The sequence below is a fragment of the Lineus longissimus genome, chromosome 3 (assembly GCF_910592395.1).
Source record: "Lineus longissimus chromosome 3, tnLinLong1.2, whole genome shotgun sequence".
Taxonomy (NCBI): domain Eukaryota; kingdom Metazoa; phylum Nemertea; class Pilidiophora; order Heteronemertea; family Lineidae; genus Lineus; species Lineus longissimus.
This window is the reverse complement of record NC_088310.1, coordinates 406,278-640,669: the sequence shown is the minus strand read 5'-3', so window position 1 is coordinate 640,669 and position 234,392 is coordinate 406,278. Positions and strand designations below refer to the sequence as shown.

Below are 234,392 nucleotides of genomic sequence, written 5' to 3'. Positions count from 1 at the left end.
ACGAACAAAAAGTTCATTGACGAGACAGGTCACAGAGACGCTCTCGTGTAAAGAAAAAAATGAAAAACATTACTCGAGCGGGTTCGAACTAGGAACCCTCGACACTTGATCCTTGCCGTCTTCCCCACTATGCCATGAAGCCGTTGTTGTGAATGAACAGTATTTTTCAGATTTTGATTTCATGTACAAGCTTGACAGAATGGCGTCTTTGGTGCCATCTGTACCATATTCAGTTTCAAAGTGGCCTTTAAATTGGGCCCTTTTACAATATTGGCAAAGTGAATTCATCAGAAACATCATCAGGAGATGAACATGACACCCTGTGATGATCATAAGAGCACGCAGCTATTTTTCGAGTTTTAAAGATGCAAAACAATTTCCCGCCTTGCTAGTATTAAAACCGTGGGTGTATTGAGGAACTGTCTGGTGAGGTTGCATTCGATTTGAACCAATGAGAGCGCGAGGTCGCAACGGCCACTTATAGTAGTATGATATGAACTGATGCACGTATCGTGGCTCCACATCCAGTGCTCTGTTGGTGAATACGGTAGTCTATCATATCTGACGGCGTTTGAAACATGGCCGACCGGTCGTTCAAAACATGGCGGACGGGCGTTAGTGTTTTCTAACTTGGATGTTAGGGTTTTTATGCATGCATGTCAGCTTTAAGGAGGGACCATATGGCGGCATGCTTGTAGGGACTGTTCAAGGAGTGACATTATAAGGGCATGCTCGAAGGGATAGTTTATGGAGTGATCTTATGGATATATCTAAAACTACCGTCTTGCTTTACATCATTTCAGTCTTATGTCTGATAGGATTAAGAAGATCCCAAGGACGAAATTGAAACTAATTAATTCTGACAGGAGACACGAATCAATTAATGGAAGGATAGGCTATTTCCACCTTTTAATGCATTATCAAATTCGACATTGACCTTCAGTGGAGAGAATCGGACTCCTCCAAGGCCGTTATCAAAGTTGAAATTTGACAATTGCACATGCTTCCCGGAGAGAATTCACGTCAACTGCTGTTAAAACAAGAACCCAGCTCCATAGCATGCCGTTTCCCGGTCATAAGAATAAAACTTTAAGGAAATCACCCCACGTTGTCCAATACGTTTTACCAACACTTAATATTTTCTTGCCGCCGCTGTTACTGATGGTAATCCACCAACCAGAGTTGATTAATTATTCACTGCATTTATAGCCAGATGGATTTACTAAACTTTCAAAAACGTCACTTCTGTTCAGACTCGCTAATTAAATGGCAATTAACGATTCCGATTGATTTAGAAACTTCAAACTTACTTCGACCACACCAGGTATAAGGTTATAATTACATATCAATCGGTGCATTGAAGTCTTGATAGGGAGAATGGTTGCATCGAGAAACAGCAGGATCTGCTAAGATGCCAGTGCTTCTGCTGCGAATCTATCAATCAATAGACAATGATCTACGACGCGTCTGCCAAGTAAGGATGTGGACGATGAGTTTCATTGAGAAATGACTTGTAAATTCCACATTGACACTTTGCACATTGGGCCAATATAATATCTCTAAAGCACGTAATCTTTAGATAGTTGAATAATTTACAGTTGCCCGATTCTACAAACAATTCTAGGTTGTGAATCATTGACTGGATGGACAAGTTGGACAAAATGGTCGTTCTAGCAAGGATAGACTATCATGGACGATAGATTTATGTAAATATGTATTACAACCGAAATCAAAATTGACCCAAATTCAATTAAGTTATCTTTACTGCTCACTATAAAATATCAATAATATCCAGTGCAAATTTCAAAATCTCAATCAAAAATTATTATAGCCTTCTATAATAATTACTTTCACAAGCACACGGCGTCATCAACAAAAGAAACCAACGGCAACAGTGGCAGACGTTATTGGCCTCAAGAAAACTTCCCCAGAACCATAACTACAGAAGGTAATTGCTCAATGAACATGTCACAGACGTCTGCCTCCTGTTTACGAACCAATCACTGAAGTAATGAGTGGGACAGATCGAGAGAGGGTTTTTCCCCTTAGAAAGTGTGAGGCAAATCACATTTGGAATTGAACAGAGAAAACCGAACCAGTAATAACAAAGAAGAGGAAAGTGTCTTTTACAGTCTCAGAGGAAATGTTTTGTGATTCTCACAGGGGAAACTACAAACTACTGCTTACCTCCACATAACATGGTCAAGAAAAGATAGTTGAGACCAGCCATCAGGAAAGATCATCGATAATCCATAACAAGAGGCAGACAGAGAGAAGTCCAGGTACCGGGTAGCCCGGACAATATTGCTCCAAGATGCTTGGGCCCCACTCGAAGAATATCAACTTGCTACCTATCTAAACCTTGAGAATCCTCTAAGATTTTATGCAATTGCATCAAATCATCGAAATTTCAGAATGTCAAATCAGTAAAGAAGGAAAGGTAATGAGAAATTTTCCAATTTCTTTTACGTGGAACGAATTGACATGAATTCACACATGAAAGTGGAACTGAAGATATCTTTACTAAACATTTGATGCAGAATTCAAATTGAATAGTTCCACTCTTGTGATTTTGATGAAGCAGCATAATGAGAAACCCGTCAGATTTGTCATCTAGCTGAGGTCCAAGTGATATTACCCCCAGCAGACCAATCGTAGTGATACGATCGAATAACTCCTCTTCATACATGCTACATGAACATCAAGTAAATAAGATTTGGCAAATCGATTATAATTTTGGCGCTTCATCATTGATACAGAAAATACCATTCATTTATTACACACTATATCGAGAGATTTCATCCAAGTTGACCTGGGACCAACGTAGGCTTAAGGAGCTTCCGTGTGATTAAACGAAATTGAATTTAGTGACAGAGGACGGAACCTTTCCTGAAACCCAATCAACTTGTCCATAAGCTAATAAGAGGACATATAATGACAAGAAGGATACCATGGTATAGCCCGGTAATACGATTGATTTGGGTCTGATCACATTGGCTCTCACAGACAACTTCAGTCACAAATACATGCGAGCAGTGTCCGTACTTTATTAACGCTTACTGAGAAACCATCAGTGTTGGTGGCCAATACATCCCATACATACCTTTAAGTAATCACAACAAGTGACTAGCTCTAGGTCACCAAGTCAAGCCTTACGTATGTAAAACAAGTGACCGTTGGATTACCTCATGTGATGCAAGATGCTGAGCATCCATCCTGGACTCGCTAAAATCAATCATGTGACGAGAGATCATGTGACACATCCAATTACATGGTCTCGCTACCTCACGCCTTGCAGTGCAGATCCCTCATGAAAATATGAGATGGTGCAGAGCCTGTTTCTGATGAGTAACCTGCGATGGTGGCTTGAACAAGGAAATCCTGAATATGATATCAATTATCTGGAGTTACAATCAATACATTATCTGAAGTTAATAACTACCGTCTTTCGAATGCGAATAATACATATCTACATTTAAACCACATATCACATGAAACACTGACCGACAGTACATAAAATAATTTTGAATTGAACGTTATTTCAAAATACATCAAATCAACAATTATTAATTGTATAATTTAGGTCGATTATTGGCGCCAACAATGAAATCGTTCATATCTTTTAATAACTATAGAGCCACGGGTGACGATGAACGAAAATTGCGAATATTTATGGTCCCAAGATTCGAACAGAACATGACAAAATAGTCTCGAGGAGATACTGGTATTTTCATGAAAACACAATTTGCATAAATTATGCAATTTTCATGCCAATGGCGTAAACGGCATCAAATGTTTAAGAGGATCCCCTATAAATGCATACCACTTTTACCAGTAGAAATATGATATGGGCGAATTATCGTGTAAGAATTGAGCAGATCTTTTTTCCGTAAAAAATTCGAGGGTTTTTGTCCTCAAACTAAAGATTGCCCAACCCCAAGGCCAATGTCCTTCGTGTAATCATCAACATGCCTCCAAGTTGTGTCGATGATGTCATGAACAGGGATGGGCACAGGGACGGATATCAATTAGTGGGAACGTTTCATAATCATCGAGCTTCTAACTGTCGAAGGTTAAAGAAAGATCTTAGTAATTAGTTTAAGTGGATTTTGATTATTAAATGTTGTATTTAGAGTTCGTCATGAATTTGACTTTAAACGTCTTAGGAATAACGAATAGATGACTGGTTCTCAGTAGAAAACACATTTCACCTGGTAAGTAACCCAAAAAGGGCATGCTTGTAATTAGTATCAACAGTGTACAGTACTGGTGACTTGACTTTCGGGTAGAACACATTAGCTCCACATTAATCATGTCAGGTGAAAGTACTATTGTAAATAGATCTTACCAGTAGGTTTTGGGGCGAGGCCTTTACAGATCGAATCCGTACTATTAATCTCGGCGAACTTTCCTAAAAGATGAGAAGATGAAAGGACATAAGATTTCAAATATTAATAAACCACCTCATCATGTTATAAATTATGATTTACATATAGCTATACATTGCACTTGGGGAAGGGGAGATGAAGACATATTATATCTTTCTTGAGACACTTCAACTACCAGAGGTGACCACTAGTGCCATGCAATAAAGCAAATAATTTGCTTCCTTAAATATACATTATTTCCCTCCATGTAGGATCCGTCTTTGGATACTGACGTATCCTGAAGTTCATAACTTCAAACATAAAAATAGACCATCAATCAACACAAAGTTTGATAGGCTTCTTGGAACAGTGTCGAATGAGCTGTCTGATCAACATTCAACATCCCCTATCATGCGGATAACAAACCACATCATGATCCAGTAAGAATTGCACAGGCTGTAGTGGTTCCATCTTGAAACAGTCTCAATCATCAAATGTGCCACACCCAATAGAGCATGCGCCGAGGATAGACTACCTGGGCTGCCATCTAGCCGCTATGAATGCGACATTGTTTTGAAAGAGGTAGAGGTGTGCAGACTCATAACTCGGTAAACACAGCTGTGTTGGGGAAGCCAGCCAGCACCAACAGACACTGACTTTTGCTTGGTTTTCATGTTCTAAATTTACCAACTGAGCACAATTTTATCTCATGAGTATGCACGGTACTACATCTCATTCAAAGTGTCCGTGTCAATTCTCACAATATGAATTATGAAGAGCTCACCTTTTCCGAAGCACTCTGGCGTCAAAGATATATCATCCACGACAAGTTTGTCATAGTTCGTGTTGAAATAGTATCCACGTAGAATAATCCGATAACTGAAGAAAAACAACGATAAAGTTACAGCATAAGGAAGTAACCACGCCTTTTGTAAACTAGCCCGGAGCCAACGATCACAGCGAGGGCTTGAGCATGATTAACGATTGATTAACCTCCAAATAGTACGTCAAGAGTGGTCAAGTTCGGGGCTTACCCAACGTGCTACATGGTAAGGCTCAAACTTCAGCATCATTTCAGAAAGAGGGTATCAAACCTTCTTGTAAACTGGTACAAAGTCATTGGCAGTGACAAATGAGCCAGTGTGTAACAACTTCAGGATTGAAATATTACGGTAGCGATTATTGCACATTCATTTGCTACTGAAAAAGGAGTAAAAAAACGTCTTTTGAAGGCATGTAGCCATAGATTGCAACCCTGCGGAAACTGTGCAGACATAATTTCTTTACAGGACTTACGGTAATGTGATTTTATCTGGTACAATCACAATCTTTCGTATCCACTTGTTTCGCACGAATGTCTCGTCATTGGTCGCCTTGACGCTCTTAGGAATGATATCGCGATCCTTTTTCGTCGCGTTCAATTGTTTGAATTCCATGTAGAGAGAGGTCAGAGGGTGCCTGGATGCCAGGAACAGACGAACCTACAAAAACAGATTGATAAATCAAGACTATTGGTATCAGGAATAGGGGCCAATCTTCTTCTTTCGAATGCACTCACGTGACGAAAAGAGCTAATCCAAAGCTTGCCAAGTTGTTAGAGTGCCAGATTAAGATCAGGTAAATATCACTTCGTACCAACTTCGTAGCCTCATTATAGGAATCTCATTGTCTCTTTCAAAGGAAATGAAAACAAAAGTAAAGTGGTTTGGTCATTTGTAATGCGCCAGGTAATGAACCCCTGACTCAAAACAATACGGATGTCCTACCTTGCAGAGTTGGAAGTATGGCGAGGTGTGATTACAATAGTTCTCAGGCGGTGGTGCTGGAAACAGCGGGCTTTCAAAATATGACGTGCTGCTGAGAGAAGAGCGACTTTTCTTTGGGTTCTTCGTCATCATGATGTAATGTCCTGAAAAAATCAGGAAAATGGACCCTTAGACAAAACATTTAAGAAACCCCATTTCGCTTCTCTCAGACAGTGAAATCAGTGCCACTGAAGTGGCAAATACGCATTCATTAATGATAGGTCTGAAGAATAAGGAATTGATACCAAACGGTTATCTCAACTTGTCGAAGCGATGTTGTACAGGGCTTCCATTAGGCAATGGTCGAATGAAGCTTTACTACTACAAGAAATGACAATGAAAGATAGTTTCGTTTGCAGAAGAAGACAGGAGCATGCACGTACCTGATGAATTCTTGAAAGTGTGATCCTCAGATTTTGGCGAGTTCTTCTCATAGTCTGCCCGACTGTTATCTCGTCCACCGCCAAAGTTAGCCAACCTGGCAAAGTGTTCTAATTTTGACATGCTCGGAGTCATATGCTGCGACGACGGACTGTCTTTCACGTCACGGGTGCTTCCAGCCTTAACTCGCTGCCAGATATACCCCTCATCTGCATTACTTGTCCAGCCACAGAGTCCATCCTCAAACGTGCATTTTCCTTCTTTTGGCACTAAAGCTAAAAGAGAAAACAATAGACAATGGGATTAAATGGGTAAAGAGTCATGAGAATCAATGCGAAAAGAGCTACTGCGATTCAATTGGTATTGCGGTGATGAGATTCAATGGGTGTGGTCCAAAGTCAAAGTGCCAATGAAATCATACGACCCTTCTTTTTTGATTCAAGTCAATAGGTGCTTCGGGTGTCTAATACATTTCTTACCTTCACAGTTATTCTCATCATCCCCATATAGACAGTCATCCTCAAAGTCGCACACTTGGTCCAGGTTCTTACACAATGATGTTGAACAGGGAAAACTCATCTTTGGGCAGTGACCTTGGAGTGGTGTTTCTGGAAGTGAGAGAATCCAAAAATATAATGGTCACGAACAGGAGTTAAACAAACGTTTAGTTTTTGACTGTTTTTAGAGATGGCAGCATGAGTATTCGCTGCAGCATCTCGGCAGAAATGGGAGTGAAAATGATAATTTATATAAAATCAATACGAACTGCATGAAGGGAGTGTTTCGTTGCATCACGTATCATAATGCTGAACAACATCTGTTTTCGGGAAGCTACTCCCGGAAAATTCTTTCATAGAACTATGATCGGAGGACATGTTGTTTGCTCTCTCAAGATGTAGACGTGAAGGAAATCAGAAAACGAGCAGATTCCATCACATTTTGAGTGTAACTTTGGTTGTAATTGAATGCATTCTCATAATTTCTGAGCTAATTTACAACTGAGTTACATAATTTAAGCATCGCTGATCTTGTTTTACTTATTAAGCTCTAAGGTTTCTAACAAAATTGCACAACGTGACGATTCCTGATGTGTTACAAGAAGATCTACATTCAAGAAGATAGACTTCAAGAAACACAACATGACGATGAAAACCAGATAAACAGATTGAAATAGTTGATCTCATATTCTCATAATTTTTGTATTTATGTTTATTCGGTGGCATAATTTAATCTCTCAAAACAAATGCTAGGTGTCAGTTGATGCAAGCTTATCATTGGCAACAGAAATAAGAATGATGAATCTTAGTGAGTCAAACACTTCTATCAAAACATGAGAGTGAGAAAGATTTTGTAGAAAGACAGTAAGTTGGGATTCTACCTTTGATTTTGTATTGTCCCCTACACCGTATCTCAATATCATCCAAGCCGATTGTTCCTCTGTCGCCCTCTCGTGTGAATATGAAGAAGATACGGAACGGCTCAGCTATGTCACCGATTTCAGCAAATTGTTCGTGCCACCTTGATGAAGTAAAAAGTGTGCACATGTTATTGAAATGCTGAAGAAATTTGTCTTACATTGCTGATTTGTTGTTTATTTCACAGAAGTCATTAGCTACACATACTGCAATTTCCTTTTAGTCAAATTTCTTAGATACATGGATACGTGGATACATGGAAGTATTTGTTTGCATTTACCAGGGTGAGATATCTTCAAGACATGATCGATACCTACGAAAGACAGGAAACCAGTCATTCACAGTCATTATTTCAATGACGACCGTACGAACGACTATTAGAGAACATCCTAAAATGTCACTAAGAGATCTAAAAACCTACTCAAAGGTAAGAGATACAGGAATATCTTTAGAAAAGATTCAGAAACAAACACAGTATCGATTAAAAATCAAAAGGAGTCTGCCGTATCTTGATTTTGCCAATCAAGAGTACAATTTTGCATCTTTGCACCGTTGCATGCCGCAAGGAAGGCATCGTGAGGAAACAATCTTACGAATCATTAGGCTAATAAGGCAGTCATGACATAACAAGAAACGAGCAAGAACCAACTAGAACTTCATACACAAGTTAGAAAACAACTGAGAAGAAGTGAGAAAGGAACTCTCAAGGCTAAATGAACAGTGGGGTAATTAGTGATGTTGTGCTGGGCGGTCGTGGGACTGCACGTTTACTCTGGAGGCGACTGGTTGGCATTGGAACTGGGGTACTAAGAGCGTTCCGAGGAAGGGTACTTTGACAACCTTTTTATAAAGATGGGATGCTTGATGATGTGGGGGAGGGACCACGCAGGAAAGGCAGGCATCAAAAAGCTGTAAGCCCAAAAACATCGCTAAAATAAATCAGCTAATATTTCAGTGCAACTCGCTGAGAAGGCCAGATATGTAAACCTCGCTGGAAACAAGGGCTTTTAAGGCAACTTTCAAATTAGGAGCTCTGAATTACTCCTTGAATTACTAAGAACAACGAAGTACGAATGAGCTTTTAGTGGTTTGGGAAATGAACCTTTCATCTTACTAACCTGTTGAGATAGTTATCATGGAATTTCATCAGCGATATCTGTCGTCCACTGAGCGTGTACACCTTGACGTCGAGCTCTCCGGGCCGGGATCCATTCATGTAGAAGTAGTAGCGCAGCTTACATTCGGCGTTCTTCTGCGTGTTGCTAAACCACTTGCTGGTGAGGCGGGCCCTATCACCAGGCCGCATGTTTTCACTCTTAAACATCACAATGTAATCTGAAAAGAAAGAAATTATAAAAGATTTCAGACTAATATCACAAGTACTGGTGTACGCTTTCGGTCATCTACTGGTAGGCTAGAATTCACGACTAGCGATTGCCACAGTCACAACAATGTCTTCTCAAACAACCCGTCGTATGAGCCAGCATAGGCGAGCAAGTACCAGTGGTTACGATTTGGCTGTCTACTCCCATCTGCAGGCAACGGGACACCAAGTTTGTGTTTATTCTCGATAAAGGGGATATGTGATTGCAGAGAGAGATAGGCCTACCGAAAGAGATCTACAAAAGTCGTCATTCCCAAAGAAGCCATTGTTGACAACAGTGAAACTGAAGACCATCTCCGGTAAATTCTAAAGTAGTGAACAGACTGAACATCCTAGTTGATATGAAAAGACAAGGCTTAAGACGCCCTTGAATCTGGAAAGGGGCAACAGCCAAGTTACCTATACGATATCTATGAGTGATGATGTGCCACCAAATATGCAGACTTCCAAATCTTGGTATGTTCGCGTAACTGGATCATTCATCAGGATCACAAGCCCCTTTCATCGACCTTGCACCACATCATTGGTGCTAATTGATCGGTTAGGCGCCATCTCATCCCCATGACCATAATGACACTAACTGGTCCATAACCACCACATATCGATTCACGAGAACAATGGTTAGGGTAGAGCGAGCACCGACAGTCTGAAATCACGGCCCCACACCGGTGATGACTCATCGTAAGGTGTGTAATAAAAAATCAAAGAGGATTACAAAGTCCCTAAGGTATCAGTGCAGGAAGGTGGATAGCTTGATCATATAAACAGTCCCAAGACTACCATTGTCAAGGTGGCAGCATTTCTTAGACTTGTCATTTTTTCATTAATCTCCATAGCAGACATAATATTCGAGAACAGTCTCTCTGCAAGTGGTGGCGTCCAGTGCAAGTGTATTGCAGGTATGATGTACACAAATGCAGCAGCAACAATTTTCTAAACAGGGTGTCGATATCAAAAACTTTAAAGAAAGAAATCACTAATAAACGACACTATTTTACTTGTTATGTTTTCAGTTTTGGCCCCCTAGTGACCAATTCAAGAATCACAACAGACCGAAACTCATTGTCAAAGGTTGATTTTTCTGTTATTTCTTTCGTTCACCTACCATATATACAAATAAAAGACTTAACCTCCTCCTGATGGTATAGATCAGATAGGATGTGACAAGTTTCACAAAACGAGACATGATAACAAAGATGGATACAGCTCGTTATGCAATGTTCACATTTCATGTATTCTTATACTCTTCTGCAGAAACACAAGTCGTTCAGTGGCTCTACATTGCACAGATTCATTGTTTTTCATCACTGCACTACACAAATGATATTCAGAAATGCACTAAAAACGCCCCAGGCAACTTTACACATGTCGCTTCAAATAAAATTAAAATGATCTATTCCATTCCAATCAACTGACACCACTACTTCTTAATCGTTTGGAAATGACGATGTTATGGAGATGTAATTGGTGTAAATTGTCTAAGATGGAGGCAAGAGTGCAAGGCGGCAAAACGATTCGTCAATTTCACACTGCAGGAGACCGTGATGTCCATTTCATGATATCATGGGATGTTATCATGAACTAATCATGATTTGTCGCCTATCATTGTCTTGTCTCTCTTTCATCAGATGAAGAGGATCTGATTATCTCGGCGATAAAGACAGGTTATTCTGGTAGGCATTTGAAAGGGACAGCACAATCACACATTTTGAGATCGTTCTCAATTTAACGGCTTGTGCCGACGCAACCAGAACTATCACCGAATCTCTGGAACATTCTGCAGCCGCGTGAATCGGACTTCCTCTCCCCCACCCAGTTTTGAAGAAAATCCAACCTTTCTCCAAGATCGGACAGTCGGTGAAGCGAGACCCACGGAAACTGGACAGTAGACCATCTCGAGATTTCATAAGCGTCGAATAATCTTAATATCCATACATCGCCCATCCCTTAATACAGCGAGAGCATGAAATGTTGGTCATTGGCAATTCCCGTCAGTTACCTGGGACCATCACAGGGCAACATTAATAAGCTGCATGAAGTGAAGGCGACTATCTGGTCAAATGTTGGCATCAATAATCGTGGAGGGAGCCGGTTATGAATATTGAGGGGATCAAGTGTCATTGGTCGGTGCCTAGGGATGGTGGCCTGAGGCGAGGAGGCCTTGAGCAGTGGTTAAGCGGGAGAATTCTCTCAGTTGTCGTTGCTCGGCAAAGGAAAGACTCCGTGCCAGTTTGAAGCCAACTAGACATATATTCAAACTGGACACTGGTGTGCAAATAAACAGTTGGTCTAATGCTCCTGCACATCATATGATTTCTCCACAAACTACCATCTTTACGGGAAACCAACAATCAGTATCCTCAAAAATTCATACCGATCCTATTGTAACCTGAATGCCAAATCTCAAAATGACATGTTCTTGGAATTTATTGGACTTCTAACGTTATTGGAAATAAGGTATCCAAATCGGCATGGCCAACCAGGATTTCGTAAATGCAGCACATGAAATTGAAATTACTGAGTCTAATAGAACGAGGGCTGTAAAGACCACTACAAGATTTGCAATAACTGTAATGTTCTTTGCAATGACGAAACCCCCTGATGACTTTTTTGTTTTTTGAATGAATATTTTATAAGAACGGTGCTCCTAAAACCACGGGGACAGTGACTTTAATTGATTTATCATACTGCATGCCACTGTGGGCGGATTTGTAGCTGAAGCTCTACTCGCCTTGAATACACCCCAACCATAGACGACACTGAGAATATCGGCATCGTGTCCAACGCGGCTCGGAATGACGAGTCTTCATCAAATGAGACAATAAGGGCCAAATTCATAAAGGGCGTTTAAGGGTTAGACGTGGGTAACTTCTCTCTAATCAGTTTCAGGGCCTATTGATATTCTGTGAAGGTTTACATGACGGACCTGAACTTGTCTATTCAGTAGTTAAACGCTGTTTTGAGCTAAACGCCTTCTATGAATTTGGCCCTAAGTGTCCATGGATTGAAACAAGTCTAGAGAGAGTCATCATTCGTATTGGTGTTGTTATGAACTGCCTTAATGCTAATAGACAAGTAATCCCGCCAATAATGAGAACAGTTTGAGCAGTGCCTCAGAAAAACCGGCATATTCATCACCAGTTTCCCAAAAATCATGGTCAACATAAACGAATTTGCTCAGGTGGCAAGTGCCCCGTGCAGCCATCTCCTAGAGAAACTGTTTATTATTGATGGCTCAGCAGCTACACTTCATTAAAACATTGACTTCATGCTGCATTATGAACAATCTGTCAGAGCATCATGAAAATTCTGCCAAGGATATCTACAGTAACCTAAGCCATTCATGCTAAAGGCACTTCACGGCTTCAAGGCATAGTATGCAAATTAGCTCCTCTATCTGAGACAAATCATGAATATTCATAAGGAATCACAGTTTAAGAAACCATGCCATGGGCCGATTTCGTGCAATTCGAATATCTCATCATTCAGGCTTTTTGAGTGAATGCATGAACGCGATAGTTAGGGAATGCACTAAACGAGAAATGACAGGTTATTTTCAATGAATTCTGCTCCTTTTAAAGGGACAATAACAGTGGGGCTAATGAACCAACCATTTACCGCCAACGAATTCATATTCTTCATCTTGCTAAAGGAAATCTGCCTCGCTAAAACCATGATGTGAGAGATTGATTGAGAAGACATCAGATGCTTTCGGAGTTCATTACTAAACACAATAAGAGTACATTTCATAGGCCAAGACTTATCAAGGTGCTACCAGTTTGGGCCAAATGCTACATACTCTGAATTTCTCACTATTCACACGATGTCTCCGCTACCTTGAGAGCTAATTAGTGGCATTCTTAGGTTAAAACAAACAAATCAAATACTGGTTAAACTTGTACTAATTTGGTATGTGAAGATCGGAGAAAAAGTGCATTAGATAAAACAAGAAACCAATTATCCGTCTTCATTTCATCTCGACTTTCCATTCACATCTCAACTCATCGTGATCAGCGAACCACAGGATATGACTGCGCTTATCTCACATGAAGAAATCAATAAAGGCATCATTGGAACAGGAGAAAACCGTTTTTACCGGGGTTGATAAGTGAGCACCGGCACCTTTGTCACCACTCGGCCTAACTGGACATCTATCTTAATCAATTTGTGCCGTGTCTTGGTCAGAGATAATTGCCGCTGACGAGGTTGTTAGGAGCGTTTTTGCACCGTTGAGTATGATAAGGAATCAAAATGGGAAATTTGTAGGAAATCGGCCGGAGTTATGATGATTGGAAAAGAAAGACAAGATCTGGTGAAAAATGGAAAATTTGAGTGTTATTTACGGTTTTATTTAGTTTTCGGTGTTATTTTTGGGGATGATGAAGAGGTGACGGAAAGAGGAACTGAGACTAGAGGATTATCAAGGATGTTATAATTAACACTGCAGAAAAGCATCCAAAAAAGACAAGGTCTGTCTTTGGCCACACACAGACGTGGTCAGCAACAGACCACTCCCTAAGGATTCCACGCTCATTACAAAATCAAATCCAAGGCTCCATCTGGACATGGCATCTCAGGCAAGGACAAAATGCAGATTATTGAATATCCATGTCATTCCTGAAGTAGTTTTTTGTGGTCGATGCGCCATAACGTGATGAGCATTTTCTAATTCCTGGCGGGATTCACTCCCAGTGCGACCAGTGAATCTGTTAGCATATTATGCAGTTACCTTGATCTGATTTGGACCGGTTGTTAACGAATCTACTGACCACATGGTCCAAAGGTTCACTTAAAAAATGCATTGTCAATGGAGTTGAAGGATAGTCCCTTGTGTGGCATTGATATGGGCAAAATTTGGAAATCAATGATGTACTGGACACTCTAGATGAGTATGTGTAATATGATGTGAAGAAATGAATGGAAATGAGGGTTGCCATAGAATTTACAGCCCGCATGGTTCCAAGATGGAGAAAAAGTGCATTGGCCCAAGGGATGTTGAATGACGGTTCCATCCGTGGCCTTGATAGACCGTAGTTAGTATTCAAGGATAATCAGGACAAACCTAGATGAACATGGTGAGAATAAAGAAAATGAACTTGGCGCTGGAATTGACCTTCCACGCTGAAATATCTTAAAGAAAATCCAGCTTGAACATCCATTCCATGTTCTGAAAGTAAGACATACCACGTCCAGCCACGGACATACAAAATATGTCCGCAGGCCATAGATGGACGTCGACTGCCTGCCACACCAGTTTCCCCTGAGTTCACTTCTACCAACTAGCTCCCTATCTATCCAATGTATCCATCAGAAGACAAGATTTACTGCATAACAAGGACGATAAGAGAGTGGGACAGTTGGCCTGTCTTTATCTTTGGGTTCATAGCAGACCACAGTTGTCCAATCTTCTAGATGGCGAATCCAACAAAAACTTTGGCCAAAGACCACTTAGTCTTATCGTCACTTGCTCCCATTTAGCAGATGCCTCGCAGTACCAACTCCTATTCATATGTGAGCTAATCATAACTCGGTGATATATGTCTGAAACTGTCCGCCTTTAGTCTATAAAGACGCACACTACTGTACCTCCGGCTAGTGCATTTCGTTAGCTGATATCATACTCCCACAGCAAGCTTTTTCATCGCTCCTAAAACACAATCAATCTTGGTTTGAGTGTATTTTCCAAAGGATCTATAGATCTGCTTTGGGAGATGGCTGGTATCAGAATTGGTGCTATAATGTAACAAAACTAAATTGTTAGTTGTTTTATGGTTACTATATCAGTACTCAGTAGTCAAGTACTGAGGAAGTAACCATAAATAACTTCCCATTAATGATAGAAATGTCCTTCAGGTTGTAGTACAATTCCCCCTTTCACAAACAGGGCATGGGTTAAGTTTTACGTTAGTAAAAACAAAATTTCAAATCAAAATTGAGAAAGTTAGTGAATTGATGTGCGGTTTTGGATGATTTATTTCCGTCCCAAGGAACCACAAGTCAAGATGAAGATGGGATTCAGTCAAATCAGAGATTGGACGGTGAGATACTGGTGCCGGAGATGGCAGGGCCAGTGATGAATGGCGAAACACAACCACACATATAACAAATCAGATCACTACTCCAACACAAAGTTCACCCTTTCTCGAGTTGGATGAAGGATGTCATCATAATCAGTTTTTTGGCGAGTAACGTTTTCTGGGGCTGTTGGTTCAACATGACAGAAAATTAGTTGACTTCCACTGCTTTGTCATCTCATCACTATATTGTGTAAAAGGGTCGTCCTCAGATCCAGCACATGAAAGCATGGCTGGGCTTCTTTTGATTCAAAACCTCTTAAAAGAGGGAAGATTCTTCTAGTTTTGTAGAACAAGGTCAACAGCATAGTCCTACCCACAGACATACAATCCGTCACACCAAATAGAACAGACCAATGATTAGCTAGGATCATGCGTCATAATTTGACAACATGCACATCAGATGATATAAATCTGGATCATGGACTCCCCACTTAGCCAGAAATATCATCACCAAGGAGTGTTTGGACACAAATGAACACATCAGCTTTCAGTCCCTGACGATCGTCCATTGAACGTTGGCAATAAATCTCGATGATAAACCCCACATCTGCATACGGTTATGACATCATTAATCCAGTCGAGGAAATAAAGTAGCAACTGCTATTGAATTTGGCCCAATATCTCAGCAATACCCATGAGAGGTCCAAACACAATTTGCAAGGACTTACACAGAAATTAGTGTGATCAGATACAATGTAATCGCCATAAATTTGTGTAATTGGTGATTTCAATAGATGTGGTTGTCATTGAGTATTGTTGGGGAAGAGGAGAGTCATGTTTGTGAGATAAATCGCCGAGATTCGTGAAGATCTTGTTCATTTGGTGAATATATCCTGATTTTAGTCCATTACGAATTGAAGCATATGCACATAAGTCCATTGTGAAGTCATTTCTTCATTTCCCATATAACAGCAGATAATCAATACATCAATTCATCAACACATTTAGAGACACGATATTGGCTGTAACAGAATGCAAAAGAGCCGAGCATTCCAGTTTCCACCTCAGGTCTGTGTTCTGGGGACAACATCCAGGTCCTTCTGGCTCTACTATACATGTAGATCAACATAACTTCATGCATGTATCTTCATATGCACTTTCCGTTCTATTCTTGATGCGATGCTGATAAAGCATAAACACAAACAGTTCAAAGACGAGCTTTCAATAGAACAAATGTCACCAACCTCTAGATTGGCTTCCTTCTACTCAACAGAAATGATCGCATTGTCAAAAGACATTGATTTGAAATCCCTTGATTAAGACATCCTTGTTTGCGGAGTTGATTAGTAAAAACAACGCTTCCATCATGATCAACGGCATCATCTACAATATCAACTTTCATTTCTTACTTTCAAGTTAAGTAAAAGAAACCGTTCAAACTATTCGAATCTTAATTGAGATGTTCTCACGATTTCACAGAACGTTGAACAAATTCTAATTGTATTCTGTGAGTTGTTAAATGGGCTACGGCAGTGGACGTTTCCAAACAATATCTTTCATTGGACGCTTTATTCTAAGAGCAACATCAGAGGTGTAGAACTGTAACAGTATCTCTGCAAAATGTCTTCTTCATCTTTCTCATTCCCTTCTGTAGCATTTGTTGCATGCCACAACCCTATTTCTCAAACTCTGGTTCGATGTGGAGACTTCGTCTTTGGCCATGGAGGAGAGAAGTCCACCACAAGCTGCTCATATGTTTCGCACTTGGATGTAAAGCATGATTTGAACAAACATCTTTACAATATCTATCTCACATGAAACCACCATAGGTCACAAAATCATTTTGAAAGATCCAAAATTCTAAATATCCCACAACAAATGGAAACACGTTACTTTTCGAAAAGAAATATCAAAATCTAAATCTAAGAAACGCGAGTGAAAATTCAAACCCAAGATGACACGAAACCAATGTTTTATCTTCAAACTTGACGAATGGACGAGTCGCATGTCCATTTGAATGGCTTATCACGTTCCCACAACATCCCTGAGGGATTGTACGAGAATTACTTCAGGGAGTACGACACTAGTCCCAAACAAGACCAATTACTGTTACGTTGTGTGAACGTAACCGCAGAGCCCATCGGCGAAGTGATAGCACCGAACTGTCGGAGGATCCACTCAATTTTCAAGATCTCTATCTAATCCTCCTATCATGTATGCTAAACTCAGTTCAAGTCAATAGTCACAAAAATACCCATGCAGTTCTATCTAGCAATGTACACAGATAAACATCAATTTCAACCATGGTTAGGGTGAACTTCGTTTGAAATCATGGGTTAGCATTTCATTCAAATATTGACGGAAATACACATGCATTTTTACAGGGGATGTGTACATACTTATATACAGAGGTCTGGCTCAAGTAAGGATGAGTTCACTTAAAATATAATGCAATGGCGAGCACATTTGTCATGGGGATCATGCGGTCTGATAACTTCATGCAACGGCATAACTTGGTGATACCAGCGCATTTGTCATGTTTGTGGTTTAATCGTGCCCGGGGGTGAACGGATGTGCGAAAGCACTGCTATGGGATTTCAGGGTTCAACACTTTCTTTGGGATACTTAATTTGTCAACATAATCCATTTGCCGAGATTTATATTTTTCGTTCCATTACTGGTGATCTGAAACAGGATGTCACAAACTGAATGATGCAGCCTTGGGTTCATCACTTCACTTGATTGCTGAAAGGATAGCACTATTCAGTACTGCAGCCTTTGGCCGACTCAGGACCTAATAGGTTGAACGATAGAGTAGTGTAGTACTTATCAAAGTTCAATAAATAGCATAGGAGAGTGCGTAGGCGAGTTTAAAATGAGACAATTTCTCAGCAGATCAACTGTAACAAGAAATCATTCCTTTTGAAATCATGAAATGATCACCAAATGCAGAATGTGTCACAATATGTATGTCATTCATGGTATATCCTATCGATGATTGTGTGTAAGGAACATTTAGATTGCAGATATAGATGATTGCAGTTTGTGATATGAAACCTACCAAGTAGCCAGTTGATCTGTTATTTCCCATTCATTAGTAATTGGTTTGTTTTCTTGATAATTCTTGGTGGATTATATTCCATGTTTTAATTAGTGTTTCTTGTAAACTGGTGAGATCAATGACCTGAGGTGAACCTGAGCTGCTTGGCCTGGTGAGGTGATGAGAGCGACAAAGCGTCTGGTGCGTCAATGTATGATTAGACTAGGCTATCATGATGTAGGTCTATCTTGATTATTTGGACGACTCTTTGGCCTGGTGAGGCGACATTTGTGCTTCAGCAATGCAGTGTTATGTTTGGCGTGTCAAGAGCTCAAGGTGTGTAACGGACAAAGGTATAGCAGTATTGCTCTCAAGTTTTGAAACTGAGCTGGTTGACCTGCTCGGGTGATGAAGTAAAACATATTGAGGCCAAGGTTCGAAATGATATCTATCTGTAGAAACTAAATCAGCCTGATTTCATTCATAAAACAAGAAATTCAAATGTGTTGAACGGAAAGCAACTTAACACCTTGGCGACATACAGTTCCATCTGACTGAAAAAAGCTCAACTCTGCTCAATGTGGAGATCTTCTTTCTGAACAGAGAGGAAATGGCCAGTTTCGGTAAGCCATTCGCGCCATCCATGACCGTCCTCAAAGTGCTCATCATCAAACAGACATGAAACTTCTTCAAGAAGCTCTTCTGCATTAGAATAATCCAAGGGCAAGGCTAAGAAAGGAATCCAACCCGCATATTGACCCACTGCTATCCAATATTGATAAAAAGCATCTCCTCTGAACCCAGGGGACTGTTAGCTTATTGCTACCAATCTACTGGTGTTCCCTTGGGGTTTGGGTTCATTTGGATATGGCAGGTCCGGGCACTCAATGCGACAGCGTAATGAATCTCCCACGAGTTACGTTTCGGTAATTTTTTCATAAAGGATGCCCTGATGACTTGAAACCGAATAGGGGCCATTACTTCTAACTCAAGATATTTCTGTACTTCGATTCCCTTGCTGACCAATGCGGACTACTCTCCTAGGTTTAACGTTGGGTAAATATTACTGCTTTCATATTGGACTACGTTAAACATGAAACACCGTAGCTTCCAAACAGTTGAAACCTCCTTCGAACTCTCAATTGGCTATCATTGCACTAACACAACATACACGATAACACAAAACTCTTCACCACTATTTCTGTGCTGCAGTTGACCACAGTCCTCTCTATTCATGTCATGAATGCCCAAACAGCCCAACATCATGCAAGATGCATCCCAACTAGCGCATCTAATTTTCATCTAAATTGGCAGTGTATGTTTTATTGTTTAATAGATGCAGCATGCATATTCCCTTTGCCGATGTCGACCATTGATCCTGTCTTGTGATGGTGTCATCTTCGAGGACAGGATATCTGCAGGCAGCGGCTGATTCATAGAACTGGGATTTTCATTTCATCTCACGACTTCTCTGTTAAACCACTGTTAAACTCTTTTCCCGGGGACTTAATATGTTGAGCGACTCTCATCGGAGATATCAGAATAGCCACATTATCTAAAAGGATCATTACCTTTAGAAGATTGGTGCATAGTTTAGGAGAGGTGGTGTTGTGGTTCAGGTTCAGACAAGCGATCAAGAGGTCTCTGGTTCAGTCCTAACTGTCGGTGTGACTCTAGGCAAGTTTATTTGCTTACATGTCTTATGGGTACCAGTCAGATACGCACATTCTGTAGCGCTGATTGATCAGGTCATCTGAGATCTTCTGAAAGGCTTCTGGATTGTTGTACAATATAAAGTGCTATGTGAGAAGTTACTTTTTTGAACTTTTTTGAACCTTGACAAGGCCTGGCGTTGGAAATTGCAAATACGGCCTTTCATCGTGTCTGTCCTTGAAGTTCACAGAAGTCGCTCATTGGAGATGCATTAAGTTTCAGCCATATAAACAAGCTCCTGAAGTAACAACTTGGTCTTTCCCTATCAGTTAGGCTTGTTAGAAATGAACAACAACAAACCACCTGCCAAAAGATTGTAATATGAGTGGAGAGATAACTGATAACTTGACTAATATTACCCTTCCGTCACGTCGTGCATGACATTTTCGTGCTTAGCGCCATCGCCAACATGATATTGTTGCGATGTTATAAAGTGACCGAGTGAGTTGTGTCCTCACCTGCAAAGAACAGGACATTAGACAGGAGTCACTGTTTACCAAGCCTTGTAGGCAAACATATCCGTATCGCTGAATTGGCTCAAGATGTGTGCTTTTCCATTAGAGAGGGCAACATTGGCTAAATGAACAGGAACCATATCTCCGTATTGATTAGACCTACTTGACACAGGTTAAATGGACAAGTTTTCATGAGGACGTTGGCTGAAAGATGGCAAGTGACTTAGAACTTTGATAAGACTTTGTATTACAGGTGGCGATATCTACCTCCATGCAAAAGGTTCTGACAGTGATGCCGCGGTCTGATCTAAAAGCATCGACCTCAACATCGAATATTCGTGTCATCCTGACAATGACGAGCTTCATCAAGCACCAAACCTTGAGTCATTTAGACATCCTCGTCGTATTAGCATCCCGCCAGGAATCCCTTACGCCACGTCACCTTAGCTGCAAGATCATCATGTCAGTTTCCTTAAAGGAAATTGATGCGAGGTTTTCAAATCTTCTGAGATTTACTGCTGTTATTAGCTGCCCAAGGTAAGTTTAAATGAAATGAAAACACTCTGCATTGATGCCCAACGTTGTTCAGGTCACGAAAGCCTGTATTATGAGTCTGTACCAATCGTGAGCAAAAGAGTTTTGAGTTTCAATCGTCAAAGTTCATGTCTGACCGAAATAGAAGGTCAACGTATTTGCGCTGGGCTTCTCAAGAGCAGGGCCCCAAGTGTCATAAGATATTTGGTCGAGTGCTGAGGTCAATTCGGACATTGTTAGCTCTGTAAACAATATTGGGCGAGATATCACGGCCTGGAGGAAACCTACCATGTCAGAGAGACTATCAAGTCAGGAAGTGGACTGGCTGGAGAGCGAACCCAGGACCAGGTGTGTCATGTAAGCTTTCAACATCGGTCTTATCACTGGACCAAGCCGGACAACCAAAGAGTTAATTAAAGCTAGGCTGCCCATGCCAAATCACTTCAAAACAGTGTTGAGTAATACGAATCATATGTCAGCAGAAATTAGCCCGATTAAATGACCGTAAATCACGATAATGTGGCAAGGCAGAGACTGGATCGTAGCGCTGTGGAGTGTATAAATCCTGTGTCGGTATATTATCAGTTGGTATGATCGGATGGTGGTCCCCGAGGATGTGACTAGGATGGCTTTTATTACACGCTAATCCTCATTTAGCTTTGAGAATAACGGCATGTCTTTCTCGTAGTACATTTCACGTGCTAAATAGGGAGGTTTTCATATCACACTGCGCTGATTGTTCGGAAAAGAAGACTAGCTTTTCATTTGTAGAGCACTGGACAACCAACAAGAGAAAGGATAAACATGAATTTGAACTTCCATACCAACTAGAGAAATGGGTACACCCAAACAAATTCACAGCAGCAGAACAACTGTAACCGAGAAATAAGCAACCCCAGTCCAAAAAGAGCTGGCCAAAATTTGCCCTCATTCACTCAAATTTAACAAATCAAACAACTGTTTGACGGCAGAGACTCTAATTATAATTGTGATTGTAATTAAAATCTGTCTCTATTTCAAACTTAATATCAATATATCAAGGAGATCAGAAGCCATTTACGGTATGCGTCAAGCATACACCCCCTTTGTGCAGTATTTGAACGTGACTGTGTACCTTCTTTGCATTTCTTAGTTAAGCAAGTTCTCGTACCATAATCCCTTTTGCAGCAAGGGTAGAAAAGTGGATTGCTTTCCGTCAGACGTCAAACATGATTTGTCTTAACACCCAGTAATGAATTGGATGCATGCATTTTTTCTTGGCCTCATGTTGTACAAAAACATAGCCGCAGTGTTAACCTCTGTCGTTCTATACTTCAATTCTTCCCTTGCCTACACTGCAGTAATCATAAGCTGCTGGGACATCTTTTTTGAATACAAACTTTGACCAAAATAAGACAAAGGGTTCAAGATACCGTCGATGTTAAAGTCGTAAAACCATGAGTAACATTTTGAAGATTCACCAGAAATGATAACTTTTTCAACATCTCCACCACAGAACTCCAATGCTTGCCATTCGGCTTTTGCAAGCCGGCCGCATTTTGTGTTAGCGTCGAGGAACTTGTAAGACCTTCACCGTAGATTAAAACGTATGATGGATTTTCAGTCAAGACTCGAGATTCGACTGACAGTAAAGAACAACATCCTGGAAATCCCACAACCAACACCAGGGATTATGATAAAGACAGGAAATCAAAAATATCTAGGATTTTCCAACTTTGCATAAATCTGCACCAATGCGTTTTTACAGACAAGAAGCACATTTTTTTGGTAAGTTCTGCTGCAAATTGGGTATAACTGCAAATGCAGCATCATTTTTTGCATTTTAATGCAGCTTGAGCAGTAAGAAACGAACTGTCATTCATGGACTCCGTCCTGGCATTTAATGGAGATTTCCCCCAGAGAGTTGGATATCGAAAATAGTAAATGTTATTTCTAATCGCTATAAAAAGGAACCTGGCCGCTGTATCAAGCATTTGGTTTCAGATGAGTAGTCACAATCATGGTCACTGACACGTAATAAAATGCATCAGTGGCCAGTGACACTAGCCTCATATTCTTGGAAAGGTCCTGACGGACGATTTGAATCACAAATTGAGCGATATGGTAAACTCTCCCCGAAGAATAGCTAGGGATGGTGGAGTGCCAACATGGGTGCAGGACAGGTCACTCAGGTTAATGGTCACTCAAGCAAACCTGGTGGTCACTGGTTTATTCATGCTTTTGGCCAATCTTGCCAGCAGGTTGTCAGAGGTGCTACTTCCTAATGGGTGAATTATGAAAAGTCTTCTCGATTTCCAATACTAATGGCCACTGAAGCAATTGGAACTCCAAAGTCTCTGGCCATGTGTCACCAGTGAAACTGCTTTCAATGGATTCGTAAGGAAGATTCGACTGAATGGTCACTGGCAACACTGTCAAAATCACAATGCACTCTCTTCTTATTTGACAATGTTGAAACTAGCTCAGTACCGGTATAATCAACCTTGGATATCACGAGATGATTCGCCTGCCAAATTTTGTTGAACACGGCTGACAGTCAGCAACAACTCTGGTTTTGAAATAACTTTGCGTATCATCTTCAGGGTGGTATACCCGTGATTCACCAACCAAAATATTCCTTGAACACAGATTCACGGGAGCCAAAAGACTCATCACAGTCCCATTACATCTCGGCACGAGTCCACAAGGAATACTCTGCCAGATTTATTGCTAGATCTGAATTATTTATGCTATGAAAACAATAATGTTCAGGCTTATGATGACTCTGTGGAGGGAATTTCATTGATACAACGGATCTTGGTAAAGGGAAGTTGCACTAAACCACTCGCTACTCCTGCACCAGTGTACCGTACCGTTGTTAATGTTCTCCACATCTTATAGCGTTTCCATATAACATTAGCTACAGCTCTTCTGCCTTAAACGGTTTGAATGTTCACCGTGCACATGACTTGACATCAACATGACAGAGTCGGTGGGCCAACAAGGGCAGTTGTTGACCTAACAATCGAACCACCACCGGTCATAACCATACCCACGCCTGAGATGAATCAAATCAAAACAAAACGGCTAATTTCTCATCTATTACCATCACTAAATCTTCTGAAGCAAATACACCGCCAATTACAGACTGATCATGTAGCCGATGATGTCGGGCATTCCGTCATAAATCAGCGGGTTTGTTCACGTGTGTGGAATATAATCTTTGGTAACTAGTACATTTGCCTCTTGTAACCATCACAAGATGTTGCTTCTGGTCTCAAAACAGCTAACAGTGAACTATCTGACAACAATCCTTCTTACAAATCTGATTGAGTTGAATTCATTGATGCACTCCAAACGTGGCAGCCAACTTTGATACCATTCGCTTTGTACAAAACCACACTGGTTACGTACACCTTGGACGGAGCCATAGTCCATTTAAGGTGTGTTCCTGTGTCACGGTTCAGTATTTGTATACCTCATGTACCTCTGCAAATACCTGTACAAAGGCCTCGACGAGTCCATCTCAATATCCGGTCGGCCGCATTGTCTACTCAGGACCGGTGGGAAAACCAGCGTAATTCTTCACTCTGCCCGTTCAATCAATGGTTTAGGATGGCTGTTGTCATTGAATGCTACTGCTCATTTGATCAAGATCACCCACTCGTGTCATCCTCGATGAATAGCCGACCCTGACTCTCAACGCGATGACCAATTAACGACGTACAGAACTTTGATCTTAATAAAGATTGGCTAAGACAATACGGATGAGTGTAGCTGACATCAACGAAAGAGAGAGACAAGATCTCGTCAGTCATTCAAATTATTCGCTCATCAATATCTTGTCTATTTGCAGTGATGCCGAGGATTTTCTGCAGACTTTTTGTCGTGTGGTAACTGATGAAAGCATTCCGCTTTCATTGTATTTGCCTTTCTAACATTAATGTTTATTTTTAATTGGTGTTATCCTCCTATCAACACAAGAAAAACTTGAAAGTCAGAGGAATTGATTCTGAGCAATTCACCATCTATATAGCAGAGGGGCTGGGTTGGGGATTTGCCACGTGAGACATGTGACTTCCTCCATCAAATACATGGACAAACCCTCCTCCTCTGCCAGAAGCGAGCCGTTTATGACCCTTAACTTGTTTTGCATAAATAACATTGGCAAACTTGCCCTTGGGTTTAATTTCTTTCAGAGTCACAGGAAGCTTTTATGAATCCAATAAATTCACAAATCAGCAGCAAAATTCATTGATGATTTCAACAATTTTCTAAAACTTAAAGAAATTTACACTTTAGTAAACATCGTGATATCTTCATTCAAGCCTGTTCCCTGTCAATTCGAATTAAGCCAATCAGTGTGGAGGAATCTGTTCAGTGGAACGCTCCCTGTTTTCACAGTAAGCCAATAATCTTCTCCCAGTAAACCAATTTGCACAAATTTGATGTCAGCTTCAAGGCATATGCCTGTAAAATAATGAGTGTTTGTGGCCCTAGAGGCATGGTTTCATGGTTGCACCCCAAGCGCTGTAATTGGGTGTTTCCTTGTGAAAGTCATGCGCGATGTATCAATCGAGGATAAGAGCGTGAGGAGCACTCGGGAAAAGCATGTTTTGTCCTTGATGTCATTTTGATGCCAAGGATGTGTCAATGCCGTTGTTAACTCTTGAAAGTAATGTTGCACTGGGGTAGTAAACATCGGTGTATCTATAGCCTTCATGTGTTGTCCAATAGATACTGACATAAGCTTTAGGTTGTATGAGGAAAAGCGGTGTGTTAATCCTCCCGCAAAGATGCTCAAGCTATGAAATACTCAACCTGATATGACAATCCAATACCACTATTCCGATGGAGATGGACGACCTTGATAACCGTATTTAGAAATCTCATCATTTTCATATTTTCTCCGCCACATCAATTTCCTGTCCACACGTTCCAAATACCCTGACCAATCGCACTTCACGTCACAGCCAGATCACATGACACACCTTTACAATGATGCAGCTCACGGTCAAACCTAATCAAACCTTCAAAGGACCATGCCAAAATGAACATCGCTCGGACATCCCTTCTCACAGAATACTTAGGACTTGCTGCATCAAATCATGAAAACCTTGACAGGTCATTATAATGCATAAGGTATCAGTAATTACAAAAGATTGTCACGGCAAAAATTCAGCCGGGCAGCTTGGCAATCCTAGAAGTTCTTTATCGTCTAGTTCTGTTTGCGTGAAAGAGACTGGGCTGAGTGCAAAACAACTCCTCAAAGATATGCTAATTGACGAGTGGTTGTTAAACAAGTCCTCAGATGTTTTAAGTATTTGCCATTCGATATATAGACAATTTTTACATTACGTACTTCAATTACGAGAAACACTCTAAAGCGCCATCTCAAAGCTAAAAGGTCTGGAGTTTTCAGCTAATGAGTGCACCGAGCTTATCAGAGGAAATATCTAGAATCTAGCTCATGATTTGAATTGTGATGAAGTGCTGTCTAGGCATGAAGCATTTAGGCCTACCGATGGTTATATTCAACTCAGCTGACGTTGGTGATCGCTCTGACACAATATGCCGCTGTCGTTGTATCAACTCACTTCGCTATATGTTTCTGACAGCAATTTGTTTGAAATAATGGCCATCATAACTTGTCGGTTCATACAACTTCGTGGCCGTGGAGGTTTTAATCCAAGTACAGCTTCCCTCTACACACCGGTGACCCTTATACTATATTTTTGTTGGTAAAAGGAGATTTAGCTGGAGATAATCATGCATTATGACGAGATCCATTAGGTTGCCATCACGCTTACGGTTCTAAGCCTTATCAAGTTTACCACTTTCCGTGCCAAAAATACTCTACGCCTACGTCAGTGGCCTGCACTCACCAAAGTTCAGAAAAAAACACTTTACTCGATGCAAAGATATTGAGGAAAAACCTCGAAAACACAATAGTCATTGTTACAAAGCCTAAGATGTACCGCTAACCACTTTCTTTAATCATATTCTACTCATTGTTTTCTGCATCAGTTAATTGGCAACATTCTCATTTTTGACAGGTTTTGATATGAATTCAAGATAAAGATGAGTTTGAGTTGAGTTAGATTCAAAATTTCAAACGATTACTCTCTATTCCGAATTCGATCAGATATCAGGTAACATATCACTGAAATGTGTAGCGAATGATATCATCGCTACCTCAACCGATAAAACTAGGCCAAGTAGCTGTGTAGCTGTATAGTTTTCCTTCAACTAGTTCCTTCATTTCTTGGAAACTCAAAACTACCGGTGATAAATCTGATGTTTAATTGACAAAAATGAGGTTCTAACTTCATTAAACTGCCATTAAATAATGAATTCATCCGAAATCATTACGAGCCCTGGATGTTCGTGATGTTTAATTCTGTTACAGGAATACCTTATCATCAAGAGATTAATGGGCTTGGCCAGATGAATGAAATAATCTTTGTTCGAATTTTGCACATCTTAAAAAAAAAAAAAAAAAAAAAAAAAAAAAAAAAAAGGTTTAGGACCCAGACGTTGTGCATGGCTAAAGAACACTAAACACACGGATGTAACATCCAGCGACACTAAATGTTGGGCTCGTCAAAGCAGACGATTCTTAAAGTGACTAGGAAGGTGTAAACTTACTTGACATTTTCAGAAGTTGTCATTTTTCCATCAGTCACACAAACAAGCAAAGTAATCGGTGCAGTTGCTTTTAAGACAAACTGCCATTCCATCTAAAGCTCTTAGTGCGTCAGCCATTGCCTATTACCCCAGGTGCATCATAAGCCATAAATCTGTGGTGGTGTGAACTTGCGTCATAATGGAGTGCTTGACCAGAATGGCCACATACATGATATATTGAGTTGCCTCTGTAGTCTCCCTGTACAACGAAAACGCCATCGGTGTCAAACAGCATTGTGATGTCACGAACATGTGACAAGACATACCAGATGGGGGAATGAACTATCTGAGATATTACCGAAATTTGGCTTTGCACACATTCTCTATCATTTTAAAAGTTTGCACTCCAACACATTCTATTCAGCATAATCAACTGAGGTTTTCGAAAACAGTCTTACTTTACAATTTCTCCTCTTAATGAAAACAGAAGTTGACATCCTGAACACAAAAACCCAATAGTGCAAGCGTGCACCTTACAGCCTGCCTTACAAAACAAAGTAATCATCTCTAAAATCTAGAGAGGTAACCGGATCCAAGCCCTGGGGTGGGTGTCCTCTTCATATGCATAAATACATGCTGCCATCTCCTTCAGGCCCTAAGGCACCAACAACCACAAACAAATGATCTATGACTTCATACGATGCAGATGTACAACATTCTTTATTGCTTGCAATGAATCATTCTCCTCAAGAAATTATCCTTTTATCTCCAACGGAACATTTTCTAATAAACCTATTTAAAGTTTCAACCAGGTTTTGTTACGAGGAGGAAAATCAAATTAAAGTTTCACGGTTTCTTCCGAATGCATAGTTGAAAAGGAGAGAAATTTTGAGTATTCTACACACTGTGATCACCATTTTCCCATCACAATATGACTCTAGCTCTATCCTTCCTCCCCTACACTAAAAAGCAAACTTCTGGACAATCACTATTTTGTTCAGAAAGGAGACATGATTTGCCACCCGAAGTACGCTTCGCAGAGCCAACCTTAAAGAGTGCGAACTCAATCAAGAGCCACCCCAACTATCTAGGTGGGATGCCAGTACCTCAGTGCTCGTATTTGGTGGCTTGTCTGTGAGGAAAGTGAACTCATTCATTCGATGCAACATTTTCAAATGAATAGAGTCCAAGGAACTGCACCCTCACCAAAGACGGCAAACCATGTAATAAACAAATCAAAGGCGAACACAGAAAAAACAAAAGAAACTTCATCAAGGGGTTTAATCACCTTGAAAACTACACAGCATCGGGATCCAACATGAAAACCAAACCCCTTTAATCCCTCAATTTCATAATTGACATCTTATACTGACGCGAAGGATTGCACGGTGCGAAACCCAGAGAAAGCCAGTGGACCAATTACGTTGCAACCTTCAGAAACGTGGCATTGAGAAATGACTTGGGGACTTGTCTTGAAATGGGCATCAAGTTACATTGGCAATGACACACCTTCTGATGAAGGGGCTAAAATATTAATCCGAAATTCAATCATGTTACCATAATCTGTGAAGGTATGGATGGATTGATCAGTGTCGGGGGCGGAGGAGGGTGCAAGTCAGCAGATTGTTTCAGTGGTGCTCAGCCACTGCAAACAGGGAGCAAGACCAATGATCACGTTCTGGGTCTGATTGACATCTGAAAGACAACGTACAGATGAGTTTTACAGTTAACAGCAAGTGAATAGTCAGCTAAATCAGTCCTGACAGCAATGTATAGGAATCACGAGTGCAAGTAAATGTATTTCAACATAAATCTCAAATCCGAAAAAAATCGAGAGAATAAGTCTCTTCCGCCGTGGTTTATTAGAAAATGAAATAAGCTTCCATTAGATACGTTTTTCTTGATTTGCCAATATCTCTTTTCAATTTGTAGGATTACACACCCTGAACAGTAAGCCGGCGAAAACTCCCAATGGAAACGCGTTCCGTAATACAGGAAATTTGACATTTGATAAGCGTGATGATCCGAGATGAATCCTCCATATTGAGATTTGAATTCAACCGCATCTTGACACCAGAATTTAATAACATGCACGATCAGATATCGTAAAATAATAGAATGTTGGAAAGCAGAAGTAAACCATTTAGGGAGTTTGGGAGTTTCTTCAAGATGACTTGGGACTATCTGCATTTTCTGCTACATTTCATGCAATTTCAAGTCGATAGGTCAAAATATGATTTCATCGAGTGAATGAGACCGAAGCACTGACCTATGTTTGTCTATCTTTGAACTGCAGAAGATTTGTAGAGGTTTTCCCACCCAGGACGTGGTCGAACAGCCGGGTATGGATTTGGAAGATAACATTACTATTAGCAATACATCAGAATCGATTTGACTTTTTCGGGTAACTGACAACGAAGTATTTTACGCCAGTCTTTGACAGTCAGTAATAATTACTTAATTCATTCACATTTTATGTCCCCAACTCCCGATGCATCCCTCATAAACTTTGAGGTGGTATCATAATAGAGTTACGAAAGGAAAAGGAGTGCGAAGCGAGAAAGAAACCACCCACTGACACTGACTGATGTGTAAATTTGAACGTTCTCGAACAGTTCTCACCTCACATGTGCATGATATCATTGGTTGGTGGCCTTCGTTTGATTTTTCAGTTAGAGTCGAAAGTGTGATTGTGGCTCCTTACCCATCCTTGGTGATTATTATGATTTGCAACTAAAAGTGGCATTACTACAACACTCCCACGGCTTGGTGACACACGTAGAGATCTGTTCGGGGAAACAAGTTTGTTTGTGCAATGTTGACCTGTTGTCAGGTCGTGAACTAAGTCTGACCCTTCCTCTTCAGGTCTTACCACTTGGGAGACAATTAGCATCACCGTGATATGAAAAAAGCGAGAATGCCTAGACTGTGTGGTTTATAGCTATGGTGTATCAGTGGGAGAGACGTTAAAGAGCTTTGTATGTCGTGTCCATTAGGAGGCCGTTACTGCAACCCTGACCAAAATGTTAAAAAAACAACCCGAAGAGGCAAGCATAGTCAAGTGACATGTCTGGCTCGATCAGACTCGGATTAGAACAAAATGATCATACACTTTGATAGATCACTTTACTCGAATTGTCATGCCTTTTGCAATGAGGCGTAATTGTAGCCCAAATGGGCCCAAGCGGTCTACTCTGGTCCCTGCGAAAGGCATCGATGATATGATATGACATAACAATACAATATATGAATCCGCACAGGATATCATTAACTAGGTCAGAATAAGCCAATTACACGTATTCTTGTTGGAAATTGATACTACATGCTCTTAATTAAAGCACTAAATAGAGGTTTTTTCTTACAATTGTCCTCAAAGAAACACCTAACCAGCTCCCTGTGTTGTAATGAAGAGTACAGACAATCGGGATGGGGAGGAGGGAGGAGGGGGGGGGGGGGGCGGGTATTTTCTGGACCAAACAGGTGTGGGATGGAAATCTTCTCGAAAATTAGCGAGACGCGAGACTATAGAACTTCAAGTAGTATGAGGCCTAATGTCTGTAAGGGGTGTTGGGACAGGACAAGGCTTTGGGGGAGCGAAGGATTGTGTCGGAATTCGACCCCAAATCACTCGTCATGAATCAGGAGGATATCTTGATAGGCAACTCTTTTCCCCCATATTCATCCACAACTCTGAAAATAGAAGATTGAAAAGTATTGTACTCACCATTAGGTGCCTTGTCTGCGTTGCTGCCGTTTGCCAGGATTAATCCGGTGATATTTGGCGTGAGTTTCTCAATGATCCAGCCGCACGTGGTCCGATTGTTGAAGTCGCACTGATACCCTGTTGAAAAGGGACACAAGGAAAGAAGCAATAAGCCACATGTTGCTGAGACTAGGAAGTGGAGGGACGACGAAACCATGTTTGGGTGGGGAATTTATGGGCACAAGGGGACTTTGCTTGCTCCGTTTAAATTTGAGTTCTCAAGTCTCAAGGGTTAGAAGAACACGGCAATATCAACGCTGCTACTAATAGCAACGTAGGTCAATAACATAATGTTTTTGCTAAAAGCTGTATCCAGGTCCATATCTGTGAGTTATCAGCAAGTCAACAGCTAGTTATCTAGAGTCCACCAGCGTTGCAATTATGAGTCCATGCCTTCTGAAAATGGCTTGTGTTCGCAATCCCAACAGGAGAATTGAATTAACTTCTAAAGGATCCAGATATATCACGATGCCACCGAACCCTGCAGTCTTTGATTATGATATCCGTCCATATCATTTGTTCTCGTCTATGATCCAAAGCATCCGTGTATCTTATAGTCCATACGCGTCTCACAATGATCGCTAATCGCACACACGAGCAGCCACGAGCTATTGTCAACCAATTACAAGTGTGGACTGACACCTTCTCAGGTATAGTCCGTTATCACACCAGATACGGAGATTTACAAGTTAACATTGCATTGATGGACCCCATTGACGAATCTTGCATGTCATGTGTGCGGGACCCAAGCATGCGTTGAGTTAGAGGCGTGACCTATTAGCACATCACAGTACAACGAGGATAATGTATGCAATGTGCACAAGGTTGCATAAAGCGTTTTCGAGACACATCCAAAGATAACTTGAAACAGTTCGGAAAGCAATCCCTGGTTTTTTTAAATCAACAGATTTTGAGGGTTTTAATACATGGACCTGCTCAGCATCCTTTTCCTGAATCTATTGTATTGTTCTTGCTGCCGATGCAATGACATGTAATAGCTCCACCCACAGTCGTTTGATTGACATGCTGCCTGGAGACTGGATAACTGCAAAATGCATGATATTCAATGCCGGCCTGGTGACAGTGGTCCAATGTAGTATTGGACTCAAAGAGGAACAACATTGAACAGTCCAGTTTCATATCACGATTGTATTGAAACGTGGAAGGACATATCTGATTGTGATCACTGATACGACAGTGGCTTATTGCGAAGGGTTTGATAGTAAACATAACTTAAATATTCAATGTCAAACCTTCAGCAAGGCTAACAAAGACCAACCAATTAGCCATTATATATCTGACATCGACAGAGAACGGAGTGATTCCGTTCTCATCCGGCGACCAAAGACACAAAAAATGAAGGGGGGGGGGGGGGATTTACACAGTCGAGGCTGGTCAGATATCAACATCACCCCCTAGTCAAACTACAATATCAAAGACCTTGAAGAAACGGATCAGATTTCAAACGACTGTAACAAACCGATGGTATTTCAATGACAGTATCAAATGACAAACACAACCAACAGCGTAATAAAGAGAAGCGCGGGAAGTGCCATCGAAGACGTCATGATACTCAGTGATCTAGTGGATAAACTGCTGGAACCAAAAGTCATCGTATAGTGGCTATTCATCCCATTCATTCAACCTATGATTTTAAATTGACATTTTCATTTTAAATTGACATTTTAAAATTGTCATGCGAGGTTTAAGTGAGCAGTGTACGCTGTGATTATGGCAGTTCTTTGCCAGGATACTGTAGAGTTGAATGTTCATTATCTAAGAAAGACGGGAAGACAGATATGGATTTTAGTCATCAAGAGGTATGAGATAGAGAATGATACCAGCTGTGCTGTCATTAGAAGACTATGGTTTCAGTCAAAGGGTCTTGAATGGAGCATTTTGCTACCAGCAGTGCTCTCATTGGAAAACTATGGATGCAACCAGCAGCGCTGTCTTGAGAAGACTATGGATTTCAGTCAAGGGTACTGGGATAGAGAATGTTACCTAAAGCAGATCACAGGGTTGATAACCCCCAACTGCACTGGCACACAAGCATAGTGACAACTAGAGGTAACCCAGAAGATCAAATATCACCTTTCACACAGCAATGCGTATATTCTTTGGTCAGTCCTTTATCAACAACCCCAGTTTTTTACATCACAAACGCATTAAAATAAGGAGATATCAAAATGTCTCCAGGAATAGAAGGGTTAATTGGGATTGGGATACATAAAATTCATGGCATGGCCTTCTCATTTCTGGCATAGAAGGGTTATGGCAAGCTTCCAGCCTGCTACACAAGAGCTTAGTAGTGCTCAGACAAATCATATTTTTGATAGATTGAGTGTAAAATAGTTATGTTCGGCCGCGCAAAGCCCCGTGATCTGATCAGATCATTGCGAAATCAATACATGTGATAATTGCTGGAAGAAACGACCAATGGCATCACAGAGTCTAAATCCTGGTATTTGGGTTAGTACGCAGCACATCGGAACGTCTACGGACGGCTCGTGATGATATCTATGTCAAGGGAGCCCTCGGACTTATCTTTGGCCATGGATGATTACAATATTTAGTCACTCTTTTGATTGGTACAGCACTAGAGATGTGTAGCAGTTATGATGCCGTTAACCCTCTGGTGGAGATTTACTGCTACACGTTTTTGTATCAATCATGTATGAGGTTTGAATCATCAACTTATGAAGGCTTACTGATGTTCATATGAGATAACGCAGAACATGCCGACATGTTTGAGGGGGTGGGCAGATAGTTCTTTAAAAGATCATGTGATACTTTTCAACACTGATTAACAGAGAATCCTAGGGCCAGAATGAGCAGTAGCTAATGACTGCAGTGACGAGCAGAAACAGCTGCAGTTAATGCCTGAATGAAGGGTCCTTTCCGATAAACCACTTGTTTAAGCGCCAACTTGAAAAAGCTAGGAAAACTGGGCTAGATCAGTGAAGTCAAACCATTTGAGATGAAATCACTTGAGTTTTATCACTATGGATAAAAGATTCAACTTGAAAAGGTAGACCTTCAGTTCCAACTGAAACCCTCTCCAGAATAATCTCAAGAATGTGTTTTTGAAAGATCTCGACAAAAAACCAACCATTGATCTGGACTGTAAGCTGTCACCAATTTCCATGAAGGCACCATGATCAAAGGCGCCAACAAATTGACTAAACCGGTTAAATTACCATAGAACCGGCTCTTGGGGTTAGCCGATACACAGCATGGATTTTAGATTATTCCCGCCACGAGCTTTGCGATGATGATGCCGGTAAATGATGCCACAAGGGCAGGAAATGGCCCAAGAGGAAATGGACTGATTTTTTTGTACGCATCAAGATTCTCTTAATGTAAAGCAAAGACGATATCAATGCATGAAGCATTGCAATGCATGATAAACGTGGCATTACAGCACAATCCAATCACACCTCCTGTCCACAAGACCGAACAAACAAGTGATAGTACAATGGTGGTCAGTGGTGTATTCCTGACCTAGAAGTCGAGGGTTCAAACCCCTTCTAAGCTGTGAGTGGATCCATCAGTTCAGAATATTCTCGGGGAGGCATACCTCCTGGATCCACGCCTGCGAAATACTTAGTGCTTTTTCGATTAGGCTCGAAGATAGGATGTTAAGCTTTGTGGCTGCTTAACATCTTCTGGAAGACTGCTGGATGCTGAACTGCTTTAAGCAGGGTTCCCATCGAAAAGTGTTTCACAAAAAGTTTAACTTGAGTTTGGTTCTAAGGAACTAAGCATTCTCAAAACAATATATTCCTTCCTATAGATCCGAAACCATTCCTAACTGTGCCTCCGGCAGGCCGAATACAAGCTTCTCCTGAGAAAGTAAGCTTGCATTATCAGTTTCGTGCACCAACAAAATGGCCCATGGGGTAGAGTAGCACATATTAGAGAAGATTATGAAATATCCGCCTTCTGGGTGTGATCTTCTCAATAAAACACCTTGTTCATCATCTTGTTATTAATTTAGCAAGGCAGATCGGTATCAAGATGGCAATAAAAGAGACATTACCCATAAGATATCATAACGAGCAGGTAGAATGGGACATGGATGAGAGGACAGGTAAATGGTAACAAGATCAGAAGAGCGGACACATGGTGAGGTCCAGGGGTGCGGTTGGCAAGTCGGCAAGACATGGCAGAGATCTTATACGCCAAACTGGTTGATGAGGTGTGCTTCTGGTGGTTAACTGCTTTCAGCGAGCCATGAAACGTGTTTAATTGACGAACGTTTTCTTATCAAAAAAATTAGAGACTGGTGTCATAGGAAGGGGAAGGTACCATAAGCTATTGGTTCGTCATGTACGTTTGAAATGTCAAACTGACCCTGGCAACATTAATAAACTAAATCAAGCCAGGCCAAAACCTATGCACCAATGTCTTCTGAATGCATTATATTGACAAGAGCCAACTGAGAGTCAGCATAACTTACGGTACAAGAAAGGATGAGAGTAAGCAACCATCACACCACCAACTACACCTTTTTTTCCCGGCAATACCAGCCTATTTGACAACCTTTCCTATTCCAACCTGGATATAGAGGCGAACAACACCATGAAAAGATGATCTGAGAAATAGATGGGATGAAGGTGTGACCATAACCTCTTCACCACATGTCATCAAATATTGAACATTCGCACGGCAGTAAGGAAGGCCATGTTTTTTTACCATAGGGATCTCGAGTTGCATACCATAATACTCTCTGTGACTGCACGGAGAGTTGGACTGAGCTGAGGTGACTACACGGACAGGTGGCTGACTATCTGTGACTGCACGGAGAGGTAGATCGTTAATGGCCCGGGTTGGGTTTATGGCCAAGATAGATAAAAGAGTGGGCGTTGTGTTTTTCAGGTCATGGTGCAGCTTCATTCAGCATGACGGCTTATTCACCGCAACCCATGACGCAAGGCCCATTCAGAAGATTTCAGTACCAATGGTTACCTCTCTTACGTCAGTCCCAAGGATATCCTTCTTGGTTCTACCGGAGGCTTGATGCAATTAACACAACCGTACCATCAAATTTAAGCATGTGTTGATTACACATGTGCTAATTTCTACAACACAGCTTCGTATTTTCCTAATTGTGGTGCCTCGATGCTGATTCAACGATCTCAAAAATCATGTTAACGACGGGAAGATGACGCCAGTGATCTGAACGTGTCATGATACGCCGAGGATCGTTTTTTTCTTAAATGTTCGTTGTCAGCAGAAGAATTTATGCATTAAACTATGCCGTTCCTGTCAATCAGATTGTGCCCGATTAAGTCACAACGGGCATACTATTGCCTACTGTAAACCATAGATTTTTGCCCTACATGGTCAGAAATGTCTCTTTAATATCTACCCTTCAGATTTGTTAAGAGATGCCTTTTGAAATGACAAGTTTTTTAGATTAAAAAAGTTCTTCCATTGAACCTCGGAGGCAAGTCATTCGGGCAGTAGCCTCAGTTTTGCGCCACATTTAGATAGACATGATTAGGTGAGGTGACTTGCCAAAAGTCACAAGCAAGAGTGACAGAGACAGCTACCAAACTCGATATGTTCGGTTTATGAGTGCAATACTTTTACAACAGACTACACCACCACGGTATCCTACTCATGTTCTTTCACATCTAGATGGCCAATCCAAATCTAGCTTGTAAAGTAAAGACTGATCACACGATCATAAGACTCAATGTTGTTTTTATCGTCAGTCAATCTGTTTTCGACATTTGCCTCATGGCCAGAGATCAGAGTGTATGCAATCCCTCATTAACAACGGATCAGTCAAAATGATCCGATCATATTTGTGTTTTTTATCCCAAACGTGGATTAATAACACATAGACGGGTTGAGCCATGACTGATGGAGTGGATCATAAAGACAATGGATGGACTGGCTAGGCTAATGAGATCAGGTCCTTTGTTAATATCTGGAAGTAAACAAATACTTAAGGACAAGGTTATTTGCAGTACATTTTCTACTGTATCATTCACACAGTCTTCTACTTCCAGCAGACTTGCTGCTTACCCAGCCATATAATTTTGCACAACCAAGTTAAACTCTGCATGTGATGGACCGACGTCATTATTGTTAAGACATAAATTTCCTGTCAACTGATTCTGAAATTCCACGGCGATTTGAGAAAATGAAAAACTGCTGGTGATACGGGACTGATTGGTTAATGCAAGTTAATGACGCCAGTTACTATTGCAGCCCATCTGACGGCGAGAAATGATTCATGTACACTGCATTATACGAGGAGAGAGAGAGTAAAAAGAATCACTCATTGTCAGAGTTTTTGTACAAGAAAATGATGAAAATCCTGAAATGGGGCATTGTTTCATGCAGGTCCCTTGACCCCCTTCACTGATACAACATTTTAGCCCAGTATGATATTGTTCCTCTCAATAGAATGGACGGAATGTTTTACAATTGATAAGGTCTAAAACCAGTCAGACCTTTCCCCCTCTAAACCGAACACAGCTGTATACATCTTGAAAGAAGTATATCGTCTACAAGATGCAGAGGATTAAAGTTTATTGTAATTATTCGACAATTTGTATGCACAAGAAAATGATGACAGAACGGTTTTGAGCCCATCAAGACTTCCGCTAATTCGAGGGCGTTGATTGTACGGAGTGGGAGAAGACTTCCTGTAAAACAACGCCGCGATTTGCCTCATCCAGTCGTTATAATGTTATCAATCATACAGGAATATAACACCTCATATTAAGAGTAAAGAAGGGACTGCACATTATGGGTTACGGCAAAGACTTGGCTGTGAGTCAAGCCCACAACTTCTTGAGCATAAGGCCGACAGGCATGCACTGTGTTAACGCAGCTCCATGACAAGCATTACATTGTATGAAGTACTTTGTGTTCTTGCTTCTGAAATGCACTGAAGCAATTAAAACATATGTAATTTGCATGTTTCATTGCTCAATGACACTTGAGACACATTTTGAAATTATACATTTTTGGAAGTTGAGTAGAAATGCATAAAAGGCTTCCTGAACATCTTGGCAAATTCAAGCCATCATATTTGGGATGGGTTTTTTCCACTTGAAGAATCATCTCAAACCTCTGGGATCAAGGAAGGTATTATGTTATTCAGGGGAGTGTTGGTGGATGTCAGATACATTTTAAACATTAGTAGGCAATGTTTCAACCTATTCACCATCGGAATAACAACCAAAGTTGAGTTGAAGTCACCGCAAAAGGTCTACAAGAAAGCACCGTATCAAACGGTGCATGCAACAAGGAGTGTTACAACCAACTGAACTGTATGATATGTGAAACTATTCATACATTAAAATGGCATGCTTATCCAAAGGAACTAGACGATCACCTTGTCCCAATGAGACACCACCGCGGTGGTGACAAAGAAGAACCAGGGATGGTTGGACGTGTAGAAGCGGTAGATGCGGGTTTCAACTGAGGGAGACCTGGCGCAAGCTGCTGATGACCCGGCGCACACTAATGACGGACCGAGCTCACATCACTGGAATCATGTTGCCAAGAGAGAATTCAAAAGACATGCAACTTTGGATCTAAATGCAACATCTATCAAACATTACTAACGATACACCAACAGAGTTAACGTCTGATAAAATTGAAGTTCGATTGTCACACCTTATCTTCAAGCGTCTCTCCTGCTACTTAAAGTTGAGAAAGGAAGTCACCATTAGTGTTATAATAGAAGATGAATCCAACTCACTCAGCGTGTCTTGTACAACTTCCGAGCGCTCGGCACTTTGTGGCTCGTACACTTAAAGAATCTATATGGAGATTGTATGAACACAATCGGGGGAGGGATTGGTTCGGAATGGAAGAGAGGATAAGAATGAATGATAACATCAGAGGCATGTCTCAGTGACAATATATTGAGTTGTACAAGTCATCTTTGCTCTACGTTTTATTCATAACATCTCAGAGATCCCATTCAAAGGCTCAGTCTCGATCATAACTACTCAAACATAGAGGGACGGATCATCTGCTCACAGACGAACGACTAGAATTTCAGCTCAACAGCAAAAACACAAATGAAGAAATGGTGCTTTTGTTTAGTCCGAACCAGTTGACTTAAGTGGTCACCAGTGTGAGAGTGTGCCCTTGCTTTACTCCGAGTTGCTCCGACATCGTATGACTGCGCAACCTCCATAATTTTACAATCTGCGCAGTTTCTGCCAGGAAGAGAAAGTGCAGCATCTTTTTACCTTTCCTAATACATCAAGGTTAGCCGCTCAATGATAAGAAGTTGCCCACCTAGTCAAATTGAATGAATCACAACTTGATATTGACCGACCGGCAGTTGTGTGAAATGGCTGGCACATGATATCGTCCTTAAACCAATTTTCTAACACGGTGCGCTCGATGTGATATCGGGTCGATATGGTTCTCTGAGAAGAAGGTAAAAAACATCTCGAGACAATTGATATTGCTTTCTCTTCTTTGTTGTTATTCAGAAGATTTGGCATTCTAAACTTCCAGAAGCCTTTTCTCTCCATTGTCCAAACGGCGTACCAGATTCCAAAACTCGAACGTCAACATGTAGATCAGGTGCAACTTCACGCACATTTCCAGAATCCACAGTGGTTACCAGAAAGTCTGGAGCGCAAGCAGTAGAATCGAACAATCGAACTTTTAAATCAATAACTTTTATCCAATCAAAAAGTGGTGAAATTTGTGCATCTTACATCATTTTGAAATCTCCAACCCCACCCTTTCTAGCTTTCAACTTTGATTTAATCAGCGATTTTCCTGCGACAAGGTGAACATCAATCACCTTGTGACACCAGTCATCCATCACTGAGAAGGGTCCTTGGGGGCCAGCGCCTTCCCTACGGTCTACCCTACTTTCGTCGAAAGTGATGGCAAAATGACAGGCAGATTTATGGGCACAGGCATGTAAGGAGAGCAAGATCATGAACCTATTACTTATTCATTGGTAATGCAAAACTCTTTTCATCGAAAATACCATGCAGGTGAAGTTGTACAGAAACTTAAATGACAGTGCAACTTTGACAATGACTACACCGACAACCGAAACTTCATTTGTGGTTCGCGAGCTGGGGTATGGTCGAAGGGGTTCGATCTGCCAACTAGCACCATACCAGGCAGAGTGCAGAGCAGCTAATGCTACAGTCTGTCAGCTTGTGCCATGTAAGAAGGTTTCATAGGATTGCTGGACACAATCACACAACGAAACCTACAGTAGAATGAAAACCACGACTTATGAAGCAGTTTTGAGGCATACACTCCCAAACTTCAAGATCATTCTTGACACCGTCAAAACTAATCCAATCATCATGACCATGAGATCTTCACAGAGAGGTTCAAATCAACAAGTCTTAACTGGTGTCAAAATGACTCACAGTGACTGCACTTTGAACAGCGGAAGCCCGCCACTCCTTCCTAAGCGAGCAACATGCCAAGTCACCAGAAAAGGGATGGGTGTTTAAATTAAGTGATGTCAACGCGCAAATGGACTTCATCAGAAAATCAATCAACAAGTGTTCCGTGCTATCGTGCTGATATCAGCGATGCTATCATTTAAATGTTGTCCAATCAGGTTGCAGCGTGGTCACGTGGGACTCGTGGATCAGAGCCACTCCTTGCATCAATGAGAGCCGTAAATCTTCGCGAGCCTGAATGGAAAAGTCGCATAATTGATCGCGTAAACGTACGACGTGCTGATGCAAATCAAGATTGTGCGATTCACTGATCAACAGGTCATTCATAAGTTTGCAGTTTGCAGGAGTGATGAGTCACATGGGTCTGCTCACAGTGAGAAGCGCCACTCATTCATCTCGTGAACACCCCTTGGCCTCCCACACCAATATAAATCACCCTCAGTTGTGACACTTCAAGAGAATTATGTGCAGCCAATATCAGGCGTAGAATTTGCAGCGATACTGGCAATGTTACGCCGAAATTGAAATGGAGTTGAACTTGTATATTTCATAAAGTTCTAAAGTTCTGTATATTTCAACCATACTACATGTGAGTTGTTCTGATGTAATTCCTACTTGCGATTTCTTATCCGATGGGCACCTTGCCAATACATCAAGATCATTGCCAAGGCTATATACATCCGATATGCATTTACGGCTAAAAAATTACAATTGCAAAATAATCGTTGAAAACAGCTTAATTTCAGTTTGTATGTCAACAGCTCATAAACATCAGAGGGCTTAATGAGGTGAACCAGGTACTACAAAATGGATATCCTTATGTGGACTACATATAAGATCGTTCCAATGACCATGTAATCATTTCTGATGAATGAAAAAATGCTCAACGTGTGTGGGTTGAGATATCACACATGTAGGCACCTAATGAGCTTCTAAAACAATGGATTTCTTCAGGTCGCAATGCTAAACATCCCTGCGGTCAAGTCTTTGAAGTCAATCTGCTGCTGGAAAGGCTTGCATTGCCTTCACAAAAACATGCTTCCTCTCCGCCTGATTACAAAGATGAGTTCAGCCAACATTCATGCTAAGCTTTGGTTTCCATCTCACAGCACCTCACACCTTCAGAAATAACACTTATACTCAGTTGACGTCCAAAGCAGAACTTGGAGGCTGACCCCCTAGGTCGTCACATTCAACCCTTCGATTACGTGATTCTTATTGAGAATGGGATTGGCAAAATAACACCTTAAATCCTTTCGCCAGCGTGGCACGGAATGGAATCTGACTCGTCAAATTACCATCACATTTTTTGCGAGAGCGAGCATGCCCCCCATCGCAAACAGAGAAGAAATTGAAAGTTGGTTTTCGACTGCATTTGCAAATGAGATTGTTATTGGAAAACATTTTGTTTCTTAACGTTTAGGGAAAAACGACACTAAATGGATATAATAAGAACGTTCTGAGGCAAAATAGTCATCAGTTAGACAATTGGGACTGGCACAGGGAGAGCCTGAATGGGTTGCCCAGAAATCTTGCTTGATGAAGGTCACACGCATCTTCCTTTTCACTAATTAATGTGAAATGATAATGCATCTGTGCTGAATCAAGCATCTAGGACTGCATGAGTATGATGACATTGTTTTTGGAGGCAATCAGACCATGGTGACTAAAGACCAACAAACAAGATTGTACTCAAGGTTTCCGGAAATGAGAAATAATGCCTTCGTTATATTTTTTGCTGGATAGAAAAGAAGCACTAATGTATTATGTCGCTGTTAATGAAGCATCAAGCATTCCGTCGATGTACAATAGCACTCCGACTGCTCCAGTCAACAAACAGTAAGGCATTCCCAGTAAGGTTCTATAAAGCTAAATGAAGACAGATGTACCATTCAGGGCAAGTAATAACGAAAGGTGACCATTTTATCTTGGAATGGATGGCGTGGATGCTATAAACCATCGGCATGTAATGACCACTGGACAGCTAAGGTGTGTCGCTGCATTCACATGACACTGTGGGGGATACCGTGGCCGGCTGGGAGATGATCACCGATCTCCTAAAGTACTTCCTTGAAGGGATGAGACCTGCGAGGACATCATCTACCTTTTCGTCGAAGAGCATCACTATAATTAACCCCTTTGGTCTTATTCTTGATCTCAAGCAATCATTTTCTGCAGGCTTTTTTCTAGAAAGGGCCAGTGTTGTGTTGCATATCACTATGATCGAGGCGGTTTGTAACTCCTTCGTCAGGTGAGGAAGGAGGCACGGTATACGTTACTGAGAGTTCACATATCACATTGTCAGGGATCTGATGGAGAATGGTTTACACCTTCACTACTGAGCCATCTGAACAACTGAACAACTGAACAAAACCCTCGACCTCAAGAAGCACACTAGATGCATCATCAGAATACGCTTCTCACACAGATCTTTGATTTTAACGACCCATGACATAATATTCAGCATTCAATCTCTCCATCTAATCCAAGCTGTCATGACATGGTATGGCGGATGTCAGCCAATCTGACGATCTACAAAGTTCAAAATGGCCGCATCATCAGACATCCTATCGCAAATAACATAAGATAATTTTACAGTTGGACGCCTCGTGCTGTCTTCGGTTGACTTAAGCAATGAAGATTATTGATCATGATTCTCGACCCTCGGACTGTGATTTCTACCGCCATATTAAAACAATAATACTAAATTCGGGCGGACGTCAGCTGTGGATTAAGATTTATCTGGGGTGTGACATGATGGTCAACGGCGTATCATGGTGACGACTGACCAATGTGGCAGGACTCATCATGTCAACATAATCAGGCAGATGTGGGCACTGAGCATCTAGCGCTTTGTCCGAGAGCTCATTTGGACTACTCGAGAAGCTACATGTAGTTGGGCCAGGTTCATGAAGTATTGCCTTCTGCCATGTCTTATGGACCCATGAAGTACGGTCTGCGTATAAGACTGATGCCAAAGCCTTCTTTCGAAAAATAGAGTAAGTTGAAATTCATCCACGTCTAAAGGCTCAAACCTTAAAACCGTAGGTTATAATCACGCATAGACGTTACACAAGAAGCTTAGAACACAAACAGGATAAGACCCAAGAATGGCTCACCGTAGTAAGTTTCACGGCAATTTAATTGAGTTTCATTTGCTGCAACCTCGATTGAGAACTTCTAAAGAATCATATCATTATCATGTCAATAGGATTGTTTCCCACTTTCATCACGGGATAAATCTGCTTTCTGATACCGCAAAATCTTCAAGACGCTAAAAATCTATGCATACGAAATCTTCATCAAAGACACTACACCCAGCGCAGGAAACTGCTTTGGCGAGATTGGTAACGGGTTTAATTTTGACGTTGTAAGATTTGCCGTATCGGTGCACAAGGGCGTGATGATCCGATTTGAGAATCCGGGAGATAATTTGTGATTTTTCCAACGAATGAGGTTCGACAATGGTGAGGAAAGAAACAGAGATGTCATCGATAATTACAGCCAACATGCAGGTAAAACCATTACTTTCCTCGGCTCATGGATAAAATGTAGATGCCAAGTTGGAGAATAAGATTCAGGTCATCCCAACACAAAACCTTGAGTTATTCTTTTTCAATCTGCACAGAGAAACCTTTAGTTCTCGCTCTTAGCAGCAACTTGACTGGCTTATTTCGTGGTAAGAATTCTGGGGAAATTTTACACTCTTCACTCGCAGAGACACTGTGGCACTGTGTGATAGAGGTGTGCTTGGAGATTGAAAGTAATGTACCGGTATGAAGGAGTTGCTTAGGCAAAGTATTGGAGTCCTGTCGACTAACCAACTTCAACAATAGGCCTTGTCGGCAGACTTTCTGTTGCAGCGCTGATCTCGTTGTCTTTTATCAAGATTTTCTCGGCTAAAACCACTTGCCTTCAATGCCAAAAGCGTTAAATTGATAACATATCCTCCAAAGAATTGTCATTGCTTGTACCTGGGCAATGTCCACCCCAGCCAATATTTTCACATCTGCTGTCATCAATTTTTTGCCTTGATCATTCCAATATTGTTCTTATATTGGCATCAAAACACAGCGATACGACCAACAGCGAGGATTGATCGAATGATTGCCATCATGAGCAAGGGCAGTAGCATACCGCTTGTTCAGAGCCACCTTCGCGACGACTCATTTTTTATGGATCTTGACCGCAAACTGTTCCCACGAGATGAGAACATTTCTGAAATCATAATAGTCTTCAATGAAAGAATACAGAAACATTGAATTAAACTGTTTCTTGAAAAATGGTCTCTCAACAATTTTCTCTTTCATTTGCCATTACTTCTATCGATTTCTTGCGCAAGAATCTGCAGAAACCGCAAAGAAAAACCAATATCTGAGCAAAAATCTGAACATGCCACATGCCGTTAATCAAACTCCTGTGCCCATTAAAAAGTTCACTTGCGTAACTCCCGCGGGTTGTTCACCAAGACATGAGAAAAAAGCAATCTCTGGCGAGCTGCGTATAAAAAACGGAATCAACAGCATCAGCACAAGCGAGCGTCCTTCAATCAAGGTGCCACTCCTCTGCACGACCTTGAACGATCGAATCTCATATTCCGACGGTTACCGATCATGCTGATAAAAACCTAATAATGCAAATCAGGCGAACGAGAATCCTTTTAAGTATGGAGCACTCCTTGTTCGTATTGTTGATGCTGGGAGCGTAAAAAAACGGTGATGATTAGGTAGCCTTCAAAGCAGCCAATAATATTTTAAAGCGACGAGCCACTCCTAGGTGGCCTTCAATCGCAAAGCCATTCATCCTTTCTTAACAATTCTTTAATTAAGAGGCACACCTTCCGACCCTGTCGAGGGGGTCGTATTAGTGACACGTCACTTCGCAATTCCTTGCTTTTTGAAAGTTAAGACAGTTCATACTGTATAGAGTACTCAATCATAGATCATGCCTCACCAGTGTCAATGGTTTCATACCTTAACCACTCAAAGCCTCTTCATTAAGGAATTGTTGCTACACTGTCCATTAGTTGTGGGGGGACATGAATTGCTCCAACATTATGGGTATGCCTGTCAAGACATTTCTAGTGACAACCATTGTTTGTTAGAAAGGCCAGTCAGTAATCAGGTTCTTCTAATGGTTATGGCTTTACTCTTCCATGACAGTCCTAGTGACCGCAGATATCACTATTCTATACTTCTAGATTGCTTAGCCACGTTCTCGTATGCCAAGAATCCCATTTAAACACATTTCTACAAGCTATTTCCTACCTAATGATGTCTTCCCAACTAAAAGATTTGAAGCTACCCTATCTCATGACATCAGTCAAAAGACACGTTCTTTTCAACTGTTTGATTTAGCAATGAGAGTTTCAAATTAAACTCCGGCATCTTTCAGGATCAGGAGGTTCAAACGAACTGCCCGAAGATGTCACAGTTGAATTTAGATCATTACGCAAGATGATTCAACGTGCTGCACTAACAGAGAGCGCTAATAAGTCCATTCTTATAGAATTCAAATGCACACACGAAGCTGAGACTATTTCCATACTCTTGATGGATTCAATTGGAGTTCAGCAAACGTCACTACATCCATTCCAACCACAATGATGGTCTGATTCTTCAGAACAAACAAACAACTTTTGCAGCTGTTGTTCGATGTGACTTTTAAAATGTTGATAGAAGATGGTAACAAAACCCTTAACAACCCCCAATCACCCACAGCATGAAATCAGGTTCTGAATAATGAAGATCTACCAGTGTTGTGATATTGTCATGTTGTACAGGAGCAATTCTCCATTTTATGCATTTCTGTTTATCTATCCCCTTCCCCGATTTCAAGTCACAGTCGATTCTTGCAAGGAAGACAAGCCACACAAGTTCCAGTGCTGCCATCAGCTTTCATCATGAGAATCATTAAGTGCCCCTCCCATCCAAGCATGATACATGCATCGAAGATGACTCTGTCAAACCAGTGCTGCTTCCTCGTGATAAGATCTCACAACCAGACATCAGGTTATGATTGCATCTGTAGCAGAGAGATGGCAGCATAGCAGACTCCAGAACACAGAACAATGCACCATGCCGAGTCTTTGTTCGGAGGGAGATACAAAACAGTCAGGAAAAATCAATAAGAGTTATGATATGATACGTAGAGGCAGAGCTGTGTTAACCCTTCGAAGTTGCCCAGTGTGGTAAATTTCGCGTTAACATCATGTTTTGGTTCAGGCGAGCTCAAGTGACATTAGTGCCCTTTATCCATGGCGTCACTTCATCACACTTAGTATAGTATGAACACATCACGATGCTCGTGGACACAGCCGAGCATCGCTGCGCTGCGATTTACTTTCATGTTGAAGCAGACCCTTTGTACAGCAGGATGTTTTCATGTTGAAACCGGCCGTTTGTACAGCAGGAGGTTTTCATTTTAGGAGCAAGTCATTGAGACACAGGTCAAGTCTAAAAACATTGGTCCTCAAGCTCAATACTGCCATCTGTAATGAGAAATAAGAACTACCTACCACAGTCCAACTCGTCATTCCCCGTCGGACAGTCCACTTGAAAGTTACAGCGTACATTCCCCGGTTTGCATTCTCCGGTCGAGCACTGGAAGTGATCATGACTTTCGCATGGCTCTGAAACAATAATGAGGAGAGTGTCATTGTAGGAATATTGCGTCGCTTTGGCAGGCTGGCAAACTGTCACTATGATATCACAAATAATTTGAATTCGACACCTTGTTAATAGTTCCTTTTTTACCCTGCAGAGAGTGATTGATTATCAGATTGACAGATAGATAGATTCGATTGTTTGAGGATAGATGCCGCTGGAACTCTGACATGAAATTTGCTGCAGCAGCTAGCACTTATGGTTCGGTGAGCTAAAGCCAGGTGGAGACAACCAGAAGTATCACAGTCAATAATCAACAAAGCTGCAATCCCAGGGCTGCAATCGGCATTGATTTTCCTATTCCTATGGTTAGTGAAGTGAAAGCTAGATGGTGCCAGAGAACTCATTAGGTAATATATGAAACCATTCACCACTGAGCATAATTAGATGGCAGAAAGAAACAGCAAGATATTCATGCCAAAATGCTGCTCATTGCGTGATCAAACTACTTTCAAATTCAGGTGCTGGTTTGTGACCGGTCTCCAGAGTGATGGCGAGTGTTGGGCCAAACATCTTGCAAGATCGTTGCAGCAGACTTCTGGTTTTATAATCAAGCGCCTGTCATCAAGCTAAAAACCCAACCAGGCCCTGATTTTTTTCAGTCTAGAATGGTATGCAAGGTTTTACCAATCTATAGGTTTAGAAGGGCAAATGGGTATAAATAAGTTCGCAGCACATCACACTTTCTTGGCATCGATTTGGAAAAACCCTGTTCTTTGATTGGAGGCCATTCACCTATTCTCGGCACAAAGTCATTTGTCCACCATTTCCCCTCTAGATTTGCATCCTTCTTTATGCAACATTGCTAATTACCGCATCAATTAGCAATCGTTAACGATCGACTGCGTTTGGAATAATTAGCCACCAGAGATGACTGTGTGACTTCAAAGGCGCATTCAGGTGATCAACCAGCTGCTGATATCTGATGGTGGCCAATTTTTTATATGGGACTTAGGAGACCTCACCAATGAACGAGTTGTGCGGCTGTTATCCATCAATATGAAAAGAGATTCATTGAATCAATTGAACAATTTGCATTGAATAACTGAACAGTACTCTATGCCTGGGACCTGGTGAACATTGTTATTTCGTGCAAATCTTCAATTTGTTTCCTTGACGAGTTCTGTTTTTCTCTCCCCAGTAGGATTAGAACCATGGGTGACGCCTGCCCAGATTGTGATGGCCAGCGGGATTAGGCTTGTCATAATCTGGCATTATCTATCCAGATCTGTCAAATCATCGACATCAGAAGATAAAATACGATTATAGGACAGAGCTGATCAAACCTTTGTGATGCCATTGTTTTTTTTTCAGGAGATTATATAGAAATAACACAGCATGAGCAGCACCATGGAAAATTGCCTAACAGACACTAGGGGCTGTTATGTAATTAAAGTTCATGTTCGCTATATTTGCATTTTCATTGTATTCATATGAATTATGTTTCTATGAAATCATCTGATGTCCTTTCCCAGCCACCGTAGACTTCTTATGTATAACCTAACTCACAAAGCCCAAAAGCACATCCATAATGTGACCAACTTCCCAACTTTTTTGATTGATTCCCAAAAAGGAACATGGTCTTTTCAAATCCAGATAGATTTTCCTTCAGCCAACTCACTGATCCGATAAAACTGACCAAGTCAATTGATGACCAAGCATCTGATAAACCAACACCAGACTAATTAATCTCCTTTTATCCTTTCAACACATATTTCTCAATCAGAAGAAACGTTCAATATAAAGACCCAATAGCTTTTCATATCTTTCCCATGAAGCTTTCTTTTCCTACTCTTTTATGTGATGGTCAGCAGTGTTGAAGAATTAGGTATTCGGTTTTTTCTGTAAAAGATGTGCTTTACTTTTTTGACCAATTGTGTGTGTAAACAGCAGAGCAACATTCTATAAAGTATGTTTTGAGCATAAGTACTTTTCTGGTATGCTACTAAATTTCGGTTTTTCAACAAAAGCATTCAGTCGTGTTTGACTCATACCTATGTACAGATATCCGACTGATGGGGTATATTGAACAGCCCGGTATGCACGGATGCAGTGCTTTTGCAGAAAACATATCAATATCACACTTCCTTTTTAAAAGGTGTCCAAAGAGGTTCACTTCCATTTTAAGATGTCCAAAAAGTCACCTCTGAAATGTATTAGGTTAGGTTAAAAAGACACGCCAGAACCAAAAAGGTGTATGCACTTTTCAGAAGAAGATTTGGCGCCTTTTTATGTTATCGTGAAAGTCACTGCTTTCACATTTAAAATGTATTAGCTTGGGTTATCTCATGGGCGGCCTGGTCATTTATCTTGGTGCCGCCATCAATATTGTGAGACGACAGGCTTATCAGGTGGTTTCCTGGTGGCGAGGGGACAGGATCTCAGCTTGGACACACACACTGAATGGCTTATCAACTCAGAAAAATGTCAAGCTGCAAAATATCTGGCAGTGAAAAATCACGATCAGTGAATGATATCACTCTAAACTGAATGATTTTATGGATACGCTCTGAAGTGTACCAGGCCGCTGGTAAAGTTTGCGGAAATTTCTTCGGAAACTGATGAAAAATACAACAAATAAGAAGACCTGCGTAAGACCCAAATACTGCCCAGATATAAGGATTATGGTTTGCTGGATTACACCAGCTGAAAGCATGGAGATTCTCAGATGCATCACAATGAATAGTTCTCTACCGGTAGGCAAAAAACAACGAAGGTCTTTCTGATATCGACCCCTCTCACCTTTCCAAGCCACCAACCATCTTTGATAACTTGAAGTCAATGGTTTGCTTCTTGTGGCCACTTAACAGCAAGAATGCTGCGGCACTTAAACCAAAGAAACCTCTCTCAGAGATGTGAGGAAGGAAGCGTTACGCAGCTCGCATTAAAAGACAACTTTATCGTTCTCCGTTAGAAATGATACGTCCTGTGTTATTTTCTAGTGATATTAAAGGTGTGGAGTCTTTGAAACATGACTTCATATGGGAAATCTGTTTTGGCCAATGATTGGCTTGCATGACCGAATTTGTAACGGATGGACTCTATCATTTTGGTGTTTACAATTTCAACCCTAGCTTTCACTCAATATCATGACTCAACGTTTAAATTCATATTCCTTCTCGCAAAACCTTCAAGCAAGCAGCTGAAATGCTATGTCTCAAAACTATATGCAGGTCCATGGGAGCCACAACCAATAGCAAGGAGCAGGTAGAGGAACAGCCTTCAGAACCTGATCTCGATTACGATTACGATTACAAGGAAATATTTTAGAACAACCGAGTAAACTTCGCTTGGCAACATAAGAGATATCAAGATCCCAATTTGACCCTTTCACCATAACTTCTCAACGAGGAGAGTGATGCCCAAGCAAAAACAATAGCAATGTGATTAATAGACAATGACGTCTTATTGGTGTTGACCGGAAGGTTTGAATGGGATGGTGAAGGCCACGCTTATTGGCTATCCTTGAGATTTATAGCAAGGTATTGTGGCACAAATCATACGATCGCCTCGATTATGACAGAACCGCTAACAAGCGCCTTGCTTTATTGGCAAACCATGATAATGACCCAGGTTTAGAAACCAGGGCCATCGGGGATACGAAAACATGAGCGCAGATAGAAATAGAAAGGTTCCGTTACAAAACAAAGAGCACTACTCAGCCGTTTTTAATATCATTGGGCAATTTTAGAACCTGTGAGTGTTTTTCTAGAAGATGAAGCTGCCACATTTCCAGTTTGCATTGGCTCCATCTGAGGATGAGCAAAATAGTTAACTTACCGGGTATTTCCAGGATGATCTCTGGCCTGAACTGTTGCCTAAAATGTCTACTCGAATGCAGCACAATTCCATTCCCTCGAATTATTCCTGACGTATCACTCATAAGAACCGTCACTATCTCAACCTGCGGATGACCTTTCCATTGTGAGACAAAATCCACAATATTCAAACGTATGTTCAAATATTCACATGTCGGCCGCTGGGTGTTCAGTCGCACTGTTGTATTAAAGAGATGATACTGTAAGCTGCTGGGTTGTATTTTGGTGCCAATCGGAGCAAGGGGTGAACTCAATAGGACTATGCTGATCGGGAACACCTGGTCAATCGCTGGTTTCGACTTTAAAGTCTTGCAATGCAGAATCAGATTGGCTTTGATGGTGTCAGGTTTTGTTTGATTCACCATATTCCGAGTGTACCAGGGACCGAAATTCACAACATCAAAAATGACTGTATCCAGGATCCAGACGCGTTCCGGTATTCCAACGTCAGTTCTAGTTTTGTTGAATTGATGAAGGTATCCGGCTAAATCATTTAAATCAAGATTCTGCACTGAGTGAACAAGCTTTTTTCGATCGTCGTGCATCATCTGGGCACTGGACACCATAAGAAAATAGCAAAGGCACGTCCATAGGAAGATCCACCAAGGATTAGGCTGCACGTATTTTGTGACTCCCTCCATCTCCAAGCAGTCAAGATAACGCCGAATGCACATAGATGTCGCAACTGCACCACATTTTAATATCCTCGAGAGTAATCCCCGAAAAATAGACAATATCAGCTCCTAAGCTGTTTTCGAAACTGTTCCTAACAAGTTTATAAATTATCACCTGAAAGTAAAAGGTTACACTGATAAGAACCTTGATTCTGGGTGCTGCAGCTACAAACCAACAAAGGTGTCCAGTACTAGATTTACATCCTCCCATATTCGACAATGTCCAAAGGTCAGAAGCGGGACAAATATCATTTGATATAATATAAGATTAAGTGCTTACACTATGAACGATACAGCCATATAAACAGACATCTCATTAGCACGGAGATAAGCACACCTTTTTATTCAATATTGTAGATTTTATGACAAAGTAAGATCATGACGAACAATGTGACTAAGGGTTTAAACAACTGACAATGAATGAAACTCGAGTGGATTATGATTCTGAAAGCGCCAGTTTGTCTCATGATTTATTGCCATGAGATCTCCATTCTACATCACTTATATTGTTTATAGTATCAAATTACCAGTGTTCTTTACCAGAAATATCAATGGTTTGATTTTGCATCAAGAAGACGCTATGCTTCGGTAGGCCTGCGTGGTTTGTACTTGTTCTAGTATCTTTAGCTACGGTTAAGAGAAGAAGTCAACAAAACAACGCTTGTAAATCATGACCTACCTACAATAGCAGCTGCAGTTTCATCCGAAAAAGAACATCTGAAAAAGAAAATATAATGTTTAAGTGGAATGATCCCACTTTTATCATCAGAAGAATGTTAACATATTCCGTCGCAATTTTCCTCATCAAATAATATTTTCATCCAAAATGCAATCCTTCCTAAAGACTTGACAAGGGGAACTTGTCCTGAACGAAAACTGTGAATGAAAGAGTCAGAGTCAAAGTTTGAATCGGTACCATGAGAAAAATATCAACACTATGATAGACTTGAAATGATGCACTTGAGCTCAACTTATACTATGCTGCAGACAGGTCTATACAACAGTTTAAACATGTTATCGCAATCAAAATTATCAAAATATGAAACAAAGATTCTGCTCAATCCATGAGTTGGACCCTGGAGTACGACACAGTACATGCAATGCGTATCTTTTGTACCCATATCAATACGGTCCATCTTTGATAACATTGGATGTGTTAACATCAATAAGATGAGAAACTGACATAACACGTCCTGAATAGGTTTTGTCCATTGGTTTTTAACGCAGAATTGGCATGGAATCCATTCAAGCGTCATGCTCGGCTTCATGGAATTGCAAAGAATTTCACAGAATTTGAGAAACTATTGTGTATGAAACAGTTGTGAATATAAAAGTACGGTTGATGACAATTTGTTCAGGTGTATTTTATTTCTGTAGCTTTATTCCATAAACCGGTGTGAAAGTAGACAGAATATAAAAATCATCAAGGTTTCGGTCATAAATATTGAAAAGCAGGACTAATGCAAAACCTACGAAATATGCAGCTGAAATCGCTGTTAATCAGATTAACATGAATTATGAAATTAATGCAAATCCATCCGAGAATCCTTGACGAGAATCAATTGATTTTCTCCAACACGGCGATGTTAAGCCACACCCAGTGAAAGCCACATATCTGCGATAATCCAGCTTATGCTTGAACTAACATCAGCAGCTTTTCAAAGTAGGGATCTGTCGTCTTTTTCAACAAGCCTTCATCCCATGTAGTAGACTGCTCACCCATTGTATCACTAACAGAACAAAGTAAACGAGACAACCATCTCATACCATGAATCACTGCAAACCACGATAACACGTTGAACAGACTCCAAACATTTCTACCAAGTGCAAACTTTTCCCACTTTAGTTGTGTTAATGACTTCTCCCTCTGGGTTCCGCTGATTTGTTGGTCAATTATTTGGTTACCTCCTCGGCTAATCAACACTGATTTGCGTCACCGTGCTCTCCCTTAGATATAATCAGTAACGCCAGAGATGAACTTCCAGCTATCGCGGATTCTTGGCAGACAAATCTTGCAGCAAACAACACAGACATTGTTGCAGAAATAGAATCCTTGCAACACAGTAACGCAAACGATGAAAGATACTGCAAGACAAGTTTTGGTCGAGAAAACTTACAACAAAACAGACAGGATTCTGGCAGAAAAAACAGAATCTCACATCCAATCTTAGATAGTTTTGTGCAAGGTCCTTGTGAAGGTGTAGATAGAACACTGCAGCTAGAGGTTTGTGACAAGAAATGAACTGGTGGTGGAACCAGAGGAAAGGTCGTCATTGGTGGATATCAAAACAAAACCATTCCAAGTGCGTGTGACATCACACGTGCCATCAAGTAAAATTGGAAACTTTGAGCCGTGCAGCACCTACTAAAACCCGATTTTCCGATTTTCCCCTCGTTCTCATAAAAAAACAAAAAGTCTTTTTAAGGCTGGCAATACCTCCGGTCAACCGAGGGACATACCATGTTCAGATAACCCTCTGATATAGTTTAGAGATCCAGAAATGAACACACTTTGCCCAGGTGCCAAGCCCTGCAGCACTCCTTTACAGCATATCTGGCAATCAACAGTATACTTCGTTAAACGGACATTAATTTACTCCGAATGAATAAACAGCATCTGAACTTGGCAGAGGAAATCCTCTAATTAGCGCTTTGATTAAACGAGGGCAATTTTTCAAACTGGATGCTATTGAAACTCGAAGGTAACGAGGGATTGGGTCATAAAGAATCAACGAGGGCCTGCACGCGATGACGGGAGAATGTGAGCGAGTTTTACTATGAACAGTAGGGGGCCGCTGTATCTGAATCAATCATGGAAATATGGCTGTGACAATTTGATCAGTTCGTCAATAAAGCAGAGGAATCTTTGTATTTGGTCGATATAGACATGCTAATCAGATGTTTGCCGAAGTTAGAGCTCAAATAAAAGTACTTTGACAATCGCTTCTAGTGTAGAACAGATCTACAGGCTGTAAATTCCTCCCTCATGGCAGATAATATATAAGACATTGCGTATGCAACAAATAGTATTAGTGTTGTGAGCCAAAAACGACACAGGTTAGTGTTTATGTCACAGACAGTATCCTCCTGAGTGCAACAACATTCATCAATCTGTTCAGAACACGTTGTAATCACTTTGATTACAACGGGTAAACCTCGGAACAAGACAAGAGTAAGTTTCTCACATATCTCACTCAGAAACACAGTTGCTTCTTAAGGACTGATTAAAAGCATACACTAGAATAGAAAATAGAGGTGCTTCCATTATGGCCGCAACAGAGAATAGTTTTTGCGCTACACCTCATTATCAAACCAGTAACAATTCTGGATCATTTTAACAATCTTTTATCGCATTGTGAGTCACTTTTTCTCGTGATAACTATTCAGGATACTGAAAGGATGTTTACTTGTGTAACTTTATCTAATTTATTATGTATTCAAAAGAAACAGGACCTAAGTTCAATCACCCAGGATGAACCAGACGCAGCAGATATCAAAGTCTGAGAAAAGAACAACATCCAATTTGCCTTGTCGCCATTTCAGTTTGTCACGTGACTGACGCATTCAGGGCTAGCGGAAATCTACGTTACAAGTATGCAAAACAAAGTCCGATTCGTTTTGGTCCATGGCACACATTGGTGAAGCATAAAGGCATGTAAACATCCATCATCTTGCTTTCAAATTCAGCTTTTGAGCTTTCAAAGACTACAGTACCTTGTCGAACCTTATTACAACGAGATAAATTAGTTCAATGTACATGTATTCCAATTCACTGTATTCAGTGTAAACTCCGATGCATCATGTTGTATTGAGATGAGACTTCGACAATATTTCACCACCACCATGCATTCACTGTAAAAAGTGAGCATCATAACGGAGTTCCACTTCACACAGTTAACAAATTTGGATTCTGAAAGTTCAGAGAGATTTTGCAAAAAAGTTCAGTTTGATGAATCAGGATGGATGGAATTTGCTGAATGACAAAGCGAAAAACTCATCTCATAATTGAATGGTAGTAATGAGTTTTCCTGGCAGGGGGCATATCATCGTTGTGATTTACTCTTGGTAGAGATTTCAGATCAATTTGGGTTAAAACGTTCATGAAATCGAGTCGATCTTTACAATATTCATTGAAACTGAACAATGCGCACTGAAAAGTGCTTACTATTTTCAACATAGTACATACTACAATCGAGTACTTCTCTTTGATGTTAATACCGTCTTTTAAACTAATGCATTTATTTCAGTGTTGAATTACAACTTAACTTTGCCTCCCACCTGTATCTCTGTGTATGTTCTATCAAAGTTCAATCTGGCTTCAACCTAACGCATTCCAGTGGGATCTTCTACCAGCAATTGGTCCTGAACATTCGGCACTGCAGAGCAATGGCTTAAAAATGGAATTGAACTATGAGCATTAATGCCAGCCATCCTCGATGGGCATGAGATGAGGGTAGGAAGTTAAACTTAAACAGATTTACACCTGCAAATTTTCCTTACCTTCTGTTAAGGCCGCCAACAGGGTTAATCCCCCCCCCCCCTCCACACACACACAGCCATATCCCATAAAAAAACAAGCTGACACTGCTGAAGATTTGATCATTCATCTTCATTAGAGGCCTGCCTATCTGATTCTCATGTCAACTCATTTACACTAAATAGTGGTCCTTGTACCGATCACGGGAGCTGAGATTGATAACGTCAACGACCAGCCAGATGAATGCAGACAACACTGACTAATTGCTCGAGCCAGGGATGCTGGAAATGTCCGTCTCATCCTCTGTTATAATCTGATGTTAATTTAAACCCACCCAAAACAGTCGTACCATTAAAACATGCATTCAGTACCCAAGACAAATAGCCAGTGTTCGTCTTTTATTGCATCTTCACTGATTCGCACCCAAATCAATTCAGTGCGGCCATGCAATCAGCCTTGAATTTTCAAAAGCCATCAGTATCTGACAGCAACTGTCAAAATGTAATAGAGTTTTTGATCTTATGGAGAATTACAAATTTGGTGCTTTCTGCTGTGTATCGGAAGAACGACTTTGAGGTCTTGAGTTTTAGTTCAGGTATGTATGGTTATGGTCACCCATTTCAGAGAGTAGAACTTGACCGGAGCAAACTTTACAATAGAGTGCTCTGATTGCCTTGATCCCGGTGATGCAGATTTCGGTACTGCTGAGGTCAGTCATCGAACCTAAATCCAAATTAAGCTTTGGGTAATGTCTGCATGTTCTGGCGATTTCCATTGAAAAGTCATATCTTAACAAGAACACGGAAAGCGGGAAACATCGGCCAAGCAAAACAACAATTGAGCTTGCCTGAATCAGACACTGATTATAGTCCAAAATCTGTGAATAATTCCCTAACGAACTTATTTCTTCAAGGTAATTAGCAATGCAATATTTTGCAATGTTACCGCTAATTAAGTGAAGCTGACAGTGATCAAACGAAACTGTATTGATATCGCTATTGGATTATTAGCTTAACTTGAATCCATTCATTCAAAGGAAAATGTAAAATCTTTGCACAAGGTTAATGTCATTTGTTTCGGATAGATAATTTCCAAACCATTTCTATTATACAATGATCCTGGGCTTCATCGTTAGGGTTTAAAAAGACAAAACGGGACATATTGTCAACTAGAGTTATCCAGCGATTCAGCCAAAAAATGGTCTTCCGAAACAGTACAAATAACTTAAGCAACTGACATGAACCTTTCAGGACAATTAGCATGATGCATGTCATTTCCGCCCGATAAGAGCGTTAAGTGCTTCACACAGATCCAAATGACACTCAGCAAGTCCAAGTGATGGTCAGTAGCCATTTTGTTTAATCAGGGTAACCATGGCAACTCGATGAAATTGGGTGCATCTTTCATTGTTAATAGCTGCGGTCATCTACCTTGGACAAACCAGTACCCACTACCGGACCGCACACCTCTGCCTTTCTGGACTCATTATGCGAATGATGCCCAGTTTGGTACCATAAAGTAGCATCAGTCTTGTTTTCTTAGTGTGTGGGAGAGCATGAAACACTTTGAAGCGGATATCATCAGGCCTAATATTGTAACAAGTTGCGAAAGGTAATCCTTGGCTAGATAAACTGCAAGGAACAGCGTACGAGACACATGATGAAAACACAATTGGCATCAACAAACTAGATTTTTAGGATAGAGAACGGGCTGAAGCCAAACTAGATTCAGTTCAACTCAGATGCGTCATATGTAGCCAATGTACATGTACATTAGGTGGTACACATACAGATATCCTGGCGAGAGTAGGTGTTATCCTCCGCATGTTCATCATTTAAATGCATTACTGCACTAACTTTGCCGGGATTCAATACCCTGCATCTTAAAATCTAATGCTATTCTTTCAGCAGAAACATGGCTTAACCATTTTGTAAATTATTCAGATTTCATTATTCGTGCACATGACTCAGGACAGTCTGTACGTCTCCGAGGTGCAATTCTTTAATCTGTCAATTTTCAGATTATTAGCATTAAGTGACAATCAGGATAGAGTAGCGTTTATTTAAAACTCCCTATTCCCTAACTGTCGTTACGTTTATTGGTTTACCTCCGTGCAATATGCCGCCATTTGCTGCAACGCCCTCGCGGTGGTGTAACAGCAACAGCCTTTAATGGTCACATCAGGAAGTGCGTTATTTATTCATTCGTTTCGGTACACAACGGGTAACAATTGCAATCATACTGTGTAAAACTCACCAATTTAGATCATGTTTCAAATCTTTGAATCAAAAACTAAAACTTCACCAATTGTTTCAGTAGAAGAAAATGCTCAAATAGTGCAGTTGCAAACTTTTCAAAGTATCGATAATGTAAGCCCATGATGTAAAGCCTGGCGCCATTGCCTTTTGAATTTGATGTTGTTGTCCAATCGTATCAATGGCGTCATCTTTGATATTTCAACCTGATGCTGCTTCGCAAACTTTAAGGATGACTTCAAAAATATTGCAAAACACAATCAGATCCCAACTCAGCGATAAAATACTATGGCCAATTAATCCAAGGCAAAAGGGTGGTATGGTCTTTTCTTGTTAGGATCAGATTGGCATTGGTTAATACAATAATTCGAAGGGTTGGTCAGATTGCGCCCCCGAAGCAGCTTAATGCCCAAGTGCAAAGATGCTAAAGAAGCACAGAGGCCAAGCTGTAAAGATGCACGAGGCTGATCAGTAAGCTGGGATAACTTTTCTCTCCAGTAATTATGAATCATGATTTGGCTGGTGGCACCTTTGTAAGGGCGTAATTACATCGCGAAATATTAGCTGCTGAGGAATTATTGAAGAATTCCCCCACAGCATTGCGAGCAGAAAATACACAATGCAGCCACAATCATTGTCGCAGAGGTGAGCATGTTTTTTTCTTGGTATCAATCAAGCGAGTAATAGGGTATGTGGGTCTCTCACCGTTAACATGCTGAGAAATTGGCTTTATTCTCATCAGTGGATAGTTTGAGACATTGGGCATGTAGAAAAGCAGTCGGTTGGATTTTCACTGTTTTTATTTTGATCAAAACGACCCTGACACTCTCAGCTGTACTAGTAAAAAAAACATTTTTTCTTGCAACTCACCAGAAGGAGCCAGTTATTTTGGTTTGATTGACTATCCATTGCCTAGTTGTTTACCTGTCATGAGCTGAAAAGACTGCAATTCAATGATGACAGCTCCACTGTCAATTGATTGGGAACACTTGTCACATTCTTGACTATTAATTAGTGTTATGTCATCTTAGTATAGAACCTGATATCAATTAGTGTAACCTTGACAAATCAGGAAATACTGGGTGTGGTGTCAGTTATGACAAGTGGTTTTTTTCTGCAAGGATACAACTTTTGTTTTCGTCACAACAGTTTCATAGAAATTCCATCTTTATCATATGTTTGATTATTTCATTGGGTATTTTGTTGTTCTCCTCGATCATCCTTGAATTTTAGATACAAGCTGATAACCAAAGGCAAAGGAAGAAAAAACACCAATTACTTGAAATGCAAATCCTCAGTTGATGACAGTGCGCACTCTAATGGCAAGAACATAACACCCCATACTTGTATTCCACATTGAAAAGAAAAAAGATTTGTCTGCTGATAGTTTTCAGGGCTAAACTTCAAAATATACCATGAATAAACACTGGGTTTTTTTCTAGTTTCATCTGGTAAGATGAGTGAAAATAAAAAACCGATATGTAAAAAGTTCTTGGTTGGGGTTCAGTTCTGTTCTTGACTTTGCATCGAAGAGGAAGTCAGAGAAAATCTTCAGAAGGATTGCCACGATTAGTTTGATCTTTTAAGATTTGGAAAACCTTTTGCGTTAGGATTGGTTCCACGTTTTTTCTTTGCAAAATCACTGAAAATAAACGATGTTGGAGAAAAAGGAAGGGAAATTATGTGAACCGCAATCCCTAGTTCGAGACATTGTTCGAACCAAGGTTTTACCTCTGTTAAGGCGTTTGATCTACCAGGAGTTTGAATTTCAAACAGACGGGAGTGATCTGTGGTAAACGCTCGCATCTTTATCGTCAATTACGACTTCCTGCAGCGATGATCCCAAATATCCCATTTTGGCTATGACTTAATTATGTGTGCACATTTGGTTGTAATCTGCAGTGGTATGATTCCATGATACGGTGAAAAGTCACAGTGAACCCTTTGTTTGAATGGTGCATGCAGCGTTTCCAGGTTGTCTTCATCCATTTGTGCAAAAAAACATTGCTGCTGCATCGGGCAGATTTCTATCCAGGGTTCAAAGATGTAAGAACTTCATATGACCAGTAGATAAGGGAAGGGCACTCCACTGAAATAACTTTTATAGGTTTTAGCAGAAGTATTTGCTCTCCATTAGTCAAGCTTAAGATGACACCAGAGGTTTGGACTCCAATTTGAGCCACAAGGATGCATGAACGTTTGACGCAGACCTCAGAGGCACTGACAATGGTTTTGGTGAAATGACCAAGACAATGTTTTTTGTGAAATGACAGTCAGGTATGAAGACTTATTGGTAGCCACACACTGATGATCCAAGTGACTGGCTCATTGGCACACCATGAAGGGTTAAAGTGGAACACACTGATGATCCAAGTGACTGGCTCATTGGCACACCATGAAGGGTTAAAGTGGAACACACTGATGATCCAAGTGACTGGCTCATTGGCACACCATGAAGGGTTAAAGTGGACACACTGATGATCCAAGTGACTGGCTCATGGGCACACCATGAAGGGTTAAAGTGGACACACTGATGATCCAAGTGACTGGCTCATTGGCACACCATGAAGGGTTAAAGTGGACACACTGATGATCCAAGTGACTGGCTCATTGGCACACCATGAAGGGTTAAAGTGGACACACTGATGATCCAAGTGACTGGCTCATTGGCACACCATGAAGGGTTAAAGTGGACTAACAAAACGAGTGTCGACTCATCCGGACAATCGAGCTAGTTCTCCCCACCAATTAGATCGAATGCAACGTTGTAAAGTTACCACACGTGAAAAAAGTCCCAGCTGTTTTGCAGTATAATTGGTTCTATCTCAGCTATTTCTTGGCATATTGGCTTTGTTTAGTAAGGTTGCGCACACAGGTGCAAATGCGGATGTCTCAAGGCAGTGTTCATTCAAATATTCTCTAGCCTTTGTATGATAAGTATAAATATAATTGCAAAATATATACACCAAGTAGACATTCATGATCTTCTTCTGTTGTAATTAGCTTTATTTGGATATAACTGCTGACATTTTTTATAAATGTTGGTATCATATAAAGCCGCAACATTGTCATATACCAAACAAAACATATTCAATTTCAGAGATGAATATGATACGTTTATAACTGAATGAATATGAATGAAAAGCACAACAAATGTCTGATAAAAACTAGACCTTGCTCATTTTGTTTTTGTATATCTGAGAAGGATAGGCGAATTACAACCATCTACTGACATATTCGACACTCCGGAACAACCCTGCAACACTATGAGGAGCTAAAGAAGCCTTGAGATGGATTCAAATTTCAATTTTTGAAAGTGAACACCATGGTGAATTAATCAACCATAATGCTCGTCAAGCTTCGTCAATAATAAATGCAACTGAACAGCTGGATCCGTGGTCCATCTGCACGGCTCCCCTGTTGCCAGTCCCAAAAATTAATAAATCACGACAACACAGCGTTGTATCAATAACGAAATGGTGGAAACACCCACGATATACCATCTCAAAACAGTGGTTGCTCAACATTTTTATGAATTATTTCGTGTCTTTCTTCAAAAATCTTAGGAAGTCCGTTTTTTATACACGCACGTTTTATTCCATTTTGCCACAAATGTTACTGCACGTAGATAGATTTCAGAGGAGGAGTAGAGGAAACGTCGGTGGAACAGGAATACCAATAGCAATGTAGGGGGACCATTTTCAGCATGTCGCAAAGGATGTTTAGAATCGGCGTGAAAGACCTTTTAAGGGGACTTCTGGGTAGGCTTCTTGGCATGCAGGAACCGAGCAATTTTAATATTCCACACATTCCTTTAGATGTTGCATTGAACAATTCATCCCAACCTTAAGACACTTCGTACGCCTCAGAAGGAGGACAAATGCATCAACCACTCAAGTAAATAATGAATTTCTTCACTTTTAACTCTCACTTGAACTGGCTAATACATTTCCTCACCAATCCTACCGTGCACAGATTTTCACTCAAACTACCACCAAAATGGCAGCCATAAACTAGAGTAAATGTATAAAGTATTTAGACCTTCTTAGGCTGGAAGGTATTTAGACTGACATTTACTTGAAGGGTCGGACTTGGGTCAATAGCCATTAGCAATAAGTTTATGATGTGTCATTACCGTCGAGAATTTTATCCTTAAAATGGACAGCAGGGTGTGCCGTACTTCGGGGGCTTGTTGAAGAATCTGGTCAAGATTATATTGGCCGATTCTCAGAACATGTGATGACATGTTCGCAGACAAAAGGAGTTGTGTTATAAAACATCAGAAACCGTAACAATATTCTTGAAATGTTTCTCCGGATGAGTTCTATAACGACAGCACAGTGTGCATGGGACATCATCACATGAGTAAGAACAAGTAGCATGTAACCTATAGATGATAGCACCTTGGCTAGATTAGGGTAGGCGAGTCAGTCCACCAAATTAAAGGTATGAATCCCTGCCAACTCACTCCCTGACGTCCAATTGGTCATAACATCCTCCAATATCTCATCATATTCTGATAACCCAGACCAGACTGCCCTGATCACCATCAGAAAGCATTAATCCCAATGATTACCTGATTACCCATAGAGTGCTATGTCCTTTCCTCGGACCATAATGGCTATCCAAGAGGTCTTGGGACATGGACCACGCCAGTTTGATGAGCATATCATGTGCATCATTCAACGTCTGGTGATGAAGGGCCAAAGACTGACCATTGCCAACTTTTCTCATGCCTGGTTTGGTGCTAAACGACCTGGCATGCCTGGGTGGTGTAGTTAGCTTGTTAGATCATGAAAATCTTCCGCAAGTTGGAAGCTTGCTGAAGATGATTCGGACGTCAATATTGTCGAACTTTTGTGTGGTAATCGTTGTGCACAACAGAGACTAGACAGAGTAACCACGGTATTGTGGACGCCAACTATCCCATACTAAGAAAACTAATAATAACAACAAATCTCCAATGGGCAAAAGTTTAGACAAATCAACCTATAAGACATTGATGACATTTTCAAATACAAACTGACCTTACATTTCAATCGCAATTTCCCTCGCAATTCAAAAACAGCAGACGTCTACAGTTGATGCGGGGGTAGAAAAACCATAACATGTTCTCAACAATGACCCCCGAAGTCACTGCTGTATTAAATTTTCGTTACAAGCGTTCAGGCGTACGGTAGTGTTACAAGCCCAACCCTAGAGACCCACCCCGTTAATGCCATGCCGTGAACTCATTGACACTGACTATTTAGAATTTACACCACATACTCTCAGATGTACGGTAGTATCCCGACCCGGGCCAACCCCTTAACGAGGCACTAATGACTGCCTTGTATCATCATGATCTCGTCCTGATTTGTTAATGGTTATTTCACTTGTGATGGTGTCTGATTTGTCTTACGAACACTTTATGACTTGATGGTCACAATATAAGAGCGATGCAGAGGGCACTTAGGCTGAGGCTAGGTTAACCCATCTAAAGCTGATTTGAGGAAGGCAAGGGGGACCCAACAGGGTGCTTGGCTAATGAGGCCATCATCTATAAACGTATCTTCGCCCAGAGTTCGAGTTCACCCTTGTAAGTGAGGCCCAGCTATCTTCGAAAAGCTGACGTGGGACTGAGATTCAAGGGAGACAGAAGTACTCGTTGAGATCTTATAAAGGAACTGGCATGCCCAAAATCGTTCACAAACATAAATCGACAATACAGTTGTAACGAATTGGATACCATTAAAGTCCTAGTAAGCTCGAAAACATCAACAACAATCGCGGATCAGAAATCACAGAGGCAGAAACCAACTGGTTTGGTGTCCATGGAAAGCCATGATCATATCATTTTCAAACTTCAAGTCATGTTTATCTTCAAACAGTTATATAAAAGGGCCCGCGACTACACATAAATGGAGAAAATGAGATATCACTTCTACTCACCCATCTCGCACAAGTTAAGCCGACTCCTAATTCCAGAGAATAAATGCACAGGGAAATTCACACCCGGCACGAACTCCACCGCACCACATTATGCCATGTGCACAAAAAAAGTACATTCAAAATTCCTGACGTACGCCAATGAGATTCGCGATGTTGATGCTAATGCATCGAAAAACTGAATGAGCTGGCGTGGAGTTTGGATCATGGAGAAGTAGCATCCAAGAGCATTGCTGACGATCTAACGACTGAGTGATGGGGATGACGGCCACGTGGTGCTACGTTATCCAGTACAATGCACGACAAGCCGCTAGTGGTCATTTGGCGATTGCTGCAGCGGTTAGCGGTGTTAGCGAGGGTGATGTTAGGGGAAGAGGAAGCTCGTTAAGCGGAGATTGCAGGATGCTCCGGGGGCCAGGAGATAGATTGTCAGTTGGTAACAAATAATCCCAATTATCAGCTCAGGAATCCGGTCGATGTCAATGACCATAACAATAGAAATGTACTTGGTGCTCGTCTCAAGACGACTCTGATATCTCAATATCTTAGAAATCGTACTGACAATTCTTAAAAGAACTTATATGAGGGTCTTATCCAACCATTCCAGATACCTTATTACAGATGCTTAACGTAGAATATGTAACTAATGAACATGTCCACGTGTAACAAACTGAATAAGATTGTAACAGAAAAGACCCTGATCGGGTTTTTCAAAAATCAAAGAGAAAAAGAGGATGCGTTTCTATGTTCGCTTTATACAATAGGTTTATGGTATTACTTAGCATTGGCTTTCCTCGCCCCAATCATGTTAGGTCAATCGGCGAGAATCCCTTGCTGAAAGAAATCTTCTGCTGTTTTACACAGAATCTGGTAGCGTACCCTGTGAAAGCTGCATCTGCAGCACTATAACTCCAAAACTAAGATAATCGTGTTCGCTTTTAGCTCGAGGATATCTCTGCTCAGCTACATCGATGACAAGTTTCACACTAACCACTACTAATGGCCCAATCTTATTCAACTGAATGCAATCCTTTAAAACGATCTGAGGCGATAGATCTGAGATTTATACGCGATGTGATAACACTCAAATTCGTATTGATTTTAGGTAGATTTACCCAATTCCTCTGGAAATGGCAAAATAAATTGATCATTTGAGTAAATGCTAGTAAACGTTCTGCTTATTTAGCTAACAGTCCTAATGATGAAATTACTTTCTAATAGAGCCATTTTAATGCTGCAGGAATTCTGTGCCACTGGAGCGATTCAATATCGTGATACCGGGGGTGGGAAGGAACGTTCTCTTAGAATGTGATTGAAGTGTAGGAGTAGTATTATCCGTTCTTAGCAATCCAAGTAGAGATGTGGCGGCAGAATCTGTTTAGTCCAGACACAAATCCATATGTCTTTAGTCAGCTTTTTTTGCAGTTTGTCTCAGCAAAATATAAAATGTATGTGTTTGACGCTGGAGAACAAACCAACGCCATATATGAGTTGCGTAAGTACAGCAGAACCTCTCTTAGCGGACGCCTCCCTATTAAGGACAACCTCTCTATTAAGGACACCAGTTTTGGTCCCAAATTGGTTGTTTCCATTCAAATTCACCTCGCTAATCAGGACACCACTCTATTAAGGACAGCACTTGTCAGTCCCATGGGTGTCCTCAATAGAGAGGTTCTACTGTAGTTAATAAGAGGCATTAAGAACAATCGACTATCTATGTTACATACATGTACTTCTAGTCAAGCAGAGGAAAGCAACAGAACCATTAACTCGGCAATATTTGATCATGTGATCCTCTCATTTCATTTCCGACCCAATGGAGTCGATTCGCTGCCGAACCTTGCCGCGCTGTCATTCGAAAACATGGCCATGTTTCTCATAACTCAACAACATAACCGCATTATATGCTACAACTTGAAGACTTTTCAGCCGAGCTACTTATGTGAGAGAACAGCTAAATATCTATTGATTTGTTTGCCTAATTACGCAGTTTAAAACAAACAGACGACTACTGGTCTGAAGTGCCTGAACCATGATGAGTGGGCAAGGAGGAATTGACCCATCCAGAACTAACATCATTGCGAAAGTATTTCCAGCTGATTTCAATGACGAACACACAATGCTGTTTTCAATACGATAGGACCATTATTCTGAGAACAATAAGAGGCGACAATAAAAAGAGAGTGGTTTCACAGTTTACTCCGAAAGCCAAAATATCCCATCTAAATTCTTCATGCAAATCTCAACATCATCAACACAGGATACCTCAGCAGCATTCTTCACACTATAAAACCTTGCTCATCAAGATATATTAGTCAAGAGGGAACAATGGCATCGATAGCTCCCCAGGGCCATGTTAATTCCACTATCTTACACAACCAGCATTGATTGGGCGCGCAGAACCATCATTAGGGCAGCGGGAATTGTCAGCGCAACTGGCATGGGTCTTAGGTCATTCTGCATTGATGGATAGACGCAGTTCGCACGGAGATGGGAGGGGAACCGCAATTCCTTGGCAGGTTTACGGTTCATGGGTTTAAATCATCGGCACTGGAGGTATTTGGTTGATTTATTTTAGTAAATGATAAGCTATCATATTGTCTGGAACAGACAGCACTCCCATTCTGAAATGGAAGGATGTTCATCTTGTTGGTAAAACAATGAAACGGTTCAATACTTGAACATCTTTTACGTTCGTCTCTATAAGTTAATGAAGCTTTTGGAGCGTTTTGATGAGTAACAACAGGAAAATCCCTGTGCGTCCTTTTCTCTTCCCTTACTTGCTCAACTTTACTGCTAAAGGCTTTTGCAAGTTGTCACGGTGTTTGGTGTATTTTGCCATTTTTACCAAACGTGATGCTCTAAATCATTCAAGCATAGATAATGAAAAACAAAAACCAATAATTTCACACCAAATGACCATGATGTGTCAAAATCTCTCTTCAATATTCACCAACCACTCCCTAAGGTCAATCACAGGACAATTATTAGGAGAAATATCCTGCTATTAATTGATAAGTTAATAAGGGACGAGGAAGGTTACGAATAAACAAGAACTCCCCGCAGCATTAGACAATTTATCATTCACAGACAGAATTAATCATGCACCAAACTGCCAACAACCAAGCGAATAAATTTCTAATACCAAAAACAGATCCCTAAGTGTATAAATTTTGCATACGTTATTCGTGATTTCATTCATGGGGAAGATGCATCATGAAGGGATATCATGGGTGGCAAATCACGGATTAGCTCTGAAGCGATCTGCAGAGTACTTTATGGAAGTTGAAAGCATCAAGGCATGAGGGAGCACCAACGACGTTTCCTGTTCAAATCTTCTGTCCTTCAAAGATGCTGTTCTCAACCATATAGCTAGTTCTAGATGCAAGTCTCGGAAGCCAATACTTCCAATTGTGTGAATCTGTCTCATGTACAGTTTAAGTAAAGCAAAGGAAAAGAATCAAAAATGTTTAATTTCTCGTCCACATTACATTTCTTCCAAATGTGAGATTGGTTCAACTGCTCATGTAAAGACCAGCAAGGAAATTTATATTTAAGGATCTAATCTGTCGATACGTAAGCAAATGTTAACGAGAGATGGGCTAATTAGGTGGCGTTTTTGACTCATCTTCCCAAAGCACGACCACATTGGTTGCTCAACTGATATTCAATTGCCTAAACTACAAATGTAATTCTGCAAGTCAAAATTGAATAACATCATGGCTAACAGAATTGGATCGTCGCAGAATGTGTGCTGGTAACCATGTTCAGATTTTAACAGAAATAATGCATGGTGGTGTATGAAAATTTACAGCGCAGCATCTTTCAAAATCACTCATGGCATGGTATTGGCATCTTTGATTTCAGTGTTACCTGTTTAAGCCGCACTGACCTAGACAGTGTTTATAGAACTTGGATGCAAAATAATGTCTCCTTTCACGTCTACATACAGTTTTAACAAATGATGCCAAAATGTATTAAAGTTTTAACCTTGTGAACGATATTTATCAGGCAACTCACATCAACAGCATGTATTGGTGACTTATCAGGTCTTCTATGGTTGATTTCTTAGTATTCTATGCAACTAGGTTGCCTTGAACTAAATGCTATAGAGTTTGGCAAAAAACATCCTTCTCTGAATGAACAATCGATTTGATGGAATTCAATTGAACCGGAGACCTTCCCAAAGTAAGTTGATTATGCAAGCAGATCAATCTAATCAAGGCCGTGATATTCTGGATGTGTTTTTTTTACTCTACATGTATTGGACTCTTCAGAGCATCAATGAAGGACACTTATCAAAACAATCATCATTGATGCACTGTCCTGTTGAAATGATCATTGATAGGCTTGAACAGTTTGCTCATATAAAGCAATATAAACCTTTTTACTGTTGGGCCTTTTTTGGTCCTGATAGCAAAGTCCTTTTTATCGGACCTTACTATTATTTGGCACCAATTCCTAAACCAGATTTGTGCAGCCCTGCTGTAGATGATCCAACAGATAACCTTGCCCAACCCGATTGAGCAATACCAGTTACCACTCCTTTGAGGCTATTCTTGTTCCCACCACAAAATGTCCGCACTGACCAATCAAATCAAATGGCCAATGAATTTCTCAGAAAATATTGAATCGGATTGCATCGTGCACAGAAAGCGCTGCGCCTTTTGGCCATCTATCAGATTTTGGAAAAATTGGATTATCCTCCAGATTGGTCTCGTGACTGTCAAACGATTATGACCTCAGGTTCAAAGATCGTGAGATTTTGAATGTGCAAGAAAGATTCTGTGGTGGCAGACTTCGTGCCAAGTGGTTAAACTGCACGACGCATTATTTGAATACAAAACTGATTTACTCGTTAGGGTTCAGACAAGTGGGTTTGATTAAGACGACCAATTTGCATCATTAGGTTGCGTAACAGTCGATCCAACGGAAATTAGTCGAATCTTTGATCCTGGTGTGTGCATATTGCCTGTGAGCATTCCAATTTGTCGGATTATTTGCTATCAAGGATTGTTCTCATCAAACTGGAATTGGCATTCTTGCATCTGTCACTATATAACATATTGTTATCACATATACGATTGTACGTTCTAGATTTGTTTTTAAAGAACTTTTTATCAGAAATGTTCTGTTACTGCGTTTATATTTTCGACAGATACCTCATGAAAACGACATCATCATACCTAGCATTTGTTACAAGTGTATAATTAAATGATGGATACATCGTGGGGGAGGCGGCAGACATAATACATCTTTCTTCATTACGTGATGGCCGCTGTTGCCTGTACATTTTTCACACATTTCCTTACAAAATGCACTGAGATCTCCTACACACTTATGAGGAAGATCGTCAGTGCATTTTACCAAACCTGAAGCTGTACCGCCTGTACATCACAGTATACACTCTCTGCATGTTATTCTAGCAGCTACAATGAACCAGACAGTACATAAATGGACTTGGAAGAAACATTTCTTGATACCCAAACGAGGTGTTTGGTAGGGCGATTTCCTTTCTTTTCTAAGGGGTGATTGATGACTCTATAAACAACCGTGGCACATGGTTAATTTCCCGACTTATTTCTGACAATTTTGCAGCATTGGCTCTGGTCCTTCTTGCTATGTGTGGGATCTGTGATAGATGGCATCAGCTCTAAAACCTATGTATCATTTCCACATGCGTACCGTTCACAGTAAACGGTGAAAATATCACCAGTGTATCCAATCCCAACCCCTTTGACATGATGGATCCCGTTTTCGACCGAGAAGCAAAATTTCACCGAATCTAAGGCTGCCTCTTAAGTATTTCGAATCAAAAGACGTTCTCTTGCCACTTACATCAAACTGCACGATGGCGATAATTCGATTCAGTAGAATCTTGTGATTGGAATGTATAATGGCCAATCTAGCCTTGGAGTGCTGATTGTGCATCTCGGGTGATTGAATCAATCACTTTTTTGAAGGGAAAGGGAAGAACCAAATCGTTGGTGGGACCCTATCGCATCCGTTTGGCATCCCAGTTCTGTGATGGAGATGAACCTTGATTACTCAAAGATCTCTAGATATTTGTCTATCTAATGTAAATCGTTGACATGATTGGCACGATGATAACACTGGATGGTGAAACCAGCCTGAGCAAAGTGGCATGCCCAAGGCCAAATCAACCATCCGATATATCTTGACACTCACGACTCCAATAGCACAAAGTCCCGTTAACGAGCCCTATTCTGCCTGTTATTAAGATGAGGATTGGAGGTATTGGGGTTATACGCAACCAATGATAATCAAAATCATATTAATCCATCCCGGTTCCTTAAATCACTCCAAACCAATTTGGATTAAACAACCCATAGCCATCTTCAAAGGCGCTCCCAAGGTTAAGTTATCGTATTAAGTTAAAGTGAGAAACATCCCAATTTATGATAAAACAATGCTATATCACAGCATATTCCCTTGGTGTGTTTTTGTGCGTTAAAAAAGGTTTTAAATCTGTTTGATGTTGTAATGAGGTGGATGAGGTTGGTACGCTGTAAATGAATGAGCAGCATAGATCCATCGTCTCATTATCAAGGAAAGATCGATGCTGTAGAGTACAATAGATTAACTTTTCTGTAATTGTGCCCGGAACCTAGTTACTAGGATCTATTTCAGTGTGAATGTTCTCCCTCCCCCACCTAACATCCCCACCCCACCTCTCGCTTACAGTGGCACGAAGACCAGAACCACCAGTGCACAAAATATTTCAACACTCTACATCATTTTTCTCAGAAACGGCATCAAATCCATCCGAATTTAACAGCATCCCTCGTTGATTACCGTCGAAAATCAAGCTTTGCTTACGATGACATCTTATCTTCTCGTTCATCTGACAGTAAAACCATCCTCGAACTCATTTAAACGGAATCGGAGTGTTTGAATGCAGTTCGAGGGGCTCCGTTAACATTTCATCAGCGTAATCAATGGACAATATCGCGCAGAGATCAGGGTATCATTTCATTAGAATTAATTGAAATCTTCTAGTGGGGGCAAAGATTGCATCAAAGTGCAGCATCAAAGGGGACAAGATACCAAAGAATACAACTCAACTTGAATGTAACTGCGAGTACATTTTGCACAAACTGCATTCAAATTACACATGAATCTTTGGACTTATTAGCCTGGAATGCATTGGGATCTGATTTAACTCAAGTTGGTTGAATTTACCTTTACAACAAACATGTAAATCTACTGCACAATGCACAGCTTCTTATTGCAACTTGATTTGAAAATATCTGATTTCATTTGACATTTCGTTGACAAAAGCTCAACAACCTTGAAAAATTCTAAATAACGACAAAGCGGTGGCTAAATAGAACTTGTATTGATAGATACATCGTACTGAACACTGAACGTAGAATCATTTCCTAAAGCTGCATTGTTAATCTTTAACTCTAACGTGGAAAGAAGAATGACAACCCATAACCTATCCCTACCCAGTTGCTCAAAGCAAGTCATGTCACGAAGTTAGCGTTAAATAACTTTCCGTTGGATAACAACCCCTGCACCACCACACCCCACGTCTGTACAAAATGTTAACGAAATATCATTATTGGATCCGTCTCTTTTTGGTGACAAACTTGAGCGTAGCATTTTGAGACAATCCAATGCAACATCCACAGGGACACCAGTCACTGCCATGCAAAATTCATGAAGAACAGAGGATATGGGATGGCTCAAGGCTTTCATTTCAACCGATAATCAGCACAAAATAGCACATCTCTGGTATCGGTCGGCATGAAGAGTTCCAAAGCAGCATCTCTGGCATTAGATCAGAAGAAACGTTCAATAGACACCATTGATCTTTCCTCAAGAAGCCAAATTATTATCAAAAACATGATTACACAACTGCACACGGTAATTTTCCTCTAATGTTATCATAATGACCATTCTTGGGGGAATACATCGAGATTATTGATTCATTCTCCAGTGGGAATCATAAATACCGATCGAGGATAATCACCGTTATTATGGGATGTTTGCCAATACTGATGTGATTATGACCGCATCAGATGTATCGCATCATACCGATACGGCTATCCATCAAAACGGCATGTGCTTTTAACAATTTTTCGATGCAGATTAGCTGAGATTGGATGTAAAATTGGAAAAGAAATTGAGAAAAGATCATCGCAGTTAAATCATACTGGTTTCTGTAAGTCTTATTACAGAGAGGAATGATGAATCCAAGATGAAAGAGGAGTTACCCAAACGGTTCGAAAAGAGGTGCGCGGTCTACGCTGCAAGTATTGACTTCAAACACATCAACAATCAGCCAACGCTTAAGTCGCTGGGCGTGTTGTCGCCACGGAGCTAACGCAGAAGAAAGAAAAAAGATACACATCAACTGATATACATGTATATTCAAATACATCACAGTACTCGCATTAGCAGTTACATTTGCAGACCACACAAGCCAAGAATTAGGCAAGTGAGGTTATCTTGTCCAACTGCAAGTAACATGCTTCAATTTCTTTTTCTTCGATTCTTTGTCAATACTCCTGTGTTATCATTGGGCAATAGAATGGACAATGACGATAATCTGAGCCTTCTAGATCAAATTTAGCAGATACAGTTGCCAAAGGAGCCATCACAATTTAACAACGATATTTTTGCAAACTGCCACTTCTCAAATCCCAGGCATTGTAACCGCCAACCAGTCCCATGCCATTACTGGATCACTTGCCAATGGCAAGCTTTCTGCATCCATTCTAGTTTTCAAATTACCAGTAAGTTGATTTTCATGTTTCGTCAGCAGTTATGAGCCATCATCAGCTGGGCAATGAAATGAAAGAGAAATGCCGGGGTAGACCGAGTGAAGTCTCATTCTTCAAGTGCTATTTGGACAGACAGGACAACATCCCTACCAGTCCGCTATTTGTTAGAACTGGCCTAATTTGCAAGGTGGTCAAAAATTTTATGCTCTAATCTCATTTGCAAGCCGACATATTACCTTGAGTTATTAACACAAGAGATAGTATGAAAAGCACGAAGTTAGCATGCTAATTAGGCTGTGTTGACATAGCTAAGCTTGTGGTCAGCAAGTGAGTAAGACCTGAGTAATCACATTCAAAATGTTGACCTATACAGGACCAGAATTTTGAAAATCCTTCACCAATAAGTTGGCCTACTACTTCCTTACATTGTTTTTCAAATCAGCTTTCTGACCTTTCACTGAAATATATCACACAAGGGACGGCCGCAATAGTCACCCAGACCAACCAAGACTTTCCAATTTCGTCTAATTCTTCCCATATTTGCCATCATCCTCAAGGTATCCTTCAGCCGCTGAAGTACTCCCTCGGGGACGCACGGAACACACCGCGGCTTGCCATTGACGGCACGGAATTATATGCCTGTGATTGCAATCATCAATTACCATATCACCCCAATAAGGACAATATCAATGATTTGATGCAAGGTATCATTGGAGATGAAGGCGGGCAAGTTTTTACATCATGGAAGGCTATAATACCGACAACAACACAGTAAAGATGACATGAGATGACAAGAAGGTTCCAAATACCAATGTATAGTTCTGGGCTGTATTGAAACCTTTCAGGGGGATGTCAAGCAGGCTCTCTAAGGGGCTTTTCGCCCCCAAACTCATCTGACCAATTGGTTGCCGGCAACATCTTGGGGCCAGGCCTTCCCCTACCCTGATACATTGAGTTCAGACAGTTCCTTGGCAACACAGAATAAGACACTCTGATAGACATGATTTTGACAACTGCGATTCTCAACTAAGATGACACACTGGCAAAACATAACAAAAGGAGGCTTGAAGAAGAAACAACAAACACTCTCGAATAACGGATTTCACTTTTCAAGAATTCTACACCTCGATGATATTGCAGGTATTCGCAATAAATGCGAATGAGTTGACAACATTTGTTGTGTTTTATCTTGAAGCTTATCACTTTGATCTAATCATTTCAATGCTGATCATATCATATGAGGTTCAAAGAAAACTTAAAGCAGTACTGCTGAAGTTGGATTATTTAGTTATGAATATGGTTATTAGATGGTAGTCGCTTTTGCAACAAGGGTTATTGGCTTGAAAGGTTGCTTTTGCTTTAGATGTCACTTGGATACAGATTGGGAACCAGAACTTGCAAACTTCGCCATCACTACCATTTTTTAAATCCTTCCGATTTTGTGCATCTCAAAGTGATATACTGCTGATCCAGTAGGAGCAGGCATTTACATTACCGGGGAAGAGAAAAACATTAAACACGGATGGAGGATGTTGCAAATGATCACCGGAGCCACCTTGACTTCCCTTTTAGTGCCACGTGACGTCTCGCATTTAATGGATCGTCAGGATAATGACAGCTAAGAAAGTTTTTGAAATGTTTTAAGGAAAAGAGCATAACATTATATCATGTCCTTTAATTTGTAATTTTCAGTTCAAAATTTCGAAATTCTTTGTAAACTTTGATTGATGCACTCTGAAACCTACCCCAACGAAACGAATGTTTCACCTTAAGTGTTGAAACAAAGACTGCGTAGAAATCATTCAAGAGATGTCCAGGCATTTATCCTGCGGTCAGTCCAACAGCTCTAATAACTGATGGCTTCCTCTACTTTGCCCTGATCATAAATCACATCTGCAAGCCCAAGTATCAGCTATAAATCCTCGGCTAACTGTGTCCGTCATGCAATCCTTGCAACATCATGGGCCGCGGCTATTACATGTGACTTGTTATCTCCATTTATAGACGGATGACGGCCAACATCTTTCCAAAGTGACGCAGCCGAAATAGAACGAGAGACGTGGGGATGTTTCAACACAGAGTTGAGATGGATTATTATCACGTAAGGGCTATCAGTCATGGTTCTTTGTGCTTTTAACGAGGATTATAAGAAGGTTGATCATTTTAACAACGGTCAATTTTCAATACTCAATCTTCTCATATTCATTGGCCTCGGACTAATTCAAAACATAGCCTGGGTCATATTTAGCATGTCAAGGCATCAGAAAATGATTTGACACAAAAGTAGCTAGGAAGTCAGAACTCCTAGCCAAGCCGATATAAGTGAAGGTGAGACAAAAGTAGCTGGGAAGTCAGAACTCCTAGCCAAGCCGATATAAGTGAAGGTGAGACAAAAGAAGCTGGGAAGTCAGAACTCCTAGCCAAGCCGATATAAGTGAAGGTGAGAAAAAAGTAGCTAGGAAGTCAGAACTCCTAGCCAAGCCGATATAAGTGAAGGTGCGTCTGCTGACAACCGAACCTCTAAAGAAGAGTTCCAAGCACTAAATCGTCCGAGAGATAACTGGTCTGTTTCTCCAAGCGAGTATAAAACAACAACCACTCCCCTGGGAAGCAATTAGTGGCCAGTGCCACTGACCATCCTTGCTATGTCATCGTTTATCTCCGAGGGAATAACTCGCAAACCATTGCCGGGATCAACACATATAAATTCATTTCCCCAGTCTAAAATGGTGAAATATTCAGCATATATCTATGGCTTCTGGAGGCAAGGTAAAGGTGATGCTAAATAGCATTATTGATGGTTAAGAAGGAAGAGTCAACGTGCGGGATTAACCGGCGACAATCCTATTTTTGGTTCTGGGATCCCGTTGCATCAATCTGAGATAGAATGGATGGTTGTCATGGCTTTCATGCCGTAGTTTTAATATCCTTGGCTGAGATTGTCAAATTATGTATATGGATTGCTTCAGTCTGAATGAATCACAATTGCCTGCACTTTATATATCTCGCTGCAAAGGGCACATTTTATAAGACTCATTTGGATGTTCTCAATATGTTGCTCCTGGCGTGAACACCGTCTCATGCTTATGATGGGCTGCACATATAGGAGCTGCGAATACTTCGATAAGCTTGGTCCAGCCTCAGGACATTTCAAAATAAAGATATCATTCCTATATAAATTATGTGACCACAACTGATGAAACAGAGAGTAGGAAGAGAGTGAACATCTGCAAGAACAGGTAGTGATAAAGTCTAAAGTGGTAGGGCCCACCTCAATTCGACCAACAACAACAAACCAACACAATAAGAACATTTTCAATCAAGCATCCGAGATCAAACAAATCATCCTCGTAAAAAAAGCGTTAGGCCATCAGCGTGCAATGGTGACAAGTGGGCCTGAAGGCGAGCGTGGCATCATCACATCTGGAACCTTCCCACACCTCGGGTTCTCTACTCATTACACCATCAGTTAGCGAGGTATCGCTAACGACAAAACATGAAATCGCATCGATGGGGAAATTGTAGATGCCTTTTCCTGCAAGAAAACACGAAATCGAATCGGCATGTGCAAAGGGTAGATGGCTTTCCTACAACAAAATGAAAAAGAACATCAATAGCCAGAAAGGAAAAATAACAGTTAAATTCGATGATGTTTAGACGCAAAAACATCAACAGGGAAACAGGGAAACGGTAGCTGCCTTTCCCGAGATAAAACAATTAACAACAGCGACAGCAAAGAGGTTTTAAACAGCACCATGTTGATGTTACACAAGATGACATTCAAAACTCCGCCTTGCTGCACTGATCATGGTTCCTGGAAGCTCTCTTAACCATGTTGCAGCACACGCTTGCAAACTACGACATACTGTATCCTAAGATCTCCCTATGCCTCAGAACTCATGTAAGACTTCCATCCAAAATGCATCTCAGTTTACAGCAGAACGTCCATATCTTTTTCTTTTTTTTTCTTAACATAAAAACCATTTGTTCTCCTGCGCGACAGCAGAGTCAAGGACATAACAAATGTAACCCGGGAACATTGTAGTTAGCGAAGAGCTGTGCAAAGACACTAAACAATTACAAAGGAGCGTTGAAATCATTGTCAACATGGGGGTCTTACTAATAATGATTGCATTATATTGTCATGTCAGGTGCGGAGGATACCTGCAATCTACCTCAATGTTATTGATTTCTGTCTGTATCCAATGATTGTTGTCGATGGCATTGATCATTATAGCTATTTTATGCTGACAGAGGACAGAACTTCGGATCTTACTTTGGAGGGAGAAACTGACCGAAAGCTGCATCTAAACACGAAACATAAAAGCTATATGAAAGAGAATGGGATGTGTCCAATCTCAGTTCTCTAGACAAGGGCAGAGACAGACAACCTAGAGTAACTGTGATGCATACAAGATTTGGGCGGTACCCAAATTCCTTGCAACAATCTTCACATCAGGTCCTTGACCTTGAAAAGAAGAGCTCCTTCCCAGTCAACGTTATGTTCGTTCTGTAGTGTCTAATCGGTGACTTCTTCAGTGATGATGCGCCATCATAACTCTCACCAATCAGCATTTAGATTACTCAAACCGAGGTGCGGCACAACGGCAATTGAAAGAAGGGTCCACAAACATTGAAGGGTCGTAATCAAAAAAGAATGTTACAGTAAGTGCTGAAGATATTATCGGATATTTGACGATCCTTTTTCCATTCGTCATTTATGTTTTGACCTTGAGTAGATAAGCTGAAGGATGTGATCCGCCAGGAAGCGTGTCCATGGACCATTAATTCAAATTCTTTGCATTACAAGGTGACATCATCCATATGGTGTAACCTTGACTCTCATATTGAAGATGACGGATGAAACAATACACTCAGTTAGAATATTCAAGTTCATTTAGGAAACCGGAAACAATGGAAAATATCCATATTTTATGCAAGACCTGCCGAACCCATGTCAACAATTGCTTGTAACTTAGACAATATATAAATCATATGAATTTCTGGTAGAATGACCAATAGATACAGGTTAAATGAATCATGGGACGATGTCAGGTTATCTGACAATCACAAGACTGTTGAGACATTGAGGTTGATGATGCCATATACCTTGTCTAATCAGGCTGGTGCGGACTGGTTCTAATGAGGTTGGTGAGGGATGATGCCTCACGGAGCACCCTCCCCTAACTAACCTAACGAGGCGGTGAGACCCAATGAGTCATAGGGTGCCACCTCATCACCACATACTAACAAGTCCTTACCTAGTTTTGGTTTTACAAATGTTGACATGAAGCTCATATGGTGCAGTTGATATGAGATTACGAAACAGCTTTAAACTTCTTTGCTTTTTTCATAACGTTTCTACCTCCAGTATTTTTCAGCACACTTCGGACTATGAGCTTCTCGGATGAACCAGAAAAAGTTAGAGAAACTGTTCAGAAGTCAGAAAAGGGTTATCAACGAGAGCCTGGATCAACTGCTCACCATTCACTGTGTGACCATATTAAGCTCAACTACAGAGACACGCTCAGCAAAGCTTGATTAACTTACAGGGAAGTTCTTTGATTGGCATCTTCTTCAGGAAGTGATAAATCTTTTCGGTTACTTGCGGATGTTTCATCCCGAGTTCAATAGGTTTATTATTTTCAAATCTTCCCCTCTCAATGCAAAAGGACGAATGTGTTACAGTTTTTCGTCGCATAGATATTCATCGAATCTCCGAGGGGGAAGGCTGCATATCATATTTTGGTTGATTTGACAAGGAGGGGGCAGTAGGTAAACAAATTGTTTATTCAACTGCGAAGAGAGTCTTAATGTTGGGGAGGTCAACACAGTCTGTGCACTTATAAAAAAACAATAGAATTTGCCGAGCTGTGAACACTTTCAATCTGTTGTTAATTGTGAAGGAACTTTTCATCATCCATTGAAGACATAGCCATTATACAACATTTCACAACAGAGCAATATGCTTCATTTAAAACTATCAATCGTGAGTTGAACGAGTTGGCAAATTTATCATCCGTAATAGTGAAACATTGCAATTACAAGAAACCAGTGATGATATTCTATCAAATTACGTCATGACAGCATTTGCATTGGGCATGAACTCCTGGGGTAGATTGTATGTAGTTAGGAACGGCGGGACAACGCCATAAATCATCGCCAACATGGGATATGACACTTTTGATTGGCCGCTGATGAGGTATGAAGCCATGAAATCCAGCAATGTATCGCACCGAGAAGGCATCTTTAGCACGATGAGTAAAAAGTTATGAATAGTTGATGCTGTAAGGACGGACTGTTTGCTACAGCTTGAATGTATGACTGAATTGGAAGGAAAATGCAGCAATTTAGCCTGGATTAGTTGGCATCACAACTCGAGAATTCAACAGAATGTGATACATTTTCTGGCTAGTAAGACAGTTGACATCTCCAAAACAACAACTTCATCTTGTATAAGAAAAATGGATTGAGAGCACTATTGAAATAAGTTGTGGAATCTCGCTGAAGAGCATTTTTGCAAGCAGGGACTAGACATCATCGAACTTCAAGCATTAGAATTAAACGGATGGCCCCAAGTTCATCTGCTAAGTATCCCTGTGCCATTCAACCAATCCTCTCCACTTCATTACAAACTGTCAGCAAAAATCTGTCTAGTTATATTGCCAAACTGATAAATCAAATCCAGAATCTCATCCAAATAAACTAGCCACACGAAATAATTTAGCTGAAAGCATCCTGAAATTGCTGAACTGTGGCACAAAATGACATTGGCAAAATGGTCACTTTCACAGCCATTTTGCCCATTAAGCTTTGGCCATTCAGCGCCATGACATGCCGAATTGGCTTCATTTTTGCCGCAGGGATTTTATGACAGAAAACGTCAGGAATTTTCGGGTGCAATTTGATTGTGACGGATGACCACTCAGGGGTCAGGGTCATTCCGGTGAATTGTCTGTCAGAATAGCTGGGATGATATCAATTATGTCAAATTGATACAATCACAGTCCGAAGTCATGAGAGTAAGCATTATTCACTTTTGAAAGCCTCACGGTAAGATTCACATTATTCTCTGGTTTCATTTCCAACTGTAAATCTGAAAAACTCTGCGATTCAAGCTGTGAATTAGAATGGGCCATCCTGAAACTTTGTTAAGTGACCACCAATTACCATACAAACTTAAAGCTCGATCAGGCAAAGCTTTTGCAAGCGTAACCAGAATGCAAGACATTTTTGGAGATATTTCAAAAAGATTTATTGCTCCTCTAAATTTGCCACTGGCTGATTAATTAGCTATTAATAACCCCATGGAAGCTGGCACAGACACTTTGTTAAGCGACCATGTTATTAGACTGGTCAAGTGTCCTTCAAATAAAAATATGATATGTCTGACATGTTGACAAGTTGATCTGACAAAGGTGGTTAGTGTTTAAGCGAGTAAGACAAATGCCCAAGCAATGACAAATAAGGATTTTATGAGATTTAAGAGTTTTATTGTCATCAGAGTACTCTTTATTGTTTTATCATTTTATGTATATGACTGGACTCGCATGAGTTTCAAACAGCCCTGATCAAATGTTACCAAGCAAAGCTGAAGCCCAGAGTCGGGTTGCTTAATCACGTAAGCAGCAACGTTCATGTTAAATGAAATCTACTGAAAAAGATAACGCTCAGTTGAGGTCTCCGAGTCAAACGCAGACTCAGCAATATGAGTCGGTTGGTTCTTATCGACACAACCTAAAACGAGCAAGGAAAACCTCAGCACGTCCCACATGTAGTACAATAAACCAGTCTCTAAATTGATTTTGCTTTCAATTTTAAGCCAAGAGTTCACAAATAAATAGCCTTATCCTTGCACTACATCAGCAACTGTTTTGACCCATGGCACTTCAGGAAATCCCTGGCTGCTGCAGTTGGATAGGCAATGTTGTTCATAGTAGGAAAGTCAGAAAAGATTGACAATTGATAGATCCCGGCATGTCGCACAGAAACGTGCTATTACAACATGCTATGACAGGCTTGATTAACTGGATCTGGTGGCCAATGAAATAATAATGAACCTGCTTCGTCCTCAAAAGATGGAGTAAATGAACGGATTAGGAACCACGCTAGCCTGTGGTGGTGACTTCTTTGGAAACTCACAGAAATGGAAAACAATCACCGAGTGAGGGGCGGTAGTCAAAGCTGGTCACCAAATGAGAGTTTCAAAGCGTAAAGATGGTTTTTTACACCTTCACTTATATTTGTGGAATACAGAAATATCTCCCGTTTTCATCATATCAAATGTTTTGATTGGGAAACAGATTTCACGTCACATGAAACAAGGTATGAAGATGAACAAAAAATAGTTACCATATTGTTAAGATAACTGACCCACATTCTCTATAGAACGCCTCACAACGATGGTAAATAAGTATGGAACGAGATCAAGAGAAATCTTTCGCAGAACTTAATAACAGACTATCATACGGACAGCTACGATCGCGGCGATCTTTTTGCGAGGTTTGTGGAGGAAAAAGGTTACGAGAGTAACCGCACTGTGGAGACAACACTTAAGAACAGTTCAACATCCTATGGGCAACACATCACAACCAATTTCATTGCAAATGAATACTAAAGAGATCCAGCGAAACCGCTGGCAGAATGTGTGTGTAATGAAAGGCTATCTTGTAGACAGCAACGAGCGCGGTGATCTTTTTGCGATGTTAGACCGATCTTAATCTAATCAGGTGTGGCATCGAGGAAATCAAGCGATGCGTCCAGAGGAAAGTGGCAATCTGTCAATTGGCCAGAAACGCTGCAACGATGTCGCCATCGGGATAAAACTGCAATGGTTACCTGGTCGATTGGCCACTCTGTCACAGATCACTCAAGGCTAATAACATAGAATTACAGTATTTACTTGGAGTCTTTATATTTATACATATTATAATTTGAAGCAGAAATGATTCGAGATATTTAAGCAGCATCACAATTCTGTGCTTGTCATCCTATCAATAACACAATTACTTGTTCCTTCTTGTTCTTTGTTTCCTTTTGGTTGCTATGATTGAGATAAAACAAGAGATAACGACAACCTGCTTGTCAGTTCTAAGGTAAACACGTGAAATCTACTTCTCTGCTCTGACCTTCGCCATCCCCTCTCAGCATCCCAATCAATTCACCAATGTTCTTTTGATATGCGGTGGTCATCGATAACGACACTTGATAGTTTGGGTGCGGGTTCCGTACGGATCGCACAGGAAGTAATCAAGGCACAAATATTTCTCCAGCATCTTGTGCTGAAGGACAAGGAAATTATTCCAACAATGTTCACCTTCGCGAAATCACGTCAATATTTGAACTTGGTAATTGCTTAGTTAAATCGTCAGTAAAAAAAATCAGTTTGGTCATGAATCTTAATGGAACATGCTCTTGGGCCATTTCTTGGGATTCGTCACGAGTAAAAGCCACTTAGTTTATTATGATAGCGACTGTGCGCAATTGTATGATTTTTCGTATGAATACGTCAGCTTTGTCAAAATTTCGCTAACTAAAATAAAGTTTTTAGCCACACCTTTAAGGAATTTAAGCTATATCGGTAAATAGGTCTATTTCTTTATTGGCTTGGTGTAAATTTTGATACTATTTCAAAAAAATAATGCTTACTAAATTAGCTGATTATGTACACAGAATACCATTTTGGAACTTTTTGGAACTTCTTTTGCTTTGCCCCACAGGCAAAAACAGTTTATATAGAAATTCTGATAATGATTTCAAAATTGACACCAGATCAGTCTTATCTGAACCCAGCAGATGTTGCCGACTACTTCCTACCACTGTGTACTACTCATGGAGAAGAGTGACTCCACAAAACTTACGCAGCTCACTCCCAGAATTCAATTAGCACTTGGTAGAAAACAAGGATCGTTTTTCTGCGCTGTAAAATCAAGTAGCGAGGTCGGTGTTGATGGCATCACTTTTAGATATCGGGTTATGTGATGAGAGGCTGGATTATCGCACTTTAGAAGTCGGATAAGATATTCCATGCACAGCATACTCCTCAAGACTGAAAAGCATCGGCTAGTAGGAAGGAAGCTGTAGCTTGCGATGTTAGACATGAATTGGAACCATTGCTTACAGTGCTTGCAAGAATTCAAAGGCTTTAGAGGAGAGTTATCACCGCTTATTTCTAAGAGCTGATGGTGCACTTTAACGACCATGAAGGTCCGAAGGCTGCCTACTACTGTGCTCCACTGCTTTGAGTCTGAGAGGGGTGCAATGGTAGGTGGTCATAGCAGGAGCCAAAGCAAGGTCACTCAAGCTGCGACCTCTTCATTGATGCAAGTGACGCATGCATTTTTTCATCAATGATAAATGGACATACATGACCACATGATGTATCTCCTAATGCGAGCAGGATAATAAACTTGGCGGAAAACTCACTGTCAGCCAGATGTTACGAAAGAGTAGACACTTTAATAAGATAAAATGGACAGCGATACCATGTACTGAGACTTATCAAAAAGGAAAACATGAAACGGCACTGGAAAAGAGACACGTCATTTCTGGTGTCTGATGAAGACCATTTCTGCTTGCAGCAAGGCCGAGTGCATCATGGTGGCAGGGTACAGGTTGGAGGTCCAAACTGGAGCTAAAGCAAGGTCGCCATCCCTTTGATAATCTGATTCATCCCTGATCTTTCCAGCGGAAAGATTCCAGCGGATTTTTCCCCAAATTTGATGGAAATGCAATCAGCTGACAGTATGGTAAATGCTTTGCTGCTGCTTGATGCAAGGATAGGTCAGATATCAATGCCGCCATCGTCACAGATGATGCACTGCATCAAAGTGAAACACGACACTGCCTCCATCACCTTTCCATTTGAAAGTGCCGGAGAAACACTTGGGAGCGGTAATTATTTTACCCCGAGGGAGCATGCATTGAATACCGATTAATTCCAGATTCTCTAGTTATCTGGGACCAGGCTAATGCCATTGATTAATGCGGTCCATCTGATTTTTCATGCAGCTTAGGCAAATAAAACTATTAGGAGTAGCAAGTGACCAGTGAAACGATAGATTTGACCAGTAGGATAGAGAATGACAGGAGAAATTCAAAGGCGGAAGTAGCGAAAGTTGCCGCAGAGAAGGACTTATAATTCTCTCCTACCAAAATGAGCCTCATTGGCGAAGAAGAACACTTCTATTGAGCCTTGAAATAATAATTTGAGTGGAAGTTGCACAGAAGTTTACTTCAAATATATTCAGGCAAATGTTCACAGGATCAACCCAGAAAGCCTGAGCTTAAAAGGCGCAAGCACAAAATGAGTCGTCATTGCCAATTAGTAAAACACAAAACTTCTGCTTACACAAGAAGTTGCAAAAATCAAATAACCCTTGACTAATTATAGGATAATCTAGATGAAGATTATGCAAGATAGCAGCAGCAATTACAGACCGCACCAAAATGCTGGCACAAAGAGTAGGAACCCATATGATTGGTCAACGAATGAGAACTTGAAGGGTTTCCATCTCGACGCCAGCAAATCAATTAACGCATGTTCAAAGTGACGATAATTTTCTGATGATTCTGTGTGTTTTTCATTATGTAACGTAAAGGAGGTCGTTTGGTGCCTATCCTTGATGCCTGGGTCTCATGCCACCTCAAAGGCGGATGCTAAATTGCAAACTGAGCGCGAAAGGTAAAAAAGGTTCCAAGGTCAAGTTTGTGGGCATGAACAATGACCATGGGCGAATGAAGCATCTTTTTTTGCAGGATTCTGTGTTCACCTGAAACCTCACAAGATGATGCATCAACGTCAATTGAAAAAGATTAACAGACTACCCATAGCATATGCGGAGTCAGAAAATCATTGAAACTAACAACGAAATTTGAAGAAAAAAACATTGAAATTGACCAGACCCTTAAGTATAAAGTGCAACCCCCTTTTCTCCCTAGATCCAAGCCGGCATCAAGGGAAACAAAACTGGCATTGTCCACACTTCTCTCTGAGATGAAATCAGAGAGACCAACTTTTGAAATAATGCTAATGCATAATTAGGACAATTTTGAAGACCGTGGGCAACTAATTCTCGTTTATTACTTGAAATAGAGTGGAGACGCTGCAAAATGGTGTAATTTTCCATGTAATTGTGGATATTTACCCGGAAAGAACAAATAATTTCCTTCGTTGAAATCAGAATCAATTGTTCAAACAGCAGACAATGATTGAGATGTTTGACTAATCGGTCTGTGGGGCCAATCAATGATGTCTGTCCATCCAAGCTCCGCCAACGATTACCATGAGATATTTACTAGACGGTCATCAGGGAACGCAGTAAACAATCACCATTGTCTTCAATGAGAGATCATTATCAATCCCTTCTCTTAATACGGGACTTGAGCCACGAGTCTGGTCGGACGGTTTAGGGAATATGATACTGAGGTCGGAGTACTTGATGAACTAGAAGCTGTTTTGGATTCGGACGAAGACGCGTATTGGCTGTGTTATATTTGACCAGAAGTGTGATGGCGTACTGGTTCTGACTCTTAATACAGTCGCAGGGTCCGGCATTGGTCAGGTCTGGTTCACACCCACGAGTGCCTCTGTGGAGACATGTGGAGGCCCAAATATTGACAGTTGTTTTTAAAAAGTGCTTGAGGAGACATTGGGAACGATAAAGCTCAATATGAAAGTGAGAAGCCAGTGAGGGACTCCTACACTTTGCCGATTGGAGCATCTCACCTAGCTTGCCAATAAATGACATCCAACCACAGCGAAACACCTCAAAGATGTGCATTCATAAGAGAGCAAACAGAAGAGCCAGGTCTTAGTCCAATTTCCCTTTTAAGAAGAACTATAATTTACCCTTAAAGAAAGGACGGTAGATCTAACGAACCACCTCAGACGAGAATATCTAATCAGGCGCCTTTAATGAAGAAATGAATTGATTCTGTACATCGTTAAACGTTGATTAAACCAACGTGGCACAGAGCAGGTCACGTGGACATCACTGATAATCCGACTAAAACCTAATTTGGAAGTTGATTAACTCTTCCTTTCGAGTTCTTCCAAAACAAAAGAAACAGTTACTAACATTAGTTCTTGGCGCTTTAATAACATTGTCTAATGCTGACACATTTATGGTCATGATATCAGCAAAACGTTGAGGCTGTGCCTGCTCGCACATCACTCAAACCCAACAGCGATTTTAAATAGGAAAACAAGTGCTTCTGCCAGCATTTGAAGAGGGCATGGTATTTTTCTGAATGGAGCAGTTTTGTACAAAAACGGCATAAATAGCGGGGCGAAATTGGACTGTTTTGAGGAATAACAGGGACGTTAAGAAAGACTGATATCTTAGCTTTTAAGCCGTTGACTATTGGTTTGAACATCAAATTAGGACTTCACACTAAGCACTAAGGTCCAACCATCACAACAGACAGATGATGACCCCCCCCCCCCTCCCCTCCCCCATCTGAGCAAGCAGACAACCAAACATTAACTTTTAAGATTATAGATGTCTGCTAATCAATCACTACATAACCCGGAGGGCGCTGATCAACCAGAAACATGCCACTGACACGTGAAATATTCAATATTTTCCACACCTTTGGGTACCCACATTAGTGTGATGCTCCCAGCTTAATGGTTTATCTGATCAATATTCACTCCTTCTCTGAAATCGGTGCAAGAAAGTATAGCTATAGAGAAATTCTGTTTGTCAGACTTTCACTATCAAATTCGTCATCGGAGCTGTGAGAGATTCCCACACCCCAACACCAACTCCCAAAGGCTGGCAAAAACCATCACTACCAAAGTCAAGGGATTCAAGTATAAATAGGCAGCATTAACTCCTGACGTGTGAAGATCGCCTCATGCCGTGTGGCCGAATGAGGTGGGGATGATGGGAGTTTCCCGCGCCACCGTGAGTGATATTCGATTGCAGAAAATGACCAAAGAACGGGCAGTGAATTGAGAGGTTGTGCACAAAATCTTAATGCTGCTATTGAGCTGTGGCCACATCGATTTCTGGTTTCTTCTGGAATAATTTTAAGAGTGATAGCTGTGACGTGGACAGTGAAAGTGGAGACGAAACTCCTCTGCATGCAAAGTGTAGGCTTAGGGTGCCCAGGTGGATGTTCAAACCTTAAATCATCAGATTTTTTTCTGTGGAAGGGCCCCTTGAAAAGGTATATTTCACATTTCACGCCAGTCTAAAACTGAGTTGCACCTTCCTAAGACCAGCCTATGTACGCCCATGCAAAGGACAGTCTCAGTAGTTGTCGGTCCCAATCGAATAGTAACGGCAGTAGCGGTTTTTACCGACCAGGGTCTCTCAAGAATGCTTCACAACAACTGAGACTAGTATAGACCTCCATAGCGGCACTCTCGAGTATCAAGTGACTGTCGTTTCAGTACTTACTTGAGCTCGACCTATGTAGGACAAAGCGGTAACCAGACCAGGGTTCGAACCGATGACTCTTGGATTGAGATTTGGATACAATAACCAGTAAGCCACAACGCTCCGCTATGAGTCGTCAATACATCTTGAGCTCGACCTGTGTAGGACAAAGCGGTAACCAGACCAGGGTTCGAACCGATGACTCTTGGATTGAGATTTGGACACAATAACCAGTAAGCCACAACGCTCCGCTATGAGTCGCCAATACATCTTGAGCTCGACCTATGTAGGACAAAGCGGTAACCAGACCAGGGTTCGAACCGATGACTCTTGGATTGAGATTTGGACACAATAACCAGTAAGCCACAACGCTCCGCTATGAGTCATCAAAACATCTAAGTTGCCACCATAAAGTAAAGAGGTTCCACTGCACACTAAATGGTCCGATATTCGGCTCACTTATACCAGACATTTGTGGATGTCACAATCCTGCTGTGAAGCCGCAATGCACTTATTCTGACTTTACCACAGGATAGAAAGTAGGCTGGAAACCAAAGATAGTCGAAATAGGATGCGCATCTTCATTTAGGGATATGAGAACAACATGTTTTTTGACAATTCCACTTTTGCTTAATTTCGAAATAAGATTCTACAAATTAAGGGAATGCGTTCCCTTCTTTCATCAAGGTAGCACGTTATATAGCTTCTGCAACCAACCCAGGGTTCAATGAGTCAGCCTGCCGCACCAACCGGCGCTTCCTCTCTCCGTCTCATGTCAATGCTGGCAAACCTCGCATGATGGTGTTTCACCATTAAAGTAATTAGCACACTGATTAGCGGCAGCGAAAAGTCAGGCAGCAAGTCAAAGTTCTGTGCAAAGTTTCTGCATTCTGGTTCCTAATTAGGCAAGCTTGATTTACAACAGAATGAAGCGCCGCTAACCTGGACCTTGATGACGTGGAGAACGATGTTGGATCCTAAGAGAAAATTTGAGGTTGGGGGGGGGGTCTCTAGCTGTAGGCTTGATGTCAACCAGGCATGCAGAAGATCATCGCCTCTCAAATCATTCATGCAGCAAATCATCAAATTTACCCAATACTGCTATCTATCATGCAGTAGTAACTATTTTAATGCAACAACCTGAAACCACGTTTTCAGGATTTAAACATGACCTTAACATGGTCGTTATCCATATCAACACGGATTCAGAAGGAACAACGCCTAGGACAGGGTTGCCGAAGATTGCCCATCCCTAATCAATAACAGTGCCAAGGCTGCAGCGCGTGGAGAGTAAAAAGCAGCAGCAAATAGAATCGAACGAAGAGATTTATTCACCGTTTTTAAAAAGCTGATTACCATTTGATCTTCCCACTGTGAATATCTTACGTCATTGGCAGGCTGCTTGGCAGGTTGCGTGAATCGTGTGTGGTGGGGGGGGGGTCGTTTTGGGGTATCAGAATGATGAACTGTTACGACTTTTCAGAATCACCAAAAAGAGTCAATTAACGGCAAAATACTGACAAACTTCCCAATCAGTCTCAGGATTTTTCCGTGTTGAACCATTGTTCCGTGAAATGAACTGCATCTACGTGTGCCTCACCCCAATCAACGTTACAAGGTAGATGGATAAATGTTTTGGAGAATCATAGATGTTCCTAACCTAAGACTGCAACAACAGTAATAAATAACCAAAATAAGGCATCTTTTTTACACTATTTGGGACAAATCAAGGGCTGCAATATTTGGTGATTGAGAGCGTCTTATATCAAAGCAGTTACATTGTATGACATAATTCCTCATTCTTCCAAAAACACAGAAAAAGGACAATTGATAATGGGTGACGATAATGAGACGTAACGAGATGATAATAAGTTGAGGAAGGGATTGCTGACAAGCACGATTATGACGTATGGTCATTTGAAGATGGTCAGAGAATGGGGCCAATCATTTGGGAGGGAAAGTGATGTAAGAGGCGACAATCTTTTGGGATGGTCAGGATTTATGTAACATTCTCAGACTGGAAATCTAAAGCGGAAATATATCTATCTTTGTTCAAGGTTCCTCCTTGATGGACGATTGCAATCAACTTAATTCTGGCACTAACTAACCTTGTTTCAACATCAAGGCTTGACGTGACTTGAAACTTGGGTACATTAGCCTGAAACAAAGAGAAAAACTTCATTCATCTTAAAACCACCAGTAAGATGGCTGATGATATTCCAGGTACATACTTACCTAAGAAGGAAGACTTGACGTGGCCTTGAAATTGGATGGCTTGAGGTTATTTTGATATTGAAGTATTTTAGTCTGAAACAAAAGAGAAATACTTCATTCATCTTAAAACAACCAGTAAGATGGATAATGATATTCCAGGTACATACTTACCTAGGAAGGAAGACTTGGCGTGGCCTTGAAATTGGATGGCTTGAGGTTATTTTGATATTGAAGTATTTTAGTCTGAAACAAAAGAGAAATACTTCATTCATCTTAAAACAACCAGTAAGATGGATAATGATATTCCAGGTACATACTTACCTAGGAAGGAAGACTTGACGTGGCCTTGAAATTGGATGGCTTGAGGTGATTTCGATATTGAAGTATTTTAGTCTGAAACAAAAGAGAAAAACTTCAGTCATTCTTAAAACCGATTATAAGATTTATAATGATATTTCAGGTACATACTCACCTCGGCTTGAGAACTTGATGTGACCTTGAAGTTGCATGGCTTGAGGTGACTTTAAACTTGAGTATTTTAGTCTGAAACAAAAGAGAAATACTTTAGTCATTTTTATAAATTGCTATAAGATGGATATTGATATTTCCGGTACAAACTCACCTGGGCACGAGGACTTGACTTGGCCTTGAAGTTATTTATTTATCTGGAATGGAAACGACATTCCTTTTTTGAATTTGCATTGAAATTGAATATGAATTATCTAATTGAAAAAAGCCTTTATGTTAATGTAGAGTTGGTACAAGATGATAACGAATCTGACGACAATCAAGATGATACTGATGACAAAGCTCTGAAAGTGCTAATTTTGCACAATGACAGGGGGGATATCAATTATATGTAGCTGGCTTTAACTCAACCCCCAAATAGTGTTCTGACCACCGAGTCACAAGGCTGCATAGGCCTAACTGTACAATGCTACACGGTTTTCAGTGTTGTATTGCATCATAAGTCAACTCTGATTGCTTGGATTGCATTAGAATCCTTTCAAAACCCTAAAATGATTTCGCGTCTATATCTCTTGAAGAAAATGAGTTATAATAGCAGATTGAGATTCATTGCCGTTTCTCAATAATGACTGATATTCCTATCATCTGAAGGAGTGGCTTCAAATTAGTTATCAATATATTATGCCCGTTATAGATTGGTCATAAAAGTGAAGGTCTGAGTGGAATTCAAGCTTTTTAGCTCTTTCACGAGAAACAGAAATGCTTAAATGGTTTTCCATGACTAAAAGTTGATTATCGTTCGCAGTAGCTGGAAGAAGGCAGGGTATCCGCGAGGATAATGTGGGGGGGGGGATATCGAATATTTATTTCACATTTAATACTGTCTAAATGTGTAAATATCATCAGGCTAACACATGCCAGCGGGTTTTTTCTAAAGGAAGCTGCTGGTTGACTTAAAAGATGTGTGAATAGTCCTCATGTTGGATGCTACACTGCCCAACGAAACAACCGCAGGTCACAGAATTAGGCAGATTTTTACCGGTAAAATAATCATAGGGCCAATCTTTCTGGAGGAACTGTTTGAAGAGCAATGTTCACAAATAAACAGAATGTCCACAGCCATTGGTGGAATTAGTCCGCAGCTCCTAAAGCATACTGCACGGACAATTCAAACATTGCAACGGAATCGGTAATTGCATTTGGGATGGCATTCTCGTGTTTGCGCTCTTGAGAGGGAAATATCCAACTCGGCATTAGATTTGAAAGAAGATGCGCTCTCGGGGGGTTCAGTTATCCTTGAGTGGTGTGAGACACAAGGCAATGGTGACATTTGGCCAAAGATCGTCAGCGCTTACTCAACTCTGGAGACAAGAGCAGAGAGGTGATTGGAGAGGTGGGCATCCACCGTAAACATATTAGAATCTTTAAAAATAAACAGATCAACACTTTTTCTCCATTTTCGACCACAACACAGTCTAATTAAAACAGAATAATACATTCTAATCTAAATATCATTCACGCAACCCAATCAAGATGACCAAAATATGTTTATAATTTGCCAATAGATTATGAATAAAGACAATGCAAATGGAGTTTATTCAAAATAAGCCATGAAATATTTCACCATGTGTGATAGGGAAATGTGAGGTTGTAACTCTGAACATACACAGCAAGCGCTCTGTAGAGGAAAGCACATGGCACTTGGACAAAGGCTTTCACGAAATATCAATTGGTGGCCACAACTGATAAAACAGGACCCCTATAAGGTTCTTTTGAAAATCATGGAATTCCAACTTCAAAACATTTACAGTAGCACGATCTGGCTCGCTGATCAAATAAAGCATACGCAGACATTTTCAAAACATTACGCTAACTGTCAAACGGAGTCATTCTGATCAATGCTGCACTTCTTGTTTTTTAGTTACGAAGTCGGCCATGCAGAGCTCGCTCAAACACGATATGGATTGAAGAGAAGATGACAAAAGATGTGCAGAAACATCTGTTAAGCTGTCATCTGTAACATAATAGAAGCACAATATCATCTGAGTAAAGCTATTGACGTTAGAGACCACAGACTGAGAGTTAGATGGATTTGTGGCCAGGTACTGAGTCCCGCGAGTTTTTGACTATGTACGACAGCTGAAATTACTGGAAAAATTTCAAAATCAAAACATGCTTTTTTGTCCATGAAGACCACAAACTCGGTCACCATGGACGTTTACACGGTCAATGATATGGCGTACGTACTACAGCTGAAATTACTGGAGGACCTGAATCAATAGATTGAAACGGGATCGAAACATGACATGTCCTCGATCACCTCAGGCCTTATCATCTTCGACCTTAATAGGGCCCATAAAGTAGGCCGAAAAACAATACACAATTCCTTCGGAAAGAACTGAAATAATTTGGCACACCCACGGTCTTCAGAACCAGGGAAATTGATTTTAAAATTTGTTTGGCCTCCAAGAATCTCACAAGCTGATCGAATCATTTCGACGACTCCCCTCAATTCCCATAATTAGCTTTACTGAGAGAGACATCTAGGAATATCACTTGGAACCAATCTCCATGGGGTTGAGGTGAGCACGTGGCTTCCACGTCAATGAGATTGCACTGGTTGGAATTAGTAATAACAAGATGGGATACCTTACCATACCGATACCGTTACCACAATTGCTAAACTGATGAATTTGCCCACATTGAAGGAGAAACAAACATAGCCTGTTGGTGGTACATACTTGAACTTTAGGCCTTTAACATCGTGCGGGGGGGGGGGGGCGATACAGCGTCAGGCATGACAATAACTAGGTTTCAGGTCTGTACTCATCAAAGTTGGGGGGGGGGGGGGTGGGAGGTGGTTGCTCTAGCTTATCATGAATGCATAGAGTGTATCAGTAGGCCTAGCCTTGCCAGCGATCCTATTTGTAACACTTCGGCCTGATTGACAGTTGAAAATGATATATCGTCAATAAGCCTATTTTCAGCCAATTTGGTTGGTCTTGGGAATTGCCCAGCATAGCATTTTAGGCCCTGTTGAAAACCACACTCTCGCGGATCTGAGCCTAAACAGAGGAGTGGTCACATGCACAGCCATCACATGGTATTTGGTTTACGCACCAAGAGCTGAGCTGAACTCATGACATGATAACCGGTCAGACATTCAAATCACCAAAGCGCCTTACAGACAAAATTATCACCGAGGCCTATTTTGAAGGAACTAAAAACCTTACCGACTTACCATGGAAACGACAAAATACGATATCGATGTCTCTTCTTTGATAAGAAATGATGCCGGCAATGATCAGAGATGCCGTCCAGGGTTGTCAAGTGGCCTGACTTTTCAAGATCATCATTCGGAGTCTCACTCGGCAAGTTTCGAAAGATGAGATCAAATAAAGCAAATGGTTTCATCGTTTCACCTCATTCGTGTTGTAGAACCAGTTAAAGTATATACTTGACTCTCCCAACTCTTCGGCCGCCTTTCTTGTTGACCCCATCTTGTTCTTCTTCCCCTGGTCATCATCATACTCCGCAGCAGTGGTATCGCCCTGTCCCTCAACATCAATGACGAAATCGAGCTGTCCCAGGAACCTTGTCAACATCAACATTTCGATTGTTTCTCAAATTTGTCTCCACTAGATTTTTAGGGATTTTGAATATATTTTAAGTCTGAAGTTGGTTAAAAGTTAATGACAAGGGTGATGCTAACGATGACGTTGAGGGTTTTGTCTTAGTTTCAGTGTAAATGTTTGATAATTAAGCCTTTAAGGTATTAGTTAAAGTCTTGACATTGTAAAGGGAAAACTTAGTTTTTAAGATGGCTGGAAATTTCGAATTACATGTAGTTTCAGTGTTAATGTTTGATAAGTTGGCCTTCAAGCTATTCGTTACGGTCTTCAAGGGTAACATGATATAATTTAGGATGGCTGGAAAATTCGAAATATTTTCACTGTTAATGTAATTTATTATTAGGCCATTAAGCTATTCGTTACGGTCTTCTCATAAAATAGGCCTTTCAAGCTATCTGTTACGGTCTTGACATTGTGAAGGAAAATCTATTTCGGATGGTTGGAAAATTCGAATCGGTTTCAGTGTCATTAGTTGATTATCAAACCTTTAGGCGTTACAGTCTTGATATTGTAAAGGGTAACCAGGGTGGCTGACAAATGAAACTTAGTTTCAGGGTTATGTAAAGTCTTTAAGCTGTCCGCTGTTTAGATTTTGAAGGAAAAGCTATAATACATGAAACAATCAAGTGTTGGTGTAACAGAGAGTGCACTGTTGACGAGGTTCCTGATATAAACCCTGAAAACGTGCAATTTTCACGACCAACGGAATGATCTTGAAATCAAAGCGATAATGTGTCTGACAACATAACATGCAGTGAGGCATTTAAGAATACAACAATATATGCGCTTCGCAATGATATTTTGAACAACACCAAAACACACTTTTACGTCCGTCGCCTTTGCATAAAACCGAACATTGTTCCAATTTCTCTTTTTAATTTCCTCTTTTTAAATTGTTCCAAGAGATGAGCTGAAACATGTTATTGGCGAGTGTAGCAAAGGGTTATAATCAAAGACTAGATTTGTAATCCTACCGGTACTTTCATATCCTGCTCCGCTGAAAACAATCGTCAAGGGTCGTATTCTTGGCGTCAGCCTTCGGAGATCAACTTGATGAACTGCAATGATACAAAATTCGAGACAGAGTTAGAATTTATTGCGAACAGGAAAAACACCCCAAAAACATGTATTTCACAAATCCTCGAAGGCTCTGAGAAATCACGGGGAAAAAGGAGAGAAATACGAATAAAATATAAACCAAACTTACTGATATCGACCCGAAGCGCAGGGAAAGGCAGAGTGCCAGGCAGCCAAATGGGCGAATTTACATACTAAAAACTTCAACAACTAAGTTAGATAAGGAGTTAAAAAATAAAATACTTTGAATTGAAGTCTTGGGGAGTAATAGCAGACCAATACGATATTGAGTAACCAGTCGGCCGAGGGTAACGAACACAGCTCATTTGATCATTTGTCAAATCATTACCATGTCATATATCAAATAACTTCATGGCTGCTTACTAAATCGAAATCGAAACAAGACTATAAGTGAGCGGCCTCATATCGACATCATACATCGAAGAATAGTACTTTACTCACAAAATCGAGGCCCAATCCACTTCAGTCAGTTTCTTGCTTTCATATCCACGTAGGCCGAGCTCCGTCAAGGAAAGTTCTCAAGTCTTCATCGGAGAGCCCGCTCGTGCATCACTAGGTGCCAAGTGCATGTCGCCGCATGTAGCACATCGAGGGTTCACAAGGGGCGGTCTCGTCCAGTATCCACTTACATGCTACATTCTAGTGTATTAACTTGATAGGCCCATGCATTTTTTCCTCAGCTCCATCTCAGTCCGGCTCGCGAGGTTTTTTTTACAGGTAGGTTCGTACCATTGTGTACATTTACATTGACATTGAAATTTATTATTAAAATAATTAAGTAAATGTTTGAGCACGAACTTGGTCCAACCCTGGCTAGGCTGGAATCAGGTTTTCATATTACTCCCACTCAACTTATTACATCCGGTGAAGGAAAACGACCGAGTACAGGTTTCCATTCCATCCCCAGGCAGTTGCATACTGATACGGGTGGGGGGGGGGGGGGGGCACTAGTATCGGTTCATAGGCCGCGGCAACCGATGGATATGCTGGAGTCTTTCAAGGCGAATGTCCGTCCCATGGATCGAGTGCCGAGTCGGTCGAACTTGGAGCCGGACGCGATTTTTTTTTTACAGGTAGGTTCGTACCATTGTGTATAGAGCTCAGTAACTTTGCCTTACGTCATCAAGTAAGAAACGCACGTGTTGTTAGTCAGTAAACAAGATCAGCGATGCACATTGGCAAATGGTGCGAGTTCGAATCTCGGAAGGACCCAAAAAAATTATGCACTTTTTGTTTTTATTGCTTTTTTTTCAACGGGCCATGGTTGGCACAGGTGCGGCAAGACATTGGTGAGGGGTGGTATGCCAGATGAGGACCGAGGCTTGCCAGAGAAAGTATGCCATCACGGCCAGGTTGTATTCCCAAGACCAAGGTTAGGCCATGTGCCAGTTAATCTGGAACACGGATGGCATGCCTGGTCACACAGGGCTGGCCAAAAGGTGAGGGGTCCCAAAAGGCCTGTCAGAGTTTTTCATAGTACGCCAGATCTTTTTCTGACGCAAGTACTCTGACTGCCAGACTTCAACCAGGCTGCAATGGTAGTCATCTCCAGTGAAACAACCCTGAAAATTATAATATACCACTACTGAAAAATACCCGACATTTGTACTTGAGTGAAACAAACAATGGTGTGGTGCCGAAAATTAAAATAAGACAATCTGCCTGCATCTTAACCACGTAGGTTGTTAAAAATATGACGCATTTTTCTTTCTTGACTTGATTTTTGGCATGTATATGTATTTCTTATACAAACATACTGGTGAATTCCCAATGCAGTTTTTTAAAGACGTTCTTGAAAATGCAACGAGATAGTAGCACCATATCTCTTCTGGATGTGCCCTCCCCTTCATAGCTCGCCAAGTTGCCAGAGAGTGTACCAAGTCTTTGCTGGATGTGCCATGCCGCTTCACTATGCGTACTCCGTCTGACATGATGAGAGAGATGAGACAGTCACAGGCAGGCCACATCAGTGTTGGATGCTCTGCCAAGTTGTCAACATGGTGAGAGAGATGAGACAGTCACTGCCAAGCCGAATGATCAGTCCTGGCTGCTCCCTGTGTTGCCAACATGGTGAGAGAGATGAGAGAGTCACAGCCAAACCGAATCAGTCCTGGCTGCACCACCGTGTTGCCAACATGGTGAGAGATATGAGACATTCACAGCCAGGCCAAATCAGTCTTGGCTGCTCTGCCAAGTTGTCTTCATGGTGAGAGAGATGAGGAAATCACAGCCAGGCCACATCAGTCTTCGCTGCACTGCCTAGTTGTTAATATGGTAAGAGAGATGAGACAGTCACAACCAGGCCGAATTAGTCCTGGCTGCCCCACTGTGGTACGTGGACAGCATGATGAGAGAGATGAAACGGTCATAGCCAGGCCGAATTAGTCCTGGCTGCTACACCGTGTTGACAACATGTTGAGAGAGATGAGACAGTTACAGGCAGGCCAAATCAGTCTTGGCTGCTCTGCCAAGTTGTCAACATGGTGAGAGAGATGAGACAGTCACTGCCAAGCCGAATCAGTCATGGCTGCTCACCGTGTTGCCAACATGGTGAGAGAGATGAGACAGTCACAGCCAAGCCGAATCAGTCCTGGCTGCACCACCGTGTTGCCAACATGGTGAGAGAGATGAGGCAGTCACAGCCAGGCCGAATCAGTTCTGGCTGCTCCGACGTGTTCACAATAATTATGGTGAGAGAGATGAAACAGTCACAGCCAGGCCGAATCAGTCGAGCTGCTCCACCGTGTTGACAACATGATGAGAGAGAGATGAGGAAGTCACAGCCAAGCCAAACCAGTCTTGGCTGCTCTGCCAAGTTGTCTACATGGTGAGAGAGATGAGGCAGTCACAGCCAGGCCGAATCAGTTCTGGCTGCTCCGACGTGTTCACAATAATTATGGTGAGAGCGATGAGACAGTCACAGCCAGGCCAAATCAGTCTTGGCTGCTCTGCCAAGTTGTCAACATGGTGAGAGAGATGAGGCAGTCACAGCCAGGCCGAATCAGTCCTGGTTGCTCCACCGTGTTGACAACATGATGAGAGAGATGAGACAGTCACAGCCAGGCCAACTCACCTTAGCTGCTCTGCCAAGTTGTCAACATGGTGAGAGAGATGAGGAAGTCACAGCCAGGCGAATCAGTCCTGGCTGCTCTGCCAAGTTGTCAACATGGCGAGAGAGATGACGCAGTCACAGAGAGAGATGAGGAAGTCACAGCCAGGCCGAATCAGTCCTGGCTGCTCCACCGTGTTGACAACATGATGAGAGAGATGAGAGAGATGAGATAGTCACAGCCACAGTACTTCGATCGTTTCTCCTCCGCACGTGCTAGGACGTGTCTGTCGGAGCTGACGGCTATTTCTATGATTAGGACCTCCTTTTCCTTCTCATCGAAGACGAGCACGTCGTGGTGCCGGTGTTTTATAGCCGGGCCCGTGGGGACTAGCGAGTCCCAGAGCAATCTCAGCTTCTTTCCAGAGTACGAGTGGTCATTGGAACCGGCTTTTCGAGACCACATACCGATGGTATCCATCAATATGTGTCTCCTTGACGGATGTAAACAGTACCAATACCATTATAGAGGATGTAAGGGCCTGCAATGGCTGCATGGGAGGATAGGACATGTCCCAGACATCAACATCGGTGATCCTCTATTTGGTCACCATGGCATGATGCATGCATATCTTAGAATTAATTAACTATGCTGCATATGCATGGCTGTAGAGCAATAGTCAAAATTAGCAAAGATATGCATCACGGTGCAACGTGTATTAGGTTAGCAGGCGTTCGTCTATTACGCGATCACGACTACTTTCCGTTGAGTTTAATAACTAACCAATTTCTGAAAGATCAATATTTTGGTTTTGCTAATGTGCCTTCATTATTATGTTCTTTCGTTTTCATCTCAAGAAATATCACCCTAAAGTGATCTTGACTTTTTCGATAGATATTTCTTACACTAATTGATATTCTAATGTAAAGGTTTTTATAATATATTCGTCATAACAATTTTACAATACCCAAAATATGGGTCATACCAGCAGACCACATATATAGTGGAAACCCAAAAGGATGGAGGCAAATTGCTCCTTTATTCCAACATTAAGAGCCACTTCCTAATGGAAGATTATCTAAATGAAATTAAGATAACGGCCAAAAGGGCAAGATTTACTAAGTTTAGAATTAGTGACCACAACCTTGAAATTGAAAGAGGACGCTATTCACGCCCTAAAACCCCCAGAGATGAACGATTTTGTAACTTTTGTAAAAATGATTTAAATCAAAACATTATTGGGGACGAAACCCACTTTCTCCTTAGCTGTCCCCAAATTGAAGCTGATAAGAACGACTCTGCTGTCTTCACTTCGAGACAGGGTCCTTGGGCTGGACAAAGAGAAACAGGTCTTCTATATCCTTAATTCTAGTGGTAAAACATTAACCCAAGCAGCCAACTTTATTTATGAAGCCTCTACATAGCTTTCCACCAAAACTAAAACTTCAACTTAATAGATGTTGTCAATACTTTTCCACATCGTGCCTGCTTCCATTCCACTGTTTCATCTTTTGTAATATACATATTTTATAACGCATTTATTTTGCTGTTAGTGTTATATGATTTCTCTGTAGACTCTAACGCTTTTTTTATTCAAAGTGGCTATTCTTACGTGACCGTAACAATAAAAATTTCAGCGATTTTAGGGATTAAACTGAAGATTAGGGGACAAGGATTAGTGTTAGGGAAGGGTTAAGGAGGGGTTAGTGTTAGGAGTAAGAGACAGGGTCTAGGTTAGGTTTGGAGTAGGATTAAGGCTCAAAAGTGAAAGTGACCGCCGTAAGAATAGCCAGTTGTTCGCATGTAAAATGCATTAGAGACTGCCGTAATAATAGCCACAGTCTTTTTTATTATCATTTGTAGTCACATCACCTCCGCACGCTGATGGTCAGGGTACATTTCCTAAGACAGATCCCTCAGTGCCTGTTTTACTTTCCTCTGCATCCTCTCTCCATGGAGGTATTATTAATAATACCTCCATGCTCTCTCTATCCCGCGCGTCGCCTATCCCGCACCTGTTTATTGTATTTATAAACCTATATGAATGTAGTATTCATCTGGCTCAATAAACTGCTTTGAATTTGAAAATTTGAATATATAAAGTATATCAATCACTTTGCCCATCCATCCCACAATGCATCAGTTGTAATTGTAATGGCGGCCGAATGCAGCGGAAAGGTGGAGGAAAAACGTCCGGTAAAAAGGGTGACAAACAGGGCCGTGGAGGGGGAAGAGACAATCCATCGGTGCATTATAGGAATTTACAAATCCTAGCATTCCCTCTTGTTATTCTTTTTACGGTTATCCGTGCCCTTGCCTTCCAAATCTGGGTTGTTTTGGTGTTTATCTATCGACACCGACATCTTGCATTGCCATGCAAAATACAAAAAGCGTCTGCCACCGATTCTGATCATGACAAAGTTCAGGTTTCCGTATCAGTGGAGTCACCGGGACAAGGCCATTCCCAGGCCGATGGTGGTGACATGGCGTCGAGGAAAGGGGACGTGGTGCAGGATCCTGCTGTGGATTTACAGAAATATTACCACAGACGAGCGTTTGAACACATCTCGAAAGCTCTCAAGATTGACGAGGAAGACAAGGGTAAGCTATATTGTTCATAAACAGCTGTTCTCGCCGTACCTAATATCTTAATTCATTGAAATGAATAGCCTAGTTTCTCTTTCAGTGCGTTCATTCATCGTTGGGCCTATATCATATGGTTGGCCCATATACAATAGGCCTAGATGTAGCCTAGGCCTATACATTACCACACACCATATAGGCCTAGGCCTATATGCAACGTCTGTTATGTAGTGCTACCAATCATCAGCAATCGGCTAACAGGGGCATGATTATTGTAAATTACGTTTCACCGTAAGGTGAGATGAGTTAAATTTTCGAAACTCCTGACTTCTATTCTATTGTGGGTTCACTTTATCCTCCTGTATCACTATATCTGATATGCCTTCTATTGTGGGTTCACTTTATCCTCCTGTATCACTTTATCTGATATGCCTACTGGCAAACTGCTGTTAGTGTTACTTACATTAGATTAACCATATAATCCTTCTGCTGCAGGTCATCTTTGCTGTTACAGATCATAAACTGTTGTGCTGTTACACTTATGGACCATAACCTTGTCCCTTCTTAAATGTAGGTCATTCCTTTGCTGTTACATGTTATATTACTGCTGTACAGACCAAACCTTTCTCCTGCAGGTCATATCTTTGCTGTTTGAGTGAACTACAAATCCTATACTGCTGTGCTGTTACAGACCACCATCCTTTCTGCTGCAGGTCATACCTTTCCTGTTCCAGGTCATACTGCTGTTCTGTTACAAACCATTGACATTTCTGACGTAGGTCATACCTTTCCTGTTCCAGGTCATATTACTGCTGTTACAAACCATAAACTTTCTGCTGCATGCTTTATCTTGACTGTTACATTCACACTCCTCATCTTGCATACTTTCTAGGTCGAAAGGAGTATGCAGTTGAGTTGTATAAGAAGGGCATCTTAGAGTTAGAGAAGGGGATAGCGGTAGATCTAGTTGGACATGGTAAGATCTTGGTATTATTCTTGGCAATTGAGCTGGTCCAACAAATTAATACTGATCAACGGGCGTTAATCTCATGTCAACGACATGTAAAAATTATTTGTGTTTTTCTTGACCAGGGATACTGCCATGCATTGGATTGCTATGACATGTATGACTGTCGCACACTGGGCTTGTCATGAGGCTGTGATACAGAAAGCATTGATCCAGTGTCATATCAGCGGCTGAGGATGCACTCGGTGACTTACTCACTGCGGGTGAGCAATACTCCCTTGATGAGTCGCTGTCATAGATGTACTTTCAACTCAGTTTTCATCAAGTCATGCCAGTGCAATGTCTGTTACAGTTGTCATCTTGTAAAGTTCACTTGCAGTGTTCTCCACTAGGCCATTTGTCTTGGGGACCCATCCTTCTTTGACAACTTACCACCCTACCTTGCGCTAGATGTTTTAAAGGGTTTCTATAGGGCAACGCTAACTTGAAATAGCTAGGGCTCACCTTACCTTGTGTTGCACACAGACAAAATGTTTTGAATATCAAGGTACCACCGCACCTTGAGAAAAGCATGTGGAGAACTCTGACTTGGAGTCTGAGCAAAAAGCTAGACTTTATTTTATAATACGTTCAGAAAGCCCCCTTTCGCTCAACAGTCAACAGCACTTTTCTGCTGCTGAACAATCATTATCTTGGCAAGTTTAAATCACAATCTTCTTATTTTAGGGGAAGGGGCTGATAGAGCTCGTAGACTCCAAGAAAAAATGAAGGCAAACTTAGGCATGGCGAAAGATAGACTTGGATGCTTAGGTAAGTTTATTGTGAAGTTCTTGGTTGCTATCAAACAACCCAACCCACCGCCTTCCACTCCAGCGCCATCACGCCAATCACGATAAGATATAACGGCAGGACTGACAATGACTGAGCAATTCCCTCAGCCTGACTCATGGTGTACATTCCCAGCAAATAACCTTTGGCAAATACTGCAACACTCCACCAGAGAATGTTCATACACGCCCCGAGGGCTTTGCCTATGCTACATCATAATATAATACTTCTCTTGTATGAAATCAATGTCTCATCAGTTATTTGTCAAAGTTTGGCCAACATTGAGTCTTGATCTGATGGATCTTTAGTAGATCAAGTTCGCCTTGTGTATTTGACGTTTGAGTGTCTGCATAGGGTTCACTTCCACTTGTTTCATTACATGTACATGAGACTTTAAGTGAGCTAGATTTTCTAAGGGCTCCAACAGCTCCAAACAAGTAACCAGACACTACATCCTTTCTGTTTTTTTCAGAGGAAATGATCCAAAAAGAAGCACGGATCTATCATGGTAATGTTGATAATATTGGCAGTGGTATATGCCGTGTTCATTCGGCCGCTACAACGCCCACCAGCAGTCGAGCTCGCAGCATCTCAGAGAGTGGGAATGGGGGAGGTGGTGGCTCGCTTGAACGTAAAACAAGCGATAGCAGCATTAAAGGTACATTCCCAATGTTTTTGTTTTATTTCATTTCAAAACACTTTCTACTTTGCTTTGCTTTTGCTTTTGCCTTTTCATATGATTGTAATCAGTAAAATGTGGAGGATACTCAGGCAAATTGGCTTTATCTCTGGTACATTCGATATGGAAAAGCTTATGCAGACATTAGTCATACCTCCTTGATCCCTTTGAGCATTTTGCAACCAAGTTTATCTCTCTAAGAAAAAAAAAATGTAAGAACCTTTGGAGTCTGGAAAGCCTCTTTCATTTGTTGGTTATTCCAGGTAGATAAAATGGATACAAATTTGCTGGCTTATCACTTTGAAGTCTCTTTCATGGTTTGATGTTTTTTTAAAACTGTTTATTTAAACCGGTATTCAAAGTGCAACATAACTTTCTTGGGCGGAGTTTATCGTCTAGCCTCCGACATCATGAGCAAGCGTTTGTGGAGAATGTGAGACAGTGGTGGCGTAGTGGAAGAGCAATGGCCTCATGATGGAGAGGCTATGGGTTAGCCTCCCAGCTAAGTGACTGACTGGTTCTTAGCTTGTTGAGTTCAAACAATGGCTTCATTGTTGTTCTTTGTAACCCCTGCACATCATGTTTCTCTGGTGACTGGGATTGTAGTAATTCCAAAGTGCTTGTGGAAAACCAAGAGACTTTAGATACACAGCTTCTTGGTGCAAGTCACTGACGAGCGTCTGTTTCTTCCAGGAGGGGGACCAACAGAAAGGCAGCCCAGCCCAGCTGTACAACGAAGAGTCCTCACGTACAAGAGTAATACCCTTCCGCGGGCAAAACCCCCACGTGCTCTCCCCTCGCCAACATCCTCACCAGTAAGAAAGCCAGCAGTAAGAGTACCATCGAATGCAACACCATCTGAAGCTGTAAGTACCAGGAATGGCTTTGAAAGAATAACTTGAACGTGATAGGTGGTGTTGAGTTCTCAGGCCTTCTGACCCTAGATCAGGTCACCCTACAGGTTTTACTGAGCGGGACAAATTCGACATGTTAGGTAGATGACCGTTACAAATTCATATTACAATTGCCTTCTATTATAGCACTACTGTACAAATGGCATTCATTGACATTGCATGGTTATTGTTTGCCTTCTGTATTGTAAGATATCAAACCTACCGGCAGTTAATGAGATAATGAGGCCCCCCCCCCCCGTCTATCGAACTCTGATAAAAATGAGTTTGACCAGATCTCTGTTAGATTGCTCTCTCTCATGTTTTGATATTCCCCTAACGACAACAGAAGTGGGAGAGAGCCTGTACTGCATTGCATCCTGTATGAAGCGATTGACTCTCTGACATTAGTACTAGAGAGTTGATAATGATTATTTAATCACCCGGTGGTGTAGGAATTCCCATAAGTCATAATGTCTATTGATCTTCTTCACCGGCGTATATACATTAGCATCTGTATTCTGGTCAGGGTTGGGTAAGATGCATTTGTTTTTGGTGTGATCCAAGACCAAGTGTCTTCTATTTTTCATAAAAAAGGCGTGATGATATAGACCAGAGGCTGAGCCTGGGTTTTTCTTCAGCTATCAGTTAGGCTAAAATCGGCTCTCTTTTATTGCTTCTTGTCATTAGAGTAGACCAAACCCTGAAGATATGATCCAGAGCAACAGATCTACCGTTGCAAATCTTCAAACAACTTCTGATATTTCTGATTTTGCTCTCTCTGTTATTGGTATGCTGTAAAGTTACGTGAGTTGAAATCAAGTAGATGGTACAAGTGTTTTATATCTCAGAAGAAAAACATGACAAATCAGAGTTTGGCATATGGAACTTGTACTAACGGGTAGTGTTTGCATATTTCATGCCTGGGATATTTAGTTCCTTCTCTGTTCTTGTGTGAACTTAGAAAATGCACCGACTGAGACGGCTGCTTTCTCACCCTGAGCTAGTAAGTAACACTTCTATCTAGGGATGGTTTGAATGTGGCATGATAGAGGGCGCTCTCTCTGTTGTCACTCGTGGGTTGGTGGGTGGGACGGTGTGTTGGCAGAGGATGGGCCGTTCCAGCATGTCTGAAGGAGGGGTTAGGAGACATTATCTTTTTGGCAATGATGATGATGAACTACTGTGAGAAGGATTTTGAAACCCCCAGCTGTAGAAATCACTGTGATCTGCATAGAACGGGATAATACAGAATGGTTCTGAGTGACAACAGGAGAGAGATCGAGTTACATTTTCCTGGTTTGGCGTAGATGTCTTGAGCGTGTGACTGTGTTTCACATCTTCTACTTGTTATAGATGTGGGTCGCGGTATGTGTATGTTATTAGATGTTCTAAATTCTAACCAAGTTTAGCCCTCTCTTGACTAAACAACACTCTTAAAGCTAGTTCTCTTACTTTCACCTGGTACTGAATTATCGAGATTTTTTGGAATGCACGCCTGAAACCAGGTACTTTTTTTTTCAATTGATGGATTAAATAATTCCTTTTTTTTCAGGAATATGCCATATTTCTTCAATCTTTTTGCAAACTCTTAATTTTTTCTTCAAAAGCTGACCTTTCATTGTTTTAGCCTTTGTGTTTTCATTTTTTCATGGAACAGGTTCTTTTCTCAATGTCACAATATGAATAAGAATTGTCCGGTGAAGTTCACCAGAAAGCTTGAATACTTCTCCCATGAAGCTTACTAGTAGGACTTGTCTCTGATTGTACGCATGCTTGTGAAGTAGTATGATATTGATGGCTTGTTTATGGAATCCACTATTGGGTCGCAAAATTGTTTTATTATTACATGTATCATTCTTACACCCAACACGGCTATAAGACAAATGATGCATTTGCTGATTTTGCGTGTGTAAATTGGTTTTATATTCATCGGAATTGCCATTTCTGCCATGTTACTCTGATTAATGGCACTTCTCACCGTAGAGACCACTGGAAACAACACTGCTGCTCAATGGACTAGTGTAATCACCAACTTTCTCCACTTGAGCAGTTTTCTAGAGGATGGTGGAGATAGGGTGTCTAGTCTAGGCTAGTGTTGTATGTGGTTCAGGTTTGTCAATGTTGGTATGGTTATGTGAGCCCCTTCACCGTCAACACCATCTTAGAACACAAGCTCCTAATTGCTTCGTATTCAAGTCAAGACCTCACCTTTCTGATTGTATTTGTAGTGTTTGGACTGCACTTCAGATAAACCACATTATTTTCTCTGATCACTTGTGGCATTTCGTCTCATAACACTGGTGATGTGATGGTTTTCTCCAAGTTCCATGGGGTGTTGTACTGTGATGTGTTGACGTGTGTGCGACCAGTTTACAGTCACACTATGACGTGGTGCTCCTCATCATTGTAATGGCAAGTTTTTAAGTGATGACCAACATTTTCAGATACAGGCAATTCGCAACACCCATATATTGAGTACTAGTCCATGAAATTGATGTTGTCATGCCAAGTTTGAACATGATAGCTATAGGAAGAGATGGGTAGAACACATATCCATGATAGAGAGGATCACAAGGGTGTCATGACCAGCAATCTCCAAACAGCCACAACTTTAATGACCTTGGTGTATGACGGCTGAATGGTTTGATTCAAAAATCCTTATAAAAAAGTTGTGATTTGCAATAAAAAGTCCCACATTTCTTTCTCTCTTTCTCAGAGTGCAGCTCCAGTGTCAAGGAACTTGAGTCTGCCCATCCAGGGAATTGACACTGGCCGACCTGCAGTGAGTAACTCTATGGGACTTTCTTATAAGCACCTTTTTCTCATGTTTTGAATATGCTGGGTAGTTTTCACCAGAATTTGCTTTTGTTGTTTCTGTTTGTTGAATCGAGAACTGCAGGATAGGTAATGGACTAGGGCAGAAGAACTAGGGGCAATAGGGTGGAAAGTTCCTATCTTTGTACTTCACTGATATTACTGTGAGCTTCACCTTTTTTTCAGCTTCTCCAAATTTAAATCAGTAACATGTTCATGAAAGCTATTCCGATCCTATACCAAGTCTATCCACAAAGGAAGATTATACCGGTACATGCTAAATGATGAAGTTATTGTGATTGGGTCATTTTGTTTGCAGGTATGTGTATCGTATGATAAACCCCCTTTCTCTACCAACCATTAGTCATGTACTAATCAATTGACTCTTTCTCACAGATCAAACGAAATCATATAAAGAGATCATCATCGCATCAAGAACTGTCCAAGGTACACGTAGTGATTGTCAGATCGGCTTCTGGCATGTTCGTCCCATCTAACACTGCTTTTCTTCACTAACATGCATTTTCAGGAACAATTGTACTGTTCCAGCCCTCGTAGTAGATTCTGTGTGGTGCACTTTCTTAATGCTTTGGGTAGTAGTCCACTAGATACTATAGATCCACGCTTCCAATTAGGAATAACTCTCCAAGCTGTGAATATGATTGCCTTTGTCATGATGCAGTAAAAGCTTGATCACAAAATCCTCTGATGACGTGACTTTCAGTCGGTTAAATGGCATAGTTGTGTTCTTGTTCATAATTAATCAAGTGCATTGATAAGATTAAATAATACCTTTCCCTTTTCTTGTCTTCTTACTAACCAAACTGCTATTAACTATTTGTAGTAATATAACATGTCCAACAATGTATGAGTGACAGTTTGCAATAAGTAACTCCCGCTAGTGTCCCTTTTAAAGAAGTGTGCAACGAATCTGTGTTACTTAAATGGTGAAGCACTTGTGGGGAATCAACTATGCCGTAAAACTAAATTACGAAATCTGAACTGATTCTGGGAGTTTGTTAAGCTGGCTTTTAAAGCCAACTAAATTGCCCTCCGAAGTATGCTGTTAGAGTGGTCCGTATTGGACTCACCTGTATGCTGTTAGAGTGGCCCGACTCACCTGCCAAGTGTTCCTCTCATGATATTGCCTCTTGTCTTCTTGCATTTGCAGGATCCTGGGAGGGGAGCTGCAGCTAGGAGTAGATCAGCTTCTGCCATGTTGCACTTGTCCATCGGGCATCAGCTCTCGCATCATGACAAACCCTTGTCTAATTCTGACTGATAGTCTATAATTCCCCTTCCCCACCATATCTCATTTCTTCCCCATCGGTGCCTCACCCTTGTCCAGTGCTAACTGATCAGAGATAATTTCCTTTCTTCAGGGTAAGAAGTCGGGCAGAACTGGCAAGAAACTGTCACCAAATTTCAAGAACGTGGACCGTAAATTGGCCACACTCATATTGGATGAGATTATCGATCAAGGACCAATGGTTCAGTTTTCTGATATAGGTAAAAAGTTTCTCTTAAGCCAGGTTTTGTTACTGTTAAGGGCCCATGATATCCCATTCGGATGAAGAACAAGGCACTAGTTGTCTTCTCCCTGCGCCATGGTAAGCGTCAAAGTTGGTCTGAGCCTTATGCAAGTTGGCAAACATGTCATTGGCGACTGCTAGAACATGTAGAATGCAAGACATTATTGTCTGTTCTGACAGCCCCCAATGCTCTTTTATTGACTCAACAGCAGTGATAAGTCATTTCCCCAAAGGGTAGAGAGAATCCTAAACTATCTGTGGGGAGTTGCTAATACATCTCGTTTTCTCTTGCAGCTGGTCAGGAAACAGCCAAGCAAGCTCTACAAGAGATTGTGATATTACCAGCCCTCAGACCTGAGGTAAGTTCTTCTATTTCTGCAGCTCTCTATCCCGACTCTCCAGTATCGTATGACTCCTCTCCCTGGACATGCCTGACTGCAGTCGTGGGAGTTGATTGTCTCGTATGTAACGTAATTGTATGATGTTTCGTTGCAGCTTTTCACTGGTCTAAGGGCCCCTGCTAGAGGTTTACTGCTGTTCGGCCCTCCTGGCAATGGAAAAACCATGCTGGCCAAGGCTGTTGCGAGCGAGTCCAATTTCACCTTCTTCAATATCAGTGCTGCGACTTTAACATCGAAATATGTTGGTGAGGGAGAGAAGTTAGTGCGGGCGTTGTTCGCTGTAGCAAGGGAGTTACAACCTTCCATTATATTCTTAGGTAAGGGAAGTTCTTAGTCGTTCATGCGTGGAGAAATCATTCATGTCAAGGAGTATACCACAGTCACTTTTCTTTCGTTTTTCCGTCTCATGTCGATGTGCCAATATCAGTTTCTGTTCTTTCCAGATGAGATCGACTCCTTGTTGTGTGAGAGACGAGAGGGGGAACATGAAGCCAGTAGGAGATTAAAAACCGAATTCCTAATAGAGTTTGATGGGGTAAGTGTTTTGATGACAAAAAGCCAACCTCTGCAGGACTCCTGCAGCTTCTTTCACCTTGCCCATCAAATCTTTTAAAAGTAGTGAAATCAATTTGGTATTCCATTAAAGTTCATGCTGAGGTGCTCAGACTACAACATCTTCTTATCCTGTGTCCTGGTTTTCATAACCGTCACATTCTCAGGTTGTGCGCTGTCAGCTTGCAGAATCATCTTGATATGATATCCACTTTTCATCAGTATGTTGTATTGTCATTTCAGGTACATAGTAACCCAGAAGAGAGAGTTCTAGTCATGGGGGCATCGAATCGACCCCAAGACCTTGACGATGCTGTCTTGCGACGTTTTGCAAAAAGGATTTATGTCACCATGCCTGATAAGGAAACAAGAATCTTGTTATTCACTAAGCTGCTCGAGAAACATAAAAATCCACTGACGAAGAAAGAAGTGGACCATTTATCTGGGTAAGTGCAGCTGAGATCCAAGTCTAGTCTTGTCTATTCATGCTACTTTTTGTCAGTTTTTTTATGATTCCTGTGTTATTTCAAGATTGTATGGTTCAAAATGCCATTTTGTATTACAGGTTAACCGACGGGTACTCGGGAAGTGACATCACAGCACTATCCAAGGATGCTGCACTTGGGCCAATCAGAGGTGAGTTGATGTCATTTTTCACTATATCATCTGATTTGTGTTCAAATTGTCTCTGTTCCTGGTTTATTTTGCAAAGTGGTAAGGAATTTGATAACCATCCATCTGATTGTTTCAGAGCTGCCCCCCGAGCAAGTGCGTGATGTTGATCTCAGCCAGGTTCGTAGCATCCAGATGGTAGACTTCTTGGACTCGCTCAAGAAGATCCGCCACAGTGTTCCTCAGGGTCTCATGGACAAGTTTGATAGATGGAATAAAGAATTTGGTGATGTCACTTCATGCTGAATGAGGAGGGAAGTGATGGCCACTTTGACAAGTGTTGACTGCATTGGTGTGTATGTTACAGTCATCTCTATAAGTTACAAGTTCTCTGTGTGGGCAAAATCCATAGATCTGTCAGCAGTTGATAGTATCTTTGGCTGAGGCTTTTTCTGTCACAACAAACAATGTCAAGTGCCAAGTCTACATATTTCTAAATCCTATCCTGATCTTTCTGTTCATGCACTTGTTGACGAGGAATACAGCGATGTACATGGACTGAGCCCAAAGTCCGAATCAGGATTTCGACATGATGGGGGAGAGGCTGTTTTGTGATGTACGATGTTCTAGTCCTTGTATTCTAGCAATTGATCTCTACGCTGTTCATGAATACATTCCTGATATCTAAATTCTTGAACATTCTATAGAAACAAAGTCCTGCGTCCACCCTTCTACCTGATGTGTTGTTTAGTGATGCCTACAAAACTGTCAGACTCTGGAAAGAGAGTTTGTCCATCACCAAAATGCTGAGATTAGAGGTCAAATTCTGTTACCGTAACCCAAAGCATAATCATATCATATCTGCATAGAATGTGATGGGGAAAGTTTATAACTTAAAGAAGGGTTGTGAACTATCATTGTATTATATTATTTATGAGAGTTTACTTTTCGTCATTGCTATGCAGTGAACATTTTATTAAGAAGAGTAGATGATAATAAAGGGACACATTAATGTATTGATGGTAGAGTATATTCACTGAGAGAAACAGCAAGCACTGATCTTATGTTGCTGCTGTCTTTGTACTGTTAGCCTTGGTCGGCATTCGCTATGATACCCTGTTAGCCTTGGCCGGCATTCGCTATGATACCCTGTGTTCAACGTATCGCCATATCTTTCCTCCTGTAACTGTTGTTGTTAGGATTTTCATGCATCAATGCCATTATCATAAGTTTGTCAAAAAAATATCTACAACAAAATTTTATTCACGTACGAGAGCTTAGCAATATGCCAGCCAGTTGTAACCTGATGACTTGTCTTAATTTTACATGTAGGCCAACAATAAACAACATCATCGAGATCTAACATAATTCAGCACCAAAAACGATGTCTGGCAGACCTTTTAGATTCGGGCATTTGTGGTCATAATTGATTGATTAAACATTTTAACTCAGGAACTTTAAGACACTTCGCCTGATTTCATTTTGTTCTCAGCTATCATCCGTTTTGGCAGCAAATTTGAACTAATTTCCTTTGGATTGTATAGACATGTACCTTGCAAGTAATTACACTTAGATTTCTTCAATGATTATTAGCCTTTCCAATTGCAGCATGCTATAAAATTATCTTTTGCCAAAATATATACATGTTCATGTATCATTGGAGTGTACTCTGCTGTACAGTATATGTTGTGATGTGCCAAAAGTTGTCCTCCTTGATCTGTGTGTTGATTAGGGCACCTAGTGCTGTAGGCTCTGTTGACTAGGGCACCTGGTGCTGTAGGCTAGGGCACCTGGTGCTGTAGGCTCTGTTGACTAGGGCACCTGGTGCTGTAGGTTGTCCTCCTTGATCTGTGTGTTGACTAGGGCACCTGGTGCTATAGGTTCTGCTTCTCACTAGGTTTCAGATTTCTTGCTCACAACACATCGAATGGCTAAAGTGTCGGACTTTTGATGACCATAAGGTGCATCAGTGCTGTAAGCTAGTGCCTAAGCATGCACATATCTCATAAGGCCAGAGTTATATAGGATTCAGGTTGTCAATGGTCACAAAATAATTGACTTAGGCTTGAAATACGACGTGAGGGTGAAAAGTGACCTCGTGAATCGTATGTAGCCCGCTCTTTGGAAATGACTAGCTTGTTCTTCATGTCATGTATGAAATGTGAACAGGGACATGTCACATAGGATAGCTAGTGAGATAAGCCTTTGTGTGGCATGCCTTGCTTGTAGAAGTTCAGTAAAGTGCCCTATTGTTGATTTGTGAGCAAGGTGCAGGCCTTGTTGAACGTTATTTTATAATCTGTGTGTTCTGTGTGAGCTTTAGTGTATTAAATCATTGGGGAGTGGCACTGAAAGGCTTTGTCATTGTTACCTTATCATGGCTTGGGATGATCTGAGGATGGAATTATAAATTTGATTTGCATGATTTGCACTCCTGATGAAACATATCATGCCATCATGAGTGACAAGGCTTCTAACCAGCAGAAGTATCATTCCCTCTGGATAGTTGTGATGTCAGCCCCTCTTTGGGATATCATCTGTTTTTCCTTGTGGTATGAGTCGATGTTGACCTTCTTTATGAATCATGAACTTGACATTTATTTGGATCTATAAGCCCTGCTCCAAAGGTCTCTGAGTCCATGAGAGAGCTGTGTGCCTTGCCCTTTCACTGCCGCTGCCAGTCAGTTCGTTACTGCCAAGCTTTATAATTTAATGTCATTGACTCTTTTTGAGAACTTTTTCATACTTTTTTGTTAGCAACCTTTTTTGCAAGAAAATCATGTTTTTAATGTTGATATTTTTATGAAGCATTTAGGGTAATTGTGTTTGTAAAGTGTGTGGTATTATTCCTTTGTTGTGTTGGTCCGTCAGTCAATTTCACCCCTTCTACAAATGTCTGTATGTAACCATTGTTACACAATGTGATGCTGGAGGTATTTTAATCATTCCACAACATTTTAACCAAAGATTGAGGGTGTGATAAGTATTGACCAGCATGCTACATATCTTGTGCTAGGTGGGAATCTTTGTGGCTGACACAAAACATACTAGGATAGCCCTGTCTCAAGTACATGTAGGCCCTGCTTGAATTTCTTCTCCAATATCTATTGGATACGACATTATATGTATTCAAGGTCAAGAAGGCGTTCTTCAAGAAAACTAACGACCAAAGAAATTGTTGCTACGAAATCTGTTGTTTTATTTCATATTTTTACTTTTTGTTATTTTTCTCTTTTTTTTGTCCACGAGCGAGTTATTTGGCACAGTTTTCAGACTTCGACTGCATAATATTGGTGTGCAAACCGTTAGCTTATGCTGTAGTATGCATGGCGCATAATGATCATTCTTGCTTTAGTCAAATTAAATGCTTTTGCACATTGCATAAGACCAATAGAATTCATAAAAATGATTTTGAAGCATTTATTTTTCTCCTACGGGATAACCAAAATCGTTTTGGATGACTCAATGGAGCACTGTTAGTAATGGGTTAATGATGGCAACCTTGTGAAGGCTTGTTTGTCTATAGTGAAAACCTCTAAACTGAGTCGTCGTGGTTTGTTCTGTTCTAACTATTCAACTTTGGACCAAAGATCGTGTGTATATTTTGTACATATTATATATGTTGTATGACAAACCGTGGTGTACAATCTGTGTGGACCAAATAAAATCAGTAAATGGCTAGAACTCGTGGTGTTATTTTAGCTCTTGTGAGAATTAGCATAGTCCAATAGGAGAATGGTGCTACCGTATGGTAGCCGCGGTTGTGGTTCCAATCTCTGGCCAGAGGTCCCTGCTTGATCCTACTGTCAGCATTGGCCTCGCGGAGGCAGGGCCTTACTCCAACCATGTGTACTAATGAGCATTGATAACCACTGTGATCATCAGGTGACGTGATGAGCAGACTAGCCATCCATCATAAGATATGTACTTTGATTGACAAGTAATGTCAGGACCTTGGACCGAATTCAAATGTTCTAAAACATCGCAAAAAATGTCCAGACAGTGATTGAGCGACATGCCAGACCTTACTGACCTAATTCAATCATTGATCTTGTGATATGTCTGTCTGACTGTATGCGATATTAGATGCCCAATCAGTCCAATCACCTGGTAATAGGTCTATTTGACTTGTGGATTTGGAAGAATCTCATTACAACTGAGACGCAGTGTTGTGAAAGGCTAGCAAATAGACTGTATGTATACCGACATTCCGAGCCGATGCTGATTTACTGCCCACGGGACGATGCACCCGGCTGTCTTCCTTGGAATCATTTCAATACTTTGGACTTTCTATATCATTTCAATACCCTCAGAATCTGTTAATGATGCGGCCATTTGGGATGTTACCGCCAAGTTACCGCCGATGTGGGAGAAGGTTCCAAGCGACCTGTCCGCTTTTCCTCTCATCAATAACGTGACGGTCATCAATCCTTGGGACTACAGACAGAGGCTGGCCATCTATAAGATCATGGTAACAGCAACAGAGCCGTTCATGAGGAGCTTCGGACCTCGGAACACTGGCAACATTCTCTGGGGGTTGCCACTACAGCACGGCTGGCAGTATTCAACATCCAGACTTCGGGACTTCACCAATGCGACCAAGTGCGGCTTCAACAGCAGCTTCTGTATCTCCGAAAACAGCTGGTGGGCAAGCATGAATTACTTCCTTTCAGTCATACCCTTCCTCGGATCAGTAAAGGCGGGACTTTATTCAAGACATTGGCCACACCAGATACGCCTAACGTCCAGTCGGACGGGAAGATATTGCACGAGCGTGAGTAACTGTTCCTCATTGGCGTCTTTAGAGAGATGGACAGACTTCTTCGCTTTCGTTATAAACACAACTGACGATGTCTCAGTGGGAATGGTTGAGACACGAGATATTTCTATCAAGGAAAAGATGTCGCAGCTTGAAGACAAGATGTTGGAGTTCATGTGGGCGGCCCACGTCACGTCTATTGAAGACGGTCTTGTACGATCCGCACCATCTCTTGGTTTTATGTCAGAGCCGGAGCAAAAGTTTGGACAAGACTGGGGGTCCATGGTCGAGTTCATAGCAGCCACGCACTTCCAGACTAACTTTAATCAAACCAATGTGTTCCAGGTAAGAAATACGCATTTTTAACTGGTAAGCTGACCATCCTCCTGGGGATGCATTTTGCATGAAGCGACCCTTGCAACGATCTTACCCACCGATGACGGGCGCCATGGCCGGGGTTACATTCTCTGCTGATTCCAGACCGTTAATTGGCCATCTTTCAACCACATGCTCTTATTCTAGCTGTTTAGTGGCCGCCGTGATGACACGCTGTGAGATCAGGTCGTTGATTGGCCACTTTTTGGTCGCATTCTCGTATTCCAGGACGTTGATTGGCCCTTTTCGGTGACATAATTCCACGCCGTTTATTGGCCGCCTTGGTCATCGCCCAAAATCAGCGCAAAACGTATTGATGCCACAGTTTTAGAAGCGATGGCCTTTGGCGACGAAACAACAAATAGAGTAGCAACATTAAGTTGGCTCATTGAGACTAAGATCGCTGATGGAAAGAGATGCACAAATTCATGAAATTTTGAAATGTGCCACTTGACTTTGTACAAACCTCATAATTCTGAATACGGGCGAGGGTACATAGATAATGAAAATGCAGGGCGAAAAATGTCATCTATCTGATTTAGTTGTGTCAGCCATCGTTGGTACAACAGCGGTTAAATCATTTCGAGATATTGATGGGGTGAGAGAGACCTGTGTTACTTGGGTACAATCCTTTTTCTGTTTTAGCTACTGTACCTTCCTCCCCGTCTTCTGTGGCCAGGCGACAAACCTCCGGCAATTCCTGATCTGACTAAAAGCGTGAACAAAGCCATTTTTACAATGGGTATCTTCCGAAAAGCAAATGCCCTCTCCGGTACGTATTTGGTGGGTGCAGTCGTTATTATTTAGTAAGAAGCTCATTGATTGGTCAGTACCAGAGTAATCAACAACGATTACCAATCACAAAGCTTCTCGTCAAAGTAGGACTATTCTCTGCGGTCCTGTTTCGATGAGATTTCAGTCAAGTATCATGCAGAGTCATTGGTCGTTTCATTCCTGCGAGGTTGTGCCGGACGCATAGAGAAGCACAGATCTAAGAGAGGGTGTTCACGTCAAACCCAGAATGCCCAGGGGACTCAATAACTTCTACAGTAGGTTATTAGGCCGATTCCTGGCACGCTGAGAGGTACTTGAGGAGAATGTAAAGGCCACGGCACGCTCATCAGTACCCGCCATCATCACTTTCCTATTTGGTGCTAAAGACAAAGCAATTTAAGTTCAAGGAAATTTCCATTTGGTATCTAACCTACTGCAATCCCTTTGATTGACTGGCCAAATCAAGAAAGCAAAATAACACGAAAATTATGATCGAGACCTGAACAATTCCAGGAACCCAACCATACGAGCCTGGCCAACACCGCGGCAAATACCGCCCCCAGCAGTTGAACCACTGACATAGTTTTGAAAATAACATGCTTTTATTTCAAGGTGGTCTGATCCTTCGAGTTTGGAAACGGGCGATGTGCAGTGCAGAAGGCCGCAAAGAGGGGCGTTATCTGATGCGCAATCTCGTTGAAAATCCCTATATAATACCTTTGGCGATAGCACGTCTCGCAAGGGACATCGTCATCTACCCATGTGACGACAATATGGCCTCTTCGTGACTGTAACTTCAACATAATCATGGTTTTCTACATGAAAACAGTCGCTCGACATCGGAGCGAAACTTTCGTCCTCCGCCGATGCAGTAAAGATAGAAGTTGATACCGTAATTCCAGTGCCAGATATCAAGTAGAATATAATGCTGCATGGTGTAACGAATAAACCAGTAGACGTTCCCCAGATCGTACATACGATTTAAAGAAGGGATGGACAGAACGATCGTGTACAGACGATAGGGAATCGACGTGACGATAAAAGCAATGCAGACGAGAATCAACATCCGGGTCAGATGCCGCGTTTCCTTCCCCTGGGTCTTTGCGACATCTTCCGCCACGCCCATTTCCTTTCGTCTGCTGGAAGCTGCGCGAATGGTCACGATGATCCATAAATTACTGCCGACGATGATGACGAATGGAGCCACACTTCCGCAGATGAGATGGTACATGTCGACAAAGGTGATGAGGTGGGGATAGCCAGGAATGTCAAGGATTAGAAGAAGTGAACCCACTGAATAACAAGAATCAAAGTAGAAAGTTCAATTTTCGTACGTTTGTAACATCAAAGACATAAACAATCTGGGTGTCAAGGAACTGCTTATTTGCCTCTTTTTCTACTGATGTATTATTAGCCAATCAAGCAGAAGAAAAAAAGTGAGAAAAAAATTTGGATTTAGAAATTTTTTCTAACCCTCATCCTTTCATAAGTTCAAAATTCTGAAAAATTTTCAAAGTCAAAAAAGTTTTGGGACTGATGATGTTGGTGATGTTCCATAGCTCCCTCGGACCCGAACAAACATGATATAATGTGTCTTCTAATTGGACAGTGCGTGATTGTTAGTCCCAAATCATTACTTGAAGAGTAGAAAGAGGCAAAATGTAGTGTATCACTTCAAACAATGTCTAATCCCTGTCTGTAAAAGTTTAATATATAAGGGAGACGGCTTTACATAGGCTATGAGCCTTCTGCCGAATCCCAATGTATCAAATATGTATTTTCTCCTTTAAAATAGAATAAACAAAATATGTTTGAAAAAAAAATCACTTCAGCTCAACCTATTCTCAGTACATTTTCGTGATCAGTTGCTGATGTGTTAAACAGAAATGCATATATGAAATGCAGTATATACACTAATTTGATGTGCTTACCTCCGTTCACTTGTTGTTGCTTGAAGAAGAAGAACATATGAATGTTGAGCACCGAGACGACGGTGACGCTGACAATGATTGCCCGCGCGGCTCTCTTGGGGGTACATCTCTGTTTAGCGGCGAGTGGGAATCTGACAGCTATCAAGCGATCTATTGACATGAGGGTAAGAAACAGCCCCGAGAGAATAGCAGACGTGTACGTGATGTAATAAGCCCATCTAAAATAAAAAAAAGTTGGTTTGATAGTCCAGTTCATATATCAGGCCCTGCCACTACTTTTAACTGGACGATCAAGCCACTATTTTGCTACTGACTGGAATAAGGTCCTAAGTTGCTAAGTTGGTGTTTAGTAGGACTCACGTTGTCATCTATCATGTTTCTCCTATCACGAGTCAACTTACTTGCATGTGAGCTTGACAACACGACATGGGGGTGAAATGTGACATCATGAATCGTATGTAACCCGCTCTTTGGAAACGACTTGTTCGTTCTTCATGTCACACAAGAAAAGTAAAGAGTGACACGTTACATGTGAAAGGTGACCTCCACGTAATCGCTGCCAAACGAGTAACTCACTGTAGCTTGTCAATGCCAAACACATGATTGGTGGGAATACTTACTGAAACTGGAATTCGGTGACAGGTTCATCATTGAGCCAGAAGAGTTTGGTAGACATTCCGACTCTAGTAATCAAGAGAAGACTGTCTACAGCAGCCAACCCAGCCATGTAAATGCACGTCGAAAACCGACGGTTATCTTTTAAAAGACAGATCACAAACGATATGACGTTTCCTGGTACCCCGAAGACCGTTATGATCATCCAAAAATACCTTGTAAAGAAGAACAGGACTGATTCCATTAATGCCACATCAGGTTCTGGAAACTTGGTCGCCATTTCGTCTACTGAACGTTTCGTGAAAACAATCAGAGTTCCTGAGACGGGAGATGGCTCAGTGTGGTTTCGGCTCTGCAATTACTCTCTTAAATGTAGGCAAAAGTGCTTCTCCAAACGCTTTGACCAACTTTCACCAGCCCCGCAGCCCGGCCATATCAATGGCAACTTTGCTCGTGTCGTTCAGGTGGAGACCGCTGCAATGTCATGTTCCTCGTGCGAGAGGATGGGTCATTTCTGTCACACTCTGTACAATAGAATCTAATTCTAGATGATCAAGACTATTCTACCTTGAGATTGTTCACTTTATCCTCGGTATTCTAAATTGATTACTGTGACGTATCCGAATGATTTCCAAGTCATAATCATCAGAAAACATGTATATCGAGTTGGCTCTCTAGTGAAATTCATTGTCGTAAAACAAATATCTTACGAGAACTCGTAAAGCTCTTATCATGCCTGTGCCTTTATCCAGATGCTTCGCTGTCTCTCGTTGAACCAAAGAGTCGATGATGTGCAAGATAATGAGCATACCGCAAGATTCTTGAGGTGCACAATCTCAATATTCAATCGGGGTCCAACCGGAGTGAAGAGTAGACTGGTACACTAAGCAGGCAGAACAGTAATGGTTAAAAATGGCGAAATATGGAGAAACCTTGGTACAACCTTTGCCAACCGAACTCCTCAGACAAAGAAAAGCGTGTCTACTGGTTGGCTCCAATAATTACACCATTTAGTATTCGGGCACAGACCACTTATCTCTCAATCCGCCTCAGGCAGGTTACTTTGCCGCATCTAATACATATTTCGATATTCGACGAGGTTTGATAAAGAGTTAACAACCGTTATTTTCCCTAATTATTACAATCGAAAACCAAGATAACAGATCAGTGCATGTAATAGATGGTCACGAGTCTCGTCTAACTTGCACACAGACAAAGCTGATAGGTTTTTTTATCATTCATTATTTCTCGGCGTCATCCAGTTTCATCAAGCACAGATTAATGTATGCTTGGTTTAATGAACAAATCATCAAGTTTCATATTATGCATAACCGCATATTGAACTTAAACTTGTATGTCTTATATATACGTGAATGACATAGTCTCTCTGGCGGTCTATTGTATGGAAACAGTGAAATATGGGTTACCACAGGTGTGACACGAGACCAACATCATTTGGTTCAATAGAGGCGGCATCCGTTAGTAAAGGTGTTCACTCATGTAGGTTCTTCAGGAAATAACTTACAGCCTGGTATGTAAGGCGTCACTTTCATGTTTACTTCCATAAGCCACGCATCAAATTAATAATTCATAGAAATACTGCTTCTTCTGTAATGAAATAAACTGGGTGAACGTCTTCGGGGGTTACGGTTGCGTGTAAGATGAATCGGCAAAAAGCAATGCTGCAAATACCATACATGCATAAATGATAAAACGAAGATGACTTGATTAACCAAGAAAATTAGGATGCCATCACACGATTGAGTGTCCTAGGTACATAGACTAGCATTAAGTCTAGTTACTTATTAGGATTGTGGTCTCTACTGATATGAAGTAATAAACACTGCATCTTTCGACGACCTCACAACAAGGATTTGAAAGTGATAGAAGTTTCGGTGGCAATACTAACACCAAAGGATAGTCATGAATACAAAGCAGTATGGCAGATTCAAAGAGTGTTAGTTACACAATAATGATGTAATAGATTTGTAAGAAAAGTCATCATGACGGATATTGAAGTCACTTCATCTTCGAAGACAACTCTAACGGGTTCTGGTCTCAAAGAGATGTCTCTGTCTGATAATGATGCATACGACACAGATCTTGAGGACACAAGTAGGTATTTCTTCTCGCTTGACTTTCCATTTTATTCGTTTTCTTCAAAGAAACCTTGGGATCACAAGGATTGGTGATCTTTTGAAAAATAATGCCCAAATGAATCGTTATACTTGAAGAGAATGGTGATGTCAATAGATTTACGAATGGTATGATCAGAAAGTGCTTATCGAGAGCTTTCCAAAGAATGGTCATGTTAGTAGGTTTACAAAGGGTACCGTACTATCAGGAAGTGCTTTAGGAGAGATTTCGAAAGAACGGTGATATCAACAGTATTACAAATAGTGTTATCAGAAAGTTCTCATTGAGAGCTTTCAAAGGAATGGTTATGTCAATGCGTTTACTTGTACATGGTGCCATCAGAGAGGGCTCAAAGGTTTCGATGATTTCATACAGTTACAGTAGATGTTGACATCAGTTGTCTTCCCTGACGGGACACTACATGTGATTCATCTTCTTATAACTTACTTAAGTACCTCCCGTCAAGAAGCCTGGGGCAAAGGGGGCTCGAGCCTACATTCAAACGTGTGAGAACCTGGACGTCCACCCCGTGAGGAGAGTGATCGACGCCTTGAATGATCATGAGCATGAACTTAACCTTCGCTACAGGAACATGGGACCGGTCCATGCGAGGGCGTTGGCTGTGGGACTGGCGGTATGTATTCCTCATCACATCTCGCATTCTTGCATAGCATATTTCCAACATGTACAGGCCAACCTCTTGGACTTGGTTTACATACATATCATATGATGCTTTCAGTATAACGCCAGCATAGAGTACCTCGACCTCCGGGAAACGGGTTTGGGCGGGGAAGGAGGCGCGCATATCGGTGACATGCTCAAGGAAAACCATTACATGACTGATATGGTAAGAACAAGATGAAACCAACCCTCTTTGACGAGCATGGAGTGGTAAAACGATGCATAAGTTTAGAACAGTAAGATACAATTGAGAAGATTTATTCGATCCTAATATGAAGTGTGTACTGTTATACAAACAACAGAGACGTGTCTAAAGATGGATCTCTGATGGAGTGAGGTCGAAAGTTCTGAATGCCAGAATTCAGCAAATTGGTACTTCGAGATGGATTCCTACATGTATCAGGTAATGTATAAGACTGAGGTTCTAGCACCTCCCGTATATTCAGTTGTAATAATGTTTAAGTGTAGCTGATACAAAATATCTTTAAGAACATGACTTGTTTCTGTAATATGCATGGCTTTACACTGACCTTGTCGCATTTTCTTTAGAATCTCGCTGGTAACGATCTGGGATCAGTGGGTACAGCAGTGATCGGCGAGGCCCTGGGTGTGAACACTTGCCTGTCTACTCTGACTCTATCAGAGAATAAGATAGGAGACAGTGACGTCAGGTCCTTGGCACTTGGTCTGCAGGTTAGTGCGTAAAACCGTAACACCACTCCTTGAACACGTATTGGTCGATGTCTCTTAAAAATCCTTGGTTAAGTACTACATTCTCCCTGCCTGACTCAGCTTTACCATTCGAAAGGACTTCCTTTCCGCTGATATAGTAACTTGCTGGATCGTCTACAATATGTTTACATTTCAGGGCAACCACGTCATATCCTTCATTGATCTCAGCCACAACGACATCGGCGAAGAAGGAGCCAAGGCTTTGGCAAGTGTCTTAGGTAAAAGCAATCTTTGTGCAGTAAAATGTTATCTTAGAATACTCATTAGAAGATAGCCTGTCGCCTAATATTCTGGTCAAAATAGATTGCGGAACGAATTTCCAACAAATCATTGGAAGTGATGTGATAAAGCAATATTACTCAATATGCACGAAAGCCACAGATGCAGCAAATACCAACTCAAATTCAACACTCTAACACCCAATAATGCACATATAAAGTACACAGTTATTCAAGCAGGACACAAGCACAAGACCTTTTCTCTTTCACTACGCGTTCGTCCTCGTTCCAGGTAGCTCGTCCCTTGAACGGTTGAACATCAGCTGGAATAAGATCAGGAAGAAGGGCGGGGTTGCCCTCTGTATGGCTCTAGCAGTAAGTAGGCTCACAGTCCAATGGTCCATTGTCAACTTATCAATTGTCAAAGAAACTCGTCTTTCCACTTGTTTATGGCGGAAGACACTCAAGGTAAATAGATTCGATTTCTTCCGGCTACAGTGCGTAGCTATCGAGGCTTCGTTTTCAACATGTACACGCTTGCCTGTCCTTTCCTCTATCACAACATTTGCCGAATGGACCTCGAGATCTCCTGGAATGGGCTCGGCTTTGAAGGAAGCTTTGTTGTTGGGGAAATGATGTCGAACTGTATCAAGAACTACATCCTTCAGAAGACAGCAAGGGTGAAAGTTGACGGGCTTCTAAGCAACCGAATCAAGCTCAGAGAAGGTGTTTCACAGATCAGGGTCAGCCACCGATGCTATCAGGAACGGAAGAGCCGGAGTGCACATCAGATTGATCCACAATCAACCTGACTATTGCTGGCGGGCAACTCTGCTCCATACCGCAGAGGTGAGGTTGAAAACCTGGAGCGGAAGGAAAGCCCCATCATCATCTACCGCCTTCGTACAGGACACTGGATTGCGCCACAGCCACCTGCAGAGAATCTGGGTGGCAAACTCTTCACAGTGCCTATGTGGGAGAGACCGTACGCCACGTCTTCCAGGACTGCGCTCTGCTTGAAGCCAAGTGGAGAACGACCTGTCCGGAGGATCAAAATGTCTAGAAGACACATCCATCGACCAAGAATTTGAGGATGTCGACGAACACTTAGAAGAAGATGAAGAGGTGAAATGAAGTGGTCGACGTTTTCAACTGACCATCTCCTCTCCTCTTGCACGTGGTTTAGCACCTGTGTTCCATGCTGGAAATACAACCATCTCTTTTCTCTTCAGCACAACTCCAGTCTCAAGGATCTCGACATCTCCTGGAACGGTCTCGGCTTTGAAGGAAGCGTGGCACTTGGGGAAATGTTGCGGACAAATCGCTGTCTGCGTGACATTGACCTCACCAACAATAGGATCCACTGGGAGGGAGTGAGGTGTGTGGCGAGTGGTCTCAAGGTGAACACCACTCTCGAGACACTCAAGGTAAGAAGGCCCGAGGATCAGATACGACACTTACTTCAAATTCAGCCCGAATTCTGAATGCGATGCGAGGTAAGATTGAATGTTATTGTTCTGTATGCATCTATTGCAGATTGGTTTGAACCCAATCACGATGTCTGGTTGTCAGCGCCTACTGGATGCAGCCTGTGCACCCTCGAGTGCTCTAGCCTATATTGGATTTGATGTAAGTGACTCGACCTCCAACTTCGTTCATTGTATCTTCTATATTGACGATCTGCTCAACGCAAGGTACTTCTTACATGTGGAATCTCAAACTTAGTTGAAGCAACGACAGTCTTTCGTATCCCGTCCTACCTTCATGCAGTGAATGCCTTGTTCTTTGTTTCCCGCCGGGCCATTTTGAAGCTTTATACTTTGTGTCATTCCTCTAATCCATACAGATTTCACGGAGCCTAAATCTAGATGATCGTAACATTTACGTTATGTCTATTTCGTTTGAACATCTCTACCGATTTGTACAGTATTTTAGCATCGTGTTGGCATGCTATTCAACAAACCCCGCCCCTGTTTGTTTCCAGGATATTCCTATAAACTCCTCCATCATGGAGAAGGCGAAGAAGATCATGGCGGGTCGAGGCATGACCTTGGTTCATGCTCAAGTTCACGACACGGTCGAGGTGTTTGGGACCAATAAGAGACTAAGTAAGTAAACAGAACAGCATCTCCTTACGAACCAAACCCAGCCTGCACTATGCGTTCTCCTCTCATGATCGGAATGTGGTGATCGCTCGATGCTCTGTACATCGGCATAACACAGTTACACAGGCTTATCATCAAGCTTTATATTGATGATTTCATGATTTCATATGCGGTCACTTTTTCTCTGAGGAAAGTGGTGAATGACATAGGTTTACACTTTCCCTTTTAGGACGGAAAGACGACCCCCTGAAGATGCTGTTCCGCTACCTTCATCAAAGAGGCATTCGCGTGATGGACCTGTTCCGCACATTTTATACAGACAGCGAGAACAGGGTAACCATAGACCAGTTCATCCGGGGAATTAAGAAATGCTATTTGCCCATGACGGAACAGGAGATGATGAGGGCAGCGAAGAGCATTCAGGACCATACGGGGAAGATCAGCTACCAGTAAGTGTGACATTTCTTAGTTGACTCAGATGTTGTCAATGTGAATTCTTAATGAGTCTTAATTGGGTGAAAAGTATACATGTCCTGTGCAATGTCAGAAGGTGATAACGGTTGCATTGCTTTCGCACGGAAAACGAGATACCGATAGAGATCGTTCTCTCGGTGTCTCCTATTTTGAACACGACAGGCTTTGTCAATCTATCAAAGACGAACACTGGAATGATGGGAAAACTAAAGCTACATGGGGCATCACCCATAAGCCTTGTTGGCTCCTACCATGCATATACGTATGAGAAACCCACCAGTATGGTAAAATGGTCTTCAGCTAATTAATGAACCACAGAGTCAACGGTTGTTAGCATCCCGAATGAATGTAGTTTATTCATGGAGATTGATCACGCAATTTCATCTTCGTCCCATAGAAAGATTCATTAATGATTTAGAAACCTGCTGACGTCCAATCAGAAGTAACCGCAGGGTGCATAAGGCCGATTTGTTCAGGTGACATATGCACTTAGAATGGGAGTGGATAGTGTTTGAGACAGAGATTCCTCAAAATCGAAACATAGCCAACCGTACATTCTTTGCAGCGACATCAAGATTGGCGTCAGATCCGTTACCATGGAAATACGCTCAGAAGAGCGGAAGAAGTACGTGGAGGAGATCAAACGAAAGATGGAGAGAACACGCATCATGGACATCCCGGAAGAAAGGCGTCTCCAAGCAGTCATGCAAGGAAGCAACGGAAGTCTGGAATCAACTGGTAGCATGACTGGCCAAGCCATTGCCACGGGTCCTTATATAGGCAGACAGAGCGCGATGGCGACCAGGTACCTTGATCTGGAAGCAAGGACTATGTCGTCTGCCTCATTGCCTCGTTTAACCCCGCCAACCAGTCATTCAGCAAAACACAAGAAGAACAGTAAGCGAAAGGCCTCGTCAGACAGGTCCGAAAAAGGCTCGAAAAGCTAATAAATGGGACCCTCTAGAAGAAATAAGTTAAGAATCATATTTCTTTCCACCAAAACCTGATATGAAATGTAGCCAGTGCAATACAGATAAATATATAATTTACTTGGTCTTCCTTCCTTACTGTGCTGTACATTGCACTTCTAAGTCTCATGGAACAGTTGGTATAGGCACTGTACAATCATGTTAGGTAAACCACCAGTTGAATTCCTTTTAAAGATAGAGTTGGTTCCTTCCTTACCAGTCGCCCCGTCCTCGAGTCGTTTCTGCTAGGTTTTGCCAACCAACCAACTATGGCAGGAGCGCTTGGCTTACGACAAACTTCCTCGGCCCAGTAAAGCCAAGCCTTGAGTGCATCATGGTCATATTGTCCAAGACCAACAGTTCCCCTACCCTCAGCTGCTCGCCAACGGTACACTTCCAAGTCACCTCACGAATGTGCTGCAGAACATCGAGTTCAATCGGGGAACCGTCTCCGTAGAATGACTGGATTGGGAACTTCTCGTCCGGGAGGTCGGATCCCTGATAGTCCGGGTGAACCCGGAATGCCACTGGATTCAAGACGAAAACTTGATTGAACCATATCATCTCACCTGAAATGGCATACGGAATGCATCATTCACTTTGACAAACATATCAGCAACTATTCTAACTTAACTTGAAAGTAATTGTGGCACCTCCCGACAAGACGGATGGAACTAATGACCATCGATTACATCCAAGAAAACTTTCAAATATCAGGACAGTCTTGACCTGAAGGTAACTGTGGGCTCCGGAGAACAATGACAACATTCAGAGAGAGCCGCGTCACTGTAGAGGTGACTGTTAGTGAATTCAAAGAAGAGGAAATGACTGAAATTGGCAAGGCATGTACCTGTTCGAGGGTGTTTTCTAAAAGCTGGCAGACATTTTGTCGTATAAGCTAGAGCTCCCTCTTCGTCCCATTCAAAATCATGGTTAGCCTTCTTCAGGATGTCCTCAGCCTCTGCCTTAGACTCTGTTCTTAGATTCTGAAAAGAAAGGTCAGGCCTAATGGCTGATCAGCACAAAGCGGCCATTTACAGGTGATCAAGTAAGAGGTCACCAGATTTATGATGCAGTAAGTCCTTGTGGCATGGCTCGACTTGTACGAAAAGCAGCCTTCACTTTGCGTGGTTTCCCGGTATCGTCATTTTCCTGCCGGCTGAGCTTTCTTATTACAGTTACTTGGAATCTTTGCCAATTAAGCTACTGAAGTCATACAAAATCGGTGATTCTTACCCCTTGCCAATCAACGTAGTGCGCCTTAGCTCTATCCGGAAGATATTGGCGATATTTCACACCGAGACGTCTGAACTTCTCAACTACTTCTGGGTCAAGTTTACGCGCCACCTCACGGGCATCTGTCACGCCAGATTCACCACCACATCCGGGACCAGGCGGCACCACACAGAACAGAAAGAACTGGAAAAAACCCACATTTTCACAATCTTTTCTCGTCAGAATTTTGCAAGTGTTGTCTGGAATGTAGGATCTTAACCTACCTATGATCGGCAACCTATCTACCAGGATTTGGCCCTGGGTTACATCGTGACGGATTTGCAGGTAGGGTAGGTTTCCGCTGAACGCGATTGCGAGAACGCACAGGTAACGGCTTTGTTCTTTTACTCCTCTTTGCCCACCAATCTCCCCAAAAAGAACTTGTTTCAGCGATTACGCATGCCCAGGGCAATTCCAGCGAAATCGTGTCGTCGAGTGGAAACGTGCATTCCAATGAATGCAGTTTTGCATGAATCGCACAGCGCATGCAGAATCGCATTGCAAAAGCTTTTGTTGGTTCGGTTTTGGTGAAGTGTTGCGAAAACTCAAAATGACAAAGCCGTCTCGCGATCACCCTCGGTGGGAACCTATCCTTACTCAGTTTAGAACTTGACATGTCCCATAGAAAAGCATCGAACCTGGTCTGCAAGTAAGGCCGTTTGAAATCATCGCATCAGATACCTTACCAGGTCTGGGTAGGACTCGTTGTATGACATCTCCTGGTGCGGTTCGATGGTAAAGTTCGGTGGATCCCGGCTCGATAAGAATACGTCTCCTTTCACTGGATCCCTGCCTTTTGAAACCCCGCCAACATACTCCATACTCTTCAAATCAAAACCGGAGTAAAACTGAGCGAACTCCTCGCCGGTTTTGAGCGGAAGGCCCCGGATTAAAACAGCGCCGTGTTTGTCCACGGCCGCCAGCAGGCGATTCTTAAACTGCGATCCGGTCTTCTTTAGATCGGCTTTTACAACTGGCGGATGATGCAGGGCATGGGGAAGGTCAAACTGGAAAGGCCTCAGTGACACAGGGAATGTTGGGCTCTCTGAGCCGGCGAGATGTTTCCTCCAAGCAAGGTGAGCTAATCCTCGCGCACGGAAGGTTTGCCTGAAGATGTGATGTGTCCTCGCGGTTGAGGCCGCAAGCCCAACGAATGGAGACATCATGATGCTGCCAAAGTGTTTGACTCGACTTGTCTTACCAACCCATTAACACGTTTATGAACAGATTGCTGTTACCATCTGTTGACCATGATGTGAATGTCATTCGGCGGCGAAGAGTCATTTAATGAATATGGAACATCTTTGTCACGTTGGTGGTGATGTCTCGCTGTTCTGGTAAGGTCTCCCTACAGCTCAAATGGTAAAGGCCTCAGTGATACAGGAAATGTTGGGCTTCCTGAGCCGGCAAGATCTTTCCTCCAAGCAAGGTTGGCAATCGCATAAGATTGGGTTGGTCGAATGAAAGCCAGTCTTGAGACGGAAAAGGCAAGATCCCCTCAATGTGAAAAAGCAAATGCTCGTAATTTTGTATATTTGAGTGTATTTCACAATAACAAATCAACGACATGTATATTACATCATAAAGTACAGCATGAGTCGGTGGGTTACTCGTTCGGCTAGTTCGTCAATTAAGATATCTCTTCGTATTCTTTAGAAAACATGAGACAAAATGTGTGCAATAAAGCAATACTAAAGTGCATTGTAAGCGTGTGCAGTTGAAGCAGATCTTGAAAGACTTGAATAGAACGGTGGGCTAAGAATGCGGAGGTATCTCAAATTCATATCTCAACGTCTTTCCAAAACGCTGGTCATCGGGTCCTTTGATTAAACAAGTTCATTACAAAAATACGCGTAGTCATTTTGCTGAATTTTGAATAAGATGCCATATTCAACAGTAGAAGTGAACAACAACATCCATGTGTACAAGTTTAAGTAGCACGACCGCTGGTTCCATCACTCACATAAACAAATGGTACCGGAAGTACGTCATCGGAAACTGCTCCGTCGCCTGCTTATGATTCTTCCAGCCTACTTACAGATTTTATTTCTAAATAATTCGATGATCAAAAAAGAAATCGCTGGTGTGTTTTGGAAGTCCCGTTATTTCATCGGACGTTCAAGAAAATATCACGGTAAACACAGTGTTTACTCCGACTCGGCTGAAGCAATGTGGTGAGGATGTTGTCGAGATTCATGTTAAATAGTTTCCGTGATATTGAGCACAAGTGCAGCTTTTGGTGAGACTGGTGTCGGTTTGCTCAGAGAGAACAGCTTCCGGTCACGTGGTACAGGACGACATAAAATCAAACTGGTGGGTTACAGCACCGATTATAAAGTGACGTGGAAGTTTGTTCGTTATTCGGCTACGCGTCATTCAAGTTACAACAATAAAAACAAGGCCTAAGGTTATCATTTTCATGATTATTGCACATTCCGGCCAACAAGGAGACAACTTTGACTAAACATTAAATATCACATCCATATTTTGATATCACACTCTTATAATTCACCGTGATGCGTCTCTCAACCGGTGAGAGATAATCACGATTGGCCAACTATTGGATAGAATATGGCTGACATGGCGTGATGACAATGCTCAGTTTAAATTTTTGGAACCGAGCATGCGCAGATCTTTGCTAAACGCCATTGGTGGCCGTTGAATGTTGATGTCGGTACGCTTACCCCCGTTTGATGGTAAAATTACCGGTGTTTGTAAAAACAGACCTACGCGTCATCACAGCCGGTGGTTAATCATCGAGACCTCTCTTTCAAAAGCAACGTTGGACGCCTACGGGTGCCTGACACCACATTCTTTCCAATAGTTTCACCCGCGACCTCCCGCTTGTTTTCTCGAGATTACTTCATCTGCATCTCACTATCCTTGGCATCCTTCAGGTGCCACCACTTATCATACTCGATGTTCTGAGGGGACTTCTTGGCGACTGTTGGCAGTTTTTGACCCTTCCAGTAATATCCATAGCGCGCCCTCTTTTCGTCCGCTATATACTGAAAGAAGAAGAGGTACCTTGGTCAAACTACTTCTGTCGTTGACCAAGGGATCGTGTTAAGCTACCAGCAACTACATGAAATGTGGAGGTATCCAATAGCCCTAAATGAGATGAATAGAGAGTTAGACAAGCCATTGAATTCTCAGCTATTCCTCATCAACCCGCCAGCAAGTTTAAATTTTGAGCGTTGTGATTGGATGCTTTCCGATGACTGCCTCGGTGATGCAGGTTACAGTGATTCTGATTGGACTGCGACGTGAAGATTACGAAAATGTTACCTGTTCCTGAGTGAGGAGAAACAAGATGGAGGACATGAGACGTCTTTGTTCTCCTTTTGAAATCTCTCCTGTGTTTTTATAAGTTATGATAATATCGAAATGATGTTGATGTTGATGATGATTTGAATTTGGATCAGGTTCGCCATAAGTTTATGCTACATTGTGCTCTGGAGCAGTAGTGCTCTTACCCTTTTTCTGATCATATGTGGTGCTTTCTTGGCGACGAGTTTGTTTCTCTTGGAGCCCTGTGGAAGTAGAGAAGAGATGTCCTTCACAGGAAAAGGACAAGGTGCCATGTAGAAACAATAACAAAAGCAGAAGCATGAAAAATGTGGAAGCGAGAAGACTATACATGTATGTATCTTGCCTTGAACCAGATCATTGGCATTTGACATACACATGTACTGCTGGTGCTAGTGGCAGAGCTCTGGCAGGTGAAAGCGCGGTGCATGCAATGGATGCATTGGACACCAAGCATGCGACGTGGATTATAACGGAGATGCAACAATTGTGCTCAGGTTACCCAAAATTTGTCAATACGGTATCAAAGAACCCATGCGCACAGGCAGCCCAGCGATGGCTATGCCTATAAGTACGCATGTTCTGGTCAATTATGTCCATGGCAGGCTTCAACATTAACCGGCGGATGGCCGCTTGAGGGGCATCGTTGTAGCCGAGAAAGCAGATTCGTAAAAAAGAAACTCAAAACATCCACTCACTCCAAAATCGTTATTTTTGAGTAAAGCTGCGAGGTCTCCACTGTCGGACTTGGTGTTGATATTTGGTCTGTTGTGGGGACATTTCTTCATATGTTCACTGTCGCATGCACATTCTCCCTTGGACTGTTTCTCCTTGATCAACTGTCGGTTGAACTCAGCTGTGTCCTTCACGTCTTTCTGGCAGTTTTTGTCCTCTGGAAAGCAAAACGTTCCTGTAAATATTGCTCGACAAAATGTCGTTCATCGCTGTTACTGGATGTTGATACTGTTGGTAGGTGACAGTTAAGAACCACACGTGTGTTACCATACTCTACTTTGATGGATTAATCTTAGCAGCACAGCTCCGTTCCATGGTGGCGTTACGTTAGTTGATTTATCGCCGCGTTACACACGTGAGTTTGTAGGAACGGATGATTAGCCGTATATATTTCAAGACATAATCATCCACGCCAAAGAAGTCTCATCCCCTGCGACATAGAGACACTCTGAGAAGTCTTGGGCTGCTGGCCTGTATATCAATTTCCAACCCATTCATACTTCCGATTCTCTCTCGAAAGCCTAACTACATGTAGTGTTCGCTTACCGGAGTATCCCTTGGGGCATGGGTTTGGTGGTTCGCAGTAGGCTGGTAGCGCAGCATCAGACTTCACTTCCTGTTTGTTCTTCTGTTCTCCGTTAGGCTTTAGGTGTTGTTTACCTTCACCAGCGCCACCTGGAAGGGACAATCATGTGTATCTCATCAACAAGCAGGTAGCACCACTTACAGATGCTTGGTGGATCGAGGTGTGCACAGTGGAGATGGGGTGTATCTAATTACCTTACTACGCCAAAAAATGTTTACATCCAAATACTTATATACACTGTGATATATGTTATTCCTTATAGATTTACGGTTGAACCTACCTGAGACGTAATGCGTCCCCCAGAGTGCGCTATTCTCAAGCAGCTCGGGGTCCCTGAGATCATTGGTAGACCTCAGCTGGAACGGGCCCTGCTGGTCGTCTTCCTGTGCCTGTGCCTCTTCATCCTCTTCATATCCGTAGGGGTCGGCTAGCCCGATGGAGGCAAGGTCATTGTCCTCTTCCTCAGGCTGGTCCCCCTCCCAGCCATACTGAGGGTAATAACTCATATCGTCTGGGATGGCATCTGTAGGTTCATTGTCCTTCTCTAGTTCCTCGAAGGCAGGTATCGTATCGAAGTACCCGTCATTCCTGAGGTTCCTGTACTGATAGATGCCGTCCAGGATGTCTCTGTAGGCCGGGTCCGCCCTGGCGCCCCCTATGAGCGCCAAGGTGACCAGGCAGGCAGAGAAATAGATGTAGCTCATTACAGGCACCTGAAAATGAACACATCTCAATAAATATTAAATCTGATGGCGGTAAGATGAAACCTCGTACATATTTCGACAAGTCAAACCACTGGCTACCGGAAGCAACGTAGATCTGAGTGAGCGAATGTCAATATCACCGTCATCAACCGCAATGTTGCTATGGCAACCTCTGGTGGCGTGTGTCAGGTTGACATTATTAGCAGGTGCATCAACACAATGGTAATTAGCAAGTAATGGCGCCACCAACGGGAAGAATGAACACTGTTTGCCTGCCGTTACTTTAGCTCTTGAAACCAATGCGCTTTTATGTAACTCCATATGACCATGTTACCGGTACATTGTAGGCCTATCACTTGGCCACATTCTATGGATGATATTTGTTCCTGTCCTCGGTGTCATTTGAAAATAACAGTGCACGTCATGTGAATGCCATAAACTTAATCCTGTAGTTACTGAGACAATATCTGTTATCAATGGTTGTCCGTGTTTTAGGAAAAGGAACAGCCAGCTTTATGCTCCAGTACTCCGCCGACGTTTAAACAGCAAGCAATCTTTTCCTGACGGGCGTTGCGGGTGTTAAAAATTCCAAACAGTAGACACAAAAATGATATTTCCTCATACCCCTACAACGGTCTACCCCCCCCCCCCCACCCCCATTCGCAATTTTCAAGTGTTTTTTTTTCATTTTCACTGACTTACGAATGGGCTATTCAATAAATTGATTGAAAACGTAATGATTAATATTTGTAATAATGTCAGCAGTTCAGCTGGCGACTATATAAAAGCTACCTATACTAGTTTGCAATATGGCTAGTGTCACATAGCCAGTTGCGCGTCATTGTCACAATCTGGATGTAAAATTCCCATCTAATAGATGTGACTGACAGAAAAAGAGTGATTCTTGTAAAACACCAAGAGTTCATATTGCCGAAAAGGAACACTAACAACCACCTACCTTGTTTTTATGTTTCTGTATCCCTAATTGAAATGGATATGTCCTTCCTTTGAGAAAGAGTCTGACTGATGTAAAATGGCGACCTCCTAAGCTATTCTATGACGTCAGAGAAAAGATATATTAATCATGAATCGTGGATTTGTCGCTAGCTCTGTTAGCATTGAGTGGGCGACTGCATTAGCGCGGATATCGATCCATGCTTCCAGGCGGTTAGTTCGACATTTCGACGCTACGGGGCAACTCGAACGAAAATGCCGTAACTGATGTGAACGAGATGGTGATCCCTGAGATTGATGTCCGAGGGACAAAATTAGCTTGTGTTGGTTTTAGTCAGGGTTAGCTATTCTCAGCTACATGTAGATAGAAAAAATGTGTCTATCGGCGGCTAGGTTCTTGTTTACAATGAGAACTTGTCTTTCTGTCTCATCAAATCGCTCAGTATATCATATGTATATGGCCTGATCTGCGGCTGAGTTGTTGGCGCTGTTGCAACTAAATGCCAATGCGAGGCCTAACAGAGGTGTCAGCAATCAGTAACAAATGTATATCACGTCAGAGATTAAGTTCACATATCAAAACTATGAAAACTCTGTGAAGTTTCGGCGTCAAAAACTCGCGCTTTATCATTTCGTCTGGGGTCAATGAGTGAACGTGGAAACGTCAAGGTCTCCGCCAAAGGCTAATCTTGCGCACTTGGGGTATAAACCATGGCCATGATCAGCCAAAGCGCTGAGCCCATACACAGCGAGACTGATTTCATGGCGCGGCGGAGCGACTAATCCGGAACAATAGTTCGCTGGTCCTGCTTGGAGAGGGACCACTCATTTCGTAGTAAGCACTCGCACAGGTCTGGTCAACGAGTTGGTGTGGAATATCATTTCTCTGGATACATTCGCATTACATCAAAGGTAGGATAGCTATAAACTGGTTAAACATTACCCGCCCATCTTTCAAGTCAACTAGATCCTTTCCAGTTCTTCCTTCAACCAGCTTGGAGCTGTCAACCGTAGCGTTGTACCACCAGCGGCATCGCGCGTCACCACAAGTCCAACTGAAGTAATATCGCGGCGACAAAAGTACCAAATCTAACGAATGGGGAGTGTTCCTCCGTCCTCTCTTGTTGCTCTTTGTGCATGAGTTCTTTCCTTTAAGAACATCTCGCCAGTTGAATCACTCGTATAGTTGATTACCATTAGTGTATGTCTTCTACTCTTTAAAGTATTGACGCTACGATAATACCCAATGTTCAAGGTTTTTGGTTGACTTTGAAGGTGAAATGGTGGCATATCGAATGTTTGATGAGATTTTAATTGAAGAAGAAAAAAACGTTTTGGCGACGGCTGACGGCCATTTTTAACATCTGTTGCATTCGGAGCTCAGGTCACTGCAAGTACAGTCATGCTCACAAACCAATGACAGTAAGTTGACATATGTAAGACCTGTGCAGGGATTCCAAAACACACTGTCGCCAGTTAAATGTCATCGTGGTTGCGCATTTGCTAGCGACGTGTGTAACAAGCAACACCGATCGGGCCTGCAGGTCAGGGGTTGGGACATTACCAATAGCACGCTTGTGTCGATTCGTTTGGCAAATATCAACACTATTCAAACAACTGTCAGGATTGATTGAACACAGATATGTTTTGATTGGCATCTTTTCTGAAGGAAGTATTGAACACCAGTGCCACTGTTCTCGAATATCTCAATTGCGATATCGACACCTATTCAATCGTGGAGCCCAATCTGAGGACTTGCCGTCCCTCAGGGGAGACATTCAGACAATCCACACGGTCGGTGTCGTGCCGGGTCTGACCATGAATGGGATTGATGTCAGTGAATCGATTATCTCTCTCTGTCAAAGTCTTACTTTTAAGACATAAATTCAAGTCTGGCATCTGCAGCAATCGATTCAATTAGCTGAGGATCAATACCAGAATCACACTGATGGCCCAGTTATTAACATGATTTCCTCCTCTCGCAATGGCTTTTCTCTAAGTTCGCTTTTCACTACTTATCGGCCATCTCGATTAGCAGATAAGCAGGTGACAGACCCTACTTTATTTAGAGGTATTGCTGTCTCGAGTGCTGAAGGGAATTTCTAAACGTCTTTGCCCGAACGGAAGAAGCGTATAAGCGTGGTATCGATCTGATTCTGGCGACATCCCTCCCTGTATGTTGTGGTGTCCGAGCAGGCCAGATCGGGGTGAAATTCCTTCTACCATTGATCTGGATGTGGCCTCACGACAGGCTACAAGTGCAGTATTGTAGCTGCTGAGATGCCACACTGTGAGATTTGAAACGATTGTAAACTATCAAATATTTGTGATAGCAGAATAACCAGGCTTACTCTAATTGGACCTTCGGCCACAACCCATGCCATATTTTATTGTCATAAAAGTGTTAAGCAGATATTTCTTCGATATAAACTTCTTATCCGGCTAATCCAATTCCTATTTTGTCCCACGGTGGGGGTCGTGAGTGTGTTAGTTCTTGCCGGCCAGGCCTTTAGGATGACCATTCTCTTCTTGGGGAAAGGTCATCGCATGCTGGGTTGTTGTCTCATTCTCTCATCATTGACTGGTTTTATGCAGAGAGGTTCAAACTAAAGTTCACGAGATTAGCTCACTTAAATGGCTTAAGGAGATTTCTCAAGTCGAGGCCTTTTAGGCCTTCACTAAAACTTGCCCTTGAGATTTAGAGGTTTGGTCACTGAGTGCAGTAGCATTAAGAATAAAAGGCATATAATGACTAAAAGCATGTATGAGCATTTAACACCATTAGACAGAGTTTAATTGATATTAAAGAACCAAATCTTGTTCAGTACCTTTTGTTTTGATTAGAAACTGAAAAAAGCGACGACATTCCTGAATCGGATTCGCGCAGTTTTGATCGTCAACAGTAATTGACTGCTTGATGAGGGGATGAATTGGCTATCTTCTTTATTATATTCTCTCCTGGGATGACCCTGTTTACCTTTTAACTTGGCTAATGACCTGTAAAATTGCTCATTTCATTGACTTACTGTGACTGTCCATCTATCAAGCCTACATAAGGCAGCGGGATGGCACAATCAGGAAGTATTTAAGTTCGAAAACAAACAAATGGTGTCATAATCATAGTATGCATTCGGCACTTTAGATCAAATTAGTTCCATTTAACCACCTGAGGTTTCGGTATGTTGCCACGCGTGCCACAATAGTGACACAACTAAAAGCCCCGCAGGGGAATATATTAGACTTATCAACCCCTATCGTGATCCCTGCGGACTTTCACTTGACGGTCGTGGAGAACCAAACACAAACGGGACGAGGTGCAGACACCATGCCCGCAAGCTCTCATGAAGCCATACCTTACAAGGAGTGCCACAAGCCTTCCTCAATCGTTGTCACATTAAATTTGAACTTATCTCGTCATCCAAAGTAGCTTCACCATCAGAAACCATTTGTACATGACAAGTGTCATATTGGTTTCGTTGATTACAACCAGAAACCAGCCTTCCAAAGTAGCAGTGAAACCGACATCGCCATTCTACTGAAGCCAAACCGCAAACGATTCCCATTGCTTTAGTTTCTGATCTTACTTGATGGTCCACTGTAGTTGGATAGTACTGTCACTGTGTAGAACTCCGCGTTTGTTGACGGTTGTTTCAGTAAAATTGAGAGACAAACAACCACGTACCAGTGAGTACGTGAATGCCAAGAAGAATCAATTTCTTGACAAGTTGTTTGATACCAGTGGCCTTACAGATGTAGGCCCTCCCGATATTTCCCGTGTAAGAAAAGTTTGCCCAAGGTTCAAAACAGGCCACCAAAACATTCCAAGATACGTATGTTTTATTGATATTTCCCTTGCTATTATTTCATATTGTACCGTATTTCATGTAAGTCGATAAAAGTGTCATTGTGGGGAATACTTGGTATTGTTGCTGAACACATTTCTGTTGTGGTTCGTCCTTTATATCCTCACCATACCGCTAAACCATAACAAATTCAACAACATTGTTTGTACACTTTGTATCGCTCTGGTAGGCCTATGTAAAGTACAGCTAATAAACGAAGGCCTACAATAATTGTTACCTTTGTCCTCAAATATACATAAGTTGTGGACCGATGATGTTCGTTCATTTTGAGCAGAAAAAAAAAAGAGTGAAAAAATAATTTGTACTTAGAAATTTTTTCAGGGTTAGGAGAAAAAAGTCAAAATTTTGAAAAATGTTCAAAGTCAAAAAAGTTTTGGGACTGATGATTTTGGTTTATTTGAAAGAAAGTTTAAACTTCCTTGTTTGAACAGACGTCGCATTGTTTTAACAGACCACTGATTCAGTCTTTAGTTGAAGCACATCCTGGTCAAGATTTGACACGTAAAGTACTAGCTAAAGCAATCTACTTGCAGAGGCCATTGTTCGAGTCCATGCCAAGCATGTTCACGTTTCCAGAGGCCCTTGATTCCATGCCCTGAACTTGCTTATTTTCTCTCGTGTCAACCCCTCATAGAAACAAAAGCAACACATGCATTCTTTGAAAAACTGAAAGAAGATTGTTTTCTCAACAAGACCTTTTCGTCTTTGTTTTAGAGTGGAGCGTATTGAGCTGTTTGTTCCGTGGTTATGCTAATATTTGAAATTAGCATGCTGGTGTTAATCTTGTGTTTACGTTAAGATTTTCTAACTAAGTTTTTCTTGGTACCATACTGACTCTGGCCAATTTCATTGAGTGGGTGATATGCCATACCCCTACAAACCACACTTTCAAACATACGTCCGCACCAAGACTTGGAGAAATATATCAAGTTACATCAGTCACACCGTATCAGTTGGCATTTGAAAGTAACCAGAGACTAAAACTGTAAGTAGTTTGATGGTTTCTAGGTCCGATTCCACGAGGGCCTAGTTGCAGGAAGGGGCTTTACCATCGATGGCTGGCTCGATCTTTGTCATACGATGGCCATCTCATTTCGTGGTTTTGGTAACAACCCCTGATAATTTCCTAATTTGCACCATGAGCTACCGATATTCCTAGCACGAGATTTCTTTCCTTGCATGTCGACCATGAAAACGATGTGATGAAGTGACCTCGAGCCATGACCATGTGCATGTCTTACTAGGATCTTCTCAAATTAACACAAAATGATCAAACCAGTACGAAAATTCTTTGTTTAACATGTGGTTTAATGGGTATGCAGTGGTCATCAAAGACAACTAATGGAAGAAAGGAATGTGCGAGCCGTAATAATGACGATTTGTAATAACATCTTCAACAAGTAGAATCTCATATTGTTTTGTTAGAACCACTTGGATATGTAATTCAAATTGTCCTCAAAGTCTTGTGTCCTTTGCGTTTCAATCACCTTTCGGGGCTCCATGTCGTGTCTGTGATCAAATAGCGTGGGTTGGGACTAGCGACTGCATAATCACCAACGAGTTATAGGGTGCACATTGACCACGACGGCTACCTTAAACTGAATGCAAGCTATTCGCTGCAAGCACGAAGTAACCTTGTGCTTCCACATGCCAGCCAAAGTAAAGCTAGCCAATATTGACTCTATATTTCCTTAACTGATTTGGTCTTTGGAAAAAACTGGCAAAACTTACGTTGTGTTTAATGAATCATGCACTGAGTTTAATCAACTTTGATGAATTAACCACTTCAAATTTCAGCTTTGTCGATTTAGATTTGCGAATCCAAGTTGAAAAGGAAAATAGTGTCTTCTTGTTACATAAAGTATCATTAAAAGTGAAGAATTGGCGATTTGCTTAGCCTAGAGCCTGTAAGCCTGGCTAGGGTCGTCGCTTGTAGAGCATTTGCACAAAGGAGACCGATATTTCCCTGGTATATTCTACATCCACTATGTTTGAAACCCACAACTGTAAGTTCACTTCAAAGAGTTTAGCTCTATGGTCACTTTTAAGGCTTCAACAAAACTCCAGCTTTTACTGTGTCGATGATAGATGTGATTGTGGATGTCCACATGCCAGAACCACACTGGTTAAAACTGGTCCCTTTTCTCAAAGCACCTATAACCACCTTCCCAGTAGTTTCTTAACGAATTCCAACTAAAACTTTCTATGGAATCCCATTGAGATTTCCGTGGCCCGTGGCTGTTGTTTCAGAAAGCATGATGGTACTTGAAATCTGGTCAATGATACATGTGTCTGGCCTACGGCAAGGACAGCGAGTGTTGGTACGAGCTATTCTATTCTCACACCATTTGTGCCGTCAAGAGATTTATAACAACGCCCGATTCTACTGGTGGCACGTCCAAGACAATACAGAGGCAGTGTTCTCTACTCAGTTTCCTTTGGTCATATGGTAAGCTTAGGTTTTAACACCTTACCAAATGGGCAGCGGAGAACACTGCTTAGGATATGAGAGAAGTTTGCTTGGCAAGTTAGCCTTCACGTGCTGCTCCATTAGCTCAATGACAGATGAATGGCCATTTCCCGATCTTCAAGTATTAACTTCAGTCAGTTATACGTCCGTAGCGTATGCATATAGGCCAACGAGAAACAATCTGTGTTTTGAGGCAAATGTAACCAAAAATCAGCCCCAAAGTTGAGCTGGAACTTGAATCTTAGACCATTCCACAACGCCATCCCTCTCCCACTGAGCTTAAAGAACCCTCCTCTTCTCCGGGCTAGTTGTAGGCCTAATGATACTCGCACTTGCTGCATATTGGTGCTTTTCTGACCCCAACCTTGTTTCCAAGAGTGCTTTCCTTTCCCTTTCCTATCTTCACGATGGTCGGGTCACTGCATACCCAAAACAGAAATCCTTGCTATTTCAATTAAAACAGAACTTTGGTGAGAATTGTCCAACGTGTTTCTTGGAGTGTTCTAGTATTTTCACAGAGGATTAAGAACAATATGGCAACGTTTTAATTTACAATAGATATAAAGAGGTACCGCACTTGAATGGTGAATAATCTCCTTCTGGGCAGAGAGCAATGATCGAGCACTCGACCCGATCACTTTGTGAGAACATTCCGTGGACTTGAAATGAAGGATTCGTTGACACCGTTGGATCTTCCACGTCTCTAGATGAACAAAAGAACCTGAGAAGGGATGAGTGCTGTCAACAGTTCCTAACGCAATGTCCCTCCTTACAGATTCAGCAAATTGTCAACGTTGGCATTTCCTTGCTGAAGAGATAGTACTGACCTATTTTCTGACAGCATATCCAGTGTCAGAGCACACTTTGCCATGAATAATTCTTTATCACGGTTATTTCATATAAACGATAACTCAAAGTTGCTCTCCGCATTTATCTTTGCAGATTCGTGGGAACAGAATATCAATTTGACGCAAGTATTCCGAGAGCACAATGGCTGATAGAGACGCAACGACTAATTTCTCTGCCGACTAGAAAGTCTCTTTCTACACCATGAAACTGACAGGGAAAAGTGATTTATTAGGATTATAAGGGGCTAGCTCTAACCATGAGTTTCCCCAGCGGTGAACATAGCCAAGAGATAGCCAGCTACCTGTTAACGACTCTGGTAGCTCTTGGCATCATTGGGAATATCTTGCTGGCGTTATGGAGGAGTTTCAGGGAACACAAGATCCTTGTCATGCCGCTAAAACTGGCGAACATCTTCGGTGATCTTTCAGAGGTGATCACGGGGCTGGCGCTGCTACTGCTTCTCCTCGACCAAGATCTTCCCGAGGACGGGATTTGTAAGGGCGGCGGCTACCTCCTCATGTTCTCGACCCTAATCTCGTCCGGGACCTTACTAGTCACCATAGTCGTTCTCTACCTCTGGCAGGTGGAGTTCATCATAGACAGAGGCTCCAAGCGCCTGAAAGGAAACATAAAGATGTGTACGATCATAACAGCGTCAGTGACAGGTGTTGTATGGTTCCTGGGCCTTTTCTTCGGCTTCCTGCCTCTGATCGCCCCAGACATCGACACGGACTCTGCCTACTTCTACGACTGTATCCCAATCAGGCTACCAGGCCAAAACAGCTGGGTGTACTCCCTCATCCTCATCCTTCTAATCTGTTTAACCCTCATTGCCAGTTTTGGCATTATCATTGCCTCCTTCCTCAAGATACAGAAGCTGGAGAAGGAGTTCTCAGACATTACAATCTCGCAATACAGAACACAGAAACGGAAATCTCTAATGAAACGGACAGTGAGGTTGGCTACTGTTGACGTGATGCGGTGGATTATCATCATGTGCGGCGTGGTTGTCGCCTTTACTGGCGGCTCTTCCATGGACCGGATAACTCTCAAGTGGACCCTCGGATACATCCTGGCTGTAGGGATAGCCGTCCATGCCTTGCTACCTCTCATCATCTATCTGAAGAACACGCCGAATAAGAACTGTCTTACTAATAAGGCGTTGGATGTCGTCTTCCAGGAAGGCTTTGAGATTCCTGAATGCTTCCAGGATGCTAAGATTCTCTCCAGTTGGAACAAGAGGGTAGGTATGATATGCCTAGTGCAGTAATGAGATCGACCTCGGCTATGCATATGGCAACATCGTGGGCATCTTCAAGTCATGTAGATAACCTGATCATTGCAAGTCCTACCCAAGTCATAATGCTGATGAAGTCTTGCTGTAGATTGGCGTTGCCACCGTAGGCCTACATTTCGAGCAGAGAACTACACTTGTATAGAAAAGCAAAATCTTCCAGAAGGTTGCATTATACAGCGAAAGTAGCACTTGACTTAAAATAGATGAACAGATAGATTGTACTAGATCTCATTACAGCACTGAATGAAGGGTCGTCGGCTACCATCTACTTTGAATCGTTTATTGGCACGAAAGTGCTAAAATAGAGACACAAGCTCATACAGGTCTGGTACTGGTTTTGGTGAAGAAGTTTATTGATGATAGCACTCACTTGATCTTTCAGTCTGGCATTCTCAATCTCCTCACCTACTGGTACCACGACCGTCGTCACCTCGACGGTGTCATGAAAGTCTTCCCTCTTCACCAGAAACAGAAATGGGCCAGTGAGATCAAGACAGCTGCCAAACTCTCCAAGGAGAGCCACACCAATGTGGCGCAATACCTCTGGGCGTCCAAGGAGAATCGCCATGATGAGATGCTCAGTCTCATCACAGGAATGCCGTTTGGTAAATCTAGTCGGTGAGTTGACTTGAAATGTCATTGGAAAGCATGGTGTTATATGATTTCAACATCCTTTTTTCTTGATGCTGGATGGTAAATTCGTATTCCCCGTCTGCACCTGTCACTTCTAGACCCTCCTCAGTATCAAGGCCACCAGATCACGGCCACAGAAGATTACTTCAAACAGAGCATTGAATCAGTTCCGTTCAGATGTTTTATGTTCAATACAAAGGCACATCTTCTTCTGCACATCTCGTGCTTCACGCTTACTCGTCCTGTCTTCTGTACAGAACGGAGTTCACATGACAATTCGTTTTGAAAACCAGATTCTTTGACGATGTATGGTTTGCCCTTCTCATAACCACATTGTAAACACCTCAGCATCACAATGAACCCCTCCCAAAATAGGAAGTATTTAGAGGACAGAGGTAGTCAAGTGTGGGCGATTTGTTCACGTTAGGAAGTTAGAATACTTGAACACTAATGACAGGGACACAGAACGTCTGGTCGATATTTCATGGAAGCGCTCAGAGGCGGAGAGATCTGGTCTTAGTCTTTGTGTGTAATCATGCCTGCTCTTGGGTGCACAGCCGGAGACACGGCGGGGACACAAGATATCGCACCAAATACAGATACAAAGGGACAGGAATGTGACGTCCTTTTCAAGGGACCAGAATAGGTGGCATTGTGTTGAGGAATGATGGTGAATTTATGATTTCGTTGAAGGACACGATGTACAGTCATTACGCTGGTCCTGCATGCGCACTCAAATGGGTCAGATTTGTACTGCGAAGTCCACGGGGGCTGTTGGTCTGACTAAAACCCTCAACTTGTAAGATCAACATCAGCACTAATGGGGATAGATTCAACCACTATACGTTGCTTCATCACAATTGTGCTAACAACCAATGACGAAAAAGGAAAAAGCAGTTTCAAAACTTGCTCCTCCTTCAAAAACCCTTTCAATCAATGCATCTGGACATTTGTCCTCCCGCACTGTCGCCTTCGTCATATATTAGTGTCTCCTCCTCTATACGCCGTTCCGTCGTCTCCGAGGATACCTGTCGCCAAAGCGCCGGACCAGTAAACACACTTTCGACTCCGTCACCGCAACCTCCTCCCCGTACGCCTCATCACTACCCAGGCATGAAAAGGGCACCACCCTTTTGTAGACGTTTCTAAAAAGGTGGACAAATTGAGCTGAAACTTCACAAATTGTGGTTTTCAGGAACGTTGATTAGAGATCTGGTGTTTGATACGTCTGTTTGGCCGCATTTTAGGTTGGCTGGGTGGCAGCTTGTGTCAGAGTCCGTGGAAGACTTTCTAAAGAACTTGATGCGTAACTGGTCTTGTTTGTTGTGCCGTCATTGTGAGGACAGGGCAGAGGAAAGGTTTTGTATTGCAGAGATGAAAAGATTGCTGCAATGGGGTGGACAGTGGATACAGGGGGTATATGGGGGTCACAAGTTACAGTGGACGCTGTTCTGTGGGGTGTCTGTGATAGCTGTTGTATGGGGAACGGTTTAGGGATGAGACTTTTGAATATTCTGATCGATTCTTTTCCCATCTTTGAGATGTATGTTCAACTGAGTACCTTTGACCAGAACGATATGAAATACACTCTGGTACAGCACAGCATGCTTCATTTGCTAAATGATATTGATATTCCACTTGATTCTGATGTTATCGTTTGCTTTTGGTGTTCCTTTCCAGCATCATCTGCCGCGCCCATTGCGAGCTGGGCAGTCTCCGCCGCCTCCTGATCGACGATATCCAACAGCTGACCGAAGGCAGCCTTCATAGTATCACCTTGGACGTGGCCAATGGGTTGTCACATCTCAAGTCCCTCGGTATCCTGCACAACAAGCTCTCAGCCCACTGTATCTACATAACAGGGTCCTTTCAGGTACGAAGCATATTATTATACAACTAGAAAACACAAGGGCTAAATCAGAATACATATACGTTTTGTTCCAAACTTTGATGATTGTCACAGGTGGTTGTTTTCTGCCTGGACAGTCAGAATTGGTGACATATATGTCCCTGACCCATTTGGGAATAATGGGGGGATGCTCGTTACTGCTGCTGTTCAATGGATAAGATCCCTTTAAGACAAGTTTAGACATCGTTTTGAACTTGTCACCTCATACATCTCAAGTGTGTCCGCCCTTTTTCTCGACTGAGCAGAATAGGCCAGAGTCTCAACGACAGGAGCAGATCGAGACCAATGTACAGCTCTTCAGAGAAGGCCCATTGATAATTTGAAAGGGGTTGCTTTTAATGGCATACCGGAGTTCATGTTAATTTGATATGTAGAGGATATTATCATCTTCAGAATATGTAGTTTGAGCTCTCTTGACATGCTTGACATTCGCAAACATCACAAGTGTCGTATTTTCAAAAGAAATGTGAGGTGTTTTGAGTAAGGCCTTGGTTCAATCTTCTTGTGTGACATTTTGACACAGGAGGGGGGTTGTGGGCACAAGGCAAGGGATGGCAGCAAGGTGAAAAGAAGCACTAACAAGGCCAAGTGGTTAGATAAGGATAGTCCTATATTGACGTGAACAGTAACTTGACGGTTTATACTAGTAACGCCAAGTCAAATTTAGCGTGAGGTAACTCGTTATGATCAACTGGGCCCTACGTATCAACTCATGACGATTGGTGACAGTGGAGGCCGTGTTTAGTTGCTCGAATTCCTTTGACGGAGATAAGATGGTCTGCTGTCATGTATTTGCTTGCAATACCTAAAGCCTGGCATGTGTTGAGTTGGTCTTAGGTTTTCAAGTGAGTGTGGGTTAAATCTCCACTGAGGCTTAACTTCTCAAAGAATGTCTTCCATTAGACCCAAAGTGTTATACTAATCTAGTTTTAATAGACCCTTTACATCCAGAAGGCAAATATTTTTTATAAAATTAGTCCGAATATGCATTTGGCTTGGTTTCTGATCTGTGTGCTTAGGGTATCAACGAAATTAAGCCGAATAAGAACTAAAATAAGATTAATGTAGTCATTTATAAATGGGGGTTTTGTCAAAACTATAATTCACTTTTACAAACTGATGTAATAAGGTCTTAATGCTGCCTGCTTGACTGCGGTCGTTAACTTTACATTGGCCCTGGGGCAAGCCCAACATATGTACTATAGAAAGGAAATGAGAAATCTCACGCAGAAGGGGAATTATTTTCCATCGCTGGGTCACAAGTTATTCAGAACGAAGTAAAAGATAGAGGTAGAATTACAAATACTTGCCATCAAAAACAACCCAATGACGCCTAATCACAACCAGGCTTTAACACCCTAGGCGTAGACAGGCCCGCACTGCATGACTTTCCATAGTCATCAGGGAATGAAACCTCACGCATCAAACGTGAACACGTGAAAAAGTCAACTCTATTTAATCGCGGCCTTGTACATCTCCTGTCTTTTTCCAGAACATGATTATGACGGGCGTGATCGCTGACTTTGAGGAATCCAAAGACGTCTTTCCCGCCAAGGTGAAGATCAAGCCTCGCAGGAACGCACCCGCGGAAGAGGTCTCCGAAGTCTTCTCACTCTCCCAGCTGGCCAATGTCGATCAGAACCTCTTCGCGCCGGACATAAGGTCTTTCGCCTTGGTGCTACTGGAGATGGTCATGTCGCTGTATTACTTCAGGATGCGGCCGGGGAAGCGAGATACTGTGACAGCATCACGGGTCTCTATAACGAACTCTGTGTCTCCTAACTACCAAGGGAGTACGGCCTCCTTAAAAGCAAAAGCATTAGGCGAGACGGGAAAAAACCCGTTAAAGGTCAAAATGCCTTTAGAAAAAAGCCAAGACATTTTCGATGAGAAGAATGCGATCTTAGGCGACATGAACGAGGACTATTTCTCATCTGATGAGAGGATTAGGAGGAGTAAGAATCTCCAGAAACATTTAGGCCTTGAAGCTGATAAACAGGAAGCATTTGAGAATGAGTTGAATCTGTCTCGTGAAGCTACCAGTATCACTGGTTTAGGGTCGAAGTTCGCCCCGCTCAAGTTAGACTATAGAGATTTCGGGCCGAAGCCACGAAGGGATCGGTCGATTGGTGCGTATTCTAGGCACAGTATCAAGGAAGAGAAAGAAGAGCATGTACCAGAAGAAACATGGGACAGTACAGTTAACCGTGTGGACAATCGATTTTCACCAAGGGTGATGTCAGCGGTTGAACTTTATGATAAGAAAGTATCGCCAGTGGAGGACAAGAAGTTAAGGGTAGAGATGCCGCCGCTGAAACCGGATGGAGGAGATTCGCATGTGCTGGAATATTCGCCAAATGTTTCGGATTTTGAGGACGATTCAAAACGACCGTCACGGAGTATGCGGGTAGATTTCCCTGAGGCAAAGTCGACGCCTTTAAGTGATAGTTGTAGACTTCAGACTAATGTCAATCTTGAAGTCGATATCGACGGAGAGATTGACTACGATGTTGTGCCATACGACGAGGAGGAACCGCCGCTTGGCGCAAGCGTACCGATAGAGTTGACAGGCGCGCCAGACGAGAAGATGTCTTTGGCGGGAGAGAACGTGCGCAGTCATGGCTGCGAGAGTCGTTTAGAATATGTTCGTAGTAGCAGCCAAAGTAACCGATCTGATCATTTGAGTGCGAAATCGTTATCCTTGGGCGAGGATTCGAACAGTGTCAGGAGCCAAGGTTGTGAAAGTCGTCTAGAATACGTGCGGCATAGTAAAACTATGAAGTCAGATCGATCCAGTTCTGCCGACAGTAATAACCAATCAAGTGTCAGATCTGGCCGAGCGTGGTCTTCCGATAGGAGTAGTTCTCGCTCCGACGGCTGTGAGAGTCGCTTGGCCCACTACGATCGCGTCGAGGCTGTGGAGCGCCGTCTTGGGAGTTTTGAGGACTCGAGCAGTAGCAGGAGTAACAGTCAGTCTAGTCTCTATGATAGGTGGAGCAGAGGGAGTGATGGTGTTGGTCACACGGATCGTTGTCCCGCCGAGGGCAGAATGGCCCACTACAACGAGGACGAGTCGGGCGACTCGGATGAGGACCGAAGTCCATTCGCCGAAGACAACGTCAATGACGGTGCTTACCAGTTCACAACTGTCTCCACAATGCAGGTGAACATTGACGGGTGTGACGCTCATCCTTGTACGCCAGAGCCGCCACTACCTGACGCAGCACGAGTGATTTCAGTGGATACGGGCGAGCCGGTCCTATCGGAACAAGAACTTGAGAAACCGTCCAGCGCCGGTGTCAGGATGGCGTGGGGTGGGAAGCTCCGGACAGCGCCCGAGAAAATTGACCCTGTCAGTGTTTCTAAGCAAAAGAACGCTGCATTCACTAAGGGAATGAAAGACAGAAACAGCGGTTTGAGGCGAAGTTTAAGGGATCGCTTGCTCCCGCAAAAGATTCGGTTTCAAAAGAACAAAGTTCACACCATAAAGTTTGCGAATGGACCGACGGCGGCGTACGCGAAACAGAAAGCGAACAAACCAATAAACTGGAATGGGTCGAATGGGTCTCAAAGACGGAGAAGTCAGCCGGCAGCCTCGGGGGATAGGGGAAGTCAGAGATGGTCTGATAGTGACGGTGGAAGTAGACCATCAACTGCCGGCAGCAGACCGTCTACTGCCCCGGATGTTGATAGCATAGCGACCCCGGAGCCCGCGATGGAACCAAGCAAATCTAATGTGTCGGTTCCGTGTCCCGATTTAGTGAATAACATTTTCAAAAAGGATGACGCGAGTGAATACAGTTCTTCGCTTGAGAGTACGAACTCTTCTATCGCGCTGATAAACGCAGGGAGTGATTCACCAACATCTGATGGAAAGATAGCTCAGCCGAATGTCGAGCACCTGTTGAGTGAGGACAGTGGGATTGAATCAAGTTACTATGACGACAGTGCCACAGGGAGAATCACTCGTAAGCGGCCGCTGACGGGAAATTACGAGACTGTTACAGAGGAATATATTCTAGGCGATGATATTGATATTCCGAGCGCGGGTTCCTCTAAGAATGACAGTGAGAAGAGTGAGACTGATTCTGGAGAGGCAAATCTGGAGATGAGACCAAAGACAGACGACAATCATAAAATCTTGCCACGATATTTTGACAACAACAAATACCTTCTGAAGCAGACGATGCCTTTGAAGGTCATTCCAAAGTCAAAGCCAACAAAACAGGACACTGTTTCATTCGAAACATTCGAATTAGTAAAGGCTGCGCCTAACCCTTCTTATCACAACAATGGCGCAGTTGGGGAATCAAATTTCGTTTCTCAGTCGTCAAGACTTGGGGATGCGAGGTTTAACGACGACGACGCCATCTATCAGTCGATTGGTATATCATTGGACACGTGTGGTGACGGTGTAATCATGTTGGCAAAGCCGGACATCCCGCCAAGAAAATCTCATCAGAAAAAAGGATCGTCTGCTCAGAACAAAACTAGTCTCGCCCAGATAGGTGGGAATAATGATGTGCTTATATTATGGGACTCTGAACAGGCAATGCCACCAAGCGGTAGCAGAGAGACTGGTCATACGAAATCAAGTTCGTCGTCTGCGAAATCTGTCGTCGTCTCATCGACGATGTCAACCACCCCATCTTCAAGTGGCATTCAGGAATCTGTTCTACCAAAAAACAATATCATCACTGTTGTGAAACCACGTACAAGCCAAAGAATCCAGCCATCGAAAAGCTTCAAGGAATTAGGAATACAAAAACCGAATAATCTTGAAGACGACTTAGTTGTGTGTGACTTAGAACAAACAGATTTGAACGAGACGCCTGTCCCGTCTCCGGTCAGCTTCAAATCCACCGCTTTCCAAAGGCCACAGAGAAGTACATCACGTGATACATCTCGTGGGCGAGATGTCAGCCTGCAAAGCCGCGGGTTGTCATCACGAGCAGACGTTGTCAGCCAAACATCTCGTATATACAATGGTAGTTCCATGGCTCACTGGAGCCGTCCGAACTCAAGTATATATGGAGATGAGTTCCAAGAGAGATTAACCAAGGTTGCTCACATGACTAATCACGTGAACTACGGCATTGGCAGCCATCAAATCTGCTACTGCAAGGATCTCTCCAACGTGTTTGATTTGTTGGACTTTGATTCTTTCATCAATGGCGACGAGTCCAAGTCGGAGGCGATCATGGAGACGATGTTCCGCTCGGGAAAGATCGGAGTCATCGGGAACTTGGTGAGTTGAAATTAGCATCAGCGAGGTTGAGGTCTTGACGAAAAATCAAAACTAGTCTGTCACGTGCAGACTCATTCATCCAGTGGCCGGTTTAGCGCCACCCGTGGTGCCTAATGGTATTCGGCGGCATCAAAACTTATGTCACATTAGTGAAAAGAAGGGAATACGGTGTATGGAGAAAGAGTGGCACTGCAAAATCCCTGTAACTGAGACGTTTATTCCATGAGAGATAATTAAATTTGTTTCCCTCCTCCTTTCGTTGCAGATGTTCGCTATGATGCGAGTATGTTGGTTCATGGAACAGCCACCCACCGCAGAGGACATCGCGGAGGAGTTGCAATACGCCCTCACTTCAGCGCCACCTTTTGCCGTCGGCCACGTTTGAGCAGTTACAAGTGGCACTCACTATGACACCGTCTGTTGGCATACGAAGGACACAGTTGCATCAGCCCAACCTTCTGCTATCGGATCCATTTAGGTTCAGGACGCAGTTTATAGTGCAAGATTTTGTTGTGGGACACGTTGAGGACACGATGTATATAAGTGCCACCTTTTGTTCTTGAAAACTTTAGGAGAATCAATCACATTAGGAATATATGTAGTTTCAAGGGCACTATTATTGTTATGTTAATTTGGGGGCATTGTAGAATGGACCTTCTTGACTTCAGGAAATCTTCCGACGCATTTTTAACCGTTTGTCTCAGCTTTGTATTTTCTTGTGCCAAATCAAAACGACCCCTCCGTTCTTCCTACCTCATAGTTAAATCTCTAATGGAACAGATAGTCTACTCGGTTGATGGAACAGATAGTCTACTCGGTTGATGGAACAGATAGTCTACTCGGTTGATGGAACAGATAGTCTACTCGGTTGATGGAACAGATAGTCTACTCGGTTGATGGAACAGATAGTCTACTCGGTTGATGGAACAGATAGTCTACTCGGTTGATGGAACAGATAGTCTACTCGGTTGATGGAACAGATAGTCTACTCGGTTGATGGAACAGATAGTCTACTCGGTTGATGGAACAGATAGTCTACTCGGTTGATGGAACAGATAGTCTACTCGGTTGATGGAACAGATAGTCTACTCGGTTGATGGAACAGATAGTCTACTCGGTTGATGGAACAGATAGTCTACTCGGTTGATGGAACAGATAGTCTACTCGGTTGATGGAACAGATAGTCTACTCGGTTGATGGAACAGATAGTCTACTCGGTTGATGGAACAGATAGTCTACTCGGTTGATGGAACAGATAGTCTACTCGGTTGATGGAACAGATAGTCTACTCGGTTGATGGAACAGATAGTCTACTCGGTTGATGGAACAGATAGTCTACTCGGTTGATGGAACAGATAGTCTACTCGGTTGATGGAACAGATAGTCTACTCGGTTGATGGAACAGATAGTCTACTCAGTTGATGGAACAGATAGTCTACTCGGTTGATGTACTGAACCTCTCTATTAGGGACACCCTTAGGACAGACAAATGCTGTCATTAATGGAGAGGTGTCACTTATTAGAGGATGTCAAATTGCATAGAAACGAATTATTTTGGGGACGAAACTCACTGTCTCTTCTAAAAAGATTATTCTGCTAACAGAGGAGTCAGTTACGAGCGGTTCCACTAGTTCCACATGATGCCAATATTATTCTCAGGCAAATTTGTACTTAATGTAAATATCACACCTCTAGGACTTGCCTTTTGTCCGCATACATACTTGTCGATAATAATGCAAAGACACAATAAATATCTATCAAGATTAGATCTTAAATCCATGCTTGCTAATATTGAGATCACTGTACTGTACTGACGAGAGGTCTCCCACAGGCGAGCACCTCTGATTACTCATCCTCGAGATAAGCCGAATGCTCCTCTCCTCGCACACGTTACATTAACCTCAATTATAAGTGCCAGACTAAGATGACTGTGGTACCAAGTAGTACTCAAGTTGTACTTAAAGAGTTGTCAGGTAGATATTGGGTACTACCAGTCGCGTGAGATTAGATAACCAGCTGACAGAGGTTGGTTGTTCCATTGTCCGTCCTTGTGAGATGATTACCATGGTACAACCAAATCAATTGTCTTGTATCACCCGTGTAGAACGCAAGTGTAATGTTGTCTTGTACAGCTAAAGGACCCTTTGAAGGTTGTGTCAATGTCTTCCCAACCTGAAAAGATAACCAGCTGGAAAAGGTTGGTTGTTACGTAGGCTGTCCTGTCGTCTCCAAAGTTCATTAGCGTCAACCTTGGTGTAATTTCTAGGTTGTGTCAAGGTCTTCCCAACCTCACCAGATAACCAGCTGGCAGAGGGTAGTTGTTTCAGAGTTTTTAGGTTGTGACAAGGCCTTCACAATCTGAATAGATAAGCAGCTGACAGAGGTTGATTGTTTCGATATCCCACAGACAGAAAGTTATTGGGATTTCACCAATAGGGTAGTTCCTGGGCTGATAAAGACAGGCATACATTGGGTCAGGTCAAGTCTTGGGGACAAAGGTGGCCCATGTTACAAAAGGAGTAGCAGTAGCTCTTATAGTCCCGGGAGAGGTGCTGCTTGATTGTTTGATTAGTTCCAAAGACTCCTGACCTTTGGCATTCCTAAATCAAGCGTTTCCTCCGTGTTAGTTTACCTAGCTTCGCAGCTTCCATCCGTATAGAACATACGGAGCCCAAGGTCCCAACTACGATGGGGACTACTGTGGTCCTCCAACCGGGGTTGATTCGGGCAAGGTCTCTTGCGAGCGTCTGGTACTTCGATCGTTTCTCCTCCGCACGTGCTAGGACGTGTCTGTCGGAGCTGACAGCTATCTCGATGATTAGGACCTCCTTTTCCTTCTCATCGAAGACGAGCATGTCGGGGCGCCGGTGTTTTATAGCCGGGCCCGTGGCGACCAGTGAGTCCCAGAGCAATCTCAGCCTCTTTCCAGAGTACGAGTGGTCATTGAAACCGGCTTCTCGAGGCGACATACCGATGGTATCCATCAATATGTGTCTCCTTGTCTCCTTGTAAACAGTCCCGGTACCGTTATAGAGGATGTAGGGGGCTGCAATGGCTGCATGGGAGGATAGGACATGTCCCAGACAGCAACAATCGGTGATCCTCAATTTGGTCACCATGGCATGCATGCATGAATGCACATGTCACTGTGCTTCAAGTATTAGGTAAGCAGGCGTTCGTCTATTACGCGATCACGACTACTTCAAACACTTCGATGTCCAGAGTAACGAAAGTTTGATACCTAACTAATTTCTGAAAGATCAATATTTTGGTTTTGCTAATGTGCCTTCACTAATATGTTCTTTCGTTTTCATCTCAAGAAATATCAACCTGAAAGTGATCTTGATTTTATCGATAGATACCTCTTACACTAACAACTATTCTAATGTAAGTGTTTTTTTTATATATTTGTCATAACAACTTTACATTACCCAAAATATGTGTCATACCAGCAGATCACAGGCCTAGTCTTGTCAATCAGTCTTGGTCAATACTTGGTCTTGGTCAGTTTGACGGATTACCACTCGGAAGAGATTGTCCCCATGTTTATTAGAAATGTCTTTAGGACCGACTGACTGATGAGACTGTCCGTATGATTATTCACAGCCAGGCCGAATCAGTCCTGGCTGCTCGATCGTGGTGACAACATGTTGAGAGAGATGAGGAAGTCACAACCAGGCCGAATCAGTCCTGGCTGCTCCACCGTGTTGACAACATGCAATATTTGTCATAACAATTTTACAATACCCAAAATATGTGTCATACCAGCAGACCACAGGCCTAGTCTACATATAGGCCCCTACTATAAATCAGATACTTGGTCGTGGTCAATTGGACAGATTACCACTCGGAAGAGATTGTCCCCATGTTTATTAGAAATATCTTTAGGACCGACTGACTGATGAGACTGCCCATATGATTATTGGAGATGTCTCTTGGACAAATTTCTCTTCGAGTAATTTCTAATTGAGGAGCCAGCACAATTAAATACTCCATTGGCATGTGTGATGTTATCATCAGTATCTTTGTCACAATTCTGTATCCACTTTCATCTCGGTTGTGTTGGCATTTGTTTCAGGTATCGCACATTCCCAGAAACCCAATGTTCTGTTGATTGTTGTGGATGATTTGAGACCAGCTATTGGCTGCTAGTGCTACGGCTAAAAATCAAACGAGGACTGACAACGAATTTGAGGGCTTCTTTCCAAAATTACACTGTAGACAAATTGATCAAGTAAAGTATTTTTATGTAGATATTGACGTCATTTTGGTGGCACGTTTAAGATGACTGTGGTCCCAAGTAGTACTCAAGTTGTACTTAAAGAGTTGTCAGGTAGATATTGTGTACTGCCAGTCTCGTGAGATCAGATAACCAGCTGGCAGAGGTTGGTTGTTCCATTGTCCGTCCTTGTGAGATGATTACCACGGTACAACCAAATCAGTTGTCTTGTACAGCTAAATGACCATTTGAAGTTGTGTCAATGACTTCCCAACCTGACCAGATAACCAGCTGGCAGATGTTGGTTGTTCCATTTTCCGTCCTTGTGAGATGATTACCACGGTACAACCAAATCAGTTGTCTTGTATCACAGTGTAATGTTGTCTTGTACAGCTAAAGGACCCTTTGAAGGTTGTGTCAATGTCTTCCCAACCTGACCAGATAACCAGCTGGAAGAGGTTGGTTGTTACGTAGGCTGTCCGGTCGTCTCCAAAGTTCATTAGCGGTAACCTTAGTGTAATTTTTAGGTTGTGTCAAGGTCTTCCCAACCTGACCAGATAACCAGCTGGCAGAGGGTAGTTGTTTCGCGTCAGAGTTTTTATGTTGTGTCAAGGCCTTCACAATCTGAATAGATAAGCAGCTGGCAGAGGTTGATTGTTTCCACATCCCACAGACCATGCAGACAGAAAGATATTGGGATTTCACCAATCGCAATTGCCGTTGCCTGTACCATGACAGAAGACGGACAATAGTGCGATGGGCTTCATGATTTTGCTTGGGTTGGGGAGTTTCTGGGCTGATAAGGGCAGACATACATTGGGTCAGGTCAAGTATTGGTGTTGAGAAAGTGTTGGTGTAGGGGGCCTACCCTAAGGATAAAATAATGTGTCTCAATTTCACCATGGTAATCCGACAGCACTTCACCATAGTGAATTGGGACGGTGAAATATTTTACCATGGTGAGCATGGTAAATTCTACATTCATGGTGAGCATGGTAAACTTTGAATTCACCATGGTGAACGCTGCATTCACCATGGTGAGCATGGTCAACTCCGATTTTACCATGGTGAATCTGAGATTTTTTTCTTAAGGGTCATCTCCATCCAAACCAATTCACCGACTTAACGTTGCCCTCTTTTAAGGCAACAAAATAATGAAAACAGATGCAAAGACAGGAGACTAAAGACGGAATACAATGTACAGAACACAGCCTTGTTATTCATGAAACATAGACTCTTGTCGACAACAAACAGTCAACAGAATTTTGGCAGGATTTTTCAAAATAACAATGATCGAGGAGCGACACGTGGCCATCGGAGTGACTAGGGAGATGAGAGCTGGCGATTCAGTCCATGCCTGTTCGAACAGGCCACCATTCCTCTCCTACACTGCTTTGGACTGGAGTCTTTGGTAAACTTGGATGAGATCATCAGTGGGTGGCGACTTCTTCCTAGATTTTCTGAAGACAGAAAATAGAATTCAATTCAATACAGTACATGATTGTGGCAGAGCAAGGGACAAGGATGTGACGTGACAAGATCGAAGAGCAAGACCAGCGTGAATCTACACGACACACTATGGACTAGTGGCTCAGGCCTCAACTAGAGGTCAAGAGGTCCCTGGTTCTAATCCTACAGTCGGTGAGAGACTCAGGCAGGTCTCTTAGACACTTGCCTCACTACCCAGATGTATAAATGGGTTCTGGCGCTGGGCATATGGACAAATGGGACAGCATTTTTTCCTTCTTTTTTTGTTACTAACAGGATTGTGTGCAGCCCAGGCTTCAATCTCTTCATCTATCTGGGCCCTCGACGATGGCACCTTTGGTCCTTCCTTTTCCAACAAGTGTCTGAAACAGTGAAAACAAAAACACAGTGGAAATCATTGACGGCGTTGTAGGTTAGACACTGCTGCTCAAATGATTTGAAATATTCTCCTCACAACTCAAAGAAGAAAACCTAGGTGGCTTTTTCGTTATGCATTTCTTTGCAGTGAATTAACGAGTAAACATCGTCTCTCAGACACTTGGGAAACGCATCTGAGAGCATCTCAGTTTCAAAATTTTCCTGCTGGAGACCCCCAGACCTCCCTTCGAGGGTGAGCGCCTACTGCGCTTTCATGTGATTGTGAGGGCGAGCCCTCACCATATTCAGGCTTCGCCCTCAACGGGGCCCCCTCTATCCAGCTGTGCTGGATCCACTCCCTTATTTGATGGTGACCTACCATGTGGTCCAGCCACCAGTCAGACAAGGATCCCCTTTTGCGAGTTGTTGCTACTTCTGGCTGTACCGAGGCTACTTTTTGCTGGGTCACTGGATGTACCAAGTCATGCCCGCTGAAACGACAGGTGATCATATCAACATTGTTGTGGCGATACTCTACACCATCCCTTCGCAATTCCCACAGCCCGTGATCACTGTTCACTAAAAGATTTGAGAAACAAGTCGTCACAATTCCGTTGGCGTCATATGCAATTTGAATTGCAGCAGACGTCGCGGTTTAACATAAGTTGTGTACCGGTGCTACCGAATACGCTGCATGACACAAGGGCCTTAACATCACAGGAGAAAAGAATCATATTGAATTTGGCTAAATCACAGGGCTCAGCCAGGCCTCTGAATCTGATATCATGATGGGGGGGGCGGGCGAGGGGGTTGGTCCAGCAGCGGCTGGCAGCGGACATTTGTCTTGACTCTTGCTTAGCGCTGCTACAGCTTAAAGTGCTGTGGTACAGTCTAGAAGCAGTGTCATCATTGGCGAAATGGACCAAAGTTTGTGAGGGGATGAGTTTCGTCCAAAATTAGATCTGTTTACACACTACGGCAATGGCGCATTGCAGGTACACGTCAACGGGTCATTGATTGTCGGACGTCAGTTCGCCAAGAAAACCAAAGGAATCGAAGGATTCATTGAACTCATCAACACATCATTAGTTTTCAGTGAAGTGCAACTGTATTTCTAGGTAAATCACTTTGGTATATAGAGAGTAAGATTACAATTAACTCACGTTAAAGTTTGAGTTCCGGGAGAGGTAGCGTTGTCAGTGCGTTGGTTTAGGGGCGCAATAACCTAGCTCATAGCGAGCAATTAGTACACTATGATTTCAGTGATTAACATAATAGTTGCAAGTATTTGGCATTTTAGACTCATATTTCGTGCTATAATAACTACGTTGTAAACATAATGCTCAAAATTGATTCATGAAAAAGTTGTTAGGGCAATATCAATCAAGCAGTAATGGAAAAAAGTGTAATTCCATTAACTGAATATTGTTTTTAGACACTATAACTTTTTAGGCCTACTTTTCCGTAAACCACGAGAACAATGTATGTGAAAAAAACAACACATATAAGTGAGGTGCCGAGTATACAGTAATTGTAAGGTAAAGAAAAGCTCGGTCTCTAAAGTCTGGAGGTCCGGAGTCCGTAAATGTGACGGTCACGAGAGTGATTTGTTCTTACGGATAGATCGAGAGGGCGGTTTGGGGTTCCGCCGACGGTGCTCGCATGCATTAGTCGTATCCCCGAAACCTTTACAACGCGAACAAAGCTCGTGGCATCCATGACGGTATAGGAATTGACGGTGAGGTAACAAAAAAACTCGTGGCATATCGGATGCGCATCCGATGACGGTAAAGAAATTGACGGTAAAGGATCTCGTGGCATATCGGATGCGCATCCGAAGACGGTAAGGGAATTGACGGTGAAGGATCTCGTGGCATATCAGATGCGCATCTGATGACGGTAAAGAAATTGACGGTAAAGGATCTCGTGGCATATCGGATGCGCATCCGAAGACGGTAAGGGAATTGACGGTGAAGGATCTCGTGGCATATCGGATGCGCATCCGATGACGGTAAGGGAATTGACGGTGAAGGATCTCGTGGCATATCGGATGCGCATCCGAAGACGGTAAGGGAATTGACGGTGAAGGATCTCGTGGCATATCGCGGGATGCGCATCCGAAGACGGTAAGGGAATTGACGGTAAAGGATCTCGTGGCATATCGGATGCGCATCCGAAGACGGTTATACATATATATATAATATATTATATAAATTTTAGTTTTACACTATTATGTAAGTGCAAGCTCTAGTGAGCTCACACAACTGTTTGGCAGTCCTGGCTCCTCCATCGTGCTGACAACATGATGAGAGAGATGAGACAGTCACAGCCAGGCAAAAAAAGTCTTGGCTGCTCTGCCAAGTTGTCAACATGGTTAGAGAGATGAGATAGTCACAGCCAGGCCGCATCAGTCCTGGCTGCTCCACCGTGTTGACAACATGATGCGAGAGATGAGATAGTCACAGCCAGGCCGCATCAATCTTCGCCGCACTGCCTAGTTGTTAATAAAGGCGAGAGAGATGAGACAGTCAGAGCCAGGCCGAATCAGTTCTGGCTGCTCCACCGTGTTGACAATAATTATGGTGAAAGAGATGAGACAGTCACAGCCAGGCCAAATCAGTCTTGGCTGCTCTGCCAAGTTGTCAACATGGTGAGAGAGATGAGGCAGTCACAGCCAGGCCGAATCAGTCCTGGCTGCTCCACCGTGTTGACAACATGATGAGAGAGATGAGGAAGTCACAGCCAGGCCGAATCAATCCTGGCTGCTCCACCGTGCTGACAACATGATGAGAGAGGTGAGGAAGTCACAGCCAGGCCGAATCAATCCTGGCTGCTCCACCGTACTGACAACATGATGCGAGTGATGAGACAGTCACAGCCAGGCCACATCAATCTTCGCCGCACTGTCTAGTTGTTAATATGGCGAGAGAGATGAGACAGTCACAGCCAGGCCGAATCAGTTCTGGCTGCTCCACCGTGTTGACAAAAATTATGGTGAGAGAGATGAGACAGTCACAGCCAGGCCGAATCAGTTCTGGCTGCTCCACCGTGTTGACAATAATTATGGTGAGAGAGATGAGACAGTCACAGCCAGGCCAAATCAGTCTTGGCTGCTCTGCCAAGTTGTCAACATGGTGAGAGAGATGAGGAATTAGTCACAGCCAGGCCGAATCAGTCCTGGCTGCTCCACCGTGTTGACGACATGATGAGAGAGATGAGGAAGTCACAAGGACCTGAGACACCCTACCTCCGATGGGAGGCACCATGTGATCCAAAACCTTCGATCTGAGGCACCATGCACCCTACCTCCGATGGGAGGCACCATGTGATCCAAAGCCTTCGATCTGAGGCACCCTACCTCCGATGGAAGACACCATGTGATCCAAAACCTCCGATCTGAGACACCTGCACCCTACCTCCGATGGAAGACACCATGTGGCCCAAAACCTCCGATCTGATACAAGATGTCCTTCCCACAGTAGAAAAGAATCATGTTGAATTGGGTTAAATCACAGGGCTCAGCCAGGACTTATTGAGAGAGAGGGGGGGGGGGTTAAAAATGCTCCAGCATGATGCATGATGCATGATGCCTGAGCAGAAATCCCCCTACAGCCTAACAGCAACTTCGGGGACCAGAGTTGGACCTGGAAGAATTTCCTAGCCCAATGTAAAGACTAAAAGAGTTGCAGAACCCTTTAGAGCAGCAACCCAATGAAGAGAAGCTATTCAGGGAAAGTATGACCCAAATTCTAACAAGCAGTGAGACACCACGCCGGGAACAAGAGTGATGGTCCTAGAGAAAAGAGATCCAGATTCATATAGACGTTCGGGTCAGGCATAATTTCAAAAAGGTTTTAAATTTCCCATGGTTTACATTGTGGACATTTTGATATATTCTTGTATTGATACCTCTTCTATGGTATGATATTTAGAAGTATATCAGACAAGAGGTCATTTTAGATATATCAAAGAAATTTCTCATGTATCTAGATTTGAAAAGTGACATTGTCTTCATAAAGAAAATGATTCTTTTGATGTGATATTCCTAATATTTGTGCTTTCAACCAGCAGGTGCGTTGAGATCTACACGAAGGAGGCGAGAAAATCATTCCTACGTCGAAAATGGTGGACACAGGATCGATTTTTCGTGGATTTGTCTTTTTGCAGATTGTTTTCACACTCTCGTCGACAGTTTGTCAACAGTGTGATGTGACAAATGTTCACATAACTACTCAAGATGGTCGAGAGCAGATATTTAAAGTGAAACAATTGATGCCACTACAGGGAGAATGCCTCCATTGCAATGATAAACAAGGGATTCTCTCTCAGCTGGGATTGGGATCTTCCTCGGCACCTGGGGCTTCACATCCTCTGCATGCACTCGCTGTTATCATCGCTGAACTTCACTCTGAGTGTGGTAAGTTTCTTATGAGATTGGAACAGGTCAATAGACAACCTGTAAAAATATAGACTCACCAAACTCCTCCATTCGATTCACTTGAGGGCCGAGGCAGGGAGACTGGTACTTGACGGCATTTGAACCATTTCACTCCTCATGAACTATATGTGGGTGTGTTAGCTTCCGGTGTCCGGTCACACGTTTTTCACAAAGATGGGTAACCTTGAGCCAAGTGAAAAACCAGGAACACCAGAGCACTCGGCATGTTGACAGTGCATCCACTTTGACTGCATGCTGTATGCAATGAATGTAGGCCTATGGCGTGATCGTATTCCACAGGCATACATACATACATACATACAAATAGCATTTATATAGCGCAAAATCCAATTAGAAAAATTGCTCAGCTGGGCTGAACAAAAACACTGTTCAAATAGTTTGGTTTTTAATCTTCTAGACTTTTGAACTCAGTACATCTTGACTGCCATGTCTGTGTTGTGCCTGATCTAGGCCCAGCCTACTTTGTTATCTTTCCATTTTAATTTCAGAAAAAAATCGAGATGATGTTCCTATCAACATATGTTCAACTCTCAGCAGCTCCCTAATTCATAGCTTGAAAGATCACAGTAAAGGAGGGTCGTGTTCTACTGATAAACCAAAACTAAGCAGGGAGTTGATTCAGGTGAGTTGGCTGTGAAGGAAATGATCAACTTGATTGACATAGCAGCACCTTCTAGTTCTAGGTCACGTTGGAAAGGGTGTGACACTTTTTCTCCCAGTCTCATTCAATGACAATGGGCATTCATAAAACCATAGCCTTTAACCCTTTGCCTCTAAGCTTGAGGCATGCACTTCTATCTACTGTCTGTCGTTCAGTCATTAATATCACCTAATTTTGCTGAAAGGAGTTTCTCTATCTATGATTTTGGTCTGAAGCCTGTGTTTGTTTTCAGTCCTATGCTGACACCATTGCTGAACAGAAACTGGTGCCACTCGGCACAGGGAACATTAAGATAGATAAGAGGATAGGTAAGCTTTACAGAAACTGGTGCCACTCGGCACAGGGAACATTAAGATAGATAAGAGGATAGGTAAGCTTTACAGAAACTGGTGCCACTTGGCACAGGGAACATTAAGATAGATAAGAGGATAGGTAAGCTTTACAGAAACTGGTGCCACTCGGCACTGGGAACATTAAGATAGATAAGAGGATAGGTAAGCTTTACAGAAACTGGTGCCACTCGGCACAGGCAACATTAAGATAGATAAGAGGATAGGTAAGCTTTACAGAAACTGGTGCCACTCGGCACAGGGAACATTAAGATAGATAAGAGGATAGGTAAGCTTTACAGAAACTGGTGCCACTCGGCACAGGGAACATTAAGATAGATAAGAGGATAGGTAAGCTTTACAGAAACTGGTGCCACTCGGCACTGGGAACATTAAGATAGATAAGAGGATAGGTAAGCTTTACAGAAACTGGTGCCACTCGGCACTGGGAACATTAAGATAGATAAGAGGATAGGTAAGCTTTACAGAAACTGGTGCCACTCGGCACAGGGAACATTAAGATAGATAAGAGGATAGGTAAGCTTTACAGAAACTGGTGCCACTCGGCACTGGGAACATTAAGATAGATAAGAGGATAGGTAAGCTTTACAGAAACTGGTGCCACTCGGCACAGGCAACATTAAGATAGATAAGAGGATAGGTAAGCTTTACAGAAACCTGTCTTTAATATCGAATATATAAAGTCTTCTGTTGTAAGAAATGTGGTTAGAGAATATAGAAACCCTTTAGCCCCCTTTAGCCACCTTTAGCCCCCTTTAGCCACCTTATCCCTTTTTGTGTGGCGGTATCAATTAGCATCTCTTCAGTGAAATGGCAAAATTTCACTGTAATTTTCAACATGCAGCAGACAATGTTATTTGAGAACCATTTGGTGCCATTATTGGTGTAAAGTAAAATATCTTCCTTTTCAGCTTATGGTTTAGTACTGATAAACACTGATAATCTTGATGAAGGCATAACTCACTTTACTAAACTAATCGAGGTAAGTAATTGCTATCTCAAATCGAGGTAAGTAATTGCTATCTCAACTAAGTTTGAAACAGTAATTACTTTGGCCGACTTATCGGTGGTGAATATCAGAGGAGAGTTCTCGGCGGTGAAGGATGGATGCACAATCATGTGAGATTGGTATGTACTTTGGCTGCTGTCAGCTGCTTGTAAACTGGATCAGGATGTTTGTCACTGGCTAACTTGTTTCACCAAATTTATTAGGAGCTTTTATTTTTTGGTCAATCTTGTAAAATGACTTGACTTCAGACAGACTCATTTTTTAATTCCTTGTCACTTTACCTTGAAGTATCCAATTTTCCGTTTAAGGATCATCCTGATATGATACCTGCCTATCATGGACGTGGTTCTGCGTATGCAAGAAAGTCACTCCAGGTGAGTGTGATTTACTGATGTCCATTTGGCCAGGACTGGTTACTGTGTGGCTCATGGCGTCAGGTGATATTTTGAATAAACTTCAGCTTCAACAGAGAGGGCAGCCATCCTGATAGTGCCAGTAGTTGAGAGTGCCATGTCCATCTAAGTTGTTTTGACATGCTCGGCTTTGATGTTTTCAATGGAAAAATTGACCACTTCGTTTTGTCTCTTGTCTTTCAGGCGAATTTCAATGCTGCCTATAATGATTTCACGAAAGCTATTGATCTTGATCGAAGTATTCCCGAGAGTTATGAGAGAAGAGCTGAGGTAAGAAGCCAAGTATTGCATTTCAACACAGTGGAATAACAACATGGAGACCCACAGGTCGCCAGTGAAGACTCATTGAAGCTAGGGTTATGTGGCCAACAACATGGAGACCCACAGGTCGCCAGTGAAGACTCATTGAAGCTAGGGTTATGTGGCCAACAACATGGAGACCCACAGGTCGCCAGTGAAGACTCATTGAAGCTAGGGTTATGTGGCCAACAACATGGAGACCCACAGGTCGCCAGTGAAGACTCATTGAAGCTAGGGTTATGTGGCCAACAACATGGAGACCCACAGGTCGCCAGTGAAGACTCATTGAAGCTAGGGTTATGTGGCCTTGTGGCCTCATAGTTTTATTTCACAGAAAGCCACTTTTGCTAAGGGGGCCTCAGGAGAGTAGTTGTTGCTCTGTAAGAGTTCTGGCCCTACTTTGTCACTGATGTGAATGTGGAACAGATACGGGATCACTCATCTACTTGGAGACAAAATGAGCCGATGTGTCCTGAATATAAAGTTTTCGTTTTCTCCATTGCAGGTTTTGGCTTTGGCCGGCCTAACTAAAGAAGCTCTCGAAGACATCTCCCAAGCTTTAAAAACACGACCAACAGCAAAATTATATTTCTTACGTGGTGTGATGGCGTTATCGAGCGAGGATCTGACCTCTGCTGAAATGAACTTCAGAGAAGCGTTGGACATGAATGACTCCCACAAGCTCAGTATTCTCTACTACCTTGGCATAACACTGTATTACAAGGGGAAGCTCAGGGTGAGCAATATTACTCTATTGTTTATTGGAGGCAGTATCCTTTCGGCTTCCTTTTCATCATGTGAGGTCTCATTTCCCAATATGCTGATGCTGCTTTCATGGTTGACGGCATTTGTTGTCTGTCATGAACATTCAATATTGTTCACAGTGAAAAGGTCTCGACTTAATTGCTCAGCTGCACACATATCTGATGAATGGGTTCTAGTAGTTTGCTAACCATGTGCTGGCCTCAGGAAAGGCGAAGCCCAAAGTCTGCTTGAAAATGCCATGATTAATGATAACTATAGACTCTTCCTTTCAGAATGCTATAGCAGTCTTTAAAGATGTTATCAAAATGAAGCCGGATCATCTCGATGCCTTCACAAGTATGGCTCACTCATACAGGTTGGTGCTAACAAATTATAGGAGATAAATTCTCGCATGTTTGGTGACGTGTACCTCAAGGTATTGTGAGAAAGAGCTAAGGGCAGACACAGCTAGGAGGTTTGCTGTTGACAGGTTTCAAGAGCATCCACTGGATGAACTAGGTACCATTAATGTGCCTGGATAATTTAGCTCTGCACTTGTCAAGAAATGCCTTTTCAAATATCAATAGTTGTGTCTTGGCATTCAAATATTTCTTTATTTTTACAGTGGCATCGGTAACTTTAGGTTAGCCATGGAGAACTTCAATCATTCCTTGACCCTCAACCCTCAACACATTGCTGCTCTTCAGCTGAGAGGGTTAATGTTTTACCAGACTGGATACCTGAACAGTGCATTGGTGGACTTTCAGGTAACTTACGTACTTTTCCTTTGGTCATTTGTTAGTCTTCTATCGGGTAGATTGTCCTATTCTGGTGATCAATCCTGTCATCAGTTGTATTTGTTCTGCTGACTGGACTGACACTGGTCCAAGCTGTGCTTACTTACTATGATATGGTAGAGACGCCTAGCGATGACTTTGAGTAACTTAACCTGGCCTACCAGGCTCACTACCTGTTCTTGTCTCCTTTCAGAAATGCCTGTCTGTCAACCCTCAGAACCAGAGGTGTATGTACATGAAGGGGGTCATCCACCTGGCAAGGGGCAACTATTTTGATGCTGTCAAGACTCACACTAAGGTATAACACTAACCCCTGGCCCAAGAAATGATCTCAGCCATGGGATGCTGCTCAGCTTGTTTTGTTGACTTGACAGAAAACGTTTAATTGGCTGCCTTGCTTTGAATGTCTTTTGCAATCACTAGAAAGTGATGTAAAGTGTCATTGATACTCGTGTTTGTATCTTTGATTGTTGTTTCCATAACAAATTGTGATGCCTTGTCAAGTCGAGAATTCACTGATTTCTTGCCATTCACGATCATGTGCTTAAGCTCGTCTGACCTGTCCAAGTTTAGCCTGATGAGACTTGATAGCCAGAGTTGATCAGATAATTTCACCATGTCTATTTGTAGGTGATGATTGGTCACCCTCTGACTGTCATGAGAGTCAGCTCTGACTTCATCCGTGCTCACTATCTCAGAGGTAGGTGTTGAGAATCTTGAGCCAACCAGTTCATCTATTGAACCCTCCTCTATGACTCGATGAGATGGTTCTCAAGCAAAAGTTACTTAATGAACTCGGATTGTTTGTGTTCCATCTTGGGTTGCGAAACTCTCTGCATATATTGACTCTTCCTGCCTCTTCCAAGCCATGAGAGGGTTGTGTTTTATTCTTACAGAGTATGCCCGATACCTGTTTTATTCTTACAGAGTATGCCCGATACCTGTTTTATTCTTACAGAGTATGCCCGATACCTGTTTTATTCTTACAGAGTATGCCCGATACCTGTTTTATTCTTACAGAGTATGCCCGATACCTGTTTTATTCTTACAGAGTATGCCCGATACCTGTTTTATTCTTACAGAGTATGCCCGATACCTGTGTTTTATTCTTACAGAGTATGCCCGATACCTGTTTTATTCTTACAGAGTATGCCCGATACCTGTTTTATTCTTACAGAGTATGCCCGATACCTGTTTTATTCTTACATAGTATGCCCGATACCTGTTTTATTCTTACAGAGTATGCCCGATACCTGTTTTATTCTTACAGAGTATGCCCGATACCTGTTTTATTCTTACAGAGTATGCCCGATACCTGTTTTATTCTTACAGAGTATGCCCGATACCTCCACGCCCATGTAGACACTCCATTTCTAGATTTGCGGGCAGATGAAGATTTTGTGCCCGAGTTTAAAGATAAATGGATCAAGTATCAACCACTGCAATCCATGGTGAGTGCCAAGGAACTGGTCAGAAACATGCGTACTAAGATAACACACATCATCCTCAAATCATGTCGCTTCAGTAGACCAGTTTTGGTAGTGGAAAATATGAGGTGTTTTGATGGCAGTGTTGTCACAACCAAGGACTGATTGGTTTAGACTTGATTACACTTGTTCACCATCAGCCCTTCTAGAATAGAAACGAATAACTCACTGGTGGTCATTGCTTGTCTATCCTACCCACACAAACCCACAGAATACTTGCTCCTCTGCATTGATATGATGTTCCCACCTTCTTGCAGACTGATTACAGAGAGCAGCATGGCATACAACCTAACCTAAAGTAAGCATTCATTCATGTCCTTTGTTCTGGTGAAAGCATGACAGAGCCCTTAGAAGCCTGTTGAGGCTCAATGGAGACTCATAGTGCATACAGTAGTCTTCACAATATCAGGAGTGGTCTCGGTCTGCCCATCTCTTCTCCGCAGCCCCTCGACAGTTTGGATTTGATGACCAATGTGGTATTAGGTCAACAGATGACTTTGCTATGACCAAAGATGAGAATCATCTGTTAAGAATACTCCTTAATGCATACCGTTATTCCTCCAGAGATGTTTCTCCAGCCTCTTTCAAACATTATCCCCAAGACGTGCAAGAGTTAATACTGAAAGCGAGTAAGATTGGTGCCCTTACTCAAGTGAACAGCGATGGATTCTTGCCAAACCAACGGTTGAATCTAGCAATGGGTCTGGCTGCCATTCATATTGCACAAGTTATGGAGGTGAGCGAGAGTTTCGTTATTTCATCTGTCTGAAATAAGTTACTTTTAGGAAACTTGATTGGAGTGGCTGTTGTTAATCTTCACCATCTAGAGATACCAGAGAGTATTTACATGTCTGACAAGTCCCATTGAACAACATTATGATATTGCTGTTTCAGGGACTTTGGAAGGGACCGAGGAATCTTCATTATAAAGGAAATGCCTTTACGTGGCGGCACCTGTTTAACATCTCGATGCAGTATCGGCGAGTAGCTAATCCTGATCAACCCGTGTTTTGGATGGACCAGATGAGAGAAGATAAAAGTAATGGATTCCAGTCGCAAATCAATTTCATCAAGTAAGTATATGCATGATGACCACCATCATCATCATGTGACTGTGAGGCCATTTCATTCACCTAGTCTCATCGTGTGCACTGTTCTGTCTTCAGAACGATCGGAAAAGTCAACAATTTGTGGTTCTGTCCAGTCGTTTCTGTCACTGTCCTCGTTGTCATTTAGATCTACTTTGGTCAGTAATGTCGTTGGTATGTTCTTCAGTGCCTTGCAGGATGATGTTAGCTAGTATTCAATGGCCTCTAGTTAACTGGCCGTACCATCTTTCTCTTCTTGCCAGCTGACCATATGTCTGTCATGGTGTCCACTGTGTTCTATGACCAGTATCAAGCAATTGATTAAAGTGCATTATTGAATCCAGGCAGTATGATGGCGTCTCTATTGTTAGTTTTATTCATTTCTTCCTTTGCAACCTCGCAGTGAGATATTACTTATAAGGTAATGATCCCCCCTCTCCCCACACACCCCCAACACACATCAGAACATAGGGATGTTGTATGCTAACCTGACGCTTGTTGCTTGTTGTTTGGCATGAGTGTTGGATGGAAAACTGTTCAAGATGAGCTCCTTTCTTCCAGCCACTGTTAGAAACCTTTCCTTATGGTCCGTTCCCTCATATTGTCACAGACACCATTACATATGTTACATGATGCTAGCATTTGAACCAAAGGGATTCATTTGGAAATCTGTATCATCTATGAATTTGATTGTAGGCTAGAGTGCATGACCTGTACTTGTAACTGAGATTCACCCAACTGCTGTCACCTGTTATGCTGTACGCACCTAGTAAGCCCACCTAGGCTTGTGTCTTTATCTATGGAGTCTTTATGTCTCTGCCAGTCCTACATTCAAGATTCACCATCTTATTCCAACTCACACATGATCCACAACAAATCTCATTCTCTTTTCTGTTTGGCGATTCACATCTGTGTTGTTTGTCTGTTCATGTACATGTGATACATGTAGAACCTTCAGTCACTCCACATGTCCAGAACATTACAAGGCTGAAGGAGAGATGTTTCTTAGTCCTAGTCCTAGTTTTTCCTTTTTCAATAAGTCAGAGCCCAGTCTGACGTCACAAGGCAGAAATAAGTCCATCTTCCGTTGTATGTGTTACTTTATTGAGAGCCAGATCGCTGAGCCGTTTGTGTCAAGATGCCTGTAACAACAACTAAATCCCAATAACCTCAACATGGGACCCATCATGCCATCAGACTTGTGCTAAATGCATCATGTTGATTTGAGTTTGTCTTATTTCAGGGGACATGTGGTGAATATCCAGATGATGCAGTACTATGACTTAGTCTTCAAGCTAGTCAAGACGACAGTGGAGCATTACAACAGTGATGGTGCAGTCAGCTACCCAGGCTTCAGGGAGGAGATAGACAGGGCAGATACATGTGATGACCTACTGAGAATAGCAAAGGTGCGTTCACGAGATCTTACTGGTTTTGCAGTAAAGCCAGTAATCATAGCTTTGCAGACATAACTTTTATGGTGAGCAGTCCTCAAGCAGAGCAACCAGTATGTAATCACTTCCTCTGCATCTGCTGATGGGCAGTAAGTGATTGGGTGCCGTCGTATTTGATCCTGATGTCCCAATCGCTAGTCCTCGATACAGGTTCCAGATGGCGAATACCTCCCTGAGGGGTTCTTCATCTGGGCTTCTTGTCAGGATGTGGTCAACAGGGAATGTCCCGATAGAACACTTCCAAGTGTTACTACTCATGTTACAGTAAACGTGACTGTTCCTACTGTTACAGAAGAGACATATCAACCCTCAAGGTTTCATGGTGCCAACACAAGTGCCCAGTTATCGTGATAAGAACTCACATCAACTTGAAGGCGTCATTCTGACACTGACAGGAGACAAGTGAGTAGCAAGTACCAACCAAAGTGATGATGAGACAGAGCTGAGGAGGTTGTCAAGTTCATTTGTCAAGAACCTAAGCCAAGTAGGAAATATCACTAATGATCACAGAGGCCCAGCTTGTTATTCAGGGTAAAAGCTTGTTTCCAAATGCCTAGCTGCTTCTCAGTGACTAGCTCCTGAGGTAAGCCCTTCGCCATACATGTAGAATTTAGGGGATAAAAGAGAGAGGAAATGTTGATTTTGCCTGAAGTATTTGAGTTACCGCAGAGGCCTGGTAAAGTCTGGCTCATTCATTGCAGTGCAGTGTGATTTTGACACTGCCTCTAAAACTCTCTGAGTTGAATTTACATGTATTGTATTTGATTCTTTTGCAGTGCGAGTCGAATTCTATTCTCGATCAACCTGGCTGCCACTAAAGGTCGAACAACAACATTCCACGCCGAGTTAGACTTCCTCTTTAATAAACTCAATGACGAAATCAGAAGGACAGGAATATCAAAGATTGTGGTGAGTTTTAGACTATATTCTGGCTAATAGTTTCTGCTAGTGCTCAAAGACATTTGACAGCTCTGTATGAAATACATCTACGGGTTGTGAACTGTAAACCAATGTTGACAATTCTATTCAATTTTCAGGAGTTTGACAGCATCCTTAACATCATGCTCTCCTTGGTCTATTACTTCTACAACTTGATGCCATTATCAAAGGGTTCGAGTGTGGTTGCTTACAGCGTCGCCCTCGGTCTCATCATGTCCATTGGGAAGGAGGTCACAGGGAAGATACCGCAGGGAAAGGTGAGCAGAGTTTGTGACTTACTAACTTAGTCCTCTTCGTGCCAAGAGATCACATCAGGCCTCAACCCGCCACCCTGATCTGTCGGCAGTCTGTCTGTAGATGTTTCCCCAGGTCAGAACAAGCATCACCTCCTTCTCTACAATACGTCGCCAGGTCTCTTTTGGACGGCCTCCATTTCTGTTCCTTCTGCTGTCCATCAGATTGGTGTCCTTTGGAGTGTGTGCCATGGCCATCGGCACACTTGTCCCAGCCGAATCCAGCTTAGTCTTTGAGCCATTCTGGCGATCGATGTTGCAGGGTCCAGGCATGGTTTAATCTGTACATATTCATACACATTCATGTGGGATTCTGTTTCAGCTTGTTGACGTTGAAGCGATGCTGTCAGGTGCTCCAGATGCCTTCATTCTTGTTGCCAAACAGTGGATGAACATAAAAAGGTATGTCTTTCAGCCTCTGACTGGCAGGTATGTCTTTCAGCCTCTGACTGGCAGGTATGTCTTTCAGCCTCTGACTGCACCTTGGCAAAGTTGATTTATATTTACATGAGTCCCAAGGAAATACACTCCACACTTCACAACATAACGATCTGCTTACCCAGTGCTCCCTTAGCTAGAGCCTGGAGCCTGGGGTTTCATTTCAACATTGATTGAGAGTTGGCTAAAGTCTTTTTAGAATTGATTTACCGAGTTGAAAATACTTGAACTGTCTGCTGGTGTCTTATCTTTCATTGTTCATTTTTGCCTTTCAGGTTGAGTACGTCCTTATCAATGCTGCCATCAGTTGAAGAAGTCTTCCCTACTGTCAGAAGTATTATAGAGGTGTTAAATGCTGCTCCGTTAGAATAAGCCATGATTAAACCAGAGTCTTTCAAATAAAATCATTATTTGAAAGACTCTGATTGAACTCAACTGTACGTCACCTCAGTCCAATCCTTGAGAGAGGTCAGGAAAAGTAGCATTTTCTCCCTGTTTCTTTCTGGTACAGAATCCAGAAAATTTCAATCATGATACAAGAAAGCATGTCAACCAGTAATCTTGAGTTATAACCCAATTGTTCTCATCCTTGTCCTCCCTTTTGTACAGATAAAACTGATAACAAAACCATTGTTTTTTACATGTTTATTTTTTATTTTTAAAGAACTCAAAAATAATGTTGTACTAGCAATCAAGAAACAAGAATCTGAGTGATATTCTCACCAAATACACGAGATCAGACTTGTATTTTCTTGGGGCCATGTGACAATCACATGAAGTGCTGTGCACATCACCCGTGGCGTCCTAAGAAAGCAGTGCAAAGATTAACCGAGCTGACTGTTTTTACTTGAAACTCAAAACCATATGACCTGTCATATTGTAAAGTGCAAACTTTTGTTTGTTGCATGATTTTGTCAAGACTTTGCTTCGACTCCCCGTCAAGAAAGTCGAGTCCTGGATGTCCTTCTTGTGCCACTGAAAACCAGGACAAGGCCTATCACCTCTGATCTATACACAAGAATAGAAATCGTCTCGGACCAGGCCTTCTTCACTCCCCTGTTAGAACATCTAATGACCTCAAGGACAAGACTAGCTTGGATGTACCTTAATACTCCCAATATCGTGGCACTCGAAGCAGCAGTGAATATCTATGCATGTATCATAAAAGTAGTATTTTTGAATCTGACATGAACATGATGAAGATTCACTGACAAATAAAGTCATAACTAAAGATAAAACCATGTTCTCTTCAGTTCTTTAGTTGCAGTGTGCGGACCTCCCCCTCCAATTTCCATCTTTGATACTACAACTAATCCAGTTCCTTTTATCACACTTCGATATATCCACTTGCTGTGAAGCCACAAACCTTCCATTTCAGACTCGGGACTTGCTGTAGGAATTCAAAAGTATCCAGCATTGTCGGCTGGTGGTCGTATTTCCAGCATAATTGTCCTCTGAATGGATTCATCAACTGTGGCCTAGTCCATTCTGTCTTATCATCCTCATGAGGTGTGTCCTATTTCGACTTGATCATTTCCGCAAACTCTGAATAAGAGAGAATGGTATTTTTAATGCTGGCTGGTTGATTGTGACCATCTCATGCAGGTTATGTTGGTTGTGGCTATGTCCGAGTGAGAACCTTTGCGGCAGTGAAGGCGAACGTCTGTCCCCATGCGTCTCAAACACGTCACGGAGACCAATTGAGACACTTCTGGGACACAGCAGGACTTTGCTTGAAAATGATATACTGTAAACTCAGTCAGGAGCTGTGCGACAAACGTAGTGCTCACATAAAGAACTGTTATGCTATGGCTTGCACTATCCCGAATACGCCTACTTTCGCAACCTGAGTCTGTTGGCACAAGTGGTTTGTTTGGCCCTGTGGCGGCGCAACTTCCCACGAAACCGCAGTCCTCGTGTGGTGTCCAGCTTTTAATGTCTTAAGCTGAAGAACATCAAATTGTGCGATCTGAAAGATCGGATCAGACACCCAGGCGGCCATTGCTTCATTTGGTGCTTACCTTCATAATCGACCTTGCCATCCCCATCCACATCTGCCTCTGATATCATCTCATTCACCTCCTCCTCCGTCATCTTCTCCCCAAGGGTGGTCATCACGCGTTTGAGTTCTGCCACCGTGATGTAGCCGTGCCCGTCCCGATCAAACACCTTGAACGCCTCCCGGATGTCAAGCGCGGACTCTCCCCCTAACATCTTCTTTGCCATCATGGCGAGGAACTCTGAGAACTCGATGATACCATTGCCTGAAGACGAGAGATGTAGAGTCCTAAGTCACACAGCTCCGATAGTGTAATTGACCATGCACGAAACCGTAACGGGTCATCTTACCTGACGCGTCTTCGTTGATGTCCGGTCGCTTTGGTTGCCGCTGTTGCCGAACAGTCATCCATCAACTGCGGGGCTGATTGATGACTGGGCAACTCGCTGCCCTATCACTTACCGTCAGTGTCCACTTCGTTAATCATGGTCTCTAGCTCATCATCTGTTGGTGCCTGTCCAAGTGATTTCAGCACCGTCCCCAACTCCTGTGTAGATACAGTCCCATCGCCGTCCTTGTCGAACAAGCGAAACGCCTCACGGATTTCTGTAAGGAAAACGCTGAAGGATTTTCATCCCGCCGAAAAAGATTCATTGTGGACGGTGAAAGTGCTCCCCTTTCAACCATACGCCAAGGAGAGCTGTAACCTATCTACTTTCTTCTGTTATGAGAACAAAAGATGAACAACTATGATAACCTATGGGCGATTCCACGTTGTCTGTGTACAATTTCCATTTGTCCAAAATCAGTCTTTGGAGGACAAAGTCACAACTCAAATGCCGCCGGAATATCACGACTTAAAACCTTTTTGGTACACCATGTATAGGCATAGGAAGTTAACGTTTGTAAAATATGAAATGCTCAAACATTGTCTTTGGATAACATTTGTCGCGAGTGTTTGTAGGGCTTAATTGAGCATACATGTAAGGCGCCAAGAGTTGCCAGTCTGTGTTGTAGGCCCTTGTGTAAGTATGAGATCGACGTTACGGCAAAGTGCAACATGTTATTTCTATCGAAAATGAAAACAAATTGACTGAGATAACAGGACGCCGAAGTATTCAGATTTTGGGTCGGACATTGAGGACGAACTTCGATGTCCGGATTCCAAACACCTACTGCAAAATCGGGCTTGAGTCATGTTGTGGTTTTGGAATCCATCGAACAATTAGAATCATTTCGTCCTCATGACAGGCTCAATCTTGGGACATTTGAAACTGTCACACCGGCATTCTGGTTGTGACTTTGTCCACAGATGATTTGGAAAGAGTGGAAATTATCATCAGACACCACCAAATGTCAAAATGATTTGTTATAGGTTCCCGTCACCCCGTGGTCATGTTTGGCTCACCCAGGGTGGTAGGCCTATTTCAAATGGACACAGAAAGTAGGAGTACAGACGTGTTACACCAGATGTAGACGAGTACATTAGAGTTTGTGGTCCCTCGTTATGTATCAACACTGATGCCATTGATTAATCAATGCCTCAAAACAAACAACATGACATAATAATGTGAGCAGAGCGGAACACATCAATACTAAGTCACAACAAGACGAATAAAGACCTAAAGTCAAGCGAACAGCCGATTAGTGGTTCATATTTTAGTAGTTCGGACAATGAAAACACTTACATGGTCGATATCCTTCTGAGGGTTTAAACATACATATGTTTCATTAATTATTCATTATCAGTGTCATAAGACGGATCAAATGGTCCGTTCATGCGATTTGTTGATTGATTTGTTGATACAGAGTTTGAAACTGATTCGCCAGGCATGGTGAGACCAGGGGACACCAAGAGGGAGGCGACCAGAATATGAGCATGCACTGAACGTCCTTGTGACACCCTGTATAGGCACAGCCATAGCTCCCATGAGGACAAAGTCACAACCAGAATGCCTGGAGAGAGGATCCCCAGATCTTTCAGCCATGCCAACCTGTTGCCCGTCTCGTGAAAGGTGCGATGGGGAGGAATGAGCAAGGGCAACTACGCAAACATAAAGCCAAAAGAAAGCCGCCAGTCGTAATGTGTACATCCAGTCCTTTTAGCAGCAGTGAGTTGAGTGTGTGTACCAAGGCCAGCTGTCATTGTTCCCAATTAAAACACCTTTGATTAAGCTTATATATATAGCGGCCTTGAAGAACATTGGTCATTCAGGAAGGTTCCATGGTGTAATGGTTAGCACTCAGGACTCTGAATCCTGCGATCCGAGTTCAAATCTCGGTGGAACCTAACTTTACATTTTCTTCTTCTTTCCTCCAGTGACAGCCAGTATATCTGCCTCGAAGAACATTGGTCATCCAGGAAGGTTCCATGGTGTAATGGTTAGCACTCAGGACTCTGAATCCTGCGATCCGAGTTCAAATCTCGGTGGAACCTAACTTTACTTTTTCTTCTTCTTTCCTCCAGTGACAGCCAGTATATCCGCCTCGAAGAACATTGGTCATTCAGGAAGGTTCCATGGTGTAATGGTTAGCACTCAGGACTCTGAATCCTGCGATCCGAGTTCAAATCTCGGTGGAACCTAACTTTACTTTTTCTTCTTCTTTCCTCCAGTGACAGCCAGTATATCCGCCTCGAAGAACATTGGTCATCCAGGAAGGTTCCATGGTGTAATGGTTAGCACTCAGGACTCTGAATCCTGCGATCCGAGTTCAAATCTCGGTGGAACCTAACTTTACATTTTCTTCTTCTTTCCTCCAGCGACAACCAGTGTGGAATGTTTTATGTTCTTGGTGTCCCATTGTTCATCAACAAAATACATGTAGAATACTTCTGAGAATCGATATTCGAACCGAATTGGTGAGGAAACTCAGCCAGGGCTGTCGGGGAAGAGGCAAAACTGCAAAGCAACATTGAGCCACTCACCGATTACTTGTTCTTCAGTAAGTTGATCAATCAGCGCCTGCAACGACATGAAAATATCACAACTCTCAACCCACTAATGATGTGTTCTTATCAAGGTTCCTCTGGGCTGGTCTACGATAGTGGTAGGAGTATTTGACACATTCACAGTACCTGAGTCAGATATTCGAAACAGAATTGCATAGTGCCAATGAAGAAGTTCAGAATTGCATAGTTCCATTGGAAAGAGAGAATGACCTGATCTGAAATGTCCTTGATATTCCTGTATCTCACATCTCAACCTACCTTGGTTTTCATCTTACGCATCTACCACCGACGGTAATCACTCCGAAATGTTTACAAAACGTCTACTATTGAGGGCAGCCAACCCCCTCGAAGACACTTTTAGTTGACGAACCAATTTCATATACATGTAGCGACTTCATAACAATGCATACTAAATATTCATGCTTCAAATCATTTGAAATAATATTTTGAAATATAACTACATAATACGGTTTACAATGCCGTGTTTGGAATCACACCCCACTGTGATCGGTATTTTATTGTTGAGGCATTATTGATTTTAAAATCATTTTTGTTAGTTAGCAATTTCGACTATTGAAATTCACATTTAGAACAGATATGTTTTAGTCCTGTTGCAGCAAATTTGCGACTCAGTGGTGGTAATGACTGGGTCACAAACTCGATAAGCGCTGCACTGGCATGACTGGCGAAACCGTTTCAAATCCTACTAACCGTAATGCCAGAGAGGACAGCTTTAATAAACAGTAGAAAATGAAAACACTGAAGGTTTAGCCACTTGATCCTTGTCAAAATACTGCCATAGCATTGTGATAGGACCATTGACTTGAATTAGGCACGTACTAAACGACCTCAACACCGTTATATTGAAGATCAAACGAGTTAATATCCACGCTCTCCATTGGTTCCTGGGCAACAGAGAGCATAACACTAACAAAAGACATCCAAGCATTATCAGCAATATTTGAAAGCATCGAAAGTTTCATATCATCAAATGCTTTTAACTGTAATTGAAATAGAAACTCTATGCTCTAGTACCTTACTCAAGGCCAAGCCCACTGAAACCTGCCGCGTGATGTCCCCAAGGAAGGACACGGTCTCGATCGATGCGGCTAATTGGTGGGCCGTGTAGCTTTGGGATGTGGGGACCTCTCCTGTCGAAACGAATCAACGTTCTGTTTTCACTATATACTAAACTGCGGAGGCGATTGGGAAAAAGATAGAGTGTTGCTCTGTAGGCAGCTATGAGAAGTTTTGCTCGGTCTCCATGAGAGGTTCTCCATGAAGGGGAAGCCCTGTCACGGTGAGGGGGGAAAGCCCAAGAGAATGTTCCATCGCTTCGTGAAAGGCATTGTAGTTTCATGATCCTGGAAGGTTCACCAGACAGTCTACTAGTTTAATAAACGTGCTTATTGACAATTTGTGTAATTCATTGAACATAAAAAGCCTATATCTAAAAGGGAAAGGAATAAGAATGTTGTCACTCACCTCCACGTCATCAGCCATATTTACCAATCAAGAGGTGTGTAAAATATCCAGGAGTTAAAGCTCTTAGCAAAGTAACAACACGTCTCTATCCAGAACATCTACAGCATCTACTGCTTTGATCGCGACAGCTATGAGATTGGAGACAGCGAAAAGATGTCCGTCTTCGCTCTCTGAAGATTGTTGTAAAACCAACCCGAAACTCGGATACAGCACTGACCCGTCGAAACTCCAGACCTGTACAGCTTCTACACAAGAATCGATCCCAAGAATTTGTTTCCAACTGAAAGCAGCAGACTGACTTATGGAACCCTTGCCGCGTTTAATAATTCACTACCTATTCTAGCTTCCCTGTGCCCCAACTGGTAACGACCATCTTTATTGTCGCTAATTACAACTGTCTCCAAGAACAGCTGCGGGCTGAGAAAACGACGAAACACGCAGTGGCATCAGCTACGAAGAAACGTCACATAGCAATTTAAAAACAATACATTTCTTATTCCGGTTTGGGATAGTGTTGATTTCCCCAAGGCTGGCTGCGGAGTTACATCAACGAAACGAGCGTTCCCCCGTGAGTTTCCGATGTCGCAGATGGAAAGACTGGTGAGGAGGATTTGAAAAGTTGAATCTAAAGGTTGGTCGCAAAATGTTACCCTGATGATGATGTAAACTCGATTTAAGTGTAAGACGACATGCCAAAAACTCGTTCAATATACTATCTTGACTCAGTTTGACTGCAAACTCTGATCAATATTATAACTTTTTATTGATCTCCCCCCCCCCATCACGTAATCGATCTACATGCATTAATAAACAGATCTCGATCGGGACATATAGGTTTAACGCGGCTATGTTGATAGTTGGAACAACCAATCCCTTTGTAAACAAAGCCATTCTTGCCTGAGGAAATATGGGCTGGATACAGAAGGTCAGACTAAGTTACACGAAATCGCCGGTAGGTGTCAGAGACTACCTCTTAAAAACCAACATGAGCTGGTTGTACAACACTCGGTTGAGCTCGATCTCTGAAAGAACAAGCGGTGACCTCGCTGGGGTTGCAGCGCCCCCTGGATTGGAAGTCACTTCTAGTTCGACCCGCGCTCCACCAATACTGCGATCATGTGCTCTCCTGGTGCTAAGTTTTCAGTCGATAAAAAGCATCTTTTCCTTCTATCGAATCCGCGTAAACGTGGCACGACTTTAAGGCATGGCTGGCCTGGTAGGAAAGCCAACGGTAAGACTGGCAACGCTTACCTGAAGATAAAATCGCAAGGTGACCGAGAAAATACTCCATCTTATCGACATCAATGGTTTACAAACTACTTTGTGAAGCGTTTCAGTCTGAACAATCATGGAATTAAGACGGTGTCTCTCCTATCACCAGGTAAATATAGGTTTGATGTTTCTTTCTTAGCCTGCATATCAAGATTTGAATGACATTCTTAGAGTTGTTGAAGGATAGGACGGTATGACTTTTAGGTATTTTCACGTTGCAGTTTGGATTATAGGTTGCATGTAGCGCTTGCTTTGGCCTCGTCACCGTCGTCCTCTTCTTCATCGTCATTATGGTCGTCGTCATCATCATCATCATCACATGGATCTCTAACGTCATGCAGATCTTGGAGAAATCAACCTTGTAGATCAATGGATGTCGCTGAACATAAAGAAAACCACCTCAAAGAGAAGGAGAGTAATGATTGTCGAGGAAGACGAAGGCAGGTAACCTCTAGGAAAGCTTTATGTGGTTTTAGTCAGCAAATGAAGAGGCAATGATAACACATATACTACAACGGATATTCGTACGCTGACCAATACGAGAAAGCCATTTGATGACATACACTAGTTATGAGTCACAGCCAGTATACGAGTCGGAATCCTTTGTTGAAGGCCCCTCTTCAGTTCCTTTCACCCCTCAATAGAGCCCGGCGAACCGACACAACCGGCATCCATCGATGAACTGGTGTGGAAATGGCCCCTCCTTCTTCGCCATCTAGATGTGGTGGAGAGAAACAAAATCCACAACATTGACCGCCAGTGGGACGTATGGCCTTGAGAGGTATAGAGTTAGCTTTCAGTCAGCGTGGCTAACAGAAGGTGAATGGCTTGAGGTGAAGATGGTCCAGTGCTTTGGAGTTTTAAGAGGAATACGATTCAATCACCGAGGAATACAGTGGGAGATCGCAAGGACCAAGTTGGTTCCATTTGGTGAGAGAGTGGATTTCCCGTCTCAGTTTCATCTTTGAATGAAATGGCTAAACAATCTGAGAACACTCTACACCCAGACATCCTATTTACGTCAAGGCGAGTGAGTTTGGTAGGTTACTAGTATAATCTTGAAGCTTCAAAGCCAAAGGTTACAGTTCACATAATTCTGAGTTCTCTTCCAAACGTCATAAACGTTACCTGATGGTCACCACATTGGCTGTTACATATCTACTAATAGTCATGTTTTGGTATCGGTAAATACTCTTGCCGGAATCTCACCAGGATCGTGAAGGATTCTTCACTCAAACTTACAACAATGAAGCTGGTCATTATGTTTCAGACTTCACTTTGTGTTTTATTGTAAGATCATTCTTTTAATTGTGTATCTCCAGGTTAGGCCCCTGACCTAATTATCAGCTTTGCCTTTTCAATATAAAAGAAGAATGCTTGATGTGAGACTTCGCGGCTGGCATGGGTTGTTGCCAACTTCATTAACCTATTTTTCATCTCCGTCATCAGTTTATCATTTGTAATTGAACGGTGTCCTTGCAATGTCAATCAAGCAAATAGTGTAATTAGGGTAATCATGATAATACCCAATCACTATGCTTTAGTATGATGACGGGGGAACGCATCTATCGTTCCTATTCGATATATGTGAGCAATATCGCTGTGCGATGAGTGGGTCATGGAACGGAAGAAACAACCATACACCTTATTTTGCTGTTCCTTTATGACACTGACGATGATTTTAGGTCACGGGCAGATCGCCCTTCAGTGCATTGACGTTTTCCTCTATGTTATTGCCATGACAGTATCCAATTGCTTCGATCTTTTATACCAGTCGATGAAATCGAATCCTTAGACGATCTCTGCTTTTTATAGGTAGACCTTCCTCCTACGGATGAACAGGTGAATGGTAAGTACAGCCCCTCAGATGCAAACAAAACAACTGGCTTCTTCTTGCTTCACCGATAAACGTCCTATTCTTGTGATACACGTCTCTTGAAAAGATATACAGTAGAACCCCGGTCAGCGACAGCCTCGGTAACGCGACCATCCCGCTATGAAGACCAACAAATCGCCGGTCCCGTATGGTTTCCTCTCTAATTACAATTACAAGGCCCCCGGTAACACGACCACCCCGGTACCCAGACCGAGTTTAATCAGGCAGCAATTGATCTAACTATCGATGTGAGCCAGCGTACGATGCCCACCACACCCAATCGTCTCCTTGTACAACACGTGATATTCAACTGTAGCATCTTGCTCGAATGAATACATGGAGTGCTAAGTCTTTCTACAATAGTTCATGTCGCTCTTGCAGAGATTCGTGAGGCCTTTTCCCTGTTCGATATTGAGAATGTTGGCGAGATCACGGCCAGAGAGCTAGGCTCCGTGTTGACCGCCCATGGCTACACGGCGTCCGAGGAGGCACTGGTGCATATGCTTAATGACATAGACGAAGATGGTAAGATTAATTGGGAGTTTTCGCAAAGTCCCCGAAAAACCAACGTGAACGCCTATCCCATTATTGTTCGACGTCGTTATTATGAGGTCGAACCACGAGGTAGGCGTTCGCGTTGGCGCTTCGGGGCATTTACGAAAACTGCCTCTTGCCCTGTTTCCTTGTATTGCCTCCAAGTCATTTTGGTAACACAGCCGAATACTCATCCTGCAAAACCATGAGCAGATATCTAAGTGGGAGATCTTGCTAAGAAAGCGCTTTTAAACCGATAAGAAAGCAACATAAACCAATGAGAAAGCAAGAACGACCTTCAAGTTGTTTGGTTAGGTTGTTTGGTTCAAGCAAAGAAGCTTGGTCTGCCTCGACAGATCGGATCTTACTAGCTGTGGCAGCAAGCTGTTGACGGAACCTTCGGGCCATCAATCGATTGGGGCCGGTTCCCGTCTCTTTAGCAAATCAGTGATATGAAGTTATGAGAATTGTGATTTCAGAGAGCGGCACAATCGAATTCAACGAGTTCTGTTCGCTGATGTCGCGGAAGCTGCGGCCTAAGGAGCAAGAGGAGGAGATACAAGCAGCCTTCAAAGCCTTTGATAAAGATAATGATGGTTACATCACTGCGCAAGAGTTAAAGAGTTACATGACGGATCTGGGGCAGAATCTGTCCATGCGGGAGGTGGAGGCGATGATAACGGAGGCTGACGAGGACCAGGACGGGAGGATCAGTTATAATGGTAAGTTCAATGGTAATTTGAAGCGGTAAATTACATGTACATGGATGCCCCTACGAGGCATTTCCCTCACTCCGATGACACTACCAGTACTTGTGATTGTTGGCATCACAAATAACATCTTAGAGTGTGAGGGATTTCAAACCTCTGATGTGCACCAAGGAGGATACCGCGGTGACGTCACGGCTTTTCCAAGATGGCGCTGCATATTGTAAACAAACTCGATCCACGGCCAAGGGAAAATCAAGTCATCAAAAAAGTTTGATTTTTCGCATCAAATCAGAGTTATTAGTACTTTTCTGCTATGAAATAAGTCTTCAGACAATAAGCTATCATTTGAATAATGAAAAGTGCTGTTTTGATGGGGGAAAATGGGGTTTTTTTTAACCAAATAGCCGGGCACCGATCTTCCAAAATTAGCGATGGTTTCAAAACAGTCTCCCAGATATGGGGCAATCTCTTCATTATCATAATGGGATTTGGAGGCATGTTTACAGATTTTACAAGTTCGAGACCTGTAATACCTAAAACTCGCATAGATCCCCATAGATCCCCTCTATTTGTCAAGTTAGCGCCCCTGTAAGATCATGCATTTTCGGACACTAGAACGAAATCTTCCTGCGGATATCGCGGTTTCGGTGATGATTCAAGGAGAAATTGACTGTTCTTAGAGTTGTATGGGACAGAAATGAGTTCATACTTAATGAATACATGAATATATTATGATATGGGCGGGCTTTTAAGTCAAAACAATAACAAACTCAACTGCATCTCTACTGTATATTGCGTAGTGCATTGCCTAGTGTATTTCGTAGTGTATTTTAGCGGAGACATTATTTCCGCACTTTGGCCACGCCAAACGTCTTTTTTATTCGTGGAAGTTAATCTGCTCTGTAAATTTTATTTTACACAGGAAGAATCCATACTAGGTATTGCAATATTTCATGTCTATTGGTGTTTTTGTGTACAGGAGCGCACCAGACAGTGAGACGTGGAGATGTGTTCAGTGCTGGTGCTGTCAGTAGACTGAATCTGATTGGCCATAGCGATCACTAATATGGGTCGGGATCACGTGATGTGACGTCACCGCGGTAGCCTCCTTGGATGTGCACATGCATTTGATGTTCTCAGTTTGAATACAGCAAATGCTACCAGGACACGCGAGGGTTCTTCTATCCTGGCATAACCAGTAGTTTTGAATATACTCCGCCTGTCGATGTTTCTTACATGAGGTAGGAGTATCAAAAACCTGAATTTCAGGATGGGGTACTTCATATGAGTTAATCGTTTCAGCTTCTATTTTGTCCACCTATTAAACGCGATCTTCATACATATTTCTTTCCAGAGTTCTGCAAGCTAATCTCGAGTTAGCGCTCACAATCGAGTTCCTGGAAATCGGTAATTATAACGATAACACACATTGATGTGGAGCTCTTCTGCGAAGGCTTCCGCCGCTGCTATCTGAAGCTACGCTACGAACACTTGCCAATAGAGGTCGTTCATTAGATATGTGTAGTTGGTCAAGGTAGGAGAACTCCATGTAGGGAACCACCGGTTTTACCAAAAACAAACGCTTTGTGAGCAACACAAGACGAAAACTGAAATACGAGTTGTATTAAAAGCTTTGTGTTTTACTCAAATCACAGTTTATTGTGTGTATACAACCACTTCGATAGCACCTAATATAGATTTTGAAAAAAAGTTCAATTTGGATTTCATGTTATGTGTTTAAAAACAGCTAGCAAAATATATATACTATATCATCGACTTTTATGTAATTTCTTTAAGGAGATATCGATCACGCGTGGTGCAGTCTCCGGTAAGACTTGATAGAAAGAAGTCAATGTAGACGCAGATCAATACTTTGTTTCTTGTATCTGCGCCTCCTTACTGGTGTCCTTGTATCTACATGTCTTGGAGCCTTTTCCCCAGCTTCTCGGTGGCAACCCCTCCGGTAGAGGTCTCCCCTTGGTCTCAGGCATCACCACGAACATCAATATGGAGGCGGCGATTGCCTGGGCCCCTATTATCGCGTATGGCAAGGAAGGATGAAACACTCCCTGGAATGATATGTAATGTTTATAGATAGATCCTTGGCTGAGCTCTTGTCACTAGACTGTAATAGTGTGATCACAAATAGTAATGTTACACAGCCCTGTGGGTGTCATAGTAGTAATGTTACACAGCCCTGTGGGTGTCGTAGTAGTAATGTTACACAGCCCAGTGGGTGTCATAGTAGTAATGTTACACAGCCCTGTGGGTGTCATAGTAGTAATGTTACACAGCCCTGTGGGTGTCACAGTTGTAATGTTACACAGCCCTGTGGGTGTCATAGTAGTAATGTTACACAGCCCTGAGGATGTCATAGTAGTAATGTTACACAGCCCTGTGGGTGTCATAGTAGTAATGTTACACAGCCCTGTGGGTGTCATAGTAGTAATGTTACACAGCCCTGTGGGTGTCGTAGTAGTAATGTTACACAGCCCTGAGGATGTCATAGTAGTAATGTTACACAGCCCTGTGGGTGTCATAGTGGTAATGTTACACAGCCCTGTGGGTGTCATAGTAGTAATGTTAAACAGCCCTGTGGGTGTCATAGTAGTAATGTTACACAGCCCTGTGGGTGTCATAGTAGTAATGTTACACAGCCCTGTGGGTGTCGTAGTAGTAATGTTACACAGCCCTGTGGGTGTCATAGTAGTAATGTTACACAGCCCTGTGGGTGTCATAGTGGTAATGTTACACAGCCCTGTGGGTGTCATAGTAGTAATGTTACACAGCCCTGTGGGTGTCATAGTAGTAATGTTACACAGCCCTGTGGGTGTCATAGTAGTAATGTTACACAGCCCTGTGGGTGTCGTAGTAGTAATGTTACACAGCCCTGTGGGTGTCATAGTAGTAATGTTACACAGCCCTGTGGGTGTCATAGTAGTAATGTTACACAGCCCAGTGGGTGTCATAGTTGACCGGCTTTAGTTGTTATTGTCTGCATCTCAGTGATAAAAAGCACAATTGTACTTAGAGCATTCTTGTTACAAAATATCTTACCAAAAGTCCAATTTGTGGAGCCAGTATACCCCCGACTCGCGCTGCTATATTACCGGCGCCAGTAGCGATGTTTCTGTAAAGGAAGATTGGCAAGACGATTGAATTAAAGAAAGCATCAGAGAACCATGAAATGTAAGCGAGATCGTTTACCAGAGGTGCGATTAGCTGCCACACGACGGAGTCAGCCTGAGACTTTATAGCCTTTGAACACTAGGCATACATGTTCAAAGGTACATGTATATTTGGTTTGCAAAGGAATTCATCGATCTCTCCAACACGTCATTCGTGAAATTCGCTTAAAAACAAAGTGATCGATATTGTCTTTAGACCAAGCCCGCTAACACCTAGGATTACATTCCGATTATTCTGATGGCTATTGAAGGAGTTGTCTGGGCAAATCCTGATCTCATCGACCCCCATGAAACAGCTTTCAGGATGGTCGATAGGCCTACACTGGCGAGGCCAAATAAACCGCAATGGTGTGAAAAGAGTCCGAGCCGCATCAAGATCGCGCTATAGACCTACCTGACGAGTGTCGGGTAAGCTTCGGTACTGTAGAGGATGTCCACCTGCCACGAACACGCGAGGACAGCGAAGGAGCTGAGAGCCAACATCGTCCTCAACATCTCTCTGCCGACCATGTAGCCTGTCAAGTCGAGGGTCAAGATGGCCGCCATGGCACCGATCGGGTAAATCATGAAAACAGCATAGGAAATTCGCCGCGGCATCCTGGAGATGATGTACAAGTTGTAGAAGAAACGAAGGATATTAATGAGGCTTCTCATAAAACCTCGCATGTGAGAACGATGTCAGTGTTGTCCAAGTAACAAAGAAACGAATCAGAAGCCGCCTTGCGGCTGTTTATGTTCCCCGCCATCTTGGCTTAGCCTAATTCAGAGTAGTCCCAGACACTTTTTCTTAAAACATACGGTTTCAGGATGGCAAAACCTTGACAAACAAAATCTCAGGCACAGCCTGGCTGGTTGGGTCACAATATGCTTCATAGAGTGGTATGATCGGTACATTTCCTGTGAAATAGAAGCCAAAGCGAAAGACACAAAATGTTATACGAACCATTTCATCATGAGAGCACCGATGATGACAGTTACCACATTCATGCTACCTGCAATCAACGAATTGAGGTAGATGTCGCCGACAAGAGCAGATGAGATCTGCGCTTGCAGGCCATAGGACGTCGTGTTGCTCACGAACCTGAAGATCAAGAGAAGAGTTGCTGTTGGAAGTCAGAACTGATGCTAACATCAACTGTAATGAATTATACCGAAAGTCATCAAATGTTAAACAAGTTGAGAAATTGGATTCGCAGATGACTGAATACTTACCACCCGAACATGAGAGTGAGAGTCTGGGCAGCGTATCGTTTGGTTCTGAACAGATCAAGGAAGGTGTAGTTGTTGTTGACCTTCTCCTCCCCAAGTTCCATGATGAGCTTCATATCAGGCGGGGCCCGCTTGTTCAGCCTGGCCACGTATGTCAACACCTTGGAGGCCTCCTCGTATCTCCCCTTCTGAATCAGCCACCGGGAACTTTCTGGCATAAAGCTGGCGAGAGACACAAGTCATGAGAGAGAAACATACAACTTGAGAAAGTACTTTCTGGGATCTCGAAAGCTCAGTCATATGAATAATCTTCAACGGTGTATGACAAAATACTTACAAAATTGCGAGTGCAAAAACAGGGAACATAAACAATCCAGAAGCCACCACTAGGAGGCGCCACTGAGGCAGAAGATAGGCAAGGCCGATGATGATGAAGTTGCCAACCCGCCAGCCGAAACGGATGGAGAGCAACGGGCGCCATTTTGGACCGACAAACTCCACGGCTAGTACAGTTGCTATGGTCGCAACGGCGCCTGAAATGGTTAGAAAGAAGAGATCAAGGAATGAATCGTTGAAATATGATATACTTGAGTTAAAGGAACTTCTAACTGCTCCTTTGCCCTGATGAGTACGCTTGGCCCATGCATCTATCTGCACACACGTGCAGAAGCTAAAAGAATAGCAGAACTAAATGAACGAATACTACTCTGGTAGTTGTCTACTTTAGAAAGAGCTGGAGCAGTTCTTTGAATGCAACGTACCTCCAGAGACACCAGCAACAGCCCTGACCGCCGCGTACACCGGCCAACTCGGGGCTACCGCACTGGTTGCTTGCACGAACATCATTAGAGCCCAGGCAGCTAGCAAGGTCCACTTTCTTCCATAGATGTCGGCAAGCTGACCCCCAAGAAAGGCACCAACCAGGAGGCCGACGAACAGCAGGCTGGTTAGTAATCGAGGAATGTACGCATCGCCACAGATCATGTCCCACTGGAAGGGCAAAAGACAAAGCGAGATGTCATATGAAGATGTTTTCAAAGCTGATATTTTTCAACACTAGGAGAAGCCAATCGAAATCCACAAAGTTCAACTGAAATAAGGGATCATCTCTGTTATAAGTTAGTTCTCAACATTTTTTAAATTCTTACCTTTCGAAGTTGCCTTTTGAAACTTTAACTAATTCTTTGCAAGAACACACGTGCCGTTCTAATGCGATTTCGCTCACCACCTTATCAATTCAAATGACATCGGTTTGTTTACACCTTTTGATTGCACCCCTTGGAATCACTGATCGAGTCAGCATATCAAAATTCCAAAAACTAAACTGCTTTGGAACGCCCCTTTTGGGAATACGTTTAACGGTTCTTTTTAAGGGTTGGTTCGTCAGCAAGAGTTCGCAAAGGTGACTCGCCGAACTGTTGATATCCACATCAGATAGTGGCGACAATAGACAAAACAGATGGCTACATATGATGAGTACATGGAATTAACATCAGTGAAAAAACTACACCCACCTCCGTGACGACTGACGTGAATTCATCTAAATAAGTGATATTCGAACACGTTTTCCCAGTTGGCGGACACTCATCCAAAGTCAGATTCAGTGCTCCGTTGGCCGAACTTGAGTTAGAATGGACACAATAAAAGCCTGGCTGACCTCCTTCAAACATGAAGTAATACACAATTAGGGCACATGTTGCTTCAAGACTGCATGAAAAGAAGAGAATCAGCGCCTGGGCGGGCCCGAAGTGGCCGATGAGGTCCAAAATATCCTCAAAGCTTCTTTCACCCATTTCGGTTGACCCCAGGCGCTCCCTACAATAAACAAAAGCTTTGTCACGATTTTCCTGTGATGTCACATGAACTAGCAGTTGCATGACAAACCAAAGTACGCAATGATTATGAGATTGTCGAGTCGATCTATTGCATCATCGGGTCGTCGATATGGTATTGTACATGAGGTAGAGAAGCAGATAAGGGGTTAGCTAGACAATGGCGTGATGGTGAGACAAGGGGATCTAAGAGTGAGGCAGAAGGACAACTGGTAGACTGATGTAGAGACGGTTTCGATTGCGTCAAAGAATGACACTCGGCAATGCGAAGTCGACACTGCAACGAACTGTTATCTTGCGACCTCTATCTGCGAGTTCTATCTATCGGGTCAATTCAGCACAATCGCTGAATGTGAATTGTATAATTTGAGGTAATCATATCTCTATGTCGAGAGGACAGTCAGTCAAGTAGGCCTACAGGCTTACTGCACTGACAGAGAGTCAGTCCACCAGCGATATGTACATGGCAGGTAACCAATGAGATTCGGCCAATATCAAGTTTCGAAAAGTACTACACAACAATAATGGTTTGCCATCTGAAGTTAAACCAACTGGAGTCACTGGTCGCTCTTCTCAAGCAATATCAACCACAGTCATTACCGGTAGGTCATCCTTTTCTTCGTCTGAGATCGCTTCAGCCTGCGTGGACGCTGGATTCACGAAATAACTAAGGATGCCAGTGCAAGGAAATGACCTAAACCACAAGGCTAAGGAAGATACATTAGGGCAGTCTAGTCCAATGCTTATACTTACTCAGTAGCCTTGTCAATCTTTCTTGCATTTACATCGGGCCTGGAGGAGGCTACGTAGTCAAATAATGGTAGGCCTACTAACTCAGTTTTCCAAAATTGCCACTCGACCTCCTTTTGTGTTTGTTTGCTGCAGATCCTATTCCGAATCCAGAAGACACTTGAAAGCGTGGTGAGCTATGATGTGTTTGTGGACAGCTGGCCAGATGTTACCCACGTCTTGACGAGAAGGAAAAAGGGCACCGTAAGTCCTCCATCAGTTAGGTTTTCAGATATTTAAGGAAGTCTGTTGATTGAATGAATCGACCAATGCTTTGAAGGTTCAGAGTGTGATCCGAGAACGAGGTGCCTTTCTCTCTGATTGACACCATCAAGTCGATTCCTCGTAGCCTTACGTCTAGGCATACCAGACGTTAAAGACACAGTTTCATCGCATTTCCGACAACAGGCAACTCGAAATCGGTTATCAAGCCGCTTCTTCATCATGGTCTCTTCAGGCTTCTCAAATCAAAAGCTGAACCTCTCAAATACCATCGCCAATAAAGATGCAAGGTCGAAATGTTTGAGTTTTGGTGATAGCTCACAACTTGCATCATCTTTCTGTTACATTTCAGGAGAGCCTGGCTTCTACCTTCACCCAATTCTTCGCCCTAAAGCAAAACAGTATCATATTGGAGTCGATACTATCTGATCAGACGTTGTTTGACTTCACCAAACAACACTGGATTGCAGGTTGGTCTCTTAATGAACGCTACTGAGGCTTTTCCCCTGGACTAACTGGCAACTTTATTGACAATCCATCCTCAGATGGCTTCTCCTTTGGCAATAGAAGCACCTTGTTTAAAGACTAAGTACTGTGTTAACCTAACCATTCTCACTTAAGACCATCATTACATAGGTTTGTGCTACATATTCTGTCCGCACATCAGCAAAATAACTAATCGCCATAAAACAAGTTGTACTAAATTGTCTCTTCATAGCTCAGGAAGCTTTGATCAGGCTTGGGAGCTTCCATTTCAAAAGCTTGGTTAAATAAAGAATAAAATAATCCTCCGCAGTTCACCTTCATCTAAGTAACTACCGTCTTTCCCTCAGGTCTCGATTACACTTATCAGTCGACTTTGAAGAAATTTGAAGAGGAGCACGGTTTACAAAGAAAGGATTCGGTCAACTACATATTATACGCTGCGACGGAAGAGACACTACCTGAAGCGTAAGTCTGTAGGTCACCAGAAGACATATCTTTTCTCATCATTAGTATGCCCTGACTGGCAGTTGGTCTATCAGGCTTTACCAAGGTTTTACATCGTCGAGTACATTCTAGAGCATTCTGACCATGAGTTGCTTCGTCTCCCTATCCCTGAACATCATTAGTTCTTCCGATAGGCTCAGCTTTTCCATCCATGATGCAGCTGCCATTTAAGCATACTATTCCATTTCTTACAGGCCTCTTAAAGGAGAGGTCATCAGTGGACCTATCAAAAAACCTTTCCATATTGACGAAATTGAGAAAGCATGGACTCGTGACATAACAAGAGAGCACATAGAATTCTGCCTGGAGCGTTTCCCGAGTCTATGTCTAACATCGGTCAAGACAGGAGAGCTGGTTGCTTACGGGTTTATACAGGATTACGGTGCGGTGGGGAAGCTCTTCGTGAAGCCAGCGTTCAGAGGTCAAGGTTACGCCAAATGGATTATGACCCAGCTGGCGAGGAGGCAGATAAAAGATACGGGCTTGGAATATCATATGTCGTTTGTTTTGGAAACGAACGTAGAGTCAAGTCTAGTTCATCAGAAATGTGGCTACAGGGAATACCCTAGTGACAAGTACTTTTGGGTGATGTTCAATGCCCTTACACGAAACTGACAAAAGACAAGTTCATTTTGAGGGGCGTAAGGCTCCATCATGACTGTTTATTGTGTCATAAAGGCAAAGCTATACCTTTGTCCAACATGCAGATTGGTGATCAGTCACACTCGTGACAGTCGATTCGTTAACTAATAAACATCATTGACACACTCAAAACAAACATCTTTAAATTGCGTGACCTTTTGGGAATGACCCGTAGAACCAAGAGCATGTCACGAAAGACCTCGGTGGCACGAATCGCAGTGCTTTTCCTTTCTCGAGCGAACATTAACCTCTGATTTCCAAAGGATACAGCGTTTCCAGTGCATTGCTGTCTCGGAGCATGCTTATTATGTCAACTTGTTGAAGGGGAACACTGAGAAATGAGGAACACTCGAGATTTCTGACAGCAACCTACTCCTGCTTTAAGGGTCACCCAAGAAAGCCAGCATCTATAAGCAATGATTATATACAGCAACTACATATTTTTGCGAAGGAGATGTCATGCAATTTTTCTTGATCAATTTTCAAAACAGAACTGTGTTTTCGATTTTAGAACTGATGAAGAAGAATTACTTGTCACAGACCCTCTAAGCAAATCTTCTAGTATCTACAAGTTTATTTTTCCTTGGCTTATTTTTTAAAGGTGTCCCAGTGCTATACCAATGCCTCCACCAAGCAAATGATCAAGATCAAACGTCTAAAACTTTAGGGTGCTGATGTTACGAAATACAATCTTTTATACAGTCAATCTCACAGCCGAGCTTTATACCCTGCAAATCCCGAACTTGCATTCAAATGCCTTGTTTGATACCGGTGCAATAAAGTGACATCGATCATTTTCCAAGGGGGGTACATGGAGGTTGCCACTACTGAAGGGCGTCAAGTGCCAATTCTGTCACGGTGAAAATTGAATTCGTAATATATCTGACAACTTCTTGCGCAAGCATCTTCAAGTAGCTGACTAAGTGATTTTGCAAAAGAATGCAGTAGCTGCCGTATTTCATCAATTGAGATCATCAACTGATAGATTAAATATGTAGACACAGAGTCAACATAACTTTGTCGGTGAAGGTAAATGATGTGTACATGTGGTAGATTGTCATTTCGAGACACAATCAGTTCCAACCTTTCCTTTTCTGACACGACCTGCTCCCAGCATGGGACTACACCTCGGTGTCATGTTTAATGAAGAGGTAGGTTTGCAACTGATGTAGCTAATTAGTGTTTTGTGGGAATGTGGTGACAAAGTTAGGGTGTCTCTGATCAGAAAGATTTCCACCTCATATTCAGTCTGGCATGCATTAGCCTGCCTTGTGTCATCCCATTAACATGACTCCGTGCTTATCTCTTTCAGCTTGTAATGTTCATTTGAAGCTCCAAGGTTCGTCCTGTACTTGTACCCTGCTTGGTGTTCTTTAGACTGGGGTTTCCATAACTCAGACGGTGACAGGACTGTCCGTAGACGCTGGAAAACACAACAATAGGCCATCGATCAGTGCATGTTGTTTTTCAGACAGATCTGGCCAAAGGTACTTGGCTGACCTCTTGTCACTAAACTGTAACAGTGTGATCACAAATAGTAATGTTACACAGCCCTGGGCAGCCGGTGTCATAGTTGACTGGCTTTTGTTGACACTGCGAAACTGCATTGACTAGGCCTACCCCAAGGATAATCTAGTGTTGTGCAACACCACTATCTTTTGGAAAAGGTGATCTGGTCACATTCCTGAGTTCAACTAAGCACCTGCCAATGTTTGGCCAGAACGATGTGAAAAACACTACACAAGGTGAGCACGAACAATATATGATAAAGCCGTAAGTGAATAATATGATGTAGATGTCACATGGTCATGAAGGTGTGCCCATTGCGACCAGCCAAACTCGGTAACAATGTCAGTTGATTAGCCGTACCTTTTTGAATGAACCCTTCGCCATAACTAGATTCTTGATGGCGAATCCCGGTATCTGCAACATAGAGGCCAGGGCGACCAGCCATCCCATGCCGATAGCCCATCGTGGATACGTGTACTTGCCGTAGGTCGGCTCAACGAAACCCGTCATAGAATAGGTAAAGAAAACCTGAAAATTGAAAGAAAAAACCTTAATGGGAGCAAGAGGCGTTTTTAAGAAAACTTTTTCATACATTGCATGGCTTAGTTTTCAATATTTCGTTTCGACGTTGTTGTGATTCAAATTCTGATACAAAGTTCATCAACTTGGTTCAATATTATACGAGCGATTGAGCGATTTTGCACACGAAAAAATATTTGTTTTTGATCGGACACTGTGTTGATGGTAGTGAAATAAACAAACATAATCAGAGTGGGAGACGATTGGCAAGAGAACATAGTATTGGATTGCCCGTAGAAATGTCCTCTCCAAAGGTTTGAACTGGAGAATAGCATACAGAGACCCAGGTTGCCCTGGATGAGCAAATCATTGTGTCTCTTACCACCATGAGGACAGGGGCTATCACGCCCCAGAATGCTTTGTATGTTATCCAAGGCTTCTTGCCTAACATCAACTCAATGTCGCTGAAGATCTGGTTCAGTCCTGAAAGACACAAATGACATGAATAAAAGAGCGCGCATCAGCATGTAACATGACTCATTAAGACATTCAGTAATAACAAAACAGTTCCGAAATTTCTTAGCACACAAATGGTGTGACATGTTTGTGCTTCGAAAATAGCCACTGATGTCCATGATTTCTTGATGTAACGATACCTTCATCATGACAATGATACTAGCCACCTAGTACTGGGGCAAGAGCAGATTCTCGAACTCACGACCTTCCGATCATACTAGTAAATCGTAAACTCTTCTATCGTGCTACTGCGTTCACAAAGTAAGGTAGCGTATCCGTTTTGTTCAGAGTGTAATCATCGAATAGATTCTTTTGTCCGATCACTCACCATAAATCCATGAGATGGCGATAGCTTCAAAGATACAGTTGAGAACCATGGTGAATGGCGTACCATACCAGTCAACCAGTTGGAAATAGTACATCCCGCCCTGAAACATGCAAAATTGAAATTTATACTGACTCTCGAAATGCAACGCCAAAGGGCTTTTTATCCGAGGATGAGAAAAAGTACTCTTATACAATAGTGCTGAGTCTGAAGAGTTAGTTGAAGGTAATACATGTAGCAGACGGAGCTTGTGTGGATTCATTCGTCCCAGATTGGTCAACCAGAGTGTAAGGGGTTGACTTTAATTGTGAAGTTGTTATTCAGTCTCACCAGCAGTTTCATGATTATAAGCAGGTGTGGGCATACAATGGTTCAAACAGCATTTATATCATGATATTGAAAAATAGCCGTAAATGAGACACCATTTTCAATCGAAATCACACATCAACCAAAACATTGTCATCTGGTTTTGTTAAATGAAAGAAATCTGCAATCGTATTGACTTTTCACGACAGCTGTCATTGTGCACGCTGCTAACGAATTAATAAACCGGTGTTCATGAAAGACATCTGCTGTGATTTGGCGTCTGAATGACCACCCACATGAGTACACTAGATCGTGGGCCAATGGCAGATGTATGGAGTTAAGTTTCAACAGGAGATTAGAGAACTTAGTATTACCCACTTACCCTCGTACAGAACACCAAACCCACTAATATACCAATGGCTGTATGAACTGTGAGGATCCACCGACTCTTGCCCTTGAAGTACTGAGGCCACCGGTCTGTCACACCAGACACGACTGTCATCATATGACCAAACTGAAATGGAAGGGAACCATGAGTAGCAATTGTTGTTGTAACTGGGTTATCTGAAAGCAGCTTCCAACTTTAAGTCATGCCATCAATGAGAGCCAAGCTTACCATAACATGAGAAGACATAACACTTCTCCTAATCTTATATCAAATGAGCCTACAAGACACGGGGTCCGGATCGCGTCCACTTGATTTGTATTCAAGATGACTGGGCGTTTACCTGTGTGCCGAATCCTAAAGTACAGAGCGTCAAGAAGAAGAGGACTGACCATAGCTGAGGAAAGGGAAGCTGGGCCAAGCCCTCTGGGTAAGCGATGAACGCTAAACCAGGACCTGCAAGAAGATTAGATTTGCTTTAGGTTGGTCTCTATCCGTCATCACAAAGATTCCTCAACCTCCAAACCGACCATTGATGAATCTAATGGTACCGAGAAATAATGAAAACTAAGGTCTAAAACTCCTCTAAGACACACGAATACCCACTTTCACACCCTAGCATGGCAAATTTATTAAGGACATCGCCACTTCGACGGAAGGCCCCGTATCTCCTTCATCTTGAGAAGTTCAGAGCTAAATTATCATTGTGTTCGTCTTGGTGATATAACTCCACAGTGAATTGATCAATAAAATTGCTGCCTGAGCTCAGGAAAATTTGGGTAGCTCTTTTACTTGAATGCGTATATAATCAAACATACACACATCTGCATGTCAAGATCAATTGATTCCATGACTGGAGGCTGGAGCTTTGCCAAATATAAAGCCTACGCATTTGGCTTTTATATTTAAATGAAACGGCCAGGGGCCATTGTGCTCACCGTATACATCTTTTAGTAGGCAGGATCATGCTTAGTTTAGAGGTGAATATGGTGAACACAATCAGGCATGAAGACTTTTTTTAGATGTGTATTGATGTCAAGTAATAAGACAGGGCAGTATATATAAGTTTATGATCCAACCAATAATTGTCTATGACATCAACAAGATCAATATCGTGTGATTGCTAAGAGTCCCTGCAATAAAAAATTCATCGAAAAAAAGTCATTAATAAGCGAGATATTGCATGTCCTACTTTTTCAGTTTTGACTCCCTGGTGGCCAAATCAAGAATCAGATCAGGCCAAAATTCGGTGTCAGAGATTATCTGATGTAGGGGGTTACATGTACCAACTTTCAAGTTCATAGCTTCAGCAGTTGAGAAACGTGCCATAGTTACACTCTAATGGCCAATTTACGCCATTTGACCTCTGTGACCTAGAAAAGGAGGTCAAATCCAAAAATCGTAGGACATGTGGTGTATCCTTGCTAGAAGTCCCTGCCATAAAAATTTTATCGAAAACAATTCACTCAAATAAGCAAGATATTGCACTTCTTCCTTTTTCCATTATGGCCCCCTGGTGGCCGAATAAAGAATCAGATCAGGCCAAAATTCGGCATCAAAGGTTATCTGATGTAGGGGGTTATATGCACCAAGTTTCAAGTTCATAGCTTTACTGGTTAAGAAACGTGCCATAGTTTACACTCTAACGGCCAATTTACGCCATATGACCTCTGTGACCTTGAAAAGTAGGTCAAATTGAAAACCCGTAAGACATGTGATGTATTCTTCCTAAGAGTACCTACCATAAAAATTTTATCGAAAACAAGTCACTTATAAGCGAGATATCACACTTTTCAGATATCCACTTTTGGCCCCCTGGTGGCAAAGTTGAGAATCAGATCAAACTGAAATTCAGCACCAGAGGCTATGTGATATAGGGGGTTATATGTACCAAGTTTCAAGTTCATAGCTTTAGTGGTTAAGAAACGTGCCATAGTTTACACTCTAACGGCCAATTTACGCCATATGACCTCTGTGACCTTGAAAAGTAGGTCAAATTGAAAACCCGTAAGATATGTGATGTATTCTTCCTAAGAGTACCTACCATAAAAATTTTATCGAAAACAAGTCACTTATAAGCGAGATATCACACTTTTTAGATATCCACTTTTGGCCCCCTGGTGGCAAAGTGGAGAATCAGATCAAACCAAAATTCAGCACCAGAGGCTATGTGATATAGGGGGTTATATGTACCAAGTTTCAAGTTCATAGCTTTAGTGGTTAAGAAACGTGCCATAGTTTACACTCTAATGGCCAATTTACGCCATATGACCTCTGTGACCTTGAAAACAAGGTCAAATTAAAAACCCGTATAATATAAAATGTATATTTGCTATGAGTACCTACAACAAAAGTTTTATCGAAAACAAGTCACTAATAAGCGAGATATCACACTTTTTAGATATCGACATTTGGCCCCCTGGTGGCCAAACAGAGAATCAGATCGGACCGAAAATCAGTGTCAGAGGTCAGCTGACCTAGGGCATTCTGTGTACAAAGTTTCAAGTTCATAGCCCTTGCAGTTAAGAAACGTGCCACTGTTAGGATACGACGACGACGACGACGACGACGACGACGACGACGACGACGACGACGACGACGACGACGACGGACACAGCGCTATCGTATAGACTCCCCTTACGGTGAGCCAAAAACCGAAAGAAATTATGTCTGGCTGTCACGCAAACGTCAATACTTGCACTTGTTTGGAATTCTGGCCGGCCTATTCGAGGCGGCCCTGATCGATATTGTTAACCAGACAATTTTTCATAGCATTTTAGTATAACAACAGTGTGTCCAGTGCTCTTCAGTTATAACAATAGTATGTCCAGTGCTCTCCAGTTATAACAATAGTGTGTCCAGTGCTCTTCAGTTATAACAATAGTATGTCCAGTGCTCTCCAGTTATAACAATAGTGTGTCCAGTGCTCTTCAGTGGACAGGCTTATGGATTTCGGTAGAATTCTTCAACACTTTTTTATTTGAAAAAGAATTGGCGATGAGGAACAGCCTTGCCCAGATCTTTAGGCGGTGGTCGTTATTTTAGGCAGTGCCCTCGGTGATGGTGGTAAACATTACTTGGCAAAGAGGTCCATCTGATAATTTGATTTTGATAATCAATATGACTGCCACAGTAACTGAAGCGACGCGCAAACCAGCGATTTTAACTGCAGCTATCTTGAATTATCATCGCTGCTATGTACGCCGAAAGGAAGCACTAACCGATGGGTTTGACGTTGACTCGCAGGTGGCAGCGTCTTTGCGGCGCTTAAGACTTACCTGAGGTGATAGCGTCTTCTACTTTAATACCACTTCTGTATGATATGAAGCCCACTATAGAGAAAATGGCAAAGCCTCCATAAAAGCTTGTTAGGCAGTTGATGATAGTGATCAATAAGGCATCTCTGAAATTAAAAGGGTTTTTCATGCAGCGAAAGGGTTTTTTTTAAAATAATTTTGTCTTTGATCGACACCGTGAATACAGTCGTTTGACTTGATTCTAAAACAAAGTCCCAATGACGTGATTAGGCTGCCTATACCTTTGAGAGTTCCTGGAATCAACACCATATGCGAAACACGTTGTTCCTTATATATTGACGTGTTAACCATTGATTATTATCAAACCAAAGGGTCCAGATTCAGCAGATGTGACAAGTGATAACAATGTAGGCCCATATGCTGTGGAGTCGTGCAGTGGGAACTTTTAAAATCTAGGCCTATAGTATGTACCAGAGGTAAATATTGATATTCTGATGAATATTACGACTGCAATATATTGGACTGCGTCAAGTGCGTCAGACATTTGGCGAATATTGTCTGTCAGTATTCTTATCATTCCTTTTTGCAAATATGAAAGATCGAAAGTAACTCGATCATGGATTGAACGCAATGAAACGACAATCAAATATGCGCTAGCAACTTGGCTAAAAGTATCTTTTTTATGCATGCATGTCAGCTTCAACTTAAGCTAGTGCCAACTAGACAGAGGTATAGGCAGTGCCTGTGCGAGTGTGAGGGGGACTAACCTGTGACAGTTGCTGTTGAACCTGTTGAAGCTCGAGAAGGTCAGGACCGGTCCTATACAAAGACCCACGGAGTAAAATATCTGAAGGAACGCCTCCGACCAAATCTAAAGGAAAATATGATAGTGTTGGTGATGAACAGCTATTACAATGACAATACACTTGCCTATGTTGTGTGGCGCACCGCAGTGTTATCTACTTCTGAGTGTTCCCTAAACATTCTTTATTCATGCCCATTACGACTATGTCACAAAAGACCCCTGCACCTGAGACTTCTGGGATGTACCAACATGTCATTCCGTTTTAACAGCATTTACCTGACTACAACGAGCTGTGGAGTGCGGAGTGGTCTGTACCACCAAGTAGCATCTTATTGAGCTTGGAGTGGGAAATATGCGTAGTAGGCCTATAACATCTGAGGCGGCGAAGTCACTGTGGACATTCACAACATTATTGTACCTGGAAATCTTTGAGCTTTTCCCACTGAGGTGTGATGTAGTATTTAATGCCTTCGTTTGCTCCTGGAAGCATGCAACCCCTGACGAGAAGGATGGTGAGAAAGATATAGGGAGCGATAGCGGTCACGTAAACAGCCTGGAACAGAAGGAGAGAATATGAGATGAGTGAATGGAACACTGAGGTCTTTGCTCGGTTGGTCAAACTGTCTTCAGCAATCTACCGGTTGAGTCCAGGCTAAAAATCAACCAGGGCCTAGTACTCCTTCAGTGAAGCCCAAGTTCAGGTAATGCCAGATGACCATCGCAACGAGCGGCAACAAAACCCCTCATTTGCGGGTCGCTTCAGGCAATGGACCGTGTGCATCAAGGGGTATGGACCCGCCTGACGACAACAAATAAGGCCCAATCATTCCTGACGCGTATGACCTAATGACTTGATCAATAGGCCTACACTTGTTTGCTATTCGTCAGCTGCATAAACACGGTTATGAATATGCAAATTATGCAGTGAAGGTACGGTTAAATCCTTTGTTATATACATGTTTACAAATATCTGCTTTCAATAGTGGTACCTTTCCTTCATCTCAAAACGACGTTTCTAAAGTCAATTACATTGGATTTGGCCAGTCTCTTGAATCTGATGTATGCCGTTAGAATGGCCATGATCAACAATGCCATCTCCTCGCGATACCAACCTTTCCCAGTGACTTTATACCCTTTATTAGGCTTGAATCTGAGATATGCCGTTAGAATGGCCATGATCAACAATGCCATCTCCTCGCGGTACCAACCTTTCCCAGTGACTTTATACCCTTTATTAGGCACAGGTAGACAAAGATCCAGGCAGCGAGGTGACATAAGACAAGCTGCCATCGTATGCCGCCCATGATGCCGACATCATCAGTCAGTTCTAACACATGAAACCTGCAAATAGAGAGAAGAAGAATGGACGTGACTAACCATCCCTGGTATTCAAACCTCGTCCATCGTAAATCGAAACTAGAGACAGCATCACCCAAAGGCCGTTACAAACTTACTGCCAAAATTCCTCTGCAGGGGACATCAGCTTCTGGAAGGCCATAGACTCATTGCGGCTCATGTGGAGAGCGGGCTGGTCTCTATTCTCAGGATCGTCCATCAGGAAGGGTGGTTTGATATCTGTTTCATTTTGCGACAGGCTGTAATTCATGGCCATGGCGGTGAAGTTTGTTGTCCCGCAGTTTGGGGTATTCCATGTGTTATTGCAGTTGGCCCAGGGCAGCTCGGGGAAGAAGGACATGCCGAAGTAATAGATGATCCAGGTTATACAGTGAGAGTAGTAAACGGAAAAGACGAAACATACCACGACCATCGCCCAACCGATACCTTAAAATAGAGAGGAAGACAATACAACATAAACTATTTGCCAAGCACCTTTCCAGGTGTGTTGATTGTTGCATCTCACAGTTACTGGTTAGTAAGATGGCTGGGCTTGTAATGAAAATCATGTTGTGGGTATTCTACATTTCTTTTCAAATTGGGTTACTTACAATTGCATTTATTTGACCCAGACATATCTTTGAAAACATTCAAGATGTCACATGTAACTGTGTGGTCTATAAGTGTTCCGAGACAGAGGGGAGGGGCTGAAAGTTTAAACACACTTTCAAAGTTTAAAGTTTGAAATATGTTTTTCTCCACCATGTGGGTTCTGACGTCATTGGCACAACCAAGTCCCAAATCCTTACTTTGTATTATGACGGCAAAGGGTGCGTTTATTAATGCAAGACTGATCGTTTTTGTTAAACTAAGAACACTTCTGTTATCATATATTGTCCTTATTGGGCATCAAACCAACATTTTTGATTGAATCTTGAAGCTTTTTTATCATATCATATTTTGTATTGAAAAATCGGAACCAAGATTAAGTGACTGGTGTTGGCAATTAGCGTGTCCAATTGTATTGCCTTCAGCAGATATCGCTTTGACATATTCCTCTCTTCCTGGTCTGCACAATACTTCAGCGGCACATGTGACTACAGTGGAATCCCGGTCGACGACCACCCCGCTATGACGAAGAAGAATCGCCGGCCCCGAATGGTTCCCTCTCTAATTACCATTACGAGGCCCCCGGTAACACGACCACCCCGGTACCCAGACCACGACCACTGGATTGGGCGGTCCCAAAAAACCGAATTCACATCTCTTACCCGACAAAAGGGCCTAACAGCCGTGAAAAGACGGATGCTGCCATGATTTCTGTCAGCCCAAAAAAAGTTTGGCTTTGAAAATATTTCAGAATTTTGAACTTATGAAACGTTTCAACAATTTTGGCGGGAAAACTTAATCATGCATTTGTCCCCGGATTTTCAATTTCACTAACGCGACCATTCATTTTTCTATTTATGTTTATTTTGGCAATGGGACTTACCCTCAAATAAAGGACAGAAACTCCATGCTTGTGTGACTCTGAGCCCAGAGAACTGGCCAATGACCACCTCCAGATAGTACAAGGGAACTCCTACCATGGTCAGGGCAAAGAAATATGGAATCAGGAAGGCGCCTGTAATGAAGATGTACAAATTAAATGCTGTCAATGAACCATTTTGTTCCAGAATTTTGTTTTTATTTTCTCTGATGGTGAGTGATTTACCTGTGCATGTCGCTGTTATGCCAGGTTGATCGCAACGTACGTGACACGTCCCTCGCCGTGTGAGGGGCACGGCGAGGGGGGGACTAGACAAAATCATCAAGATGGAGAGATCTGTGAGGCAGCAACAAGTTGAATTATGAACTATACGAGGGCTTTCTTTGACGCAAATCATGGTTTCATCGGTACTTAATTATAACCTGTGTGCAGCGAATAGGAGACACCTCTCGTTAACGACCGTTTTGAGTGATTTACAGTACAGCTTATTGGCAGTTCGTTTCTAATCGAAATCGAATGCTTTTCCAGCTCCTTTGGCAAATGGGCTACTTGGTTGGATAATTATATGAAAATCACTCAATCATGTCCATATAAGTTCATCATTTAAGACGATATGTAGGAGTAGGAAGACAAAATATACTTTCTTTGACATATGAGCTAGGATATTAGTGTAAACATAGTCTTCAACATATACCAAGGATTGACGTTAGGCTACGTACGCTAAACTAAGCGTCTTACGTTAGTCCCACAATGTGAAGGTGACCTTCACGAAGAAAGAAATCTCTGTTGTGTTGATATTCGTAGAAAATAAAGATAGCTCGCTGGCATCTTTTCAAAACGACACTGTGCGGGCAGCCCGCCAATATCGATCAGCAGACGATTGATGATTGAGCTTTATTTAACTCCATCAATAAAGGTTCGTCTGTTCTGACGTTATTTTCACAGATGGTAAACATTACATTACAGCATTACATCATGGATTGGTCGACTCATGAATCATTCTGTTCTGCGCCTTTTGTTTCGGTCTTTTGTGAAACTCTCCCTCTCTACAAAACAGTGGGTGTGAACATCATCTCTGACAATAGAAAGATGCTGACTTAAGTAGCAGGTGTCACTTCAAATACAATGATGTTATAAAAAGCATGTGTATCCCAGTCTGTCACATTGTTGGCTTATGAGAGATTTCAACAAGTACATGAGAATTATTGTTAAGAGGACATGTACTATAACTCACGGCTACATGTACTCTTTTTTATTCATAAAGTGAAGATTGGCATACCGGTAACAATACTATATTATAAAATATAACATTGTTACTTTTATGTCAATATTTACTGTCAATTTCAATCTGATGTCAATGGTCAATGGAGGACGAAGTGAAATGAAATGAAATTAGCCAAAACCCAATCGTGTGTTGGTCACGCTCATCTGCGAGTACAACCTCCTCCTCAGGCCAAATCTGCTACCTTTGATTTACATTTTTGACAAGGACTGCTATCCCAACAACAAAAGCGACATTAGATACTGTAGCCTCCCAGTGAAATAGCTTTCTCGTTATCTGCGTGATCAACTGACCTTCTCGGGCAAGAGCATACATGATATTCACATCACTTACCACCGCCATTCCGCATACAGATATAAGGGAACCTCCAGACATTTCCCAGTCCAACAGAATTCCCCAGCAAGGAGAAGAAGAACTCGATATGATTGTTCCAGTGTTCCACCTCAATTACTATGGACTCCGACGACCCACTACTGTCGCTATCAGAAGGATTTGGAATGTGGTCTGTCCCAAGTCCATCATCATCCAAGCTGGTAGTAGGAAGCAGAACCCGGTCATTGTTCACTGAATTGAAAAAAAGCTCTGTCCTGCTGTTGACAGCACTGGTGTTTACTTCACTCGATTTGGCTTTATTTTTACTCCATTTTGGCAGACGAAGCTTGCTAAACTTGGACATCCTTTTCCCTTTAATGAAAAATCAGTGATTTGAGTTAAGAAAGTAGCTTGCTTTGAGAGGAGTTGGTGATACTTCGATGATCTCAATGTTAGCTTTTTATCAGGTTACATGTTAATTGGCCCCACCCTTTAAGGGAGCACCATCCTCATTTAGATACAGACTGAATTCGGGAGTGGTTGGTCAACAACGAGGAATTTGACTGAGATCGGTATCACAGTCGGAATCCGTCTCGGTCATTTATTCGCTTTCGTTGAGTGAGACGAGGCACAACTTAAATGCTTTAATGACGAATTCATACGCGGCCTGTTTCATTGACTTCAGTACAGAAACTTACAGAAATGTTAGAATCTTCTTCTGAAAAGTCGTGGGGCTATCTCTTCTCGAGCTGATGCGGGCAGTGAGAGTCTGTAGCGGCGGCAATACGACAAATGACGATGGTGGCCAAATGATTCATATTCTTGTCCCACTTCCGGCAATTAATCGCCGGACAAGGCAGTATCCTTTCGTAACATTTTTGAAATAAGCAACATTTATATACAAAGTACCATCTATGTTTTGTTGGCGTGGATAGGAAAATGGATTTCTTGCCTGGGCCCCAGGCTGCGAGTTTTCATGGCGGACCAGCCGATAACTCGCCTAAGTATGATTTCGGGGATGTAAAGCTGCCTGACCATGAGTAGCCATCCACTTTCATCCGTTGTTCGATTTGGGTATGTTGTGTCTGTCGGAGCTAGGTCATTGGGTGAAGGTTGCTACTCAAACAAAACACAGACAGATGACCTCATTCTTACTGCTAATAGTGCAACCATATGAGTGAGTTATATATTCCTACCTTAATTCGTGGTCCTGATTCCAAACAGTAAGATATTGATAGTCCTGTTATTCTTCAGTATGTCAGTAGCAGTGTCACATATACACATAGTCTAATTCTCTTTAGAAAGCAGTGAATCCTCTCTGTGATCGACTGGCCGTGTTCCACGTGGTTCGTCTAGTTCTCCATCGATCTGTTGTGGAAATCAAAACATCAACAAAGCAGACATCTGTCGGAACACGTAGGCAGGAGCGGGAAACCCGACTGTATAGTCGACTTCAGTGTCACTGTCCCATTGGTCTGCTGTGCAAGAACTAATGGAACGGCTCCCAAATATCTATTATTTGAAGGGCTCCCAAAAGAAGAAAAATGTTTTCAAATCTCTTACCTGGACAATGTGTTGGAAGAAAAACCAAACTTTGAAGATATCGGCCTGGTACTAGATACTAGATATTGGCCTGGTACAAGATATCAGCCTGGTACTAGATATCGGCCTGGTACTTGTTATCGGCCTGGTTCTAGTTTTTACACAGCGGCTCAGCGAGTGGTGAGTTTTTCCATGTGTCTTTTGTCCTGGTCTCTCAGAAAAGGTGTGACCGAATTCAAACCAGCATGATTGTGTCCGATCGCCGGGTCGTGCGTACTCTTTTTGAGCCAGTTGTTAGGGGGACATACGGGCTCTTGCGATGATGACGTATCATGATGCTATTGTATACATGGGCCAGTGCCACATTTCATTGATCACCGTTTCATTCATATTGTAAATTTAAAGTCGGGGGCTTCCATTGAAACTTGCATCTGTCAGCTTAAACAACACATTTTAAGTATTAACCACTCAATGTGATATTTCTTTAAGATTGGTTATAATTCTGCTTGAATATGTCACGGGTTTAGTACATACGGGACAGCTGATGAACCTAACAAATATATCACCTGGTCGTTAAATTGCCATTTAGTAAACTACCCAAGTATGACATTACCGATCCGAACAAACTCATGGCGGATTGGGAACATCACAGGTTTGTGAAATCTATCGGTTCCATAACAGGTCATTTCTGCTTTAGATCCGGGTCTATTCTAAGTTCGGCTTAAATCCGCTTGTCCTATCCGAACTTAATAAGACCGCTCTTAGTGAGATCCGGACTTGTGTAGTCCGGACTAGCTGTAATGGAAGCACAACTAATTCGGATGTAGTCCGGACTTAGCTGTAGTGGAACCGCAACTTATGCGATGGAACAAAACTGTCTTTTGAACATCAATCAACACGGACTGATTATTCTAGTGTCATGGTTTTTTGTGTGTGTTTAGTCGCCTAGGTCTACTTGCTAAAGCTTTATTGGGGTGTGACATAACTCTGATGCTTATCTGCTGGCTTCAGCTGTCTCTATAAGCCGTCCCTAACAATCTTTGACCTCCAACGCGTATTTACAATAAAGTGTTGTGCAACATCATGGTCATACCAATCAGGGATATCAATATATTCAAGGACAAACATCCTGAACATTAATTTATGACAGCATTTTTGGTCTACATTGTAGACTGTGTCAATCGGTTGACCAGTTTACTAGCAGCTGGACTGATACTTTCAGAGTGATAACACCTCAACGCCAGCTTAACTGCCAACACCCTTCTACAGTGGTGATTTGGTTGTAAACTTATATTAGGCGAGGTGAAATAGTAAGATTTGAACAGGGTATCGGTGGGCGACAGCTCAGTCGATCGGGCTACAATTGCCCAATTTAGGATGTCATTGTCTGACTGACCAGCGACATGCTGAAGGTACGGATTACAAATTTTGAGCAGGGAATGGAATGATACTTCCAACTCGTCGAATTTCAATATGGTGAATAGGCTAGGGTGATATGGCAAGCTCCCAAGAATGCATAGTTTAGCGTGCACCGAATTACTGATGCTTGTTCTACCTGAGAGTAACCAGGCTGGTTAGTCGTACATGCACGAGTTCGCCGAGACTCGAGGTGACTTTAGCACGAGTTCGCCGAGACTCGAGGTGACTTTAGCGCACTCATAACAAGGTCGAAACACGCTTTTATCTCGGGTTGGAGAGTTATTGTTTCAGGTCCATTACAAAAACCTCGTACACTACTTGCTGTAACATCAGCCAGGAACCGTCTCATGCTATCCTTTCCCATGGGAAAAAGTGTGGCTGTGCACGTCCAGGCCAATACGAGACCGAACTTGACCGGTTCCAGTCTGTAAAAATGCTTAGTGTTATTATGAAATGTCACTGGACTGTCACTTGTCACACGGACGCTGTATAGCGTGTCTACTCGAACGCCATCCCATGTATGAATTTGGAACCAGTTTTTAATCGACTCTTACAGGCGTTCGAGGTAGGCGGGCCATTCCGCAGGATGGTTGGAATCGGTGCGTGGAGATCGTGTCGGGCTGGTCAGTTTGTTCCGTCGTTGGCGTCGGCAGCTTGTACATGTTCTAGTCCCCATTCACACATATCCAACAGCAGCCTGGGGATGTCATGTAAGATTTCCGCTCGTGGCTTTGACAAGGAAGCGAGCAGACGGAGGGCGTCAAGGACTCGAGAGCTTGGGAGGCGCTAGGTTGGATTGTCAGCCTGGTTTCCAAGTCTGCAAAGAGGAGGGAAAAGGAAAACTAGTCAGGTTTCGAATTGGTTGTTTCGTCACTGCATGGCAACTTCTAACAACTTCATGTTTACTACCAGTTTCCGTACAAGTTTGAAGTCAACATCATGGCGTTGCGTGAATTATATACATGTCCCGATACATGTAGACCGGCCAGCATTGGCCGGTAATGCACTGCTGATGTAGACCGAATGGGGCCTGGGGATCAAGTCTGATTCCACTACAACGGTTCGGTTGAACGTCGCGGTTTTGCCTCTTTCAAGAGTTTGTGGTCAGTTCCAATTACTTTGTGTACACGCAATTATGGCCATTACCATATGTAATTAAAATCTCCTACTCTGTGCTTGTCAAGGCAAAAACCTACATCGAAATAAATCTAACGTCTGTGAAAACACGGTGAAAGCTACGCAGTTTCCCAGGTTTGCCTCCTCAGTGGAAACTGGCCTGCGGTCCGACCTCGATCAGACATTTGAAGGAGGACAAACCTGCAGTGTCTTCGTATGTTCCTATCTGTTGCCAGGAGTAACGACCATCCACCTTTGTGTACTGTTTCAAGAGGAGGTTTTTTCTTCCCTCGTTCCTGCTGTTGAAGTAGAACGGTTGGCCAGCACCTGAAAGAGATAAGTCTATCGAGGAATACGTACATATGATCAGGCCGCACTTAATTGACCATTGGCTCTTCTGTAGCTGTCACGGTAGACCAGGACCTATGAGGCAAGTCGGGTGAAGCGGATAATCACCGACTCGCTTCACCAAGGTTCCCGTCAAGATCTCATCAAGAGGTTCTGCGATGTTCCGACGGATCACGTATACACGAGTAATGGAAAACTGATGAAGATTCGCTACGGCGTGTGGTAGCGCTGGTGAGAAAGTTCCTCCAGCCGAATCGATCCCAGGAGCCACCGGTGATCACTGGCACTGGGAATTCTGTAAGATGTGCAAGTGATTGACAGGTGGTCGTACCTTCGGAGAAGCGTACTTCTTTAAGCTTCTTGTAGAGATGGCTTCCCTGGTGCACTGTCCCATTACTCGGCCACATTCTGGAGCAGAGTCCCACCGCTGGCCGACCAGGGCACAGTTCTCGATACATTCCCATGAGGGCGTAAGCGTAGGCGTAAACAGCCTCCCGGGCGTAGATCAGCTCAGGGTTAATGAAACCCTCTGAAGAGAAAACGGAATAGTGTATCAGAAGCGGTAACGCGTTGACGTCAGGTCACGTGATCGCATACCATTTATTCAACGACGATGCATCACATCAAAATCTTTGTTAAACCGGTTCCGATTAAACAAGGCGGCGTTTCTTCGTCCACATTCTATCATTGCTGACACGTGCTCACATGGGTCATCTCGACTCGGCACTCCCCAAGATAGGCACTTGGAGTAGACTGCAGACGAAGCTACATGTTGTATAAGAAGGTGTATTAGAGTCAGAAGGTCTTCTACTTCAGAAATACCAGTCGTTTGAAGCATCTGCCTCTGTATCAACTCTCACCGGTAATATTGGGCTTTAGATACTCGGCGAACACAGAGGGCTGGCTAGAATGACTTTCCTTCAATCTGAAATAAAGGATCAGCATGGGCTGTCGGTCAACGAATCCATACATAGACCCTGCAGAAAACATGTCGTATTTCGATGCTCTGGCTAGTAGTACTCTATATTATACACGATCATTTGGGAATGGTGAAACTGTCTTGACGATGGCAAAAGCTTCGATATAACATGAAAGTTGGAGAGTGTGCATTGCTTGGTACCTAGAGGGCGCCTCAGGCGTATAGAGTGGTTGGCCCTAGGCAACAACGGACATGAAGTGGGACATTTTGATGCCTACCTGAAATCTTCAATGGGCCGAGGTTGTACCGTAATCGCGCCTAAGATGACGTCCTCAAGACCGGTCACATCAAAGGACCCGTCAGCCCCCCAACCACTGCCGTCCAACCATCGAAACCTTCCAGTCAGACCGCGCCTTCTAGCGGCAGCAAACAAACCACGCACGTTCTTGCTTCCCCTGCCGTCGATGACAATAACGTCTGTAAGAAGTAATGTAACATACCAGAGGGGAGAGTGCATGGCGGAGACCGCGGCTCCCCGAAAATAATATACACATCGATCGGTTGCTCTGGACTTCTTTTGGCAGATTCTTGTGTCATCAGAATATATTCGCCACCTGGTAACAGAATTACTGCCACCCGTCTGTCAATACAATTTGAGTAAAAAGGCTATTGGAAAGCTCAAGGCTGAAAAGTCCAGGTTTTTTTCACTGACCGCAGGGCACATCAGCTGAGTAAGCGTTACTGTCTTCAGAAAATATTGCATCTTGCAAACTCGGAAAGAGTCAGGTGGTCGTTTCCAACATCGTGATTGATTTGAAGACCCGTGAACGGATATTGCCAGCGCGAGGCATATTCGCTACAAAAGCCGAGGGTCACGGGTAATGTATGTGCCTACTTACATTTCGCTGATGGATGGCTATTCAAACCGTCTAGGATTTGTTCATATTCAAGTGGACTGCTTTCTTCTTTCATCATTAACCTGGCGGCAATGCAGATTCTATTTCGTCGAAGGCATGTTTCCATCCCCTTGGAAATCATGTATGAGGCGTAGTCTTCTCCAGTGACCAACGACACATAGTTCGACTCAAGTCGCCTGCAGAAGCCAAAACAAAAAGATAAATTTACTTATTGGTCAAGTTTGCTACTGGAGGCCGGTTTGAGTTATTGGTCTCTGGACCCTATCATCAGACAGGAAGAGAAGTCCATCTCAATAAACTGCCTCCAATCCTGGTTATCACGGAGTCCCTAGCACCGCTACGGGTTCGAGCTAATACAGCAGAACAGCTCTCTGATAAGGACACCCTCGGGACTGCCATCATCCTGACATAACCTGAAATATACTCAGCCTCTCGATATTGGACTGACAAGTGGTGTCCTTAAAAGAGGGGTGTCCGCTTAGAATGGTTTCACTGTATACTCAATTCGAGGTGCCAGGATCCCTGGCTTAAACTCTCATTCAGATTGCAGGATTGACCAAAGTCACAAGCGATCTGGCAGAGACGGACTTACCGAAGTAACTCACAGATTGGTGGCGACTCGTCCAGGGGGAAATCGGGAGAGGAGGTCAAGAATGGTACTTCATTACCAACGAGGCGAGCGATGTCCCCAAGCGGTACCTGTCTGTATGATGAACGATAGCTCACCTGAACGAGAAGATAGAGAGTTTAACTGACCCATCAACACTGCTTCTGGGTGTCTCTATTGCCATAAACTTCATCGATAACTAAGAAATGTATTAAAGATCTAGAAGAAAATGGTTCGTCAAAGAGCTGTCCAGTTATTTATGGTTGGCCTACAGCTTACCACAGGTATGCCGAGTAGTCCAGAGATCGTAGCCAACCGGTGGTTTTCGAATGAACGTGCTCCACTGATGACTCCGACCACCTTCTGCAGCACACTGACGGCCTGAATGTTTGGATGCTGCCCTGAAGGACACCTGATCTTGAGCACGTTCGCCAAATTCCCCAGGACTCCATCAGGTTGGAAATGGCTCATGACAAGCGAAGCTGCCCTCAATGGCACGTTACAAGTATCAAGGAAGACCGCTCCGATCACAATAGGAGGAAAATCCGTCCGGCTGTTGATCTCATGAAGGGCATCGGATATAGCTTGCATAGCTTGTATCCCGTGGCTGCTGATGCGGCCGCAGTTGCTTATACCTGTTCGCTGGTGTACCGGCAGCACCACGCCAAGGATCACGTCACCCTCTAATTCGGCGACAAGCGGATTCAGCGTGCATCCTGGTGAAATAAAGGCAAAGAGAACAAGAATGAGAGCCCTGAGCGTCATGTTTCATCGAGGCAATCTCTCAGTGGAATAACGCATCCCACCTAGATCGTGAATTGGTTTGACTTTTCAATTATTACAGACGCATTAGGGGTGTTTACTTCTAATTATATGGAATGGCTGAACTCGTTTCCGTTATTACCATTCCAGTGATTGGTCATCCTCCATGATTGATGTCGGCAGCAATACAACAAAAGCCTAAGTTGATACTACGGGTTAACATGCTTCTCAATCTCACCCGTTCTAGATTGAACGCTGGGCTATTTACAATCTATTTTTTAGTTCATTTGGAGAGCTGCTGTCTCTTCTCATTTGGAATGCACTGACATTTTGATGGGGAGTGATAGCTCTCCATTCAATTAAAAGCCCGACTTGCAATGCATTGTTGTTATAGTTTTTCACAACCATACAGCAGTAGGTCTCCATATTCCTTAACTGTTAACATGCTAATGGGTGCATGAGCACTATAACACTTTAACCAAGGGGACATATATTATGCTTCTAAATTCAAATAATTTCCACTAATAATATATGGCTAAACATTGTGCCCGAATTAGCACAACACCATGTTGAAGCTTGCCCAGACTATTTTGGTTTGAAAGTAGACCATGGTTTGTCAATAGGTTTGGAGGGTTGTTGAGTATTGGTTTAACCTCCACCTGTATGTATATAGATATGGCCGGGTAACAAAGTGACGTGCTTTACGTTGGCTGTCCTTGTTGGCTGTCGGGAAGATTGCTCTTACTCCAGCATCGGCTTGGTTGTTGATCTGTCACCGAGTGTCGTGACTGTACCGTCAGTTGTCGGATGAGCCAAACATCCAAGGAGGACTCGCTTGTTTGACGCAAAAGTGACTCAAAACAGCTGATCAGTGTTTACATCTGGTGTTGGTAATGAAAGGATTGTGTATAGCAGTTGAATACAACCAACGTATTGGTGATTGTGAGTGGACTGTAAAGGAATATCATGATTATATCGGTCATGACGAAAAGCCTTTACTATTGCTAGTATTCGAGGAGCAGGAGTGTTCTTTAGGTGAGGGATTCTGTGGCGTTTTACGAAATCAGTTTTACTACCTCTAGTTCGTACTCTACGAGTAGGATTGATGTGACACTGGCAGGGTGATCATAACTCGTGTCAGTGTATCTAACAGACTTGCAATAAGAGTGGTAGGGCCTAATTTGCCGTCAATTCGGTATATAACAGATTCGGGAAACGTCATGACTGCGTGACGCCGGACCAATTTAGGACAATATTTGGCTACTTCATCCAAACCTGCTCACCAGTAAGCACCGTGCTCGTGAAAACAATGGCGAACCTCATACAGAAGTTCAGGAAATGGCGAAAAGAGCACAAAAAGGAAAAACAAAAACAACAGTCGAGCAGAGGGTTTATAAGACAGTTGTTCCGGAGCCAGCGAGGGAGATACTCAAGCGTTAAGATGTCCAAGGAGCAAAAGAACTTTGAGTTTCAGGAGCTAAACCCTGGTGACAACGCCAGCCTGTGCAGCGATGTACATATCATGGACCCTCACTTCGAATTAGCCCATCATGACGCAACTGACGTAGACTGCACGGTGGAAAAATCAGACTGTGTTCATTATCACGTGATGGATTTGAATGCTGTGGAAACTGGTGACCATGGTGACATGTGCACGCGGTCTCCCAGCCCTGAGGAGGTGTCTCAAGGGGATGAGCCCAAGGACCCCTTGGACAATAGTGACTATTACACCAAGAGGGCCGAGGAGGTTGGCAACTGTGACAGTAACTCTATGGAATGTCTTGATGTCTACTTCAAGCCAACTGAAAGCAGGAAGAGTTTTAGACGATCGGTGGGTATTACATGATAGGAACCATCGTTGGCAAAGATATCTTCAAACTAAAATGCGTCAGGTTTTATAGTTCCTTCTTCCTTCTTCCCCATATTTGGCTAGACCAGAGTAAATCTCATCATCAAGAAAAAATAGATTTCTTTCTCAATATACCCACTGCTTACCTTATAAGGTGACGAATTTTGATATAAGGTCAACAGAGAGATCAGTCGAGTGAATAGTTAAAATTGTTAACCAATTCACATTCTTTGAGAACAACTACCACAAAGCACCAAGAATGTCTTCCTTCAAATTTCTCCTGAGGTTTTTACATTAGCATGACTTTCGCTTTAAAGGCATGGTATGTCATATATATAGTTATGCCATGCTGCTCAGCCATTTCACACATGTCTTCGTCATTATGACTTAGAGATTGTGGCCTTACGAATGGCAGGCTATGGAAATGGTAACTTTAACATTAGAATGTTAGATAAAATGGCAGCTTATATAAGAAACCTTTCATCATTGCCAACCTCGGCCTTTTCTCCATGCAATAAGCCTTGCCACATCCATCGTCACTCTTGTTACCTCGGTCTTCACTTCCCTAAGATGTCGATTATGACATCGCAAATGGCTATGGTGTGATGTAAGGGTAACGATGGGGAGATCCACGGCATAGGCAACTTCATTATCCCACCAGTTCTGGCAATCCTAAAGCGGTAGACCTTGCCACCTCTTTTCTGCTGGTCATACCTTCTTTTTCCTCGGATGGAACATACTGATATCAGGTGGGCAATGCCCCTTTTGTCGCTGCCTTATCCTTTCCTTGCTGTTGCCAAAAGCGTGGTATAATGAGTACTGGATCATGGGTAGGCCTACATGCTATTTCCTTCTAAATTTGGTCTTTGTTGATGATTGTCAGATGAAACGTTCCCCTGAACCTGTGAGGTTGCCATCCTTGAGGAGGAAAGGTAATTTGCTGAGTAACTGAGTAGTTGATGCACTTCTAGGTTTGTAGCTATTCGACACAAGTTGTCAACTAGATATTCAGCTAAGCACTTGCTGTCACGCGATACTGACTTGTTGAGGTAAAGGAAGAGATGCTGAGTGGATCTTAGGCTGTTTCTATGGCTACGATAGAACCAAAGCTTTCTTCAATGACAACGTTAGGACATCAAGCACAGGCTGGCCAAATGTGGAGTGCACTGGTTTCTGGCATCTATAGACCCTCAACGTTTTGACATTGCTCAGCTTCCAGACAAAGCATGGCGGAGGCTACGGAGGCAATACCGCTGAAGTTCAGTATGGGTTTCTCGTTAATCTTCATTGTTTATGGGATAGCCGGTGCTGAAAACGTCGGAAAGGATTTCTTTGAGACACGAGTTGCTCTGTAGACAAAACACCTCACGAATGGCTGAATTGCACAACTGGTAGTAATTTCGTAGGTCAGATTTCACTTTATTGCTACTTCTGTCACGACTACATGTAGGTAGTATTATTTGCATCAATTTACATCCCCTTCACCCGGCATTCCTCATCCTTAAAAGTCAGGAAGTTGAGAAGGATTTTGCTTAACGTGTGTCATTACAAAATGCTCAGTCCAAAACAACGTCATCGGTTGTCCTTGCACGTACCCCTTCCTTCCCTTAGCATGTATCATGGTGCATAATTATTGCATATTTGTGTCCGAAAATCGATTCAATGCTTTAATCCTTCGAACTTAACCTTGTACACGAAGTGCGGGATAAAGCTAGGCATCAAGCCTAAAAGCTTTAAGCTGGGCCTTTCGTCAAATATTGACCTCAACATCTAAGTTTTGGTGTTGAGATCAATACTGTAATTTTGACATAGTCATTATCAATGTTGGATATTATTATGGCTTTTCGCGCAAATGGCTTCCATAGTGGTGTCAGATGTAGTCACAACCTCACCACAGCGGATACAAACTGCCTTTTCGCCTGGCGCCTGGCATTAGATAGGAGTTGTGCCTAAAGAGTGTCTCATCAGCTGATCAGGCTGGCGGCACTTCAATGGGTGATACCGTGAATAAACAATAATGAATTTCTTATACACATATTTCAAGTGTTGAGCTAAATTCTGAACAGGGGCAACCGATGACGAAACCGGCTCTCAACCGAAAATATGCAGTGACCCAGCCACTACAACCATGGTGAGGACACTTGTCGCACCTGACGAAATAGGTCGATACCAAGGGTCATCACACACAATCAAGATCAATGACATGAAGGACGAAGTAGTTTAAATTGTGGTCGATGACGCAGTTCTGGGCCTATGCCAACTATGCCTAAACTGTAAGCTGGTTGGTTGGATGCATTCTGAGTTGACACCTACAGGTATTGATATAGCCACAATCATGATGTATTTGATCGCCTGGTCTTTCCAACCGGATAAACGTAAACAAAGACAAACAACAACAGCTTACTTGTCTAACACTTTAAACGCCATTGTTCACATTCTCTTTGTGGAATCAGTCACTGGTCAGTGTACATGAGTCCAAACCCGTGCATTTCCTAAGTTTACAATGAAACAGTTACTTTGCTCTTAGAAGCAAAATAACGTGATGTCATCGAAGACTGATATCCATGTCATCAGCTGTGTCATCCATGACTGAAACATTCATTTCATACTCGTCTAAACTCAGAAATATCTCAAACCAAAACATATTCAAGTTATATGAAAACATGATATGCATTTATTGATTATTCGCCTGGCCTAATTGACAACACCTGTCCCAACTCAAACTTTCACATTGAAATGCAACTGAAGGTTCTTCAAGGTGAACATTATCTCTCTGGTATTGATACTGATATTGTCTATACCCAAATAATCCACCCAGGACGACAATTAATAGTCTCTTAGAGTAAATTGGGGGAACAACCTGCTGGAACTGATTGTCGCCGCCAAGATACTGTTAAATCGGACCAGAGCCGACGCGACTTAATTGACAGTAAGCACAAAGGCCTATATGTCTGGAATCGGTGGGTTATGGGTTGTTGGAGACTGAGCTGTACGTTCGTCTATTTAATTTCCCCTGTTACTGGTCCTGTCCAGTTCGTTGGATGATCGAGTGTCTTCGTATCGAGACTGACATCTTCTCTGTGATGTCGCAAGTGATCAATCCACAGAAGGCAGTGGCTGAGACCCATTGGTGATGGGCCAGACGGAGGCGACAGTCACAACCCTTTGCCAAATGGATCGTGTACGCATTTTGCAGTTTCTATGCCCTGAAGTGGGCCCTACATGCTTCTTATTCAGCAAGGCATTCTAACTTTCCCTTCACCTTTTGCAGGCGTCAGTAAGGAAGATTAAACAAGCTGCGGATACGAGTTGGAAAGTGATCAAGACAGCATTCGATGACACACACAAACCAAGGACTTCAATGCCTCAGCTGGGCGCTCTCGGGAAGGCTCTCGGGTCTGCGAGTAGATCATAGTTGTTGCTCAAATAGATCTCATATGAACTACCAATCATATGATTATCAAGTCGGCCAGGACTTATTATAGCAGAACCTAGACCAGGGACATGTGACGCTGTACATTGGGTCACACGAAACTAATTGCTCGGCAATATCCAATGCAAAAACCTATTAGATTTGTTAACGTGTGTCTGCCTTCAATTCGTCGTGTAGTATGATTATGTTGTAAGCAAGTCTGTGTATAGAATATGATTTGAATGGACGTGTGAAAGCTTTGAGAAATAAAGACTTATATTTGAAGGCGGTTGTACGTCAATGTATTGAAGACAGTCGCCTCCAACCGAGAGATTGTTGTCACAAAGGTTGGACCAACGCAGGGCCTTTAGAGCCAAAAATAAGCTGTGAATGATTTCAAAGAGAATGACATCTTTGCTAAAAGTTCTATTCATTATGGGGATGGGGGGGGGGGGGGGGGTACAGCCATTGACGACAAAACCGTTTACATTGCGTCTTCAAAGACCGAGATAGGCCACAGGTCCTTCCTTTCCAGGGTGAAAGACAACAAAGCCATAGGAACAACCAGGACGATTGTGCGTGTCAACGAAGCTCTTTTGTCGACCGAATCGAACAGCGTCATGACTGAGCAGAGTTGCCAGCGCATGAAGAGAGGTAAGACAGCAGCGACGTACTCGGGACTGGCTGCCACACCGTCTCTCAAACACAGTGAGAACGAGATAAAACTTTCACAACCAGACCAATGGAACCTGGCTGCCCCACCGTTTCGTCGAATCTTTGGGAGGAATGAGACAGTCACAGCTGGACAGAACCAGCCCCGATAGGTCCAATGTCTTGCCAACCCAGCGAGATTCAATGAGACAATCACAACCAGACTGAATTGGGCTAAGCTGCTCAGACGCCTTGTCGTCATGGTGAGAGATGAGACAGTCGCAACCAGACTGGGCTGAGCTGATCCAACGCGAGAGAGATGAGACAGTCGCAACCAGACTGGGCTGAGCTGATCCAACGCGAGAGAGATGAGACAGTCGCAACCAGACTGGGCTGAGCTGCTCCAACGCGAGAGAGATGAGACAGTCACAACCAGACTGGGCTGAGCTGATCCAACGCGAGAGAGATGAGACAGTCACAACCAGACTGGGCTGAACTGATCCAACGCGAGAGAGATGAGACAGTCACAACCTATTCCCATTAGAGACAAAGACACAATCAAAAGACTACTTATGCCTGATTGAGCCGTCATTAGTACACTAATAAAAGAATAAACAACAGACATTGTTATTGTCACATTTTGGCTATCAAGCTTTATTAATCACCTTATCAATAATTCATTTAACATAAAGTATATACATACATGACCGCCATTGAAATGCCCAGCACACATAAAGAGAAATGGGTTGCTTTATCATTTAGGGAGCGTAGTCATGCAATCAATGCAGGAAGAGCTGTAGCATGAACTGAATACAAAGCTCACACATGCCGAGACTGCTCACAATAGGAAGCCTTCATTGTATCAATAAACCTTAACAAATGGATCAAGTCATTAGTTCTCATCATTGTGAAATATATGTATACATGTCACACCTTTGGTCATGGGTTTACAAACAGCAAGAGAAACAATTAAGCTTCATTCAGACAAAATACATCATACAACCAACCTGTCAGTCATGGGAGGAGACAAACAACAAGTGGGTCTATTCGCACCAATGAGGCATGTCATGACGTTTATAACCCTCTTTATAATCCAATGTGTCATACCTTACATTATTATCAATAGAACAGAGAGGTGACCTGGGTCAAAACCACCTCGAGTTCTACAGGGTGTCCAAAAGACTTCCATTATTGTCTCTACAGAAAGCCTCACACACCTGCGACATAAGTACAAAATGAATAGGTCATTTTGGGACACCCTGTAAAAAGCAGCACTATCTGTGGACACACTACATTACCAGACAGGTTCTGCCCCAGTGTATGTGTCTACAATATATGTCCATAGAATGGGCAGGCAAGTTGAGCAAGACATGAATAGAAATAAATATGAATATTCTTGACAAGAGTAAAGGGAGCCGACTACATGACTAAACAGTATCAACCCAACATTTGCTATAGTCCGGGGTTGTAGAAAGCCACTGAAACAATTCGGTGCAGGTCCATATCAAATGTTGTACAACATGAGCAAACCTTTGAGGAGGATCCTTGAATTCACAGGCAGCCAATGAAACACTCACTTTACCCTTCCGTTTACACCTGAATGTCCACATCAGTTTAGGAGAAATATTTTCGGGAGACATCAATCATATCACACAGGCCAACAAGATTGTCATGAAAGTTCAATACAATAAATACATAACAACAGTCAACATCAACTATTTACAGAAAATATAAATCAGCAATTATGTACAGGGTTCCATTTGAAGTAAGCCAAACGTACGGGAGGTGTTGCTGATTATAATACCACATCCAGAAGGAAACTCGTAGAGTAAAAAATTCTTCTTCAGCCAGTTAGCAGTGCCTTCATTTAGCATTTGTAAACAACGGTGAACCTATTTAGCACATTGAGCATCAAAATAAACATGTTTATACAAGAAACAGACTTCAATACAAAGACAATATGGAGAAGATGTATAAAACAATGACTTTAAGTTGACTTCAATAACATCTTCGAGGTCTTCTGTTCTGTTTACAGGCAGTTATTGGTTGGACTAAGCAGTAGCATTCATCTACCTGCAGAGTAGCCATGATAGCCTCACATGAGCTACTATTATCAACACTGACAATTGAATCAGACAGGGGTGTTTATGAACCTTACCTTTGCCCACAATGCTATGCATCCTCGTGGGTAAAAACCAGCCGAGGACAGAGATCCACCCAAACCTCATGCCATCATACACTGCTGCCATCTAGCTAACAGACGTCGCAGAACACTTAGTGGAATTATAACAATGTGCCACCAAGTTTTTGCCAAAACATAATTTTCAAGGTCCTGTAATGTCACATTAGACAGCACTGGTTGACTCCAACAGTTAGCGTGATTTGACTTCCAAACATCATCACCTTATCCATACAGTTCTTGTTAGGGTACATGTTCCCCATCTCATCAGGACCAAGGTTCACCTGAACCTCTTGTTCTCGTGTTGCTGGCAGCCCCGCAGCCTCATCTAAGCTCTCGGTGCTGCCATCTAGTCATTCCCCACCACCTTGCTGTTCCATGCCTGGGATAACCTGGAAGGGATGGCATCATTAATGAAACTATTTGAGTTAACACTAGAGGGAGGTGCCTTCTTTGGTTTAACCTTGAGGCTCTAGGGGAGCACCTGTCTATTAGATATGACAACCAATAATGGGTATCTGGTCCCTGAGATGATATGTCCAAATACGCAGTCTATCATGCAGGATTCATCCAGGGTGGAGAGGTGAAACGATTGAACATTCCCAACACAGGCAGGAGTATTGCTAACAGAGGAACCACAGGAGTAATGCCAGGCCTACCCCAATGTATGGACTACCAGTCCAGGAGTAATGCCAGGCCTGCCCCAATGCATGGACTACCAGTCCAGGAGTAATGCCAGGCCTGCCCCAATGTATGGACTACCAGTCCAGGAGTAATGCCAGGCCTGCCCCAATGTATGGACTACCAGTCCAGGAGTAATGCCAGGCCTGCCCCAATGTATGGACTACCAGTCCAGGAGTAATGCCAGGCCTGCCCCCAATGTATGGACTACCAGTCCAGGAGTAATGCCAGGCCTGCCCCAATGCATGGACTACCAGTCCAGGAGTAATGCCAGGCCTGCCCCAATGTATGGACTACCAGTCCAGGAGTAATGCCAGGCCTGCCCCAATGTATGGACTACCAGTCCAGGAGTAATGCCAGGCCTGCCCCAATGCATGGACTACCAGTCCAGGAGTAATGCCAGGCCTGCCCCAATGTATGGACTACCAGTCCAGGAGTAATGCCAGGCCTGCCCCAATGTATGGATTACCAGTCCAGGAGTAATGCCAGGCCTGCCCCAATGCATGGACTACCAGTCCCTGTCTGGAAGGAGATACAGGCATACACAAGTCATGACAGCTGCATCTCTCATACAAATGCCCACTTCTCCTCTTTGAACAAACTTTCAATGGAACCTGGATATTTACTTTTCCTTCAGAGGGTAAGGAACATGCTCATGCAGGCAGGTCTTGCGTTTTCACCTCGGCCAACTTGAGTTTCTGTTCTGCAGCAAACCGGGTGGTATTCTTCAGTATTGTCTTCTCCCCGAGGACCAGCTGTACTGCCAGACGACCACACTCTGACAGGTCTGACCCTGCAAGCCTTGCTTGGTCACACTGAAAACAAAGATAGCAAAATATTCACTGGAAGTGTGATGAGTACCACAAGCAGTGTCAAGGACTAACACTAGTCTCGGTCTTCAGGTGTTGGTGTGCCCACTTACCTCTATATCAGTAGGGTAAGACCTGGCCAGTAAAGCAGGTGATGGTGTGCCCACTTACCTCTATATCAGTAGGGTAAGACATGGCCAGTAAAGCAGGTGATGGTGTGCCCACTTACCTCTATATCAGTAGGGTAAGACCTGGCCAGTAAAGCAGGTGATGGTGTGCCCACTTACCTCTATATCAGTAGGGTAAGACCTGGCCAGTAAAGCAGGTGATGGTGTGCCCACTTACCTCTATATCAGTAGGGTAAGACCTGGCCAGTAAAGCAGGTGATGGTGTGCCCACTTACCTCTATATCAGTAGGGTAAGACCTGGCCAGTAAAGCAGCCCTTGTCTCCAAGTATGACCACATCTTCATATCATCCTCCTTCGAATAACTCGAGTGCAAACTCCCAAGGTCCTCCACCAGGTCGATGGCATTCTTGTCCTCACAGAGTTTGAGGTCATCTACATGAAAATACAGAAAGAGGATTGGAGTGGCTTGGTTGCCAATTGATATGTTATGGCTTCCCAAATGGTGCACATAAGCTAGTGTAAACACAAGACCTGGATCAAAGACATGGTGTGGGGGATTGTGATTGCCAGTACTACACAGTTCATTGTCTTTGTCCAATCATGTCTACAACAGCATTGTCTACTGTTTGAAGCGACATGTACACAATACAAAACCAACTCCACTTGGATGGACACTGGCTAGATTTCAATATGCATGGTACTAGAGACCTCAAGCAGTTTGTCAGCTTCAAAGTGGAAACCTCATATCATGTCTGTGGGTTGCTTCCGATAATCATCATAGGAGACAGGGAGTGATGTGAGGAGCATGGTAGCCAGGAAGAGAGGATGCTATGAACCATGAAGCAGGATGCACCAAGCCAAGCGCCCATACCTAGCCGCATATTTCACCAGTGTGGTTCAATGTACTGTCAGCTGCATGAAACATGAAAAACCCCACTAATGATTTCTTCCAACATTCAAGTACAGAGCAATTACTGCACGACAATAAGGAAAAAAACTTGGGAAAAGCTTTTGCTTGTGCTGGTCACTGAACCCATGACCACTCATCCCCAAGCACCACTAACCACTTATGGAGCTCACCACTAAGTTACCATATGTTAGTGCACAGGTTTCTAAGGTGACATAGATCTGAAGGTGAGAAAATATGGAACATTGCAATGAATTTCTGGTCGAAAAGTGCTGTCAATTATGAGAAAGAATTTGGACGTGGTCTTATCCAAGCCACAAGATAGAGGCAAGAAATGACATGTTTCATCAAATCTTAGGATGTCTGGTAGCAACTGATGGGGTCTATGTGACTGATACCCTGCAGTAACAGCCAGGAAGTCTCCAAGAGGAGGACACTAGAGTAAGTGCAAGCTTATATGTTGTGTTATTGTGTTATTGGTTTATAACACAACTGAAGGTGCAGAGACCACATCAGTTTTATAGAGCACAGAACAGACAATCAACTTTCATGTACAGTAGCTTCGTTAGATCTTTATCAAGACTATTCTCAGCAAAGGTTTTCTGGTGAAAGTGAAATCTACTAAAGTTCTTCACATCTTGTCATCGTAAGGTGTGTGGACAACCTTCTCCCACATGGCAGTCAGCACAATGTCATTATGCTTACCTTCCTTCATACAGAGAATCCGTAGGAATATGAGCAGTTCTTTCTTGACGGGGTTTGGACCTGTCACAAGGTCAAACGTGTGTGAGCTGGAGGAGGAAATGGGTCAAACACCAAGTATCAGTTACCGGAGAAGAACATTGAATATCTGACTATGAATCTTAGCTTTAACATTAACTCTCCACAACAAATGCTGACTAGAGCGACATCAGAAGAAGACTCAGAAAGAAAAAGTGGCTGCTTGAAATGATGTCATTGTCAACACATGGTGACAGTCTCTCAGCAATACTTACACTGGTATGCCACACTTATTGAGTATGGCCGACTTGAGCAAGAATAACTGATCAGACTTTGCAATCCCCAACTTGAGCGGCAGGCGATCATGTTCGTTGTCAGGGTAAACAAACCCACTGTGAATCAGGAATTCACTGTTTGACCGGTTACCGTAGAATATATAGATCTGGAAGAAAGATAATCCTAACATCTACTGATGATTGCACTCATGAGTAGTAACAGATCAAGACTGGTTAGTTTGATCTTGTCAATAAAGAAGGGCCGCTTGGTCTAGGGGTGAACGTGTCTTGGATCACCACAGTTGAGTCTGTAATGAACACATCGCTTGTAACCTAGAACAAGTAACTTTGCTTCACTTTCTTGTGTTCTGCGAAAATACCTGAGATTTCTTGTACCTGGTCCCAAGGCCGGGGCATGAAAAACGTCATATTCCTTGGACATGAAAGGCTTTTATTGGCTGAATTCCATTTCTGCTGGAGGCCACCTTGATCCCCGTCAAAAATCCACAGTTTGACAAAACCTATCAGTTAATGGCACCTACCTGGTCACCTTCCTTATAGTCCTGTAAAGCGTAACACTCGCTGCAATCTTTCTCCAGACTGAAGTCGGTCGTAAACTGAAATGATTGGAGACCAATTAACAGAAGCAGCCAGGCAGAACAAGAGCCGAGACAGGTTATCTTATTCCAATCATAAACATCTCACATCTACTTGTAAGTGTGAGGCAAACTTAACTAACTTATGAGCAAAGACTCACAAAAGAGAGCATCAAAGAATAGTTAGAGCACCACACAAACAACCTTACTCACTGTGACTTGGAGCTGTGACAACATGGCTGTGTTGGTCGATGCAGCCACTGATTGATTCAACAGCAATCACTTATCATGCCTCCGTTACAGGTTGCAATGAGACAAATGGTGCATTTGGGCGATGCTTCAGGCACAATGACATCCACTCAGGGCCTGTACTATTGACAGTTGCGGTGCATTTGGGCAATGCACTATCTTGTTCCATCTTCCTCTTGAAGGCTTCAACTTCTTCGTCTTTTCTCTTCTAGGATAGAGTTGAGGCATCTTCTCATGAAGACTCAACATATGAACCTACCTGTCCGTTAGAATGATTACACATGTCCCAGAGTGGTATGAGGGCGTTGATCATCTGGTGGTCCTCACACGACGGGATCTGGTTCTGCCGTGTCATCACAACCGAAACAGCCCGCCTGGAAAACACACATTTGAGACTTATTATCAACCTCTGATATACAATCTAAGATTGTCGGAGGGGGATTACATTACATGGAAACCTAGAGCAATTGATTTTTTTAATCGAAAACTTGAACCAAGCGTTGAGCGCTGCGGTGAAAATGATTATGGAGAAATGTTATTACTCCAGTGGTAGAGATGTCATTTAGTCCCTTCATCTGATCCTTTTCATTACTGACACAATGTAAAACAAACTATCATTGTCTTGGCCTGAGATAAGAAATTATAAAGCATGAATGATTTATAAATCAATGAGTTTATATCAATGACAAGGGAACCTCTGATAATGTTCATAACACATGGAGTTTAAAGTGTGCCGGGTCTGGTTTGTCAATCAGAGAAATGGATATCACATACTACAGGTAGGTTACAATACAAAACAAGCGGACTTCTGAATTCCAGACACCTCTTTTTACACACTCTAAGGTATGACAGGAACTGATCTCCAGTCATACAGAGGACAGTTCCCTTGAGCACTTGCTCTAGATTCTGCCTGGACACAAAGCCTTGTTTTTAGAGGAAAGGAGAAGCATTCTTCACTGTGTTTCCTTCACATGGAGCTTGTTCTCCAAAATTGTCATTCAATATTCCTTGGCAGAGACTTCACATCATACCTTGCCAATAAAATTCATTTATGGACCAGGACATGGAAGGCAGGTTTGTTCATATATTGACCCATCCAATCAGTTTACATGTTCATATGCCCATATGTGACATATGCCGGCAGACTAACACTTGGGCCTTGTATTGGAATGACAACTTAGATGAGACTGAAAGGAAAGTGGCCCTCATTGGCTTAACCCAATAAAGACTACGATGAGAAAGGATCAGGGCCTATTGTCAGTTTTATACTCTCAATCACATTTTGATTCTCTCCAGGGTTGATTACTCGATTCTTGGCAAGTTTTCTGCCAAGGCCCCAAATGCGGTCATCCAGGGTAAATTTCAGTTTTGAGCCGTGACATTTATTTCACTGCTGATCTGATTGATTTTTCAAAGAACCAGACGTAATCACAGATAAGAGTTTCCTGAGTGATGAGCACTTCACCCTTATTCACCCTTTAATGGTTAGCACTTGAGGAAATAACGAACTCAGAGATCTATTAAAGTGATATAATACTAGAGGACAAACCCAAGATATAGCTGAGCAAAAACAACAGTTCAGTGACACTCTCAAACCACCTTACAAGTCTCATACACTGTCAGAGATTCTCTGATATGGAGGGGTAAGTAACTCATTGTGACTCTAATTTGATGATTTTCCCAACGAGTAGGTCAGCGGGCCGGGGATCACCAGGAAGTTGAATGAATCGGTCCAGGGGATCACCAGAAAGTTGAATGAATCGGTCCAGGGGATCACCAGAAAGTTTGATCAGTTTCAGAAGACAAGGTTGCCCTTGCAGTGTCTATCTTATCGACTAGGTTAAGTGACCTTCCCCCACATATCTGCCACTGACTGCAGTGGAGATTGCGCCATCCAGATCAGAACTTGCCGTATGAAATAGAGGACTGCAGATTCAAGTCTATATGGCCGATAGTGGATGGCCTGTGTATCATCCAGTGCTGTACTCTCCTCTGATGACACTAAACAACCTATCTACGATCTTTGGTTGTTGGTCTTATTCCCACATGCATGTACAGAACATCCATTCCATCCAATCTCCACCCATGTGGTAGGCAGATACAAGGAGGTTAAAAGATGCCAACTTATGTGCATTCCTGAATTTCTTTTTCAGATGTGATTCCCTAAGCCAGCCGTACTAGGTCTGACATTGAAGATGGCGCCCTCTATTGTTCCATGGATAGTCATACTTTTTCTCCACAATGTCATGAAAGGTGTGGTGACACTCGCGAGTGGGAATGCCGCATACGACATTGAGTTTACAATGGAACAGATGAGCATGAACGACGTGTTAGCCGGTGTTGCAAACTCAACTCTTGCAGAGATTGTTGCAGAAGGGGACAGACTCTGGGATGAGGAGTTACAAGATCAGTTGAAAACATCTACCGTGCCCACATTCAATACAACAATCTTGGATATCTTACAAAACGAGACATATCCTAGTGAGTCGACTTTGACAGACTCAACCACCAAGGCGATGTACAGCATGTGGTTAAACAGTACGACCAGTGATGTGACAACTTGGCATAATCTGACAGAAACAAGTCAGTTGTTAGAGAATTCTAATTCTAGTCAAGATAGTTATAAAACAGAAACGTTTACAAGCTCTCCCCAAGACCCTAACTCCCACCGTCCTGAGGATACAAGCTCTCCCCAAGACCCTAACTCCCACCGTCCTGAGGATACTAGCTCTCCTCGTTCAGAGGACAGCACACCCTCAGTTCTGCAGGATGTTACTCTCCACAATGATCAATCCACAACTGCGCTTGATTCTCATAACACTAGCATAATATCAAGCACAACAGATTCGGATAAATTAGAATCGACTGGGAACAATTTGGTAGAGACAAGCACACATACTATTGTGAAGACCACAGATAGGTCTACCGTGACTGATTTGGGCCAAAAGGATGGATTACAAGACCACTCTACACGTCGGGGTGATACGGAAAATGCCACCCAGGGACTTCCACAACACACCATGTTCATGATAGCCCTGGTCATAAGCATAATTGTTACAATCGTTCTGTTCACTTTCTCAGCATATGTTTGCTGTAAGATCAAAAAGCGGAACATACGTCAAGTGTATGCTACCAGAACAAGTAAGGAAAAATATGGCATGCATAATGTGGCATTCGATATCAAGATTGAATCTTCCAACAACAACAGTGCCAAAACGGAGGAGATCTCTGTGTAGAGATAAGAGGAATGTATAGCAAACAGGGGCAACAATTTAAACATGGATTCAAAAACTAGTAGTCAACGTTACAGTACGTCTGAGACTGTACAATGTCCAGTTGCTCCAAGCCTATGTAACATATGTACTGGTAGATTGTATTCAAGCATAATAAAGCTAATGATGTGATAAGTGTAAAACTGATGTTTACAGTGGCTGCTCAAAAATATCACACCTGATCATCATTTTTTACAAATCAATACTTGGCTGGTGATGAGATTAAGGGTATCCACTAGTTCCTGCACACTGGAGACAAAATACTAAAGCGGCACCGCAAACAAGATTTTTGCAGTAACCTTCGACAATTATCATATTGTACACAAGTCTTTAGTTTATAGATGGCGCTGCGTCCTGTGATTGAGATTGAACGCAGCCAGCCATACTAGATGTGATATTGAAGATAGCGCCCTCTTTTGTTCCAAGGATTCACATTCTCCTTCTCCCCAATGCAATCAAAGATGTCGTGACACTCGCCAGCAGGATGCCAAAAATGACATCTTTTTGTTGCTGAATGCAGCAATCATTGCAGGTCATAGTGATAATGTGTTGTTTGTGGGGAGTTTTGATAGATCAAAGCTTAACTCACCTGTAGTCATCATAGCAGAAGTTGGTGTGGATCGGTAACATTTTGGCGGTGGGATTCGACTGAAAAGTGGTATATGATATGTTGGCAGTCGCATATCTTACTGTAAAAAAGCTGCCAATCACAACACAAGCTCGCTTTTGATTTGAAAACAGTTTCTGGTGGTTTAGAGTTGAAATGATTCTGCAATGTTGTTATTGCTTGAAACCTAACACTGTCACTGCTCACGTGGAACTGTCACTTCAACTAAAACCTTGCCTGCTCCCTTGTTTTGGCCTGCATTTGGATGCAACTCAGGACAGGGATATTTTCTAATAAATATAAGCTAAGCAACTAAATACCTTAACAGGTAGGCCATGATCTGAAGGGATGACCTCCGTGACAGTTGAGAGTTTTTTTTAAATTGACAAAAAACAGTTCACTTACCTGGAAGAGTTTATGGAAATATGCATATTGTCTGGCTATGTTCTTGTACTGTGAGAGGGCCTCATCTGAAACACAATAAAGATGATGTCGAAATGTAAGCACATTGAGAAGTTTTGGAACCTGAAATGATTCTGAAAACTATTCTAACACATATATATTTAGGTAGGGGCTGGACTTCAATCCTTGTCAGACATGCTACCCATGTGCTCCCTTGGCTTTAGCCATGCAGGCACTGGGCTACAATACTCCCAAGTGGTGAGAAGGAGGTCTCTCTCAGGGTGTTTCAGGGGACCGAGTGTTTGAAAACTTGAAAGTGGTCCAACAAAGAGAGAGTCTTGAGGTAAGATGATACATTCAGATGGTAAACTTACAGAATGCTTGAGATCCCTTCAGTAACTGCAATTCTTCTGGTGAGAAATAAAGTGGCGTAGAAAATGTGTTTGGCAGGATTTCTGGGGCCGAGTTAAGAAAAATACGTCAGAAGATGCAGGCATCGTTTTACAGACAATCTCATGGCCAACATGAAGGTGCGAGTACTGACTTATCTCGTGGCCAACATGAAGGTGCGAGTACTGACTTATCTCGTGGCCAACATGAAGGTGCGAGTACTGACTTATCTCATGGCCAACATGAAGGTGCGAGTACTGACTTATCTCATGGCCAACATGAAGGTGCGAGTACTGACTTATCTCATGGCCAACATGAAGGTGCGAGTACTGACTTATCTCATGGCCAACATGAAGGTGCGAGTACTGACTTATCTCATGGCCAACATGAAGGTGCGAGTACTGACTTATCTCATGGCCAACATGAAGGTGCGAGTACTGACTTATCTCATGGCCAACATGAAGGTGCGAGTACTGACTTCTTTTATAAAGGATACTGATATACGGTAACCAGAATGAATCTGGATTTGCTTGTTCACAGAGAACATGAAGAGCTAACACCACATTAGGCATCACTTTGAGTATGTTGTCTTGGGGAATCAGCGCACCTGCAGAGAAAAAGCAGAAGAAAAAGATAATCACATTCATAATATAAACACAGCCGCAAAACAAACGTCCAGCAAACTCTTACACTGCATCAAGTCTGAGACATCGAATTACAAGCAGGATTTTCCAGCAGGTGAGGATTTCAAAAGGCTTTGTCTCCCAGCTCATAACATTTCAACTGGACTCAATGGAAGCGTTTACTATTTCAAGCAATAGGCTAAAGTTCAACTTTGTTTGAATTGCCAACCAATGTTAATATCAATAAGTTACAAGTGAAGATGTTCTTACCCAGCGAAGACAACTGTGCTGACTCTGTCGTCATCATCACTTTCCTTGGGATTGTTAGAAACAAACTTTGACACTGAAAAAAGTAGCAAAGCCAAAGATACACAAATGTGTCATCCAAAGATCCTGGTTTTAAAGGAAGATCTTGGGACTGAAAAGTAGTGTCCTTGAGAGGAAAGTCTCCTGGAGGTTAAACTGAAGAGAAACGAGCAGATCTGGGGTCCTAAGGAGGTTATCATCTTGACAGAGGTGGCCACTGAGGGAGCTTCCATTCTAAAAGTAACAAACATAGGCTAAGTATCATACAATGAAACAACGTAACCTCCAACTCAATGCTAACCAGCCCTTTCCCAAGCTATGTCCATTCATTAATCAAGCTCTGATATGAGTGCAAGCATTCAACACCTAGCTAGTCTGTTCTAAACGTACGGGTAAGTCCCTGGTCGCCTGCAACCCATCACCTCCATTGCCGAACCTGCGTATCTTGACTGAGTCTGAGGTGACATTATTGCCAATCCAGGCCATGAAGGACTCCACATGTTCATCTCTCTCATAGGATGGCAGTGTGTGGCCTGGAATCAAAATAGATGATCAGTGGAGAGTGATAAAACAAGAGAATATCAAGTTCCAATCTTTTGTCTGCAACTGTTAGTCAGATGACTTATGGACGGTTATTCAGATCGAAGAGCAATCCTTACCTCATCCTGCCTCTGCCTGCTCCAAGCACTCCACAAAGCAATTTCCCTGGAAAACGCTACCCCAAAATGGTATGTCTTCAGAAAAGATTTTATATCCTTACCTTCCTGATATTTCCTAATTTTCTCTACACAGTCATGAATTTCTAGATACTCGTCCCAATCCTTTGGTCCCCCAGTTGAAGGCTTCCGACATACTAAAAAGAAACATTTCATATCTCATCTAGTGACAAATAAAACAGCCCTAGAACATTTTAGTCTGAAAACGACATGAAAGTTGCATGCTCTCAAGTATTCATTTTGCTCTTTTATGTTCAATTTCAAGAGCCAATTTATAATGGTTTGAATGAAAAATTATGAATGAAAACTTACTTTCAAGTAATTGACAAATGATATCCGTAAGCTCCCTCTTCTGGCTTTTAGATAAACCATTGTGTTTATCAGAGACATTGTTCTTCGTTTTATTCTTCCTTCCCATTTCTAGAATGAAAGTCAAGAAAATGACAAAACAAAACCATTAAATCCATGCGATAAATGAGAGAGGAACTTTTCCAATAATGATAAGCCTACAATTTACCTCAGTAGAGTAAAGCTCTGCTACTGATCCAGGATATTTCCTATACTATGAGCTTTTCTTGATTACCAGCCCCAATATGATGAAGTAGGAAAGACGTTGATTCCTTTATGCCAATGCTGGTGCTACCGATAGAACTTTATCACTGTTCTGATAGAGATTAGCTTTATGCTGGCTCAGAATTGGCAGACAACTAGCTAATGTTTTACCAATCACTCAGACCAGCTCAGAAACGCATTGCTTTGGCATGAGCCATAAATCAGTAATCAAGGCAATCAGCCAACTCAAACAATCACACCAAGAATGAATAAAGTCCTACCTAGGCTACCTAGCTACCAGGAAGGCGCAACTTGATCTCCATCAAAAAATAAATCAGACATCTGGCCTGCGGACCTCTCTCAAATCAGAAACTAACACTAGGCCAACAAATGCTAGTGCTACAGGCTAGTACCAGCTAACCAGGTAGCTCCCATATATCGAATGCTCTACCGGTAGCTCACACATCACAGGTAGCCATGATTCACTGGATGCATGCGTTTGCACTTACATGCACGGATCATCGATCAAATGTATTGTACAGATTTCCTAAAAAATCTCAGCAGTCAAAAGTTGTTTTAACTCACACACCAGGTGTGTTATGTGCATGTATATAAATGTAAACAAAATTAATTTCTAATCCATATATCCTTGAATCTGAAAATGTTTGCGGTTGATCTAGGCTATAGGAATCCTAGTTCGGGTATTTCGTGCCCTGCTACCATCCCCTCCCGCCCTATTAAGACGAAGGAATGTACCAAAGTACCTACAGCATCGACTAATAGCCAGATGATACCAGTGCGATCGCCAAGAGCGTGAAGACATGAAGACAGTCGGTCTCAAAGGCACAACCTGTCCTCAGTTGTGGGGTACTATACTGCTGAGGTGGACGGCTCGAGGGCTAAACTACGATCAATGTGGCCAAGCCAAAACTGAAGACTCGTGATTAAAGACTTTAAAAGGTCTTCCAACCTAAAACTCGGTAGCTTATGAGATCTAAGGATTAGGTCTACTATAGATTCATGCACTTGTCCTGGAACAACGTTTATGAAGACGTCGCGTCACGTCACATGACAGTATTCGATTTAAAAATGCATGGTGACGTGAGGACGGCCAACACTACGTTATGTACACGTTGTTCCCAATAAAGTGCATGGATCCATAATAGCACTGAACGACAATGGTATTGGGGACAGTTTGCACCTTCAAATAGAGACTCTGGATGTGTAAGATCGGAGAGCTCAGTGGAGTTTTACAATACATATTTCGCATGGCAAGTGACCTGTTCAAGGGCGAGTTTGATACCCCGAGTATGAACAATACAAAGGACCATGTTTTATCTGACCTAGTTTAATTATTAGTCTTGTTGTTTGCGCATTCGATCAGACCTTGGTATGGTTAGAGAACTGATCTCAACCTATGTCCAAACAAGATATCTGTAGGTCTAATTTGATGGTGACCTACCATGTAGTCCAGCCACCAGTCAGACAAGGATACCGTTTTGCGAGTTGTTGCTACTTCTGGCTGTACCGTCGCTACTTTTTGCTGGGTCACTGGATGTCCTAAGTCCTTCCCGCTGAAACAACAAGTAATCATATCAACCTTGTTGTGGCGATGCTCTACACCATCCCTTCGCAATTCCCACAGCCCGTGATTTTAATGGCTGCCCCCAGCATCCATGGGATTGGGAGCATCAAGCTAAAGAAGAGGAACGTTAAGACGTGTGGCATTCGCCTCCCCTCCTGATCCTCAGTCCTCCCCCACCCCACCCAACTGAGTCGTTGGCATGATGAAGGAAACACATGAACAATTGCCTAAATGAGATGAGATGTTCTCTCCGAAATCGACCCAAGCTTGTGAGGGTTCGAGTTTCGTCCGAAAATAGATAGGATAGGCCCAACTGTTTTACACACAAATAGCGATACAGTACACGTCAACGGGTCATTGTCGGACGTAAGAAAGGAATTGAAGGATTCATTGAACTCATCAACACATCATTAGTTTTCAGTGAAGTTCAACTGTATTCCTAGGTAAACCACTTTGGTATATAGAGAGTAAGATTACAATTAACTCACGTTAAAGTTTGAGTTCCGGGGAGGTAGCGTTGTCAGTACGTTGGTTTAGGGGCGCAATAACCTAGCTTATAGCGAGCAATTAGTACACTAAGATTTCAGTGATTAACATAATAGTTGCAAGTATTTGGCATTTTAGACTCATATTTCGTGCTATAATAACTACGTTGTAAACATAATGCTCAAAATTGATTCATGAAAAAGTTGTTAGGGCAATATCAAGCAAGCAGTAATGGAAAAAAGTGTAATTCCATTAACTGAATATTGTTTTTAGACACTATAACATTTTAGGCCTACTTTTCCGTAAACCACGAGAACAATGTATGTGAAAAAAACAACACATATAAGTGAGGTGCCGAGTATACAGTAATTGTAAGGTAAAGAAAAGCTCGGTCTCTAAAGTCTGGAGGTCCGGAGTCCGTAAACGTGACGGTCACGAGAGTGATTTGTTCTTACGGATAGATCGAGAGGGCGGTTTGGGGTTCCGCCGACGGTGCTCGCATGCATTAGTCGTATCCCCGAAACCTTTACAACGCGAACAAAGCTCGTGGCATCCATGACGGTATAGGAATTGACGGTGAGGTAACAAAAAAACTCGTGGCATATCGGATGCGCATCCGATGACGGTAAAGAAATTGACGGTAAAGGATCTCGTGGCATATCGGATGCGCATCCGAAGACGGTAAGGGAATTGACGGTGAGGTAACAAAAAATCTGGTGGCATCCAATGACGGTATAGGAATTGACGGTGAAGGATCTCGTGGCATATCGGATGCGCATCCGAAGACGGTAAGGGAATTGACGGTGAAGGATCTCGTGGCATATCGGATGCGCATCCGAAGACGGTAAGGGAATTGACGGTGAAGGATCTCGTGGCATATCGGATGCGCATCCGAAGACGGTAAGGGAATTGACGGTGAAGGATCTCGTGGCATATCGGATGCGCATCCGAAGACGGTAAGGGAATTGACGGTGAAGGATCTCGTGGCATATCGGATGCGCATCCGATGACGGTAATTGACGGTAATTGACGGTAAAGGATCTCGTGGCATATCGGATCCGAAGACGGTAAGGGAATTGACGGTGAAGGATCTCGTGGCATATCGGATGCGCATCCGAAGACGGTTTTATATATATATATATATACATACATACTGCAATAGGCTTTTAGCCTGTATGTAGCAGGTTTTTTCTTCCAATACTTTTGTTTGCGTGGGCATGGCGGGGTGTGTACGAAATTTGATGATTGATCTAGGTTCTGTGCTGTAGAGTTCGGATTTGTAATGAGTGTCAATCATATTTTTAAATTGGTTTAGCGAGTTGGCATTCACTGCTTGTTCTGGCAAGTTATTCCACGGATCTATGATTCTGTTGGTAAAAAAGTACTTTCGGATATCTAGTTTGGCTCTTGGTTTGTTTAACTTATACGAATGACCTCTGGTTTGATAGGTGACATCGACAGGTTGGGTTAGATTAAGTCCATCTATGTTGTAGTAACCATGGGTGGGTGATCTTGTAAGTTTCTATTAAGTCCCCTCGAAGTCTTCTATAGGATAAACTCGGGAGTCCTAATTTGCAGAGTCTCTCCTCGTAACTGATGTCTCTTAATCCCGAGATTAACTTTGTTGCTCGTCTTTCTACGTTTTCCAGTACGGTTATGTTTTTCTTCAGGTGGGGGGCCCAGATGACATTTGCATATTCGAGGTGTGGCCTTACCAAACTTTTAAATAGTGTCGCAAACATCCTAGTATCCAAATGGTCAAAGGATCTCCTGATCATTCCAACAATCTTTGTTGCTACATTAGCTACATTATTAATGTGATTTTCAAAAGTCAGGTTTCTATCGATGATCACCCCCAAGTCCTTTTCGCAATCTGATTCTAAAACCTCATGTCTCTGGCCATCCTTCCTCAGAAAGTATTCTGCTTGTGGATTGTTTCTTCCGAGATGCATACTCTTACATTTATCCATATTAAATCTGAGTTGCCATAGTTCAGTCCAATCATCAAGGTTGCTGAGATCTTTTTGCACCGACTGCGTCTGCTCTGTAATTGTTGCGACTTCTGCTATGAGTTTGGCGTCATCCGCAAACATCATTGCTAAGTTCTCCACGCAGTGAGGGATGTCGTTCACATAATAAATAAACAAAGTCGGACCAAGGACACTGCCTTGTGGTACTCCGCTGGTCACAGCCGCCCACTCGGATGCTGCTCCGTCTACCATAACCCTTTGCCTCCTGTCTCTTACGAAGTCACATATCCAGTTGTAGATATTTCCTCGCACGCCGTAGTATTGTAACTTGTTTTTCAATCGCTCATGGGGCACAGTGTCGAAAGCTTTAAAAAAGTCTAGATAAATTACATCTACAGGGCTACCTTGATCTAATAAGTCGGTGAATTTGTCAAAGGACGTTTATCAGGCGCGGATCCAAGCGGGTGCACCAGACGCACGGCTCCTAATTGATGTAAACTTTTTTTAATTGACCACTCATGAAATTTTGGAACACACCTGTCCAGGAATTTTGATGAGAAATGCAGTGCACGCTCCCTCTTCTTCCAGTTCCTAGATTCGCCGGCCCTCTTATACCATCATCTTATACCATTGTGAATATTATCTTATTTATCATGAAGAAAACCCCTTCACCCGAACTTTTCAAGCTGTAGTACACACTGATTCCAGGTGTTCGAGCAATCGGCCAGAGAATGGTTTGACTATAGTCGGCGGCATGAATTCCCGAGGGTACATTGAGGCCAAGAACTATTTTGGTTGCCCTCTATTCTAAACCCTTTTTCAAAATGGCCATTCAAACCATAAAATCAGCTACAAACATTCTTTGTTGAAGGGACAACTTTGGCATGAGACAGGCTGTTTTCATGCAAAATAGCTTTAGGTAGGACCGTGACTTCTCAAGGAGCCGAGAGAATTATTGACATATCATCAAACTGCAAAAAAGATCTCACCAAAACGGAATGTAACTGTACGTTTGCCTAAAAATCTAAGATTTGCAAGTCATGTCAAACCCGTCTCACATTACACGCTAAATTCATTATTAGCGATAAACATTTAGTTTGTAACTACAGTGATGAGCAGGCGGATAGATTCAAATTACATATCAGCTTCCTGGCCACCTAAATCCCACACCGAAATTGTCCCTTCAAAACACGTGCACGGAGCTATATAGATACGATTGCCGTGTGCATGGGTATTTCCGACTCCAAAAGAATCGACTCGAATCTTAATTCAAATCATTGCTGATATCATTGGCGCCAAAGACTATTCCTTTTGACCCTGTTGACCTCGCTTCTAAAATTTTTTTGAGAAAGCCATTCAAGGTCTCACCAAAACGGA

The 234,392-nt window shown here is 42.5% G+C and overlaps 18 protein-coding genes, 1 long non-coding RNA gene and 4 other non-coding genes across 42 annotated transcripts; 13 read left to right on the top strand and 10 right to left on the bottom strand.

The window, feature by feature from the left end:
* Positions 1-4,328: 4,328 nt before the first annotated feature.
* LOC135484368 (MAM and LDL-receptor class A domain-containing protein 1-like) lies at positions 4,329-94,155 on the bottom strand. The gene is made up of 15 exons (XM_064765757.1): positions 93,967-94,155; positions 90,549-90,619; positions 90,248-90,319; positions 89,971-90,020; positions 51,351-51,566; positions 47,423-47,536; positions 31,442-31,558; positions 9,087-9,303; positions 7,932-8,071; positions 7,033-7,161; positions 6,556-6,828; positions 6,134-6,276; positions 5,664-5,848; positions 5,152-5,246; positions 4,329-4,411 (listed from the first exon to the last, which is right to left on the bottom strand). The coding sequence occupies exons 1-15, from the start codon at positions 94,153-94,155 to the stop codon at positions 4,329-4,331; spliced, it is 2,094 nt and encodes a 697-aa protein (XP_064621827.1).
* A 6,293-nt stretch (positions 94,156-100,448) lies between these two features.
* Positions 100,449-113,869, top strand: LOC135485164 (spastin-like). Of its 7 annotated transcripts, XR_010446531.1 has the most exons (16): positions 100,449-100,925; positions 101,800-101,883; positions 102,601-102,684; positions 103,175-103,360; positions 104,075-104,247; positions 105,236-105,277; positions 106,991-107,056; positions 107,485-107,535; positions 108,471-108,597; positions 108,915-108,979; positions 109,116-109,338; positions 109,465-109,556; positions 109,817-110,019; positions 110,139-110,209; positions 110,325-112,018; positions 112,066-113,869. XR_010446531.1 is itself a non-coding variant. In XM_064766941.1 (15 exons), the coding sequence occupies exons 1-15, from the start codon at positions 100,490-100,492 to the stop codon at positions 110,489-110,491; spliced, it is 2,070 nt and encodes a 689-aa protein (XP_064623011.1). In that variant the 5' UTR covers positions 100,449-100,489; the 3' UTR covers positions 110,492-113,869. The 7 variants fall into 7 exon arrangements, 6 of the variants coding, with proteins under 6 accessions (XP_064623011.1, XP_064623012.1, XP_064623013.1 ...); XM_064766941.1 differs by having other exon boundaries at positions 110,325-113,869; XM_064766942.1 differs by lacking the exon at positions 105,236-105,277 and having other exon boundaries at positions 110,325-113,869.
* Positions 113,870-113,970: 101 nt separating this feature from the next.
* LOC135485165 (protein LEG1 homolog) lies at positions 113,971-117,792 on the top strand. The gene is made up of 3 exons (XM_064766947.1): positions 113,971-115,289; positions 115,965-116,091; positions 116,706-117,792. The coding sequence occupies exons 1-3, from the start codon at positions 114,429-114,431 to the stop codon at positions 116,879-116,881; spliced, it is 1,164 nt and encodes a 387-aa protein (XP_064623017.1). The 5' UTR covers positions 113,971-114,428; the 3' UTR covers positions 116,882-117,792.
* LOC135484362 (delta-type opioid receptor-like) lies at positions 116,899-119,626 on the bottom strand. Its single transcript, XM_064765742.1, has 3 exons — positions 118,645-119,626; positions 118,025-118,242; positions 116,899-117,386 (listed from the first exon to the last, which is right to left on the bottom strand). Exons 1-3 carry the CDS (start codon positions 118,917-118,919, stop codon positions 116,899-116,901), a joined length of 981 nt encoding a protein of 326 aa, XP_064621812.1. The 5' UTR covers positions 118,920-119,626.
* A 969-nt stretch (positions 119,627-120,595) lies between these two features.
* On the top strand, positions 120,596-125,984 carry LOC135484355 (leucine-rich repeat-containing protein 74B-like). The gene is made up of 11 exons (XM_064765725.1): positions 120,596-120,754; positions 121,228-121,409; positions 121,515-121,622; positions 122,006-122,149; positions 122,325-122,406; positions 122,699-122,781; positions 123,639-123,833; positions 123,943-124,035; positions 124,391-124,514; positions 124,741-124,960; positions 125,551-125,984. Exons 1-11 carry the CDS (start codon positions 120,643-120,645, stop codon positions 125,930-125,932), a joined length of 1,725 nt encoding a protein of 574 aa, XP_064621795.1. The 5' UTR covers positions 120,596-120,642; the 3' UTR covers positions 125,933-125,984.
* A 228-nt stretch (positions 125,985-126,212) lies between these two features.
* Positions 126,213-128,391, bottom strand: LOC135485070 (uncharacterized). Its single transcript, XM_064766799.1, has 4 exons — positions 127,915-128,391; positions 127,190-127,372; positions 126,804-126,939; positions 126,213-126,522 (listed from the first exon to the last, which is right to left on the bottom strand). The coding sequence occupies exons 1-4, from the start codon at positions 128,389-128,391 to the stop codon at positions 126,221-126,223; spliced, it is 1,098 nt and encodes a 365-aa protein (XP_064622869.1). The 3' UTR covers positions 126,213-126,220.
* A 362-nt stretch (positions 128,392-128,753) lies between these two features.
* LOC135485163 (uncharacterized) lies at positions 128,754-133,614 on the bottom strand. Its single transcript, XM_064766939.1, has 6 exons — positions 133,521-133,614; positions 132,139-132,571; positions 131,819-131,947; positions 131,236-131,429; positions 130,705-130,761; positions 128,754-130,236 (listed from the first exon to the last, which is right to left on the bottom strand). The coding sequence occupies exons 2-6, from the start codon at positions 132,560-132,562 to the stop codon at positions 130,087-130,089; spliced, it is 954 nt and encodes a 317-aa protein (XP_064623009.1). The 5' UTR covers positions 132,563-132,571; positions 133,521-133,614; the 3' UTR covers positions 128,754-130,086.
* A 626-nt stretch (positions 133,615-134,240) lies between these two features.
* On the top strand, positions 134,241-150,847 carry LOC135485162 (uncharacterized). Of its 2 annotated transcripts, none has more exons than XM_064766937.1 (6): positions 134,241-134,428; positions 140,792-141,941; positions 142,378-142,613; positions 144,309-144,501; positions 146,030-149,785; positions 150,051-150,847. In XM_064766937.1, exons 2-6 carry the CDS (start codon positions 140,955-140,957, stop codon positions 150,168-150,170), a joined length of 5,292 nt encoding a protein of 1,763 aa, XP_064623007.1. In that variant the 5' UTR covers positions 134,241-134,428; positions 140,792-140,954; the 3' UTR covers positions 150,171-150,847. The 2 variants fall into 2 exon arrangements, with proteins under 2 accessions (XP_064623007.1, XP_064623008.1); XM_064766938.1 differs by lacking the exon at positions 134,241-134,428 and adding an exon at positions 140,581-140,668.
* Positions 150,848-155,203: 4,356 nt separating this feature from the next.
* On the bottom strand, positions 155,204-157,078 carry LOC135484965 (uncharacterized). Of its 2 annotated transcripts, none has more exons than XR_010446498.1 (4): positions 157,013-157,078; positions 156,229-156,340; positions 155,680-155,854; positions 155,204-155,464 (listed from the first exon to the last, which is right to left on the bottom strand). It is a non-coding gene; the product is annotated as an uncharacterized LOC135484965 (long non-coding RNA). The 2 variants fall into 2 exon arrangements; XR_010446499.1 differs by having other exon boundaries at positions 155,767-155,854.
* A 2,896-nt stretch (positions 157,079-159,974) lies between these two features.
* On the top strand, positions 159,975-171,714 carry LOC135485131 (tetratricopeptide repeat protein 13-like). 5 transcript variants are annotated; one of them, XM_064766884.1, is made up of 22 exons: positions 159,975-160,266; positions 160,797-160,930; positions 161,202-161,277; positions 162,231-162,301; positions 162,637-162,702; positions 162,925-163,011; positions 163,547-163,777; positions 164,079-164,161; positions 164,411-164,552; positions 164,776-164,880; positions 165,213-165,282; positions 165,915-166,033; positions 166,327-166,367; positions 166,634-166,805; positions 166,964-167,142; positions 167,561-167,578; positions 168,401-168,566; positions 168,904-169,013; positions 169,388-169,520; positions 169,649-169,807; positions 170,166-170,245; positions 170,557-171,714. In XM_064766884.1, the coding sequence occupies exons 1-22, from the start codon at positions 160,122-160,124 to the stop codon at positions 170,651-170,653; spliced, it is 2,484 nt and encodes an 827-aa protein (XP_064622954.1). In that variant the 5' UTR covers positions 159,975-160,121; the 3' UTR covers positions 170,654-171,714. The 5 variants fall into 5 exon arrangements, with proteins under 5 accessions (XP_064622954.1, XP_064622955.1, XP_064622957.1 ...); XM_064766885.1 differs by lacking the exon at positions 167,561-167,578; XM_064766887.1 differs by lacking the exon at positions 159,975-160,266 and having other exon boundaries at positions 160,907-160,930; positions 161,202-161,835.
* A 23-nt stretch (positions 171,715-171,737) lies between these two features.
* LOC135485154 (calmodulin-alpha-like) lies at positions 171,738-175,567 on the bottom strand. Its single transcript, XM_064766928.1, has 5 exons — positions 175,489-175,567; positions 175,207-175,243; positions 172,743-172,886; positions 172,303-172,545; positions 171,738-171,826 (listed from the first exon to the last, which is right to left on the bottom strand). Exons 1-5 carry the CDS (start codon positions 175,507-175,509, stop codon positions 171,798-171,800), a joined length of 474 nt encoding a protein of 157 aa, XP_064622998.1. The 5' UTR covers positions 175,510-175,567; the 3' UTR covers positions 171,738-171,797.
* Trnaq-cug (transfer RNA glutamine (anticodon CUG)) lies at positions 174,499-174,570 on the top strand. The gene has a single exon. It is a non-coding gene; the product is annotated as a tRNA-Gln (tRNA).
* On the top strand, positions 174,646-174,717 carry Trnaq-cug (transfer RNA glutamine (anticodon CUG)). The gene has a single exon. It is a non-coding gene; the product is annotated as a tRNA-Gln (tRNA).
* On the top strand, positions 174,793-174,864 carry Trnaq-cug (transfer RNA glutamine (anticodon CUG)). The gene has a single exon. It is a non-coding gene; the product is annotated as a tRNA-Gln (tRNA).
* Trnaq-cug (transfer RNA glutamine (anticodon CUG)) lies at positions 174,940-175,011 on the top strand. The gene has a single exon. It is a non-coding gene; the product is annotated as a tRNA-Gln (tRNA).
* Positions 175,568-177,976: 2,409 nt separating the features above from the next.
* LOC135485151 (uncharacterized) lies at positions 177,977-182,846 on the top strand. Of its 2 annotated transcripts, none has more exons than XM_064766921.1 (5): positions 177,977-178,096; positions 179,803-179,836; positions 180,245-180,388; positions 180,877-181,119; positions 182,462-182,846. In XM_064766921.1, exons 1-5 carry the CDS (start codon positions 178,064-178,066, stop codon positions 182,485-182,487), a joined length of 480 nt encoding a protein of 159 aa, XP_064622991.1. In that variant the 5' UTR covers positions 177,977-178,063; the 3' UTR covers positions 182,488-182,846. The 2 variants fall into 2 exon arrangements, with proteins under 2 accessions (XP_064622991.1, XP_064622990.1); XM_064766920.1 differs by lacking the exon at positions 177,977-178,096 and adding an exon at positions 178,729-179,030 and having other exon boundaries at positions 179,807-179,836; positions 182,462-182,845.
* LOC135485136 (organic cation transporter protein-like) lies at positions 182,763-188,122 on the bottom strand. Its single transcript, XM_064766898.1, has 9 exons — positions 188,090-188,122; positions 187,019-187,319; positions 186,266-186,494; positions 185,842-186,037; positions 185,508-185,726; positions 185,239-185,376; positions 184,690-184,893; positions 184,165-184,237; positions 182,763-183,176 (listed from the first exon to the last, which is right to left on the bottom strand). The coding sequence occupies exons 2-9, from the start codon at positions 187,295-187,297 to the stop codon at positions 182,973-182,975; spliced, it is 1,542 nt and encodes a 513-aa protein (XP_064622968.1). The 5' UTR covers positions 187,298-187,319; positions 188,090-188,122; the 3' UTR covers positions 182,763-182,972.
* On the top strand, positions 187,732-190,115 carry LOC135485145 (uncharacterized). Its single transcript, XM_064766913.1, has 5 exons — positions 187,732-187,938; positions 188,222-188,329; positions 188,700-188,817; positions 189,181-189,298; positions 189,532-190,115. Exons 1-5 carry the CDS (start codon positions 187,861-187,863, stop codon positions 189,950-189,952), a joined length of 843 nt encoding a protein of 280 aa, XP_064622983.1. The 5' UTR covers positions 187,732-187,860; the 3' UTR covers positions 189,953-190,115.
* On the bottom strand, positions 189,964-203,847 carry LOC135485132 (sodium- and chloride-dependent GABA transporter 2-like). Of its 3 annotated transcripts, XM_064766889.1 has the most exons (15): positions 203,583-203,847; positions 203,216-203,387; positions 202,041-202,391; positions 200,429-200,560; positions 199,056-199,383; positions 198,810-198,942; positions 198,020-198,154; positions 197,564-197,667; positions 196,818-196,942; positions 193,883-193,995; positions 193,537-193,668; positions 192,852-192,951; positions 192,390-192,490; positions 191,849-192,016; positions 189,964-191,402 (listed from the first exon to the last, which is right to left on the bottom strand). In XM_064766889.1, exons 3-15 carry the CDS (start codon positions 202,381-202,383, stop codon positions 191,262-191,264), a joined length of 2,055 nt encoding a protein of 684 aa, XP_064622959.1. In that variant the 5' UTR covers positions 202,384-202,391; positions 203,216-203,387; positions 203,583-203,847; the 3' UTR covers positions 189,964-191,261. The 3 variants fall into 3 exon arrangements, with proteins under 3 accessions (XP_064622959.1, XP_064622961.1, XP_064622962.1); XM_064766891.1 differs by lacking the exon at positions 203,583-203,847 and having other exon boundaries at positions 203,216-203,552; XM_064766892.1 differs by lacking the exons at positions 203,216-203,387; positions 203,583-203,847 and adding an exon at positions 202,718-202,871.
* Positions 203,848-204,062: 215 nt separating this feature from the next.
* Positions 204,063-209,659, bottom strand: LOC135485135 (metabotropic glutamate receptor 4-like). The gene is made up of 8 exons (XM_064766897.1): positions 209,167-209,659; positions 208,873-209,006; positions 208,263-208,456; positions 207,642-207,840; positions 207,305-207,369; positions 206,776-206,973; positions 206,298-206,423; positions 204,063-205,797 (listed from the first exon to the last, which is right to left on the bottom strand). The coding sequence occupies exons 1-8, from the start codon at positions 209,650-209,652 to the stop codon at positions 205,646-205,648; spliced, it is 1,554 nt and encodes a 517-aa protein (XP_064622967.1). The 5' UTR covers positions 209,653-209,659; the 3' UTR covers positions 204,063-205,645.
* A 626-nt stretch (positions 209,660-210,285) lies between these two features.
* Positions 210,286-215,195, top strand: LOC135485147 (uncharacterized). Of its 2 annotated transcripts, XM_064766917.1 has the most exons (3): positions 210,286-211,480; positions 212,382-212,430; positions 214,770-215,195. In XM_064766917.1, the coding sequence occupies exons 1-3, from the start codon at positions 210,959-210,961 to the stop codon at positions 214,787-214,789; spliced, it is 591 nt and encodes a 196-aa protein (XP_064622987.1). In that variant the 5' UTR covers positions 210,286-210,958; the 3' UTR covers positions 214,790-215,195. The 2 variants fall into 2 exon arrangements, with proteins under 2 accessions (XP_064622987.1, XP_064622986.1); XM_064766916.1 differs by lacking the exon at positions 212,382-212,430 and having other exon boundaries at positions 210,292-211,480.
* Positions 215,196-216,172: 977 nt separating this feature from the next.
* LOC135485138 (actin-histidine N-methyltransferase-like) lies at positions 216,173-231,442 on the bottom strand. Of its 4 annotated transcripts, none has more exons than XM_064766902.1 (17): positions 231,048-231,442; positions 230,437-230,548; positions 228,735-228,842; positions 228,467-228,559; positions 228,097-228,239; positions 227,671-227,743; positions 227,274-227,384; positions 226,762-226,842; positions 226,391-226,455; positions 225,968-226,026; positions 222,366-222,480; positions 221,804-221,878; positions 221,262-221,428; positions 220,972-221,057; positions 219,634-219,791; positions 219,102-219,236; positions 216,173-218,132 (listed from the first exon to the last, which is right to left on the bottom strand). In XM_064766902.1, exons 3-17 carry the CDS (start codon positions 228,838-228,840, stop codon positions 218,094-218,096), a joined length of 1,506 nt encoding a protein of 501 aa, XP_064622972.1. In that variant the 5' UTR covers positions 228,841-228,842; positions 230,437-230,548; positions 231,048-231,442; the 3' UTR covers positions 216,173-218,093. The 4 variants fall into 4 exon arrangements, with proteins under 4 accessions (XP_064622972.1, XP_064622974.1, XP_064622973.1 ...); XM_064766904.1 differs by having other exon boundaries at positions 219,048-219,236; positions 231,048-231,441; XM_064766903.1 differs by lacking the exons at positions 230,437-230,548; positions 231,048-231,442 and adding an exon at positions 228,940-229,114.
* On the top strand, positions 222,782-225,520 carry LOC135485144 (mucin-2-like). The gene is made up of 2 exons (XM_064766912.1): positions 222,782-222,885; positions 224,260-225,520. The coding sequence occupies exon 2, from the start codon at positions 224,302-224,304 to the stop codon at positions 225,340-225,342; it is 1,041 nt and encodes a 346-aa protein (XP_064622982.1). The 5' UTR covers positions 222,782-222,885; positions 224,260-224,301; the 3' UTR covers positions 225,343-225,520.
* Positions 231,443-234,392: the final 2,950 nt, after the last annotated feature.

Excerpts from the sequence above, each read along its gene's own strand:
- LOC135484368 (XM_064765757.1), bottom strand. The coding sequence starts at position 94,155 with ATGTTGATGTTGACAAGGTTCCTGGGACAGCTCGATTTCGTCATTGAT. Across the intron at positions 31,559-47,422 it reads GAATGACGAGTTGGACTGTG|GGTATCAGTGCGACTTCAAC; the intron begins GTAGGTAGTTCT and ends CCTTTTCAACAG. Across the intron at positions 8,072-9,086 it reads CATGATAACTATCTCAACAG|GTGGCACGAACAATTTGCTG; the intron begins GTTAGTAAGATG and ends TACTTCATCAAG.
- LOC135485164 (XM_064766941.1), top strand. The coding sequence starts at position 100,490 with ATGCAGCGGAAAGGTGGAGGAAAAACGTCCGGTAAAAAGGGTGACAAA. Across the intron at positions 105,278-106,990 it reads TGCTTTCTCACCCTGAGCTA|AGTGCAGCTCCAGTGTCAAG; the intron begins GTAAGTAACACT and ends TCTCTTTCTCAG. Across the intron at positions 107,536-108,470 it reads CGCATCAAGAACTGTCCAAG|GGTAAGAAGTCGGGCAGAAC; the intron begins GTACACGTAGTG and ends TCCTTTCTTCAG.
- LOC135485165 (XM_064766947.1), top strand. The coding sequence starts at position 114,429 with ATGCACCCGGCTGTCTTCCTTGGAATCATTTCAATACTTTGGACTTTC. Across the intron at positions 115,290-115,964 it reads ATCAAACCAATGTGTTCCAG|CTACTGTACCTTCCTCCCCG; the intron begins GTAAGAAATACG and ends TTTCTGTTTTAG. Across the intron at positions 116,092-116,705 it reads AAAAGCAAATGCCCTCTCCG|GTGGTCTGATCCTTCGAGTT; the intron begins GTACGTATTTGG and ends TTTTATTTCAAG.
- LOC135484362 (XM_064765742.1), bottom strand. The coding sequence starts at position 118,919 with ATGGCGACCAAGTTTCCAGAACCTGATGTGGCATTAATGGAATCAGTC. Across the intron at positions 118,243-118,644 it reads GTCACCGAATTCCAGTTTCA|ATGGGCTTATTACATCACGT; the intron begins GTAAGTATTCCC and ends TTTTTATTTTAG. Across the intron at positions 117,387-118,024 it reads GCAACAACAAGTGAACGGAG|TGGGTTCACTTCTTCTAATC; the intron begins GTAAGCACATCA and ends CTTGTTATTCAG.
- LOC135484355 (XM_064765725.1), top strand. The coding sequence starts at position 120,643 with ATGACGGATATTGAAGTCACTTCATCTTCGAAGACAACTCTAACGGGT. Across the intron at positions 121,623-122,005 it reads ACCATTACATGACTGATATG|AATCTCGCTGGTAACGATCT; the intron begins GTAAGAACAAGA and ends CATTTTCTTTAG. Across the intron at positions 124,961-125,550 it reads ACGGGGAAGATCAGCTACCA|CGACATCAAGATTGGCGTCA; the intron begins GTAAGTGTGACA and ends CATTCTTTGCAG.
- LOC135485070 (XM_064766799.1), bottom strand. The coding sequence starts at position 128,391 with ATGTCTCCATTCGTTGGGCTTGCGGCCTCAACCGCGAGGACACATCAC. Across the intron at positions 127,373-127,914 it reads ACGAGTCCTACCCAGACCTG|TTCTTTCTGTTCTGTGTGGT; the intron begins GTAAGGTATCTG and ends GGTTTTTTCCAG. Across the intron at positions 126,523-126,803 it reads TAGAAAACACCCTCGAACAG|GTGAGATGATATGGTTCAAT; the intron begins GTACATGCCTTG and ends ATGCCATTTCAG.
- LOC135485163 (XM_064766939.1), bottom strand. The coding sequence starts at position 132,562 with ATGAGCTACATCTATTTCTCTGCCTGCCTGGTCACCTTGGCGCTCATA. Across the intron at positions 131,430-131,818 it reads ATGCCCCAAGGGATACTCCG|AGGACAAAAACTGCCAGAAA; the intron begins GTAAGCGAACAC and ends TTTGCTTTCCAG. Across the intron at positions 130,762-131,235 it reads TCAAAAATAACGATTTTGGA|GGCTCCAAGAGAAACAAACT; the intron begins GTGAGTGGATGT and ends CTACTTCCACAG.
- LOC135485162 (XM_064766937.1), top strand. The coding sequence starts at position 140,955 with ATGAGTTTCCCCAGCGGTGAACATAGCCAAGAGATAGCCAGCTACCTG. Across the intron at positions 141,942-142,377 it reads TCTCCAGTTGGAACAAGAGG|TCTGGCATTCTCAATCTCCT; the intron begins GTAGGTATGATA and ends TTGATCTTTCAG. Across the intron at positions 142,614-144,308 it reads CCGTTTGGTAAATCTAGTCG|CATCATCTGCCGCGCCCATT; the intron begins GTGAGTTGACTT and ends GTTCCTTTCCAG.
- LOC135485131 (XM_064766884.1), top strand. The coding sequence starts at position 160,122 with ATGCCACTACAGGGAGAATGCCTCCATTGCAATGATAAACAAGGGATT. Across the intron at positions 160,931-161,201 it reads TAAGCAGGGAGTTGATTCAG|TCCTATGCTGACACCATTGC; the intron begins GTGAGTTGGCTG and ends GTTTGTTTTCAG. Across the intron at positions 162,302-162,636 it reads ACTTTACTAAACTAATCGAG|GATCATCCTGATATGATACC; the intron begins GTAAGTAATTGC and ends TTTCCGTTTAAG.
- LOC135485154 (XM_064766928.1), bottom strand. The coding sequence starts at position 175,509 with ATGCGTAAGATGAAAACCAAG. Across the intron at positions 172,887-175,206 it reads TACTGAAGAACAAGTAATCG|AAATCCGTGAGGCGTTTCGC; the intron begins GTGAGTGGCTCA and ends TTTTCCTTACAG. Across the intron at positions 172,546-172,742 it reads TAACGAAGTGGACACTGACG|GCAATGGTATCATCGAGTTC; the intron begins GTAAGTGATAGG and ends TCTCGTCTTCAG.
- LOC135485151 (XM_064766920.1), top strand. The coding sequence starts at position 178,961 with ATGGCTAAACAATCTGAGAACACTCTACACCCAGACATCCTATTTACG. Across the intron at positions 179,031-179,806 it reads AAGGCGAGTGAGTTTGGTAG|ACCTTCCTCCTACGGATGAA; the intron begins GTTACTAGTATA and ends TTTTATAGGTAG. Across the intron at positions 180,389-180,876 it reads TAATGACATAGACGAAGATG|AGAGCGGCACAATCGAATTC; the intron begins GTAAGATTAATT and ends TTGTGATTTCAG.
- LOC135485136 (XM_064766898.1), bottom strand. The coding sequence starts at position 187,297 with ATGGGTGAAAGAAGCTTTGAGGATATTTTGGACCTCATCGGCCACTTC. Across the intron at positions 184,894-185,238 it reads GGTGCTCTCATGATGAAATG|GATGCCGCGGCGAATTTCCT; the intron begins GTTCGTATAACA and ends CATCATCTCCAG. Across the intron at positions 184,238-184,689 it reads GCTTACCCGACACTCGTCAG|AAACATCGCTACTGGCGCCG; the intron begins GTAGGTCTATAG and ends CTTCCTTTACAG.
- LOC135485145 (XM_064766913.1), top strand. The coding sequence starts at position 187,861 with ATGGTTTGCCATCTGAAGTTAAACCAACTGGAGTCACTGGTCGCTCTT. Across the intron at positions 187,939-188,221 it reads ATCAACCACAGTCATTACCG|ATCCTATTCCGAATCCAGAA; the intron begins GTAGGTCATCCT and ends TGTTTGCTGCAG. Across the intron at positions 189,299-189,531 it reads GAAGAGACACTACCTGAAGC|GCCTCTTAAAGGAGAGGTCA; the intron begins GTAAGTCTGTAG and ends CATTTCTTACAG.
- LOC135485132 (XM_064766889.1), bottom strand. The coding sequence starts at position 202,383 with ATGTCCAAGTTTAGCAAGCTTCGTCTGCCAAAATGGAGTAAAAATAAA. Across the intron at positions 197,668-198,019 it reads AAAAGCTCAAAGATTTCCAG|ATTTGGTCGGAGGCGTTCCT; the intron begins GTACAATAATGT and ends ATTTTCCTTTAG. Across the intron at positions 192,952-193,536 it reads GTTTGGTGTTCTGTACGAGG|GGCGGGATGTACTATTTCCA; the intron begins GTAAGTGGGTAA and ends TGCATGTTTCAG.
- LOC135485135 (XM_064766897.1), bottom strand. The coding sequence starts at position 209,652 with ATGACGCTCAGGGCTCTCATTCTTGTTCTCTTTGCCTTTATTTCACCA. Across the intron at positions 207,841-208,262 it reads TAGCCATCCATCAGCGAAAT|ACGTTATTGTCATCGACGGC; the intron begins GTAAGTAGGCAC and ends TACTTCTTACAG. Across the intron at positions 207,370-207,641 it reads CGGCCCATTGAAGATTTCAG|ATTGAAGGAAAGTCATTCTA; the intron begins GTAGGCATCAAA and ends CCTTTATTTCAG.
- LOC135485147 (XM_064766916.1), top strand. The coding sequence starts at position 210,959 with ATGGCGAACCTCATACAGAAGTTCAGGAAATGGCGAAAAGAGCACAAA. Across the intron at positions 211,481-214,769 it reads GGAAGAGTTTTAGACGATCG|GCGTCAGTAAGGAAGATTAA; the intron begins GTGGGTATTACA and ends CACCTTTTGCAG.
- LOC135485144 (XM_064766912.1), top strand. The coding sequence starts at position 224,302 with ATGGCGCCCTCTATTGTTCCATGGATAGTCATACTTTTTCTCCACAAT.
- LOC135485138 (XM_064766902.1), bottom strand. The coding sequence starts at position 228,840 with ATGGGAAGGAAGAATAAAACGAAGAACAATGTCTCTGATAAACACAAT. Across the intron at positions 227,744-228,096 it reads AGGCGACCAGGGACTTACCC|TGTCAAAGTTTGTTTCTAAC; the intron begins GTACGTTTAGAA and ends TACTTTTTTCAG. Across the intron at positions 226,843-227,273 it reads ATTCTGGTTACCGTATATCA|AAATCCTGCCAAACACATTT; the intron begins GTATCCTTTATA and ends ACTCGGCCCCAG.